The sequence below is a fragment of the Panthera leo genome, chromosome B1, assembly GCF_018350215.1.
Source record: "Panthera leo isolate Ple1 chromosome B1, P.leo_Ple1_pat1.1, whole genome shotgun sequence".
NCBI classification, from domain to species: Eukaryota; Metazoa; Chordata; class Mammalia; order Carnivora; family Felidae; genus Panthera; species Panthera leo.
The window spans coordinates 98,801,800-99,090,157 of NC_056682.1; the positions used below are offsets into that span (position 1 = coordinate 98,801,800).

At 35.8% G+C, this 288,358-nt stretch overlaps 1 protein-coding gene across 1 annotated transcript; it reads right to left on the reverse strand.

The window, feature by feature from the left end:
• Positions 1–29,364: 29,364 nt before the first annotated feature.
• FAT4 (FAT atypical cadherin 4) lies at positions 29,365–209,131 on the reverse strand. Its single transcript, XM_042935547.1, has 17 exons — positions 203,455–209,131; positions 133,269–133,400; positions 118,737–118,998; positions 116,857–117,207; positions 109,154–110,076; positions 107,905–108,079; positions 88,624–88,804; positions 72,057–72,307; positions 65,727–70,076; positions 54,568–54,672; positions 50,340–50,647; positions 45,974–46,059; positions 44,918–45,097; positions 41,861–41,985; positions 39,764–39,981; positions 35,212–35,473; positions 29,365–32,419 (listed from the first exon to the last, which is right to left on the reverse strand). Exons 1-17 carry the CDS (start codon positions 208,627–208,629, stop codon positions 30,555–30,557), a joined length of 14,949 nt encoding a protein of 4,982 aa, XP_042791481.1. The 5' UTR covers positions 208,630–209,131; the 3' UTR covers positions 29,365–30,554.
• Between the last annotated feature and the right edge of the window lie 79,227 nt (positions 209,132–288,358).

The following is a 288,358-nucleotide window of genomic DNA, read 5'->3' on the forward strand; positions in this document are numbered from 1 at the left end:
AAAAAAAACAATTGATGAAATCATCACATTTACATAACAGAAGAGAAAGAAAATCGTGCAATCAACAGAAGATATGGCAAAAGAATTTGATAAAATCAACAACTGTTCATGATAAATTACAAAACAACTTATGGACCAGAACTTTCTTATTATGATAAAGGATGTCACAGCATTTTACAAACATCATACTTGATAAGTTAATTTAAAATGTTATGTAGGAAAACACTAAGAATAATGAAGAAGACAATTTTTAGAAAATTGGAAGAACTCACTCTAATTGATTTTTAGACATATAATAAAGTTATGGTAATTATGACATTGCACCATAAAATAAGAATAGACAAATAATTCAACAATATATAAACAGAGAGCCCAGTCACTAATGCACACTTACAGGAACAGGATGTAAAATAAATTTGACACTGTACGACAGCTGGGAAAGAGTGGTCTTTTCAATAAATGGCGCTGGGACACTTGGAAATCTGTGTAGAAGAGACGTGACCATTACTTCAGACCATACACAAAAGCAACTTGAGATAAATTATAGATCTAATTGTAATCTTAAAATAAAATATAGTTTTGGGATGCCTGGGTGGCTCAGTCAGTTAAGCATCCAACTTCAGCTCAGGTCATGATCTCGCAGTTGGTGGGTTCGAGCCCACAGCTCTGTGCTGACAGTGTCAGATTCTGTACTTCCCTCTCTCTCTGTCCCCTCCTGTTCACACTCTGTCTCTCTCTCTCAATAAATAAATAAATATTCAAAAGAATAAAAAATCTATAGTTGCCAAATGTACTGTACAAAACTGTCTTCATGTTATTAGAGTAGGTTATTTATTATTTTATTTTATATTTTCATTTAAAGTGTTTTAAATGCAAGAATATTTAGGTCCCACTGAGAAAAGATGTGTTGAGGAGTATCTTCAAAAATGAGGAGGGAGCCAGCAATTGAGAACAAATTTCAATGATGCCCCCAGAGGAAGAATGAGAGTGAAAGTTGACAAAGGAAATAAACCATTGTGGAGAATTTAGGAGGTAGTTTGAAACAAGTTTGATAACTGATTGAAGATGAGAAGGTGAGGCAGAGGTAGGAAGTCGTTAAGAATGATTCCTAGGTCCTGAGTGTATGTCTGGACAGTATTAATTGTTAGAAATATTAATAAATAGATTACTGTTATGTGCTGGCCTGAATGCAGAGAACGAGACACACAAATTCAGTAATCCTATGTTATTTGCAAACTGTTGAAAGTGAGCTTCAGGCTGAAATCATGAGAATAGAATTCCTAAACCAGAAATACCATATAGACTGGACTCCAGTAAACTAAAGGAATGGTATGGTACCATTATTGTAGAAAGACATTCCAATTCAGCTTGCAACGTGGATCTTATCAATAATCAAGTTTCTTTACAGTATAAATAAAAAGAGAACACAAAAAGAGTAAAAATGATTCTTCTGGGAAGCAGTCGTGTTTAATTAGCTCTTTATAAGTGGTGTAATAATTGGCAGCATTCAAATTGCTGACAGCTTCTCTTTCTCACTTCTTTCTTTTACTCCCTTCTTCTTTTCTCTTGCTCCTTTTAAAGGAAGATCAAAGCCTTTATAGCCTTTATAGCTGAGTGAATGCTAATGGTGCATACATTTATTTGAAAAGCTTTAAGCCCTTGAAAATCTGCACATAACATTTTTTATTCCCAAATGTCTGTCTGTAAGTGTATTCGATACTATTAGAGGAATTATCTCTACTTTTTTTTTTCTCCCCTGTCCTTTTAAAGAGAAAACAAACCTACTTTAACATCTTGGAAATGTTGATTAAAATGAGAGTTACATAACCTTTTTTGACCCTCCACAAAATAGATACTTTGAACTACAGACTTGCCATAGAGTTAATGAGTCTCTTCCTCATGCATATGTACTTCCTTCCACATTGTATGTGGGATGGGGAGGGGCCTGAGCCCACCACACAAGCTTGGGAAAATGATTCAACCCTCTTGTTGGTGTATATATAACTCTGACAGGTGGGAGGTGTTGCTGCTGCAGTTTGTGAAGCAAGAATGGAATATTTTCAGTTGAACAAAAACATTTCCCGGATTCTTACAAGAACAAAATGCTTTTCCGCTTTTCTTGACATAGTAAGAATTATTCATGGCAACTTTGCAAGACTGGCTCAGAGTTCCTTCAGAAAATGGAAGCTGATAAATACTAGTGCTGATAGTATGGTTTTAGAGGAATCAGTTTTCTGAAATATTTATAATGTTTAATTTGGGGTTTATGGATATGGATGTTCCTTATAATGGGATACTCAGTTTTGTTGACTCTTATGCTTAGTCAAATTTCAACGGACACTATGTGTACTTGTATACTTTGTCTGAGACACGCATAGTCTTAAGTTACTAGCTGCTATTGCTGTTATTGTAGTTAATGAAGGAGAAAGGGTGGAGGTGGAAAAAATTGAGAATTTAAAATACCTATAGCACTCTGTGACTTAAGGAAGCTGTACTACCGTTCCTGGTAACATTTCACATTTTTGGTAACCTCACAGAGTGAAGAGTGGCCACATCGCATTAAATGGCACTTCATTAATTACAAACACACAAGCAAATGTTTAGTATGGCTAACCTAAATCTTCCACTTGTGCAAAACCTGGAGAAGCCTTAAAATACCTCGTCCTTGGGGTTCCTGGGTGGCTCAGTTGGTTAAGCATCTGCCTCTTGATTTCAGCTCAGGTCTTGATCTCAGGGTTCTTGAGTTTGAGTCCCGCATGGGGCTCTGCGCTGACAGTGAGGAGATTGCTTGGGATGCTCTTTTTCCCTCTCTCTCTCTGCCTCTCCCCCGCTCAATGTACATGTGTGTGTTAGTTCTCTCTCCCTCCCTCTACCCCCCCCCAAAAAAAAATAAGTAAAACTTAAAACAAAACAAGCCTGGTCTTTCTCCTATCTAAGAATATACTGCACAACATACCAGTTTACACAACAGAGTATTAAAAAGGAAAAAGTCTTTCACCTGAGGCCCCACAGTATTGAAAACCAACTTCTCCCAAAATCTAATATGAGACAGATTCAAGAACACCTGTGCAGGGCAAGCAAAGGAAGGGGGCAAACTCCTTTATGGCTCTTGGCTCTTAATGCCTTCACTTTTTAAAACTATAACAGGGGATAAAATAGAAAGGGTGGGACCAATGAAAATTTGGAGGATTTCTTTAGAATAAGATTACCATACATCTTAGATTCCCCTCCTCCCTCCCCCCCCCCCCCCCCCCCCCCCCCCGCCAAACGCACACACCACAAACACACACGCAAAGCTAGCAGAGACCAGGAGATTTTCCTTTGAAAGGAGTGCAGAATTTTGACAGTTTTACAGTACTGAATATGTTACCATAAAAAAAAAAGTATACTATGATTTGAGACCGGTAGGGGGATTAAAGTCACAAAAGGCGTTTTATTATCTGAGAATATCCAGAAAAATCTCTCAATTGTATTCAAAAATAATTAATTCAGAAATTTAAGCAGGAGAGTCTCATCTTCCGTTCTATTCTTGTTGAGCAATGTTTGTTATTTAATATATGAATATTTCTAGGGGTCTCTATGGTAACAAAGAAATGTTTTGGCAGTGATTGGAGTGGTTCAGATGATTGAAAGGGTGATAAGAATTATTATTTTTAAAAATTCCAGGCCCCCTGCCAATATTTTAAAAACCTGTCCCTCTCCAAGCTTAGGATTTTATTTAACCACAAATTTTTAAAAAGGAAGAACTCCCTCGGTGGAGAAGCCTACTTTATAATGAGGACACTTCTGAAGCATTTTGCAATATGTTGGCAAAGAATTAAAGTGTTTATTCTTTGTTAAGTTTAAACTGATAACTGATTAATAAACAGTATAATAATTAATTCTCACTAAGTACTTAAAATGTGTCAAAGCTCAGAACTCAGCTCTTTATATGGGTTGTCTCATAAACTCACATAACAATGCCCAGTGACTTCCCTTACCGTTATCACCCTCTTCACTTAACTGAGGAAACTCGGGAATAAGAAGTTAGTTAGGTGAATTCCTTAAGGTCATACAGAATTAAGATTTTATTTAATCTAACAGAAGACCCTATGCTTTTTATTATTTTGCTGTCACTCTGTCTCATGTTTCAATGTTCCAAACATAGCCTGGTTGGAGTATCCAGGAATTCTAATAAAATAAATGTGTGCTTGTTCTGTAAATCTGTGCACATGTGGTGTGTATTTGGGTGGAGTGTGTGTATGTGTGTGTGTGTTTCCATAAATCCTACAGTTTTCTACCCATCTGAATTAATCCTTCCTGTCAAGACCCTGTAGGATCACTTTTCTTCTATATGAGTTTATCCAGAGCAAAAGCAGACATCTCAAACACCTATCTCTTAAAGATGAAATTTGTTACTCATATATAAAAGGATAATTATTACAGACCACCCCATAGAGCAAGATCAAGTCCCAGTCCGTGCTGTCTCAGAAACCTGTTGGTTTTGTTTGTTTGTTTGTTTAGCTCCTTTCTTTTCTTGCCATTGTTGCACGGCTCTTGTCCATTCTCCTGGCCTTTGGAGTCTGCTCGAGTATGCTGCTGAATGGGTCTAATGTCTGTGTGTGGCTGGCCAAGGCCAGGCTGGGTGTGCTATTTGTTTTGAGGCTCCACCTCTCACAGCACATAGGAGGGAGCAGGGGCACCTTCTAATGGCAAATCCAATAATCTAATCTAAAACATGAGTCTTCTGCTCCTTCCAGGTCTACCAGCATCCTGTGAAACACCTATTTACCAGTTAGGGAAAGGTCATCCTTCCTCTGGTAAGCAAAGCCCTGCATCCTGGTATAGCCAGAAGTAGGGAACACAGGTCAGATGCCATCATCGGGGGTGTGTACTTGTGTAGTGAAGACCTCGCTTGAATATATGCAGCAGCTACATATGCAGACTAAAGCAGCTAAAAAAGATGAGAACCTCATGTCTCAGAAGCTTTATATTTCTGGTTACCAACACAATCAACGGTAATACCTCATAGTTAGAGAGCACTAGGTGGAAAATATGAAACCAGGCTGGTTGATGGAAATATTTGGGAAAAAAATACAATATGCTTCCTTCGATTCCTCCTGCCCATTTCTAGAAAGGGCGTTCCATTTTTAGATCTTTTATTCTTCTTCCAGCTTACGAATTCTCAACTCTGGCTGGGTATCAGAATCACCTGGAGAACTTGGAAAACAACTGATCTTCAGGTTCAACTCCAGAGCAGTTAGATCAGAAACTCGAAGAGTGGGACCTAGGCATGTATAGTTTTGTAAGTGCTTCAGGTGATTCCAAAGAGGAAAGTTGAGAATCACTGTTGATATGAATAAATAATTGAGCCGTGAAGTAGTGTAAGGATAAAACCATGCAATCTGCTCCTTTCCTTCAACCCATACCTCACTGTAATGAGTTTGCATGACTTACATTATTGAAAACATAAAAGGTTCACTTTATTATTTCAAAAATTTTAACTATGGAATTTAACTCAAGTCAATTATTATCTTCCTTCAACAAGATTATCAAAATCGTTAAGTCTAGGATATTGCTAATCAATTGAATAATGTATTTTAGCTAGTACGATTTCTTTTTCTAGAAAGTTCTAGCAAAGTAGCAGCAAATGGGCATTATCTGGGTAACAAGAGCAGCTTTTCACTACATTAAGGTTCCTGACGAAATTATTAGGCCTAGAACAGCCTCTTTTTTTAAGTTTTAATTATAATAATTACTATAAAGAAAAACAAAGGAAGTTTAGCATCAAATCAATAAATAGTTCCCTTTGAGAAATAACTTTTTAATAATTCATAAGTGATCCATCTGCAGAAGATATAATGGTACAAATAACAATGCCATCACTAGGCCTCAGTAGTATCATAGTATATCAGCAAACCACAGTTAACAGAGCAAATATTTTTGGCTATAGAGAGGTAGGCTCTCCAAACACAAATTAATCTCCTTAATGGATTTTCCTTACCTTCATGAAAAATGCATTATGGGCTCTTAAGTCACACTCAACACATTGTTAGGGTTTTATATGATGTGGGGTTGGCACAAAGATGATTTTTCTTTCACACTGTGGGTAAAAAAAACAATGAGCTGGGTGGTTTGGAGCCAGACTATTTAATCACTAGCAAAGGCTGGTTACTAAGAGAAGCTGTATTATTCTTAAGCTCCCTCTTTCTGCAAAAGCCCCTCAAAGTTTGTTGAGAGGTTAAAAGAAAGTGTATTAATGGGCTTAACATTTGTGAAATTTTAAAAGTATCCCAAAACTTGTCCCAGTTGACCTCTTTATTAATTGTTCTAATTTTTTAAAAAGCTGAATAAAGAAAAGTTATCCCAACACAACTGCTTCTGTTCATGCCCAGCCTCTCTTTGAAAATTTTTGTTATTTCTGGGTGTCATTTCCTATGCATGCCTTTACTGGCAGAGATGTGATACGTAGATTCACATTTATTCAGGACTGAATGGCCACATTAACCAGGTCACATGCATTAAGTAACTAAGTTTATCCTGTCTCAGATACATAAAGATGGGCAAGGAAACTTCACTGCCATGCTCCTTAGAGTGTTAATTGGACGCACAGCCACGAGAGTTTGGTAAGAACATTGAAAGGGTAGACGTGCGGCACTCAAAAGCCTAGGGCCACATTTGAGTTTTATGGCGCAATCTGCCTTGTCTTTAGTTTTCTGTTTCAGTGTGTAAAACTGTTTCCAAACTACTGACTTTTATTTTCTTTTAAGAAGAGGTCAACAATCAGCCTTCACATGGTTCAGATTAGTCAACATAGATCAGAGCTGAACTCACGCCCTGGAAGTGAACATAACTTTTCCTGGGAGAAATCACCTGGTGGGCAGAACCTTGAGGTGAGAGCATTGTTACAGCTGTGCAGAACATTCTTCTTTGAAATGGTGTTCAGGAGCACACCGAGAGTGCAGCTCGAGATCTTTCAATAATCATTGCTACTGCCTGATAGTACTGTTTCTAAGGATCTGGATTTAAAAATCATTGACGGCCATGTCAAGGATTCATAGGATCCATGAATTTTAAGCAGTGTGCTTTCCAAATGTATCATACAAAGAAATGACATTACTCAGTTATTTGGGGTTGTCAACCTGTAATATGACCATTTCATCACAAAACTAAGTGAAGAAGAGTTAAGAGGGTCTTTCAATTTTTTTTAATGTTTATTCATTTTTGAGAGACAGAAAGAGAACGTGAGTGAGGGAGGGGGAGAGAGAAGGAGACACAGACTTGGAAGAAGGGTTCAGGCTCTGAGCTGTCAGCACAGAGACTGATGTGGGGCTCGAATCCATGAACCGTGAGATCATGACCTGAGCTGAAGTCAAACACTCTACCAACTGAGCCACCCAGGTGCCCCTAGAAGGCCTTTTAAGATTTTATGAGCATCAACTAACAGAATGAGAACAATCATGTTTGGATTAAAAAGGGAATTTTAATGATGGTGAACTGCTAGGACCAGGGTTCTGAGAGTCACTGTTTTAGTGTCATCATGCTGGAACTCATTTTTTCAGTTCACCGTGTGCAGCCACCCACACATTTTCTGAGAGTTTATTGCTGAACTCTTGACTCAAGCAAAGTCTAATGTGCGGTAGGGCCTTAATTTCCCAAATTTCACAGTTAATAACTTTTCCAGTTCAGAGGCTAAACATCTCTGCTCCTTTTTACAGTGAACTAAGTTGGTAAAGTAAAGCATTTTATCTCACAAACACCTGCCTAGTTGTTACTTATTTCATTTTCCAGATGAATATCTGAAAATATAGAAACGAAGTAAGTCTTTATTTTTACTCCTGCTCTGTTCCAATCCGTTGTTCCCCAGAAGAGGTGACATAAATTAGACCATGCAAATTTCTTGCTTGCAAAGAAACAAAAATTCAAGAACTCCTCACGGTGTTAATAATAAACCCAAACTTTATACAGAAGCCTGAACAACTTAGAAGAACTGATCTCTGTCTCACTGTCACCCTCTGCTTGTGCCAATGTTCACTCCTCAATCTCAGATCATTGGCTGAATAATGGTCCCCCCAAATGTCATCCACACCCTAATCCCAGGAATTTGTGAGTATATCAGCTGACATGTAAAAGGAAGTTTGAAAATGTGATAAAAATAAGGATCTTGAGATGGATGGTTATCCTGGATTATCCAGTGGGGCCCAACATAATCACATATATTTCTAGAAGAGGGAGGCAAGACAACAGAATTGCGGAGAGACGTAAGGACGGAAGCAGATTTCAGCAAGGAGAGAAGATGATGTGATGCTGGCTTTGAAGGCAGAGGACGAGGCCAAAAGCCAAGGATTACAAGATGCCTCCAAAAGCTGTGAAAGGCAAGGAAATGAGTTTTCCCTTAAACACTCTAGAGGGAATTCAGGCCAGCTGACACTTTTTTTTTTAATTTTTATTTTTTTAACGTTTATTTATTTTTGAGAGAGATACAGAGACAAAGAGTGAGCAGGGGAGGGGCAGGGAGAGAGGGAGACACAGGATCTGAAGCAGGCTCCAGGCTCTGAGCTGTCAGCACAGAGCTTGAGGCAGGGCTCAAACTCACAGACCACAACATCATGACCTAAGCCAAAGTCAGGCGCTTAACTGATTGAGCCACCCAGGTGCCTCAGGCCAGCTGACACCTTGATGCTAGCCCAGAGAAACTGATTTTGGATTTCTGACTTCCAAAAATGGATGCCAATATGCTGAGGGTGTGTTAAGACCCTGCTCGTGTAGTAACTTGTTACAGCAGTAATAGGAAATGAATGCAGCCGTGTTGCCTTCTTTCCTTTGAAACAAACATAAAACCTCCCTGACTCAGAGGTTTGCAGTTTCTCTAGACTCTAAAATGTATCGAGGAGAGTTTCTATCTCTTTTTTTACCTTTGTCTCCCGAATAAACAAGGCACTGAAGAAATATTTGTTAAATAAATGAGTGATTGGACGAGAATGTCAGAAGGTAAGCGTACGGACTTGGAACTGGTTCTAGTGTGGTTTTTCTTGCTCCACACAGGATTGATTAGAAAAGTGTAAGCAAGCAACTACCAAGTACCCAGAGTATAGGATTCACTAGATGCCTTCTAAGCTCTTATCCTCACTTTGTTTCTGTACAGAATATTCCTTACTCAAGACATATTGAAAGGAAAATGGAAACAATGGGATACGAACCATGCATCTCTCTCCAAAAGTGCTTATTCGGTTCCTGATTACTACAAACACAAGCAACCCACCCACACTACTAACCATGATATCACCAACTGCTGAGTTTCCAGAGGATGCGAGTGGTCAGGTATATCTTTGACAAGGGAAAATGTTACAAGGAGGGATTACTTCATGTTTCTCAGAAACACTGCGAATAGATCCTGATTGGTTTTATGACCCACTGACCAACTTGTGCCAAGGGTCTTCTCTTTTACCTACTCCTACAATTGTATTATATTCGTTAAATAACTTCCTATTGCTCAATTAGTCCCATCAGAAACATATTGGCCTTTCTATTAATTTTTCACACAAAATTCTTTGTACAAAATTTGCTAGCATATACTATCACTATCAGAAGGTGATGAATTTGACCTTGTGTCAGTCTACAAATGATATTTTAACATATCAAGTATGAAAGCCTATATGAAAATGCATATGCTATTCCTTTCTATATATTAGGAAGAGCCAAGCTTTTGGATCTTGAAGATTTCTTTTTTTTTTTTTTTAAGTTTATTTATTTTGAGAGCAAGAGAGAGGGTGAGAGACCATGGGAGGGGCAGAGACAGAGGGGTTCATGCTGTCAGTGCAGGGCCTAACATGGGGCTGGATCCCATGAACTATGAGATCATAACCTGAGTCAAAATCAAGAGTTGAATGCTCAACTGACTAAGCTACCCAGGCATCCCGTATCTTGAATATTTCTTATTAAATGTCTTGAAATACAACTTTCATTTGCTATTGCTTTTTGAACTACAATGTTAAGATTCATTTATTTTTAAAAAGTGAATTATACTTTATTTGTGCAAAGAAACAGTTTTAATATTTAAATATATTTTTGAAAAATATATGACTGGTAAAGCCACATAATTTTATTTGATGAGTAGTACTTACGCCGTACTTAAAAGTGTAGAATTTTGGGGGTGCCTGTGTGGCTCAGTCTGTCGGGCATCCAACTCTTGGTTTTGGCTCAGATCATGATCTCACAGTTTGTGGGATGGAGCCCTGCATCGGACTCTGCACTGACAGTGCAGAGCCTGCTTTGGATTCTCTCACTCTCTCCCCTCTCTGTACTCCTCTTGTGCTCTCTCTCTCTCTCTCTCTGTGTCTCAAAATAAGTAAACTTAAAAAAAAAAATTTAGTGTAGAATTTTTTTCTTTGACAATTACATCATATTTTTTTGAAAATGATGTTTATATCAACTTAAATTTTTATGGAAAAATACTGTTTGTTTTTATCTAGCTTGAAATCCTTTTATATTCATATTTATTAAATATATTTATTTTATATGTTTATATTAACTAAAAGTTATACTTTATATTTATTAAAGTTACACTATACTATTTCTTACTAATGAACTAAAAGTTAGGACTCATTTTCTTCAGGATTATTTATGAACACTGTCATAAAATTATTGTAAGACTCCAGAACCTCTTTTTGATCTAGTCTTATGAAAATAATATCTTTATAGAGATTCCCCATTTAAAAATAAGATGCTATAGGAGTGCCTGGGTGGCTCAGTCGGTTAAACGTCTGACTTTAGCTTAGGTCATGATCTCCAGGTCTGTGAGTTCAAGCCGCACATTGGGCTCTGTGCTGACAGCTCAGAGCCTGGAGCCTGCTTTGGATTCTGTGTCTCCCTCTCTCTCTGCCCCTCCCCCACTCATTCTCTCTCTCTCTCTCTCTCTCTCTCTCTCTCTCTCTCTGTCTCACACACACACACACTCTCTCTCTCTCTGTGTCTCTCAAAAATAAAATAAAATGTTAAAAAATAAAAAAAATAAAAATAAGATATTGTAATCTTTTTAGATATATTCTATTAAGAGATCATGGTTATTTCATATTGATTTTTTGGTAAGAGAAAATAAGTATAAAACCACAACACAAAAATAAACAAACAACAAAAAACTGAAATCTAGACTTTTCTACCTAAGGAGGGTAATGATAAAGGACAGTGAACTAGTGTTTTCTTCGAGTAGCTTAATGAGAGTCATAGGAGCACAGAGAACTATTTTACTATTAAAGAAAAAGGTACTCATTCCCCCTAAAATTGTAATGGAAAAACTTGCTGAGCCTTCAAGATTAGCAATGGTTATCCCTGGAATACAAAACATTTAATAGATTTTCATTTCTGTTCTAAATTTTATTTTAAAATTTTTAAATTTTTTAACAAAAAAAATTTTTAATGTTTATTTTTGAAAGACAGAGAGAGAGAGGGACACAGAGCGCAAGCAGGGGAGGGGAGGTGGGGAGGAAGGGACACAGAATCCAAAGCAGGCTCCAGGCTCTGAGCTGTCAGCACAGAGCCCCACACTGGGCTTGGAACTCAGGGACTGTGAGATCATTAACTGAGCGGAAGTCAGATGCTTGACTGACTGAACCTCCCAGGCTCCCCTAGCGACCAACTCTTGATTTGGGCTCAGGTCATGATCCCAGGGTCATGGGCTTGAGCCCTTTGTCAGGCTTCATGCCCAGCATGCTTAAGATTGATTCTTTCTCTCCCCTTCTCCTCTCCTTCTCTCATTCTCTCTAAAATAAAATAAAATAAAATAAAATAAAATAAAATAAAATAAAAATTAAAGAAAAAATAGATCAGCAAGTTGTGGATATAACAGATTATATTTGCATTCTGTTCTGCAACACGCTTTTTTTCTTTTTTTTATTGTAGTAAAATACAACATAAAACTTATCATCTTAACCAAAGAGCCTGACGCGGGGCTCAAACTCATGAACTGCGAGATCAACACCTGAGCCAAAGTTAGACGAAGTCAGACACTCAACTGACTGAGGGCCCGGTGCCCGCTAAGTTTTTCTCTATGCTACACCAGTGTTGAGAAAAATGTTATGTTTACTTCACCTTTATTTTCTTTTTCCTTAGAAATTATTGGTACTTTGTAAATTGTTCAGAAGAAGATATTACATCTCTCTACAAGAAGTCCAGTTTTGTTGAAGATACTTGAATCCAAACCTGCAAAGAATGTACTAAATGCACAACCATCCATTAAAAAATTATCCAGTTAAACTATACAACTTCAACTGACTCAAATTCTATCCGTGCCTTGGAAATAAAATAGGAGATTCATTTGCTTCTAAATGAAGGGGGAAGAAAGATTAACTGGCACCAGTATTAAATTGTATCTTTTCTTCCAAGTTTTTAAAAAGTAGGCAGAGAGCAGTTAATCAAAATATTTTGAGGTCACTATTTTTTTTTAATATTTATTTATTTTTGACAGAGAAAGAGACAGCATGAGCTGGGTGGGATGGCAGAGCAGAGAGAGAGCAAGACAGAGGATCCGATCCGAAGCAGGCTCTCAGTGCAGAGCTCTGCGCTGAGAGCAGAGACGCAGACATAAGCCTGGAACTCAGGGTGAGATGGTGACCTGAGCTGAAGTCAGACACTTAACTGACTGAGCCACTCAGGCGCCAGGAAGTCACTCTTTTGGAGAAATTTTGTTTTGAGGCTTTTTTTGGTACCTGAATGTCCCTGATCTTTTACATAACAAAATTAATTAGCAAATTTAAATTCTATTTGATTGAAACCACTATTATCTACTATCAGATTTTCTGGAACATTGCTGATTGTTCCACCCTTCAGTGAGAGCCACTTGGGAAATTTATAGCTCAGGACAAGAAAATTATGTAATTTTGATTCTGTTATTGATTAGAAAACTGAGCAATATGAGAATTAGGAGAACACAGAACTGTCTACAGGGAATCGTAAGTCACTTGGTTTGTCTGAATTAACTGTTAACTTCAGACAAGCACGTTGTTTTGCTTCAGCCTGAGTTTACTTACTAAATTTAGTAGTTTCAAGCATTATTACTGCATATACAACGTAGACAGCTAATTAGCCTCTGTTGAATATTTTAATATGTTCCTCTGTAATACAATTTTTAATGATAGAGAATAAATTAAACTTGTATTGCAGGAAGAAGGAGAATCCACAAACTGGTGCTTCTTAATTGTTACCAAAGGAAAAGTAACAACAACACATGAATTCAGAGGGAGTATTAATAATTCAATCAACAGATGGTTAAGTGTACCTCTGAAAAACACAGACAAATTAATTCTCACTTGCTCTCATCTATTGGGAGATAGAAGCAGAATTATGACTTTCTATCTTAAAATATTTACATTACTCTATGCCAAAATATTTTAGTGAAATAATCTGATATAAGCAATAAGAGAGTATAAAGGATTTTCTGCAATTTCTGCAACAATTAATATCTTTATTGCCATTTGCTTCCAAGAACATTTGACACTATTAAACTTGAAGTTCAAGGTTACTCAAGTCTTTGTTTCATGAGCTTCTCTGTATTAGTCAGGTTTCAACAGACTCTGCTATGGTAACAAATCACCCCATATTTCAACGGCTTACAACAATAAAGGTTTATTTTTCACTCACATTAGTTAATGTCTGTTGCATCACTGCTGCACATGCTCACCGTTCCAATACCCACATGGAAGCGGCAGCCTCTATCTCCTATCAGCCGCTTTTTTAAAAAATATGAAATGTATTGTCAAATTGGTTTCCATACAACAGCCAGTGATCATCCCAACAGGTGCCCTCTCCTATGAGCCACTTTTAAAACATTTGCTCAGAGGGGTTCCTGGTGGCTCAGTCAGTTGAGTGTCTGACTTCAGGTCAGGTCATGATCTCATGGTCTGTGGGTTCCAGTCCCGCTTTGAGCTGTCAGCACAGAGCATGGAGCCTGTTTCGAAATCTGTCTCCCTCTCTCTCTGCGCCTCCCCTGCTCACACTCTGTCTCTCTGTCTCTCAAAAATAAATAAACATAAAAAAAAATTTAAAAAAGCAAAAAACGCTTGCTCAGAGGGATCACGTATTACACATTCACCTTTAATCGGCAAAAGGAATTTACATGGCAAAGCCTGATGCCAGTGAGATTAAAAAATAAAATCTTCCTACCGGGGTAGTCCCTGCAAGAAGACGCAGCAAGAATTTTGTTGCTAATCCTATCAATCCCATAATTATTTTTCTAAAATCAACTTATAAAACTGATTTATAAATTTATAAAACAGTCCCGAAACCAAGTTCTTAAGACTTGCTGAAAGACTCTGAGTCCACATGACAGGAAAATGAGAAACTCTTACAACTAATTATAAAATATGCTGCAACATATTTACATATCCTTTAATCTGGTTAAAAGTCAGAACATCCTGACATTATCACTCAAATATCTTCATGAAAGGATACATATTTTTATTAGACTATTCTTCTGCTTATAGGTCTGATCTAAGACTCACATGGCTGGATCAAAAGATTATAAAGAGAATCAGTTCACATTCTATTCTGAAATTTTAATCAGTAACATGGATAAATGCACTGATAAATACATAAATAAATTTATGTATCATGTATCAATGGGATGGAAAGTCTTGGAAGTAAGGTCAATAATATGGCTGGCCATTATTGCGCAAAAAGAGATAGTGATAAGAAATCTTTACATTAAACCCATATTTTAACCCTGAGAGTGGGCTCCTTTAGAATTACAGGCAATAGTTTCAGAACAGCTCACAGTTTACTAAATACCAAAGCAATGTTAGAGCCTAAAGATAGCACTCCAACTATGAAGTCATCCGTAGTGCTTACCTATTCATCACCCAAAGCAATCAAGGCAAAGAGCTGGGGTTGGACTGATTGTTTCTTAAGTCAGAACATGACCCCAGAAGCTAACTCCCAATGCCTGAGAGAAATGTTTTCTGACCCTGTAAACTCACAAGAAGAAGAATAAAATTTATTAGTGTTTTAACTGATATCACATCATATACAGCAAAATCATTTTAACATCCCAGTAAGTCTTGTTTGCCATATTCTATCCTATCTCCACCTACTTTGTTTCTTGTCTCAGGATACTAGACCTCAATCATCTCTATTCTCTAGTCAAAAGCAGAAAGGAAGGAAAATACAGTAACTACACCTCAGAATATCTTCTCCTTTCAGGACCACATGTTATGCAAATTGAAAGGTAGAATTTACTAAGAATTGTATGGTACATTTTTGTATTAGTCTCTATTCTTTAAAAAAAATCAAAACAAAAAGTGTCATTCATTACTTTAAAACATATTCTAATTAGATTTCTTATATTATTCTCTCTTCCATTAAGAAATTATTTATCTAGTCTTCAGAGAGATTTAGAAGAAAGAATGCACACATGAAAGGGTGGAGTGCTAGAAAAAAAGTACCTCTGAGGCAGTCCTGAACATATTTGCACTTTACTTTATACTCTACTTATGTAGTTTCCTATATTGCATTTAATGAAACTTTTCAATCACTGGTGGGGGGGATTGAAGACACTGTCATTCAGAAAACTTGAACAATAGTGGAAATGTAATTTTTTTAAGTTTATTTATTTGGGAGAGAGGGTGGGGGAGGAGAGAGAGAGGGAAGGAGAGAGAATCCCAAGCAGGCTCTGCACATGAGAATGGAGTCTGATGCAGGGCTCGAACTCATGGAACCGTGAGGTCATGACTTGAGCCAAAACCACGAGTCAGATGCTTAACCGACTGAGCCACCCAGGCACCCTGGAAATGTAATTTTTAAAAGAAGATGTGACATGAGAGCCAAGTTCAAGTTGAAGGTTTGCCCCCAAACCCCATCACTTAAGAAGCTGTGTTGGGTACAGTAGGGATTCAGTAGGTGGGGTCCAAAGAGCACACCTCCAGCCTCCCTACACCTCCTGTACTGTTAGGCTCACCCAAGACAGAGCTTCACCAGGAGGAGCTCTGGCATTTTTTGTTAACGTGTTTTGAATGTTGTGCTTCAAATATCACTTGAATCAAGTGTTTTCCTTCTTCTCCATTGGTGGGCTTCTTAGGTGTCATTGGAACTGACAGTGAAACACCAATGGACTAAACTGTATGCAGGAGGAAATGAGAACAAAATAAATCAACACAAGTTTACACATAATCAAATAAGGGAGAGAGGAATGAGAACTCTGGCACATTTTAATAGCATTATAGACATTATAGAAGATAAATGCTACTTTGTATTTAGAACCCAACTTCTACTGATGTTAGTCTACGGCAACTTTTTAAATTAGCAGACATTGAGCATAAGGGCACCCAGGATTTCAGAGCAACCCAGTTCCCTAAATAAGTATGCTCTATAATAAATAAAGTTTTGTTTGTTTGTTTGTTTGTTTGTTTGTTTGTTTCTAGGCCTCAGTATTTTCACTGGAATATCCTTTGTTCTTTGAGAGGAAGGAGACTATATAATGTAATTCATGTAACCCCTAGAAACAGGAAGAAAATTTTATAAACAATAGCAGGGAGCTAATGCTATTTTAGTATTTGATCTCAGCAACCTTGTATAATGCGTCTAATGAAGAAGAGTTACTAATGTGGGCTTCATTCTGTAATTTAACATTACTTAAGTGGGAACTAAGTCAAAACAAGTACTTTTAAACAAAGTATGAAAAATATTTAACTCTTACTAATTTTCTTTTTGTGACTTGCCTGAAAATGCTCCTTATCTTTCTTCAGCACATTTCTATTCCTTAGAACTTATTTGTAAAATCTGGAATGTTGTAAGAAGAAAATCATGTTAGAAAATGAAAATTAACTTTTCTAAGGCATTGTTATTTACCAAATTATTGTAAAGAACTTCAGAAAGACATTTCTGTCTTTCAGCATGCCACTACCTTTTTACATTGTATTCTTACAGCAACATTTATGCAAAATCAGCATTCTTAAGTTTTAAAGGTAAAATTAAAAGCTAAATTTTAAAGTGATGAGCATGTTCACATAAAATACCTCAAGAGAAAGATGAAGCACTATAAATTTATGAGTGATTCATTATTTTATATTTTTTACTGTTTAGAAAAAGCCTTATAAATCATTTGGGACTTCGCATTTCAGGGAAGATTCATTTGTAGGTTTTTATTTGTTGTACATAGGTATTGTATTATTTCTTTTCCACCCCAATTTTTATCAGATATAATGGACATATAAAATTGTATGAGTTTCAGTTGTACAACATAATGGTTTGATACATGTATATATTGTGAAATGATTACCACAATAAGTTTAATTAACATCCATCACTTCACATATTTACAAATTTGTTTCCTTGAGTTGAGAACTTTTAAGATCTACTTTCTTAGCAACTTTCAAATATACACAGTATCTATAAACATAGTCTCCATACTGTAAATTATATCCCCAGGACCTATTTACCTTATAACTGGAAGTTTGTGAATTTTGACCCCCTTCGCTCATTTCTCCCACCCCCTGGCCCCTGCCTCTGACAAATACCACTCTTCTCTGTGTCTCTGAGTTTATTTTTTTTTCAATCCCACATGTAAATGAGGTCATGCAATATTTGTCTTTCTTTTTCTGAGTTATTTCACTTGATGCTTTAAAAGTATGCTGTTATTTTACAGTAATAATTGATGAGCAATAATCTTATATATCCACAGTTCCCTTTCATGAGAGCAATGATTCACCCAGAGACCATATGATGATTTGTAACTCCGATATTTGAGAAAGATACTAAATTGGCTGCTCTAGAAATCATTACGTTAACTGAACTGGCGTCTCATTTATGCCTCGACTGCAACTTTCCTGGCTGCAAACTGCAAGGAAAAACCAACTCATTTCATTGTAAAAGAAATTTTTGATTTAGAAAGGTAAAACAATGTACCCACAAGGGCTTTCTGATGAGAATATACTTTTGACAAGAAATATTTAAAACTTTGAACTAGGGGCACCTAGATGGCTCAGTCTGTTGAGGTCAGGCTCTTGATTTTGGCTCAGGTCATGATCTCAGGGTCATGGAATCCACCCCCACTTCGGGCTCCATGCTGAGCGTGGAGCTTGCTTAAGATTCTCTCTCTCCCTCCCTCTACCCCTGTCCCCCGCTGGCACGCTCTCTCTCTCTCACTCTAAAAATAAATAAATAAATAAATAAATAAATAAATAAATAAATTTGAATTCATTACCTCAAGTCTAATGAAGAGTACTGACAGTGATATACCATAGTCGCCAATTTTGTATTCTAGATTACAAACCCCTAAGGTTGTCTACAGAGAATCCTGTCCTTGGAGGCTCATAATGATATTAGAAAGGTGTTTCAAATTTGTTTGCCTCTTCTGTGGAGTAAAGACCTTATACTTTCATACCAAGAATATTAAATGATTAGTTTGGTATTTTTTCTATTCACTTGACTAGAGGCCAGATCAGATTCTACTAGTATGACAACGAAAACACCAGCCTCAGGATTAAAATCATTATGGCTGCTTACTCAAAGTTTGAAGAAAAATGATCTGCTTCATCCCCTTTATTGATGGACTTCTGATTATGTGTAGACACTTAATGTTCTAAGCACTTTGTGTAAATGAATCCATTTACTCTTCACATCGTTTCAGGATCAGCATCACAAGCAAAAAGACACAAGGGAAAAGAGACAGATGTATAAGCCATGTTGTAGGAAAACATGGCAAGGACACACCATGTTAAGAACCGTAGGCAAAAGTTAAGGTTTACTGACTAGGGGTGAGCTTTGACTAATGTGCAATTTTTTGGCATATTTAGTAGTCAAGCTGACTTGTAACTCAGAGGAGCCTGGGCTTAAATTCCAGTTTTACTCTCCATCAGTTATATGACTTTGTACAACACCTAGCCCTCAATTTCTGCATGTACAAGTCAGGTAATAAAATTATGGTAGTTGTGAGACAAATGAAATCAACTAATTAAATGAAATAATGTACATTAAGTTGCTTAGCACATTTCAATGAACTTCTATATACATTACTCTTTATTTTTAGCTTGTTGATGTCATATTTTCTTTATTGCTTTTTTAATTGGTTCCTAATTTCCACTAACATTAACTACTGCCAGATGCAAATTTCATCATTATTTTTAACATGACAATTCTTGGCTCAATGTTTCTCAGATGACTATAGTTTAATGCCAAAGATGATACTCTGGCATTTCACCCTTTCTGCATCATAATAAACTGGAAGAAAACATTCCAAATGGGGCTAATCAGTCTATTTAGAAAGAAACACTAACTCCACCAGTTATTAACTGTGACTTTGTCTCTTTGTCTCTTTGTCTCCATTTTCCTCTCAGTAAAATGCAACAATCATTCTTAGTCAACCCCACAGGTGAGATATAACATTCAAATTAGCTAACTCATCTGAAGACTCTTTGAAAGCTGGAAAGGCTTATACACATATTAGGGAGTAGGAGGAAAAGAGTGAGCTTTGAAATCCAGTTCAAGTTCAGTTCAAGTCCTAGGACCTTATCTACCTGTGGCGATTAGGGCTCATTTACCCTATTTGATCCTCAGTATTTTTAACTAAATTTGGGAAGAATAATAGCTAATTTCAAAGGACTAAATCTTACTGCCAAATATTTTTTTTTGACAGAAGTGTATCTTATCTATAAATCAAATTGTCCCTAGGACTAGGACACTGTTTTGTGACCCTCATATGCTCCAGGCTCTGCTACGACCAGCACAAGCCAACACATAGTAAACAAAAAACAGAAACAAACAAAACAAAATAAACATAGGTAGAATTGTGATCACTATTCTCCAACCTTTTTGTCAATATCAACCTTGAGTCTAATAAGTTCCTAATGTTGAAGGAAGGAAGTTCATTGGAGTCTGAAAATCAAAATGAAAGGAAGATTCTTTTGTAGTCCATGACGATTTAATTATGTAGAACAATTATGAAAAATGAAAATGTGTTTACCATGGCACAATTTCACCGCATTAAAGTTGTGTAGAGAATGGATGACAGCAAGGCCTAGATAGTTGTCATGAGCCCTGATGAAACGGGTGGACTGCCAGCACGGAGGGCAAGCATCAAACGCCGGCTTGGTCATGGGCTTCCGAGAAATAAAAAGAGCTGACAAGCCAGCCTGGTTTGAAGCAGGAAGACATTAGTTCACCACTTTAAACCAAAGGATTCAAAATGATGCTGAATATAAAAGGCAGGGTCACAAATGACGGTAGTAATGACTGTAATATGACAGATTGAAGAGTAATGGCTTGCAATTGCATAGTAGAGAAACATCGTGTAAATTGTGTGAGAGTGTTACTTATATAACTATCACGTTGGTGCATCTATTGCAATTATCTGGGAAGAGATTAATCTCAACTGTTAAACAAACTAAGTTACAAAGCAAATTGATATTAAATACAATTTCTTAGGTATGTTTTAATTTCATGTCTATTAGAAATTTTGCAATGGGAATCGAGTGTTGGATTGTAAGTTCTCATTAAGGCTGTGAGGTTTGATAGTGCTGTCACTTATGTGAATAAAGCACTCAGTAAATATTCAGTGAGTCTGTGGAAGAAACATGCTTTCAGTGAGGGTTCCCAGTGCTCATTCCTCAAAAAAGATATATGTCAATAGCTGATTCATTAATTGCCTGCTTGTCACGTTTCTTGTAAGCCTAATACCATAAATCTGTATTATCAAAACCTTCCCTGTATCTTCCAATGTTAAAAAAAAAAAAAATGTTACTTTGAGCAACTAAAGTTAAAGCTGGGATTAAATGGTCTGTTTTGCCAACATTTAACATAGCTTAGAGAGGGGGTACCTGGGTGGCTCAGTCGGTTAAGTGTCAGACTTCGGCTCAGGTCTCACAGTTTCTGAGTTTGAAGGCTGCATTGGGCTCTGTGCTGACAGCTGGGAGCCTGGAGCCTGCTTTGGATTCTGTGTCTCCCTCTATTTCTGCCCCTCCCCCGCTCATTCTCTGTCTCTGTCTCTGTCTCTGCCTCTGTCTGTCTGTCTCTCTCTCTCTTCCTCTCTCTCTTCCTCTCTCTCTTCCTCTCTGAAAAATAAGTAATAAAAACATTAAAAATTATAAAATAGCTTAGAGAGGAGATCCATGAGCATCACCACAAGCCTTTGTGGTATTGAATGTGGCTTCTCTTCTTTCCTTCTTTGGAGCCCCTCTTGGTTCCTTGCCACAATGCACACACCCTGGCCCTTTTCAGCTCCCAGACATGGGACTTGGCTGATGGCGAGGGCTTTGTTCCTATGCCTGCCTCTGTGAGAGGTAAGTCACTGCTTCAAAGGTCACTCTAGAAAGGCCTTCTTCAACCAACCCATCAGTAACTTCCTAGTCACATCATAGCCTCTTGGAACTAAAAGGACATTCAGCATGCTAACTACAAAGTCATTCTCTTTAAATCTGTATTTATTAGAATATTTCCTCAAGTCTCAGTGATATCAAATTGTCAAAAATACTCAAAAAGACTCAATTTTGAAAAAGGTCACAATTTGCTTCATTTAAGTATGTATAAATTTGTGTCTGTATGTGCTATCAAAGAGTTGTAGTCATCAAAGAGTTGTATCATATTTAGATTGTTAGGTTTACTACTTTTACTTCCTTTTTAAACTAATCTTGTTCATAAACTGATTTTTGTAACAATTTTTATATTAGGGGAATTATTAAAGTGGTAATCTTAGGTTAATGAACACTGAAGTTAGTATTTTTGTAATTGTCTTTGAATTTGCCTCAAAATTCTCAATTCTCCCAAAAGTTTTACTAGGAAACATTGTAAGAGACAACATTTTAAACACTTCGACTTTTCTTTTTTAGTGTTTGATAAGAGGCAAAATGTTTCTTACTTCAGGTTGCTCTGGGACACCCCATTCATTATTCTGTGTGTTGTCTTTGTTACAGAGTATTATTAATAAGACTATTATTAATTTTATTAATTGATTATTAATCTTGTTAATTATTAATAAGACTATTATTAAGAATAATAAGACTTTGTTATTGGCCTTTGTTCCTCATTAACAAAATATAGCTAAGATTTCTAGGGCCATAAAACGAAACCAAATTCTCTAATGAATACTTTCAAACTGTAGCAATCAGTTATTACTCTAAAATGTATTTGTGGTAGAATTCAATATTTAAGATTTATTTCATTTGTTTTGTAACATTAATGATAATGGCAACATTTATGCTCTGACAAAATTAAATGCTATTTTTTTGATTATCTCATATGATAATTGAGTCTACGAAAATTTTTGTTAGTTATTAAATGTCGCACCTTTTAGGGGATATGAAATTTGCTTCAATGAAAACCTTGAACTATATCATATGAAATAATGAATGCTCTAGAGAAAATTTACAGAAAAAGCAGGGCACATAGAGTTATTTTATGCAGTTTTTTCAGGTTACTTAAAAAAAATAATATGGTTTAAAAAACAAAAATGTCAAGAAAAACATGAATCATTTGATTACTCTTTTTTCCTCACAGTTTTGACTGCCTTCTTTGTACAAACATAGCCATAAATGAATCCTATGACAATTTGAAAGGGGCCAGAAAAATTAAAATGGAAAATTGAAAGGATCGGAATTGGAAAGCAAAGGAACTTTGAGATAGCTTGACAACTTGTCAGAGGTAATTTATTCAGTAATTTTACCCAAATTATACTTCAGTCCTATTTACCACAAACAGAAAAACATGCTACATGTGGATAGCCTCACATATTTTTTACTGGGGATGACACCAAATTTTGTGAAAAAGTACAGTTCTAAAAACAAATGAACTAGCTTAAAAATACATAGATGAAAGAACAAAGTTGATATTAGTTCAGGGCAATAGCTTTCAAATACCAAGTATATCAACTAAGTCTAACCTAAATAGGCAATGTAGGAATTGCTGAAAAATATCGGTAACTTGCCTAAAATTTTCTTTAAAAGTCACTAACCATATTATTTTGTTACTTTTGAAGATGCAATAGATTGTCAAAATTCAAGAAGTTATTGATTATATTGGATATTCAGGAGACTGCATGTGGAACATACATGAGTACAAATAGAAATTTCTTTGAAAATACTGACATTATTCTCTGAAAGCAGAGCTATGCAGATTTTTAGGTATTTTGGAAAAGGGACAGTCTAGTCACCAGATACAAGTTTCTTGAAGACAAAAATCACCTTGTTTGCTTAGTTCTTCCCAGTGCTGGATGCACAGAGCTGAGCAAATTAAAAACTGCATGCATCACCAAGACTCACAGGCTAATTTCTAGGGAGTAGTTATGCTTTCAATTTGATGTTCCACAAATATCTATTTATAAGTGCATTAAATGCAGAATGGCCAGGGATTGGGCCTTAATTTGTACAGAAAGCTGCCTATAAATTATAGATAATTGATTTTGCCACTTTAAAATCTGTTGAGCATTTCTTGGACTCATTCTGTTCTTGATCTGAAGCTGTATAAATTAAGAAGATTTCAAATGCAAATGTACTTTTTTTCTATGCTATAATACTGACAGCCCAAACCACCCTCTATCAGAGGGCATTATTACGTACTCACTGTCTAAAAACTTAAAAGAATAACAACTTCTGGTTTTGATTCACACTCCAGATCCAGGTATCCCTGTATGCAGCATCTGCTATCGTAAGCTTTTTGCATGGGTTAGAAGAAATATTTTAAAGACATTAATGGTTTCCTGTTATATAGCACATGACTGACAGCCAAAGTTTCTTGATGGCAGTTTTCCAAAGCAAAAGAGGGCAGGTGAGTTTTTGTTTTGTTTTGTTGTTTTTTGTTGTTGTTGTTTTGTTTCCTTTTGTTTTTGTTTTTGTTTTCCATTTTCTATTTATCCAAATTTATTTCCCAAATGTATCAGGTTCCCATGAAGAGTCCATTCCATCATGTGACTTTCAGACTAGAATTACCCCAGTTTCAGTACATGATAGCTTTGTTTCCTTTAGACTTACAGCTGTAGAAGAATCAACCCATTTCTGGAGTAGGTTATGCTGCACTCATTGCCTTATTCATATTGCATTTCTAAAGAGATATTTCCCTAGATGTATCACTTTAGACTTCAAAGTCAGGTATATCGATAAAACTCTGTTTTTGGCGGCGCTCTGACCCAAGACCGTGTGAATAATGGAAGAGAAGGGTGACCCGAGTGAACAGATCGCTTGAGCAAATGGAATCTTATTTTGAGCAACGTCTGCACCATACACAATATGGTTTCAATTTGGAATCTGGAACTCAGCGACATTGCCAGAGAACTTAGTGCATTGTTGGTTATTTTATTTGGGCTAAAATGGCACACAGATTAAGATCCTAACTTTCTGCCAGAATACCAGGATGACTGTACTTTATACTTTGCAAACTGATTTGAGGGTTTGGTACATTGATTCATAAACTAATAAAACCACAAGTATCCAAAATGGGCCACCTGGAAATTATCTGCCTTTATGCGTGAATTTTTTTTAACTGCTTTTAAATATCCCGGCGGTCTTGTTTTTTTAATTATAGTTCTTCAGATATGGAGATTCTCTCACAAATGATTTCGGTGTATCTATCTTGAACACATCACACACTGCATGAGGATATGAAGAGTCTGTCATTACTCAACATATTCCATTATTATGGGCAAAGAGTCCTTAGCTTACCTATATGATGTTAGTTACACATTGGTCAGAATCGCCTACATGAATCCTAATGTAATTATGAGTCTGCATATGCACACTGCACAGTACATGAAAAGACTTCATCCAAGAGTTTTTATGGTAAATGGCAAAAGTATGACTTTAAGTGTTAATCCTAGTGCATCACACTTCACTTGAATTTGAAAAAAGTTGTATTAGTGTTGCAAAGATGAAGGCTAACTTCACTTACAACAAAGACTCAGTACGAGACATTTGGACAAGCCTTAGTTAACTTGAATTCAGACACAGATTTATCATTGTGTCTTAGAGATATTTTATTTGCCATCACACTCCCCACCAATATAAGTCTTGTTTTATTTGAAAAATTTTTCTTGCAAATGAGCCACTTCACAAAAATAGAAGTCAGTTTTTAAAATTAAATTTTCTGTAATTCTAATCAGTAGATATCTCATACTTTGGATATGTTTAAAGTCTCAGCAATAAGGAAGCAGACTGCCTTATTTTCAGACATCTTAACACACTTCCTGTGGATATGCCTACACATTTGGCTTCATCCCTGAGAAGAGCATGAATCAATCAATGTTAGCATAGACATTTATCTCAGTTATACATGTCTCTCCTTTTGTCTTCTGGATCTTAGGCACCAGTGCAGAATGAGGTCATACACACTTTCTCAGGATCTACTTTGCATTTAGAGAGGCTCTTATTTTGCAAGATAATGCACATATACGAAGATTTGGTTCAATGGTAACCTCTCTGGGTAAACTTTCTGGGACTGTTCTCAATTATTATTCTTATTTTTGACCGTTCATCCCTAAGATTTTTGTGGTGTAGCCTTTGCTGATGTGTAGACAAACATCTGGCCCTTGACTCTCTGGCTGCTCCTCTAACATGGAATGTTCTCCTATTCTGGGCTTCCCCATGCCATTGCCCCTACCTGCAGCAGCAATATCCATGAGAGTCCATGACTTGCTCTTCTGCCTCATTCAGCTTTCTGCTCAAACGTCATCTTTCCAGAAATGTTTTCCTTGATCAACCCGACTAAAACAGCCTACACATTCCCAAGTCAGTATCTAGCCCTTTTCCTGCTTCAGTTGACCTTCTAGCACTTGTTTTCACTAGATACCACACTCTATAATTATTGCTGTATTTATGTATTGTCTCTCTCCTTTACTAGAATGTAAGTTCTGTAGAGGAAGATGCTTTGTCTGTTGTCTTCACTATTTTATCCCATGATTTAGAGGAATGCTTGGCATGCAAAGGGCACTAATTACTACTTGTGATTAGATTTTCCCAGGGCCCTGACCTTTTATATCTCAATTAATTTCTCTGTTGAGGGAGAATATTGTACTTCATGGTCTTTAGGCCAGAATATATTTATTTGCAATGATTATCATAGATGCATAGATTATGTTAGGAGAGAATTACTGGTATTTATTCGTACACACCAAAATTTATTGGAACCTAATGCCTTTTCCCTCATTAACAACGAATGAAAATTTTAGGGGTGCCTGGGTGGCTCACTCTGTTAAGCGTCTGCCTCTTTTTTTTTTATTTCTTTTTTAATGTGTAGTTATTTTTTAGAGAGACAGAATGCCAGAGGGGGAGGGTCAGAGAGAGAGGAAGATATAGAATCTGAAGCAGGCTCCAGTTTCTGAGCTCAGCACAGAGCCTGATACAGGGCTCGAACCCACAGACAATGAGATCATGACCTGAGCTGAAGTCGGACACTGAACCGATTGAGCTGCCCAGGAGCCCCAAAGGTGTCTGACTCTTGATTTGGGCTCAGGTCATAAGCTCATGGTTTGTGAGTTTGAGCCCTGCATCAGTCTCTTCACTGACAGCTGCAGAGCCTGCTTAGGAGTCTCTGTCTCTCTCTCTGCCCCTCCGTACTCTCTCTCTCTTTCTCAAAATAAATAAATAAACTTAAAAATTTTTAATTAAAAAATAAATGAAAATATTGAACTCATGTATAACACTGGTGTATAACTTTTGGACTGATAAACTGTTAAAACTACTGGCTTGGCTCAGTAGTAGTTACCACATATATTATTAATGATGTGACATTTCACACAAAGTATCTTTAAGGAGTATTTATTAAATTAATTTAGACTTTTTATTTCACACTGAAAGCTCTAATAAATATATGCTAAAATATATTTAGTCTTGTTTTTCCTAGGGGAACGTAAATTCAGTCATCTTGAAATGTTAGTCCTTTTAAAATTAAATCTATAACAGGGGCACCTGGGTGGCTCAGTCGGTTAAGCATCTGACTTTGGCTCAGGTCATGATCTCACGGTTCGTGGGTTCCAGCCCCGCGTTAGGCTCTGTGCTGACAGCTCAGAGCCTGGAGCCTGCTTCAGATTCTGTGTCTCCCTCTCTCTCTGCCCCTTCCCCACACAGGTTCTATCTCTCTCCGTCTCTCAAAACTAAATAAACATTAAAAAAATTTTTTTAATTAAATCTATAACATAAAATAGGGAAAAAGTGGATTGCTGTGTTGCTGATTCAAAATTTTGAAGTCATTTTCACTTATTGCAGATTAATTTTACTATAATGTTGAATTCAAAAAAAATAATAAAAGCATTTTAGTGAAAATAGTGCTTTATTCTTAGATGGAATGTTAAAATCACATGATGATATATTTTATTTTCCATTGTAAACAAAATATTTAAAAGGGGCATAACTTTCAGTGGTTTAGGCCAGTTATATTTCTCATCAGCCTTGATGTTGGTAAACATTGTGACAATGACATGTAAGATAGAAGTTGTGCTCCAGGCCCTTTTGATCTTTCATTTCCTTAAAATGATTTTAATTGATCTGATAAACTATTGATGATATTAGCCAATTTAGAAATTTCCAGAAACAGCCTTGAAAACAACAGCAACAGCAAGAGCTAAGTGATCAGAGACCTGGGCCGTGTTGCCACTCTAAACCTATGGGTCTTGCGTGGTCATGTGCTTTTCCTGACATGGTGCTCATGGAGGCATTTTCAGTGTGCATTTCAGCACTGAAAGAAAGTGCTCTTCTCCACAACACAGTTGCAGGAAGAGACCCAAAAACAAAGACTGTATTCCAGGCCATTTAATAAACTATTGCAGGAGCTGAATAAAATTCTGAGGTCATGATTTTTACACGTGAACGTGCAGCTCACTACTCACCGTTAATTTTGGAGGGTGTTTACCTTGTCAGTTTGCCTATAATCCCTCCCCACATTCATCACAGTGCATGTTCTGTCACTTCTGTAGTTCAGTAAAGTAAGTATTAAATTCTATTTCAAGTGAGACTTTCATTCCATTCATTTCTGATTTGTTTTGCTCCAAGTATTGTTCTTGCTTCAATGGAAAAGATTTTTAAGCGGAACCAAAGACTAGAAGTTTTCCTATAAAAATCCTATCTTATTCCAAAATTGGGATTGATTAATCAAAGGGATAATAATTCTCTATCTCACAAAGAACTCTTAGAGAATTAGAATACAGGATCTTGGCATCGTGTTCGGAGGCCTTAACCCTTAGCTATAATGATGGTTATCATTTTTGCTTTTAGCTCTGTTCTCAATTATAGCATTTATATCCTTGAGGACATCTTAAGCTGCTTCAGAGTTTCTTGAGAAAAGAAAAGTATTCTGTTTTGAGTTACTCAAAGCAATCAGCATATTCCCATATTTGGCACATAGTTGGTTCATAATTCTAAAATTCATAAAAAAATACTAAAACATGTTGGCTCATCACAGGTGACAAAAAAAAAGAAAGAAAATTAGATTAGTGCCTTACACTCAGTCTCTAAACTACACTGTAGGAATGTTATAATTTAGATTAAACCCACATTTTATTTCCTATGCTGAAACAAAAAAATAATCTCATCATTATTAAATGACAAAATAATTCTGGCATGTATCTCAATCTGTTGGTATTAATTTAAAAATACTGTACTTACTAAATCGTTTACGTATTTCATGCACTAAAAACTTTTACATATTGTTAAAATTTTCAATACAGCACAGCCAACGTTAGAGGATAATATTCTGAACAAATATTCGCTATGGTGCAGATATTTAATAGCAAAAGTTCTGAGATTGTGAGGCAATTTGCAGAAATCCAATTATTTCAGATGCAACTCTTTGTACACAAATGAATCTTGTACTGGACTAGATCCTTCTGAATTGTTTCACTCTTGGTGACTATTTAAAAGTAGAGGTTTGTCTTGGCCAGGATAACATGTAAAAATGTGTTTAGAATTTATGCAGCAGAGTGATCAATAAATTAAACACAGGTATGTGTAGCAGAGATATCAGTGTCATTTTTCCGACCCACCATCCGACCTAGAAAATTTGGGGCTGGGTCCTTGGAGAAAATGAGAGCCAGACATTTTTCCATAATTAGCTTTAATTCATTGCTGTTCCTAAAACTCTAAGCCTGGTCTAAAGCTAGCCTTCAGTGAGCATACTCTGCTGGGGATGTCCAAACATTTATTGCCTGAAGGCTTAAACCAGGTTCATAACAAACTTAATCCCCAAAGACCCAACCTCGTCTAGACTCATTAGGCTCTAGGGAATTTCAAGAACTCTGACAGGTAGGAATGTACTAACATGACCTTAAAATATCTGCTCTGGCAATTATCCATACTCAGGTTTTTTAAAAGAAAATGATGCTTCTCGTTTGTAGTTCAACTTGCAATACCCCTGTTGACAAGTAGAGATTATTCAGGTTGGGCGTAAAAGAGTAAAGAAAGATGAAAATACACTGTGAATGCAAAGTATTTTAAATAAATATTTTAATTCTATTGTTGGCATTTACAAGTAGAAAGCATACAGTATGTTACAAATATCAAAATGTGAAAAATATGAACGTTACATAAGTAACAAATGTAAAAAAAGTATTTTCTTACCTTCCCTGAAAGTAAGAAAACTTTTCAGCATAGGAAAATATCAGTATCAAAAACACAGCTTAGGTGTAAAAAAAAGTTTTTACACTGTATTAAAAAATGATCTACAAAATGACAGAAAGAAAGAAGAGTTGAAATTTGACTTTATATAAATTATAAAAACTGGGTACTTGGGGTAAACTTCAAATGGCTGAAAAGTCCAATCATAGGCTTTTTTTAGGTCGATTCTTTAAAATTTTAAAAGCATAGAACATTTTCAATAAATAACTTCTAAAAGTGTCTCTGAGAAGCGCTGCTGAGAACATCATTCCACGGTAGGAAGGGAGCAGTGTTCTAAGGATAATAAGCAGTCATTTTGTTCCTATTGGAAGCCTGATGAAAGTCAGATGACCATAATTGTTCACAAAAAGAGAGAGAGAGCGAGCGAGAGAGAGAGAGAGATTCGGAAGTTTTAACACAATTTTGTAAGAAACTTCTAAAGTGCTGAACAAAATGACTTAATTTTAGTACCCACTGTCATGTAAAACCTACTCAAATATCAGACATTTCTGAGCAACATCAAATATGGAATCTATAGCTCTGGAAAGTGTTAATACCTAGTCTTTCATTCAAGAAGAGGAAGACTCTTTCTACACTTTACAAGGATTGGTTAAACCCCAAGGATCTTGCAATGCAAAACATAAGGATGATAACACAATGGAAACAATACACATACCCCACTGTGAAAGCACAAATTCATTTCTGCAATGGCAACGGTATTCATTTCAAAAATCACAAATCAAACATTGGTAAATAAGAAAAAAAACTTTCCGAACGCTGCATGCCACATGACTAGTTACAAAATACGATGCATGCAGGAAAAGAAATTCAACCAAGCATATTTAAATTAAAGACTTGTTTGGAGTCTGTTTCAGCAGCATTGTGGTTATTATTTTTTAAAGTTTCCCTCCAACACCAGTCCATACTGGCCTCTTTCGCAAATGGAATACCCCTTCGTCGGCAACCTTACAACGGTTTGAGTGTTCCTTGTTTTTCTGTTTTTCCAATGCCAGTACATAAAGTTCACACATACTGCTCTGCTTCCCCATCTTTGGGGACGGGCTTAGCTGTCCCATTCTTGCCTTCTTCGTTTGCTGCTGCTTTTTCTGGGAGAGATGCCAAATCTTTAAAAACATCTACATAATGGCCAAAGCCGGGGCCCCAGTTCAAAAGGTTGTCCCAGTTGAAATTCCCTGCTTGCTGCCCAAGTTTCAAGGGCAGTGTGTTGTCAGCAACCCCTGGTGCTGCTGCCTGTGTACCCCCAGGTCCTCCCTCAGCCCTTCGGCCATGGTATCTTCTAGGCTTCAATCTGGCTCCATAATTATCTTCGTCATCTGCATCAGATTCATTGACTTGAGATAATTTGGGCATCCTGGAAGTATATACCATTGGCTTTTCCCTGTCATACTCCATCTCTGAGCAAGTGAAAGACTCATGTGAGTCACTATCAGAAGAAGATTCTGGAGCTGGAATGCCATCTGCTGGGTTCCTTGTTCTAGACAATGGCCTTCTGCAATCCTCTTCTGAAGAAGACCTTCCGTGATCTGCACTGCAGATACTTGGGTTTCTAGGGCGAGGGGTGTTTAGCCTCTCCACCTCTTCAATCGAGAGTCCTACCGGAGGGGAAGATTCCAAAGGAATCTGCCCAATTGGCTGCTTTAAGCGACTCCCTGGTCTAGAACCGTGAGAGGTCATGGCCTGAGGACTCTTACTTCTCCTTCCCAGCCTTGTGGCATAGTTGAAAATGCCAGGTTGGCAGGTATCAGCATGCATTTCCAAAGTATTTCCATCTCTTATAGGAAGATGCAATTCCCTGGCGGGGCTGTTCCTATAGAAAGTAGAGGACTTTGAGAAAGGGGCTGGGCTGTGACGAGACAGGGGGTTGGGGGTTGGGCAAGCTGAATGGCTCAGGGAGCTGGTTCTCAAACCCTGACCGTATGAAGGTTGGTAAGTCAAACTGCTTGCTCCTAAGGGCATGGGGGATTGCCTCGCAAAGCCTAGGGGACTATGCCTCTGGATAGAAAATTTAGGTGTGTGGCTGCGGAACTGCTTGTAGTGTTGGATGATGTCCGCGTCTGAAGGGGCGATGCTGCTGGCGTTGTCGATGTCGTAATGCTCTATCTCTTGCTCCGGCGAAGCCAAAGGGGCGCTGGGGATGGTTTCTGAGCTGTGGGGAATATCAGTCTCATCGTAGATGAGGTAGGGGTTTTCCCGCTCAATGATATCTGGCTTAGGGTTCCCCTCGGGCTGCTTCCTCACAGTCATATCGTCCCCGTAGGGGGGGATATTGTCTGGGTCATCAAAAGCAACGTTCTCGCTTCCCTTCTTCTTCTTCTCCTTCGGTTTCTTCTCCTCTTTGGGGTCTTTTGTCTTCTTCCCCCTGCACTGGTTACACAGAATCAGGCTCAGGACCAGGAGGGCCAGGACTGTCGCACAGCTGCCCACGATGGCAGGCACAGCCCACAGAGGCAGGGAGATCTCTTCGGGACCCTGACTCAGAACACAGACATGCCCTCCAGGGCTTCCAGCTTTGCACACTCTCCCCTGAGGACAGAGAACCCCAAGACAAGCCACCACCGTCTCACAGGTCCTTCCTGTGTGGGACTCTGGGCAGCTACATGTGAAGCCAGAGTGCAGGCCCGGCTCGCAGCTGCCCCCATTCTGGCATGGGTGGGAGGCACAGTCTCCAGGGGGAACGCACTTGTAGGCATACCACTGATTAATGCACAGTAAGTCGCCCCAGCAGGGGTTGCTGGCACAGATGTTCGGGCCGCGACAGCCAATCTTCACTGAGGGGTCCGTCTTAGAGATGGAGGCCAAGCTATGCTTCCCACTGAAAGGAAGACTTTCTCCACCATACAGCATAGAGGCAATGCAGCCATCAAAACCTGTAGGGGGGAGAAGGAGCAGTAAGGCATTTTAGAGAAAATGCTGCATTTAAAACACTGCACCATTGAACTATGGTAAAAAGAAGCCTCCCAATCACATCACAAGAGCTAAGAAACCACAGTCTCAGGGCCAAAGTCAATAACTCTGTGTGTCTTACGACATAACTTAGTAAGATATATAAGATTTCCATGACAAAATATGAAGAGAATTGCTCAGATACTGCTCTTTCTGAAAATTTATAAATGACTCAGACAGGCTAGATTTTCTTTTACTCCCTCTTTTATTAATTTGATGATCTATTTGTCTTATTTTTATAGTATATATATATCAAGAATTGCATACATAGAAATAAAATGTATTTAAAAAAACTTATAAAGAACAAAAAAATAAGTTAATAGCTTTTTTCTCAATTTTTTAAAATTAAAAAATATTTTTAAAGGGAAAGAAAGACAGTGCAAGCAGAGGAGGGGCAGAGGCAGAGAGAGAGAGAGAGAGAGAGAGAGAGAATCCCAAATAGGCTCCATGCCCAATGCAGAGCCTGACATGGAGCTCGATCCCATGACCCTGAGATCATGACCTGAGCCAAAATTAAGAGTCAGTTGTTTAACCCACTGAGCCGCCCAGGTGCCCCTAGGCTAATAGTTGTAATCATTAGATCATGCATTCTCAATGGAGGTGATACTGCTCCCAAGGAGTTGAACATAAGTTCTTGAAGAGCAAAGGGATAATCTTAGGTATTACAATGGTTTGCAGTCATCTAGAGGGCAGCTATAGAGTATAACTGTGGCATGAACGCTTCATGAGGTGGGACAGGCAGAGTTAGAAAAGCATATCTTAAATGGCTCTTTAGAGGGTAGTAATTATTATTATTTCTTAAGGTTGAGAAACTCTTTGTTGAACTTGAGTGTGTTAATATTGCTAATGCCCCTGTCCCAGAGCCCAAGAATTGATTTTGACACTAACAAAAGAGTATGATCTACTTCGGCTTGTTTCTTAAAACATCCAAATGAATTATCATCCATATTCTAAAATAAGCTAAGTATATAAGAACAACTTGTGACCTGAACTTATACTTTTGTGCCTTAAGTCCATTACCCTCCCCTGCATTTTCCAATTTTCTTCGTATTTGATATATCCTTCCACCTTAGTGACATTTCCATCCCTGATACACTTTTTCCATAAGGTTCTGTAACATCTGCTTTTGTTCCTACTCTACAGATTGTTTTTTCTATGACTTAGTCTCTTTCATGTTTCATTTTCCTCTCATCAACCACTGACTCCTAGAGTTGCTCAAGCTAAGGCTCCAGGCTTTCTTTTTAATCTCCCCCTTCATGTTAGGTTATCACATCCATGACCAGTACATCAGTTACTTGCTTGACTCTGCTAACTCTTAATATGTATTTCCAGCTGGTGTCCATTCCTGATTATAGCCCATCTATCCAAAAGTCTTTCTCAAAGGTGGTACAAACCCCAGGTGTCCCAAACCACCATTTTGATATTTCCCATAGACAGGCTTCTCTCTCCACTGCTCTGCAGTTTCCTCTTTCAATGGTGCTGCCCTTTTTCTACTTGACAGGTCAGAAACCGTCTTGAATTTCACCACGATCATCAACAGTTTGATTTACTTTAATTCCTAAAAAAAATTTCTTCCCCATTTACTTCTCTCTAAACTCCTCTGCCACCACACTAGTCAACACTCACATAATACCTTGCCTAGATCACTGCAGTATCATCCCAGCTAATTTATGCAAGCCCACTCTTGTCTCCACCAATGCATTCTCCATGTTGTAACCTGGAAGATCTTTAATATCGCTACCTGTCTAGTCTTGACACTCCTAACATAAATTTTTTATTGACTTCCCACTGTCCTGAGAGTAAACCCAAAAATGCAACATGGTCTAGGAGGCCCTGCTTCATTCTTCAACTTCCTTCATTACCTGATGACATCAGTCTCCAATGTGCTAATAGGTCAGGTTCTATGATTTTTATCTACTTTTTGTTAAGTTCTTATCAATGTAAATTAATCTTTCATACTCTCCCATCTTCATCTTCACAGTTCATTTTAAGTACCAATAGTCAATTTCCCATGGAAATTTCCCTTTCTCATTTTTTGGAAATCTCTTAGAATTCTATATTCCTTCTTCACATCCTTTTTCATATTTTAAAATAATACATCTAGTTGTATAATGGTTTGATCAATGTTGCCTTCCTTACTTGGCCATGTTTTGTATGAGGAGAGTAGCTATTTATTTAGCCCACCATTGTACTCCCAATGCCAAGTACAGGGCTCAGTAATAGCTGCCATGTGAATGGACACATGAATGAATGGATAAATAAATGTTTGGTGGACAAGGGAAGCATCATGGGATGAATTATGAACTTGGTAGAACAAATGTAAATGACTAAAATAAAGTAAGTGATGACCAATAGTTTATTATAGACTTTTTTTTTTGTTTGTTTTATTTATTTTTGAGAGAAAGAGAGAGAGAAGGAGAGAGTGAGCATGGGAGGGACAGAAAGAGAGAGGGAGACACAGAATCTGAATACAGGCTCCAGGCTGTGAGCTGTCAGCATAGAGCCTGACATGGGGCTTGAACCCACAAACTGCGAGATCATGACCTGAGCCAAAGTCGGACACTTAACCGACTGAGCCACCCAGGTGCCCCTATTATAGACTTCTTAAAGATAATTAGGAGAGACTTAGAATAGTCATAATGGATAATATCAGAAGTCCAACTACTTTTATAGGAATAATTTTACCTTTCCTTTGCTCAACGCAAGCATTTTTTACCTGTGTGGGAATCTCGATGAGCTTGATTGGGTGGAATTCCTCCAAGAGATATAGTGAGTACATCGAGGCCACCAAAATCCTGTGTAGGGTGGATGATATCTCTGTTATATATTCTGTCGATGGACAGTACTGTGGCTGTTCCATTTTTTCCAATTAGAAAAGTATGCCAGTGGCCATCTGCAACATAAACTTCAGGAATATTTCTCTCCACTTTCCCAGCAATTCCTGCATCTGATGTAAAATGTACTTTGCCATTTTTAATCTGTAAAATGTATTAAAATAATGTACAATTAAGCTATGATGTGCTTGAGTAAAAATAGAATAGAAATGAAATGAAACTTACAATATTGATCAACCTAAAGCTAACAGGCTAGCTGAAGAGTCTGGCTATATCAGAGTATACTTACCCATACTGCCTCTACAAATTTAGGTGACATATACCTTCATATTTAATAGTTTTAATAGTTTTCAAGTTGTTATTATATTTATACCTAATTTTTTAAGATGCCTAAAATTATTTTCTGGAACACAGCTGAGATAATAATGGAGTGAAAACCCATTTCAAGATAAGTAAAATATACCCTTTTGTAATTACTTATAATTTAATCACAACGGCAAGTATAGAGAATCAATCAGTTTAGTCCACAGTGATCGAAAAATGTTAAAACTACTTGCAAAAAAAGAAGCATCAATGCTTAGGCAAAAATGAAACATAGTTGGAAAAATAGACAAAAAGAAATTCTCTTATATGTTATCTATTATGCTCTGGAATTTTAGAAGAAAAAATGCCTATTGTTTATATCATTTATTCAGATGAAAATTATGAGTGAATTCTTAATAATGAGGTGTCTGGGAAAGTCTTCACTTTGACTGCCTTTTACAATTTATCTAAGGGATATTTGGTTTCTTTGACTTTGCCCAGTAGAACATTGGGTAACCGGATGCTCCTACTCCAGTTTCCAGCTACCAAGTTTCCAGTATTCTGAGGAGACACTTTAGAAAATGAAATAATTTATGAGGCAACATGAACATTTGGTTCAGAGAGCATAATCCCATCATGCTGCCAGACAGAGCTGGTGCCTGGGCTGGGGGATGAAGTGGCACTGTGTATCAAATGACAGCAATGAATGGATGGATCAGTGATTTTGTCACTCAGATCAGATGCTATTTCTACATGCAACAAACACATCTGGTAGAACTAAAAGTCAGTTCATTTTTACTCTGTGGAAAATATGCCTAACACATTTACATACGTTACTCATACTGTAAGATTTTATTTAAAGAGTCTCTCTAGATGGTAATATAATTCAGTACCAAAATCAGATGGGAAAAGAAAAGAGAGTTGTGGTTAAATGACAATAACATTTCATCAAGTGAGCAATGTCTCATGAAACACACGTTGAAAATAGCAGCCCGTCATTGGTGATACCTAGAGTCCTTTTGGAAAGAAGCCGTGAGAAGAGCCTTCTCCCAGCACTGTGTTTCCCTCCTATCTGATCAAACCCTGGCATCCTTCTATGTGACCAAATCTGATGAGAGTCTTTAGAATACACCATAGAGTAGGGTGAACAAGAACCTAAGTGCCCATTGTACCATTCCTGATGTTCTGCTTCTCCCCACTAATACTCTACTCAGCTCTTGCATCCTTCCTAACTTCAAAACATCATGCTCACTTTTTATGTTCATTTTTGCTTGGTTTTATTTATCCATAGATTTATTTATTTATTTATTTATTTATTTTTGATCTAGACCTCCGAATCCCTCATCCCAACTCTGTACAATACATCTAGCCCCACTTAAAAATAAACACAAACAACAACAACAAAAAAAAAACCTACACATCAAGAAAATAGGATTGATTTGGAACAGAAATAGAGTCCATAATCTTACATTATTACAGAACTCTAAATATGGAGATACACAAAATGCCATAAAAGAAGGGAGGTTGGCAGAACACTAAATATACCATCAGCACAGTTAGACATAAGTATGCTTCCTTCTGTTTTTCTATCTAATATTCTCTCCACCTAATGTCTTTTTTATCTGAACAGACTCTATCTATTCTACATATTCTCCTCTCTCTTCACATTGCTATTGCTACTCACTCTTGACACTCCCCCCAAACCATTGGAAATCTCATTTCCCCAACTCTCTTTTCTATGTTCAAAATGATCATCTTGATTCCTTTGTTTGTGTGTGTGAGAGAGAGAAGAAAGATGGATTGATGCAGAGAATGAAGAACAAAAGAAAGAAAGGAAGAAATAAAGAAAGGAAGGAAGGAAGGAAGGAACTGTCAGAAAGAAACTGTCAGAAAGTGAGCCAAAAGAAAGAAGGAAAAAAACCAGGGGCCTTACTCACCGATAAACTAAATGAAAAGTAACAGTTCCTTCTGACTAGCTTCCTAGCCTGTGCAAGTAGATCGTATTCCTGTCATCTGAATAATTTGCCTGCTTACTTACAATAGCCATTCTCTTTCCGTCTATTTTGTTCTCTTTATTCACTGTTTTTTTAATCTACTTACTTTACCTGCCAGGCCCCTTAATCTCTGAAAAGCTGCTTTTCAAAATATTCATAGAAAAGAAATGTGCATTTTGGTCTGCATTAGTCATTATTTTTATTCATTAGCATTTACTTTTCCTTCAGGAAAAAAATCTCTTTCTAAGTGCTTGCTACCAACGTAAGAATATCTGGAGAAGTTGAATGCTGCCGTCCTGTTGGAAATCCAAGATTTTATGGTGACAAAAATGGATCCTGACATTCAGCTTCTTCCTTAAGGAAAAAAAAAAATATTCTCTCTCTGATTTCTTCAACCACATTGTATTTTGTATCTCTTGGCTTAAAGAGATAATGTACAGAAATATTTCATATGTCATTTAAATGGCACGAGGACTTGGAAGCAGCTTAACAGATAATGCACAGACCTCAATGTCAAAGCCTCTCAACGCATACAAAAAGTGTTTCTTGTAGACTGTGAAGCTTTACTTCTTTCTGTACTTCCACTTTCTTTGGCTCTGATACACTTTCCAATACAAATTATAAACACCAAATAAAATCATAATATAATGACATAGATGCTTTGTTTTGCAGTACCTTTATTAATTTTGAACTGGGCTCCTTGGTTGAATATGGAGGTAAACTTATAACGGGAAGATGTTCTTTTGTACTAGATTAGAGCGGAGTTGTTCAACTTCGGCACTATTGACATTTTGGACTAGATTCCTTCTTTGTTTTGGGGTGCTGCGTTGTGCAATGTAGGATATTTAGTGACATATCTGATCTCTACTTACTAGATGCTGGTAGCACCCCCTCCCCATTGTGACAATAAAAAATGCCTCCAGACATTGTCAAATGTCTCCTGGGGGGAAGAGAGGGTAAAATCATCCACAGTTGGGAATGACTGGACTGTGAGGACTAAGATTTTTAAAAATATTTTTTGTACTACTTCCTAAAGATATGTGCGTGCAGCATAACAACCAGAGTTGACTTGGATGGAGAGAAATTTTAAGAATAAAAAGGCTGAAGTTCAGAGGTGAATGTCTGTTTTATTTTTAAATATTATATGTGAATTAAACGGAGTAATTCTCTATGCATATTGCTTTTTTTCTTCATGAACTAAGCTTTTAGTAATTTTCAAAATATTAATTTATAGGTGAAGATAATACAGGATGTCTGAGTTTATTTTCTTCAGAATTTACCAAAATTCATGTAAAAATTATGAGTGGAATTATAGTATCAAAATGATACTAATCAAAATCAGTCAAAAGAAACTGATGATTTAAAAGGTGAAGTCTCATTTGTGGGAAAGAAAGCAGACTAATATAATAGTCTTAGAATTAAGAAGCTAAAAGCTGAAGGAAAATGCATATCCTGGGAAATTATTCACTGGGTTAGCATCTCATTTATAGTTTAAAATATTATGTAAAAGCCTAATGATAAATCAATACATTGTTCTCATAAAACAGAATGTTTAAAAACAATGTTTTTAGAAATTATTTGGGGAAGTCAGGGGGAATTTAACTTACAATAATTCTAAAGATACTTAATTTCACAGGGTTTACCTAGATAGTTAATTGACTGTATGCTCCAGAATAAAGCCAGATAACTTAAAAATGTTTTTTTCTTACTCTTGTCCCACCAATTAATGTAAACATATCAGTGTTTGGAATAATTTTTGGAGCTTTTTTTTTTTTTTTCACTTCAAAAGCACATTATCTTTTTGTTTTACTTTGTTTAAAAGTAGAGAAAGAAAAGCAATATAAATTTTTATTTGACAAAATAGATTGCAACAAATTCTTTCTATGCTGGCCTACCTAGCAGTGGTCTTTACTCTAAACCAAGACAAAAGTGTTTAGAAAGCAAACCATTCAGATCTTTGTTACTCTGGCCAATGCCTGGGGAATAGTTAAGATAGATGATATTGGAATAGTGCCCAGTATTAGTCGGAACTCTAATGGGTTGTAAAGAAAAGGACAGAAATTATGGGCGAAGTGATTTAAATCATGACACAGCAGGCGGTCTAATCAAATGAAGTCACCATTAGCTTTTATCTTACCTTCACAGTAGTGTAATTGCTGCTTTCTTGGATATGGATTAAAATGCCATTCTCGCTTCTTGTTCTGAATTTTATTTCCAGACTGTTCACACCAAAAGGCTCCAACATGGCACCTCGTATGCTCTGTCTTAACAAATATTCCCGCTTCTCATTCTGACTCATGTGGTAATCCAAGCGCCCTTTGCCTTCTAATGATAACGCGGTGTCAGGAGTAATAGCTGAAAGGCAACGAAAAAAGGGAAAAATGAATGCATCCATTTGGCTTCTGAAGAAGTTTTTATAAGTGACAAAAATTATAAAAAAGGACAATAAAATATCAGGTTTTTGGAATCCATATTCCCCAATCCTCCTCTTGGGAAAAGAAAAATTCCATTTGTGAATTACTGTATAAGGTAATTTCAAATGCTTAAATCAAAATCAGAATCAATCATTTGGGTAATATTCAATAAAATATTTGGTACAGCAGGGGTGCCTGAGTGGCTCAGTTGGTTAAGGGTCCGACTTTGGCTCAGGTCATGATCTCATAGTTCGTGAGTATGAGCCCCGCGACTGGCTCTGGGCAGACAGCTCAGAGCCTAGAGCCCACTTCAGATTCTGTGTCTCCCTTTGTCTGCCCCTCTGCTGCTTTCACTCTGTCTCTCTCATTGTCTCAAAAATAAATAAACATTAAAAAAATTTAAAAAAATATTTGGTATAGCATATAAGTCATGAATACTTATAGAGATACCACCTGTTAAAAACATGGATTTGCAAATGTGTTTATAATAAGTGTTACTTTATTTCCAAAATTTATAAATGTGTTCAGAGTTGAGTGATTTGTAATCCTAAATCTCTAGCATGTTAGAAATTTGGACGAAGAAGTGAACAAATATTTAATTCGTATTAATTTTATTATTAGCAATCATCATATAATCATGTTGAATTTAATTTATCATTATGTGTAACTGTAATGTATATTATAATTTACCATAATTTGGTAAAATGTTCACACTACTGAACTTTAGAAGTTTGTTATCATAACAGTTAATATAGCTAAAGAAAAGACATAAAGCAAATGAGCTCAAAAGGGTTTCAGCATTGAATAGTATACTTTATATAGCTAAAGGTTATAGTATGTGAATTATATCTCAATTAAAAAAAAAAGAACCTCAGACATCTCTCAAGCCGATGACTCATTTCATGTTCCAGGCATAACTGGATTCCCACTTATAAATACTCATTACTTAATGAAAAAACTATCTGACAACATACTTTTTTGTTGTTTTGATGTTATCCTAACTAATTCAATATGATTATATCTTCTGCTAGTAAGATCTTTTTGACTACAGTATATCCTTAATGTGATCATGAATTTATATTCATTCTTATAATATAATTAGGACTCCTTGGGAAGTGGTCAAATAATTGCAATGATTTGAGTATTAACCATATACTTGAAAACAAGGCAAATTTTCTAGAAGAAACTCCATTAGGGTTAGTTAGTGGGATGTACAGCTTGAAATTAGAGAATGCCATGTTCTAATGATGGCTTGAGTGCCTCTAACGTCTTATTAAAAAACAGTAGTAGGGTTTAAAAAACAAATAATTATACAAAGATTTAAAAAGTAAGACTCAAAACCGATTCTAATAATTGTAAATTAAAATGCAAGTATCACCCTTAATTGTAATAGATTATACTGCCATTGTATGATGGTTTGAACTCAGTGTTTAGTCATTTATTATTTACATTTTTCTACCACATACAAAATATTTACTGGAGAAATATTCCTTAAAGGCAGATAATATTAGACCCAAACCTGAATATAGTCCTTGGCCTTGTATTTGTATAGCAATCTTATAAATTAGCTTTCCTAAATTCATAAATTCATAAAATGGAAATTAACAACTTAGTAAATAATTCTGAAAGAATATCACTCTTCCTCAGGTTAAAAAAAATAAATGTAAAATGTCACTATAGTTTCTAATTGTTACCCATTTATTATTTTCAACATTTAGAATGAAAAAATTTCTTTGAATATAATTACATATTTAAGTGCATATATTTATACTTTTCATGATTACTATAATTTCCAGTGGAAGAGAAAACAGCTTGCATACATTTTTCACAGTATTTCCCAGTTAGTCCTTCTTTGCAATGACACTGCTGCCATGACCAGTAATCCGTACATGTGCCACCATGTTGGCAGGGGCTGTGAGTACAAGCACCTTCTAGTCTGGGACATCTAAAATGAAATAATAATAAAGACTCATAAGGCACAAAATAAAGTGTGGGAGATTTGTTAAAACTAGATATAAGCTTTTATTAACTTGCTTAGTTTCATGCACTCACTTCTTGGAAACTCAAGTTACAACTATATTTGGGGCATCTAGTCAAACTAGGAGCTGTAACACAGGGCCTGCCTCATTCAAAAAGGAGAAAATTAAACCAAATAACATCTTACATAATACAGAAAAAGAGGTGATAATTTCTTTTTTAAATTAATTCTTATTTGAGTAGGACATCTTTGGTTAATGTAATCTAAGGCCCCCATATTTATTTGCTTATACATTTCCTCCAGACAACTCATCAACTGATGTCTATTAAATGTCTACCATATGCCAATTACAAGCATACTATTCTAAGCATGGGGGTAAAGTGTTGAAAAATCCACATGTCGTGGAGTATTTATTTTTCCTTGTGTAGGAGGCAGTCAAAAAAAACAAAACAAAACAAAAATTAGGTAAATATGTAATATGTTAGAACAAAGAAAGTTCTTTGGAAAATTAAGATAGACAAAGGGTATCGAGAGTTTTTTTTTTAGGATGGAGGGTAGATTCATCAGCGAAGGAAGGACATATTTTTGTAAAGACCTAAACAAATTGAGAGAATGAAGAATATTTGGCAGAAGATCACTCCAGACAGAGGAAACAGCAAGTAAGAAAGTTAAATTGTACCTAATATGTTTGAGGAACACCGAGGGGCCCAGTATGGTTGGAGCAGAGTGAACAAGAAAAAGAAGCATATGTAAATACAGTGAGAAAATGGAGAAAGAGGCTAGATCATGAAGGCCTTGTAAGTCAGGGTTAGGACGAACATCTGTTTTTAAATGTCATTCTGGTTGTTGGTAGACTGGATGTGAAGTATGTCAGAAAGAGAAGAACCAAAGGTAAGTCTAAAAGTTTTGGCTGAACAATTTTGGCTAATCGACTTATCATTATTTAAGACAGAGAGAACTGTGGAGGAAATAGATTTAGAAGGAATTGGGAAAGAAGGCCACGAATTCAGTTTTAAACTTAAGTGTGAGATATTTGTTAGAAAGACACATAGGATATTGGGTAGTCCGTTGGATAGAAGGGTCTAAAGTGCAGAAGAAAGGCCAAGTTGAAGATAACCATTTAAGAGTCACCAGTTTTAAAGTTAGTACTTAAAACCAAGGGCTATAAAACATGATTTAAAGAATGAATATATATACAAAAGAGAAGGGGTCAACCAGATGAGAAAAAGAATCAGAGTAGAAAACCAGGATTGTACCATATGCTGATAGAGGTATTTTTAGGGAGAGGAAGTAATGAACATTGGAATTCAAAGAGGATGAGAACTGACCATTGATTTTAGCAACACAAAGGTTATTGATCACTTTGACAAAGAACAATTTTTCAAAAAGAGAGAGGATGGTAATTAGAGAGTAAAATGGGATTAATAAAGTTTTTACAAAAATAAAATGGGAGAAATAGCAGCATGGATTTAAATGAGGAAAGACATGCCAAGGAGACAGCTGGACTATTGTTTTTAGAACATTGCAGGGGACTGAGCCTTTTACATAAAAAGGGGTTGGTCTTTATGGGAATAAGAGCAGTTCGTTCATAGTAATAGGATGCAATGTAGACCATGGGATGCACACGTGCATGGGCAAATGTGGAGGAATAAGCTTTTGGAAGTTTTCTTTTGATTGCTTCCATTTTCGAGCAAGGTAGGAAGCAAATTCATTAGCTGGGAAAGATGGTACAGGAGTGATATTTGGGGTCTGTGAAAAGGGGAGGCTGGAAAGTAATTGAGAAAAGTGAGCAAATGATTAAACTGGGGAATAGAATATGTTGCCACGCAAAATCATGGCCACATTAGAGATTAGTAATCACGAATTTGAAGACAATGAACTCCTCCAGAGCAAGAATCTGCCTTGTTCATTTATTTGTAACTAACCTCAGTCCAAGTGCCTAGTTCAAGACTTAGCTTTGCTACTCACCAGCTTGTTGACTTTGAGAAAGTTTTTAAAACACTGAGTAGCTCAGAAATTAATATTATCTATCTCATAAAATGGTTGTAAAAGTTAAAATAGACTAAAAATATTAAGAATAGTATTAACCACAGGGCTTTTAATATATTAATAAAATTAGAAACAAGTAAAGTGTATAATAATAGTTAAAATAGGGCACATTCATATGATGGAACAGCAGGCAGTCATGAACCTCACAATGAGGTTAAGAGTGTTTGTCTCTGGGTGGTGCATAGGATACTTTATATTTTTCTGAATTTTCCAATTTTCATTATGAATAAGATTAATTTTTAAAATAAAGTGTGTTATTTTCACAATTCCAAAATCATTGCAGGGAACCTTAACCAATAAGCACATAGGAAAATAAAATGTTTTACAATTAATCAAATTATTGCTTGTTAAAGGTGTACTAAGGTATATTTTGAAATATATGTTTGTATGTAAAGCTATTTAATATCAAATGTTTTTTTGTATACATTATTACTAACATTTATACATCATTATGTGGCAGATACTTTTCTATGTGATTCATCTACTTGTCATTATAATCTTCACAACTGTTTTGAAGCGTATATAGGCGTAAAAGCATACGTATATTTTTCTTACACTCCAGAAAATAAGAGTTAATTTTCTAAGTAAATATCACATTTTATGCCAAACAGTAAATATTTAAATTTAATAAGTTAATTAATTCAAATAATTTCTGTGTTAACTGTAAAAGTTAGCTGGTGGTAATTAAATTAAATAAGTAAATAAATGAAATGAACATTTAAAATTCAAAACAATGTAAAACATTTGATACTTTTAGAACTGTGGTCACAATAATTTCAGCTTTGGATGCTCAATTATCATGCATTTTGTTCATTTTTATTTAAAATAATAAGAAATAAAATTGTCATACTGATCTAGGATGCCTTGTGCTGCCAGAGCTTGGCTGGGTTCCAGAGGCCTTCCATTGACTGCAAACTCCATTATGCACCCAACAAAATCATGGCTTTCCACGTGTCCTCTCCTCTGAAGGATCGGATCTAGGGATCTGATACCTCCAACTGTGACTCGATTTGGCTGAACGTCAAGAGTCCTACATGAGAAAGCAAAGATAAGTATATTAGCTCCAACATGATAGATTTCAGTAGAATGTTTAGCTTTAAAAAGAGTGAATATAACTTTCTGGCATGTGTTATAGCGTGGTAAATTTGAATGGAAAATATTACCTATTGATGCATATTCCCTTACAGATTTCTACAGGATTATTAGGTTTTCAAGGCATGAAAAATAATAAAACTTATGGAAGTGACATTTTCAGTTAGCCAAATGGATGTATAAAACAATGCTGAATTAGCAAGAAGCAGCATAACATCAGAGACAAGATAAAGTGCAGCAGAAATAGTGATTATATTAATGTTAGATTAATTAGTGTTAGATAATATTAATGTTAGATTATACATTTTTCTTCCCCACAAGATGATAATAATGCCAATATGTTAATTAATGTCCTAGATGATATGTCAATATTTATTTTTCTCTGTTGTTATTTCTGTTAACATCACTTAGGTTTTAGATGGCATAATTCTGTGTCTCTTCCTGAGGTGCCATTGAAAAGTATCTGTGGATAATTGTGGTATACAACTTCCAAAGGAGGTAAAGACTGGGATCTTTAGTCTAGCCTTGCAGGACCCAGGTCATAGGCAACAATTTCATGATCTACTCAAAGAACACAGGCCATGTTAGTCTTTCCTTCCTCTATTTGTCCTCATCTCTCCCATCTCGTGTCACACCATTTTTACATATTTTTTATACTCATTATTAACTTTTTATTTACAGAGTAAAAATTCCTTTGGAGAGCATAAAATATTGTAAACTCTCATAACACTTAGCATAATAAAATTATTTTTAAATGTAGAATTTCCTTTTTAAGGTCAAGTAATAATAAGATCAAACGAATAATTTTACTTACCAGTCATCTGAAACTGCCACATTACTGACAGTGCAATACCCTGGTTCTTGGTTCTCAGAACAAGAGTCCACAGTTAAGGAAGCTGCCTATAAAGTAGGAGAAGGAAACATTCATCCTGGGTTCTGCTGTCCCTATTGTCCTTTTCGGCCAACACTGCCCAGTACTTGTTTCTACGTGGACATGATTTTGAAGTTGTGATAACATTTTGGCTTAGTATGTTATGACATAATACACCTATAATATCAAATTTTGGGCACATATTTCTTTTACATGTCTAAAACTGTGACATTATTACATATAAGAAGTGGGAAGTACTTTGAAAAATCTTCACCAGGCCTCTTGTGTATAAGTGAAAAACCGATAGGGCACCTGGGTGGCTCAGTGAATTGACAGTCCAGCGCTTGATTCTGGTCAGGTCACGATCTCACAGTTTGTGAGTTTGAGCCCCGTATCGGACTCCATGCTGACGGTGCAGACCTGCTTGGGATTCTCTCTCATCTAGTTGATATTTTCAACTAGAGAATATCACATAGATATTTATGAATGACTCAACTAGGAAAAAAAACACTTTAGATAGTGGCATTATATTTTGATAAATCTTAACATAATTTTCTGATTTTCTAAAAGCTTCATGATACAGAACGTCTGAGGGGAAGTTTTATTTGAATAACACCCTATGCAATTTAATCGTCAGAGTTAAATGTGCTTTCTTGTACTGTTGAATTTTTCTACCAGTACTGCTGTAAATTGACATGTTTGTATCCTGTCTATTCAGTGATTCAAAGCTGAGAAGTTAATGATTTTGCCAGTTTCTAACAAAATCCCTTTGAACTGTAGAAAATGACAGATTCAAAATCCAGTAGGGATTCTTCTTTTGGGGCCTTCTTTTGGGTCTTTTCTAAAATAGGAAGATACTTTTTTCCTCTGACTGAAGTACTAATGACAAAGGTATTTTTTTCCACATTTGGTATTATTTAAAACTTGATAGCCACATACTACAAATGAAGTGAAAGAATTTTTTTTCTATCACTTTTGGCATACACATAGTACCTCTTTTTTTTTTTTTTTTTTTTTTTTTTTTTTTGCTTTCCCTCTTGCTCCCAAGTCCTAAATTTAGATAGAATTAAATGGTCATAAAATTTAAAGGGGCCTTGGAAGTCATCAGATAAAATCACCTATTCTACATAAATGGCTGTTGACAATATCTTAGCAATATAGTTATCTCCCACCTGCTATGCCCCATTAGGATGCTGTCATTATTAGGAAATCATTGTGGCTAATGTAAGCCCCAATATACAATATCGATACCAGACTCCATATGCTTGTTCTAATTCTGTCTGTTTCAATAATGCCAGAGTAAATGGATAATCAGGAATATTGGACTTTTCTAAATTTGTATTCTCCTAAAGGTCTTCCTCTGAGAATACTAGTTTGGTATTAGGCTGGTTTAAAAAAGCTCAGGCAGGAAGGTGCATACTAACTTATTACTAACCTAAAAAATTATTATTGCCAAGATTTGCTTGTTATACCCCTATTAGAATTCACTGAAGTCAGTATGATTTTTTAGGCACTACTCATAATTAAAATTTATTGAGATTAAAACATTTTTTCTAACCTCAAAAGGATGTATGGAGCCATGTTTTTGAAAACTCAGGATGACTAACATTCAACAAGCACCTATTTAATATCAAATATTTAAAAATATATAAAATATATAAATTTTTATAAAGAAAACTATATGTAAAATATACAACAATATATAAAATTTTAGATATAATTTATATTAATCCTTGCAATAATACCAAAATGTGGAGATATTATTACCATTTATAGACCACTTTGATTTTCTGCCCAACCCCTTTTCAAAACACAACCCATCTTGAATTATTATCAAATACAGTCTCCAAATGAGTATTTTTCAAGTAGATTTTTTTTAAATTATTTTTAGAATATCAATGTTTTAAATTACTGTTACTAGGGGCACCTGGGTGGCTCAGTCGGTTAAGCTTCGGACTTCGGCTCAGGACATGATCTGGTGGTTTGTGGGTTCAAGGCCCAGGCTGGACTCCTCACTGACAACTCAGAGCCTGGAGCCTGCTTCAGATTCTCTGCTTCAGATTCTGTGTCTCCCTCTCTCTCTGCCCCTCCCCCCTTATGCTCTCTCTCAAAAATAAATAAATAAACATTAAAAAAAATAAGTTACTGTTACTAAATTTTATTCTCGTTTTGGTCTCATTTTCGGAATATCGGGGATAATTTTTTAAGTAAACATTTTATAAATTAATATATGTTAGAATAAAGTTATAGTTACAGAATGCTAATACAAAGTTCATAAGAAAATGGAAGACAATATATAAAGTAATATAATATATAATTTAAATGATTCATAAATTTTCACTAATACTTTTGTTGTTTCCTCACTTATATTTTAATAAATTACAACTACTAGCCTTGTAAGACCCTGAATGTAACACAATGGATATGGAGATATCAGTGGATGAGTATCTGAACATCTAACCTTGATGATGTTGATAAAATCATCTGGTCATCTTTATATCCATCATCATTCCTTTTTTTTTTTTTTGTCCTTTGTGTTTCTGTATTTAAAAAATTGTTTAAAATCTTCTTTTCTAAGTTATATTAGAGTGGAGGAGAGAAAAGCCATTGTATCTGATGCCATTAAACACACACACACACACACACACACACACACAAAACAAACAAAACAAAACCCTCAAAAATCCCACATGGATTTAAAGTACTGCTAAAAACAAATGGGGAATTTGATACTTTGATAAAATTGTTTGTTATTTATGTTTGTCAGAAAAAAAATCAATATAATAAGATTCCTCCTGTCTTATGCCTTTATGAAATTTGTAATTAGGAAGGGCACAAAAGTTTTTCCTTTAAAACTGTGGATCACAGAAAAAATAGCAGAAATAGTTTCTATGTTCTTTCTATAAATTGCTTATATGTAGTCCAACAATATAAAGTGGTCCCAAAATTTAGTGCCCAAAAATTTCTATTGTCAGACAAATATATGATTCATTTGATCAGTTTCAAAACTATATAACTCACTGTATTTTTTATATTTTTCTGGATTGTCACAGAGCTGAGACATAAAACTATAATCATTTAGATCACATTTCTTCATTTAAAAAATGATTTCAGAGCATTTATTTTGTTCTTCTGGCTAATTTTTATTTCAAATATTTATTTATTTTTGAGAGAGAGTGCCTAAGCAGGGAAGGGGCAGAGAGAGAGAGGGAATACAGGATCCAAAGTGGGCTCCCCACTGACAGCAGAGGGGCTCCAACTTATGAACTACGAGATCATGACCTGAGATGAAGTTGGATGCTTAATCTACTGAGTCACCCAGGTGCCCCAAATGTTTATTTTAATACATGACTTCAACCTTTAACTCTATTTCTATGTAGGGTAGAATGTAAATTTTAAAGAGTAGTTATCATTTTAGAAGTTTGATGATAAAATCCAAAAATATTTTAAAATAGTTTTTGTTAGCATTTACTTTTTCAAAAACCCTTGATAGTTGTTGAAAATGGGGGTGGGGGAACCATGAAGAGATAGTTGGTAAGTAAGTAAATATGTGTGTGTGTGTGTGTGTGTGTGTCTTTCCATTCTAGATGTATTGCTCTGTATCAAATGGTTTCAAACACTTACAGGTAAAATACATCATGCATTTTCCTTTTTAAAGAAAAAAATACTTGTTTAATGAACACAAGTACTAAATAAATACATACCGTCTTACTGTAACATGAGACCCATATAATTAAGTGGAATATAATATGGAAATCTTGAATATTACTGAGTTTAAAATTCTAAAAATACTTTAGCTAGTCAGCAAACAGAACTTCATTTTATTGCAGTCTCATGTGATAGACCTCCCAGATGACAGCGTATTGAGGAGCTAAGTGCAGTAAGGACTACTCACGACTGTTTTGGAATATGTGTTAGCATCATCTTTTATCAGTAATTTATTTACAGAAAAGTTTTTTTCATTTGTTTTTAAATTGTTTCTTCAGTTAGGACAAGGATACTTACAAAAGTGGCCATTTTAAGTACAGTTCTGACATGGCCTTAAACATATATAGGAAATGTATAAAATGGAATATTTATGCACTAGGATGTTTTATTTACTTTGCTTCCTTTCATTATTTTTGAGACAAGTTGTTTTTTGTGACAGGCATAGCTGTCATGAGCAAAAGAAAGATTATTACCTACTTGTGGCTATAGTTCATACCAAAACTGGTTAAATTTGAACCTTAATTCATGCTTTAACTTGAAGGCCTGATTGACTGGATGTACAACAATAAAACAAGTTTTAACGTAAAATGAAATGTCTTACCATTCCTGCTCTCCGGGCAATCACAGTGTGAAAATGTCCATCTGACACTTTCTTCATAGTGGTGAGTTTATATGTACCACTGCCTAAATTATAAGAGAATCTTAATCTTTCTTCAGCAATTTCAAGGGCCAAAAACTCAGCCCGGTCCCCTGTCTGGTTGTCATAGTTGTAAAGCAGTAAAGCATGACTTTTAATAGTTGCAAATTTGACATAAATATAGTTGTTATTGGGGTCCAAGCTGGGAAATTCCATGTATGACAGCTCCTCAAATCCATAACTGTTCAACTCACAGTGCTTTCCAAAGACACCTGGAGATGAAAAAATTGACAAATTGACACATCAAATTCCAGTGAAGTTTTAGTAAATGATTTTGGTTAAAATATTTTTATGTTGCAATAATTATTCAGGTTTTACCAGCCTTATTTTGTATTATTCTCCAAAGAATATTGTCTAAATTAAATTGAAATAGAACAAATCAATGATCTTTAAGGCATATGAGAGATGATGAACTACTGTACTTGCTTCTCTTTGGCCAACTAAAAACCATACCTAAGTAGGTCCCATTTCTAAAAATTAGAATTAGTGGAATGGAGTATGTCTGACGTTATTTCTTCCCTGGAAAACTTTCAAAATTAGTTTGTCACCATTTTAAAAGTTCTAATATGCTGTAATTTTCAACTGAGATACTTCCCTTACAATACTTAATTCTTAAAAACAATTTTAATTCAATTGATGGTAAATTTTGTTTTGACCTTCAAAAAGAATTCATCACTACACTCATGATATTTTCGAGAGCCACTAGATTAGGGAACCACTGCTTTTAGGAAAGGAAATAACTGTCTTAAGTTTTTTATCTCTGTCTTGCTTTATACCTTCTTTGGGTATGATTTACAACAGACTACTTTAAAATAGCTTTCTGCTTTTTTTTTTTTTTTTTTTTGAAATCCAGTATCCCCACTTGTTTGTGCTGGTTCTTTTTCAAACTTGAAAAATGAGTTTTATTGATGTTACAGTGCTACGCCAAAATTCTTTTCCCACAAATATTAGTAGACTGTAGCAAATGATTGGAAAATTAACCCATGCCAATACATCATGATTCTTATTAACTGGCAAAGGTTCCATTCCTTAATTTTGGCTGTATATCTCTTGTAAATGCGTTAAATTTAGTCAGGGAATTGTTAAGCTAGAAGAAACTAATGCCATCATTTTACAGAATATTTAAAACTTGCCTGAGGTCACAAAACCATGGGAGACAGAGCCAGAATTTGAGGCCAGATCTACTGATTGTCTAGTTGTTTTGACTACATCACATTTTATATCCAAATGTTCTTTAAATTAAAATGGCCTAGAAGTTGCTGTAAAAGCTTGTGTTGTTTATCTTTTCCTTCTCTGTCAAGGCTGAGATAATAATCATAAATATGTAGGAAATATGCATATGAGTTATTTCTAAACATTAGCTGCAGTAAGGAAAAAGCAAACATATAATAGAAGTTATATCTATTGTCAATATTTCATACATTTATTTATATATCATAAATATATGATATATATCATATATTATTATATAATTAATAATGTGTATATATATATAACATATATACACAAATTTTTAAATTTTATTTATATTAAATGTTCATTTACTATATTACATATATCTTGCTTATATATACAGGAAGAGTAATGAAAGTTAAAAGAACAAGCAAAGATGGAGCATAGAAATGAAATAGACTATTGAGTAAAAAATTGTACTGTGTGTTCTCTTAGGCCCCTTCTAATTAAAAATATGAACACGTGCTTAAAAATTGATTTATGCAAAATGAATATACATACTGGACAGATGTCCTACATTTTTATTCAAATAGGCACTAGATACAAATTGATTCATGAAAATATTTGTTTATGGAATATTTTTCTTAGAGAAAGGTACATTCTTGTTTTTAAAATAAAATAAAATTTAATGAAGATTTTAACACAGCCCTCCAAATGAAATGCTGTGAAATAAATCTACATAAAGATCAGGTGAAATTATTAAAATTACTCTAATAAGGAATATTTTGTGTGTGGATAGTTATACATATATATACATACATAGGAAGTTATAGTTATACAGGCTTCCTTTATAAAATCGTAAGCACTTTATGCTTTTCTAAAACAAAATCCAAAAAAATAAAAATCTGAAAAAATTTTAAAAATCCAAACAACAAATCTTTCACTGATGAGAAAGTAAACAGTGCAAAATTTTTTCCCAATTTCAAAATTACAGTTAGGATGTTGTTTTATAGGATGCATGTGTAACTACCTCCAGCTATTTGTTTGAGGCATTCCATCTGTCATTTGTATTTGTATGGTTCACCCACATTCAATTTGAAAAGGAAAATACTTTATCCTTTAATTCTCTCTGGTCTCCAGTCATGTATTCTCGTTTTAAGGTTTTCTGTTTTCTTTTCTTTTATAAATCTTCTTTTGCCAACTGACAATGTCAAAGTTTACATAATGTTTGTTTGTTTGTTTGTTTGCCACTGGAAGAAACAGTGGGAGAAATCTGCTGCCAGCTGTATGTGATCTGCCTCTAATTTACATTGTTGTGCTAGTCCACTTTCCCTGGGGAACTCAGGTAGGGTGAAGGCAAGGTCCATTTGGACCCCAAACACTTTTGCCCAATAGGCAATGATTGTTGTATCAGCTACCCTGCAGCAACGACTTGTTTCTATTTGGTATCAATTATCTTAAGTCTTCATATTTGCAACTGAAATGCAATGCAATCTCTAAAAATGTAAAAACCTTTCTTCAGTCACTTGAAAATTCATTTTTTCCACTTTGCATTCCAATCCCCTTATCTTTCATTCCAAATACAAGTTAAACCATGAAACCTGCTTGTGGTTATCTATAGAAAGCAGCACCCTTTAGGATTATAAGAGATTACTGAAAGAAGTTTTTAGAAGATCTAAAGTTGTGGTTATTTTGACCTTAATCTACTTTTCACTGCTTCAGAAGCATTGTTGGTGAGAATCTCAAAAAAAATTTTTAAAAAGCAGGGATCCTGTAAGTGTCACTGAACTGAAAATAATATTGTGTTCTAGTTACTATATCATCTTGGGGTAGTTTTGTTTCATTTTTATTTTTTTGACTTTAGAGAAAGTCCTCAATTTCTGGACCTCAGAACCACTGCTAAATGCATGGCTCACAATTAGATACTTATATTCTGTTTTCCTTTATCATTCTACTGATGTTGTGCTTTGCGAAGATAAAACTAGATAGAGTCATGGAGTCATTTGAAAATGAATTAACACTACATTTTACTTTTACTAGAAATCTCAGATTCTGTTTTAAATTCTATTCTCCAATATATGTTGAGATTCACTTTTCAGAGTCCATACAGCACAATGATATGCTCAAAAGACTACAAAATATCTTTCTCTTCTCTTGTTTATGGAGAGAGATTAGGGTCTTTAATTACTGTAGGACATCTGGGGATGAATACTATATTGTGGGGTAAGGTATCCCTTAAATTAATGGAATAATCACAAAGCGCTGAAACAACCCAGGTTAAAATAAAAGCTTGCTCCAAAGCTGTTTTCATAGTCCTTGGTGGTCTCAGTGCTGGATAACCTTTGAGTGAGATCTGAAAGAAATCTTTTAGTTCATTCCAGTATGTCAATAGATACTAATGTGTTAAAAAAAAATTGTAACAACTTTCTTTTTCAAAAAAGACATTATTAGTCTGAATTTTGATTAGTTATTTGGTAGTATCTACAAAAAGCCTGTCATGAAAATTGCATGTCTAGTTATTAAATCCTTCTATTAGAAGTGAATGAATTAATGTAAAAAAAAGCAAAACAAACAAAAACCAATTCGATTAATTATCCTTAAAGATTTTAAGTAGGGAGTGACGTCATAGAGTGCTTTAAAAGATTTTTTCTTTGATATGTTCCAGGCTAAAAAGAAGTCATCCATAAATATTGAAGGGAAATGTCCTGAGGAGACAACATCAAATTCAATTATCTTGCATCAATTACTTTTCTAGTAATAATCAAAGCAATATATTCAAGGGCATTCCATAATTAACTTTTTAAAAATGTATTAAGCCTTTGTACCTTCATTTTGCTAAAACCTCCTGTGTAAAGCAACTAATATTTTCTTAATCACTCATGGCCACAATAAAATAAAATTGCTAAACTGTATGCCAAAATAGATTGATATTTTATATCAATAAGTAAGCTGAACTCACCAAATGGACAATGGCAATAGTATGACTCCACACCACTTTGGCAGGAACCTCCATTAAAACAGGGGTTACATTCACAGTAATTGACTGAAGATTCACACAGTTTCCCTGAAAAGTATCAAATTCATTTTTAAAAATCTTATCCAAACATATTGATACCATTACTGCATCACCATATGTAAAACTCTGTTCTGAGAGATCATATCTTGGAGAAAAGAAATATAAGAACATTTTACTTGCCATGAGAAAATTGGAATACCTCAGAGTTCAAAATCCTATTTACTTGTCTCAGTGTAAAGATGTGCATTAAAATAGTTGGGAAATAATTTATATAATCATCTTGGAAGGAACTACTGTTTTCAGGAAAATCACAAATGTGAACATATTTAAATGTTTTCACTGAACTTATTTTCTCTTGTCAGTGTTGCTTCTTTTTTCAATTTTATAATGAGATTTGAAAGTTCTATAGTATAATTCTCACTGTAGAGATTTCCTTGACTCAGATTTTTGTAAAGGTAAGAATCAATTTTGTTTAGCTTATTTGTCAAACTAAAATATTTCCCCTCTCCGAAATATCCCTTCACTTAAAAATTTCTGTTGTAAAAAAGAATAAGAAATCCAGAAACACTCATATATTTCAAATACTTAAGATTTACTCTTGACTACAAGTTATGGATACCTTGTCTTTTTTCTAAAACATTCACACACAACCAGCACATCATTCAGTATCCAAGAACTCCTCATAGATCTTAAATCCATTAATATTAACTATTACTGGCCATCTTCTAAGATGGGGATATGGCAGTCAAAAAAAAAAAAAAAGCAGATAAGTGTCAGAACATGGCATTTCCATTTTAATGGGGGAGATTAATCCAAACAATAGGAAACTTTTACATTTCACAGATGAAAAAGAAGAGGCTCTTGAAGTCTAATATTTTGCCTAAGAAATTGCAAAACTATGGCACAAGACCAATGTAGGTCTGCTCCCATATCTAGGTTTTGCAAAGCTGTGGGTGAATACTTAGCCACTTGGTAGGCCAAATTTAGAGTTTATGGTCAGTCCTATCTGTTTTTGGTTGTTCCAATGTCACTTTTCTATAATCTTAAAATACTGTAATGACTTATTTGTTAGAATAGCTTCTAGTTTTCCAATTCCCAGAAACAATAAGATGGTATAGAGTTCTTTGTTAATTTCCACTTATTGATATGAGGGTTTAGTTACTTAATTAAATAGAGTTTTTTTCCAGAAAGTTATTTTCTACTTCTTAGTATAAGAACTAGAAATGTTTCTATGAGCATAGATAATCCATTTTATCATGATTACTATGCTTAAAACATAGTCAAAATTTTGTTTAATTTAGTTCTGTTTTTGTGGCTTGATTATGTAGCCACAATTGTTCCAGTTAAAATTATAAGCATGAGTCAGAATGCATGACATTGCTAACTAAACATGTTTCTCTACATCATAGGGTCATAAACAACATTTTTTCTTTATAAATGAAATTGGGAACCTCCTTAAAAGGTAAAACAATAACAATTTTAGAATACCTTTCCATTCTAAAGGGAAATAATGAAAATAAACAAGTTACCAATCTAGAGGCACAGAAATTGGGTTTTAAGCATTATAACAATTAGTTACATTTGAGAAACAGGCAGAAGAACTTTATTATAAGCCTGTACAATATCATAAGAGAGATGCTATGTCATAGAACTCTTTCCTGTGGCGTTTTCCAATTGGATTTCTGACAGATCATTCTAGAGAAGTGAATTTTTTTCTTTAATAAAATATTAGTATTGCCCAATAAATAAGGCCTATGGGCTGTACTTTTAATTATTTATTTGCTATCAGGAATGTCATATCCACTACTTGTATTTTTCTCCACTATAAGAACATACATAATTTTCACATGTGCTATGGGACTAAATAAGGTTTCATTTTCTTTTTTTTTTCTTTTGAAAATTTCTTTTAGAATTATGTTAAAAGTAGCATGTATTGAGTACAGTTGTTCTTGAACAATACAGGGTTTTTAAGGAAGCCAACCCCCCTCAGTTGAAAATCCACATATAACTTTTGACTCCCCCAAGAGTTAATTACTAACAGCCTGCTGTCGATCAGAAGCTTTGCCAATAACATAGTCAATTAACACGTTTTATATATGTATTAATATACTGTATTTTTATAGTAAAGTAACCTTGAGAAAATAAAATGTTATTAAGAAAATGAAAAGGAAGGAGAAAATACGTTTATAATACTGTACTATATTTATCAAAATATATATATACATATATATATATATATATATATGTAAATATATACATATACATGGACCCTGCACAGTTCAAAAGTGTATTGTTTAAGGGTCATGTGTACATAGATTAACATACTGGACAAATGCAGTCAGTAGAACACTTATATTGTGAAAACAAGTTAGTGGGTTCCAAAATTACAGCTTTACTTTTTGATGACTGGAAACGGGGAGCAAAGAGTAACCAATTTAGGGAGCATGGGCATGAACAATACTCACATATTTGGACTTAAATTTCCTCCAAGAAAAATATCTGTGTATAAAAGCCCAAGTCATTGATACTATAAATCTCAAATACAACCTCTTTAGAATCCTGTTGGGAATGACTACCTTTTAAACTTGTGGTGTAAACAACAACAACAAAAGAAAATTAGGTGTTTTTTTTTTTTTTTTGTAATTTATATAAATTAGCTATCTTATTTACCTCTCACAAAATTAGAATTTAATATAGACATCTGAATTTAATTTAAATAGACACTATAGGCTATTTCAGTCCAAAATTAAGAATGGAAAAAAAAAACCCAAATTAGGTAGACTTACTCATGTATTAAAACATATAGCAACTATGGAAATTGCAGAAGAAACTACAAACTAAGAAAATATTAGTTTGAGAATGAATTTCTTTTAAAAGTTAAAATAAATTCTCAATGGAATCTGATTCTTTGAATATACAACAATTTAAATAGACAGTTGTAAGAGAAAAATTCAGTCTTTCATTTTACGTTTTAATTGAAACCAGAGCTTTATTTTCTTACTTTTCCCTAGTAGATAAATATTTTTAAAAATGTGAAAAGTGACTTTGGTAGGGGTTAAATAAATGGATTTATTGTTGAGTTTGAGAAAAATAGTCTTAAATGTTGGTATTACAGTATGTAAATTATTTACCATTCAAAAATTTAGTTTGAGTACTCCATTTAATGAGGTTTTTTTAATAATTAGTGAATTTCAAAGAAGTTACCATACTAGATTCAAAGACATAATTTAAAAAACTCAATGTTGAAATTTAAATTATTATTAAAAAGACTTGTGTAATGAAGGAAAGATGTCATAATTTTACGTAGAATCAAAAGAAAGCCTTCAGTTGCAAATTTCTTAGGTTTGGAAAGTTCATGCTCTATTATCCAGTTAGAAGTCAGCAGCAAGTTCTGCAAACATCTATCTACTTAAATACTCGTGTTAATGGCATAATGTTTATTAGAGAACGCAGCAGTTTGAATTACTCTAACATAGAAAATAATCTGATGTGTTGGAGAATCCATATAAAGCTAAATCTTGGGTCATTAACTTAATTAAAGCTGCAAGTCTATTAACAATATTTGCCATAGCCTTGAGGCTTTGAAGTATACTGATAGGGCTTGCACAAAGAAAAGGATCTCAAACTCAAGGATCTGGAACTCAAAAGGCCTTGTTCTATTAAGATATGTTAGTTGTGACAGCAGTTGTTTACAAGCTTAAACTGGTCTAAGTCCTTTGACATCCATCGATTAATTGTGCTGATATAAATTATTTATCATAGATAGAAGGATGTATGCTTCAAGAAGTATAAGCTCTTAGCACCTGGAGAATAGGAATGCTGAAGATAATGCATAATTGGAGGCCAGTGTATCTACAGACTTTCCAAGATTATAGTTTAAACTTACAAAATAGATTTAGCATGTATCTTCACGTTTGGAGCAGAAGTTATGATGAATTCATAAACTGACCGTTCTGTGATCACCTATGGTCTTTTCAACAAGGACGCGTATTCAAGTTTCATTCATTCCAATGGAACATTTCAGTGTTGATTATGTGGAGTGGAACACTTATTCTCATCTGCTAATTTGTCCAGCTATGAGAATATGATTTCTGATATCTGACAGTCCATGTAGGCTTCACTTTAATATCTTAGACTGTACGTAATATATTATATCACAACGAATATTATTTTTGCACCTCTTGTATTTGTACATAGGTAGAAAGGAGACTATGTGAAACTATTAAAGTCCATTTTATATCTAAATTGATTATACTATTAATAAATATAATTCTACAGGAATGCAAGCTGGTGCAGCCACTCTGGAAAACAGTATGGAGGTTCGTCAAAAAACTAAAAATAGAACTACCCTACGACCCAGCAATTGCACTACTAGGCATTTATCCAAGGGATACAGGGGTGCTGTTTCAAAGGGACACATGCACCCCTGTGTTTATAACAGCACTATCAACAATAGCCAAAGTATAGAAAGAGCCCAAATGTCCATCAATGGATGAATGGATGAAGAAGAGGTGGTATATATATACAATGGAGCATTACTCGGCAATCAAAAAGAATGAAAGCTTGCCATTTGCAACTACGTGGATGGAACTGGAGGGTATTATGCTAAGTGAAATTAGTCAGTCAGAGAAAGACAAAAGTCATATGACTTCACTGATATGAAGAGACAAAACAAAAACACTGATATTTAAGAGACAAAACAGATGAACATAAGGGAAGGGAAACAAAAATAATATGAAAACAGGGAGGGGGACAAAACAGAAGAGACTCATAAATATGGAGAACAAACTGAGGGTTGCTGGAGGGGATGTGGGAGGGGGAATGGGCTAAATGGGTAAGGGGCACTAAGGAATCTACTCCTGAAATCATTGTTGCACTATATGCTAACTAATTTAGATGTAAATTTAAAAAATAAATAAAGTAAATTAAAAATTAAAAAAATAAATAAATCTAATTCTATGATATATGTTATTTATTCTGAATATTTATGCTTATAAGCTTTTTTACTATTTTTGCAGAAAGTAGCTTTTATTCACACTATTAAATGTTTCCCATTATTGTGAAAAAAACTATGAAGATAGCTCATTTAAATATCCTAATCAAATAGTATTTTGTTTTATTACATCAAAAGAAAGTAAAAATATCATGTTTAAGAGCTGCTAGAAAGAAAGGCAAAGGGGAAAATATTTTATTTTTGTATTTTAAAACATGTGCAAATACAATTTCAATGAGGCTACAGATGATGATGTGTAATCACATTCATAATATCCATGACAAGTTTACAAATACATGTTTGTTTTCTGCAGAAATAAGAAGCATTTAAGCTTCTGGAAACCTCTTATTAATGCTTTTGTAAGTTGCAAATCATATTTTAAAGTAAAGTAATCAAAACAAGAAATGAGCCACTCTTCCATATCTCCCAGAAATTTTCATTTCCTATCTATTGGCTACATTTTGTTTATGTTCTATGGTTTTCTTGTCACATGATCATTGACAACATCCATGTATTACTGTTGTGATTTTGAAAGAATGACTCAGTTACAACTCCCATCTTCATGAAAGCAAATGTTTGCCAAGTTTTTCAGTAAAATTACTATGCACAACCTGTTTATAACTTTATATATGTCTGGAAAAAAATTCCTATTTATACTGTCAAATGTCATAAAAGTGATGAATGGACATATCTCATCCTCTGAAATATCAGGACTTACTTGAGAGCATAGGAAAACTTCTCCATATGGTAATACACCCTGGCACGACTCCAAATACCACACCTAAAATGCATCCAGATGTGTGAAAGTGGATGGGAAAGGTTAAAGGGGCTATGAACTAATTCTGTTAAGACACCCAGATTTGGGAATAAGCTCCATCTACCTGCTGCATTTTATAACACCATCCATTCCTATGTGAATGACTTAATGCAACATTGTGCTACAAACAATGGAAGCCTAGAGCAGGAAGACAAATGATAAGTGGTTACTGACTCTAATTGTGCTTTCTAATCAGTCTTCTATTAAATGTGAGCAATTTTCTTTTGTATAGGAAAAGAAATACTGGATTTGTAGTTGTTAATTTCCTCTGGAGGAGGAACTGAGGCATGTTATGAACTTCTGAGGTATGAATATATGAAAGATATTCTCTTTTGATTTACTGAGGTATATATCAACAATGATGTAATTTCTGGTATTGTTAAACCTTGCGAAAATCTAGAAATTAATTTTTCACATGTCCTATACTATACTAAATTGATTCATTCTTTCGAATAACCTGTATTATAGTGAATCAAAGTTCCACTTAGTGCTATAAAAATTAAATTACAGAACAGTTTTTTAATAATGAAACATGAAGTGATTGTTACTGAATGTGAAGTCTCACTATTTTTTTTTCAATTTCCTTTTGGTCATTTTTCTAGTAATTAGGAAAAAAAGATCAGAAAGACAAGTTATACAAACAAATTCATTCCCTCTAAATCACTCATTCATTTAAAAAAATCCTTATTTCGTATGTATTATGTGATGCTATGATAACCAACTGGAAATTAAAATTTAAAATATATATATGGTATATACATATATATCAGTACTATACTGGTGGCAATGTGGTAATCACTATATCCCTTCATATCTTTTTATTGTGTTTGTTCCATAATTTTCATTTTTATACTTATACCTCTAGAGGACGTTCACACAAAATCCTTGTTCAGCTAACACTTAATCACCCCCTGTAGGATTCTTAGGATAAAGTCTCTTGGTTTGTGTCAGTGCATAAGCCACTCACTCTTTCAATCTTCAGCACAGTTTCTAACTTCATATGAAATATGCAGTGGTTGTGTGTGTATGTGTGTGTGTGTGTGAGAGAGAGAGAGAGAGAGAGAGAGAGATGGGGAAATATCTGAGGATTATTTTAAACATAAAGTTTAAGAAAATCTCACAGTTTCAATTTGTAATGCCACAGACTTTAAAAACCGTTAAAGGGGGGGGGTGCCTGGGTGGCTCAGTTGGTTAAGCATCCTACTTTGGCTCAGGTCATGATCTCACCGTTCGCGAGTTCAAGCCCCACGTCAGGCTCTGTGCAGACAGCTGGGGGCCTGGAGCCTGCTTCAGATTTTGTGTCTCCCTATCTCTCTGCTCCTCCCCTGCTCACACTCTGTCTCTCTCTCAAAAATAAATAAATATTAAAAAAAGTTAAAACCATTAAAGAAATACAGATTAAATTACAAAAACAGTAAACAGAGTAAAAAATATGGGTGATTGGAAATAGTTCTCATGATCTGATATTGAATGTACACAGGCTTTGAAGAAAGCTTTACTAAAGCATTAGTACTTAATTAATATTAACAAAACTAAAGCTGACTGCAATAAATATTTTTAAAAATTCATTCTATGAGGTACACATATGCTTAAGTATCAATCTTGTCTTATGGCTGACTAGCTCTTTAAGATGTTTTGATGCATTTACTCCATCTTCCTTAAGTCAGGTTAGCTGGTAAAGACTACCTGGAAGGAATAACTGAAAATGATCTTTCAGGCATTACCTTTACAAAGAATTAAACAGATACAGACATTTGAACAATACATTCTTCATTTAGTGTATGGAATAACAATTTGTGACTATGTTTCCTATAAAACAAAACAAAACTAAAACTATCAGACTTGAATGATCTGCTAGTTTTACTGGATGGACTGTGCATGTAGAATTTAAAACAATGAATTACATGAATTCAAAAAATAAAAGATCCATATTAATCATTCGACTTTGTTTTTTTACATCATTCTTGATCAGTTGGATTATCTCCAAGTATGCAAATGAAGACTAAAATGAGCTACGAAGAAGGACAGTATGTAAAATTACATAGTAATTGCAAACTATTTTTGTAACTTCAAATAACTTTCCTTACAGACAGAGGTTATGATCTAATCTTTGGAAGCTTTGGCTCTAGAGTCACCTGAGTGTAGGCTAAGTTTTCTACAACATAAAATAGAAGTAATAATCTTTCTATGCCAGATATTATCTCTTGACACTCAGCATCATTCCTATCCTTCTGAAGTACAGGGCCTGGGAGTCACAAAACTCTCTTTTCTAGACTCCTGTCCAGCAGGGCTCAGGTTTAGATTCTGCCAGGGGGTGAGTTGAATGATATCTGAAGAGTGAAAGCAAAGCAGGGGATGTTTTGGGACTCTCTGCAGACTGCAGGTAGACACGATGATCAGTTGTGGTTTCCTGCAGTACCTGCAACGTTCTTATTGCTGAAGTTAGTGGTGAATTTTCCTGACCTTCATTCTTAGGCAGTTTAACGATATTGTAAGCCATTTCCAAGTACTAAGTACCTTCCTACCTAGAAGTCTGGAAGTAATTTCAGTTCTTGACCAATCTCATTCCAATACACTATCTCATATGCTTTTTGTGAGGATCCAGTAGAAAAACGTACAAAAAGTTCTCAAAAGATATCATGGACTTGCCATAATACTCTATAGCAAATACAAACAAATGTGTGATGAAGAATCACATATAGAAATCACATATAAGAAAAAAATATAAAAATTGTATACATATAAAAAAGTATGTGATGAAGAATCACATACATAAAAAAAATAGAAAGGAGTCAAGTTTATAGTCAAGACTCATTTAGACCATCTTCTGTGCCATGCAAGAGGCAAGTTATTTAATCTCTTTTAACCTATCTGAGACCCAATATCCCAATATTTTTTGCCCTTAAAATAAGAATAATAATAGTGATAATACAGTTTCATTGAATTTTGAGAACTAAATGAATAAGTGAATAATAATGTCTATGATGCAAAGACTTTAAGAAGTGCTTTTTTTTTTTTAAGTTTATTTATCTATATTGAGAGAGTAAGAGAGAGCACAAGCTGGGAAGGGACAGAGAGGGAGAGACAGAATCCTAACCAGGCTCTGTGCTATCAGCGGAGAGCCCAATGCAGGGCTTGAACTCATGAACTGAGAGATCATGACCTGAGCCAAGATCAAGAGTGGGATGGTTAATCAACTGAACCACCCAAGCTCCCCTAAAGCAGTGCTTTAAATAGCCACCTAATAAATGATATGCATATTTAATAATGAAAAGAAAGGCATTCCTAAAAGTTTCAACTACTACATTTAGAAAAGTAGGCAATGTACGTTTAAATCTAATGTAATGAAGAAAGAAAGAATTAATGTTAAAGAATTAATTCTATGCCCAATCATGAAGCAACATTTATGCTGCAATCAGCATATGGTGCTTTTGCTCATACCCACGGTACTTTCCCTGTTTCCTATCTACTACCAAATGCCTTCACACATTTTTCATTTTAGGACTAAGTATAAACTCATTTTAAATCTAAATGTGAATGAGCATATTATACTAAAATGGACAAAAATAATCCTTATTGTTGAATTTTCAACAGAGGAAGTAATTTTTGGGGTTGGAGTAGGAAAGATTGAGGAAGATTTTCTAGAAATTCTGAACTGATAACTTAGATGGAGCCAAATTACTCACAATGCTAAGAATACAACTGTAGTAGGATTCACAACTTGTGCATTGAGGCTTCTGTCTTTTTAGAAATTCTGTGCTGCCCCTCTATAACACCACTACTAATACAACTAATTTACATTACTAGTTATTGAATGCTGGACACTCTGGTGGACGTTTTACAAGCATTATCTTTATTCATTACCACAAGCCTGAAAGATAAGTAAATATGATTAATCTCATTTTGCAGATGGAGAAATTGAAGGTCAGCAAGGTTAAATGACTTTCCAAAAGCTATAGTTAAATCAAATACTATCAAATTCCTGATTCTTTTCATTATACATTATTGTTGCACCTTTTCTTCATCTATAGTTCAAGGATATTATTTTGTTAATAGGCAAAGCTTGTATGTTAAACCTTGACTCATTCACACTTGCTTTATGTCACTATCAAGCAATTCAATTCTTCAAATATAAAACCATTAGTATATACATGATGGGCACCTATTTGAAAATACAATATGTAAATGTATTTTCTTATAAAAACTTCTTTTGAAATATTATTCTGCAAGATATTTACCAAATTAAAAAAAAAAAAAAAAACTATGTCCTGGTTTTATCTATTTTGCTGGTACTTTAAATTGTGTTTATAAACCCTGCAAAGCAACTCAATGTAATATATATGGACTAACAATGTATAGTGTGCAAATGACAGCAGAGAATTTTTCTCTCCTCAGACTTATTAAAAGCATAATATTTACACACATTGAAGGTGCACCAACCACTGATCAGTTAGTAGATAGATGATAGATGATAGCTAGCTAGCTAGCTAGATAATTAGAGACAGAAACTTATAGAGATATATGTATATTTGTACATCATACCCTGTTAAAATGCCAAAGACTAGTGAAACATATTTGCTGCTGTATGTTTTATTATGCTTCTAAAATGTCAAGGTAAATTGTGGTTCAGTTCTGTTGTGATTTTCCAGAGAAGTCAGGTATTATGCCTTCTACCTGACTAGTTGAAATACATGGCATTTTAATTTCAATCTTAACACATTGCTCTTGCTGCCCTCAAATATGGATCAAATTTCAGTAATAATGACAATGATTTTAAAAGATCATAAAAATGATGAAGATACACCAAAAAAAAAAAAAGATGACAATAAAATAAAAGAATCAACAACCATTGTTGACATATTTAGGACATCAAATGGTCCAGGCCTTATGCCTTAGACTTGAGAACACTCTTATTTGAAGACATTATATGGTTTTTGCTCTTGTACAAGACATTTAGCAGATTGAGAGCTTAAACTCTGGAAATAACTGTGTAGGCTTACCACCTGACTCTATGACAAATCTGGGTCATCTCAGAAAACTGACTTACCTTCTCTCTCCTTCAGCTTCGCTATCTGTATAAACTGGAAAATATTTATCCCAACCTCATGGGTCTCTTGTGAAAAGTAAGTAAAATAAATACAGGTAAAGTCCTTAGAACAGTGTAGGCCAATAGTAAGTACTTAAAGCATTTGCTATGATTATGGAAAACCATTTAAAAGTGACAAAACACACTGCTTTCTACTATACTTGACATGACTAAAGCCTTAGTGAAAAAGCCAAACATTGTCATACCTGTGTATCCAGTTTTGCAAACACAGTTGAAGCTTCCTGGAACATTTTGGCAGACAGCACCGTTCTTGCAGGGACCAGGCAGGCACTCATTGACATCTCTCTCACAGGCCCTGCCAGTGAAGCCATCTGGGCAGCTGCAGGAAAATCCTCCCACTAAATTGTGACAGGTCCCACCATTGTGGCAAGGGGATGGAAGGCATTCATCTATATCTATTTCACACCAGCTACCAGCATAACCTGGCAGACACTTGCATAAGAAAGGCTGCAGAGGTTCATTTGCCACAATGATGACTGGGAGACTCTCGTGGCTCTTTAATACAGAGCTCACAGCCAGTCTTCTTATACAGCTCCCTCCATTCTGACATGGGCCGTGAACACATGAGTCATGATCCACAGATTCTACCTTTACTCCACTCTGCCGGAGAAGGATCTCTTTGATGCTTTCAAAGAAGGTGGCTACACCACTGGGATTCACATACTGATTACTGTTTCGTTTCACAGCTGCTAAAAGAAACGTTCTATTGTTCTCCTCGTATGCACCATAAAGTTGCACAGCAGTCCCTAAGCCTGTCAGTTGGGAACTGGCAATGCGTAGAAAATGAAGGTAGTGGTTAGTCAAGAAGTCCTTTACTGTTGGAATGCTGAGACGCAGTAGGATGCTGTTATCCACAGTAGCATTAGAAAATCCAGCAAAGAAAACTCGGATATTGCTCGTGACTGTGCTGTGAACTCCATCATTGCTAAGGACAGTGAGATCAAACGTGCCGTCTGTTGACCTTGGCTGTGAATTCAGATCACAAGTACCCCTCGGAATACTGAACAGGCTTGTAACTCCTGAAGTAAGGGAGCAGTGGAAGGTATCTAACACATCCGGATCCTGCGGCTTCACAGAGCCTAATATCCCACCAGGAAATAAATTGCCATAATAATTAACAAATATCTCCACAGTCCGAGACTGTGAAGGATTGTCATTTTGGTCTATAACTGTGATATGCACGGTTCCTGTGGAAGACATTTGAGGAACACCAGAATCCCTAGTAATCACAGACAGGTAGAAGTCTGCAATCTGTTCTCTGTCAATCTCTCTGGTTGTGCTCAGAACTCCAGCAGTGTTCAGACTAAAATAATTGGTGGCAGGACCTGTGCTCAGCAAGTAATAGGTAAAAGGGCCTTGATTTGGAGGGAGATCAGGATCAGTGGACTGAAGGGTCATCACCAGAGTTCCTGGGCGTTTGTTTTCCATAACTTCACCTTCACTGATGGTCAACATAGGTCCATTATCATTTATATCTTCTAGGGTCACTAACAGGGAGGCACTTCCTGTAGCGGAGGGGGTCCCTGAATCAATAGCCAACACCGTGAGATTATAGACAGGTAGGGTTTCTCTGTCTAATTCTGCTGTGACAGTGATCTGTCCCGTCTGTGGATTAATGGAAAAGGCACCATTTTCATTCCCTGATCCAATGAAGTAAGAAAACCTGCTCCAGCTGGGGACAGAGTCTGAGTCAAAGGCACTGACAAATGTCACATGGGTTCCAGTTGGGACCCCTTCACTGATCTGAACACTGTAGATGTTTAAACTAAAAATGGGTGGGTCATTGGCATCAAGTACAGTGACGTTTACAGTGACCTCGTCTATATCGGCACCTCTAATGCTGCCAGAATTCTTGGCCAGTACCTTCAAAGATACCCTCTCTTCTTTTTCCCTATCGAGAAGGCCAGAAACATAAATCTGCCCAGTCTTCTTATTGATCTGGAAACCCTTCTTCCTACTGTTACCAAAAATCAAATAGTGTACCTCCCCATCGGTGCCCAAATCACGGTCGCTGGCAAACACTTCTCCAACAATTGTGCCTTTGGGAGCTGCTTCTGAGATTTCAAAATAGTAAAGTTTGGAAACAAAGCGAGGCACGTACTCATTTGTGCCTTTTAATTGTATATTAACAGTGGCAAAACTGCACCTTTCTTCATCAGGGACATTGAAGGCTTTCACAGTAAGATGGTAGCTCTGCTTGGTTTCAAAATCCAGGAAGCCCTGAGTGGTGATGACTCCTGTGTTAGGATCAATGACAAAGAGGTCGCTGTCAGATGACTGGACGGTGTATGCAATCACAGCATTGGTTCCCGAATCAGCGTCTGTAGCATTTAGGTGGATGACTGTTGTTCCACTTGGGGCATTTTCCAAAACAGTAGGGAAATATTCATCAGGGAAGAATACTGGAGAATTGTCATTCACATCGATCACATTTACAGTCACGCTGCAGTAACCAGTTCTTGCAACCCATCCTCCATCTGTTGCAGTAATAGTCATCTCATGTTTCTGGCATAGCTCATAATCAAGAGCTTTGGCTAGTGTTAATATACCTGTGGAGGAATTGATTGCAAAAATGCCTTCTTCGTTCCCTGAAGAAATACTGTACCTAATTAAGCCATTCATCGCTGCATCTCTGTCTCTTGCAGAAACGGTTCTGACAATGGCCCCGATACTATGGCTTTCAGGGATGGTTGCACTCATGTGACTTTGAGAGAATTCGGGCGTATGGTAGTTTTCCTCAGTGACAATTATTTGAACAGTTGCTTGGGATGAAAGCGGAGGGTTTCCTTTATCTCTTGCGGTGACAGTAATCACAAAGTTTTGATTTAAGTCAGAGATCAGGGAAGATGCTACTGAAATCCACCCTGTACTGTTGTCCAACTTGAATTTTCCGAAATGATTTTCATTAGAAATCAGATACTCCACTTCAGAATTCAGTCCAAAATCTCTATCATCTACTGCTGTAACTTTGATTAACTTCGTACCGACTTTAACATTTTTGGTGACCGGAGTAAAATATTTACCTTTAAGAAACTGTGGTGCATTGTCGTTACTGTCCACTGTGTTGATGGTAACTGTTGTCTCACTGAGTAATGAAGGATTACCTCGATCTGAAGATGTCACTATAAAACTGTGTCTGTTGATGTTCACATTACTGATGCCACTGACATTTTGGTATTTTAAGACCTGTTTATTGAAAATCTCTCCTGTGGTGGCGTTAATCCTGAAATACTCTGACTGAGATTTTATAAAATAAAAAACTTGCCCATTTGATCCCTCATCAGGATCTGTTGCAGATACCTGAGTCACTTTGGAGCCAATTTCAGTAAGTTCAGGACAATCTAAATAGTAAGAGGGTCTGCTAAATCTTGGAGCATTGTCATTGACATCTGTCACAAATATCGTGACATCTGTACTCACAGTCCACCCAGAATCATGTGCGGAAACTCGGATTCTGTAACGGTCCGTATCTTCTCTATTTAAAGGTCTGCTAATTACAATATCCCCTGTGCTGGGATTAATTGTAAATGGAAGACTTGTGTCCGTTATAGAATATCTACTGATTGCATTTACACCAATGTCTTCATCAGAAGTTGTGACACGTGTAACTGTGTATCCTAAAGGGGAATTTTCAGGAACATAGGCACTAAATATTTGCGAGAACCTTGGGGCATTGTCATTTTCATCTAAAATGTTAATGATGACTTTTACTGAGGTACTCTGAGAAGGGGAGCCTTTGTCCGAGGACTTTATGGTGAGCACATACTGCGATATTTTTTCCCTGTCTAACGACCGAATGCTTCTAATTTCGCCAGTGGCGTGATTAATAGTGAAACTATGTTCTTTGTTGCCATTAACAATTTCATAATCTAACTGTCCATTGGGTCCACTATCCTTATCCATTGCTGAAACAGTAAGAATTTTTCGAGGGGAGAGGTTTTCCAATATTTCAGATACAAATGGATCTTCCTTAAAAACTGGGGAGTTATCATTGACATCTAATACTGTTAAGTCAAGTTTCTCATAAGAGGATAGAGGAGGGAAGCCTCCATCTCTGGCCTCTATCCATATAACATATTTTTGTATCTTTTCAAAATCTAGAGGTTGACTAATGGACACTTGCCCTGTTAACTGATCGATTTGGAATGTACTGCCGAGATTCCCACTTGCAATATAATAGGACAAAGGTTCTCCTCTCAAGGAGGACCCAGTAATGGTGGTGACAAGAGTGCCGACTGGCTGGTTTTCAGGGAACATGAAAGTCTGTTCCTTGGCTCTGACTTTAGGGAAATCTGCCTTGTTCACAAACCTAACAGTCACTGTGGTAGAATCTGTCTTTGGAAATGAGCCACCGTCTTTTACATGTACAGAAAATGTCACTTCTGAAGCCCCATTTAGTGGTCCAGCTGCCATAATAGCTCCCCTCAGTGGGTCAATGTGAAATTTTTCAGAGTTTCTGCCCGAAAGAGAATAATGCAGCTCAGAATTGGGTCCAATATCAGCATCTGTGACTGTAACCGCAAAGACGAAGGAACCTATAAAAGATGGAGCGTACAGTTATAATCACATGGAACCCAAACAAAACATTTGATAGTGGATTAATGTATACAAAGTATTATATTGCTCCCTAGTATAACTTAATTTTCTCATGATTACTGGGAAGAACAGTAACTCCTATATTATCTCTGAAGTTCCCAAGTCAAATCTACTTAATGGTAGTCTTTAGGGGCTGACCTGCCATTTTCTAACTAAAACCCATATGGTCTACTAGATTTAATACTTTTCAGTATGCCTTTGAGAAAAGCACAGTGAAGAGCAATGGCTAATCATTCAGAATTATAGTTCCTAGGAGAAAAATTGTACATAAGACAACTTTCAACAAACATGATACTATGTGAGTTCTGCTAAGAGCTACGTTTCTGCCCAATGAAAAAAGATAATTGCTCTCTTAGGTCTTAAAGTATCTTTGAATTACCATACATGTAATCAAGTCAACAATATTTTTAATACATTTTTTAAAATTACTGTGATTCTTTAATTCACCATTTTTTGGCAAAATTCTTTTATCTGTGATCTATTATCACATGGAGACAAAATATATATACATATATGAATACATATATTCACAAATCAATTAGAACAATTATAAAGTAGTATGAAATAAGAACTGAGGAAGAATGGAGTCAATTTGGATTCCAAAAGTTAGTGCTTGGGATGAATGCCAATGAAACAGATTGTAGCAGAAATACGCAGGAAAACTGCCATAAGGACATGTTTTTGATGTACTCATTCAAAAAACCTTTTCCAAACCTGTATTCATACCCTACAGTAAAGTTTGTGACAAAAGCGAAAAGTCTTTTATTAAGGCCAGTGATTCTTATTAATTATAATAAGTCTAATGAGGAAAAGATGCTTAAGCATTACATACTCCCTTTTTATAGGGGATGCTATATTGCATCACCACACACTGGATGTAATTAGAATCATGCCTGCCGGCATCATTTCAGCTACAGGCCTTCATCAGGGATATATGACTTTGATATTGACATTTCCTTTTGATAAAAGATTGGCACAGAAATTTATGCATTTTATACTTTGAATTGGTATCAATCTGACATTCTCAAGTGAATATGAGATCAAACATCACTGAGAGAAGAGATCCTGGATCCATTTGCTTTTCCTTCTAATTAAAAGTATTTTAAAGCAAAGCAGATCAAATTAATTTGGGCCTATATTTGTATATTTTCCTGTTTGGAAACACATCTCAAAGATTACAAATGGCAGATTATTTGTGCGGTTCTTTAGAGAGCTTGCCATTTTTTACAAACAAGCAAATGAAACCAAAGTAAATTTAAATGAAGGAAGATAAATGCATATAGTGTCATATGAAAGTGGTCACTAATGTCTTCATAAACTTACTAACAGAAAATCTTCATCCGTCAAAACTGGAATAAAATATTAATAATAATAATTCATTAGAATTATTCACTCATTAAATATTTTTGAAAACCTACCTATGAAGGATTAAAATAAAATCTTTATTTTCTACCCACAAATATAGTTGAATGCTTTCTGCCTCTCAGATGTTTCAGGAAATAGCATATGGCAAAAAGAAAGGAAGAAAGAAAGAAAGAGAGAAAGAAAGAAAAAGAAACAACGTCTCTCCTCTCAGGGAATTTACAAACAAATTACATCTCTGGGCAGAACCCTTCTTGACTATGAAGTGACTATTTTAATCATTTGAAAATATTCAAATTATATTAAGAAACAGTACCAGGAAAGATGTAGCAACTATAAAATCTTAAACACAATTAGGCTAAAATAAAAAAAAAAAATCATTTATGAAGATTCAACATTCCTTCAGTTTCGTTAGTCAAAACAAGTTGAATTTAGAGGATCTATGAAGCTAAGCTGTATCAGAAATATTCATATAAAAGTAACAAAAATATATTTATAGAAAACGTCCAATGTATAGATTGCATTTATCCATGACACCTTAGAGTTGGCTTGATTACCTGGAGGAGTAGGAGACGGGATGTGTGTGACATATGGGTGATGTTGAAATCTTGGTGGGTTGTCATTGACATCAGTCACAGTGACAAGCACACTGGCAGAACTGGAAAGAGGCTCCGGGGATCCAGCATCACTGGAGACCACAACTAAAGTGTAATTCTCTTTTGTTTCCCTGTCTAGCAATGCACTTGTGATGATTTGTCCTGTGGATGGGTTGATGGTGAACTGAGAGTTTCCACCAATGATTCTATAACTAAAGAGAACAGAGATGGGCATATTTTTTCTGGTGTTCATATTGTAGCATCTATTCACTACGATTTAGAAACTGAGGCAGAAATGTAAAAACAAATCATTAGAAGTACAATCACACAACAATTAAAGAATATGGCTAGAAGATAAATATTTCAAATTTTATGTATCACATTGACAATCTTTACTGTGAGATGTCCAGTGAGCTCAAGCAGGTCCTCACAAGATCTCTGGATTTTTTGGATCATGCAAGTCCCCAAAATATACCCAGAAGACTATTGTGTTATAAATAAGTGAACCTGAAGGCATAAATCAGGGCCTCGCTCTAATATTGCGGTTAGTGGCCAGGATCACAAATGGACATCTGTTAAATGAATCTAAAAATTACTTTTCTGCTGGGTACCATAATAAACCAGAGAAGATAAGTTGAAGATCTTATTTTTTAAAGACAAAACACTGTATTTGACATCCACCGCCTACCCAGAACAACTAAAGAACTGATTATTTATACAGAGACATTCCTGCTTACTAATTCTCTCATTTGTCATTCCTCATATGGCTATGTTTTTCTTTCTTGTTGTCAGGAGAGGTATGACATTTTCATGGATATTCTGATGCTAACCAGATTGGTTAATAGGCAGGAGTTTCCTCTGAGAACACCTTCTCTCTTCTTTATGAAGAGAAAGCTATCTGTATATTCCTCAGAGATCAACTAGAAAAGAAGTAGCTAAGCTTGAAGGTTCAGAAACTGGCTATGGTCCATTGTTTTTAGAGTTGGAGGGTGGCAAGGAAATGGATGTCTTTAAAAGTCTTCTCCTTTAGACTAACAAAGAAATGGCCTTGTTAGAATTAACTGCATGTTTCTATAGTTTGGTTTGTGCCCATGAAAACAAAGCAACAGCAAGTATATCTAACAGTAGAAAAAGGTCTACATTGCAGTAAGTGGAATGGGCATTCCTCCTATTAAGCTCACAGTTTAAAACTAACATTCAGCAATTTTATCCTTTTTAGAGAAATAATGAACTACTCAGGAGCTGATATTTTTAAAAAGTAGAAGTCCTATCAAATGATAACAAAATAGAAAAAAAAAAAAGGTACAGGGGGTGTTTGGCTGAGAAATGACTTCAGTATTTACAGAGTACTTGATATCACTCAGACTTTCAATACATTTTGGCATACTCACATGCCAGGATCAGCAGTAAATGAGAATAGCATTTCCTGGACCAGAAGTGACTCTTTATAAAGTATAATTACTGCCTTTATACAGTAGATATCTATTCCCTTTATCAAAATAAAAATATCACAGGTTTGTAAATGAATTCTTAAAGTTATAAAATCAGGACTTATGAAATAATCAAATTATTTTACCCTTTCAATAAATTCTGTAAGAACCTGAATTATGAGAATTGTGTCATCTTATTCTGAGAAACCTTGTGTCTATCAGTAGATGTAGAAACTATCAAACAGGGAAAAAGAGCAATTCGTAACTCATAGCACCACAAACTTTTTTACAGCTTTATGACAGCAAAGTTCAGGGATTGATTAAATATTACCTCAATTATTCACAAATACAAATAAAGTTAAAATGATGAAAAATGCATGCATTTTAGATTTGGATATTTGTCTATGACAAGACTGTGATGTATTAGGAAGAGCAACATGTTGAAAAGCAAATGATGTGAGTTCTGAAGTAGGCTCTAGGCTCTGAGCTATTTGTTAGCACAGAGCACGACGCGGGACTCGAACTCACAAACCACGATTCCATGACCTGAGCTGAAGTCGAATGCTCAACCGACTGAGCCACCCAGGAGCCTCTCTATTTAAAAGTAATTAATATCTTTACTATTTTTAAACATTAAAAAATAAACTGTCACACTAGTATGTGATTTTTTTTCTAGACTTTACCTAATTCTGAAGTGTATCAAAAGTCTATTTAAATTTTTTAATGTTTATTTATTTTTGAGAGAGAGAGAAAGAGACAGAGATTAGGAGGGGCAGAGAAGAGAGGGGACACAGAATCCAAAGCAGGCTCCAGGCTCTGATCTGTCAGCACAGGGCTCGATGCGTGACCTGTGAGATCATGACCCGAGTTGAAGTTGGATGTTTAACTTACTGAGCCACCCAGGAGCCCTCCAAAAAGTCTATTTTACATATGAAGTATTCTGAAAATGCCTCATAATATCTACAGTATCAGTTTTATCTGATATATACTTGTAAGTTAAAAAACACACACATATAGAAGGGACACAAGTGGTTCTATAAGTGGATAGACGTTCAAGATAACATGCCCAGGTTTGCCTTTCCTCTATCACTTGAATCCTGGTTTAGTTCTCATCCCTTCATGAAGATCTTTCCTCCTTCTCTGGTCCAAAATTTCTTTTATGGATATTAACTTTATCACATTGGGTTTTGTGCTGTCCTTTCACACCTGAACATCTATGCTGGGGTTTAAAGTTCTGCAGCATCTTACCGTGTCCTTATACTGAGCACAGGCTACAAGGCACTTTATATATGCTCTCGTTTAGGTTCAAAACAATCCTGACATTTTGGTTTTGTTTTGGATTTTTTATAGATAATGAATCTGAATCTAAGAGAGACTAATACACTTGCACAACAAAGCATACTATCTACAACAGGTCAATCTAGACTTTGAATTTGAAAATCTAGTCTTTAGGACTCAACACCCACTTGTTCTATCATACTACAGTATAAAGAAGGTAAAACTCAGCTGGAGTGAAGGCAAGAAATGCTGTACCTGCTTGCTAAGACTAAAAGGAACTAGTGCTCAAGGTGTGTGTCAATGTAGAATTGGTTTCCATTGATTTGGTTTGGTGCAAATCAACAAATATTTATTTGCAGATTCAAGAATAAGAAATTACTGTTTCAAATTATGGGCATAGACTGACATCATTGTTACCTAAAATCTAAATCACTTTTGCACTTTTAAAGCTAAAATATCACAATTTGATTTTTTAATCTTTTTTTTTTTTTTTTTTTTTTTGCCTCTTCCTGACATCTACTAGGAGCATAAAGCACTGTGCTGTATGTTGCAAGAATACAATAATTCAGTTTCTGTATTAAATTGTGTGCACTTTGAAACACAATTCACTTGGACATGAATTTTTACCTCACTTCTAACACTTAAATTCATAAAATTCCTTCTTTCTAAGTCTTTTCTCTCCATTTATAAAGTGTCGATCACATATACGTTCCTTTCACTTAGTACTTTGGAGCATTAAATGTAATTTCATATGAAATGCACTTGGTATTGTAATTGGTACATGATGAGAATTAAAAGTCTAGTTTTACACACATAACGGAGTATATACACATATTCAATTATAATATAATACTCTATCATATATAATCTATTATAATCCATCTACATATTTAGTCAAATGTCTAGGTGGACTAATTGATAGACACTTGGAGAAGTAGGTGAAAATCCTGTCCTCAAGCTTACATTCTGAATGGAAGAAAGAGAGAAATACAAAACAAGGCAGTATATTCAAGTAGAAGCATTGCTCTAGTTATCCGAAAGACAAAGAGACCACTTTTGACTGGAATGATTAAAGGAAAGCTTTCTGTGAAGAAGGCTAAAGTTAAGCTGAGCTTTAAAGGAGGTACCCATCTTGCAATAGTGGTGAAAAAGGAGAAAGGTGGTCTAGGTCAGGAGTCAGCAAATTTTTTTCCTTAAAAGGCTAGTGCTAGTCAATATGCCTCTGCAGGCCATAAGAGCTCTGTTGCAATACTCAGCTTGCTGTTGCAGGACAAAAGCAGCCGCAGACAATACATACATGAACGGGCATGGCTATATCCCAATACAACTTTACTTACAAATGCAGGTTTAGCCTATAGATTGCCATTTGCAGAACCTGGATCTAGGATACAGAAGAACTCGAACAAAGCCATAAAGCTTGGGAAAGCACAGATCCTTTTCCCAGGGGCAGAAAGTGATCCAGTGAGGCTGAAAGTTTGGCTATATGTTGAGGGTTTGTGCAGAATAAGCTCGGGAAGACGCTGGGGCCATTTATGGAGTGACTGGAATATGGAGCCTGGGCATTATGCCACAGGCAAACTGGAAGTTGAAGGATTTTGAGGAAGGGAGTATCACTGTTAAAGCTGAGCCACTGAACGCCCAAGCTGGTTCATATTACTGCCGTTGCTCTTTCATTCACTGACTCAGGCTTTGCTTCATCCAGACTACTTCCTACAGTACCGAGAGATCAATCATCATAAAACGTAAACTAGTCGTGTGATTGCCCAGCTCGAACAATTCAGTTGTTTCTCCCATTAGACACAGAAAGGTGTGTGACTTTTTTCATATGATATACAAGGCCCATTCCTAATCCACACTGACCATACGGAACCGCTTTGCTTCTCTGATACCATGTTTCTGCAGAGCCCTTTGCCTTTGTGCCTGTTGTTGTCTTTGCCTAGAAGGTCTGTCATCCCTTATTTTGTGATAAGCTACTTCTCAGTCTTTCCAGAAATCATCAAGTACTTGAAGCTTCTACTGATTTCTTCGAACAGCATCGAGTATGCTATTCTTTCCACCCATTCTGTGCGTAAACTATACTTGTTGCAAAGTACTATAATTTCAAGATTACAAAATTATCTCCTATACTGAACTGTTCTCCTTGTGGTGGCTGGAGGTCCTAACTCGTTGGAACTTAAAGTGCCCAGGACATAGTGAGGGCTTCAAAATTATACAGTACAGGGTAGTATAGAGATTAGAAACCAGAGTCAGGGAAGAAAGTTAATTTTTATTATAATAGTCCAGGCATGATGTAATTGTGGATTGAACTAGAATCTTGGCAGGAAAAATGCACAGAAGAGAATGGGTGCCAGAGGCCTTAGTAAAGAAGAAACATGAGAACTTGTCCACTGACTGAGTATAGGGGGAGAGGGTGACCCCTGGCTATCCAACATCGATGAAAAAAGCAAGACAACACCATTAAGAGAAAGCAGAATGCCAAGATGAGAAACAGGAAAGTTAGGAGCTTCTGATATGCTGTGCTCCTGCTGCCAGCAGATCCTCCAGGTAGAGATGTCTCCTACAGAGTTAGAAATACAGGAAGGGGATCTCTGGGATGGAGTCGGAATCGATACCACAGATTTAGAGGCTTCTGCATAGTTTTCTGGGTGGTTGCAGCTGTGAAAATTGAAATATTCTCCCTCTCCTTCTCTCTCTAGCTCATGCTCTCTCACTTTTCTTGCTCTCTCACTCTTTTGCTCTCACACACACACCAAAAAAAGAAAAAAAAAGGACTGAGAAAAATATTATGGGGAATATCTAAATTACTTTGCAAAGAGAGAAAGAGGAGATTAGAAGGTAAATTAGAAAGTGTAGTCAGAAATGCAGAGTGAGAAATAAGAGTTAACATTTCCATAGACACTGACGAGAAAAAAAAGGTCAAAAAGAAAGGATGATCTGTGGTGCAAATATTGCAAAAGGTAAAGGAAAATAAAGACTCAGAAAAAGTCACTGAACTTGGTAAATTTCAGCAGAATCTTTGGATAGATTATTTTTTCACAGATCAATGAAGGAGAAAAACCAGTTGGAAGATTTTTGGGAAAAAATGGCTGGAGAAAACTGTGAGATAATGACCCAGTCTCTCAAAAGTGTGATATAAAAAAAAAAAAAGTGAGTGCAAACAGCAGTTCTAAGAATATTGGAATCATTCATTCAATGCATTTATTTAGGTGTCAGTCACGACTAGGGTGCAGATGTTGTGAAAGGAAGACTATATTAGGAATAAAATAGATATAAGAAGATTAACAAGAAAAAAAAAACATTAATTTAATGAGTTTTGGGTCCTGATAATTGTATTAGAGACATTTATGCATATTAACTGATTACATATATACTACTTGGCACATAGTAGGTGATCAATATATATTTAACTCTCACAAATTATAAAATAACAATTCTTATCTCCACTTTTACTGATGAATACACTGAGCCTTAGAGACACGAACATGACTTTTCTAAGTCATGGCAGGTAAATAAAAAAAACAGCATTCAATACCAGATATTCTGAGCATTTCCATAGGGATAAATACATGATTCAGGGAAGAGGGATGATTTGAAGATTCAAGAGAGAAATGCAAAAACTGTTAAATTAAAGATGTGGAGGAAGTTAAATGGGATGGCATTAAGAGCACAGAGTAAGGGACTCACCTTTGAATGTTGACCCTGTCAATACAATTTTGTAAGTTTCCCCACTGCTATGACATAAAATTAGAAATAAGGTTTAAATGGAGATTTGGTCCAGTTGGGATAAAAAGGGATACATTTCCTTAAAAGCTAACTTTGGAATGAGTGTCTGTCTGGGAAGCAAATATGTAAACCAGACAAAGACTAGGAATTAATGCAGTCTAGTTTACTAGAGGGGAAATATTAAAAGTGAAATAAAGGGTATAACTCACCATCCATACAAATCTATAGTTTTATCAAATGGGTAGAAAGAAAAATATAAATAAGTATTAGTTGGGTGATTGCTGTGTGTAAGATTATGGTAGACTATAAGGGAAAAGTAACAATATATGACACATAACAGGTTGTGCTATTAGAGAGCCCACAAGTAGTTGGGTAAATGACTTACACTGTAATATTTAAATAAGCAACATAAAATTAATATAAAATAGCTCTGTTAGCCAGGAGAATGGTTTTGCCCCAGATTCTATGCATAGCAAGGAGCAATTAACACCTAATATAAAAGTGTATTATATTCCATTAAAAAGATATGAAGCCAGAGTAAATAAGGTTTAGGTTGGCATCACTACTTATTTTACCTATGAAAGTATTTTAAATTTAAGCTGTAATAATTGTCTGTCCTAAGTTAATTTAAAAGTGAATTTAGGGGGAGGGAAGGAAGATCGCGGCTTAGGAGGACGCTGGGCTCACCGTGCATCCTGCTGATCACTTAGATTCCACCTACACCTGCCTAACTAACCCAGAAAACCACCAGAAGACTAGCAGAACGGAGTCTCCGGAGCCAAGCGCAGATGAGAGCCCACGGAAGAAGGTAGGAAGGGCAGAGAGGCAGTGCTCGCTGCATGGACTGGTGGGAGGAAGCCGAGGCGGAGGGGCGGCCTGCCGGCCAAGCAGAGCCCCGAGTCTGGCTGGCAAAAGCGGAGGGGCCGGACGGAGTGTGTTACAACAGCAAGCCCGACTTAGCAACTGGGAGGTCATAAGTTAACAGCTCTGCTCCGAAAGCGGGAAGGCTAGAGGACAAAGGGAGGGAGAGTTGCTGAGCCCCCGGACGACAGAGCTCAGTTTGTTGGGGAACAAAGGTGCTCGCCAGCGCCATCTCCCTCACCCATCCCGCAGCCAAAATCCCAAAGGGAACCAGTTCCTGCCAGGGAACTTGCTAGCTCCGCGCAAACACCCAACACTGTGCTTCTGCGGAGCCAACCCTCCGGCAGCGGGCCTGACTCCCTCCCCCTGCCGCAGGGCCCCTCCTGAAGTGGATCACCTAAGGAGAAGCGAGCTAAGCCTGCCCCTCCTGCCCCCGTGCACCTTGCCTACCCACCCCGGCTAATACGCCAGATCCCCAGCACCACAAGCCTGGCAGTGTGCAAGTAACCCAGACGGGCCAGGCCACCCCGCAGTGAATCCTGTCCCTAGGAGAGGGGAAGAGAAGGCACACACCAGTCTGACTGTGGCCCCAGCGGTGGGCTGGGGGCAGACATCAGGTCGGACTGCGGCCCCGCCCACCAACTCCAGTTATACACCACAGCACAGGGGAAGTGCCCCGCAGGTCCGTACCACTCTAGGGACTATCCAAAATGACCAAACGGAAGAATTCCCCTCAGAAGAATCTCCAGGAAATAACAACAGCCAATGAACTGATCAAAAAGGATTTAAATAATATAACAGAAAGTGAATTTAGAATAATAGTCATAAAATTAATCACTGGGCTTGAAAACAGTATAGAGGACAGCAGAGAATCTCTTGCTACAGAGATCAAGGGACTAAGGAACAGTCAGGAGGAGCTGAAAAACACTTTAAATGAAATGCAAAACAAAATGGAAACGACGGCAGCTCGGATTGAAGAGGCAGAGGAGAGAATAGGTGAACTAGAAGATAAAGTTATGGAAAAAGAGGAAGCTGAGAAAAAGAGAGATAAAAAAATCCAGGAGTATGAGGGGAAAATTAGAAACTAAGTGATACACTAAAAAGAAATAATATACGCATAATTGGTATCCCAGAGGAGGAAGAGAGAGGGAAAGGTGCTGAAGGGGTACTTGAAGAAATTATAGCTGAGAACTTCCCTGAACTGGGGAAGGAAAAAGGCATTGAAATCCAAGAGGCACAGAGAACTGCCTTCAGACATAACTTGAATCGATCTTCTGTATGACATATCATAGTCAAACTGGCAAAATACAAGGATAAAGAGAAAATTCTGAAAGCAGCAAGGGATAAACGTGCCCTAACTTATAAAGGGACACCTATAAGACTCCTGACTGATCTCTCTTTTGAAACTTGGCAGGCCAGAAAGGATTGGCACGAGATCTTCAATGTGATGAACAGAAAAAATATGCAGCCGAGAATCCTTTATCCAGCAAGTCTGTCATTTAGAATAGAAGGAGAGATAAAGGTCTTCCCAAACAAACAAAAACTGAAGGAATTTGTCACCACGAAACCAGCCCTACAAGAGATCCTAAGGGAGACCCTGTGAGACAAAGTACCAGAGACATCACTACAAGCATACAACATACAGACATCACAATGACTCTAAACCCGTATCTTTCTATAATAACACTGAATGTAAATGGATTAAATGTGCCAACCAAAAGACATAGGGTATCAGAATGGATAAAAAAAACAAGACCCATCTATTTGCTGTCTACAAGAGACTCATTTTAGACCTGAGGACACCTTTAGATTGAGAGTGAGGGGATGGAGAACTATTTATCATGATACTGGAAGCCAAAAGAAAGCTGGAGTAGCCATACTTATATCAGACAAACTAGACTTTAAATTAAAGGCTGTAACAAGAGATGAAGAAGGGCATTATATAATAATTACAGGGTCTATCCATCAGGAAGAGCTAACAACTATAAATGTCTATGCGCCGAATACCGGAGCCCCCAAATATATAAAACAATTACTCATAAACATAAGCAACCTTATTGATAAGAATGTGGTAATTGCAGGGGACTTTAACACTCCACTTCCAGAAATGGATAGATCATCTAGACACACGGTCAATAAAGAAACAAGGGCCCTGAATGACACATTGGATCAGATGGACTTGACAGATATATTTAGAACTCTGCATCCCAAAGCAACAGAATATACTTTCTTCTCGAGTGCACATGGAACATTCTCCCAGATAGATCATATACTGGGTCACAAAACAGCCCTTCATAAGTTTACAAGAATTGAAATTATACCATGCATACTTTCAGACCACAATGCTATGAAGCTTGAAATCAACCACAGGAAAAAGTCTGGAAAACCTCCAAAAGCATGGAGGTTGAAGAACACTGTAGTAAAAAATGAATGGGTCAACCAGGCAATTAGAGAAGAAATTAAAAAATATATGGAAACAAACAAAAATGAAAATACAACAATCCAAACGCTTTGGGACGCAGCGAAGGCAGTCCTGAGAGGAAAATACATTGCAATCCAAGCCTATCTCAAGAAACAAGAAAAATCCCAAATACAAAATCTAACAGCACACCTAAAGGAAATAGAAGCAGAACAGCAAAGGCAGCCTAAACCCAGCAGAAGAAGAGAAATAATAAAGACCAGAGCAGAAATAAACAATATAGAATCTAAAAAAACTGTAGAGCAGATCAACAAAACCAAGAGTTGGTTTTTTGAAAAAATAAACAAAATTGACAAACCTCTAGCCAGGCTTCTCAAAAAGAAAAGGGAGATGACCCAAATAGATAAAATCATGAATGAAAATGGAATTATTGCAACCAATCCCTCAGAGATACAAACAATTATCAGGGAATACTATGAAAAATTATATGCCAACAAATTGGACAACCTGGAAGAAATGGACAAATTCCTAAACACCCACACTCTTCCAAAACTCAATCAGGAAGAAATAGAAAGCTTGAACAGACCCATAACCAGAGAAGAAATTGAATCAGTTATCAAAAATCTCCCAACAAATAAGAGTCCAGGACCAGACGGCTTCCCAGGGGAGTTCTACCAGACGTTTAAAGCAGAGATAATACCTATCCTTCTCAAGCTATTCCAAGAAATAGAAAGGGAAGGAAAACTTCCAGACTCATTCTATGAAGCCAGTATTACTTTGATTCCTAAACCAGACAGAGACCCAGTAAAAAAAGAGAACTACAGGCCAATATCCCTGATGAATATGGATGCAAAAATTCTCAATAAGATACTAGCAAATCGAATTCAACAGCATATAAAAAGAATTATTCACCATGATCAAGTGGGATTCATTCCTGGGATGCAGGGCTGGTTCAACATTCGCAAATCAAGCAACGTGATACATCACATTAATAAAAAAAAAAGAGAAGAACCATATGATCCTGTCAATTGATGCAGAAAAGGCCTTTGACAAAATCCAGCAACCTTTCTTAATAAAAACCCTTGAGAAAGTCGGGATAGAAGGAACATACTTAAAGATCATAAAAGCCATTTATGAAAAGCCCACAGCTAACATCATCCTCACTGGGGAAAAACTGAGAGCTTTATCCCTGAGATCAGGAACACGACAGGGATGTCCACTCTCAACGCTGTTGTTTAACATAGGTTGGAAGTTCTACCATCAGCAATCAGACAACAAAAGGAAATCAAAGGCATCCAAATTGGCAAAGATGAAGTCAAGCTTTCGCTTTTTGCAGATGACATGATATTATACATGGAAAATCCGACAGACTCCACCAAAAGTCTGCTAGAACTGATACATGAATTCAGCAAAGTTGCAGGATACAAAATCAATGTACAGAAATCCATTGCATTCTTATACACTAACAATGAAGCAACAGAAAGACAAATAAAGAAACTGATCCCATTCACAATTGCACCAAGAAGCATAAAATACCTAGGAATAAATCTAACCAAAGATGTAAAAGATTGTATGCTGAAAATTATAGAAAGCTTATGAAGGTAATTGAAGAAGATATAAAGACATGGAAAGACATTCCATGCTCATGGATTGGAAGAATAAATATTGTCAAAATGTCAATACTACTCAAAGCTATCTACACATTCAATGCAATCCCAATCAAAATTGCACCAGCATTCTTCTCGAAACTAGAACAAGCAATCCAAAAATTCATATGGAACCACAAAAGGCCCCGAATAGCCAAAGTAATTTTGAAGAAGACCAAAGCAGGAAACATCACAATCCCAGACTTTAGCCTCTACTACAAAGCTGTCATCATCAAGACAGCATGGTATTGGCACAAAAACAGACACATAGACCAATGGAATAGAATAGAAACCCCAGAACTAGACCCATAAACGTATGGCCAACTGATCTTTGACAAAGCAGGAAAGAACATCCAATGGAAAAAAGACAGTCTCTTTAACAAATGGTGCTGAGAGAACTGGACAGCAGCATGCAGAAGGTTGAAACTAGAGCACTTTCTCACACCATTCACAAAAATAAACTCAAAATGGATAAAGGACCTGAATGTGAGACAGGAAACCATCAAAAGCCTAGAGGAGAAAGCAGGAAAAGACCTCTCTGATCTCAGCTGTAGCAATCTCTTACTCGACACATCCCCAAAGGCAAGGGAATTAAAAGCAAAAATGAATTACTGGGACCTTATGAAGATAAAAAGCTTCTGCACAGCAAAGGAAACCACCAACAAAACTAAAAGGCAACCAATGGAATGGGAAAAGATATTTGCAAATGACATATTGGACAAAGAGCTAGTATCCAAAATCTATAAAGAGCTCACCAAACTCCACACCCGAAAAACAAATAACCCAATGAAGAAATGGGCAGAAAACATGAATAGACACTTCTCTAAGGAAGACATCCGGATGGCCAACAGGCACAGGAAAAGATGCTCAATGTCGCTGCTTATCAGGGAAATACAAATCAAAACCACACTCAGATATCACCTCACGCCAGTCAGAGTGGCCAAAATGAACAAATCAGGAGACTATAGATGCTGGAGAGGATGTGGAGAAACGGGAACCCTCTTGCACTGTTGGTGGGAATGCAAACTGGTGCAGCCACTCTGGAAAACAGTGTGGAGGTTCCCCAAAAAATTAAAAATAGACCTACCCTATGACCCAGGAATAGCACTGCTAGGAATTTACCCAAGGGATACAGGAGTACTGATGCATAGGGGCACTTGTACCCCAATGTTTATAGCAGCACTCTCAACAATAGCCAAATTATGGAAAGAGCCTAAATGTCCATCAACTGATGAATGGATAAAGAAATTGTGGTTTATATACACAATGGAGTACTACATGGCAATGAGAAAGAACGAAATATGGCCCTTTGTAGCAACATGGATGGAACTGGAGAGTGTGATGCTAAGTGAAATAAGCCATACAGAGAAAGACAGATACCATATGTTTTCACTCTTATGTGGATCCTGAGAAACTTAACAGAAACCCATGGGGGAGGGGAAGGAAAAAAAAAAAAGAGGTTAGAGTGGGAGAGAGCCAAAGCATAAGAGACTGTTAAAAACTGAGAACAAACTGAGGGTTGATGGGGGCTGGGAGGGAGGGGAGGGTGGGTGATGGGTATTGAGGAGGGCACCTTTTGGGATGAGCACTGGGTGTTGTATGGAAACCAATTTGACAATAAATTTCATATATTGAAAAAAAAGTGAATTTAATAATTTTACAAAATAAAAATAGCTTCAATTTTTATATTATCTGACTTATGGCAGTCAATGTAGTCATTTAAAGATTTTTGCATATGCATTTTATAGATTTCAGGGCATGTAAAAGTATAAAGTTAATTCTCTCATATTAAAGGAGGAAAAAAATTCAACCAGTCAACCAAACAACCAAAATCAAAACAATCATTTCAAAGCTACCAATACAACTGTGTAAAACACTCTGGAAATATTGACAGGATTTCCTAGACCAACTTTCCATTGATCACCATTGCCCACAAACGTAAGATCACATGTAGCAGTAAAACTTTGACATACGCTAGAAGAAAATAGCATACCATCATAGCATTTTATTCTAGCACTCATTGATTTTGTAAACACACAGCTTCACAATTGTTGTAGCAATTGAAGCATCTCAGATGGGAATAGTTATGCTACTGATTTGTCATACTCAATATTTTATCTTTAGAGAAGGACTCCTTGGCATGGCAGATAAATATTTATTAGACTATAACACTACAATGGATAGGACATCTCTTCCAAAATTGTCACAAACTTACTGAGCACTAACAGATGGCAAGAAAAGGGAAAAGTGCTTTGCATATATTGGGACAGTATGGGTTGATGGATATTGAGTAATTTTTGTTCTAACATTATTCTAAGCAGTTCACTTAGAACTGTTAAAGTATTTTATTTGTCCTCACAACAATTCCATAAAGTCACTTTTATTATGTAGTATACCTATTACATTGATAAAAAAAAAAAAAAAAAACTGATGTCCAGAAATGTTCAATAAACTGCCCCACAATTAATAGGAGAGTCAGGATTCCATTCTACACAGCTTCATTCTCAAGGCTGTGCTCTTACCACAAAGCTAAAGACTTAGTTCTTAGGGTACAGATTCCATTATTCCTATGCTTTGGTGTAGGACAAATGAAGGAGGTTGTATTTACTGCCTTTTTGAGGTTCATGCCAGGAAGTAGTTAGGTTGTATCTGCCTTTCTCCAAGTGGTACTAAGCACAGTGAGCCAAACATGCATATAACTATGACCTTGGGCAGAAGTTTTCTCCATCCTTAATGATTTGACTTTATAAGCCTCTTAGAATTCAGCTCTTTGCCTGGAATTAGGTCCCAGCTTCTGAAAGAAGTTCATGCGTAGCCTTTCCTCTTATAGTGCATGTCAGTGTCCATTCTCTTCTGGATTTCCTTCTGTATATCTCTGGTCAGAACTGCTTAGCTCCCTAGGTGACTCTTCCTTCTAAACGTGCTTTTCAACTGTTAGGAGAATTCCAGAAGACTCATTCCTGCCCCCCTTTTATTTCTCTATTCTCTCTCCTAAAGTGTTCTTATTCAGTGCCTTGGTTTTACATGTGCTGTGAGCATTGATGACTCTCAAATCTGTATCTACAGCCCTGACGCAAACCTAAGCTTCACACTCATAGTTTTAATGTCCCAACTGATATCTCCACGTGAATGACTAGTAGTCACTTCAAATTGGATTCAAGTAAGAACTCCTGGTTTCCCCCATGCCTGTTTCTCCTCCAATGCTACCTATAATGGTACCACCATCTGCCCAGGTGTTCAAGCCAAAAACTTAGTAGATGGCCATTCTGGTTTCTCTCTTTCTTTTAGTTCCACTTACAATCTCAAATGTTTTTCCAAATACATTCAATTTTCATTTTTCCACCTTAGTACAAGGACACTCCATCTTTTGTTTGAATCAGTATATTAATTAACACCTGAAGGGTCTCCCTGGTTTCTCTTCTAATAGCTTCTTTCTACAGTCCTGCCTCTAACCCAATCCAAACAGATCCGTTTATTTTGGCCCCTGTTTGAAATACTCCAATAGTTTATCACATAAATGATTTTAAGAATTTCAATAAATAAATAAATAAATTAATTAATTAATTAATATCTCAACTTCTTACCATGACCTAGGAGCCCTTGTATGGGTTACATGATTTGGCCCCTGCCTACCTCTCTGAGCCTGTTCTCACTCTGGTCCACACTCATAAAACTTCCTAGTTAAATTCACCATGCTTACTTACATTCCACAGCCCAGTTCTTCAGCCTAAAGATCACTTCCATAAAGAAGTCACCCATATTAACCATACCTAATAGTCCCTTGTCACTCTCTTGTTATATAAGCCTATTTTATTTTCAAGGCTGCATTCACCATATTAAGTAATCTTCTTTATTTCATATTAAATTGCCTATCTACCTCACAAAGCATGCCAGCTCGAAGAAAGTGGAAACTTTGTCTTGTTACCCATACTAAAAACTCAATGCATGTTTATTAAATGAAAAATAGCTTGAGGTCTTCTATATACCTCAGTCACCTCTGCCAGCAGGAAGAGACTACTTAATAGCAGTTTCCCAAAGTGATTTTATAAATAGGAAATTAGTAACAAACAAAATAAATCACTAACCAAATCATCACAGGATCAACATTCACAGGCCACCTTTTACTGATAACTCCTCAGAACACTCAGATTCTCTTTTCTGACCCATTACACAGCCATCCGACCTACTCTAATTTACCTAATATAAGCCTATAGAGGGTAGGGATGTTGTGTGGGCAAGAAATATTTATGTCTTTGAGACTCTTCTCTGGAAAACTTAGAAATCTTCATTTCTTACTGTTGATAATAGGAAGAAGTGAAGAAGGTGACACACAACTCAATCCACCAAGTGTTACAACACAACCATTTTCACATCTTCTCTGAAAAAGGTACCATATCGTTTTCTCCATTTTAAATGGGTTTCAGTAGATTAACAGAAAGTTTTTAAACTTTGAAAACACAAATATTCTTATTGAGGCTAGTGGCTGGGTTAAAAATGGCCAAAATTCTTTGATATTCCTCTTCAAGTGGTGAAGTGCATTTCTCCTCCTAGTGAATCTAGGCAGGTCATGGTTGCTTTGACAAAGTATTATGGAAGCGATGCTACACCACTTCTAGGACTTTTCCTTAAGAGCACTGGCAGATTTTGCCTGAGGTTCTTGGACCCCAGAGCTACCATGTAGCCCATTTCAGCTACCTGCCAAAGAACCATATTGTGAAGCCCTGAGACCACAAGATCAGAGACAGGGGGCCAGCAGAGCCCAACCTTCCAATCATCCTTGCCGAAGTACCAGACGTTGAGTGAAGACATCTTGAACCTTCAAGACTGCCCAGTTACCAGGTAAATACCATTAAGTGATACCAGTCAATCACATGAAGCAGAAGAATCTCCCTGTGAACCCAGCCCTGTAAATGAACTACATGAACTACAAATTCATGAGATAGATAAAAATATAAATAAAATTAAGTAATTAAAATTTTAGAATGACAAGTAAAATCATTGTTTAAATCCTCATTTTAGCCATAGTTAGTTATTCAACAATACATGGACACAATAAGGCTATGGGTTAATATCACAGAATTTCTAGCAAAATTAAGCATTATATTCAGTTAGTCCAAAGACTAATGTTTAATGAAAAAATAATCAAAGTTTACAAAGGAAAATGTACTGACCTGATAACTGCATTTGTTGAGGCATCAGCATCTGAGGCATTTACCAATAAAACATCTGTTCCAGTGGGTGCATCTTCAGGAATTGTTGTGAAATACATTTTACTGGCAAAAGTAGGGACATTGTCATTGACGTCATCTACGATGACATTGATTGTTCCAGTTCCAGTCAGGGCAGGGGATCCTAGAAGGAGAAGAAAATCAAGTTTTTAATGTTTATAAGTAACAAAGATAACAGCAAATTTAACATTAATTAGTTACAGATAACACTACCGGAGACAATTTAGAAAACATCTCAAAGTGAAATTTCTAAATGCTACAAGTGATTGAGTGTTTTTTGATTTTGTTACAAGTATTTTCATTTATAAACTGGTATTTCAAATCTTTTCTGATGATATTGAACAAAAAGAGTATGTCAACGTCTTATTCTATTTGAAAGGTGCTGATTCGGCAATGAAAAAAAACACAACAATATCATTTAAACACCACAAAAGAGGCACTGCTGGTTTCTCTGAAATTGCATTAAAATAGCTCACTCCAAATTTGGAGAATACCCATGGGCATTGAATATCTGGCCAACTGACAAAGCACGAAAACTAAATTCCTAGCTGTGACTATCAATGTTAATATCAAAAATTTGGGTTTCTGGGTCTTTAAATTCCCTATTCTCAACTAATACTTGTTTGTAAAGGAAAAAAAAAAAAATAAAGCTTCAAGTTACATCTCAAAACCACGATCTTCCACTTGGTGGAAATAACATTATGTGGATGAGCTGACTTGGAATTATTTTTGTTACATTTATTTAATATTTAATATAAATGTGAAACGATTAATTTTTTATTTCCTATTCCAGCTCTGTTATCAGCATATAATGAAAAGCCAACATTGAACAAAACCTTGGCATACACTGTCCGTACTACACAAAGTTAACAGACTCTTTGTGGTGAAGGTCAGAAGCCATATTTGGTTAGATTCTGTGGGGTGTCCCAAAACTAAAAGTCAAATCAACTGTCTTTAGATGCATGTTCAAAATCAGTTTTCAAACTTTAATCTCTCTAAATAGAAACAATAGAGATCTGTTTAACTGTGTTTATCTAAAATAAAATAAAGCCCTGAATACTCTCTTTTTCTGTTTAAGGTATTAAAACTTTCCATAAAATTATTCCCCCTTATATGAAATTTAAATTCTACTTATTTCTAGCACTCAACACTTTTTAATAAAAACCATCCATTCATTCACTCATTCATTTCTCTGTAAAATGTCTATGGTGTTCCCTTTTACTCCTCACAGAATGGTGTTGAGATTCACAACCTTCCAGTATTTTTTTTCTAGTAATCCTGTGATTTGCTGATATTCCCTTTACTACTATTTAAACCTGTTCTATGTTCTTAGATTGTAACTACTGATGGTCTATAACCAATGAGCTTTTATGCTCAAATATATAGGAACCAAAATCAGACTAGAACAAACAGACTAGAAAATTATGGAATGCAATGGATTTAGTGATGTTATATCTGTGCTCTATACAAGGAAGCTTGAATTCTCCATGAGATGAAAATGCGTATGACCAGTTGAGCTAGGCACTGTGATGAAGCATGACTGCTCCCATAAATCTATGCAATTAAATTTAGGCTACATGGTGATAATTATTGCCAAATATATCTTTCTCAGTAAAGTATTTTATATTAAACATTCCATTTCCATTAACATATTTTTAAATTCATGACTCCCAAAGTCTTACCTTTTATTTTTTTTAATTTTTATTTATTTTTGACAGAGAGACAGAGCATGAGTCAGGGAGGGGCAGAGAGAGAGGGAGACACAGAATCCAAAGCAGGCTCCAGGCTCTGAGCTGTCAGCAGAGTCTGACGCAGGGCTCAAACCCACAAATCGCAAGTTCATGACCTGAGCTGAAGTTGGACACTTAACTGACTGAGCCACCCAGGCACCCCAGAGTCTTACCTTTTAGATGTTTGATTTTGTATTAAAGGAAACAAGAATTAGTCTTTACTATTGCTTATATGTATAATTAACTATAAATTACTAAAAGAGTATAATTGCCTTTTCACTAGTCACTTGATGTTAATAATGGTAAAATGATGTCACAAATATTTCATACACAAAATAGATTTGGAAGTATGATAAACACTGGAGAAGCACATCAAAATAAGACTTTAAAGATCTCACTCAACATATTAATAATGATCATATCCTTAGGTAGGCAAGTACTGGTTTAAGAAGTTTACATAGACTACATTGTGTAATCCTCATCAGTTAGTACCCCTGCTATCCCCAATATATGTTTAAATAAGCTGATAATTGGATTAAATGATTTTTCAAGGGCATAGACATAGTGAGAGAGCTGGAATTTAATCCATGGGACTTGGATGTGAAGCTGTTTGCCACTGGCAAAAAGCTGAAAGGTGTTGCTAGCAGCTGAACGGGTGCCACTCAGCGAGATGTGCTGGGACTCTGGACAAGCTGGGCCCAGAGAACAACATAAGGCACAAGTTGGAGAAAATCCCCAAGTCCATAGGTGATAGACCCTAGTTATTTGCCAGTTGAAGTTTGTGGGGCATTTGGAGACAGCACTCCTGTCAGAGACTTTCAATTTCTCATAAGGGTCCTGTTAAAGCTAACTAAATACCTTCACGGGTATCATTGATGATCAATGTTTGGACTAAATCTCTTATATATGTTTAATTATGTACAATTTGGTGAAATGGAAGTTAATTATCTGCATCATGTTGGTATCTCTTCCACTAGTTACATTTTTAAGAAAAAGAGGTAACTAGAGGATAACTGTGTTTTCATGTGGGCAAAAGAGGATGCCATGGGAAGGACAGTGTGCACACTAGGATGTATTGAGAGAGGGAATAACTAAATCAAGTCCCTAGAAGCAAAGGATAGGAGGATATGGAGGGCTCTTTTATATAGTTTACTGACATTGAACTCTACTCACTAAATCTCAGTTTCCTTTTCTGTAAAATGGGAATAATAAGCATAGAACGTACCTCAAAGAGGTACTGAGGGAAATGTAACATGCTAAGGATAGTGACTGGTATATAGTTAAAATGTATTCCTTGTTCTTGTACTTGCTTTAGACACAAGAAAAATGAAAACTTTACATTAGGAAGGTCCATTTTCTTAATATTAAAGATTTCAATTTTATAGTTCTCAGGACTTTTATTCTCCAATGAAACTTTTGACTCAGCTCTATGATAATATTATTCAGGAAGATATTTTGAGTCATCCTTTCTTCTTAATGATTCCCTTGTAGTGTAACAAAATGAGACACTTAGCTCTCAAACCTTTCATAGCTTTTTGGAGGCCATGTTGATTGGAAATTTAAAGATAAAAAATTTGGTACTTTACAGTGAGAGTTTAAAGAAGACCTAAATATTTCTGGTATGCCCATTGCTCTCTAATCAACAATACTTAAACTTGTTAAGAAATATCCCAGTAACTGCCAAGCAAAGGTTTTATCCTTGGTATTCTAAAGTGTCTGATGACACATATATGGAAAACCACATAAAATGATGACTAACTCATTTGGTCAGGAACATGTGATTTCTTTCTTTGTCTCTAAACTACATAAATATGGTTGCTGATGTGTTTTCTGAATTAGTAAGCAAAAACAGAAAAACATTGTTTACCCAGGAAAATATTCAGCAAGTTCAATCTCAGTGTCTTCATACCAGAGAATACCTAATTTTCCAAAAGATTTTAAAAGCACACCAGTGACAACAAGATGGTCCCAGCTTGAGAAGTAGCCTCATAGGTGATCCCATATCCACATGGGAGCAACGGGTCCCCTTTGCTTCTCTTAGTAGCTGCCAGAGCCCAGTTTATAAGCATTTAGGGTTCTTTTCCTATTTTCTTCAAGAATTGTCAGAATGAACAACAATTCTCCAGTGGCCTCCCCTTCTTGTTGCCCCAAAGGATGTGCATGCAGGTCTTATCTACTTTTTTCAATTTTATAAGGAAACCTTACAAACACATTGTTCTAAATTTCTAAGTCTTTTACTGAGATTTAATTAACCCTAAATTTGAATTCTGCTTCCAATATGTTTTAACTTTTATTCTTGGGAATGGGACCTAACCGCCAAACAACCAGATCCCATCTCATCCTTGTCCACTAATAGCATGAGCTCTGGAAGTCACTGCCTCTGAACTTTAGTCAGGAAAGTGAAATCAAAGGAGAAAAATGGAACGCCCCTGATTTCACATAAATCTTATTTCTACATCACTGGTCTCAGATGAAAGACACAAGTTCCCTAGTTGATGGCCCACATAAATTTTAGCACTTCCTCTCATCTGCTAATTGAATGATGAAGCCATGTTTTCATCGTTGCTTTTCTGTGTTTGGTTGTCTTTAAACTCTCTCCCTCTTACCTATGTGAGGAAGTGGTCTAGGATCCTTATGTTCCTGTTTCCTAACAGTTTTTGTTATGTCCCTTGTGAAGTGCAGCACAATGCCTACTGTTACTTTATCTTTAGTCCACACCTCTCTGTTGGCTCTAGGCTGACACATGAGACTATCTGTTGTCTCTGCTTGCAAGTTACCAAAAAGCCTCAATATTAGTATGTGAAAAACTGAAATATTAATTATTCTGTGTAAAGGTAGCCCATATTTTTATCTATAAATTGAAATATAAATGTATATATATACATATATATTTGTATATACATATTGTTGAACACTTACTTGAGATCATGTATATATATATTTTTATATATGTATTACTCATTTAACATACAGATTCCATAAAATAGGTATTAATTTTTTTTGATAAAGAATTTGAGACTCAAAGAATTTAAGCAATTTATTTATATTCAGCCATAGTGGAAAGAGAGAGCCAATTTTGAACTCAATGCCATTCTTACTATAGATGTTTTACTCTGTATTATTATTACTATCAATGTACTCTGTCATATCCTCTATTAAGTTATAAGCTAATAGAAAGCAGGAGTAATTTTATTTAATTCATCTTTATGTCAACCCATAATGCATACCATTAGACTTTGTTCTCATTCTGCAGTCTTTTCCTTTGATTCTTTATATGGAAATCTGGTCTAGTGACTGGCTGAAAGTTCAAAGAACAGAATACTTCTAGAAATATACATCTGGGAATACAGGCCTTAGCCTAAGGCTGGGGTCAGAGAAGAAAACTGCAGACAAAGGTCAAAGTTTTGGAGGTAGTCTACTACTTATAAACAGAGGGTCCCAATTAATACTGAATCCCGGGAGAAGAATCAGAATACTAGGGACCAATGTTTAGTTTGAATAGGTCTGCTAATGATGAATTATATAGGCAGTGGCGTAATAGAGCAAGATTGTTCAATTTCATCTTGGATTGATTTATGAAAAACAGACACAATCAGAAAGAAGAGGCAGGATGTAGTGACACAGACTCCTGACAGATGACAGTGAGCCAATGAAAAAGGTTGAAGGTACAAATAAAATAAAAGGTCAAGGCCTCAGAAATTTATAATTATAGAGGCCAGGAGGTGCAGTGGACATTTGAAATATACTTATAAGTTGGAAGATAAGAAGAACTTCAAATTTCATTTTGTATAATTTTATGTATTGTATACATTCATCTGTATACATGTATATATATACATATATATATATATAAGTGCAAAAATAAACATGAGTAAATTGGTAGAAACCTTCTGAAATTTTTAGAGCAAATATCAAACAATGCATATGATTCTGAAAAGCATTTTTAAAAGGGTGTGAAAATAAATCACACACACAGAGACTGTTTACAACTTAATCTTCTGATAATCCATTATACTATGGTAGTTTCATGCTCTGTGTGGGTCATATTTTATATTTTTGAATTTGGAAAATGATTAAGTGGATATTGGCTTTTAACACTGGTGGCTTAATATGCTCAAATATATCAACATAAAGTTCAAGTTAATTTAAAATGAGATTTAAAAAGAAAAAAGTTTTAAGCAACTGCTCTATCAGAAAATACATTTTTAGTAAGTGTAATAAATGAGTCTAAATGAGTAATTAAAGTTCAAACTGTAGGCAGATTACATTTTTTATGTTAACCCTTATAAATTAAACATACTTTCATGAAACATAAAAAACTATTCTGCAGAAATAAAATTTTTGCTTAACTAAAATCTGTTGCTTTGCAACAAAGCCGATTTCATTCTTGACATCAAACATTTGGTGAATAGGTCCTCTGGATGTGTGTTTGTTGTAGTAAAGTATTAGCTTCTTTTTTTTCTTTCCCAAGAAGTAAACACATTTTTCTCACAGTAAACCGTCTGCTGAAAATCTGAAATTTCAGCCGTTCTATATTAACATTAGACCTTGTGTGGTTAGATTTAAATTTGAATTCAGCAAATGTATAAAGCAAATAAGTACGGAAACTTTCGAACACGAACAGAAACTGTGTATTTTAAAAATAACATTTATAATGTAATTTATTACTGCTAATTAGTTTTACAAATATATTTATATAAGTTAGGTATATATACTCTTAGATAACACTTGATTTTTAAATTATTGCTGTAGGAATCTTCACCAAAAACACCATATTTCCTTGATAAATTCTTTTACTAAATAGAAGTGATAAGTAAAAAAGGGAAACTATTTAATAATGTTATGAAAATGACACTGAAAAGTCACACAACTATATGAATGTACTTAATGCTACTGAATTGTGCACTTAAAATAATTAAATGGTAATTATGTTATATATATATATATATATATAGCCACAATTTAAATTTTTTATAAAGCAATATATAATGTTAACAAAATATTTTATCCCGCACAAAAAGCAGGTCTTGAGGAATTACTTTTTAGAGGACTTTAAAAGAAAATCCTCAATACATGTTGAAACTCTGAAACATTAAAGGCTACCTCAAATGCTAAACACAACTTGCCTCCTGCCTACTTAGTGAAAATATCTAATTATATATTTATGAAATAATGATCAAAACACACTACAAAATGATTATGCTTTATCAGGATAAAATGAAAAGACTTTTTGAAAAGGTAAAAAAAAATTCTCATAGTGAGGTCAGTTTTTACGACATTTAATGTTTATCTTTTAAATCATATAAATATTTTCCTTAATATTGCAAATAGTTTGTATCCATTTCAAAGTTGGGTCCTTTGTCCACTCGTATTTATAGCTTACATGAATAAATAGAATCTACACTGAAATTATTTTATTAAATTTTAATTCTATGCAACATAATGACAATCCTAGCTTTCACTTAACAATTTTAGAAGCTAAATCATTTGTTTTTGTATTTGTATCTAGTGAATATACAAATGAAATTTTATGTAGGAAGAATTTTTCCTACTAAAGAGTACCTGGTTTTAAAAAAAAAGTATTTAAATAAATAATTTATAATAATATAATGTCACTAACATATGTGGTACAAAGTCTTACTAGAAATAAAAGGAAGCAAAACAATTGTTATCAACTTTGGAAATAAAATTCTCATCCTAGGACAAGTATTTTGTTAAAGTAAGCATATTTGGCCCAAGATGGACTCATTCATGTTAAGTGTCACATCAGCAAACCAGAACTTAACTAAGTGTCTGTGCTCAGTTCTCCAGAAACAGAGGTCAACCAACCAGTACTTGCCTCTTCAGCACAAATTACCTTAGCTCACTCCAAGTCTTCCTTATGCCTATAAGGAAAGTAACCTCGCTTTAACCAATCAGCAAATGCCCTGTATAATGTCCTCGCTCTTCCCGTTGAAGTACTAACCAGGCCAGACCCTGCTTAGCTTCTGAGATAAGACAAGATCAAGTGTGTTCAGGGCTGTAGAGGGCTTATCTGGTCTACACAAATCTCTTGCCTTGCACAGCTCTGTGAAGGTTCTTTCTGTCTACTAGCTTGGATACTGTTTGATTCATGAATTGCTGAACAAAAGCCTATGAGATCAGTAACTTGTGGAAAAAAATGTCTTTCAGCAACTCTGATGGAAATAACCAAGACTGCCTTAGATGCAAATATACAACAAGTTAAATACAATTAATTTTTTTGTAATTGAAGATAATCCTGACTCTATCTGACTTACGGAACCACTGGTGCCTTGTGGAAAGCTCTCAAGCAATTTTCATTATTAAAAATGTTCATCATAACACACAAGGCAAGCTCTTCTTCAACATTTTCCCACAAATAATGCTGACAAAATGCCATCTTTCTGGAACATTTAAAAAACAACTATCTTCCGATGTAAAATGTCATATTCCACATTCCTGACCTCTCTTTTGATTATAGAGCCATTTGTAATGCAATGACTGTCTCAGCTTAAACAATATGACAGATAGCATTCATTCAAATGTCATCATATCTTCACCAAGAAAATAAAGCATAGTTATTAGCCCTTTTAGCTTTTAGAATCAAATTTTGCAAAAGCATCATGTTTCCCCTCCATTAAAAAGTAATTTTCTATCCCTGCATAAGAATGAAGTTTAGGCCTTCTTTCAGTCATATGATAAATGTCCTTAATTAGAAATGCTAATAACTGAACTTTTCCCGTCAGACCTATTAGTTATGCTAACACATAGATGCTTCATAACTAAACTTTTTGGTCTAATCTATTCACAGAATATCTCTATATCCCTTTGTATATTAGACCAAGAACAGATAAAGAATAATGTATTTAATTTGTGAACTGATTAATTTCCCACCTCCAAATTCAATGCCAACATACACACATAGCACAACTGATTCATTGTATGTGTACATATGTGTGTATCACACATATTGTATATTAGAAAAATATCTAACACTCGTTTTACACTTTCTAAAACCCTTGGACATGCATTTCCTGATTTAAGGAGAATATCAATCCTTTGATTTCAAATTTATGAATATTCTTATTTTGCAAGCTGTTTTAATGGCTAAAAACCACTTGGTTTTTAAGGGTTTTTTTTTTAAATATAAAAATAACATTTAATCCAAAGAAAGGAAATTCTTATAAATGTGGTCTATGCAAAACATATCACAGTAGACAAGCTAATATGTGGAAGCAGTGAGTAATGGTTTAGAAATGTTCTCCCTGACAGGGTTACCAGTTTTAAATCCCATTTTCACTGAAAAACAGCTGCATGCTAAGCCAAGTTGCTTATCTTCTCGAATGCTTAGCTTTATTTTTTTTTCTTTTAATTCATAAAATTGGAATAATAGTGTCTAATTTACAGTGCCATTATGAGATTAAATGAGATGATATAGTACAAATTCTGGCACATACAAGCCCTCAGAATTCACGGAATGGAAAGTTTATGACTTTCCACGTTGTATCTACCCCAATGTCTTCTCTAAGAACTAAACTTTCATGTCTATCTCCCTGACATCTCCATTGGATATCTCATATCTAAAATGTACCATATCCAAAAATTAGTTCTTGATAATTTATCTTAAAATTCTTCTATCTCCCTGTCTCCAAATTTCTAAGGCAAATATTCTAGGACTCCTGTTTGATTCATCTGTTTTCCTAACTTCCCACGCCTCCTATTCGATCATCGAGTCCCACTAGCTCTATCTTCAAAATGGATAAGATATTTAGCTCGTTACCTCCACACCGTCACCTTATGCCAAATACTATTATCTCCTTCAGGGATTGCTGTCATGGTCTTTTAACCAGCATCTCTATTTCTGCTCTTGCTCTTTACCACCACTACAAAGCCAGATCTCTTCTCCATGAAACCAGATCTTTCCAAAATCTCTCGGCACTCTCTGCCCAAAACCCTAACAGGGCTTCACCTCTTTGTTTGAACAAAATTAAAATTCTTTACCCTGCCCTAAAACATTTGTGTGATCTAGCTTCTGCTTCCTCCATCCTCCAAGAGTGTCTTTTTTTCACCCTTGTCCAGCCATCCAGCACCTCTTGCAGTTCTCTAGGCGTGGTCAACTCCATCCTTGCCTCAGGGCTGTTTCATCTGCCAGCAACACTGTTTCCCTAGATTTCCACATTTCACTTTCTTGACTATACTATCCTCCAGTTCCTCACTCTGTGCCACTTAACCTGCTTTATTTAACTTCATAACAACACAATATCAAGATGCTTGTTACACATTAATATAGCCTATAGAAGCAGAAGAATCTCATTGACTGTAATCAGAATTCACTTATAAGGTCTATTAAATTAGCTTCATGGGGGCGCTTGGGTGGCTCAGTCAGTTAAGCATCCAACCTTGGCTCAGGTCATGATCTCGTGGTTTGTGAGTTTGAGCCTTGTGCCGGGCTCTGTGCTGACAGTTTACAGCCTGGAGCCTGCTTCACATTCTGTGTCTCCCTCTCTCTCTGCCCCTTCCCCATTCATGCTCTCTCTCTCTCTCTCTCTCTCTCTCTCTCACACACACACACACACACACACACACACAAATAAATACCTTAAAAAATTAGCTTCATGGTTTGATTTTAATAAATGCAAAATGACAGCTGGCAGGGATCATTGATAATATTCTCATCTTCTACCTGGAAATTCTAATGAATTTTTTTGTATCTTCTCCTACCTAGCAATTTAACTTGAACAATGGCTAAATTTAAGCCTATTTTCAAAAGATCAATATTGAAATTACTGATTCTAATTAATTTGGCTTCACGTAAAAATATTTTGAACATTGATTCAATGTATTTGGAAAAATAAAAATAACAGTTAAATGTCTTATTCATTAGAGTACAATGAACAACATATAAGAAGAAGAGCTTTATTAAAATTGCATTTTTGGAAGTCTGTGTTATTCAGAGAGTCAGCAGATCCTAATTCATAAATACAGTATACATGAACAAGAACTCAGTTAACAGGCAGAAATCCTTGATATTGTTCTTGACTCTGTCAGTCTCATTCTTCAAGTTCTGGCAAACTGCCTAATTATTCCAGGCCTCACTTTTCTTATCTCAAATATAAAGAAAATGGTCTGGTTCATCTCCAAGAAGTCCTCTGGCTATAAAATTATTATTTTAAGTCCAATTTTTCTAATTTGAAAGTGTTTCATATGTAGTTCTCTTTCAAAATCCTTCCATATTACACACTGAAATACAACAAACATCCCTCTATTGTCATATCACCTTGTTTTAATGTTTTTTCACACACTAATTCAGTTCCCTGAAAGAGTAGTGGCAGACAGTAATGACTCACAGATTCTAAAATTTCTGGTGAGGGCAGAAAATAATCTTGCATTAAAAGAATGTATGTATATACATATATATATATCAAACCTGAAAAAATTACTTGTATAAATGTATATCTATTGGAACAGTTTATCTAAACACCAAAATTCCCATGACAAAAGTCAAAACAAGTGAAAGTTTTCATATTACGTTTATATGAAGAGTCATAGGCCCTTATTATTAAGCCATGTGAAGCTAAATACCATACGTGTGACATATTTCTATAGCTAAAAAGGTGCTGGGTATTTGAGTGATATGGAAGGCTCACACTTTTTTTTTGTTTTGTTTTGGGAAGCCCATGTATTAAAGAATTGCTAAATGGTAACACTTCAAATGCACATAATTTCTTCTTATGCAGATTTTGAATTAGTGAATTAAATTAAGAAAAGGTAGGGGGCACAGCAGAGAGTAGAACAAGACCTACCTAGAAACATCTAATAGATAACAGAATTGAATGAGATCCAGAAGGTTCAAGGGAAAGTCATGAGAACATAGCTCAACCAATATTTTAAGTATCTGAAACTGAATTAAAGCCATAAAATGCTTCACTGGGTCCTTACATATGACTGCAATTTATCACATCACACTAAACACTCCAGAGCCTTAAACACTTGTGCTGTTTTTTCAAAGCAGAGGTCAATTTGAATGACCACAACCAATGTAGAAAAACTTCTGGAATTTCAGCCATGAGTTTACAAAGATTGGTGCTTTTCCTTTTGGTAGGACCTTTGAAAAATCTGCAAGTGATAAATATACAACAATAAACTAAAATCCTGGTAAATAAAATATGAATTAACAGTTGCATATTAAAATAACAAAATGGTGATGATTGATTATCATGACTTTTTACCCATTAAATCATTTTATCATTTAACAAATGTTTAGTAAGCACCTGTTATGTCACAGGTTCTGTTCTGGGTGTTTCTGGCAATTAATTTTTTTTTAAGTTTATTCATTTATTTTGAGAAAGGCAGAGACAGCACGAGTGGGAGAGGAGCAGAGAGAGAATCCCAAGCAGGCTTCGCGCTGTCGGTCCAGAGCCTGACATGGGGCTCAAACTCACAAAACTATGAGATCATGACCTGAGCCAAAACCAAGAGTGAGATGCTTAACCTACTGAGCCACACAGGTGCCCCTCTGGCAATTCATTTTTGCACAAGACTTAGGAAGTTACATTCTATTGGAAGGATATCTATTGATAGAGTTTGATTACTCCACACACTCATGTATGATATTAGATTTTCAGATAATAATTGGTTTTAAGACAAAATCACAACAAGGCAAAGTGATAGTAAAACTGGAGAGAGGGGATTACATTAGATTGGTGGTCAGATAAGTCCTTTCTGAGGGGTGCCTGGGTGGCTCAGTCAGTTAGGTGTCCGACTTTGGCTCATATTAAAATCTCACGGTTTGTGAGTTCGAGCCCCACGTTGGGCTTTGTGCTGACAGTTCAGAGCCTGGAACCTGCTTTGGATTCCGTGTCTCCCTCTCTCTCTCTCCCCTTCTCCTGCATGCACTTTGTCTCTCTCTCTCTTTCTTTCTCTCAAAAATAAGTAAACATTAAAAAAAAAAGAAAAAAAAGATAAGTCTTTTATGAGAAGTTGACATCTCACCTAGATATAATGGCAGAATGACTAAAACATGAATGTGTCTGGCCTTAAAAAAGAAAAGAAAAAAGAAAAAGCCAGCTACAGGGTAGAACACTTTAGACAGAGTGAAGTACCTGAACATGGGGGCAAAGGCAGGAGAAGGTTGTCAATTTTTAAAGGCCAGATTATCTGACATTGGCAATTTGCAATAAAAGTGATGGCAACTACTCTCCAGAAGCAAGTCACCTGATTGGTGACATTTACTGGTTTCTGTGTGTCAAATGTTTCCACACTGGCTGATGTCAACCCATCAACACGATGACACTGAATGCAGAGCTGGAGGTGACAGTGGCTGAGCCTGCCCAGTTCGGGAAGGCAGGTGCCTGATAAAGGTGGCAGTGGGTGGGGAAAGACCAAGTCAGAGAGGTGGACAGAGGCCAGGTCACTGAATGCTATGTGTCATGGTGAGAAGTTCAGGCTTTATTCTCAGAAACACTGGAGTGTTTTTAAGCAAGCGATAGGGCATGATGATCTAATTTATAGTTTCAAAGTTCATTAGATGCTTGAAGAACGTACTTTGGGGAGAAAAGTTAGGCAGTTAGGGAGTTATTATATTAGTCCTGGCTTAGACCAAGGTGTTGGTAGTGGAAATGAAGAAAGTGGAAAAATTCAGGATATTTTTCAATATCTTTTTAAGGAAGAAATCTACTTGCCAATGCAGTTGTTGAATGTGGGGATATGGAGAAAAGGGAACGAAGAAGGATAACAGCAATTGGGAAATTGTGGACAAAGAGAAATTTATGGAGGGTAGGGAGTCAAAAAATTTTATCTGGGCTTACTGAGCTTGAGATGTTCAGCAAACAAGCTGACTAATATTAAACCTAAAAGTAAATCATTCTCATATTTATTTCTGCCAGTAAGCTTTTCATGTAGAAATTGGTATATTCATTTTATCAATATGAACATGAAGGTAACTTAACCAAGGTTATGTGGCTAAGAAATGGCAGAGGTGAGATGTGAACTTCAGTTTAGCTACAAAACTATGTATTTACCTCAGGCTATACTTCCATTTTGTAACTTAATTCTCTGAATTAATTTTTTAAGTTATTGCTTTGGGCTCCCTGATAATTCACTGCAACTTACTACATTAAAGTCATATTATTTTATTTATTGCATATATAAGACAATGGTAAGGAAGACTCTTATAAGGAAGGCTACTTGGGAAGAGAATGCTAAATCATGTGAAGGGCATTAACTGCTTTATAGCCAACGCCCCTCTTAAAAGCAACCACATAGTGATAGGTTCTCTGTAGTACCTGCATTACTGTGCCAAGCTGAAGCTTTAGCCTCCTAGGAATTGGTACTTGGTACAAACTATTTCTATTTCTAGAAAAAATAACAGGAATACAGAATTAAGGGGAATATTTATATTTTTAATTATACACAAAATATTATTCTGAGTTATACTTTCAACCCATTACATTACCATTTAATAATTTAAGCCTATAGGAAAAAAATGAGGTCGAATTATCTTACTCTGTTCTGGTTTTGTTATTTAGCAATGTAACATTCAGCCCCCCCACACGTGATAGTGTGGTTGTAGCTCATTTTAAGCAGTAGACAGGAGTAGTTAGAGAGTTTCCAGATGTGCTGATTTATACTCATGCAGTCAGTAAATAAAAATAAAATGAGAGTGCAATGCTAATATTTTCTCTCCCAAAAATATTAAAAGATTTAAAGGTTTGCTGATAAAAACAAAAACAAAAACAAAAACAAAAACAAAAACAAAAACAAAACAAAACAAAAACAGCTGATTCAAGTATTGCCATATTGCCAGAGTTGACCTATCTCTGGGCTGCCACAGGTAAGAATTTTTAAAAAGCAATGGGAAAGTAATTTGTGGGCTAGAATAAAACTGTCAAACTTTTTTCTTGTTTAGAATGCTTTGATATTTCCTGGTCCTTAGAACATGGCAAATTTGAGAATAACATGGCATCTGGGATCTAAAGCTGCCATATTTTTCTGAGTTTTCTCATGTCACCTACCAATTTGACTTTTAAATCAAAGAAGTGAATCTGTATTTTAAATCTTGTGTCAGAAACTTCATGGTTGGAATGCAAGATTAAACGGCAGATTCTTAAGCCTGATACCTCAAACTCATGTTCTCTCACAAAAATGGTTTATTTGTGATACCCAAAGTATGCAAATTAATGGCATATAAAATCATTGTCACATAGGAGTTTTAATGACTTTAAAATAATTCAGTACAACTTCCCACACAACTTCTGATTGTTTTCTACATGATCCATATTAAGTGATCTTCAGATACTTAACTAAGTACTTTTTGTCTAGGAGCCTCAGACACATGAGCTCATATCAGGGCAACTCAAAAAAAAAAAAAAAAAAAAAAAACACTCTCATCAAAATCTGTACTTTCGGACAAAGTTTAAGAAATTCTCAGGGTGCCTGGGTAGCTCAGTTGGTTAGGTGTTCAACTTCAGCTCAGGTCATGATCTCAGTTCTGTGAGCTCAAGTACCGCATCGGGCTCTGTGTTGCTAGCTCAGAGCTTGGAGCCTGCCTTGGATTCTGTGTCTCCCTCTCTCTCTGCCCCTTCCCTGCTCACGCTCCATCTCTCTCATTCTTAAAAATAAATAAACATTGGGGCGCCTGGGTGGCTCAGTCGGTTGAGCGTCCGACTTCAGCTCAGGTCACGATCTCAAGGTTCGTGAGTTCGAGCCCCGCGTCGGGCTCTGGGCTGATGGCTCAGAGCCTGGAGCCTGCTTCCGATTCTGTGTCTCCCTCTCTCTCTGCCCCTCCCCCATTCATGCTCTGTCTCTCTCTGTCTCAAAAATAAATAAACATTAAAAAATAAATAAATAAATAAATAAACATAAAAAAAAATTTTTTTAAGAAATTCTCTAATTTCCAGGCTGCCAAAATGCTGAATCTCATTTACATCTCCCATCATGCTCTCTAACACCATATTTAAGGCACTAAATGACAAACTTCCGAATACCTTAATTTTACTGATAATCTGAATTTCCATAACTTATTAATACTCCTATCTCAGTATTTGGCAGGATCAATATATACATGGTCTTTCCATTTCTCATGTAGTGCCAATAATCCTTTCTAGAAATTAGAGTTATACTTCTATTATTTGTCCTGATATTAAGAATTTTAGATCCCCAATTTTCCTCAGACTCAAGGCTGATGGCATCAGTTTGACTCGCTGGAACCAGGGCTTGGTTCTTGCATAGTCTGCACATGTAGATCAATGTTTTATTGAATCTCCTCCTCGTGAAAGTTACTCCTAACAGGCTCATTCACCCACGTCTATTAGAAGAAAACACTTTTAGCTCTATCATTTCAAGGTTTTTGTTTTTTTGTTTTTTATTTTTTGTCTTTGTTTTTGTTTTTGTTTTTTTTCCCCAAATGAAATGTCCCTTCCATATTGTCATTTTGATGGAGAAATAGCACTACAAGTGATGGTTAACTTTGCTGGTCAGTCCACAAAATCCTCTTTAACTGTATTTTGGTTGAACTATAGTTTTAAAAATCTGTGGTCTTCTTGAATAGTGAAACATTTACTATAAAATACATTCTTTGGAAGTTGAAAAGAAATATCTGCTACAAATTAAAAATTTCTAAAGTAGTAAAGTATGAAATGAAACTTAATGTGAACTACGATTTTTAAAAAATGTTTATGAAACCAATACATCTATACATCTTTTAATAATAATACTTATGTAGTAAGGGACAGGGCAAATATTTCTAAGAATTTTACAGTATTTAAAGTGTATGAAGTACAATTCTTATTAAAATCATTATATACACTATGTTATAGGCATATTTAGCAATTTAACATAGGTTGTATCAATTAAACCTTATAATAAACTACTTTCTAGTTATTATTATCCCAATTGTAATGAAGAAGATACTGAAATTGAGAGAGATAGTACATCTTACCTGAATCACAAAGAAAATTATGACAGAACCAGAATTCAAACTGAGATAGATTCAAAGTAAAAGTTTTTATCATTTTATTATACAGATTAATACTAAGTTTTGGTTTGCAAATAAAATGATTTTGGCAATCAATATTATTTTTTTCAAATTTGACTTTGCCTACACACTAAAAATTCAGTATACTCTGAACTTGCAAGTAAGCAAGTAAGCTATGCTAAGGTCTGAATCATACTTTGCCACATAGCTGTGTGATCCTGAGCAAATTATTTAACCACACTGAGTTTGGGTTTACTGTAAGTAAAATCAAAGTAACATGCAAGGTTTTGAGATGATAAAGAAAAGTGATGTATAAAAATGGGTTAATGTCTGTAAAACCTGTTATACTGCATGACACAGATGGATATAGATATAGATATAGATATATAGATATAGATATAGATATGGATATATATATATGTAAATTTCCTTCTTCTTCACAATATCCACCACCCCTTGACTACATAGACATATAAAAATAATTTAAATTCTCAGAATCCCCTGGTTGAAAACAAGCACTCTTGTCTACATGGTTACATTCTTTCTCTACCATGATTTTTGACTTAGAATATTCCAAAGTACAAATCCTCTGATGGAGAACTTGTGGGCTGTGCCCGCTCATCCCAGATCACCCTGCGCTGCAACCTAACTCTTGCAATCACATCCTGCTTCCCACCCAGGGATGACTTCTCTGTGACACACATTCTGTGCACAGGTTTTATAGTGACTGATGCCTTAGCCAGATTTCTGGTCCTGGTTTCTCCTTCCCCACTTCACTTTTACAAAGGCTATGTTTTCACGCATGCATAGAACTGACCACACATTTCCAGTACTAACTGGAGAAGGAAGCTAAGACTGGGGTGTTTTAGTAATAAAACCTTGGTTGTAAATATCTGACTACCAGTGTCTACTCATTTTTTTTCTCTCTTCTATCCAAGTGACTATTGAAATACTGGATTGATATGAGCAATGTAGTAGTGACTGTATTTCTTACATAAGAATGCTTACCCTTTGTGCCAACTGACCATGAAGCACATTACTGACTATGCACATAATAAAACATGTTTCAGATAAACTTGGTTTAAACTTTACATGGTTACCACACCATATTCTGTTCATTATTCCTCAGGATTTTATAGTTTGCAAAAATATAACATGGTCATTCACACATATTTTCAAAAAGGCAGAGACTGTGGTTTTCTCTGTAGGCAATAGTCTCAGATAATGACAATCCCAAGAGTAAATGGCAAATAATATATAAGAGCCACCTGAATTAATAATCATTGGCACTATCATCTGAATACCGAATATAAATCGATCATGACTTGTAATCTCAAAATCCCCTGCTCTTTTATGAGAAGTGGTGACCTGAAACAATATATTGTATACTCCAAAATTGGTCATATATAACAAAAACTTAATGCCATGTTCATCAAAAACCTTTCAACAACAGTAAAACGAGGACAGTTGTAAACTCAAAATTGTTCTTCTGTATCAGTATCCACAAATCTACATGAATATATACTGTATTCATGAATACAAAATTATATACGTAGATATAGATATAATTTTAGTCCTTTGAGGTTCCAACAAATCTCTTTGCCTTAAAGCAATTTCAACAAAATTTTAGAAACTATGTCAACATTATCAAATTCTTTAATCCTTAAATAATAAGTTGTGTGGCTATTTTTATAAATGAATGTCACATAAGGCAATGTTTCATGATTCATTAATGCCTCTGGAATTCAATGATCAATTCATTCATTCAATCATTTATTCAACAAATATTTAAGCAATACATACTTTCTTCAAGGCATAACATTCCTTTGACAAATTTTTAATTATTTCAATTTTGAATTAGAAGTTTCAGTATTTAGAGACTCAATATATGCAAAACAAAATGGTGGTAAATAGTAATATTATTTTTTAATAGATTGTATTTTGTACCACCTGCTATACAACTTTACATAACTACTGCTTACAGACATTAAATGCTAGCATATACTGTTTTTCATTATTTCTATGGTAGTCACTATGCTGCTAACTCAGTGAGGATGCCAGGTTCTCACTGATACTCCTTTTGGAGCTCTGTGGGGCTTCATCAAATGCCTATTATGGCTACTTACAAAACCTAGACGACTAATGAAGAACTCTGGACCCACTTTATTACCCACTATGGCCAGTTAGAACCATTGAATGTTTTAAAGCTGAAAGTGCTTGAAATGCCTCATGGCTCAATTGGTAGAGTATCAAATTACCCTCAAAAGTGATGGCCAAGTGGGCAGGGAAACATTTGGTCTTACAGGAATAGAGCCCTGTTTGTATTGTACTCAAGCCTTTATCACTTAGATATTTATACACAAATTTCACAAAGTGATATATCTGCTATAAATTATATAGATACAATTGGAGTGCCAAGAATTCATAAATTCTTCAATAAATGTTTAATTTCATGGTAGACAAATATACTTTTATTTATTTATACTGTGAAGAAATTCTTCATAACCAGACAAGGCGTACCTGAATCTGTAGCTGTGATCATCAAGACAAAGTGTTCCTTTGTCTCACGGTCCAAACTCTGTGTTACTCGAAGTTCTCCGCTAGCTGAGAGAGTAAAAGCATTGTCTTCATTACCACCAAATAGAACATATGAGAGTTTGCTATTAGGACCTTGATCATCATCTCTTGCCACCACCTGTAGGAGAGAATAATACATGCCAGGAATGTGAATAAATCTAACACAATGTCCACCACAAAATAAAATGTATCATTAAAAATAATGGGGTAGAGGCATCTGGGTAGTCAGTTAATCATCTGACTCTTGATTTTGGCTCAGGTCATGATCTCACAGTAGTGGGATCGGGCCCTTCATCAGGCTCCCCGCTGACAGCTTGGAGCCTGCTTGGGATTCTCCCATTTCCTCTGTCTCTGCCCCTCCCCTGCTCACACACTCCCTCTCTCAAAATAAATAAATAAACTTAAATAAAATGAGATAAAGTCATATGTACCAATATTAAAAGGTTCCTGAGACACATTTTTAAGTTTCGAGTAAAAAGTAAAAATGGTACAGAGTAGTATGTATTATTTGTGTAAAACTATATATAAAATCAACTTATAGTATTTTTGGAAAGCTTCACAAAAATTTTTAACAAAAGTTCCATCTAGGTAAGGAGGCGAGCAAGTAGAATTTTTGTAAACAAGTTTTCAAACATTTACATCATTTTATCTTCTCACTATGTTTAGATATTACTGTTATAGTGAAACAATTCAAAATACACAAATACATAAAAGTGTGCAACATGAGTATCCACAAAAGAACATAATTGTAATGTGATATTTTAATCTATGAGGAGGAAATCAGGAAGTTCTTGGGTATAGTTTTTATAAACCTTTCCTTTTCGAGATTTCCTGTATCTGCAGGTAAGCATTTATGGAGACAATGAGGAAGAGAGTGGGTGAAGCATGAACACTGTAGGAGAGGGTTGATATTTATTTATTTTTGAAAAAGTTTTCATGTTTATTTATTTTTGAGAGAGAGACAGGGCACAAGCAGGGGAGGAGCAGAGAGAGAAGGAGACACAGAACCCAAAACAGCTGTGCTGTACAGTACAGAGCCCTACGTGGGGCTCAAACCCATGAACCAAGAGATCACAACCTGAGCTCAAGCCAGACACTCACCTGACTGAGCCACCCAGGCGCCCCGAGTGTTGACTTTTAAATTAGATGTCTTATAGTGAACATAGTATTTATTTTATTTAAATACACTGACCTGAAGAATTGTTCTGGGCAGTGTCCCTAAATTCTCAGGGACATTTACAGAATATGGAGATAGCTCAAACATGGGAACAAAATCATTAATATCCAGTAGAACAATGCTGACAGTGCAGGTGTCAGTTCTGGGGTTACTTCCCCGATCTGTTGCCTGAACAGTTAGTGAGTAAGTAGGAGTTTTTTCTCTATCCAAAGGCTTAGCCACAGTGATGGCACCTGTGACAGAGTCGATGCGAAATTCCTGATTGGCATTACCATCAACAATGCCATAGCGAACCTGTCCATTTGTACCTTCATCTCCATCTGCTGCGTATACTTGTATTATATCTGTTCCAGTAAGTGTGTTCTCATTAATCTCCACTTTATACAAGGCCTGCACAAAAACAGGGTTGTTGTCATTGATATCAAGCACCATAACTACAACTTCTGTAGATGAAGAGAGAGCTGGTTGACCTTTGTCTGTAGCCACCACTGTTAGAGTGTAATTAGAAACCTCTTCTCTATCCAGTTCTCCAGTGAGCCTCACTTCACCATCAATGGTCCCAATACTGAACTTGTTTCCCAAAGGGTTCAGCAGGGTGTATTCAATATAGCTGTTTGGGCCACTGTCTGGGTCAGTTGCTTGAGCTTTGAAAACAATAGTATCAATAGGTGTGTTTTCTGGAATGTATGTCAATTTAGGGGAAAGAAATGTTGGTGGATTATCGTTTACATCCAACAAAATAATGGAGACATGGGCAGTGCTTGTGAATCTGGAGGCTGGAAGTTGTGGCAGGTCATGTGCTTGAACAACCAGGTTGTAGAAGGACTGACTTTCCCGATCCAAACTTTTAAGGACTTTCAGTACACCATTCTTGTCCACTGTAAACTGACCGAGGCTATCACCTGAAGCAATGCTATAAGCCAACTGGGAGTTGATGCCTGAAATGGAAGGGAAAACATTAAATTTTCTTGAATGTGTGCTGATTACAGACCAAGTTGTACCAAACATTCTGGCATAAAACTTTGCATATTTGATATATGATGCCCCAAACACAACTTTGGATGATTTAGCCACAGTTAATTGTTTTGTAAGTAATGCATACACATAATTCCTTGTCTGTTAACTTTTGTTCTGAAAAGATGTTTACAATCTGGTGAACAAATGGTCTATATAATGCCTACAATTTACTACGATGTTGAAATGTTAAATTACAAAATTAGAAAGGAGAAAAATATTCCAGAGAGCGAATATTTTTCTATATACTTTCTTATTTCTATCAAATGGTTCCTGAGGGTTCAACATTAACAGTGCCACAGTCTATACTATTAGCCAAACATTTAGAACTTCAGTAATTTATTGAGGTTGACACCAATTTTCAGAGAAGGGTAATAAAATTTTCTGATGTATGGCATTAGTCATGTTTTAAGCCTACTTTTACATTTCTTGTCAGAACCAATAAATACTTTTTAATTCTTATTAAGCATCTGGCTCATGCCCTTTGTGAAAATAATTCTCTCTCAGATTTTATTATGTACACTTAATGTGTTTTAAAAGTATTCTTTGAAGGAAATGTTAGCAGTAAAGTTACACATAAAAGGCTGCAAATATAAATGCTCACCCTATATTATTGGGCTATATTTAGATACTATTTTATATATTTTTCTTACAACATGTGTCACTTCTTAATTATAAAAAATAATATATAATTTCCTATTTCAGAAAATGACTGCAGAGAATATTCTCACAAAAATGATGTGGGGAATGGATTGGTCAATTGTTTTTAGTAAATAATTTGAAAGTAAATAACAGAGAAGCAGTGAAAACAAAAAGAAATCAGATTTCTTGCCCCAGATTTATGTTTTCTTCACTTGTGCATAATGCTACGCACATTTTTATATCTCTTCCTAAAGATGTTGGGACACTGTTGGATATTCTAAGTGTTGTTAAGAAACATTGCATGTATCTAGATAATTCATTCTCAACAAGGATTTTATACTCTCGGATTTTATGCTAGGGAAAATCTGTTGAGTTATGTTAATTGCTGACAAATAGTTCCTATTTTTCTGAAGTTAATTTAAACTGTTTAGGCATCAGGGGTGCTTGGCTGGCTCAGTCACTAGAGCATGTGACTCTTAATCTCAGGGTTGGTTCAAGCCCCATGTTGGGTTTAGAGATTACTTAAAAACAAAAAACAAAAAACAAAAAACAAACTATTCAGGTGTCAGAAATGATATCTAGTCTGTCCCAAGAGTCTTCTAAAGCAATTTGATCACTCTTTTTCTCTTTTTTTTTTTTTCTTGAAAAATACTCTTTCTTAGAAGCCTATTACTACTTGAGTTAGCGCTTTTTTTTTTAAACTTTTTTTCAATGTTTATTTATTTTTGAGAGACAGAGACAGAGTCTGAGCAGGGGAGGGGCAGAAAGAGAAAGAGACACAGAATCTGAAGCAGGATCCAGGCTCTGAGCTGTCAGCACAGAGCCCGATGTGGGACTTGAACTCGCAAACCATGAGATCATGACCTGAGCCAAGGTCAGACCCTTAACCGACTGAGCCACCCAGACGCCCCTACTTAAGTTAGCGTTTACCGTTTTTTGAAACTTGTCATGTTCCTTGTGAAGGCAAGTTTTAGTTGAGTAATGGTATTTTCTTTTCTACCAGCTAAGGATTGCCTGCTCTTAAAAAAAAGAAACATGTTAGAATTACTCTTTCCCTGTGATTTTATGGTCTCTATCTAATGTCCTTTGTCTATATGTTGATATAGAGAAGAAATTTTTATGAAAATAACTTTCAGACACTGACTTATTCATAAAAATCTCCAGGATTGAATAGATCTTTGAAAAGGTAGATTTTCCTCCTCATTGTGAGTTGTGGCTTTTAATATTTATAGTTTATTTAAAACTATTCAGAAGTGAACAACCAGTGTAAAGTTCAGAATAATTAGGACTCTGAAGATCCGGAAAAATATGAATAAATAAAGCTAATGGGAGTCAAAGGTCAATTTACCAGGAGGAGATAAAGAGAATTTTAAGATCTGGATTGAACAAGGTCAACAGTCTACTTCAACCTTTGACTTTATTTTTTTTTTTTTAATTTTTTTCAACGTTTTTTATTTATTTTTGGGACAGAGAGAGACAGAGCATGAACGGGGGAGGGGCAGAGAGAGAGGGAGACACAGAATCGGAAACAGGTTCCAGGCTCCGAGCCATCAGCCCAGAGCCGACGCGGGGCTCGAACTCACGGACCGCGAGATCGTGACCTGGCTGAAGTCGGACGCTTAACCGACTGCGCCACCCAGGCGCCCCCATCCTTTGACTTTAAATTCAAAGGATGGGGGAAGAAAAAGTTCCATCAACTGGTGCAAAAAAATTTCCATCAATTGGTTCAATATATAGAGATTTTATATATATAATATTTTATATATTTCTTATTTCAGAAAATATATACACCTATATATCCCTAAAAAGACATTTAATTTAAAAGATGTATATTATATATTTTTAATATACTTGTAAGTCGTTTTTTACTAAGGAAATTTTCTGCATTTTTTATGGCTAAACCCATCAGTAAATATTGAATTCCTATTCTTTGAGGCACAAATTCAGACACAATTATTACTGAGAAAAAGCTATGAAAACATCTGGATAAAATAATACCAACAAGCAGAGATATAAAATTTAGCTCTGTGAAAGCATATAAAATCTTTCATGCCCAAGATCAAAAGAAATTAGAAAAACTGACAAAATCACACATGGCTACAAAGTGATGGCCTAGCATTTCTACATAAATCAATTGGAATTCAAGCAATTAAATCAAGGATCTGAACACTCTGGTCCACCATATTTGCCACTTCCTTGAGTAAACAACTACATTTCAGAGGCAAAAAGAGAATGTGATACCAAGACGTTATAGCCTCCTTGTAAACAGCAGAACAGCCTCTTTTTTTTAAGGAAAAAAAGTATGGTGAGGCAGTTGGGTGGGGTAAGTAGTAAGTATTAAACTTTAACAAGAATTACAAAAAAAGAAAAATTTGATTTTATATTCAGGTTCATAATGACAAATATTGATATTAGATAATAACAGTAAGAGGAACTCATGATAACAATCATCTCTGAGAAAATAAACATAAAAATACAACAACCTTTGCACAAAATACTGCACCACCATCTGAAAAACAGCTCTCATCTCAGGAACTTCATGAATCCTTCCCGTTGCAATTACAGGCCACAAGAGCCACCCATATATTACCTTACTATAAAGAAAAGGACTTTTCCTTTCTGACAATTCTAAATGACTTTGGGCATGTGCTCTACAGCTAGAAAATAGATGTGGATAGAGAGAAGCTCAAAATTCTCCCTAACGATTTGTAGTTTCCTAAAAAAAATACAGAGCTCATATCATTTGTCTCTCTCTGTCCTTTGCGTCAAATACTCGAATCACGAAACAGTACATACATTATTTTAAAATTCTGTAATTTACCCATAAGCAATGGGACTTGAGTTTAGTGGGATTTTATAGCCCACCAGGTCTTTAAACTTAAAACTGTTCATATTTCTAGCCATTTGTGTTCAATGTTCTGAAAGTGGTTTAGGCGCATGATTCTTTCTGGCAGTTTTATTGTGCATGTGTGGTTGTATTGAGTCTTTGTTTCTGTTTTTGTTTTTTTCAGTCTCGAGAATTATTTAGTTCCAGAAAATATAGCACGTAACATAGGTATATAGTTCTGTTATGAAATGTGTGTATTTATTCACAATCCCTAAACATGATTTAATTAGGCTACAATGAGCTAGCATTTGTCAACTTATCATACAGCTGTAAGGCACAGAACTGTTTCAGATAGCATTCGGCTTTATGAAGCGATTTCAAAAAAAGGTCATCAAGTCAATGGAATATGAAACTTCTTTAATTTGAATGCCTGCAATTGTACCAAGCATATACAGGTGAACTTATTCAGCAATAATTACCATTGCTCTATTCTCAAAATAGTCTATGACTCCCAATATTTTGAAAAGCATATGCATTTATTTCTAGAATAACATAATAACTACCAAAGCCAGTTTATTTGCATTAAGTTCGGTTTATAACATTTTGCCTCAATACAATACTTTTTAAACTATACACAGGGAAGCCTTGAGATTAATACATATACTATTTGTATTGTAAAAATAGTAAAATATTTGACCTATTTTTACTAAATAATTCTGTAACCTAAAATTTTAGGTGAAACTCTGGAGAATCAGAAAATATTAACTTTATTTTTATATAAAATTTCCTCAAATGACAATACTCTCCCATCAGGAACCTTTTGATCACAGATTTAGATGAATTTGTTTTGTATTTTATTTTATTTTATTTTATTTGTTTTATTTTATTTTATTTTATTTTATTTTATTTTATTTTATTTTAAAGTTTATTTATTTTGGGAAGAGAGAGAGAACAAGTGGAGGAGAGGCAAGGAGAGAGACAGAGGGAGAGAGAGAATCCCAAGAAGGCTCCACGCTCAGCATGGAGCCTCAGGTGGGCTTGAACTCACAAACAGCAAGACCATAACCTGAGCTAAATTCAGATGCTTAACTGAGTCACCCAGGTACCCCGAATTTGTTATTTTTTAAAAAAATGTCTAAATAATAATGCCTGTGAAATACTTTGAGAACTATTTAGTGTGATTGAGTTGGTAATTTTAAACAAAGAAGGTTACCCTGGTTCAGTCTTATCATTATCCTTGAAATTCAGAAAGAATAGGAACCATGTCCTATATTTTAGGCCAAAGTACAGGAAATTACAGTGATAAAAACATTCAAAACTAAAACAATGGAAAAATGTAGCTTGAAACTTTTACTCAACACAATTAAAGGAAAAGAAATGCATGAAGAGTAAGTTGAAGTCAATGGTTAATATATGGCTGTGAATAATATACTGCTTTAGGAATATTCCAACAGGCTTTCACAAAGAAAGTTTCTTATTTGCTATTGTTCTCTGTATTTGAAGGTATGAGGAAAAATAAAATTTAATCCAGAGGAACACACAGTCCTGTGAAGCAACGGTCACTCTCTAGTGCATAATAAATACATCACAAAGAAACATAGCAAAAAAAACTCTTCACTACAGAAAAGTCAGGACCAGTCATAACGACAAATAAGATATTGATATGCAGAGAGCAGGTAAACTAATGAAAGTTATAACACCGACATCAACTTCCAAAATTGGGATTAAGCTCAATTGTATATAAATGCCAGTTGGAGCCAATCACAGAGCTGGGCTGGTGTAAATGAAATAGAGTGAGCAATGTTCTTAGGCCAAGACTAGTTACATGCTAAATATGCCACGAATATTGGTTATTATTAGCTATAGTAGTAGTACTAGAATTACAGATACTTCTTTTTTAGATATACACCTGCGACCAATATTAACTGTGCTTGTATATAAAAGGGGAAAACTTCAAAATGCACTTAATGAACTCTAAAGAAAGTATTTCCAATTTTGTGAATTGAAACATATATAAAATAATGTGCTTTTTGCCTGTCATATCTTTCTCAGTGACACTTCTAGACAATTCTGAAAGGAAACTAAGTATAGAGGAGAATGTTGAGATACAATGGTATTCCGAAATTACATTAATCATCCAAGTCAGTAAGAACCAGGAAATTCTAAATTAAGGTTGATATGCCTATGTTGTTAGGCATATCCTCAGGCTCGAGACCTATTTCCTCTTGAAAGTTCTGTCCCTTGTTTTCTCAAGAGATAGGACATCTAACTCATCCAATAAAAGGGGAAACAAGGTATTAACTTTCCAAACATATCAGTTAAAGACTGATAATATGCACAATGTTATCTCTAGTGCTATATTATATAATATGTGTATTTACAAAACAGGTTTTAGAATAAAGGCCAGGAGAGTTATATTTTAAAAGAAAGTTTGCCAAGTGATTTTGCAATAAATAAAATCAAACACATGTAAAGTCTAGAGTTAAGGTGAAATCTCAACTTGATTATATAGCATAAGTTAAAGAGATCTGGAATCATCTTTTCAGTCAAAGCATGAAAGCTTGCTAAAATATTATTAGAAGCTTTCTGTTGGAAATATACAACTAATTATGCATTCTTAAGTATTTTTTTAATGTTGGTTTTCCTTTTGCTTCCAAATTTTATCCTTTATATGTTAAAGTTATAAATGTAGACAAATATTTTTACTAATTTGACAGAAGCCTAGTAAAAAACTGTTTTAGGACTTCTACATTATTAAACTGCAATACTGTAAAAAAGGAAGATAAAGAGTTTTTTTTTTCATGTTTATTTATTTTTGAGAGTGAGAGAGAGAGAGACAGAGCGTGAGCAAGGGAGGGGCAGAGAGGGAAGGAAACACAGAATCCGAAGCAGGCTCCAAGCTCCGAGCTGTCAGTACAGAGCCCAATGTGGAGTTCGAACTCACAAACTGCCAGATCATGACCTGAGCCTAAGTCGGATGCTTAACCAACCAAGCCACCCAGGTGCCCCAGAAGACAAAGTTTTTGAAATGATAACAATGCATGCTGTGTAACTGTTACAAGAATTTAACTTATAAAGTACTCAGATTTTTAATCCTCTATAATTAAATCATAAATCTATTCCTTTTTGGACCTATATTAAAAAAAATTGTGACAGCTGAACACAGTAAATAAATATAATATAAATCTGAGGTCATATTTAGTAAAATTTTATGTGTATAAAATAAAGTACATACCATCATCTGCGTCGGTAACATTAAACACAAGAACAGTAGATCCTAGAGGTAGATTCTCCATTAAAGATGTGCTATATGAATTTAAGCTGAAAATAGGTGGGTTATCATTTACGTCTAGTACATTAAAATACACCCTAATGGTAGTAAATTGTCCCCCGCCATCTTCAGCTCGAACAGTGAGGATATAATATTGTTGTGCTTCATAATCTAATGCTCGAGTCAAATTAAAGACTCCAGTAACTGGATTCAGGAAAAATATGCCATCTTCATCATCTTCATTCACAATATACGTAATTTCTCCATTCACACCAGAGTCATCATCTGTAGCTAAAATAGCTGCTACCAATGAACCTATCAAAAAATAAATTAATGGTCTAAAATTAATGAGATAAGGTATTACTCAGAGACTATATGCAGACACCAACAAATTTTATTATTACAGTAACACATTTTAACCAGAGAATCACTATGAAAATAGAGTGACCTCAACATTCTGCAGATTTCTACATTAATACTGATACCAACCTTCCCGAATATTAATGAAATATATAGCATATTAAATACTCAGGAAATTCTATGTTGCAGTGTAAATGTTCTGGAGAAATAATACTACTTCTGACATTATTTTTCTGCTTGGCACTAACAATTCATGAACATATTGGTGACTGCAATGACTTCTATTGGGGCCCATTGCTAGTATCAGGAAGGTGTGGGTCCCAAGCAATAATTCAGACTTATGCTCAGGGGATATCACTTGATAGCTCATGTGGTCATTGCTGTAATTAAGGCAGAAATAAACGTGATGGTAATTTCATGAAGGACGTGCACAACTCATGTTGGGGAGGGAAGGGAAAACTCCAGTGAGAAGTAGTCTATAAATATTTAATTTCTTTGTCAAATGAGTTTCTGTAACATATGCCTTATTACGCAAAATCATTCCAAATGTAATTCAGAATAAAATTTCAATTTTAGATAAGAATTTCCAATAATTGAAATGAAGCGTACACACACTGAAAATATGGATATTTAGTACTCAAACTCAACAATCACAACATAATATGTTCAAAGAGGCAAGGCGACAATTCAGGATTGAGATTCCACTAACACTGATTGAGTACCTGCGATTTCCCAAGCCCCGTGTTGCACACTATGATATATTCTCCAAATTAACCTTTACTCTAATTCCAACAGGAATTATTATTTCCATTTTATGGAACTTGAAATTAAGGCTAAGAGATATGAATTAACTTTCCCTGGGTCACACAGGTTTTAAGTGTTAGAGGCAGTAGTCACAGGTTTTCATGTGTTTTTCTTTGTGCTTTGTACACATAGCACTATAAGTATATTAGGCACTTTTACAGTATCCATTTATTTTAATTTTTGTAATCAATTTAAAATATGTTAAAAATAATGATGCAGTCCTGTCCTGCAAATGCATTTCTAAAGTACATTAATTCAGAATGGATGCAGGGGTAGCAAAATACAACATATTAAATGACCAGTTTCTTAGAGGTCAGCGTTTAGAAACAATATTAACACATAAAATGTTTAAGTGGGATGTAAAATATCACAGAGTATAAAGTGGAAAAATAGTACCAAAACGGTCATTGACAGAAAATTAACAACTCATCACAAATACTTTCAGAAACAGAAATATTTGTAATTAGTAATTAGATGAATTGCTAACTTCATTTGTTCTCCAAAGTCTAGGAATTCACTTGGGAACTATATCAAAGAAGGTTAATTAAAAGACTAAAATATCTAGCACATATATTTTTATACCTAGTAGTATACAATAAAAACTAGTTACTTAAGAGCAGTCATTACATATCCCATAATTTTAGTCAAAAGTGACGCTGGCAAAAACGTGTGCCGCTTACCTGGGGTTGTGTCTTCTGGGATGTCAAAAGAGTACACAGGTCTGGAGAACTTAGGTGTGTGGTCATTCACATCACTGACAGTGATGTTAATTCTCATATCTGAGGACTGAAGGCCATCATCTGCCCGAACCAGCAAGGAATATTTGGAACGGCGTTCCCTGTCCAACCGCTTGGTTGCTATCAGATCTCCAGATTCGGGGTCAATGCGGAAACTGTCATCAGCTCCACTAATGATAGTGTACGTGACCAGAGCATTCGCACCCTAAGAAAAAGACCCATATCTGAACGTGTTAGAAGTAGAAAAGTAAGAGCACCATTCTTTATGTTGAATATGTCTTTGACAAAGTGAGGCTTTGGGCTTTCCTTTATAAGACATTAAAAGATTTCAAAAGATAACCACCCAAAGTAGTATATTACATAGTCTTTCAACACCTATCCATTAAATAACAGAAAATATCAGCCATCAGTATAAGATATATATCTTTTAACTCATAAAATATACACATAGAAAAAAGTCAAGTTGTCGCTACAGAAAATACAAATGACACTACTACTAATCGCATGACCAGAGGATTTGCTAAAGGCTTGCTCTGTGCCAGGCACTGTGACAGCATTATGTACGCATTATCTCACTTCAGTTCACGACTCCATGAGGTGCCATTTCACAAATGAAGACAGTGGGTTCTGAGATGCTAGGTAACTTACAGAGTCACACTGCATCAGTTAGCATGGATTTCAAATCCAACTCTGCCTGACTCTGAGCTCATGATCATTCTGATTCAGTATGAGAAGGTAATTAAATGAGGCAAGTACTAAATGGGGGAGGCTTTAAATAACCACTGTAAGAACCAAGTTGATTTCTTTAAGGAAGATAATAATGGAGAATGTATATGGACTGAACTGGGGTTTGTAGAACGGCTTCCTTTTTTTTTTTTTTTTTTTTGTAAAGCAAAGACTAAGGGAATATTTGAGTTTAAGCAAAAGTGCAGAAGAAAGGAAAATGATGTGTTTGGCTTACTCATTGTTAAACAGTTTGTTAGAGGAAAGAGTTTAAATGAAGAATAGAAGAAGGTCAGACCAAACTCTTGGTTTGGTTATGGGTATATTTTGGAGAATCTCAACTGCAACACAAATTGGTTTGAATTTTATGGCCAAGAAAACACTAATCTTGGCTTAATTGGAAGCAATCTTTCAAGGCTGTTGATAATGTAAGAGGGACTAGAGTGCGAAGAGGCCAGAGAAGGGAAAGAGTGAGGAGAGTTTGGGCCCAAAGGACTGGGGCTTCATTTCCTCAAGATGAAACCTTCTACAATCTATATGGTTTGAAGTTCCAAGTCCATGTTCTGTAAAATGAGAGCGGGTGATTTCTTGTGTTCTCTTAGACCTTTGAGCTGTGACCCTCAAAACATGAAATCTAAACTAGAAAGTTAGTAGGGGACATGAAAAGGTTGAGAAAAACGGTACATTCATTCAGTGTTCACTAAGTGCTAAACACTGCCCTAAGCACATCACTTGATGGGCACTCACTGAGTTTAAAGGGCAGGTTTCAAGAAAGATTAGATATTAGCAAAGTCGAAAATAAAGAAGTTTAGAAGAATTAAAATTAAAGAACCCATGTGGACTTGATGATGGGGAATGCCGACCTCCTAGTATTTTAAAATATATTCTACATATATTATTTCAAAACATATTTGGTAATATAGTATTTTCAAACATATATTAAATATAAACTTGACAGTACAATGTTGAAATTATAAGCAGTTTGATTTAGATATTTCTTAATTATATTATAATTAAAATACTACATTGAATATTATATACTGCACTGGATGAGATTTGATGTTTTTGGTGTTGAATCTCTGCTCCACCTTGGTCCTTATACTTAGCCCCAATGAGCCGATGTTTCTTTACTTGAACAATCAGAATAATAACATTACCTGCCCCATAGGGCTACTGTGAAGATTAAATGAGTTAATACATGTAAAACACCTAGAATGATCCTTCAGAAAGCATATAACAGTGATAGCTGTTATCTTTATTCCTGTTTTTATATAATGGATTAAGTTCATTTGATGACTGAGATTCCTGTAAATGAATACTTTAAATGAAAATACAACTGAGTTGCTATATATTGCAGGGAAAAAATATGTTTTCTCATTTCCTATAATACATATATGTTAAGTGTTGACACTGACTTATAGTGTCGGAATTGTTGACTTCAAACAATTACTTTTTTACTTAAATATACTTACATAAAATAAATATGTTTTTTACAATTATTAAGCTCTAGAAATTTATTTATCAAAATATCCGGGATAAGAACTCCCAAGAAGGATATCGGGAAAACCTGAAATTTAGGATTTGTAGACTAGAAGTCTGGCATGCTGGGAGACCACAGCACCCACGGTTTCCATACATCTTTTCCTCCACAGATTAGATGTGTTTTATCCTTCATTACCAAACACCTAAGGGTATGATTTCTATAAGTCAAAGACAAAAATACTCTTTCAAAATACATGTTCAGTGGGATTGGCTATATTTTTCTACTGCATTCTTCAAGCCAATCTTAAAATTTAGTAAAGTGAATGCCTCAAAGCACGTTTTAATTTGGTAACGGAATAGCTGATTTTAACACAAAACCACATGTATCTTGTATATTCAGGTGTACATGGAGTATCTAACGTATTTATTATAATTATATGGTTTAACAAAAACATTCAAATAAGAATTTTAGACTTCTAATCTGACCACATTCTGTACTATTTATTCTGTTTCACTAAGAGTTCCATTATTCTAGTAAAGCAATCCAGGTATGAAAACAGCCACATTCAATTCTTACCTATTAAAATGGTAAGTGTTTGGAAATTAGGGGAAAGCAAAGAAAAAAAAAAACAACTTAAAGCTATTACACAAATGGTTTGAAATTTAGATATGTCCTGTCTATATAGTGACAGTCATAATTAATACTCCTAAAGTTAAGATAATTCTTATGAACAGAAACAAAGGCATCAAAATATGTTGATACAACAATCTTTTTATATTCAAAATCAGCTGATGCAGTGAATTAATAGCTCTAGTGAATGTCTGAAAATGTCTGGCCAAGAGTAATGACTTAATTAGGTCTTTTGAAAAGTCTATTTATTTAATATCTAAAATATGCAGTATCAGCAATACCACAAGAAACAAATATCGTATTTCAGTTGCTGTGCAGTGGAAATAATGCTGGTTGAAAACATGCTACTCTCCTGAGGAACCACAGAGACAAAAGCACGTGGAAGGAATTCTAAAAGTAAATAGCTATAAATTGCAAATGCATTTTACAACCTTAAGTAGTATTTTCAAAAACAAGTATGGTACTCTGAAACAAAGCTTGAGTATCCTGGCCCATTACAAGCATAATAATTCTGTTTATAAAAGGAAACAAGAGACTGACAAAGTCATGTGCTTCTGAAAGATGTGTATCTTGGTCCAACATATGTTTCAAATGATATTTAAATTAAGTTCAACATGTACATGTTGCTTCCTAAAACTGAGTCCTTTACCCAGGCATTATTCTCCAGTGCCCGACTAGAGTTTCTCTAACATACTAATACTTAGATGTTTGATTTAGTCATTAAGGAATTGTGTATAAATAATAATTTATTGACACATAGTTTGCTAATAACTTACATAATATTAGTGTTTTAAATAATTCTATTGATCTTTTAAAACCAATTCACTGGATAATTGTGCAATAATTTAATGCTGACTGCAAAGCTAACTAAAAGAAATCCCTTGCATTAAATATTGAATTCTATTCATACTAGAGGAAGAAAAAAACAGCCATGATTTGGTGAGAGAAAACACTTCAAATATATATATATATATTTTTTTTCAAATTCAACTAAGAGGTAAAAAGCTGAGGATAGAGTAGAAAATAGAATGAAGGTTTATCTAAAAGCATTAATATTAATTTTTTGCAAGCCACTCAAAAAAGGAAACAACCAGATCCTGAATGCCATAGAAAGCTGAGGTATCCATTCCAGCTGGCATAGGGCCAAAGAAATTTTGATTCCTCATGTCATGAGTTGACAGAGTCAGCAATCATTTAAAGGCTCCTAAAAATTTTTAAGAAAAAACATATTCAAGAAGGAAAGCAACCTCATGAGCTTAATCCTTAAAAACATAATAGTCCAAGAGCAGTTTTACAGAAATATCTTCCTTTCTTTTAAAGTTGTAGGTAAACCTCTTTCCTCCCTCCCATCTTCTCCTGCCTTTCCCTCCCCCCGCCCCCATCAAGAGATTTGATTACAAAGTACTTGGTGATTTTTATGCCTTCAGGCATAAAACTCAACCTCCATTTCCCTTTTCTGTACAACCTTACACTTTCCTGTCCCTTTAACTCCACACCTTGCCTCACCTCAAATGCACTTCTTACTTATCCTAGATATCATCATTTTACATTTCAGTAGCTTTTAATACTAGGATGTCTAAGTGATAACACCTACATAGTTACTTACATTTTTTTTTACTTAAAAAATAAGCTCAATAGAATAAAACAAAGTGCATTAAAATAATTTTGACATAAATACCTAAAGACATAAGGACCTTCCCAGCTTTCCTCAGATCTCACTGTAAATATAAACATCTCAAAAGATAAACTTGAAGGCAAGTATGCATGCACGTGCACACACAGCAAAGCTAGATGGAGAAAAATAAACAGGCAGGCAGCACTTTATTTGTAGTAAACCTTATTTGTCATAACTTGAAAAAACAGAGGGGCATATAAAATTATAATACTATGAACATCATAGTATTGTTGTCTCTTTCAAATAATCAGTTCTTAAGAGAATAGCATATCCCATTAGAATATTTTTTATCATAATTAACATGATTATTGCTTCACTCTTTGAATAAACCACTTAAAATATAGGAAGTTTATCTCATTCCTATTGAAAGAATAACCAATAAGAGTCATTACAGTTACAATTATTTAATGTGAATTGTCTTAAAAAATTTATTAATGTTTATTCACTTTTGAGAGACAGAGACAGAGGGCGAGTCAGGGAGAGAGAGGGAGACATAGAATCTGAAGCAGGCTCCAGGCTCTGAACTGTCAGCACAGAGCAAGACGCAGAGCTCAAACCCACGAACCATGAGATCATGACCTGAGCCGAGGTCTGACATTTAACCTACTGAGACAACAGGCACCCCACGGGTGCTTTTTTTTTTAATGTTTTTCTTTTTCTTTTTTATTTTGTTTGATTCTTCACATATTTTTTTTTCTTTTTTGGTTTTTATTTAAATTCCAGTTAGTTAACATACAGTGTAATATTAGTTTCAGGTGTACAATTCAGTGATTCAACACTTCCACAGAATACCCAGTGCTAATCACAATACGTGCCTCCTAAATTCCCATCACCTGTTTAACCCATCCTCCCACCTACCTCCCCTCTGGTAGCCATCAGTTTGTTCTCTATAGTTAAGAGTCTGTTTCTTGGTTTTCCTTCCTCTTGTTTTTCCCTATGATTATTTTTTGTTTGTTTCTTAATTCCACATATAACTGAAATCATATGGTGTTTGTCTTTCTCTGACTGACTTATTTTGCTTAGTATAATACTCTCTTGCTCTACCTATGTCATTGCAAATGGCAAGGTTTCATTCTTTTTATGGCTGGGTAATATTCCATTGTGTATGTATGTACACACACACACACACACATCTTCTTTGTCCATTCATCAGTTGATGGACATTTGGGGTCTTTCCATAATTTGACTATTGTTGATAATGCTGCTATAAACATTGGGGGGCATGTATCCCTTTGAATTAGTCTTTTTGTATTCTTTGGGTAAATAGCTACTAGTGCAATTGCTGGATCATAGGTTTACTACTTTTCTAAATAAAAGTTAATCAAATTTTATGAATTGAGCTAGCCAAATATATATTATCAATGAAGAGTTTTAAGAAAATGAAGTATTTACTAAATAATAGCTGATATATCATAGCTATAAATAATAATATAGTCACATAACTTTTAAGGTAGCTGGAATTAGGAAAGAAAAATTCTTAATTGTTAAAAAGGATATAGCAGGCCCAAAATAGAGTCCCTTGTGCTAAGCCCTATGTTAACAAACCAAGACTTAATACTTAATCTATTTGCAGTTTCAACTCCTTGAGGAATTTAACTTTTAACCAGTCAACATGGAATTACCTGGTCAGGGCTAGTGAGATAATCCACCCAATAGACCCTTTCTGCTCCCCTCAGGAAGGTGACCTTGCCTAAAACAATACATTTGCTAATAATTTCCTGGCCTTCTCTTGGCCAGTCTGCAGTAACATCTGATTGCTGCTGGCATGTTAGGAGGCACATGTTTGTCTTGTTTTGTGTAGATAAAAGTTATTGTTAACAGGGATCTCAGAGGCCAAAAAGCTGCAAAAATTGGTGGGCATGGGTCAAGCACTTAAAAGCTATTTATTGTATATGCTTACCACCTAAATCAAAGACTCGTCTGTTAGAATAAGTTGGTCATGGAATGAGTTAGAAGGACACTAAGCCATCTGCTAATCCCAAGCAAATTTCCATGCAATGAGGTACACTGTAAAACACTGCACAGTCACCAACCCAGAGCCACATCCCTTTTAGGTATTAGTTTGGCTCCGAGAGACCCAAAAGCTTAGCTGAAAAAAGTAATTATAATAAAGTGGGATGTCTAAAATCTAAAGAGTTTCTGCTACTTTCCGGCACACCTGTTTATTTTATGTCTAAGAACTATGATCCTGGAAGAAATAACCATCTACAAAAATAGCAAAATCCTCTTAAGCTTGTTTTGTGTTCTGAGAACTTGGCTTGGTATCTGTCACTCTGGGAGCCCCAAGATATGGTGGGGCAGATAAGTGGGTCACACCCAATTAGCCAGCTAGATATGGCTGGACAAAAAAATGTGGGTTAAACCCCCTTTGCAGCTAGGGTCCCGGCAAACTGCTGCCAGCCCTCAAAGTAATTATAACCTAGAATTACAGTGGCCATTATGAGGAATGTTCCAATTAGGTAAGATCATTTAAGAAGTGTGTTTAAAAGCTAAGACTCCCAAATCAAAGAAACAGAATGGAATACCTATTTAATTGGCATACAAAGAACCTCCAAAAGTCTCCAAATTCCAAAATAGCTTCATTAAAAGATTTGTTGCAAAAGGTTAATGAAAAATTCAAGATACAAAAGGTACCTAAAAACAAAACAAAGCGACAACAACAAAAATAAGGTTGATGTAAGTCTCACTGCTTCCCTCTATTCTCCTTTATTTGAGTACTCATTCTAGTAATCCTGTGTCTGAATTCCCTCAAGCAAAAGCAAAAGTATGCCAAGTTAATGACCCTAAAGACACCACATGTCTACTCTTGAAGGAGGGCTCTTTGCTAATGGGGATCTCCCAAAGTTGATGGAACTCTGAGGGATTTTCTGGTAAACTGCTGTTTTTCTCTTAAACAGCCAAGGGAAAACCTAAATTAAAATAATGAAAAACCTTGCCAAATTCTGGTAAAATGCTACAGATGGATCCTGGAAAAACTGGCGGAAGCCAGCTAAGGGTAAGAATTCTTGCCAGAGTCAGCTCTCCCAGATCTCTGTCTGTAGTGCCCAGTATAAGGAGGAAAACAAAATATCTTATGCATCCTCTTCGGGGATGCCTCTTCATTCCCAGGGGTTATTCAATACTGCCAGAAATATTTACTGTTTGTTCCAGCTAAAAACTACAAAGTAGTTCTGTGGTCAGAAATTGGCCAAATTGTAGGGCCTGAAAGAACTTTTTTTAGGCCTTCTCCCCTACACTAAAATAAAACTATGAATCCAGAAGGAAAGAAAACCCTTCTAAAGCCCTTGTAAAAGAATTTATGGGTAAATCAACCTATGATGTCATTTAAGTTGCAATCCAATTCTTTGAAGAATTGAGAGCAACTGTCCTTATCTCACAAATCTTTGCAGAACTAAAAATGTAGCTCTAGAGACAGTTGAACGTTCACTTACTCTTTTTTACCCATCCCAAAGAATCCCCTATTTATCTTAAACTCTCATTTTCACTGTGCCTTTGACATGTAAGTGTTAATGTATAAACTTTGGGGAGGTAATTCTTATTAGAATAAAAAAGGGGGAGAAGGTCATTTAGATTTTGAACTAATAGGAAATTTTAAGTATATAGAAGCTATAATGTGTCTTTTTCTCTATATTTATGTGAGTATATATGTATAATATATATTAAACTTAATTTTAATAATACCATCTGGGAGTAGAGAATTCCACCACCTTTACCTCCAGATAGTATTATTAAAATTAGTTTGTGAACAAAGCTATATTTCTTTGACTTAAGCAAATATGTGCTTATACAAATTTAATATTCATAAAGAATTCAAAAATACAATGAAAACTGACTCAAATGCTTTTCAAATCCATGTGATCTAGGAAAATATTCAGTAATAAAGCTAATTCAAGTTTGTTGGTTAATTAAAATATACAGGTCCTTAGACTTTTCAACATTGAATATAATACAGTCATGCAAATTTTATTTTACTTGGATTTATTAATCAAATAAGGTCATGTTATCTGCCTTATAAAATTTGTCAGCAATAAAAATAACTTGTCATGATGAAATTTTCATCAGTAATCTAAATGTAATTGTTAAGAAACGGTAAATAAAATAGATATAAGTAGTATAAAAAGTTTTAGGTAATTTTTTTAGTTTCCTCAAATCGTTTTGGTAACCTGAAACCTTAAAGTTTTACTTGGTTAAGTTAAATGATGAGTCAAGTTATATTCGTTGAATATCCAGATCATTTCCAAATAAGGCAAAATACTAAAACATTAGTTATTGAACATGAGCTTATCCACTTTCAGCTTCCTTTTACAGAGAAACTAAAGATAATTAGGTCTATTAGTGAACATGTTTATGCTGTGTTGAGAAATTTTCTATGAGGAAGTACATGTTTCTAGAAATTATAAAAAGTGTAAATCTGCCAAACCATAGAATGCTAATGTAAAAGACAGTTTATAATTGCTTACTTCTTAGTTTTCATTAGAAATCAAAGACTTCTAAGCATTATAAATTCTAATATATGTAACTAAAACTACTAAAAACAAGAGAAAGGAATTTCATGTGTGATCAACACTGGTTAAGATTGGAATGAATTTAATTAAGCAACTGAGTTCTAATATCAAAAGTAAGCTGGTGCAAAATTAGAATTTTGTTTTCTGGGGGCACCTGGGTGACTCAGTTCGTTAAGCATCTAATTCTTGGTTTCAGCTCAGGTCATGATCTCACAGTTTCATGAGTTCAAGCTCCCTGTTGGGCTCACTGACAGTGAGGAGACTGCTTAGGATTCTCTATCTCCCTCTCTCTCTGCCCCATCCCCCACTTGTGCTGTATCTCTCAAAATAAATAAATAAATTTAAAAAAAAAGAATTTTGTTTCCTGTCTGTTAAAAAGACAAAATTTTCTTGGTCCAGTGGTCTATTCTTGATAAGTGATTATAAAAAGAATTTTCCTTACTGTTCAAAGTAACATGCCTAAAAAAAACAAGAATTCTATGTTCTGTCAAAATAATTTCCCATGTTGTTTTTATCAAGTTTTTGGTTACTGAAACCTAGGACTCTCAATATTAAAAGAATTAAATTTTTTTCAGAACCATGAGGTCTTCTATATTTGCTTATGAAGTCTTCAATTGTCACTGGTTAAATAAATAACTGAATATTATTTCATAGTGACACATAGTCTTAATTGCCCAAGTATCTTAAAAACCTTTTTGATATTTTTTGACAAACTTCCCTGAAATAAAATTCTAAACAAAGTCTTTTTGACCTTGAATTACCTTGGGATTTTCAAAAGGGTCCCTGAAATATCTCAAAAGATATGATCTCTCTCCTTATAAAAATATATTAAAGTAATTAAGTTTAATTGATATGTTAAATTATTGTCAAATAAGAAATAATACTAAAGAATTTTTAATGCTATATTAGTATAGATATATGTTATAAGTGTTCCAGAAATAATATAAAATTCCTGGAAATATAATATGTCTTGGAATGTTTTCAGTCATAATGCTAGTTATTATATTAAAATTACATTTAATATTTTACACATAGAAATAGGCATATTTCTTTGTGAATTACATTGTAGTGACCTCTCACCAGATTTTAATCACAGCCATTTTTAAGTCTTTTGTGATTTATAGACAGTTATTTCATTCTGATGCTTTGGCAAAAGTGTTTAATTTTTAAGAAGACTTGTGGAAAGTATTCTAAAATACTGATTTCTGATAAATTTAAAATAAAAAAAAAATGGGTAAGAATTTCCAGAGCTAATGAAAAAAAAAACTGGATTCAATTAGAACAAGTATTAATTACATGGAACTGAATGAACTAAGGAGGATGATCATAATTCTTCATGACTTTTGTTTAAAACATTGCCAGTTCTTTAGTGTTTTGTTTTAATAGATATAAGAAAACTTTTTTCTTTTCTTTTGTTTTCTTATTTTGCTTTTCTTTTTTACTATGGCCTAGAGCAGATTGGTAAAGTATACCTTTGTAAATAAAGATGAAACGTCTGCTTTTTCTCCCTACCTGATCTCTCCAGAATTCAGAAACTATTTTTCTGGCAATATAATTGTTTCATGCAATATTGTTATTTGTTTGCATAAATTCAATGAGGATCCATTCTCTTTTAACAGGACATAATTGGAAATAGTCATAATAGGAAATAGTCTAGTCAAGGCTTTTACTAGAATGTCATATTTGAGAGAGATGTGTGTAGATTCAGATATGATCAGTTTTAAGGAACTAGGTTGACATTATGGAGTCAAGATATCCCCTTGGAAAATTATCTTTGTACCTTGCTTCCAAGGTTTCAGCAAATTAATCTTAAAAAAGATCTTATATGGTCAGAGCACCTGTGTGGCTCAGTTGGTTAAGCATCTGACTCTTGATTTTGGCTTAGGTCATGATCTCATGGTTTGTGAGTTTGAGCCCTGCATTGGGCTCTGCGTTGACCTGCTTGGGATTATTTCTCTCTCTCTCTCTCTCTCTCTCTCTCTCTCTCTGCCCCTCCCCAACTGGTGTGAACTCTCTCTCTCTCAAAATAAATAAATAAATTTTAAAAAGAATAGCTTATATGGGCAACCGCTATTTTGGTTGCACTTATGTAAATAATCATAAATAATGCACTTATGTAAATATGCAAACAAATTAGTTTTACTGCAATTATCTTTTAAAAATGGGAGTAACTGTAGAAATAAAAATATGTTTGCATTTTTGTAGATATTGGATTCTAGATTCTATTGGATTAGATTCTAGACTGTTAATTGTGTTTGAGGTTTTGTTATACACATGTAAATACTAGATCCTGCATTGTAGCTTCCTCAAATATCTGGCTACAATTTACCAAAGTAACATTTCCAATTCTCTCTCATCCTTCTGATTTAGACTTGTTAAGAAATGAGACTTCCCTTCAAACTCCTTGGGAAAGACTGTATCAGGTCCTTCTCACTACCCAGATGGCAGCCACACTCCAGGGACTTGCAGATAAATAACTCACATTAAAGAAAACTCCACTTGACAACTGGTCTTGCGCAAATGCAGGAGACCTCCAAAGTCAAATTGACTAGGAAGAGAAATAGCCAACATCAAGGTAGATGGCTTCTTCCCAAGATGCCAGATCAAGACTTCACATTCCAACTAAACATAAAACTCTCTCTTTTTTTCTTTCTTTCATTTAATCTGACATTAGCCTAGAAAAATAATGCCATCATCAGTATTTCACAGGCCATTGCTAAGGAAGGGAGACTTTGCCTCTTAGGCTGCTGGATTTGTCATTAAAAGCTCCTCTGTGTCCATTATTGTCCATTAACAGTGTCACCTTATCAAGAATGGTTTATGCCCCTATAATATCTGTCTTTTCTCTATGGTGGTTATCATTCTCCTTGGACCTATGAATGCCTAAGTAGCTGGTGCATAGCCAGGCAATGACTCTTAGGTTATCTAACTGTGTTCCTAACTATCCACAAAGACACTTCACTGGTCAGCTCCCCTAGATTTATACTGTTGAGCTGGAAAGGAACTACCAGAAAGAATTAATGATTCAGGATTCACTTCTTTTTGCAGGGCCATACTTCCCTGGTTGGGAGCAAATATAAATGAGGCTGTGATTAGAAACCTTTCCCTGACTCTTGAAAGTACTATACAGTCTGCAAAGACAATAGCTGCCCAACAAAAGTCCTTAGACTCTCTGAACAAAGTTGGTCCCTTGAATATTTTTTAGCTGAGCAAAGTCTGTGCTGTGGCTAATATCATCTGCTGCACACTTTTGGAGAAATGGAAACTCAGTTACATAAAATCACTGAGCAAGACACTTCCCTCTTAGAAAGGTGACTCCTTCAGCAGGGTCTTTCTTTTACTTATTTAATTTTGATTGGCTTGGTTTTGGGGACCAAGCTATGAAGTAATTTCTAAACATTAGAAATTATCTTGCATGTAATAATCATAGTAATCTCCCTGGCACATTGTATTCTCTGAAGAGTTTTAAATGCATGTTTGGCACTGCTAGTAACCAAGCAAATGATCTCTCTAAGTAAGACTGGAACATCAGAAAAGGAATGAAGAGAATGAACAACTTAAAATTATAACCTGAAGTCATGGGCTTCACAGAGATTAAGCAAAAAAAAAAAAAAAAAAAAAAAAAAAAGTGTCATGACCTATGAATGCCACACAGAGGACTGACAAAAGCTGTAGGAACAACTGAGTGGGATCTGTGAGTGGTGCTGATGCCTTAAATTTTGATCATATTTTGCAGTTAACTGAGAGTTGAATCAAAAGAAAGGAATTGGTAGGAAGGAGACAGCTGTCCCAAAATGGAGTTGCTTATGCTAAATCTCATGGCAATGAACTGAGACTGTAATACTTAATCTAACTGCAGTTTCAACTTCCCTAGAAATGTAACTTTTACCAAGTCCAAATGGAATTACCTGGTCAGCACTGGTGAGGTAATAGGAGCAATAGATCCCTCTGTTCCCTTTAGGAAGGTGACCTTGCTCAAAACAACGCACCCATTGCTAAGAATTTCCTTTTTCCACCCCATTCAGCCTTTAAAAACTTTTTCTTTTCTACAGCTTGTTGGCGTTCCTTTCTCTTGCTAGATGAGACACTGCCTGATTCATGAATCATTGAATGAAGCCAATTTAATTCTAATTTTACTTGTTGAGTTTTTGTTGTTTAACATCTTATAAAATTGAGTAGAATATACTGAACTTAAAACACCAAATCTTTTTAAATAGAAAACTACAATTATCTAAATATTTATGCTTTTTTTTTTTGCTTACTTTTCCTTAGATTTTGCCAAAACTTATAAAGAAACTACATCATTACATTTCTCTATTAGCTGTTAAATTAGTCTGTTTTTTATTTATTAACCTTTTAAAGTTAAAGAAATAAATTTATGGAGATCTTACTCTTAGATCAAAAATCAAGTTTGAAGATACTTCTGAAGTTTAATTGAGGGCAAAAAAAATTGAATACTCTGGTTTGTGTTGGGGTTAGCTCAAGGTGAAAGGTGATACTGGTGTCTGGGAAGGTTATCTCTCTTTCCACAACACCATCACATTAATCAATTTCTTTACCTAGCAAGAAGGAGAAAGCAAGCAATGGGCTTTTTTCACAGGAAAAAGATAAATTACAAATTTTATAAGTTGTTATGCCATTTGGAGCATGGTAATTAACTAGCTAAACTTGAAATATAAATATAGAAGACAGTAATCTAAATTGTGTTCCCAAATTTTACATTTACTACTAGATAAGAAATTTCTGTTTATTAACAGATTTGAAAAATCGTTAGCTTGCCTAGATAATTTCTTTAAAATGTATAAGGCTATTATTAAATCGTATATTTTGTTTTATAGATATATGCAAATTAAGTGAAACACTACATAATAGTGTTTTTTAAATGTTTTAATTTTAAATAATCAGCTTTTTGCCAAATACAAATAAAAGTTCAATCCTTAGCTGCTAGGATAGCAAATTGGAATGATAAAGGCATAAAAAATATGGCTGTTTGATATTTTTACTATTTGTGAAATTAAAATAATTTGGCTAAGAAATCTAAAGTGCAACCAGCAACTAACTGAAAAATGAATTACTGATGAAAGGAAAATTACCTCCTGGTAGTCTCTATCTTAGCCTTCTTATATCACATTTCAACAATTAATATTCTTTGAAAAAGAGTACACGATGCTTAACCTTAATTATTAGGTATTAAAAATGGTCAATAGGGGCGCCTGGGTGGCTCAGTCGGTTAAGTATCTGTTTTCGGCTCAGGTCATGATCTCACAGGTCGTGAGTTCGAGCCCCGTGTTGGGCTCTGTGCTGACAGCTCTCTGCCCCTCCTCTGCTCACGCTCTGTCTCTCTCTCTCAAAAATAAATAAACATTAAAAAAAACTTTAAAAAAGTGATCAATATATAGTAGAAACTTGGTAGGTCACTGGGATATTAGATTTCAAAATGAATTCAGGCTCTGAGTTACCTCATCAGCATCCATGGCTGTCAGTTGCATAATCTTAGAGCCATCTCCGATGTTCTCCTCCACAGTAAGGTCCAGCATGTCTGTTGGAAATACTGGTGGATTATCATTAATATCTTGAAGCGTTATTTCAACCTACAAGGAGAGAAATAAATAGCGCATGAAAGCCCCACATGTCTGCAAGGTGCTAATTAAAATGTATACTAAGAGCCCACTAGCTAGGTAGGCCTTCCAAAAAGAACAGAATTTTTATATAGAACATCCAAACAACGAAAATACCCTAGAGAAAGCTATGAAATCCTTATAAAAAATATAAAATCCAAGTAAAACTCATTTCAAAGGGTTGCCTTGGAGTTTATACTAGAAAAGGCCCACTGATCAACTGCTGATTTAATCCCGATTTGTGCACCACTGAAGAACTGCCCAGACTTTGGACCGTCTGCCATTCAACCATGAAATGTCGCCTGACACAAATGAGGTGTAGAATTTCTTCCTGAAATGTTTATATATTGGCAATGTCTGGGGGAAACAAAGAAGTTCACATTTTGTTTTAAGAAACCCTCAGCACTTTCCCCTTTAAAATCAACTCCCAACCTGTGGGGAAGAAAAATACACTCATCTTCTTTTCTTTCCCTTTCCACTACTGCCAGCACTTTTTAATGTGACTAAAGCTAAATAATCATTCCTTTCTGATGTCGTGTTTATGTAGATGGCAAATATTAACAGCTTTGTTTGAAAGATCCTAGTCAGAGTTATTTGTTTCCCTCTCTAGGAAAAAATTGTTTAGAAGCAAAGACTTGTGAAGTCTAAATAATAGCTTCAAACCATGTGTTTTCTCTTTTGAGCTAGGTGCTAAAAGCTGAATATCTGATAAGTAAGGGAAGACAGCTGCTAATAAAACTGCAAGTTTCCCCAGTTGGGTCACAAAATTAAGTCATGGAGAAAAATCCATCCATCCATTTAGCTCAGATATAACCAAGGCATTTTTCTCATGGGATGAAATGTCATCTTTTATAGTTCCACGGTAAAAACTCCATCAGATCTAAGAGTGATGGAGACGAATATGAAGAGAGAGAAGAGAGCAAAAGAATTTTGATTTTTTTTTTTTCTGGGAAGAGGTAGAGATGGGGTAGACGGAGACTGTCCTTATTCTCCGAAAAGGAATGAATGGGTAATAGAGCAGAGCTAGATGAATAAATGGATGAGCAAATGATAAAAATAACTCCCTCCCCAAGAAACAATATACAAATTAAGTAGTAGAGAATTATTATGCCTCTAGTCGCACCTTTTAATAGGAGAGTTTTGATCATAACAAATGGCTCAAATTAGTCCAGGGTATTCTTGAAACAGGCAGTCTCAGTGGTTAGAAATGTGGCACTTCTAGTTTGGGCTCACATCATTCTCTATACCACTTCCTTTAAAGAAAAGGTCCACAGTATGTACAACTGCAGCCAAGGTCCAACTGCCTTGCACATTTGTAAATAACCTGGATTTTCAAATTAGAAAAACTGAAATTCAGATTCGGGCTCCCCAACTTATTAGTTAGTTGGATAAACCTGAGTGCTTAATTTATCTGGGTCTCAGTCTCCTCATCTTAAAACTGAGATAATACTATATGTCTTAGAGCATTTTATGATGACTAGACTTCAATGAAGTCAGCAAAATGCTTAGGCCAGAGGGAAGTAGTTAATAAGAAATTAATCTTGGGGCACCTGGGTGGCTCAGTTGGTTAAGCAAACAACTCACGGTTTCAGTTCAGGTCATGATCTCACAGTTCATGAGTCTGAGTCCTGCATCCAGCTCCACACCAGCACCGTGGAGCCTGCTTAGGATTCTCTCCTCCGCCTCTCTGCCCCTCCCCTGATGCAATGTGCTCTCTCTCTCTCTCTCTCTCAAAATAAATAAATCAAGCTTAAAAATATTTTTGAAAAAGTTATTCTTGGTTTTCAAGTTGTGACCACAGACCTCAGAGTTCTGTAGAGCTAGGGAGAGACTTTGAGAAATTGACTTAATAAATCAGAATTTCAGGTCCTAAAAGCCAAATTCAAAAAAATACAAGTTACTGTTCATCTCTGAAGCATATTGAATATGTACAAAGTTTTCATGTAGGAAGAGCTTTGACATACATATGCATATATGTATTTCAAAAGCCTGAAAATGTGAATTTAAGAATAAATGACCCAATGGTCATCCAAAAACATAATCATCAATGTTCTTTAGAAATTAATAATTATCTTCACATTATATGTGTGCACAGTACTCAAAATACTGTAGGAAAATAAACGAAGAATAAGAGGTAACTAACCAAAATACCTCATAACTTAACTCTGACTTTTTAGCTTAATAGAATTTTTTTCAATTCTAAATTGTCTTTCATCTATAATTTTATGACTGAATCTAATTGTAAACCAAGATGCCAACCTTGTGTATGATTGTGTGTGTGTGTGTGTGTGTGTGTGTGTGTGTGTGAGAGAGAGAGAGAGAGGGAGAGAGAGAGAGAGAGTTTTCTAAGTGTATTTGTGCGAGAATGTGCATATATGAGTGTATGTTTATGTAAGTGTATATGAGTGTGTGTGTGTGTGTGTGTGTGTGTGTGTGTGTGTTTAGGGAAGAACACTAAACTGAGAGTAAGGATAATCCATATTGGCACCAATTAAATATGACATCAAAGATGCATCAGGAAACAGTACCATGCACTAGAAGCATGTTGGGTATTCCAGAAAGGTACCTTACTCATTACACTCATTATAAATGGTGAGTGCATAAATTGAACACCTTTCTATATTTTAATAGTTATTACAAAATAACTAACATATGTGCAAGACATAGTTTTAAATTATACATGTACACACACACACACACACATTTTTAAAAATCTTCGAAAGAGCCTTTGAGGAAAATACTACTATCTTCTCATTAGAGAAATTAGAGTTAAAGAGGTTAACTAATTACCCAATGACACAGAGCTAGCACATAAGTTTTCTCTACTGTTAGACAAACCTGTCTCTCTCATGTGTAGGTGTGTATGTTCAGTAAACACAATGAATCATATTTGAAAAGTATGTCACAGCTATACAAATACATTTTCATAAATGTGCATATTATTTATATCTGGAATCTGAATCACTTACATATGAACTAACTAGCCATATAATCTTGGGTCAGCCAACAAATCTCTCTCTGTCAAATTTTAAGAAGAAATAAGACTGTATTAGTGATTCCTATATACAGCTCTAGAAGTCTTTGATCATGCATACTCTATGAAATTTTGTCCAACTCAATCATTTCAGGTAAAGAAAGACCTATCGCTTCTTGGCCTTTTGGCTAAGATCAAGTGCAGGTAAAGAAAGACCTTTCCCATTTTACTAGAAAGAATAAATTTAGTTCAATATTAATGAGTTCAAAATTAAACATTTCTGAATATATCTATAATCAGCCAATTATAAAAACAGATTTAGAACATTTCATCATTGTATTCTGATATATGCAATGGTTATTTTTTGGATATCACATAGCACCCATTTAATAAGTCAGGCTATCGTTTTTCCTAAAATCAGTGTCAGCTTGCTAACCAAAAAGGTAAGACCTCCATATTTCTTTCTCAGGCTGGGGGGTGGAAATATGGATATTTCTCTTAATTGTCCAGTATCTCTTTGCTATTCCACAATACCTTAGTATTCCTAAAAAGCTTTTGGCATGGTTTTTCTAAGCTCTCTCAATAGCCTGGGGTAATGATTTATGTAGAAAGAGAGGTATGAACTCCTTAGCTCAGGTAGGTCTTTTCCTGCAATCCATTCACTTTTCCTGATCCCTTGTAGCATGTTTCTACCAACCAAGAATTTCAGGACTATGAACCCTGCTTGCCTATGAGATTGTCACTGATTCCAGTATTTATCCATTCTATATTTTAAAACCTATCACATAACAGACATATGTTAGTCACTAGAAATACAGAAGAAAACAAGACAGATCACATCTCTTGCAGGGAAGAAGTAGAGTTTGATAATAGAAATATGTACAAATAGAAACATTTATAGTTATCCCTGGGAAAACACACTGTTGGTATCTTGATTCCAAAAGGTTTATCTCCCACACCTAGGATAATTCTTTGAGCTGTCTGCCATCTTGCCCTTGGCAGTTACCATCCTTCTGATGACTCCAAACTCTAACACGTGCTTGGCTCACTCTTGGGTCTGCCACCAACCTAAGAGTCTTGCCTTCTTTGGACTAAGATTCAATAAAATTTGTTTTGAAATGTTATTATACAAAACACAGGAACCAAAATTAAAAGTTTACAGAAGATATTGGGAAACAAGATTGAAGACTTCATAATTTTTAAAAACTTCTTTCTGTGCAAACCAGATCACTTTAATAGTAGACAGTGACTATTAGTGGTTTATTTTATTTTAAAATTCTGAGATTTTAAAATATTGTTCCTAAGCTAAAAAACATGCTTATATCTTTTTTCCCCAAAGTTTATTGTTTTGTTTTGAGAGAGAGAACACAGACAGAGAGGGACAGAGAGAGAGAGTGAGAGAGAGAATCCCAAGCAGGCTCTGAGCTGTCACTGCAGAGCTCCAGCCAGGGCTTAATCTCATGAACTGTGAGATCAGGACCTGAGCTGAAATCAAGATCTGGTCACTTGATGCGCCTGGGTGGCTCAGTCAGTTAAGTGTCCAACTTTGGCTCAGGTCATGATCTTGCTGTTCATGGGTTTGAGCCCCACATCAGGCTTCGTGCTGACAGCTCGGAGCCTGGAGCCTGCTTCAGATTCTGTCTCTCCCTCTCTCTCTGTCCCTCCCCCACTCACTCTCTGTCTCTCTATTTCAAAAATAAATCAACACTAAAAAAAATTAAATAAAAAAAAAGAGTTGGTCGCTTAACCATCTGAGCCACCCAGGCACCCCAAAAACATGTGTATGTTAAAAAATACATTCCATTCTCTTAAAAGACAAACCAAGAACTACTTCACAGAAGCTAGTATTTGCCCCTTTAGTGTTTACATTTATCCTTACATTTGTTTAAACCTGAAACAATCAAAATAATTGCATTAAATATTCATTTTGAAAAATAAAATGAAGGAAAATAAAATAAAATAATAAAGTAAAATAAAATAAAATAAAATAAAATAAAATAAAATAAAATAAGACCACATTTTGAACTCAGAAAATTCCCTTCACAAGTAACCATATTTAAAATAAAAACAAAACAAAAACTTATAACAGCTTCGATAATTCAAGTCCAGGCGGTATGTTCAAGGTATGTATTCTGAAAGTTTGTGAAAATTTATCCTTAATGATTAAAGAAACATTACACCAGGAAGATAAGGCACTTGCATATTTTATGCCTGCCTATCAAATGCTGACCTTTGTGCTTAGATAGCTGGTGTTTCAGAAACATATGTGGTTTCACCTGCTACAATTACAAGGGCAGTTGTAACTTTATGGTTGACTTCTTCATAACAAAACATCAGCTGCAGCTAATGGTTGAACCATAGGTATTGTCTTCTGACACCACCTCTGTTCAACCATTTAAAGTCCTTCAGAATAGTGACTTTCTTGGTTGAGACACCTGATCCTTAGGAGCGAAACCCTGGTAAATGGATGATTATATTCAGAAACAAAAACATGACTGAGATTAAGGGGGCTAATGACCAATTAATTTAAAAATAGCCTGCCTTTTGGTAGCTTAATAAAGTTAAAACTTATATAAAAATATGGCTTTAAGTATTGTCACCAAACTTCTTTATGCTAAAGGAAGAGACCTTGATAATTCAGCTTGCTGAATAAATAGGTACTTAAAAACAAACAAACAAAAAAACTTACTGTGTAAAGAGCTGCTATGAAATGAGTACAATGGTTTCCTCTGATTTTTTTTTCTGTAGTATGCAGGCTATAATTTTATTGTACAGTGCATCAAGAATAATATTATATCTTGGGGATTCATTTTTAAGTTTTTAAGTTAATAAATCAGCATACAACTACATAATCAACGGGTAATCATTAATTAGCAATATCAATTATCAAATCATTACATATGTGGGGATATAACTACAAAACATGCCATTTCACTGATTCAAAATGGTATTATGAAGATAATATGTTACGGTCAAGGCTAAGGAATTGATTAAAATAGCAAGGTCCTTTATGAACTGATTCTCCAGTTAAATCAATAATTTCACTGAGGTCACTATATCAACAACAATTAAATTTTTTTTTCTTCAATTCATAACTTCTTGCAAGCTAAATAAAGTGGTTATTAATGAATCAGGATGAAAACATAAAACATTTTTTTAAATTCAAAACCTTCCTTCAACCTACATAAAATAGTTCTTCGTAAATAAGAATGAAAAACAATCTTTTTTTTTTTTCCTTTTGGGAAGTTGTAGAGTTCATAGTTCACTAAAAGTTCAGAAATCCACTTATTTGCAAGTAGATGTGTTAAAATTTTAGGAGGAATATTAAATATCATCATGGCTCTCTCCTTTATTTTATAGAGAATCAAAAGTAAGGCATTGAAATAGTAACTCATTTATCTAAGCAAAACAAGGTCAGCCTCCTAATTGTAGCCCAGTGATTCTTCCAGAGACCTGTGGAGAGAGCCAGAATCAGAATGCAGACTGAATATGCCTTAGACCAAAGCTTCTAATCTGTGCACGAAGACAGTGATCTTTCAAACAAAATATGCATTTGACAAATATAAGAAAATGACTTTGAAGAAATTAATACATGATTGTCTACAAGTACTATTTAATCCACATTTTTTAAATTTTTAAGTTTCTTCATATTTACAGTAAGGGAAAATATTCTGGGAAGGTTTGTTTTATCAATGCCACTGAAACTATTGATCATTGATCAGAAAGATGGTGGGTATATATTACAAGTAAAGAAACTAGCTAAATTCTCTATAGATATCAGCAAAAGTTACTGTTGTTAAAATGTCTACAAAGAATTTGTTTCTTTTTCTTAAAAGATGCAATCATAAATATTCATTTCCAGAAATGACTAAAATCTAAATTGTTAGTGAGATGGACACTATAAAGTACACAAAACTATAAAACAGTAAAAGAAGATGTATCAAGGAAAATAGTACTTGATTACTTGTTTTTTAGTGGCAAAATATTGACATTATTGTCTTTTAATCTGTGTGGGACTGACACCCCAAAATTAAACTCCTCAAGTAATACTGTTACCTAGATAGCATAAACCCTGACAAAGCATTGCACCAAAAATAATACTTAGAGTTCACATATAAGACTTCCAAAGATATTATGATAATACCATAAAGACTGCATTTCAATACACCTTTTAATTAACAGTTCTGCCAAAAAATATTATTTTAATAATCATACTTTGTTGCTCTGATTTCTTTAATAAATGTGTGTATTAAAGAAATTGGTCATTGAAAAATCTCTTCATGTTACCAAAGATCATTTATATTGCTCAGATTAGTGTCTTTTAAACTGAGCTTTTGGGAGCAAGAATTATCTTGCTCATTTTCCATTCTTACACCTTACCCATGCCTAACAATTATCTAAGTTTTTTTTACATTTTTATTAGAGTACTAAGTTCAGCATATTTAATGAAATAGGTATACTACTGGTATATGAAAGTGTATTGATCAAAGTTGTCTTCTATCTCAGTGATTTTTGGAACCAATCCAATCCTATTGATTTCCTTGTTCATTAACATTTTTTTTAATGTTTATTCATCTTTGAGAGAAAGAAACAGAGTATGAGCAGGGGAGGGACAGAGAGAGAGGGAGACAAAGGATCCGAAGCAGGCTCCAGACTCTGAGCTGTCAGCACAGAACCTGACACGGGGCTTGAACACACACACCATGAGATCATGACCTGAGCCGAAGTCGGAGGCTTCACCAACTGAGCCACCTGAGCATCCCCCAATTGATTTCCTAGTTCTTTTATGACTGTCATGCCATTATGTGTAAATTTTATGATATGAAATCCTATGGCATGATAATTCAATAACTTCACATTCAGTATGATAAAATTAAAAGAGCCTCAGACAGACATCTTAGGTATGTTTTGTTCAGAAAATCTCCCAGCTGGGAGGCTGGAATGTAAAATTTAATCCATGTTCATCACTACTTTAGAAATGCTACACTGAACGCCACACAAGTCATAAGTAAACATGAAAGAGTAACTAAAAGCTCATTCAAATGTGCATTACCCTTAATAGGTTATTATAATGTCACTCAAATAACACTTCACTAAATGATGTCCTAGTTTATATTATGTAGGTGCTACCTAAATTCACTGGGGAAAGAAGTCTAATCTTACACTCCAAACAATTTTTATTTCATCAGAGTGAAACAAGATGCTGAGACCTACCACTTAATTTTCTGTAGGCTCAAGTGAGGAGTTGAAATTGAAAGCAAATTAACCAAGCTGAAATCCACACCACGACCAGTACAGCCATCACGCCTGGCCTGTCACTTCCTTTGACCCTGAAAAGGAAAACTCCACCTTTCCTGCCTGAGATGAGGCTGTGTGTGGAGTAGGAGTTTGCTCTCAGTGCAGTGACAGGCTCGGTGCTGAGGGACAACTTGCTGTCACCGCATCAGGGTGGTGTGTGGAAAGGAATATTCTGGGACTTGATATTAAACATGGGACTTGAGCACAGCATTCATTAGAGGAAAAACATCAGGATAAAAATATCAAAACCATGGCTTAAGTCAATAATCAAATATGTATTTTAAATGTTTGGCAATAGTTTCACATGTTCTGTCTTCAGTTGAAACCAAATACTACATGATTCATTTAATTCAATGGGATTGACACATTTTGCATGCTGCACAGGCTTCGAATAACAAAGTTTTATTTAGTAAATTTATGACAAAGTCTATACTGAGATTATATAGCAGAAGTTCTAATTAAATTGCAGCAGAAAGTTTGACATTCTACATTCATTTTCTTGCTGAACTAACCACATAATTTCATTTGGTAGAACATATACCTACGCCTTTTTATTTTTTTCAATCTATTTATTTTGTGTGCCCGCGCACATGCACGAGCCGGGGAGGGACAGAGAGAGAATCCCAAGACGACTTTGCACTATCAGCGCAGGGCCCAACCTGGGACCTGCCCTCATGAACCATGAGATCATGACCTGAGCTGAAATTAAGAGTCAGACAGATTAACCAACTGAGCTACCCAGATGCCCCTATCTACGCCTACTTAAAATTTCAAGTTCAGAGCAAAATTCAGTAATCAGGAAAGAGAAAACTCAACATGCACTTGTAACTATCACTCATGGGGTTAAACTCTAAGTACTTTCATTTCTTAACAACAATAAAAAGCTGTATTGCCATGAAAGGATGGTGCCAGGTTTGTTGAGTTCCTTCAGTTTGATTCTTCATTTCTTTCCCTATTTTGGGGTGACCACTGGGAATTCTGCTGCCATGAGCCTGGGTGAAAATGTCTCACTACATGCAGAACACTTCATCATGTTGCAGAGCCAAACTCTATTATGGTTTGCAACTGACTCATATTTTAGTTATGAGAAGGCCCTAGCAAAGAACAGTTTACATTTAAAAGTCCTAAATGTCCGGAATGTAATGTTTGGACTATGTAGGTATGCAAGGTCTAATCATATTCTGTGAACAATGTTTTTAGGTAGTTATTTATTTATAACGCATAATCGACCAAATTCAAAACAGTCTGTGGGAGCTGTAACAATAGCATACTCTCTCATCTTGATGGTATTTCTGAACTTTGGAAACTGAAATCTGCAAGGAAAAGGGAGAAATCAAAGTTTGGAGAAAAGACCTATGATTCCCTGCCATGAAAGATTGGCAAGGGCTAGGTGTGACCTTTTAGGGAAACCTGGCAAAGCCACCTCCCTCAGCATGTACAAGTGAACCACAAACTCTTGAGGACACAGGTCTGTTGCAGCCCCAAACTCTACTGAAGTTTCAGAAACCATCAGAAAGTAAATCTATGTATTTATGTATAGTTTCTCTTTAGAATGACAAAAAACTGAAAAAACTATTGCATTTACTAGAAGATAAAAACCCTCATGTTACCTAATACATACTAAATACTTTTTTACTATGTTGTTTTACAGAAAACACTTTAGTAAAACAAACGTGATGTAACGACAATATTTGAGGAAATGACACTTAATGTGGGAATTAAAAGACTCTTCTTTTTGGAATTGTAGGCCAGCAAATATTTTGTCATTTTAAACTTTATCCCTTAAATTTAAATTATGTGTATATTTAGATACTTGTGTGTTTATTTCACACAAATTAGTACTGTTTCTATTCCATGTTTTCTGGAATATGAGGAAAGAAGGAAGCATGCACATTTTAGATTCTTTTTAGTTTACTTTTAAAAGCAAAGTAAAAATAAACATAATGAGTTTTAAAACAAAGCATATTTCTCATATAAGCTACATGTATGTAACTGTGACCAATTATATTTCTCAAACAAAAGCAATTACATTAATCTCTCATCGCTAAAACTCTTCTAGCAGTCAGCAGCATATGTTCCTGGGATTTCAATGCATTTCTAACTAGGAAAGAAATCTGTATGAGTAACAGGCAGGCTTGGAGAGTAGCCAGAAATGACAAGAATGGCTAGAAGTGCGGACAAGACATAGTTAACTCCATTCTTGAAACAAAATGCTTTCCATAACTCTATAAATGTGTGGTGACATAATAGAAAGCTAGTTTTGTTGTGCTTTCAATATTGTTCAAATTAGAACCAAATAAGGATTTCTTTTAAGGCAGAGGCAATCATGTGTAACCACTTCAACTTTTCCTGAAATCAATACCGCATAATTTCAGAATTTTAACAGATTCTTAAGAACGCCCAAAAGTAAATGCAGAATAAAAGATCAAGTTAAAATATGTGCGGTTGCATATGAAACTTATGGAAATTTTTATACTATCCTTCAAAACAAACACCCTGCAAAAGCATCCTGTAGTACACTTTTCAATAGATGTGACTCTGAATGTGGTAGACATACATCAAAAGGGAAATGTCATATAAAACAAATAAAAATATTCCACTGTTTTTTTCTTAACTTTTGTTTTTGTCCCCAGTAGATAGATATCAGATCTTATAAAATATAAATCACGTCTGTTCAGACTGCTGAAAAACAGAAAAGTAGTTTGATTTATATTAATGATACAAGCCATGGTAGATTGAATCACTGATCCTGATTCTTCACCCCTCCCTATAAGCGACTTCACAGCCCCTTCCATTAAAGGTGGGCTTTCTCTCCCTGCTTCTTGGTTTTGAGATCATCCACGATGATCAGTTGTTTTGGTCAATGGGATATTTAAAATTTGAAACATGTTTGCTCTCTTGCACCTCTGTCATGGTCACTAGAAAACAATATGTCCCTGCTAGTCCATGAGTACCAGAAGGAAAACAACATACATTGGGTTGAGAAGTCTCAGCTGAGAGACTTGGAGAGTCTGAAGCAGAGCTTCCCAGCCGAGCCCAGCCTAGATCAGCCCAACTGTAGCCAACCTTCAGGTGCACAAGAATAAATGTGTATTGCTGTAAGCCTTTGAGATTTTGTGGCTTCTTATTATGCAGCATTATTGTGTCAAAAGTTAACAAATACCTAAGTCAAAAGGTGTTCTAAAGAGAGATGCAGAGGGGCGCCTGGGTGGCTCAGTCGGTTAAGCGTCCGACTTTGGCTCAGGTCATGATCTCGCAGTCCGCGAGTTCAAGCCCCGCGTCAGGCTCTGTGCTGACAGCTCAGAGCCTGGAGCCTGCTTCAGATTCTGTGTCTCCCTCTCTCTCTGACCCTCCCCCGTTCATGCTCTGTCTCTCTCTGTCTCAGAAATAAATAAAACGTTAAAAAAAAATTTAAAAAAAAAGAGTAGAAAATTATCAAAAAATGTAAATACTATAGAGAACAATAATAGTAGAATTACAATACGAGAATGCAACCCCCATGAATATATACACTCCATCTTTAGTGTCTTTCTAATACCCACAGGAGACTTGACTACACTTTTTTTTTGAATGGAATTACTGTAATGTCAAAATAATCCCTCTGTGCCATTTCGCCTTTGCACATTACTCTTCACCCTGGAAGAAATTTCTATTACTTGACATAAATGACATAAAGTTTGGACTTATAGCCAATCTATTTTATTTTAGTTGCTCTTGAGTATATTTGTTATACTTCCTTACATATTTTAAACAGCTATTTCAAAGTATAAGATTAAAATCTCATTTTAGAGTTTTGTGTTCTTTTTGCTTCAACACAATAACAAGTTTAATTTATTTGAAGCAGCATTAGCTCATCAAAAATAGGGATGAATATAGTTTTTGTTTGATAGGAAATGTGACACATGTTTTCTGAAGATATTGAACTCACTGTCAAAATAAAAAAAAAGTTTACAGTGCACTGTGCTTTAATTATATTTAAAAATCCTATTTCAATAAACTCAGAATAAAGACCACTTCTCTTCTAAGTTTCGATGGAGTGTTTAGTTTCCACCACAGTACGTGTCATACAGGAGGCACTTAATATATGTTTATTCAATGACTTAAAAGCCAATATGCTCATTACCCTGACATCAAAACCAGATAAAGACACTGCTAAAAAAGAGAATCACAGGCCAATATCCCTAATGAACATAGATGCAAAACTCATCAACAAAATCCAACAATACATTAAAAAAATCACCACAATCAAATGAGATTTATTCCTGGCCTGCAAGTATGGTTCAATATTTTCAAATCCATCAACATGATACATCACATCAATAAGAGAAAGGATAAGAACCATATGATCATTTCAACACATTCAGAAAAAGCATTTGACAAAGTACAATATCGATCCATGATAAAAACCCTCAACAAAGTTGATTTGGAGCGAACATGCTTCAACATAATAAAGGCTATATATGAAAACCCCACAGCCAACATCATCTTTAATGGGAAAAAGCAGGGGGGCTTTTCTCCAAAGGTCAGGAATAAGACAAGGATGTGTACTCTCTTCACTTTTATTCAACATAATACTAGAAGTCCTAGCCACAGCACTCAGACAACAAAAATAAATAAATGGGATCCAAATCAGTAAGGAAAAAGTAAAACGTTCAGTATTTGCAGATGATATGATACTGTATATAGAAAACCTGAAAGACTCCACCCAAAAATTGCTAGAAGTGATAAATGAATTCAGCCAAGTTACAGGATACAAAATCAATGTACAAAAATCCATTGCATTTCTATACGCCAATAATGAAGCAGTAGAAAAAGAAATTAAAAAAAAATCCCATTTACAAGTGCACCCAAAATAAGATACCTCAGAATATACCTAACCAAAGAGGTAAAAGACCTGTACTTTAAAAACTATAATACACTGATGAAAGAAATTGAGGATAACACAAAGAAGTGGAAAAACAGCCCACGTTCATGGATTGGAAGAACAAATATTGTTAAAATGTCTATACTACCCAAAGCAATCTACACATTTAATGCATTCCCTATGAAAATACCAACAGCAACTTTTACAGAACTAGAACAATCTTAAAATTGTATGAAACCACAAAAGACCCAAATATCCAAGCAATCTTGAAAAAGAAAAGCCAAGCTGGAGGCATCACAATTCTGAATGGAATTCAGAACGGAATATATACTCTAGTATATATAAATGATGGAATATTATTTGGTTATAAAAAAATAATGAAATCTTGCCATTTGCGATGCATGGGTGGAGCTGGAGATTATAATGCTAAATGAAATAAGTCAGTCAGAGAAAGACAAATACCATATGATTTCACTCATATATGGAATTTAAGAAACAAAGCAGATGATCATAGGGGGAAAAGAGAGAGAGAGAGAAATCAAGAAACAGACTCTTAATTATAGAGAACAAATGGATGGTTACCAAAGGGGAGGGGTAGAGAGATGGATTAAACAGGTGATGAGGATTAAGGAATGCACTTGTCATGATGATCACTAGGTAGTGTATATGTGCTGAATCACTATATTATACACCTGACATTAATATAACACTGTGTGTTAACCAATTGCAATTTAAATAAAAACTTGAAAAAAAATTTTGAAATGTAAAAAAAAAATAGCCAATATACTCATTGCGGAAGCATATTTTATTGTTACATACACACAAATGAAGAGAATGGTGCTTTATAAGCAAAATTAAGAGCAGAGGACATGAGCAGGGATGAACCATCAACTATTACAATAATATCAGGTAATGAAAGTCTAAGAATTATCTCCTTACAATATTATCAAAATAATAACTAATTAGAAGGAAAACTTATTAAATGTCAAGAAAAAAATAAATGACAAATGAAAAAGATGTTTCAGTACAGAAGGCTATTTGTCTTCTATTTTTCATTGTCAAAGCCAAGTTCCCAAAGATTTTTAGCAAAATAGCAATATCAGAAGGAGCTTAGTAAGCTTTAAAAAATATTTCACTTTCAAGAAATCTTTAAGTTGCTGCAGAAACGTATTCTTCCAATAGAAAGAAAAATCATGCAAAATACAAGAAAATGTCTGTTTACTTATGCAAGATATAAGACTCAAGGGTAATGAAAAAGACATGCCAATTACGAATACAAACTGACTACAACTATCTCCATGAAATACGTTTGATTATTTTGTTAGTACACTCTCACTCCTGCTCAATTCATGACAATACAACACTGAATAGGATGGCATCAATAAATGTTTTGAGTTTATTTTTCAAACCAAAGTATATTCTCTTCACTGGAAAGAAAGGAAGGAAGGAAGCAAGGAAGGAAGGAAGGGAGGAAGGAAGAAACATATTTTGTGTGATCTCCTACCACTAATTAGTTTTCTCTGAACTATTATTTAAAAAACTAATCACTTTGTCAAAGATTAGTTGACCATATAGTTGTGAGTCCATTTCTGGGTTTTCTATTCTGTTCCATTGATCTATGTGTCTGTTTTTGTGCCAGTACCATACTGTCTTGATGATTACAGCTTCAAATTTAAATAAAAACTTGAAACCTTAAAACAAAAGACTAATTGCATTTTTTAAACACCTGGTAAGTACTCAATTGCATTTTTTAAATACCTGGTAAGTACTCAAAAATTAAACTATATCTGAGTAGGGGATTCACGGAAACCTGGTGGTACAGAATTGCAAGCATTTCAGAACTGTGAAAATAAGGAAGACAAAAGAAACATTGCATTTCTCTTGTTTAGACTAATAGAATTCTCACAATCTACTTATGTTAATAAAAGTTACATGAAATCTAGCCCTTTCCTCTAGTGATTGCATTTATATATTAGAATCTGTTATTATTTGCTCAGTTGATCAGAGACTAGTTTGTTTTTAAGTTTATTTATTTATTTGGAGAGTGTGTGTGTGCGCAATCATTTTTAATACTCTATGTATTATATGTGAAAAAGCATTGTGCAAATTTCACATAAAATCCCCCTTAAACTACCAAAAACATTTGTACATTACATCGTATAGGTCTTTCTTTTCAAAAGTATTTTCTTACAAAACCTCAATATAGACTATTGTGACAAAAATGACCTGGGTTTTGCAGGTTAATAGTGTTACTTTAAATTGTTTACTCAAATTGTTTAAATTGTTTACTTAAATTATTTAATTTTTAACTGTTACTTTAAACTGTCTCAGTAGTGTTTCAGCCAAAGTAGATCTCCTCCATTTATAGATTTTAATAACCATCTTCATCACCTAACTTCCCTAAGAATAAATTCCATAAAAACATGGGAATTACAAGTTAGAAATTTGGTTCTCTAATATATGAAATAAGTTCAAAATTTAAAGAGAAAGATTAAATACATCTAACTTATTTACTAGAAAATATCAACATTTCTTTTAGAGCTCTACAATCTATCACTTTGTTTTTCAAAAGTTAGTTTAGCATATAAATATATTCTATTCTCTCTAACAACATGTTTTTAATCATGCAAATAAAAGAAATATTGTTCCCTATTTTCAAAAAGTGTATTCTTTGTCAAAACTAAGGCACAAGCATTATGCTTCCAAATAACTGCAAATGCAAAGAAATTATAATGAGCTTCTAAACATTTTTTATACTTCATTTAATCCAAGATTTTTGGTGACGATTTTGGTAGATACATTCCTTATTCATAAGATTTTTTTTTTTTTGGTACAGAATGAGAATAAACTCTCAATACAACCAATGGAGTTCAAATCAAGCCATTTTGATGAGCATCTTATAATAGAGGATATAATTCCATAGCCAATGAAACTATCCCTTAGAAAAACTTAATCTTTTCTGCTCAGTTTGCTTCCTACATTTAAAGGTTTCATAATAGCAATTAAGAAAGTAATTTAAGTTACATTACAATGGTAAATATGGAGCATGGAAATTTTCTTAGTTTTTTGGATAGTGCTTTGAATGTTGTTAAATTTAGAGGACATGCTCATATTTTTTTGAGAAATTCCACTACATATTTTGGCGAGCAAGAATGACAATACATATGTATTTAGTCATACAAGAAAATAAATTTGCAAAACTGAAAATTAGAAGATACGTATAAGATTCCTAGAGGCAAGAATTGATAATATCACAAAATATTATTTTGTTAAAAATAATGGTTCAATTAATGATGGCCCAGTTTGGGACCTAATCTGAAATTGTTTATGAAATTTGAATTAGTATTATGATTCATCTGTGATACAGAAAAATGTTTCTGACCCACTACCCATTTCAGCAGATAATATTAAATGACAGCTTGTTTTTATATTAAAAATGGCTGAGGTCAGGTATTGTTACCTTTCTGAGCAACAACTGTAATTATATTTCATTAATTTATCCAATAAAGACTTATTTAGGGCCCACTATGTACCGTTCTAAGTGGTAGATGTACAACAGCAAACAACACCAACCATAATTTCTGACCTCCTATCCCTTTCTTTTATTTATTTTTAAAAATTGTTTTAAATGTTTATTTATTTTGGAGAGAAAGAGAAAGAGAGAAAGAATGAGCGGGGGAGGGGCAGAGAGAGAGGGAGACACAGAATCCGAAGCAGGCTCCAGGCTTCGAGCTAAAGGCACAGGGCCCGACGTGGGGGTCCAAACTCAGGAACTGTGAGATCATAACCTGAGCCGAAGTAGGGTGCTCAACTGACTGAGCCACCCAGGTGCTCCTCCTATCCTTTACTTTCTAATGACATTCTGAAACCTATCCTTTATATTGGGCTCTCAAAATTACGTTTTTCTGCGAAGAGTTTAGATTTTGTGAGACTATTCCTAAATCTATTCCTCTATATGTCCAATTCAATACAATACATGCAACCAGTAATGGTCTATTAGTGTGGGGTAGAGCTGGTATACTTCTTATCTGACAACAGCTTATTCTCATGTTTATGATTTTTTTTAATTGTGTTTGGTACAGGAGTGTCTTGCTGTGCAGGCATTGATAAGCTCTTCCAACCCAGTGTATGCCTGCAATATTCTTTTAGGTTTCATATAATTTACACTTACTTGCCTAATAGAGTAGCTGTATGAATAAATGAACAAGGTTTTCTCTACTTTAAAACATCTAACTTATTTTTTATTTGCTAAGGTAATATGAAAATCAACTAAAATGTCCTAAGTTTGCTCTGGTTTGTGAAGGCTTGCCAACATTTTTTAGTCTGTTTATTCGTGATTAGAGTAACTTTTTAGTTCTTTGAAATCCAGTGCTCTGGAAAAGCAAGTTATCTACAAAAATCTGAAATTTAAAAAATTTAATTGGGTTAATACCTCATCTTTTCGAATGTGCACAATTACTCAAAACTATGTAACAGAAGAATAAATTACCACTCAAGTATGTATTCATCACTACTCATAAATAACATATTTAAGAATTTCTAGAGGCTTCTATTTAAGCGAATCTTAGCAAAACCAAAATTAATTTGTTTGGGTCTACTTTCAGAAATAATATTGGTAGTAAGGTAAGAAAACATAAGGGTAGGAAAGAGCAACATAGCCTGGAGTGGAAACAATACATACTTAAATATGTAAAGGTACAAACTTGGTAAAAATAAAAAAACAAAAAAACAAACAAACAGAAACTTTGTAAATGTATAGTTCTTGGACAAATGAGAGGCCAATAAAATCGGCAAATTAAATGCATACCCAATAGAATTCAAATTAATAGCAATAACGGATTATGACAGGTGTTGTTTTGCTGAAAATAAGTTCTTCACGTCACTGTGATATTTGGCACAATCGCCTGTACATTACCTGGGTCCTATCTAGTCTTGGCACCATTATCCCAACACGTCACCTTTTCTAAGCCTCAGCTTCCTCATATATTTAATGGGGCTCCCAAATGCAAAAATAATAATAATAATAATAGTAAATTTTTACATGATGTCAGGCAAAATATAAGGTAGTCATAATAATAGTTTTGCTCAGATGACTATAAATCTAAATAATTACTTACTAAAGTGAAAAGCTTAGACAATTATCTCACATTAAAATTTTTTTTAGGGGCGTCTGAGTGACTCAGTCATTTAAGAGTCTGACTTCAGCTCAGGTCATGATCTCACAGTTTGTGGGTTCGAGCCCCACATCGGGCTCTGTGCTATCAGCACGGAGTCTGCTTTGGATTCTCCGTCTCCCTCTCTCTCTGCCCCTCCCTGCCTGCACTTCTCTCTGTCTCTCTAAAAAATAAATAAATAAATAAACTTAAAAAAAAAAACCAAAAAAACTTTTTTTATAACATTTTTTGAGCAGTTCAAAGTAGGAATTAAACACTTCCTTAAAATGCTTGTATGGACAGCATCAAAAGTCAAGAAAATTTTTTGAGCCAAGTTATAAAAGACAGCTACTGGATAATGAAAACTACTAAACCCAGAGCAGAAACCTAAAAGATCTTACTTACTTTGAGAGCAGTAGTTTTTAACTAGGTTTATAAATTAGACTCATCAGACAGAGCTTTCAAAATACACATTTCCAGGCCTACACCTCAGGGAACCCCACTCATTAGGGCACCTAAGTAGGTTGCCAAGGCCAGAGCAAGTATATAAAGAATGGTCATTCAGTGAAATGAACACATACACAATGCTCATTGGAACTACAGATGAAAAAGGATACTAAATAAAATCTTCAGTTTTTTTGTCATCTCTGTGGTAATAACTACCTCAACCAAGCTTATGCATGAGCAATAATTAGTTGCTTTCCTAAATGTGTTATACCACTAAATTTTAAGACAAAAGAGATTGCCAGGGAAAACATTTTTGCTATAGTTTCAATTTAGAATCACCAAGAAGGAACCTAAAATAATGATCAAATTTTCTTCTCATCAGTTTTATGAGTTGCTAAATCACTAAGGCCCATGGGAAAATTTCAGACATTGCCACTCAATGTTATGATGCTGTCTTCCTCAAGGAATAATCTTCTTTAAAAAAAATCCAAAATGTTAATTCATTTTGCTCTGAAGATGCCAAGATGTGTCCATGAATTTAAGTCCTTCATAAAAGTACTCAAGATGTATAATGGACAAATGTCATCCTTGACAACAACTACATTGTTTTTCCAGGTGCTAATATTACAAGTAAACAGGTCCTCTTAATCTTTTATTGGCATGCTTCTGGGGATCTATATCTTAATACACGATCATTCCTTGTGTTTTTACAAGTGATTTCATCCGGGTTTAACTAGGATTATCTGGCTCTTTCTGCTATACCCCTGTAGTCATTAAGTGGTTTATGCAGCAAATATTGATAGAATGCCAGCACCTCACACTTTCTTGGGATAGATGCTCTTGACAAGCAAGAGAAAATAAGGAACAATACGGACAGTTCTGTGAATATACTAAAACCCACTCAATTGTACCCTTTAAAAGGATGATCTTTATGGTATATGAATTATATCTTGCTAGAGCTCTTAAAAATAGGCAAGAGGACTTCTGAAATCAGTAAGTCTAAAGAATAAGGACGTGATGCTTATATCATATAAATTATCTTGAAGCCAAGAAAGATCCTTATAGATAGCACCTACTTTTGTGAGTTTTTCCATAGACTAATTTTGGTAATCTATTATGGAATATTGTCAAATTACAGATTTACACCAATGTTTCATTGTTTTAAAAACAGGAGATTGTCACCAAACTCCTGGAATGCTACAAGAACTTCAAAGATAACAAAATGTGACTAAAGATTTACATTTTTTTCATTATGCCCAGTTTTACTTTCACAAGTAGGATGCAAGAAAAACATGGGGAGAAAGCTGAAGCCATGACTACTCTTTACAACTCACAAACCATCAAGTGATAACATGAAAGGTGACAACAAAATTTTACAATTGGCAAAGAATTTAGAGATGACCTCTCTGATTCCTGTGAATAAAGAATCTGTAGCCAAAGAGTTAAAAAGATATCCCAAATTTCAGGGTTAGTAGAGGTCTGTGACTAGGATGGAGGTTTTTCCTTAACATGTCACCCTATAACAAATATGCCATTTATTCTAATTTATTATAAGTGGAAATAGTCTAAAACTGAATGTATACAGTCCCCATTATTTTCTAACACATTTGTTATATTTTCATCTAGATGCTGTTTGAAATTAGATGTTAAACAAGGGTTGTTTCCTGCTCTCAATTAATTTCTAGAAGAAGAGATATGTACAATACTCCTATTGGTGTTTAAATCCTGGCATTGTCTCGCTCACGCTCTGTATCTCAAAAATAAATAAACATTTAAAAAAAGTTTTTAAAGGGGACACCTGGGTGGCTCAGTAGGTTAAGTGACCAACTTCGCCCAAGGTCATGATTTCACAATTCATGAATTTGAGCTCCACATTAAGCTCTGAGCTGACAGCTCAGAGCCTGGATCCTGCTTCAGATTCTATGTCTCTGTCTCTCTTGGCCCCCCACCTGCTTGCACTCTCTCTCTCTCTCTCTCAATAATAAATAAACATTAAAAATGTTTTAATTAAAAAAATAAATCCTGGCTTTGTCATTTTCACCTGCATGACATTAGAAAATGATTTAACCTTCATGTGTCCCTGTTTCTTCATCAGTAACCTTGATAATAATAAAAATACCTTGTTCACAGAGTTGTTGTGGTGATTAAATGAGATAAAGGGTGTAAAGTACATGGAATACTGTATGGCACAAAGTGCTCACGAAAAGAGAACTGATATTAATACTAGTATTACTGAATTGTGTATTGCTGAAGTGTTTTTGTAAGCAACAGAACACAAATATTCAACATACACACCTAAAGATTCTAGTTACAGAAATAAAGCCTCATTTATCAGAAGGAACATTTTTTAGGCACAGAATAATAAATGCCAAATTTTTTTTTTAACTTATGACCCTTATTCTTACCTCTACACCTCTTTTTGGAAAAACATATTTTTGTTAGAACAATTAAGATAAAATCAAGATAGGGGCGCCTGGGTGGCTCAGTCAGTTAAGCTCCAACTCTTGATTTCGACTGAGGTTGTGATCTCACGGTTCGTGGGATCGAGCCCCACGTTGGGCTGCGCTGACAGTGTGGAGCCTGCTTGGGATTCTGACTCCCTTTCTCTCTGCCACTTCCCTGCTCATGCTTGCTCTTTCTCAAAACTAAATAAATAAACATAAAAAAAGATAAAATCAAGATAAAAAGGAAAGTAAAGGGAAATATTCTTATGCTGATTTGCTTCATATATGTGAAACTGCATCCATGGCAATTCTGATTCAAACAATTCATTAAGTTATCATCATTTCATGGGAATGCAAGCTGGTGCAGCCACTTTGGAAAACAGTATGGAGGCTCCTCAAAAACCTAAAACTACAACTACCCTGTGACCCAGCAATTGCACTACTAGGCATTTATCCAATTGATATAGGTGTGCTATTTCGAAGGGACACATGCACCCCCATGTTTATAGCAGCACTATCAACAATAGCCAAAGTATGGAAAGAGTCCAAATGTCCATCAACAGATGAATAGATAAAGAAAATGTGGTATATATATATATATATATATATATATATATATATATACATACATACATAATGGAGTATTACTCGGCAATCAAAAAGAATGAAATCTTGCCATTTGCAACTATGTGGATGGAACTGGAGAGTATCATGCTAGGTGAAATTAGTCAGTCAGAGAAAGACAAAAATCATATGACTTCACTCATATGAGGACTTTAAGATACAAAACAGATGAACATAAAGGAAGGGAAACAAAAATAATATAAAAACAGGGAGGGGGGACAAAACAGAAGAGACTCATAAATATGGAGAACAAACTGAGGGTTGCTGGAGGGGTTGTGGGAGGGGGGATGGGCTAAATGGGTAAGGGGCATTAAAGAATCTACTCCTGAAACCATTGTTGCACTATATGCTAACTAATCTGGATGTAAATTTTAAAAAATAAAAAATAAAATTTAAAAAAATATCATTTTATTATCATAAAACTAAATAATAGGTTTAAATCCAGTCATTTTCAAGCTTCTACCCAAATTTAGTAACACATTTCATACATAATTTTTTAAGAAAAAAGAAGTTCAATTATTCATACCAGATTATTAATGATGATCATTTTTGTTTTTTCTTTTGTGTATTTTCTAAATCTGTTCCAATAAAAAGCTAACATTTCATAAAAAGGAAAAACCAACCTATATTATTTTTAAAAATAAAGATATTAGGTTTAGAACTTTTTAAGAAATATTTTGACCACATAAAGAAATCCACAAGAACATAAATTCCTATATGAAACGCTTGAGTTTTCCACCTGCTATAGTACATGACATTGATCAAGACAACTTTTTTCAACTTCTCTTTCTGTGCCTATAAACACAAATATGATAATGTTGTCTTTCTCACTGGACCACTGTAAGCATACAAGCATATATCAAAACACTTTGAAGTCAATCTACTTACTATTATGTAAATGAATGTGATTTGCATCTTATAAAATCTCCAAACTCAACCTAACAACACGATTAATCATGAATCATTGTGTCATATATGTAGGATGAGGACTGTTTGAGAAGCCCTGTTTCCCTTTTTAAACGTCAGCTCCTCCCTTCACTAGCTGCATAATCTAAGTATCTCAAACTCATCAACTCGTCCTACTGCCTCAGGTAGTTCTAAAGACAAAATAAAATGATTTCTATTGAATTATTTTTAAAAGGACTTACACTTATAAAGCATCATCGCACTGTATTTTAATATCAGCGTCATCACTATATCACTTTTGTTAAGCCATCATTCTATTTTTTTCCCCTTAATACAGTATTTATTTGTCTTCCCTCTGTCACATCCTGACCAATCACTCTCCGTAGCCTACCTGGAGAGGTGTGGAAAAGGATATGTGGGGCAGATGAAATATGGGAGGTGGAGGGAGCTCCTTCACATGGTAAAGACCTGTTTCCACTTCACTCTTCTTACATTCAACAGATATTTAGTGAATGCCTATCAAGTGCCAGGCTCTGGGCTAGTCACTGCAGATATACTAGCCAACGTGGAAAACATGGTCCTTGCCCTCTTGGAGCAGACAGTTGAATGGTTGTCATTTCAGATGCCTCATTCTCAGAGAGGCATTCCCTAAATGGCCCTATCCAAATGGTATTCTCCATATACCTCCATCATGCCCCATTGCATCACTATGTTTAGTTTTATTCATAAAATATTTCACTATCAAAATTTTCCAACTTATATATTTGTCCAATTATCTTCCATCTCTCCCTAGAGATGATCTTCCCAAAAGAAATACATTATTCACCTTATTTAGTCTTACCTTCTCAGCCCCCCCCTTTTCAGGATCATATAATGTAATGCACACAACAGTAAAAGATGGAAGCAACTCAAGTGCCCATTGGACAAATGAATAGATAAATAAAATGTATATGTGCATACAGTGAAGTATTACCCTTAAAAAGAAAGGAAATTCTGACACAGCTTTCATACACATGAACCTTAAAGACATTATGTTAAGTGAAATAATCCAGTCACCAAAGACAAAAATTGTATGATTCTGTTTATTCTTTTTTTAATGTTTTTCAATGTTTACTTATTTTTGAGAGACACAGAGCATGAGCGGAGGAGAGGAAGAGAGAGAGAGGGAGACACAGAATCTGAAGCAGGTTCCAGGCTCTGAGCTATCAGCACAGAGCCCAAGGCAGGGATCAAACTCCTGAACCACAAGATCATGACCTGAGCCAAAGTCAGATGCTTAACCAACTGAGCCACCTAAGTGCTCCTGTACGATTCTGTTTATGTAAGACACCTAGAGTAATCAAATTCATAGAGACAGAAATCAGAATGGTGGATGTCAGGAGCTAGAGGTTGGGGGAGATGGAGACTTTGTGTTCCATGGGTACAGAGTTTCAGTGTGGGAAGATGAACAGTTCTGGAAGTGAATGGTGGCAAAAGACCTAAGCACTTAAAAATGGTTACATGGTAAATTTTATGTTATGTATAATTTATCAGAATTTTTAAAAACCCAATGGTATGGGCACATCTGTACCATCTATATTAAACAATAGAACGAATTAATTAATACAAAGGAGAGTGATAGTAATCTTCCACAAATTGTTGCTGGAAAGGCAGTTTTCTTCTTGGCCATTTCTGACTATCGACAGTTGTCCCCTCTCCCTTAAAAGCTATGTTGATAGGATTTAAAACTTTCAGTTCAGATGAGAGTTCTGCTGATTTTACATTATTTACCTGAAATCATATCTGACTTCTGCCCTCCAACCATTGCATCTGCATATCAGGTATCTGGTGACAATTTATTTTAATGGGAAAGCAAAAGGGTGATACAGATTTGTCTAACATAAGGAGACATACATATCATACATGAACAATATAACTCAAGCTAAAAAATATAACTCTCTTCTGGCATATTTATTCTCAAAGTCTCTAAGATTGTGTAGTGCCAAACACAATATATTTTTTTTGTCACCTCGCCAAAGTGAAACTTGGCCACTGAAGTCTAAAGGATGTACAACAACAAGGCACAAATTGATGAGACTTTAAATTCACTCAAGTAACATTTGGGGCCATGCAAGCATGGAGAACATGATTACCTTAAAAAGTACACTTTCCAGAAATTCTCATAAGAATTCCTCAGCAGGCATTTGGCTAGAATCCAACTTTCTCTTTTTCTCAAAAAAAAAAAAAAGGGGGGGGGTTGGATATTTTCCTATCTTGACATTTTAGAGAGGTCTAAGGCATTGCCAAGTGTCATGTATGCACTGGTATTTTTTTAATCATACTCAAAAAAACCTTAATTTGCATTCAGTTTTGAGTTTCAGAATCAGGAAAGTCTCCAATTCAATGGAAAGAGTTAACATTTTTTATCCAATACCATATATATATATATATATATATATATATATATATATATATATCCTAACTAGAGAAATATCACAGACTTCCTGGCTTCCCTCCAAAGACTCTACCAGTCAGGCTTATTGGCTCAATTCCCATTCTACTCTAAAACGTCTTTTTAGTTTGCTTTTCTTTGTCTTTTTCATATTTCAGCTGCATAAATTGTTTACTACAAAATGCTATGGAGCTTCCCTCCAAGCAATTCCTATAAAACACACAACTATTTAATAATCACAAAGTCACACTGGAAAAACCAGCTTTCTCAATCATACACGTTATTTCCACAAACCCACACCACTCTCTACAAATCTGGATTTGCACTTGAATCTGCACAAGCTCATCTGCCACAGTGAAAGGCCATTTCAAGATTCTCTGTATTCTTTGCCAAGGTTTCTGTCTATAAATACTTAACACTTCATACTGGCTTCAGAAAAATAATTTCCAAACTAGTAACAAATACTAAATTGACTATTTAGAAAGTCCCATAAAACCTAAAACGGAATAGAAAAAGAACTGGACTGGCATATTTAGAGAGTTCCACACCATCAGGTAGGAAATTGCCTTTTTCCCTTTTGTTCATAGTATCTACCTACCTGAGACAGGGTGGGATTTACAAACACACACACGCATGCCCACACGCACCCTTTACCCTTATTTTAAAACTATGGTAGATATGCTGGCAAAATCACCGAACTGATTTTTGCATACACTAGTTTACGTGCTACTTAAGGAAAGGCGAATGTTGTGTATGTCTGAGTATAAATGATAAGGGTCACTCTTAAATTTCAACCAACTCTCATTGAACTCAATTCACTTTGAACAACTGGATAACTTCTTTTTTTATTTAAAAAATGTTTATTTATTTATTTTGAGAGAAAGAGTGCACGTGCACATGGAGGAGGGGAGAGAGAGAGGGGGAGAGAGAATCCCAAGAAGGTTCCACACTGTTAGTGAAGAGCTTGGTGCAGAGCTTGAACTCACAAACCAAACCTTGAGATCATGACCTGAGCGCTTATCAAGAAGCAGACGCTTAACTGACCGAGCCACCCAAGTGCCGCATGAACAACTAAATAGCTTCTTAACTTTCTATCATATGTGGCTCAAAACTAATTAGAGTATGTTCTTTTATACCCCAACCTGTTATTTAAGCTGTGAGTATGTATTGATTTGTGTATGTATGGGTTTTTATTTCAGTTTTACTGAGGTATAATAAACATATAAAATTTTAAGATATGTTCAAAGTGTACATTGTGGAATTTGATATATGTGTACGTTGTGAAAGGAGTCTCCCCATCTAGTTAATTAACACGTCTATCACCTCACATATTTATTTTTCTCTTTCTTTCTTTTTTTGGTGAGAACATTTACGTTCTACTCTCTTAGCAAATTTCAGTTGTACAATACCATGTTACCAACTATAGTCACCATGTTTTACATTAGATCCTCAGACCTTATTCATCTTACAGTTGAGAGTTTGTAGTATTTCACCAATTTTTTCCTACTTCCCCCATTACCAGTGGTCCCCCGGCACCACTTTTCTGCTTTCTGTTCCTATGAGTTTTTAAATATTACATGTATTTTAATGGATATTTAATGGATATTTTAAATATCATGTGCATTTAAATGTTAAGTCATGCATTTCTCATATACCGCATTGTTCTCCACACATTAATAAGTGCTTAAAACGTATGCAATCCCCTATTTTCCTGGATACAAATATAGTCTCTGGAAACAGAACATCTAGATTCAAATCTGTTTTTGTTGAAAACTTATGATCTAGGGATACATACACCATAACATTTCTGTTCTTCAATTTCCTTATTTGTTAGATGTAATAAAATGTGTTCCATAGAATTTTTATAAATATTAAATGATTTAATATATACGAAATATTTGGAAAAAAGTGTCTGTGAAATACTTATTGCAAGTTATATTAAAATTTATTCCAAATCAATTTACCTGAATTATTATTGCTAGATAAGGCTTTGTAGAGGGGTGGGATAAAATACATTGATATCCTTTGATGCATATTCGTTATGTAAAAAATGAAGGGGAAAAATGTTCTAGTATGCACATATGTGGAGGTATTTATAATGTCCTCTCCCCAGCTACTAGTTTTAATTAAATATTCATTTTCCATTCCCTCTTTCCATATCCTATATATCTTAATCCATCCATTTTCCTCTTTCCCCATAGCTAATACCCTTGTTCAAATAACAGTCATAATTTTCCTAGTTTACTGTAATAGTCCGTTAATCTCCTGACAACCAGTCTTGCTACCTTTAAATATGTAATAGTTCTGGTGATAAATAACAAGAACCTAATTAGACCACTAGAAATAGAAATGGCAGTATGAACAAGAAATAAAATAGAGACCCAAACTGGTAAGACTCAACAATGGTTTATACATAGGGAACAAGAAAGAGGAACAAGGAGTCAAAGCATAAAGTTGAAGTTTTGAGTTTGCCGTGATGTTGTTTAGCATCAAAAGAGAGCCCACTCTCCTTCGGATGACACATCTGCTCTCATGGTTCCTTTTACGAATACTAAACTCCAGATTTAAATTTTAACCTAGACTGCTCATGTGGAACTCCAGATGCAAATATCCTCCACGTGCCTGATATTGCTACTGGATGTCTCAGAATAACCTCACATTTAACAGATTACATTCATCACCTTCCTGTTATTGTCTGTCCTCCAGTGCTCCCTAACTCACCATTCATTTAGCTGTTCAAGGCAGAAACCTATCATCTTGCCACTTTCATCATCTTCCACATGTACGTCCAATTCATCACTAAGAACCAACCACTCAGCACCACCTCATCAACACATCTCAAATCAATGCCTGTATCTCTAACCTCACTGCCACCTCCTAATCAAGGACCCATGTTCTCTATGTTCAACCACTAAAGTCTGTCATGGCCTCAACCTCTAACTAGTCTGGCTCCATTCAGCTAGAAGTCTTTTTATCAAACACAAGTATGGTCAAATCAAGAATTTGATGAAAACTCTTCAATGGCTTCTCCATTTGGCATGAGGAATACCAAGCGTTTAACCTGATTCTGGACATCTTCACACTCCTACCCAGACTCACTCTTCCTACTCACCTGCCACTTCTTTCTTTCCAGCACTCCATGTGCCAGCTTGGTAGACTCCTCGTTTTCCAGTTTCTCAGAGTTGTATACTTTCCTACCTCAGGGCATTTAGGCATGGTATTCTTTCTTCTTGGAACACTGCCTCCTGACCATTGAACTTTGCTTAATTAATTTCAAGTGATCCTTCAAGCCACAGTGTAAATATCATTTCTATAGTGACTCCTTTAGTGAACCACCAGCACATTCGTAAGGTGCCCAGTTTTTCTGTCATATACTCATCGTAATGTATTGAAATACTTTCTAACAATTGTTTTTCTCAACAGAGTAAACTTGATGAAGGTTGAGGGTTGAATTTCCAGGTAGAAATTTCCAGCAAATAGTCAGAGTGTGATGCTCTTGATGTAAAGTGAAAGAGATAAAAAGTGGTCACCATAAATGTGACTGTTGATACTATGGGGATTGCTAAGGAGAAAAGAGAGAGAGAAGACGAGAAGCCCAAGGAAAGATCTTTGAGAGAAAGTCCATTTAATCTCTAACAAGAGGAAGATTAAGAAAGAAGAGGATAGAGGGAGAAGGAGAAAGAGATTATAAATGAAAACCCGCAGAGAAGTAACCAAAGAAGAAGCGAGTTTCAATTTAATTATATAAAGTGATATGATGACCCTAAAACTGAAGTGTAATTTTAGGATCCCACTCCTAGCACATAACTCTAAAACAAGAACAAGCAAGATATTATAGTCGAATGTGAATATTACAAAAGTGTTTAGATATGTGCTTCTATTTTACTCTCTTGAACCAGAGAGAGAGGGGAATTTCCTAACAACCTGGTATCAGAAAACTGCAAATGTCCTTCAGTGAGAAAGTCTGATCCCAAAGTTCACCCATGGTTAGTCAGGAATAAGATAGAATGTAAAATTTCAAATAAACCGGGCAACATGCCACCCAGGCAGCTGAAGTTTGATTTGAACAATAATCCTTTTCTCCCACTGTGTTACATGGGCAACTAAAGCCTGTGACCATGAGTCTGAGACTTGCACGTGAGGAGAAATGAATGGAGCTTCTGACTAATGTAGGACATAGATGGATGGAGCATTGGCAGTAATTACAGGGGAGAAAATGATCACTTTTCTTGCTTCCTATGACATCTCTCCTACTTCATTTCCCTCTTCTATGTCTCAAAACTCAGGTTAGATGTGATGTCCTTGTCAGATCCTGTTCTACCAACTAAGTGAGTAGCCTCTTCTCTATGTGGTTCACAATATCTCAAAGTTTGCAAAGGGGAGGGGCGGGGGGGGGGGGAGACACAGAATCCGAAGCAGGCTCCAGGCTCTGACCCATCAGCACAGAGCCCGACGCGGGGCTGGAACCCACGGAGTGTGAGATCATGACCCGAGCTGAAGTCAGACTCTCAACCGACTGAGCCACCCAGGGGCCCCTGCAAATATCACAACTTTAAAATAAATTGTTTGGCTGCCTGCCCTCCCTATTCGGGCAAATTTATGTCTTCTTTTATCATCTAACATAGTCCGTGTTCAAGGTAGCAAGTTTCAAATGAACATTTGTGAGCTCACCTGTCAGCATTACTGCCTGCACACCATCCTAGATTTAAAACAAATAGAATGACGCTATTTCCCGAACCTCTCACGGGCATGTGGGTCCCTGCTTCCATCACTATCAGAAATGCATCATCTTTTGTTTACCATGTCAAATGCTATCTCCCTCATGATTCCTTCCAGACTGCCACCACCTGATGGGTCACATTTGCTTTATTCCCATTGCAACTTGTTAGGTTTCTTTCCTTGTACATGTTAGACTGAACCGCTTCATATGTATAACTGCTCTATATGCTTTGCTAATAATTGACCCAAATCCCAAAGAACAGAGACACTTTTTTTTTTTTACATTTGAATTCGTTCCAACATCTATCACAGTACCTCTCTGAGAGAATTAAGATCTAATACATATTCATGGAAGCTAATTAAATTGAACTTTGCCCCACAGGGAAAAAATGCAATATTTAGCCATAAAGTAACTAGCAATTTGACACTGAATTCAACGAAGAGTACTTGAAACAATATGCATTAGTGTACTCATGCCCATAAATATTTATCCCAGAATTAAGTAAAACCATATTTTATATGTTTATGATTTTTACTTTAGTCAATTAAAACTTTAATGAAGTAAAGATGTCTATGCTTCCCATATTATGTCTGTAATCCATCCTTCTCCCTAAAGGTATGTTAAATTTTATAAGAAAATTCAAGGGGACAGCTACAATTAAGTGCATACGTATTGAAGTTAAATGGAAATAGTATAGGTACATTACAATTATCCCTGATCTGTTCAGCTTCCCCTACCAGACTGTGAGCTCCTTGAGGACAGTACCTGTTTACTTGGGTCCTGGGACATAATAGGCTTGATTAAATAGTTCCTGAATTATTTAATTATGTAAGAAATATGACTTAACAGTGGGGTTGTACTGTGGGAGCAATAATAATAATAATAATAATAGCTAATATGAAATCCAGCACCTGGCTCTCTGCTAAGAACTTTGCATTATTACATAATTTTACTTCCCTACAAGCCTAAGTGGGGAACGTTGTTATCCATGAAGAAGAAATAGAAGCTTAATGAAATTAACTGACTTGCTAAGTTAACTCACAAAGCCAGTAAACTATAAACACAGGATGTGAATCCAGACATTATGACTCCAGACCTCTTTGCCGTTTTTGGAAAGAGGAAGGAGGGAATAATTCCCAGGGTGGCGGGAATGTTAGCGCTACAAATGTGTGAGGAAGCAACACTGTGGAGGAACATGGGTGCTTCAGAATGTCAATGGTTTAACAGAGAATAAAAGATGAGCTGAGTTAGAGTGAAGAAACTGAGGGAAAGGTAATGACTGGAGGGGGAAAAGAGAGGAGTTTAAGATACTTCAACTTGGGTTACTGTTTTCCAAGAACCATCTATCTAGGGAATGCAGGTGAGTGGACTCCAGTGGAGAGTCAGTAAGTAGTGTTTTTAGAGTAAGGTTAAGGAGGGTAAACTTTGGAATTATTTCTATCCAGAGATCCAGACTATAGCCTGTAAGTAAAATAAAGATAAACAGGCAAAAAACTAAACATACAAATAAAATAAAAACTAAAAACAAAACACACACAAAAACAGGCAAAGCATAAGGGCATTCATATTAAATGCCGGTATTGGAGTATTGCTTCAGTGTTAATTTATATGCATGTATGATTTTCCTCTGGTGGCTCCTTTCCACTATTTCAGTTTTCTCTTCGAAGCTTCTATTTTCTTTTGAGTTACTAACCTCATACCAAGAAGAAGGTATATGTTTTTGGTTTAAAGGAAAATTAGACAGTGATAGGATTATAAATAATGATCTTCTCAATAATTATGTTTTCAAGAATGATAAATCTTATCCTACTAATCATTAGTCAATTTATTGAATGGCAGTATGCAATCCACCATGAAATAAATTATTTGCATTTGAATATATAAGCAGTGTGTTGTCTAACAATATCCCATTTGGCAAAGATGTATGAGCATAGTGTATTTGAGGGATATATTGTCATGTTCAGCATGTACAGCCAGTTTAGCATGCACATATAGTTAACTCACTTACTAGGAAAACAATAAGAGCCCCCAAATCAAAGATATTTAACAAATAACCTAATTCCCTACAGTAGGAAGATTTTTTCATTTGGCCTTAATGACCTTGGGTGAATTACCTCCACCTATCAATGACACTTTTCTCATGGAGAGAGTAGCGGTCCCTACCTCAGAGGACAGTTAGGGACATTAAATATGCACCTATATTGCGTCAACATGCCAGGGCAAAACCTGGCAAATGCTACGTAGCTGTTCGTGCTGCTGCTTCTTTCATTTGTTGAACACTTAGCTACTAAGCCTGATCATAAATTTAATAAAGGCAAATCAACAATGGTAATTATGACTCATGCACAGTTAACTACTTTCTAAATCAGCCATGGTAAAATACTTAATCATGCTTCATCTAGCAAACAAGATTCTATAATTTACACCTAGAATGTGGGTTCTAAAGAAAGTACAATGTAAATGGCTGTGCTTTCCACTTCCAGTTTCATTCTTTCTTCTAACAGATATAATTTTTGGCTTCTAAATATATTGCCCCATACCAAATCCTCACAAAAGACTGAAAGTGTGGACATAAATGGTAATAAAAAATCATTTCATCTCGCAACATAACAGGAACTTTGTTCATAATAAGTCCCAATTATTTCAAAAATAGAGACTTAAAATTAAACATGATTATTTTAAAGAAAAAATGGCTAATATCCATCACTGAAATTCCATTTAGTTTTTTTTTCTAACTATACAGTCATAATAATAGTGCTCCCCCCACCCCCGCCCCTTGCTGGCTTCCTTAAAGGAACTCCAGTTGGATGTATGTATTTAAAGATTAAATAACTACAAAAGAAACTAATACCAAAGGGCAAAAGGAAATAATCTTCTAGCTCTATGAATTAGTTAGCTATTCCTTTCATAAGTGAAGGGGAAGGGATATATGGCCCAGTTCATTCATCTATAGGATTTGACAACGTTGAGGGGTTCTCAGAGGCTGTTCCCCACAGTGCAAAAGAGTGTCTATGGCAAATGACAGCCCCCTAGGAAGAAGGTCTGAGCCCTTGATAAAAGCCCTTGATTCAAACATCCTTAGAGCACATGCCAGCAGTGTTCAACAATTTATGCCCTAGTTGTTACACTTTAAATCTGAGCTGCAGTGAGGAGAGAAAATATTTTGTTTCCCCTTGGTGAAAGGAGTAAAATCCACAAGAATGACCAGTAAAATAAAATTTCCTGTGTCTTTATGTGAAAATCTAATACTACCAAATATAGATGGAATACTGAATATATTTTGTTCAGTTAATACTAGTGGGCATAGTAGTAAAATAATTTCTATTAAAATTACATTTGACTCATCTCTTTTGTTATTATTATTTAAATGTCTGGGTTAAAATATAAATATATCCTGGATCTTGTTTTATAGGTCTTTTTTGCTCTAAAGAATCTGCATCAATTTAACTAAGCAAGTAACAATGTTTATTACAGATGGAGAGACTGCATACTGGCCTAAATTCATCATAAAAACTGGAATCAAGAGTCTCTTATCCAGACATGTATCCACTAGAAATAAATTAAGCATTTTACTCTAAGATCACTTGTGACACCTGAGAAGTTTTAATGTTTCTTTTTATTTACAGATGCTTAGAAACACAGACTTTTACAATTGAACTTGCTGATGATCAATTATTCTATCTACTTGAATGTAGCTTCTTATTGCATTTTATATAACACATAGGATATATTCACTTTTTATTTTGTTCATTCATCATTACTGCCAGGCGCTTTGTATGATAGCAGGCAATGGGACATATTGGGGTAGGGGTGGTGGTGAGATTATAAAAGAGAAGAAATGCAAAGACATAGTGACACCCTCAGGGGATTTAACTTCCATAGTTTTAGATTCATGACTATTCAACATAGGACTACTGGAGGTTTAATGCAATGTCCCATCATCTATCTATTGATGAATGACTTTCATTTCTATGTGCATTGTACAAAACATTCTCTAACTCAACTATTCATCTGGTCTTTTCACTTGTATTATATAGTCATTTTTGAAAATAATTCTCTTATAGGACATTTCCAAATATGTAAATATGGCTCGTGAGTTATAAAATGGCAAAAAGTTAGACCTACAATTTTAGGGTAGAATATTATTAGTATAATAATCTCCTGCATGTATAGAAGACTTCTTTTCATATTTCCTTCATCAAATAAAAAAAAACCCTCCAGATTGCATATATAAACACCAATCTGTTACATATTAGTTCAAGTATTTGTATAAAATAAATATTGATTCAGACATGCAATAAATCCACAAACAGCACTTCTCCACATTTACTTTGAAGACAAATTACCCAGGGAGGTAAAGATGTCATTCCCTTTATCACAGATCCAATTTTAAGACATGTCAAGGAATAAAAATGTATGACTCTTCGGCGACTTTGCTCGAGCTGAGGAATGCAAGCCAGGGTGTACTATTATTGTTAGACTACAAAGATAAGACCACCCTGAGTGGCTCGTGTGAACACTGTCACAGCTGCTTCTTTTCTCTTTGAAATCATTCAAAGTGATGCCTGAAGACGAGGCTGCTTTTATCGCCCTCCCACTCGGGGTCTGTTTAGCCCACTGAGGAAAATACTTGTGATACACTGCTGACAGAAAACAAAACATGATCCAAACAGCAGGGCTGCAACTCACAGGATATTATTATGTCAATCAAGGGATGCAGCTGTGATAGAGAAAATCTTCTAACACAAGCATATTAGGGGGAGGGGGAGGAAGAGACTATTTGTGCTTCTATATGTCAGTGTTGGGCAAATTGGCAATGGCCCTGGAGCAGGATGATCTGTTGAAAAGAAAAAAAGAAAAGAAAAGAAAAAAGAAAAGAAAAGGAAAGAAAAGGAAAGGAAAAGAAAGGAAAGGAAAGAAAAGGAAAAGAAAAGAAAAGGAAAAGAAAAGAAAAGAAAAGAAAAGAAAAGGAAAGAAAAGAAAGGAAAGGATCCTAAAAATCACTTTCATCATCATTACCATTATTATCACAAAATTTTCTCTCCCCCACGAAACACCACCCCTCTCAATTCACTTGGGTCCATTGATGAATGGAGAACAAAACAAAAAGACTGAACCACCATCTCCACATCACTAGAAACAAATGAGATAAAGATGTAAGATACTTTACCTGTAATAACATACAAGGCATTGTTATGTGTGCAATACACAAACTACATTCTTTAATATTTATAAAACCCTAAATGTAGGTATTTTCCCCATTTCACAGATAAGAAAATCAAACTTCACACAAGTTAAGTAACTTGACAAGAACAGAAAACTGTAAAAAGAGTTGAGATTCAAACCACATCTCTGATCATTTTTCCATCATATCACTACAACACTAGGATCATTTTTTTTTCTTTCCATTTACCTAAGTGTATTTGGAATCAGATCAGGACTTTATCCTTTAATGGATAGATTAATAAAATAATTTATTTTTGTTATATTTTGTTATATTAATATATGTAGAGGCTATTGATTTACTAGGAGTACCCTTTCAATATTCTGTTATAGCTAGTCAACTCTAATAGATATCTTAGAACCTATTTAATTTCACTGTAGAGAATTAAGTATATTTTAGGTTTAAAGAAAATTAATACATGTATTAATAAATCATTTGCGTGGAAATAAATGTTTTTCTGAAAAGGTCTTTAACTCTCTTGTCAGTACTGATATAGCATATGAAAGTCCTCTAAAGGGGCGCCTGGGTGGCTCAGTTGGTTAGGCGACCGACTTCGGCTCAGGTCATGATCTCGCGGTCCGTGAGTTTGAGCCCCGCGTGGGGCTCTGTGCTGACAGCTCAGAGCCTGGAGCCCGTTTCAGATTCTGTGTCTCCTTCTCTCTGACCCTCCCCCATTCATGCTCTATCTCTCTCTGTCTCAAAAATAAATAAACATTAAAAAAAAAAAGTCCTCTAAAACTAAATGGGCTAAAAATATAAATCATTAATAATATGCAAGAATTTTTTTAGAAAAGCAAAGTATCAAAATTATTAGTAAGTAGAGACTATACTAAATTTCTTTATATGCATATCTGAATGCAAAAATATGTGGGTCATGGGAAAGGCCACCATGATATAAATTTACAGCGCTAAACTATTATGATTTTTCTCCAACATTCTTGAACCCCCAAAAGTTACAAAGTCTCAGAAACAACTCTAAGAATACTTCTTTGAACAGTTCTTTTAGGATACCAAGTTTGGTCCAAGATTCTGATCAAGTTAAAAACTAAACTCTGGATTTATTTTCTCTCATATTCAATAGTTCAACTTCTTTCATTGAAGTCTTCATGGATAGTTCACTACTCGACCATCTACTAATCATTCTTTAATTTCTATTTTTCTGTTAGATTTGAGGCTTGACATTTATCCCAGTTAGAGCTTATGACCCTCTCAACTGTAGTTTAAATTTCTCTTCCTGAACTGGCTTCTTGGGACTAAGAAGGGTAAACTTCATCACTGTTTAAATTGGCCTGAGACTCTCTGTTCTTACTTAACATACACTGTTTACATATGGTGGATAAGAAAAGGGAGGGATCATTTGTTCAACATTCTACCAGCAAAGACATAATAAAAAATTCACTGATAGATGGCCATAATAAAAAGAGTCTATGTGTAGAATTTTGAAAGTTGAGTCTATCTACATGCTACCCGAAAGTATCTTAGTTCTTTTTTTTCTCTGCATTTGGATCAGAAACTCTATGGAAAGCAAATAAAATATACATCGAAGTTTACAAATAGAAATGTTCACTCAATTTAAAAAATCCTTTATGAATAAAAAGTTTCCATTAATTTTAGCAACACCTGATTTGAGACTTTAATTTATTTTTTTGCTAGGTAATCTATGAAAAAACTGAGCAAAATCTTTCAAAACCACCTTAGTGGTTTGTAGAATTTTTCTAAAATATTGTAAAATGCAATGTCGTTTCTGACCTTTGTTTTGAAATAGACATAACCTTCTGTTTTTTTGATGTAGCATATTTTCAATATTTACTTTGTACTTTATAAATTATGCTCACTTTGGAAATATGTGTTTAATAACAGCATATATATCTATCTTTCCATGATGATTAAAATGTAGTTCAGTATGCAGAAAGGATGGTTGATTATATAACATTTCTGAGACCTTTAGATCAATTCTATAATGATGACTTTGCAAATTCTCACATACCACAGCATTCAACCAAAGCATATTTTACTTAGTGTTCACTTGGAATTTTTTAGCCATTGAATATTTTACTTTAAGAATAAAAATTTGTACCAAATGTTCATTTAAAAGTAAAGTTGTGTGTAAGTAAGTCATATCACAAACCAGCAGACCTGTTTTATAACACAATACCATTACTGAGACTTTTTGCTTAGAGATATATATAATTTGACCCATGGTCCTTCCAAATATATGTGACCACAAGCTTTGCTACAGCACTATTTTATTCTAAATATAAATATTAATATATGTTTTTAAAGATAATTTCAAGTCTTAGACAAACTAATAGATTGACATAGAATAGTAAACATATTATGAAAATTGTTTACTTTAAAAAAATATTTATCTCACTTTGGGCCAACTCCAGTGGGTCAAAAGACAATTTTAAAGTAAAAAGAAAACAATGAAAATTTTAATTTACATCATATTCTTAAACAATATAAAAATGGACAAGTCAATAGTGGACAGATGTTGAGATGATGCCCAACAGGCAATGAATAGTTCCTTTGTTTGTGATGAAGTAATGTTTTGGTGAAATTTGTGTGGACTATCATCACTAAATACTGGCTGGTTTTCATTTTCAAATTATTGTAAAACTGCTTGAATAAAGAAGTCTTTCTAACTGAATGCCAAACTTCCTATGGAGCCGAACATTTCTTGAAAAATAAGATCTGGTTTGGGTCATTTAAAATCTTTATTGTTAAGAATGCACCTTTTGTATCTTCTAAAATTTCAGAAAGATTTGAAAACATCTTCAAGTTAGAGTAGAGTTATATTTTAACATTACCATACAGAAGAAGAAGAATTATAATTAGAAACATATTCATCAAGGACCTATTACATGCAAAGTGCTCTGCTGGGGACAGAGGAATGTGGAAATGCATCATTTTCTAATATTACCACTGCATCCAATAGAATTTAGTATAGTCTTGTGGCCTATACAGTTGATGCTAGCTTTTTGTCCCTCTAAGGCCAAGATTGTAGTGTGCTGGAGAAGCATAGGAAAGCCACTGTTTCATTTCATCAAAGGACAACTTTTATGTGTTGAACTTGCAAAGGAGAAGACTGGCAGCATTCATTGAGGAAAGTGTCCCTATCATCAGTTACCCAGATGGGGAAGCGGTCTGAAGAACCACACTTTGAAATCAGGAACCTCAAAGTCCCACTATAAAAATACCCTTACTCTAGGGGCACCTGGGTGGCTCAGTCAGTTAAGCATCTGACTACATCTCAGGTCATGATCTCCCAGTTCATGGGTTCGAGCCCTGCATTGGGCTCTGAGCCGACATCTTGGGGCCTGGAGCCGGCTTCAGATTCTGTGTCTCCCTCTCTCTCTGCCCCTTCCTCCACTTGTGGTCTCTCTCTCTGTCTTAAAAATAAATAAATAGGCATTAAAGAAAATATCCATATTCTAGAGGTGCCTGGGTGGCACAGTATTTTAAGTGTCCAACTCTTGATCTCTGCTCAGGTCATAGTCTCACAGTTAGTGAGTTCAAGCCCTACATTGGGCTCTGTGATAATGGTGCCGAGCCTGCTTGGGATTCTGTCTCTCCTCTCTCTGACCCTCCCCCAGGTCTCTCAGAATAAATAAACAAACATAAAAATAATAATCCTTACTCTAACATGTACAGTGTACTTGAAAATATTGACAGGCTCAAAAAGTAGCAATTAAAAAATAACTAAGAGGAATAGTCAAGCATAGGAGATATTTCCCAAATCTGTTGGCAATCTACATGGCTGGTATGTTTTCAAAAAAAAAATGAAAAAGAAAAAAGAAAAGACTTAGTAATTACCTATTCTACTCAAACTTTTTTTTTTAGTCTTGAAAAATTAATTGTTATATTAAAAGTAAATGTTAGGTGGAAAAAACACATTTAAAATAGTTAAACTTGGAACTACTCTGCTTGAAATATGGAAAAGGGGGAGAAATACTGGTGACAGTTTCTCCTGGCCCTTGAGGCCTCTTCAACCCTCGTTTGAAAAATCACTATATTAGGTGATCAAAAACCTTCCAGAATATTTTAATTGCCCTTCGTATAATCACTTAGAATTACACTGTATTTAAGCACTTCACTTCAATGCTTAATATTCACAATATCTATTTTATATGTTGCAAAAATGATAAAAATTAAAATAACAATGATTTGCAACAACCTCAATTACTTTATAAAAATGTGTTTGTTGGGGCGCCTGGGTGGCTCAGTCGGTTGAGCGGCCGACTTGGGCTCAGGTCATGATCTCGCGGTCCGTGAATTCGAGCCCCCCGTGGGGCTCTGTGCTGACAGCTCAGAGCCTGGAGCCCGTTTCAGATTCTGTGTCTCCCTCTCTCTGACCCTCCCTTGTTCATGCTCTGTCTCCCTGTGTCAAAAATAAATTTAAAAAAACGTTAAAAAAATTAAAAAAAATAAATAAAAATGTGTTTGTTAAAGAAAATAAGAGTTATACTATAATAAAGCTAAAAGCTTAATGTATCTACTTGTCTGTTGAAATTTCAGTATCAAATGCTTCAGTAGGGGGTATCTCTCTTTCTGAAGTGACTTGAATCACTTCACCAAGTCCTGTGCCTCAAGTAGGGTATCCCTCATAAGCAAGTTCAACCTGAGTTAGGAAGAGTCTAGAATTCTGTAGGAAATGGGGGAATTCTGAAGAATTCATTTTTCTCAGAATGAAGCTTATCTCATGGTAGGAAGAATTGTGAATACAAAAACTTAGTCACAGGTCATGATCAGGAAGAGACTTGTAGAAATATTTGTAATGTTCATCGACAATTTTGAAAAGTTTTAACAAAATTCTGCTCCCTAGCTCATTATGCATTTATTTCCTAACTTTGTACGTAGTTTAGTTCCATACATCAGGCCAATAAATTTACCATCTGAAACAGCCAAAAAGCTGTGGTATGAACAGGAACTCTTGTGTAGACAATGAAATTGAATTTATTCTGATAAAAAAAGAGAAATGATATGATTCACAGTATTGTAGACAAGCTGATACAAATAATATGATCATAAAAAATAGTTTCTTATAAGACAGCAGAGGAAAACAAAAGAAAAGGTATCATGTTATTCATGGTTTCTCAAAAATGTGAAACTCTGTTTTGCTCATTCATTTATGACTAATACTGCTGGAATTAAAATTGTAAAACTAAATTAAAAAAAAAAAGTGCATTGACCAAAATCAACATGAATATGAAATTTGTCAAATGCTTCAAAGTCATCACTGTATCAGCAAAGGCTTTTGTGTTTTGTCTTTATTTTTTAATTCCAAATTGGCTGCACCAAACTTAAGTTCATAAATACTTTAGTCCTAAAATTAGAAATTCATATGATTCATTGCCTTTGAATGTAAGTTCATTAAATAAAGATGAAATAAAACAGAACTACAAGAACAAAAAAACAAACTTTAGTCCAATCTGACCAGTCAAGTGCATCATATGACCATATGCAAGTCCACTAAGTGCTGGCTCTGGTTGAGGGCTGAGTGGTGCAAGGCCAGGAATCAGTAAACCTTCTACTGAGAAACCTCAGTCACCATCCCCATGCCTCTAATCTGATAGTAAAAATAATAATTTAAGAGACTTTTCATGACCAATTGCCAGAATGGGAAATAGGATGAACCACCCTGCTTTAAAGTGTCAGGCATTCTTCTTCAAATTTAATGGACTGCCTGACTGGGAAAAATGAATAGATACCTCAGAAATCTTTCTGCCTAGTGTCTGTCCCTAGTAACATTAAATGGCTTACTGCAGTGCAGGAGGGGCAAGAACTTTCAAGGAAATCAGCAGGAGTTCTATAAACTAGTTCTGTTTTCCTATGGATGACAGCCAGTACCCATTTCTCCAAACTTGCAAGGATCCAAGCCTTCCTGGAGGCCAGCCCTGGGGACAAAGGTGCTTCTCCAAAGCTGTTACAGATAGGGACATTTGGGCTGAATGCGAAGCACAGTAAACAAAAGCAAAAACTACTAACTTGAAACACTGGCTATACAACTCATACTTCCTTCCTAGTCTTTCACTCCTTACAAAGACCCAACTGGATTCTTTCTGTGGCATTCAAAAAACTAAGTAATTGAAACTGATTTTTTAAAAAAATAATCAACGTTAAGGAACAGGGCTTTGGAAGATTATCTAAATAAAGTAGGATGAGGTTTGACTTTTGTACTTGGAAAATAGTGATAAAATTACAGCAAATATAGGGAAAGCCCCCAAATGCGTGATTTTTCTCAATTTCTTTGAATTTACATGGCCCAAGTAGAGAGAAAGTTTCAAATCTCTCTACTTGTTTGGAATAAAGAAAGAAAACACTGACTGTGACCAAAGATAAACACAATCAAGTTACTTCCACATTCAACTGTCTGTAAAGTGCGTGAATTGCTGGAATCAGAATTTACTGTACCTTTGTGTTCCTTCAAGAAGCTGTCCTACCCAAGAGAAATCAATGTAAATTATTCAGTCATTATGTGAAACGTGCATTTTTGTGAAGTACTAAATAACCAAGCTTTACTGGAGAGAAATTTACTGAATCCAAATTTAATTGAAAGTAATGGATCCACACATGAAAACCTGACCACAGTTACAAAATAAATTTAATAGAATCAAAATTGTAAATTCGATATGCATGTCTGAAATTTCTCACTGAGGTTAGGGGCCTATGAAATCACTCTGAATTGTATTAAACCAGATTTTAATCAGTTTGTATTGTCCTTCACCTTTGTAAAAGTTAATCACAGTTATTTTTTTTTTTATTTCAATAAGGCTTTGTGCATCTTTACATAATTTGAAACTAGTTTGTGACATCTGAGTGTCAAGCAAAATGACAATATTATAAATAAATTCATTACTATATTTAAAAATGTACTGCTGGTATATTTAAAAGTTTAAAAGTAGGCATTACATTAAATCATGCCATGGTATCTATTACATATATAAATCTACATGTGTTATTTGCCTGTGTCAAGTAACAAAGAATAATAATAAGTCAAATAACAAATAATAAGTCCCTGTAAATCTTTCTAGGTATGACCTTTAACCTGAAATGCAAAAATTTCAATGCATTAGATCCAATATTCCCTCTCAGACAATGGAAGCCGAGGGCCATCTGTGGAAGGGTGTGAAAAGCATTCACAAATTAATTTAAATGTCTTGTAAACTTTCAACCCACTTCATCTCTTGTGATATTGGTATAATTCAATCCGTAACACATGTGTTAATATAATATGTATAATAGAACACTGGATATTACATTATTTTCCCAAATACATCTCTTTCAAGCTACAAATGTTAGCCATTATCTTTAATATACTGGGAAATTCTGAAAATATGCCAGTTTCAGCAATATTTATATTACTTTATAAGTTTCAACAAAAAATGCCTTCTTCATTTTCTCCCCTATACTTGGGAGCCCTAATTTTTAAAATTTTTATTATGCTTTTCTAAACCTCTCTGGATAATTTATGTCCTCTTTTTACTTTCATTCTCAATTGCAACAACCAAAACTATATACAATATTCCTAGCACATAGATTATTTCTTATTTATTTATTTATTTGTTATTTTTAAGTAGGCTCCACACCCACCATGGAGCTCACTGCTGGGCTGGAACTCATGACCCAAAGATCAAGACCTGAGCTAAGATCAAGAGTCAGAAGCTCAACCGACTGAGCCACTCAGGTGTCTCTATTTTAGTTTTTAGTCTTCTCCCCAGATGTGATGTGGCTGGCATTTTGGAAAATAACTATAGTTTTCCAAGAATTATCTACACAGAATTTTCAGATTCTTCCATATTCCTCAGCATCATAAGATATGTCTACAATTTTCTCTCCGATATGATAATTTTAATATAAGCTATGCTTAATTTTATAATAAACTTAGCACCCTGTCTTAGGGAAAGAAATGCCTTGTTTCAATCATAAGTAAAATATAGCGTTGTCAACATCATTTTTTGCTGAGATTATCCAGGTAGCTAGCACTATATGGCTCCAGGTTTTAATATTTGCTTGGATTACTTATATGTGCTCTCCAGGATTATTACTTTATGTATTCATAGAGTTAAAAAGCCCCTCTAGTGTGCAATGTAGGTTAAGTATAGTTTTCACATTAATTAATTTTCACCCAATCTAATCCTGTGGTGTTTATTCACTTTATCGAGAAATAATTATTGGTTAAACTTCAGCTGTCAGACATTTGGTTCAACGCAGGAGATACAATGATGAATAGCACAAATGAGGACAGGAAGAATACCTCAGCTTTCCAAAGTGTACACCCAGACATAATGTTCTATTCTATTATAGATGTGAGCACTCTGATATTTTGTTGTGATGTTCTTTGGCCTTTGAAGTTCTTTTTATTGGACCATCTTATAATATCAAAGGATATGCTCAAGTTTATGTGATAAACAATTATCTCCTTAAGCATGTTCCTTACAATAAGGAAACTACTATATTAGATGTGCTGCTGTATTAACTAATTAGGATGCACAGTAACTGAATAAGGTAGGTACTGACATAATTATTTTAGTATCAAAAAAAAACAGGGCCAGAAATATTCAATAAGTTTCTCAGTATCACAGAGCTAGTTCAGGGGCTAAGTGATGCAAAATTTGAACCCTGAGCCCCTGACTCCAAAATTTATTATCTTTCTAGCTCTTTTTATATTATTGTGTTGTAATTCTTGTCAACTCTAAAACTCCCAAGTAGTAGATGCAAAGGTTTTTATGTATTAGTATGATTATTATGATAAAATTGTTAACTCTTAGCAACTGGTATATCCCATTTAAAAGAGCTAAGTGAATTGGTTATATATCCAAATCCAAAAGTCAATTAATTTTCTGTCATGCATCTCTCAGGTCTAATGAGTATAAAGTCTTAGGGCTTTTCAAAATGTTAAGAAATACATATTAACATTTTAAGTAAGCTATATTAATTTTTAAAATAAATTTGATTATCTGGACGCTGGGTCGCTCAGTTGGTTAAGTGTCTGACTCTTGATTTAGGCTCCAGTCATGATCTCAAGGTTTGTAAGATCGAGCCCTAAGTGGGGCTTCCTGCCGACAGTGCAGAGTCTTCGTGGGATTCTCTCTCTCCCTCTCTGCTCCTCATCCACTTAAAATTTCTCTCAAAATAAATAAATAAGTATATTTTTAAATAAATAAATAAATAAATAAATAAATAAATAAATAAATAAATTTGATTATTATTTTAATGTGGCAAATAGTGGATTCAAACCCCAATGGAAATATAACAAAGTGAGAATTCTTACAAATTCTAATTAGTAGTTATTTATTACCTATTAATGTTATAGATTTTACACATATGTTCAAATTATATATCAAATGTACATCCAAACCTACACATTAATTTTTCTTTTCCAAAATGAATGTTTTTGGTTACGTGTTAGCAGTCACCTTTTTAAATATCAACAAAATGAAGAGTTCCTGTTAAAAGAGAGTAGTTGTGGAGAACTATTTTTCCACTGGAAGTATAATTAAAATTTGCTTTTATTTCTAAAAATATCTTTAAATGTTACTCTACTGTATTTATTTACCTTTCTTCTTTTATTTTTATTGTATCATTTTTAGTTACTACTACTAATGGGCTGGCCTTTCTACCTATGTGTTTTTATCTCTACATATAAAATAAGTCATATAATTGAAATATATGTAGAGAGAGATAATATATATTATGTATATTATGAATGTACATGATATAAACTATGGTTATATGGTAATATAATATTGGTAATATTTATTTACGATTCATTTCTGTTTATTAAAGCTATAGGAAATTAAAGCATTTTTACCAGTTATTTTCATAAAATATCAATTCAAAGAAAGCCTTTGCCCTTTTATTCATTTTCAGAAGACTGCTTCATTACAAATCAATATTAATTTTCATCATTGCACAATACACGTTATTACTCATTAAAAATGCAAAAAAGCTTTACATTTACTGTTAGCCACTAGTTTCTCCTTTACCTTGTCATAATTTATTGATGTTCTCACTTGTTAAACACAAGCATTTATTAAGTTCCTTGTGAATGAATGAATGTCATTGGTATTAGATTCTGCCCATACCCTAACATTTCTGTTGAGTTTCCATAAAACTAATTCATATAAAATATCCATGGATCAAGTAATTAAATATAAAAACATACCTTGTAAAAGTCACTGTCACTAATTAAATGAAGAGCTATATTTCCTATATTATTGAATACATAACACAAATATTTAAATTTATTAATTTGAGATTTAGAAATACAAAAAAAAATTCAATGCTACTAATTCATTTGATTTAGAAAAATGGACCTCTTAGTATTAATATGTTTATATACGTTTTGACTAGCACTGAGCCTACATCTCAGGCTCATGCTTTTTTATGGTATTTGCAAATTAATTGCTCCCACCTTATTTCTTTAAAGAGTGTATGTAAGTGCTTACACTCCTGAGAGACACTGGATTATAACGTAAACATTTTTCTTAGCACAGTCTAGACCTTATTTAGAGAAGGGTAACACTTTCACGAAGCATTACAGAGAAAAGTCAGTCAGCTTCAAGACACAAGGACTACTGTTTCTATTCACAGCTTTGTTTTAAATCTTCCCTTGTTTTTTCTCAACAAACCATGGCACAATGCTACTGCATGTTCCCCTCCCAAACTGTGGCTGTCAATACCAGGTTGTTCGGCCCCTGAATATGCGAGCAGGCTAGAGTCGGTCTTCCCATGAAAATCAAGTCAATGACCTGCCTCCTTGGCTTCTTGTGAACTAAAAGACAACCATAATTTTTCATCCTCTCCATTCTCACGTGTTGTAAATGTTCACTCAAGTCCACAATCCAATACAAAATGCATTAATTCCTCCAAAGTGAGTTCACCATGCATGATTTAATTATAGCCAATGGATATACTTTTCCTTTACTTTTTTGAAAAAAATCATTCAGGGATCTATCTCTAAGAAAATTTATATTCGATAGCTTTGCATTGCCCTTATCTAATCATGTGGAAGAATATGAGGTCTTGTCCTATTGGTTTATCAAAATATATATAAATATATATATGGATAGCTTTAGAACTTTATCCACAATTTTTTTCTCCTCAAAGACTCAAGTTTGGCCAAGTGACACCTTTTTTATTTCCCACCACTTACCGTACCCCAACTTGAAAAACAAGAAAGAAGGAACACTGCTGCTGTTTTTATTCTAATCCCTCACATTTTGCAGTCAGCACTGGAGTCAGATACACAAAATTACACAGTTTTCCAAGATTTGCATTTAAAAGATTGTACACAAGCTTCAATACAGGTTGCTTTTCCGTGACCATAGAAACATCAGAAAAGTTGGAAAATTCAGTCCACTGAACTTCAAATGACTTTATTAAAGTGTCACTAATCAGAGTTAAAAGACACAAAGTTTTAGTGTTTGGGCTAACAAAGTGAATAACTCTCAAAGTCTAATGACCTACTAAGAGCATTACTTAAAATTAAAAAAAAAAAAAAAGTCTAGTTGAAAGTAAATTAAATAAGAAAACTTTCATTGCCTTCTCCAAAAGATTGATCCTATGCAGATAAGGGCAGCTCAGCCTAACTGTGATAATAAATATTGTGCTCTGGCTGGCCAGCTGGGAAAATCTGCCTGTTAACATTTAAAGCACTATTTATACTATTTATGTATAGATATACTTGAAATAAAAATGTTATATATATATATATATATATATAATTTATATACATAATATATATATATATATATATATATATATATATATATATACTACCAACTATAAAATATAAATACAAGATATATATGTAAACTACAACCCTCTGGAACTGAGTGTACTCTAATTTAATTACAAGCCAATGAGAAATTCCAATGTGCAAAGGCAAATCAAAGTTCATTAATAATGCATGCTGGACAATATTTAGGAGAAAGAAAAATCATTAAGTGCTACTAAAAAATCTATACAATTGCTATAGGTTTGAGAGATAAGATGTTTTCTTTTTTAATTATGCTTCTGTTACTAATAGGAAAGTGAAGGAAAAATAACACATAATTTAAGTATCATTTTTGTGATATTAAAGGCAGTCTCTAAGATTAGCTATATTTAAATCTGTATAATAACAATATGAAAAAAAAATGCCAGAGAAAAAATTAAAGGAAAATCATTTACTAAAAGGAAATTTTTGTTTGTTTGTTTATGAGAGAGCACATATTTATGTGGGAGGGGCAGAGAGAGGCAGGCAGAGGATCCCAAGCAAGCTCTTTGCTGACAAGTTGACATTAGCTAGCTTGACACGGGGCTTGAACTCACGAACCACGAGATCATAACCACAGCTGAAGTTGGATGCTCAACCAACTGGGCCACCCAGCTGCCCCTAAAATATTATATATTATTAGTACCCCTTTTCCCTTTCTTTTCCAGTGGTTCTTAAGAGATCCTTAGACATTTCTCTTTGTCTTAAGCAGAAGGTTAATAGTAGAAGAAACCTGAAGTTTACTGATACCACTTCAAACTCAGAATCTCCAAGTCAAAAACACAGAAAAGGCAGAGTTAGCACCTTCACTGTCCAATATTCCTCTTTTACATTTTTTTTTCACTGCTTACTCCAATGTAAAAAATACACAGTGTGATTAGGCAGGACAATGACCTGCTCCATTCAGTGTTTCCTCCAGGAGACATCTGGACATTCACCTTGTTCAACAAGCTCACAAACTTTTCAATCACCCATAATGTGTACAAGAGCGGCAACTCTAGGACATTGATTAGATCATGATGTTTGTTTCTTTTAGCAATTCAAATATGACCTGATCCTAAAGGTACCTCCTAAGGGAGGTAAAATCATCTGAAAGCAACAGCTACGATAGCACCAAAGAAGCTAAACCAGGTTATTCATACAATTCATTTCAATGAATTCATTTTTTTTCAACTTTTGTTGATCATTAATGTGCCAGGCACCACAATAGACACTGAAAATGTGCTGTTCAAAATCCACACTCAATGTCTCTTGGATATGCTCTGGTAAAAGTTACAGCACTGGCTCATCATCTACCAGGAATTTTCTTTTACTGAATTATAATTGACATACAGTCTTATATTAGTTTCAGGTGTACAACATATCGATTCAACAATTCCACATATTACCTAATGTTCACCATGAGAAGTGTTGTCACCATCTGTCACCATACATTATTACAATATTACTGCTTATATTCCCAATGCTGTACTTTTCACCTTTGTGACTATCTTATAACTAGAAGTTCATACCTCTTAATCCCTTCACCTATTTCACCCACATCCCCACCCAGGAGCCAGTTTATTCTTTGCATTTAAGAATCCATTTTTGTTTGTTCGTTTGTTTAGATTCCACATATATATGAATTCAAATGGAAAGATATACCATGCTAATTTGTTAAAATGTCCATATTACCCAAAACAATCTACAGATTCAACGCAATCCTTATCAAAATACCAACAATATTTTTCAAAGAACTAGAACAAACAATCCTAAAATTTGCATGGAACTACAAAAGACCTCGGATAGCCAAAGCAATTTTGAAAAAGAAGAACAAATCTGGAGGCATAACAATCCCAGATTTCAGTATATACTACAAAGCTGTAGTATAATTAAAATACTCTGGTACCGGCATAAAAAAAGACATAGGTCAAAGGAACAAGAACAAAAGCCCAGAAATAAACTCACTCATATATAGTCAACTAATCTGTGACAGAGGAACCAAGAATATACAATGAGGAAAAGATACTCTTTTCAATAAATGGTGTTAGGAAAACTGGATAGTTACATGCAAAAGAATAATCACTTTTTTACACCATGCACAAAAATAAACTCAAAAAGAATAAAGACCTAAATGTGAGACATGAGGAACTTTTTTCATTGTACTAATTGAGTTATGAGAGGTCCCTGCAATTTAAAAATATATGTAATTGCTTAATAGGTCAAGAAAATCTCTCTGTCCTAATGCACATCTCCAGCTCACATCCTGCAGCTCCCATCAAAACCCAAATCTGTATCAGTTCATCTATTAAAACACAACATGGTCTTGTGACCAGCTCACAAACTGTTCCTGATACTCATTTTACACAATCCTGGGTTGAAGTTGCCTTTGGAAGATGCCTGGTGTTGTCTCCCTCCCCCCTATATTTAGCAATTCACATAAGCCCAAGATCAAACTTCTCATCAGGAAGCACTTTCAAATTAACATACCTAATAATGTTAACTGATTGACTTTGTCTACTCTCACAAAGCTTTTGCTACATTCTTTTTTTTTTTTTTCTAGAGTGTGGCTTCTCAAATTTTCTATCAGAGAAGGGCCAATATTTCTTTTTTAATTTAATTCCTAAGCAGTGAAGGTCTTCCTATACTAGGTAGTCGCTATGCAAACTCAGATTTTTTTTTTAAATATGTTCAGAAGTCTGAGGTAAATAAAATCATTAAGAACTGCTATTCATACTATATTAAGAAATAAAATTAAAGTTTCATCATTTTTTAACCAAATGGAATTCTAAATTAGGTAAAAGTTCTTGTTTGATTTAGGGGGTCCGTTAGAAAAGCAAGTGCATGGTAACACGTACTGGTGTAAAAGTGGGAGGAGTCTGGTCCTGTGGCTGTGGATTCCAGCCCTGAAGCTGAAAAGCAATCAGCCCCATGAACTGAAGCTGCTTCGTTCATCATTGTTTTTAAACCAATGAAGATATAGTGCAACATTCCTGGAATTAAACACTGACTTGTTTCTGAAATATCTATACTGACTGAAGGACAGTAAACTATCAGTATGCAGAAGAGTAAGTGTAGAGAATTTAAATATATACCTTAGCTTTTACAGAAAAATATAGAGCCCTTAATACAAGAAACACAGGTGTTTTTCAAAGGACTCACTGGATTGGATTTAAAACTGCAAAATGAGGGGTACCTGGGTGGCTTAGTCAGTTAAGTGTCCGACTTCAGCTCAAGTCATGATCTCAAGGCTCTTGAGTTCCAGTCCCACCTCGTACTCTGTGATGACAGCTCAGAGCCTGGAGCTTGTTTTGGGTTCTGTGTCTCCCTCTCTCTCTGCCCCTCTCTCGCTCATGCTCTCTCTCAAAAATAAGTAAACATTAATATTTATTTTTAAACCTGCAAGATAATCAATTCCTTTAAAAGCTTAAATAGCTTCTACAGGAAATTATGTTAAAATGCACCAGAACATTTACTATCTAGGAACTAAAGTACTCCTACAATTAATATTAGCCAATGTAGTTCATTATAACCCAATGAATAACAGTTTTGAAATGATATAGCATTTATTTATTTGCTTTAGGTATTTATTCAAGAGAATTGTACATGGGTGAAACATTCTCTCTTTCAAAACTCTGATTTAATATAATAACTAAGAAATTAAAAAAGCAGTGAAGTGAATGAACAAAGTTTTACACAGCGGAATTTTTTATTTCATTTTAATTTTCTTAGCTAGGAGTAATATAACATTTTCTCTCTTCAACCAGTTGTTTTTATTATAAAGAATAAAATTATATGCTTATGATGACATTTACAAAATATTTAAGTACTAGCCATAATCACATTAAATTGTGACAAATACACTATTTTAGGATTTTTAATATTTAAAAGTATATTCATAGTAAATAAGAAAATAAGAGAGAAAAATCTTTAAAAATTATCCTTCTAACTCAGAAGGCTAAATTAAAATAAAATGCAATGGCAAACACATGATTATTTGGTTTATAATATGAACTATGAACATAGAACTCACCAATATTTTTCAGATTAATGGATATATATGTATATGTATACATATATGTTATGAAACATAACAATATAGCTATTAAACTATATATAAAACAGTTATGAAACAATTTGACTAACAAATCTTGGCCACTGACCTTGTTCTTTGTAGTGGCAGCCTAAATAAATTTCTTAAGAAAAGAAATATTTTACAAGTGTATTAAGATGATTTATAATACAGATTGAAATGTACTGCCTGGTACAGAAAGTAGAAATCCAAAGAATATGGCCATCATTCAGTAATGATAATCTAAACAGTGAGACTGAGCAGACTGAACAGACTGAGCAGACTGAGCAGTCAGGAATATAAAAGGAGCCCTAAAAAGTAAAAATATAAATATCTGAATTTTTAAATATAAAAACAAACTAGGAGAAACCTTTTGCACATTAAATAAAAAGCCATATGTTAAAAAAATACTCTTTCAAATACATATAACATATCTCAAGCTCTCAATTTTAAAAATTCTATTTTTAGTTTGTTTTTTAAATATGAAATTCAACGTACGCTATAAAATTAAGTAAAATATATCATATAATAATTTAATAAATTGCCAAATATTATTTTGATTAGAAGTCTACCCTTAGAATACATTTACATTAGGTAAGAAACAAAATGCTATAAAAGTATATTTTAATTATTTACTTTAAAAATAATTTAGTTATTAATTTTTCTAAGTCAATGTATTCCTCATGCAAACACATAGTGAAAGAGATAACTCAGCTGTTCTCACATAACCTTGTTTTAGAATGATAAATCAAGTAACTATAAAATTTCAAAACACTACAATTATACTTATTGGCAAACTTAATGAATCTCTTTCGTAGGATAAATTAGTTATTAATAATTTCAGATACTGTAAGACAGGCTTATGTACACAAAATTAGACACTTTTATGTGTTTTTTTTTTATTCATAAAAATAAATGTCTGTAAGTGAAACAGTTCTGACCAGTCAATAAAGAGCTAATCGATTAAATTTATTCATGTTCAAGTGAGTTTTCAGGTTTTCCCTCATGGTCCTAAAATTTGTTTTCCTATTTTTGTTGGTATAATGCTTTGCCCTACCCTGTATATATGTAAATATATAAAAAAACATTTAATTTACTTGATTATGAAGATTTGTGTGTGTCCTGAACAAGAAACAACAAAAATCCATCTCTTTGGTAACCACCCCACACGAACATCTTATATAAAATTGTCCACTGAAGAAGGAACTTGGATTCTTATTTTAACTGTAAATAATAAATATGTAACTTCAGTTACAGGATCTCAATAAAAATTAAAAATAATATTCAAATTAGAATACCAAAAGCTACCATAACAACAGCAATTTCAATTTCATATTTTATAAAATAAAAGCTATTTGTTTAATACTTGAACTATAAGATTTAGAATTGAGTTTAATAAAAATTTTAGTCTCAAAAACATCTTTTTATACAGTATTTCATATTGGTACCATCTACGTGGTGCTTTATCAACATCAATTACCATGTTGAAAATTTAGAAGTTTGTAGATGATAAGTTAGAATGATTTTATAGTACTATTTAATGTGCTTCATATAAAACACTCATATGTAATATTAAGATAATCATGTCTTTACTCCATTCATTCATTCAACCACAGTTTAATAATGCCAAGATCATTATTTACTTCAAAAAAATCATACTTTGTTACCATTTGATGAACTTTTTAAACAAAATACTTCGGAATATTTCCTGTCACCTTTGTTCACAGAACCTCAAAGATTTCATTTTGCTTAACTTTATGTATTCATTTTATAAAACGAAAGAATGAAAGGGCATTTAGGAAATCATTAATCTTTTATATATGAGGGAAAGCCACACATAGTCTCAATAAATCAATGTCTTTGGAAGACACAAAAGATTTCTGGTTTAATTCAAAATCCTTTATTTAAAATGCCAAATGTCTCTATATTATGCAGAAGTGTTCCAGATGGCTAGGCACGTGTTTCAATTAAGCTAAATTATAATTTTTTCAACTGTTCTCTTACTCTGTTATGTATAGAATGTGACATGTATAGCTACTGATTGTATCTTGGTTGCTGCAGGTAAAAATTCTTATTTGTGAATATAAATGCTTTTTAGATAAGGGTGAATATACATAAATTTAAAAACATTACACAACATATAAGTCGAAACTTTAAAAAGATCTTGAGGGAATGATGGATCTTACTTGAGTACCTGATGGATCCTATTTTTTTTAACAGTTCTATTAATGATTAATCAATTTTCTCATACCTGGACATTTCTATAGTTCCCATGATTTCACTTCTCAGAAAATTTCAGAAATAGGAAACACTTTAAGACTCCACACTGATAGCAAATGTATAACCATTGCACTATAATATGAAAACTAAGAGGTCTTCCTCAGATAAGTCAGTAAAGTCTGTAATACATCATTTACTATTAGATCTAAGTAATGTAACTGCGTGTATAAAACCTAACCTAGTAAAGAATAACGGTATCTTATAATGAGGTCTGTGGCCATTTGCATCAGAATCACTTGCGGGACTTGTTAAAATGACAGGTTCCAAGGATCTTTCTTGAATCTTATGAAAAACAATCTACATTTCAAATAATTATCTACATAAGGGATTCTGATGTGCATTAAGTTTTGAAAAGTCATCAAACTAAAAGTTATCACTGTGTGAAAATTAAGTATTTTAAAAAGTTTAAATTTTGCTTCAGTCGAATATTTCCAAGTAGAAAAAATAAAAGCTCTGAAAAACTATGTTGAAGAAAATGCTCTTTTTGTACATTCCCATATTTTGTATGAGTCAGTGACACCAGTGATATTTAAAAAAAATATTTTCCAGATTATTTGCTTAAAGTCCTGCATCAACATTTGGACAATTTTTTAGATTTATGACTCATTCCAAAAAAAAAAAGACTTAAAGTGTTAGCTTAAAAAGCATCTATGCAATTATATACATATGTATGTATGTAATTTACAAATAATATGCCATTACAATGAAAATATTAATGACTTTTTTTAAAAGTTCCCAAACTGATAAATTTGTTAACAACTTCAGCTGAATTGTACTATTGGCTCGGATGAGTTCTGCAGTTCATGCCTGGGTTCCAGTCCCTGCTCTTTTTCTTTCTAATTGTATGACTCAAAGTGATCAAATTTGTCCTTCCTAAGCCTAAGATTTCTCATCTGTAAAATGCTAATAGCAGCATCTATTTCATAGAATTATTTTGAGATTTGAATTAAAAAGCATAGGTAGCCATCAGTTCTCAAGAAATAGTTCATATTGTTTAAGGCGCAGTTGCTATTATTGTTTAATAATTATTATTTAATAACCATGGTGTTATTGTTTAATACCTATTAGCAGGGATGGAAATAATGTTGAAGACAGATGAATGAACATAGTTCCTGAGCAAGATGTACAAATATGTCATCAAATGTCGTCATGTGCCGAGGCATTTAGGGCAAAGATGGATCTTACGGGCAGAGATGGGAGCAGCACACAATGGACCTGTGTCCTGCTGTAAGGAAGGAGCACACATGAGGACTGAGAAGCAGCCTTACATCAGCTACACTACAGTATCACTGGGATGAGGCCAATAGTGGGCATACCTTAAATCAAACTCCGTTCACTTACATAGGGATTTATAGACGTTTTCTCAGAATATGGACCATGAAAATAATTTTACTTCAAGTAGTTCAAATTATGCAGACAGCCTTAGAAAGGCAGTCACTGAACGCTTACGTAGGATAAATAATCTCAATTGTGTAAAAGCAGATGCTACAATTAACTGGTAAAACTTTTTTCATCATAGCAGCCTTTATGTTTTCGGATAATGGTTTAGGTGATCTTTGTCTTCCTACGATGCTGTTGTCTCTTGAAAGTGTGCATCTGGAAAATGCAAATGTCAATCTCTAGTACTGAACAGTATGCCTGGCATATTGAATACTGGAATGGAAGTTGAGAATGGGAAGGCAATACAAAGGCAAATACATTGTTTAAAAAAAAAAAATTAGAACAAGGTCATAACCAAAAAAAAAACAAACTTATGATTGCCGGGGGGGGGATGGTGAAACAGGTGACAGGGACTAAGGGGTGCACTTGTTGTCATGAGCACCCAGTGTTGAATGAAAGTGTTGAATCACTATATTGTAAACCTGAAACTAATATTATACTGTATGTTTACTAATTGGAATTTCAATACAAATTTTAAAAAATCATAACAATGTCCTAATTTAGAAGTCCTTGGTTATCACCTAAGCGGCAATGTGCAGAAACAAGATTTAGCAAGGTGAACATAGACATTTGGGCAAATGGCCAGGAAAAAGACTAATATCTCTTCATCCTATGTCTATCTTTCATCTTAGAAGAAAACTGGAAATCCTAAGTAGGTTGAATTCTCTACTGGGAAAAACTGCAAGAAAGCTCTCAAATTTGTTCTCATTTGAAGGCAGGAAGAAAAAGATGAGGTATCATTTATGCAGTTCTCAATGTTACATCTTTGAGATATCTTTGATATCTCGCCTGATCAAAGACAAAATTACCATCTATGTAAATGAAAAGGTGACCTAATACTTTGGGGGAATATCCTGTGTACATTTATTCATTTTATCTCTCTAAGCAGCTCTGTGAAATAGGTATCAAAGCATCAGTGTCCTTTTTTGTGAATCTGTGTCAGAAAGTTGTTTTGAGATGCTCCAAATATTGAGAAAATGACTTTAATATTTTAAACTCTTATCAGAACACAGTGTATAAATTGGATAATGCTCATCTGGCTCTGTATTATATTAAAACTTTAAGAAGAATCCTGCAATTTACTTAAATCGTAGGCAAACTTGAGATTTTGAAAACTATATCACTTCCCTGTCATAGTTAATAATCTTTATTTCCTTATATATTTCAGCTCAGTAATCACTGTTACTAAAAATTATTTTTCAACCTGATATATTATAATGAAGAAAATTACCACAGAGGTAATTTTTTTTTAATTTTTTTTTTCAACGTTTTTTATTTATTTTTGGGACAGAGAGAGACAGAGCATGAACGGGGAGGGGCAGAGAGAGAGGGAGACGCAGAATCGGAAACAGGCTCCAGGCTCCGAGCCATCAGCCCAGAGCCTGACGCAGGGCTCGAACTCACAGACCACAAGATCGTGACCTGGCTGAAGTCGGACGCTTAACCGACTGCGCCACCCAGGCGCCCCACAGAGGTAATTTTTAATGCGCTTCCTTTAATATTTTTCCTAAAACTAGGAAATAGAACGTATAAGTTTGGTTTTGTTTCCTGTCTGCATGGTATCATTAGAAATGTCATCACAATTCTCCTATAAACAGTAGCTATTTACATACCAGTAGCTGTTTACATTTTTTTTTTTTTAATCATTGCCTTCTGGACCACACAAGGAGCAACTGAACGCACCATCAATAAAAGTAAACCAAACAGTGTTAGGAAAGTCTGCACTGCTATGTGTACTGGATATTTTTGTCCCAACCCTTAATAAGTAAAGTGGTTAGAATTCCCTTCCTTTAGCAGATGAAGGCGCTGTAGCTCAGAGGAGTTTAGCGTCTGCTTCAAGGTCACACAGCATGAAAGGGTAAAGCCAAGATTTGATCAAAATTATTCTGACTCCTAAATTTATGTTTATTTTTGTGTTTAACCATGCATGCACAACTGCACTCAATATTAAGAATAACACGGGACTCCCTCAGAAAGTAAAGTACATGTTAAATTCTTTAATCAAATTAGAAGAAAAATAAATTTAGAAAAACTTAAGTTACTAAAATAAAATTTAAATCATATTTTTACTTCTTCAAGTGTTTGCCTTGTGATTAAAACTTATAGTTTACTAATATAATACATTTACTTAGGCCATTTCTTTCAAATACTATGTGAGGTAGAAGGTAGAGACAAGCTAAGAAGTAAAATGTACAATGTGATTTATTTAAATTTAGATAATGTGTAACAAACACTTCTCTCCCAGAAGATCTCCTGGAAATACTGTTCAATAGCAATACTGCTCCACTATATAATATTTACCACATCATTTTTAAAAACAAAAATGGATTCTTTGAATGTATTTTCTCTTAGTTGCTGAGCAACAAAATATTCTTCATCTCAGTATAAACACACTGATACACAAAAAAAAGTGCTGAGAAGAAATTACAATCATAGACACCTCTATCAGCTCCAGCCATCTGTGTTCAGTTTGACCCAAATTTTTGGCAAGCTTATGTTGTCCCTCCCATACCAAACCACCTTGTCCTATAAAGAAAATTTTTACTCCTACTTCCTTCATTTTCCAGCAAGTCAGAGGTCAAGTGGTGTTCTAAATCTGCCAGGCTCAGACTTCAAATACTAAGGATTCATTGTAATTAACTTACTTGTAATTAATTACAACCTCAGTGGATAAACAAATAACTTTCCCTATTTTATTATGCAAAGTAATAAAATACTAAGTTGCCATTACAATACGAGCAGTTGTGCCCTACTTAGTCATACACATGAAATAGTATTTTAATCTTCTTAGTGAAGAATGTAAGGTAGCATCTTAAAAACTAGCCTATGAATTAACTCTTTGCAGCAATTAAAGGACATAGGCTCTTGCTAATGAAAAATGCTACAATATAGCAATACAGTCAATTCAAGTAACATTTAGTAACTGAATCTGTTTCTTAGAAATGATCTAAGACACAGATTGCTAGATATGTGGTAAGTGTTTTAAAGAATTGCCTTAAATTTACCAATTATGCCTTTAAAAATACAAGTCTCCTCATACATTAAGCTAAAACTATACTGAAAACCACTGTAAGTCAGGTTTTCCCTGTGATGTGCTGCAGATATGTTAATGTGAAAACCCCAACAGGAATGCTCTTTGTTTGACTATAAAATATTAACCTACCACATGAAATAAAGCCAAACATAAGCACTTTACCAATAGGGAATCTCTTCTGACCCAGACATAAATAATTTGTCAAGATCACACTTTTACAATTTGCCATAAACCCACAGTGAAAGACATTGCAATAAAGAGATGTTGAAAATCTGTCATTGTACTAGTGAGAGTACCACTGACAAAGAAAATAAAATCTCTTTTTAAGAATCTGTGAGACAAATTCCCCTTAGGTCCTGAGGTTTAGAAAAATCTATATACATTTTGTTTGTTAGTTTAAATCTATATATTTTTTTGTTAACACTTATGCATGTATGTGTTTGTTTAGTCTTACAACACTATGACTTACATACTTCATCTCATTTCTTTGATTTGGCCTTTAGAAAGCAAACATAAACTCAGTGGGCTACCTAAGCCATACATTTCTGTACACTAATCATATACTCCAGAATTCTTTAGCGATCGCTTATTTTTACTTCCTAAAGATTCATTAAATTATTTTTCTTTTATTGTAATCTGTTTCATGTCCTTCGTAGAATGAAGTGAATGTATATATAAATGTAAACTCTAATTATTTTGACTAAAGCTCAAAGAGTTATATGCTATAGAACACTACCCCAAGCAAGAGGGAAGGCCATTGTCTCTGGGTATATGCTTATTTTGAAATTTTCAGTTAAGTAACAGAACAGTTTTCTTTTCAGGGAAATGTTTTAACTATGAATTAGATAACTCTCACTTAAGAAATTGCCAGAATTTTTGTGTTTGTAAAAATCAAGGTAATTTTGAGAAAAGATAATTCTATCTTTGTTTGATGAAGACAATTGGACTTCCATTAAGAGAACTGCATTAAGTAGTTGACAAAAAATATTTTCAAAATAAGTTCATGAATAAACACACAATTTCATGTTAGTTGATATTTCACTACCATTACTGAAAACTGGAGAGATGAAAATGCCCCATCTAAATCAAAGACAAGACTTCAAAATGATATGGACAATGTCTCATAAGCATCTAAGCTTCTAAACAAAGTTTCTGGATCAATAAATTGCTCCACTTAAGGGACTATAACTATTATTGAATTATGTCAAAAACAATAAAATGGCACATGGATAAATAGCATTAATTTAACCACAGATTGGACAATGTGGTTGCATGTCAAGCACATTGACCAAAGGTCAGAAAGACCCAGATGTGGTCTAGATTTGTGACCACACGCAAAATCATAAAATTCTCTGTGCCTTGTCTTTAAAATGAAGAGAACACCTGACTTACCTCCTTACAGACCTGTTAGGGAAGTCAAGGGGAAAGGAGGATAGCACTCCACAACACTTTAGAAATAGAAAGTATTCTTTAATGTTAATAGTTCTGTGCATATCTGTATTTTGGAAAAAAGAGGAGGAATTTACAAATTTTACTGAGTACCTCTTTTTCTCCCTTTGCATTAAGCTATGAAATGGGTATTGTAATTCAAATTTTATACAGGAGGAACATGAGAGTAGCTGTGACAACCTTTGAATTGAGATTTTTCCAAATCAAAAGCATACATTCTGCCCACTATACCTCAGTCACGATGAAATACTAAGCAACATATTCTCTGCTGTATTTTATTAATCAGATTTACTAACATTATTGATGTGAAATGTTGATCAAGGGTAGTAAATTCGAAAAAAAAAGAATGACAATACCTAAATTTACTAATATTGAAAGTACTAATTTAAAAAAAAAACAGTCTATGTATTCATCTTTCTGCTCAAGAGCTACATGATTTACCGTAAGTTAAGATTTGCTCTCTAAAGCAAAACTAGGTAAGTTCCAAGAAAATGAGAAGACCTGCTCATAGTGTAGCTACGTTGCAATATATATTTTAAAATGTTCCACTTCATCAAAATATCTATAAAATAAGAGTTAGTGATCTCACTGTACTTCAGACACTAATGATTTCTGGACTTTGGGTTACAAGGCTTTTTTTTTTTTTTTTTTTTTTTTTTTTTTTGTAGCCAGTCTAGTTTTACAGCCTCTGTCATTATATCCAGGAAAATCAATCCATGCCAATTAGCTAGCTTCACTAATTTCAGAAGAAGCTCCATAGCTTGGCTTGAGATATGAAAAATGACTCCTTTACTCCAGCATGCATCTCTGACTTGAGCTCCTGGCATTTAAGCAGCATATTAGCCATGTGTTCAACAGTAATTCCTTAGTTTATCAAAGATTTACTGAATGTCTGAATAGGGCCAGCCCTATTGTAGGTGCTGGGAATTCAACAGTAATAAACAGATGAAAATTTTCCCCCGTATGGAACATATATTTTGGAGAGAAGACATGTCATAAACAAAATAAAGAAGTAACATATGTGTTATGGTGGGTGATGATAGAGTCTAAGGAGAAACAAAAAGAAGAAAATAGAAAAAGGAAGGTTGAGGGAAGGAGAACTTTGAGGTGACTTTGAGAAAAGATGTGAGATAAATTCAAGGCAAGCAGTCCAAGCAGAGGGCACAGCTAGCACTAAGGCTGGAGCACCGGAGGCTGGGGCCTGGAGCCCTCACTGTGGTTGCTGAACAAGCTCAGTAAGAACAGCCAGAAGAAAAAAAAGCCAGAAAAGTAAACAACAAGAGCTGGTCACATAGGGCCTTATGAATTACTGTAAGGATTTGACTTTCATTATGAGTGAAATGGAAAGTCATGGGCTTTTGAGCAAATGAGTGAAATAATCTGACCTGTAACTTATTTTTTTTTATTTTTTAAAGTTTGTTTATTTATTTATTTGTTTATTTATTTATTTAGAGAGAAAGCATGGAATGCATGAGTGGGAGAGGGGCAGAAAGAGGGAGATAGAGAGTCCCAAGTGGGAATCTGATCTCATGAACAGTGAGATCATGACCTAAACCAAAATCAGGAGTCAGATGCTCAACTGACTGAGCCACCAAAACACCCCTGATCTACATTTGAAGGATCATTCTAACTGGAACACTCAATTAAAGTGTCAAGGACAGAAGTAGGAAGCTCATTTAATTCATTCATTCATTCACCCATTCATGTATTCATTCATTCATTAATTCTACAAAAACTTATTATGTGCCTACTATGCTCCAAGTAATTTTCTAGTCTCTTGAGGTACATCAGTAAACATAGCAGATAAATATACCTGTCCTTGTGCAACTTCATTCTAGTGGGAAAAAGACATAATCAAAATTATAGATCAGTAACTTATGTCACACACACACTTAAGCATGTAGATAGATATATGGATGGATGGATGGATGGATAGATAGATAGATAGATAGATAGATAATTGAAAGTAATGAGATGGAGTGACTTCTCATTGGAATAGTATAGATTAGAAAGGGAAACATTTCAAGAACTGATTCCAGGGGCATTCCAACATTTAGCATTTGGGAGATAAGAAGAAGTGGTGAGGGTAAATCCTATAGGGGAAGAATGTGAAAAACTACAGTGGAGAAGGCAGGATGAGGAGGTGGCTACAGTGATGTTAGTAAAGGAAGATTAATTCTCAGTTATAATGTGAGATATAAGCAAATACTGGAAGAGAGGAAATTATCCAAATAGATATCTAGAGGAAAGAATGTTCTATGTGGAAGGAAGGGCCAGGAGCAAAGGCTCCAAGGCAGATGTGTACCTAGAAAGTCCTGTGTGGGACACCAGGGTCCCACCAGTGTGGGTAAAGCAGATAAGCTTTACCCAGATAAGACACCAGTTTTACCCAGATAAGACACCAGTGTGGGTAAGGCAGATAAGCAAGGGAAGGGAATAGTAGGAAAGGATTTTGGAAATTAATGAGAAAATGTCTTCAATAATCTAATAAAAGGATGATAGGGTCTTAGACCAAGGTAGTAAATGGTAGAAGTGCTGAGAAATGATCCAGTTTCTGGACATATTTTTAAAAGATCCAAGATTAGTTAAACAGATGGTATGTAAGGTGGTGAGGAGTCAAAGATGATTCCAAGATTTTTGACCTGAACAATTAGAAGATTGCAATTGCCATTAATTGAGAAGGAGATGGCTAAGAGTAAAGCAGATTTTTATTGGGGAAGATATCAGGAGGTCAGATTTGGAAATCTTAATTTAAAATATCTAATAAGAAACCAATCAAACATGATGAATAAGTGGTTGGTTATATAAAAATGGGATTCAGGAGAAATACATAAGGTAGAAACAAAATTTCGGAGTCATCAATGTATATATGTTATTTGAAACCATAAGACTGATTGAGATCCTCAAGGAAATAAGTGTACATTGAAATGAGAAGAGTTTCAAGAACTGATTCCAGGGATATTACAACATTTAGAATTTAAGAACATAGAGAGAAGCTGGTAAAGAAAATTGAGAAGAAATTGGTCAAAGAAATAGGATTAAAAATCCACAGTATGATTATTTAGAAGTATGTATACAATAAGCACTGGGAACTGACTATTGGTTGTAGAAATGTGGCTATCATGGTGGCCTTGGTAAGAACAATTTTCATTGGAGTGGCAGCAGGGAAGCCTGATGAGGTGAATTTAGAGATAGTAAGAAGAGAGAAGGCAGGTATAGGCAACTTTTTGAAATTTTGCTGAAAAGGGAAGAAAATAATAAATGAGGCAGTAACTGGAAGAATGGGAAATCAAAATGAAGAACGTACAGATTATAGGTCCATTTGTTCAAGCCTAACTGAATAAAGATTAATAGGGAGCTAAAGTAATCCTACCACTAGATCATTACTTAAATTTAAATTTACCCCGTATTTCTTCAGCCACTGGTATGAAGAAATATCAAAATATAAAAACAACTTTTTACACAGTGAATATTGTATGCAGATGAGACTACAGAAAGTATCAACCACTCTTACAATACATAGTGTTCGTCAGTGCTGTGGAGTCAGACTGCTGGGCTCAAATCCTGCTTCCAGTGTAAACCAGATCCATAAACTTAACCTCCACTAGCCTCAGAATTGTCATTTGTCAAGTGATGGGACGTTGTCATATGAGTCTCCAACAGTATTGTGAAGGCAAGACAATGCCCAGTGCTTACCACTGTCTGACATGTTAAAATCTATAAATGACAAAACATTTCAGAAAAATATCAAATAATCTGAAACAAATAATCAGTAATAACCCCATTGGTTCCCAACTGCCAGTTGTCAAACAGGGTTTGTAAATGTTCCTCAATTAGTGTTCTTTAATTGTTCCTTAAAGTCTAATTTTTACTCCCTGATTGTTTCTTAAATATGGATATCTGTCTGGAAATTGAAAAAGACTGTGTGCCTATAGTCAATTCTTGATTACCACATATTTATTATCTGCCAATTAGATTATATTTCTTCCTTATGACTTTATTGTCCCATTTTGTCTCAGGATCTTAACACAAGGGAAAATCCAACAGTCTTTGCATAATGGTTGCATACATACTCACGTATATTATATATGGTAATATATAATATATTACATGTGTGTACTTTATAAAGAGTATTTGTCTAATAGAATTTTTTCATTTGTCTCCATTCCTTATACTCTCTCCTTCTTATTTAATCTACTAAAACAGGCCACTGGTGTCACAGACTGCTTAAAGCCTGAAAGCATTAGAAGGTATTTACCATAATTTATATCGAGGACACTTTAAGGGACTTTTAAACTCATCTTGGCCCAAATCATTTGCCAGTTATTTTTTTTTCCTATATCTACTCACAAGCTCCTAATTCTAAATACTACCTACTTTCATGGTTATTATAAAAAGCTGAACTTTAGATTTATTAATTCTTGGAATAGAGGACCCACCTTGGGGCCTGTGGAATCCTTTATAGTCACTAATTCAACAGTCCCTCACAGCTAATGAGGCTCCTAGGTAGTTTTTCATTGTAATGATGACAAAGTGCAAGCTGTAGACAATACAATGAAAAATTGATTCCACAAAACGCTAAGTACATAAATACTTTTCCAAAATATTCTTAGACAAGTCGTCTCAAAATCTATTGGAACAAAAAGGAATTAAAATGATTAGGGTTTTAATAAAGGCACAAAAAAAGACATTATAAATTAATCAGAAGATAAATTATGTCTATGGAAATCTATTACCAAAACAGAGAGACCAAATCAAGCTTCCTGAAGCCATGTATAAATATGGAGCATGAGCTTAATTGGCCATCAGTACTCCTGTTTGTTATACACATTTGCCCATGTCTTGAAAATTTAATCACGATATCTTGTTTAAAAACATATCAATAAGAAAAAAATAAAATCGGAAAAAATCACAGGTTGTTTTTTTTTAAAAGAACACTCTGGAGATCAAAAGCAGAAAAAGCAATAAAATGTTTTCTTCCTTTTAATATAGGCTTCACAGTCCATCCATTCCAACGTCATCATATTCCGTGGAGTGTAAGATTTGTCCTCTGTTAATCCAAAAATGGATTCTCCACCTTAGTAAATCACAGCAACTACTTCCAAACTGTACAGTACTGTGGATTAGGAGAGGCACTACCAATACCTGTGCCCTTCATTTGTCTCCAGGTCCCCTCTCCTGTTCTGACCCTTCCTGCCTGCTCCAGAGGCACCTCCACATGTCCCGATTTGGGCTTGCTACCACCACTAACTGACCCATAAAGATGTAAGAGTCTGCTGATGGCCATGACTAAAGCAGGTGAAAACCAGGTTTCCCTTAGTTCAGACAATATATAATACTACTTTTCAAAGACTGTTTAACAATAAATAAGGGCATGAAAACAAGATTACTAAAAACATTATATATATATATACACACACACACACACACACACACACACACACACTCAAATCTACAGAGTAAAGCGCCGTTCTTTTAACTAAACCCACAGATTGCCCTGGCTTTACAGAATAGTAGGTGTGCATACAAATAATGGACTATGGACTTGGCAAGTCCGGGTGTGATTTTCCTTTCTATCCATCTGAATTAAAGCAAATTATTTAACTTTTCTGAGACTGTTTCCACAGCTGTGAAGTGGGAATGATATTACCAGTGTTACGAGGCTCAAATAATACATTCTCAAAGCACTTAGCACAATGACTGAACATAGCAATACTCAATACATGTTATTATAATTGTTACTATTGTTATTACTTTAATATTATTATTTACCCAGTTCTGTTGCTTACATTTTCCCTGTAAGGGATGATACAAAAGATACACAGATATTTAATCTAAGGGCCACTAACTCTGTTTCTAAAGCCTCTAGAAGACAACCAGTTATTTTTTTATTTTTTAAGCTTATTTATTTACTTTGAGAGACAGTGAGAGAGCGAGATCGTGAGCAGGGGCAGTGCTGTCTCTACAGAAGGAGAGAGAGAGAATCCCAAGCAGGGTTCTCACTATCAGCATGGAGCCTGACGTGGGGCTGGATCTCACAAACCAGAAGATCATGACCTGAGCCAAAATCGAGTCAGACACTTAACCGACGGAGCCACCCCTGTGACCCGAAGACAATCATTTCTAAACTTGGGTCTTCAGCACTAATCTTACATATGTCCCATCATTCCTTTTAGAAATCTCGATGGTGTTCATTATGAAAATAAATTAATTTATCCAATAATAAATAAATTAAATAAAAAATTAATTAAGTATCCAGTTGCTGCAACTCATTTCTAGTTGGTAATGTCATAATCCGTTCACCTAATATCCTAAACACGCTCTTAATGGACTATTTCTGGTGGCCTTTGTTAAACGGAAATGTAAAAATCTCATTACCTAGGCCAATGGTTCTCCCTTGGTGCAAATGGGGCTTAAGGCATACCAGAAACCCATTAGAGAGGCCTGGGAAGTCAAAACTGTCTTTGTAATAATGCCAAACAGTGCTCGCCTTTTTCTCTGTATTGACATGTATACTAGAGATGCAAAAGCAATGATGGGTAAAACCGCTGGTGCCTTGGCGCAAATTAAAGCAGTAGCTCTAGAGTATTCCAGCAGCGATTGTATTCTTCACTGCGAGGCACTGACAGAAAAAATGCAGTGCCAGTTTCACCTAGAAACCGAAGAAAAATTTTTGAAGAAGTATCAAAATTATTAAATGTATTAAATCTAGGCCCTCAAAACTCCATGTTTTCAACATTTTGTATGACAAATAGGAGAATGTGCACAAAGAACCATGAATCTGTACCTCAGTACTGGAGTTGTCTCAAAGAAAAGCAGGTGTCTGATGCACTGCAAGCTAAGTGAGCTGCTTTATTTATGGAATACAGTTTTTACTTAAGAGAACAAATGACAGGGAAACTATACATTTTTAGACCTGGATATGTGTGGCAGACATTTGTTCATTAGCGGATGAACGAAGGGAACCCAACACCTCATGGAAAACAAGAATATAAGTTGCTGATAAAGAAAATTTGAGCTTTCAAGTAAAAATTCAAATTCTGAAAAACTTCTAAGCATTGTCAGGATGTTGAGAGTCCATATATAAAGATCTTTTTGATAAGATTCTTACAGGTTATGCCAATATTTTCCAAATGATCAATTCCTGATATTTCTAAATCATACATAGGTAAAAAAGATCCATTCAAAATGCAAGGTCAGACAAGGTATTTTTATGTAACAAAGTATGAAAAGTTCACTAAGAGGGTTTCAGATTCCATGCTGTAAGTAAGTTTTAGGAAGCTGCCACTTGTGGACTTCTGGTGTAGTATCAAAAGAAAATTGACAATCATCTGAAAATAACATATGTCTCCCTTATCCAACTTCACAGACCTGAGTGAGATGGATTCTTTTCATATACTTTAATCAGAACAATGTAATACAATAGAATGAATGAGAAGATTTGAGAATCCAGCTGGGTTCTCTTAAGCCAGATATTAAAGGGATTTCTGAAAATGTAAAACAAAAAAATAATGTCTCTTTTTCCATTATCTTTTAAGTTGGGGAAGCATTTTCAATAAAATAAGACTATGTGTTTAACATGATTTTTAAACAAACTAATAAATATTAAAAAATTTTCTCAGTCTTAATGTTCAAAATGACAAAGATCAATAGATAAGACACACCTAAACAAAAGCCCTATGAAGTCCTTGACAATTACTAAGAGCATAAAGGGGTCTTGAGACTAACAAATTTGATAGCTTTGAGCTGGACACATACACAGTATCTCCTTCCATTTAAACCCTTATTCCATGTGACACCACCCACCTCAGTTTCCCTTTCCTCTTTGAGTGTTCTGACAATTCTCAATACGCTAGTAGAACAGAGATGATTGGCATATCCTTATGTTCTCAGTTCAATTCATTGTCAAGATGGAGTTTACTAACTTCCTCCATTTCCCCAGCTTCTCTCTGTCAAGTTATTCTTGAGGCAAAAGAAAACATATTCTGGTCTTAATTCTTCTATAATCTCATTTAACAACCATGTACTGAGCATCTATTACACCTCAGGTATATACTACACTCTGAGATAATAAAGATCAATGAAACAAAACCTCTGACATGGTTGAGGTCCAACCAAGTCCCTAAGTTCTATGTTTCCATACAATATGTATTTAAAAAGAAATGTTCATTGAAGTACTACATCCCTATTTTTTGTTGAACCTAGAAAAACAATACACCCTTTATATCAGTTGTTCTAACATAATCAAGATTTTCTAAGAATACTAAGACCCAAAAGTATAATTAACCTTGTATCTGCGACTCAGAAGCCAGTCTTTAAAGACTCCTATTTATATCAAAGTTTTAGATGTGCAAAGTAGAGTAAGTGAAGGTTTACAACTGGACAGAAATCTGGAATGAACAAGATCAGAGCCAGAGTCCCCTGCCTCTCTCCACAAGTGTCAGAGATTAAAAAAAAGAATGCAGATTAAATCATTTCTCTTTTACCCACTGACCCTCTGCTTGCCAAGGGAATGTGATCAGCCATGACTCTAGCCAGAAACCTGAGTAAGCAACCCAGGCTCCTATCAGTGCACATGAATCTTTTTTTTTTTTTTTTTAATGTATTAGAGCAAAGTTTGCACTTGAGAACAACTGAAAAATCATCTCTGACAACCAGAGGTAACTTATAACTTATTTCTGCACAATCATGGTAAATTAATTGAGCAGAAGGGAAAAAGAACTTTATTATATATACTTGAATGATACAACCAACAATAATATGAAACTCTAGCTTCCAACTACTGCTTTCAATATTCTTTGGAGAAACACATTTGCTTTTAATTATAGGAGTGGTTGGAGCTTTGGAAACTCAAACTTGGTTTACAATTTCAGCACTTTAGTTCACAGAAAATACCCTGAAAGGTTTTTTTTTTTTCTTCTAAAAAATCACCATAATGAGTTACCTCAGATTTTTAAATAAATAGGGTGCAGTTAATATCAACAACTTTTTATATTGGTGTTATTTGATATTAAAAAAGTAACAGACATACTATTCCCTATTACTAGCAAAATGACTTATAATTATTACTTTTTAATTCTCATACCTATTGCAGAGACAGTACTATTTAATAAACTTAAGCTAAGTCATTCTTTGCATATTTAATGAATAAATAACAAGACAAAATAAATCTAATGATACCAGTGAGCATTTAGTCTCATTCTCCATGTTGTTCTAATAAACTGTAATGCATTGAACCAAACAACAACAGCCAGTAACATAATTTGTTTTACAGTTTAATAAATTCATCTAAAGTCTAAAATGACTTAATTGCCCATCTTGAATAAATATTTCAGTTTTCAAACTACTTAAATCTCCTTACCTAGTAAATAATCCCTGAGAAGGAAGGTGGAAATAGAGGGTCAGTTAATGTGAGGGATGACCTGAAATTAATATAAAATTACATGTAAATCATGGGCTAAGTTACATCAAATAGTTCACCATATAAGACATGTGTTAAGATCTTTAAAAAGCTAATTAGGTAAAAGAGGACATTTGGGTTACAAGTCCCTTCAGGGCTATGTATGTAAGATAAAACTGAATTGCACTTAGAATTATATCTCTAAGAATTATATCTCTATTAAGAATTATATCTCTAATTATATCTCTAATATCCTCTAGGACATGAAGATGCTGCTCTATGTGCAGAATAGATACAGCTAGCTATTACAAAAAAAAAAAATCACAAGGGATTAAAAAGATAGTAATAACAAAAGAACATTTTAAATGAAGAAAACCCCTCACCTCTTCCCCGCCCCCCGAAGAAAGAAAGCAAGAAAACAAATACGTAAGCCTCAATTTTACTAGTATATTGTGTCTGGGTTACTGCCAAGTATCACAAACCACACTTGATATTTTGTGTTTTTGGCTGAGTGACACTAGAATGTCTTTGAGGGGAGTGGAGGAAAAGAAGAAACTTAGAAAACAGCGAACAAGGGCTTTCCAGAGGATAGCTGTGTGATTTCTAGTTGATTATCAAAACAACTTTGGAAGTAATTTAATTAAAACACAAATCAGTAATACATAGAGGTAGTAGCCTAAAATACACCCCAGGGAAGACCAGGCTTCGAATTCTCTTGGCATAGGCCAGAAACCCTAACTTCTTACCCATCAGCAGACAGAACAACATGTGCCTATAGCATAGTGCTGAACACATATTTGTATCAAGAAGCACCTTCTAATCTCTGATAATTCACAGCACATTACACGCTTTCATTCAAGAGGGAAGAGAAAGGATTACCCTAAGTCAGAAGATAGTGCCTCCAGTGTAAAAGCAGATGAAATCAGGAATCTCCCCCAAACTTGGCTCAGCACATTAAAATTAGTCACTGTCTATAAAGAAGCTGCCAAGACTGCTGAGGATGTGAAAGTTAATACTGTCCTGATGTAAACTGCCAGTCTGTACTGTGTTTGCGTTACACCCCTCCCAAAAAACTATGCTTATAATGCTGATTTCTACCAAACTTCTTCAGTTTGGAATAGAAATTTAAGCCTGAAATTGCCCATTCTCTACTAGACTTCCTTACTGAGAGGTGTCTAATTAGTGCACTGATTTAATTTAGATACATGTTTTTTGTTTTGTTTTTTTTTGCTTGTTTGTTTGTTTTGCACTTATGAAATGGCTAGATTTCTCCTTGGCCTTATACATATGATTGCAATGAGGTGAAGTATAAGATAAAAACTGTTCACTGTTTGGTTTTGACCAGGATTAAAGCTAAATTTTATGTGATTCTTGTTAGTTTTTGTAACAGAACACTTTATATGCTCCTGCCAGTATTATTAACAGTAAACATTGAAGGTAAATAATTGTAGAAAGCAAACAGAAAGAGAACAATCCTTCTAAAAAGCACATCAATAAATAGTTCATAAATGACTACAAAATCATTACCTCTGCTCTCTGTGTTCTGGGAAAAGCAGTTGACTTTTCTATGGCATAAACATCCACCAGGTAAAGACATGCTCCTTGCTCCCGGTCCAGAATGGCTGCAGTCTGAATTATGCCAGTTTGTCGTCCAATAGTAAAGAGACGTCCAACGGTTTTTTCTTCACAACGAACTGAAACAATATAATACTCCACTGGGGCTTCAGATCCTCTAGGGCTAGCTGCTTCTATTGATATTACATTGGTACCAATGGGCTCACCTTCCTTCAAAATAGTTATATATTTGGGTTGAGTAAAAACAGGTCCATCAAGGCCTTGAAGAATGATGGTCAATTCAGTGGTTGATTTCCTCCTTTCAGGGCCAAGGTCTGTTGCTGAAACTATGAGGTTATAGATCAGCTGTGAAGGCACCAGTGCTGAAGCCACTCTCAAGTCTCCACTGTAACGATCCACAATGAAGGTGTCTGTGTCCCCATTGATGATCTCATACTCCACTTCTCCATTAGCCCCTTCATCTGGGTCCGCAGCCATTATTGTTGTCAGGACAGAACCAATCACAGCTGAAGGGTCTGCAGCAAGGGCATTTTGTGATATAAACATTGGAACGTTGTCATTGAGGTCTGTGACCAAAATGGTCACGTTTTTCAAAGCATACCGTCTAGTTTCCATAGGCACAGCTTGATCATTGGCTTTTACAGTTAACTCAAAGAGATTAGCAAATTCCCGATCTATTTCAGCATTAGTATATATAGTGCCTTTGACTTCATCTATGCCAAAGTGGTTGCCCCTGGGCATCTGTTGAATGATCGTATAGGATAGTTGCCCATTAATGTCTGCATCAGGGTCATGTGCAGTCACTGAAATGACAGACATTCCAATGGGAATGTTCTCAACAATAGACTTGAAAATATCCCCAGGAGGAAAGCTAGGAGGATTGTCATTAAAGTCCCTCACATGTATAACCACTGACATTGTAGATGAACGAGGAGGCCTTCCTTGGTCTTTTGCTGTTATATTTAATTTGTACAAAGACTGTGTTTCAAAGTCCAATTTTTTGGCAAGAAAAATACTGCCAGTGTTTGGGCTTATGCTAAAAGTTCCGTGGTTGTTAGTTCCAGTAATACTATAATGTAAATCAGCATTGTCACCTGAATCTGAGTCAGTTGCAGTAACAGAAGACACGAGTTCACCAATTCTCATGTTTTCCAAAACATCAACAAACAGCGTTGATTTAGGGAAAGAAGGGGTATTGTCATTTTCATCTAAAATATCAATATTTAAGGTACAGGTTGAATTGAGGGAGATTGCACCTGAATCCACTGCTTGAATTACAAGGGAATAGGCAGGTGTTGCTTCATAGTCTAATTTGCCAATTAGCGTCACCTGACCAGAGGTACTGTCTATAGCAAATTGTCTTTCTTCATTTCCTTTCATTACAGAGTAATGAATAAGTCCATTATTACCTTCATCAACGTCTGAGGCAGATACTCTTAAAACTTGTGTCAGGTTGGCTGCTGACTCTGATATTGTAGCTTGGTAAAAGTCTTTTAAAAACTTGGGAGCATTATCATTTATATCCTTCATGTAAACATGTACTGTAGCCTGATCCTTGAGAGGCTGAGGGAGCCCCTGATCTGTTGCAATGACTGTAAAGCTGAACACTGCAGTCCCTCTCTGCCTCATGAGAGACTCCCTGTCAAACTGACGAGTATTAGTAATTTCCCCACTAATAGCATGCAACTCAAAATCTGGCTGCACCATTTCAAAAGAATACCTTACTTCTCCATTTGGCCCAAAGTCTTTATCTATAGCATTTACTTTGCCCACAAATGACCCGGCTCTCTGTTCCTCTTCAAAGTAAAATGTGTAATTCGTACTGTTAAAAAGAGGTCTGTTATCATTTACATCTTCTAAAATTACAGTAACATTCACAGTAGCACTAAGGGGTTCCACTGCTCTGTCAGAAGCAACAACCAGTAAAACATATCTGTCTTGAAGTTCACGGTCCAGTTCACTCTTTATATACAATTGACCATCTGGGAATATGCCAAAAGCATCCCCTGTATTTCCTTCAGCAATGCTGTAGGCAATTTCACCATTCGCTCCTGAATCCTTATCAAAAGCTTGCACTTTAAAGAATCGAGAATTCACAGGTTCTGACTCAGAAAGGGTGACCTCATAAGAGAGTTGGTCAAACACGGGTGGGTTGTCATTTACATCATGAACATAAACCGTTAAGATGAAACTAGAGGAGAGCTGTGGAACACCCATATCAGATGCCACGATCTCTATTTGGTAGGAACCAGCATGAACATCCAGGGGACCTAGCAGACTAATATTACCATTCTTTTCATTGATAGTAAACAGGTTCTTGGGGTTCTGCTTCAGGCTATAGAGTACCATGCCATTGACACCTTCATCAGGGTCCACGGCTTTGGCTTGGAAAATGCTGTGACCTGCCTGCCAATTCTCCACCACGTTTACACTCTCTACTGCCTGGAGGAAATGGGGAGAGTTGTCATTCAAATCCTTAACTGTTATATTAACCATAGTGTCTCCAGTCACTGTGCCCCCACTGGCCACTACTTTCAGCTGATAAAAGGATTGCTCTTCTCTGTCAATCACACTTGCCGTGGTAAGCTGCCCAGTGACCTGGTTGATAGCAAACATACCTTTCTGATCCCCAGTAGTAATGAGATAACTGATGTTGGAATTGAGATCCATGGTAGATGCAGACACACTACCCACATGATATCCCAGAGCCACATTCTCAAAGACCACGAAGCTGTAGGCAGCCTGGCTGAATACAGGTGGGTTGTCTTGAGTGTCCAGTACAGTGATGGTTACTATTGCCTGGTTGGGAGACTGTAAATTGCCACCATCAGTAGCCACTATTTGCAACTGGTAAGCTGTTTTTTCTTCTCTGTCTAGGGCCATTCTTGTAGAAATAACCCCACTCTGAGCATTGACTTGAAACCGAGACCTGTCCCCGGCTGATATACTATATTTGACAGTTCCATTGAGACCCAAGTCTGGGTCAGTGGCAGACACTGTAGTGATGTAACTTCCTCCAGGCTCATTCTCCTGGATATGAGCAAAGTACTGGACTGGGTAAAACACAGGGCTGTTGTCATTTATATCCAGGAGACTCACGTTTATTCGAGCCATTGAGGACTGGGGAGGGGAGCCCAGATCCGTGGCCAGGACCAATAGGGAGTAGAAAGCTTGCTCCTCTCTGTCCAAGGAGGCGACAGTGCTCAACCTCCCAGACACAGGATCCAGGCGGAAGGATCTCTGGTCAGTCTCGGCCTCTTGCAGGGAGAAGCGCACTGTCCCGTTGTCACCCAGGTCCCTATCAGTTGCCCTGAGCACCAGTAGCTCTGTCCCTGTTGGGGCATTCTCAACCACAGACACATCATACCCTTCTGGCTGGCTAAATACTGGCTTTTCATCATTCACATCCAGGAGAGTCACTACAAGTTGGGCATAGGAAAACTTGGGGTGAACCCCCTGGTCCCGAGCACTGATATTCAGTACAATCTGGGAAGCGAGTTCACGGTCCAAGCCCCCAGCAACCCCAGTGGTCACCAGGCCACTATGTTCACTGATATGGAACCAACCTAGTCCATTGCCAGAGACGATGCTGTAACGCAGATTAGCATTGAGACCAGAGTCGCCATCAGTGGCAGATACTCCACTCACATAGCTTCCCGGGGGCGCCTCCTCGCTCAGGTTCACTCTGTACACCTGCTGCGCAAAGACAGGAGGGTGGTCATTGATGTCATTTACGAAAATCACCAGGCTTGCCACAGAAGAACGCGCCTGGACCGCTGCGCCAGGGGGCGCCCCGTAGTTATCTGAGACCGAAACTGTCAGGTTGTAAGAAGGAATGCGCTCTCGGTCTAGGGCGCTGGCCACTTTGATGAGGCTCAGGTTCGGCACTTTGCTGCTCTGCACCTCAAAGTGGCGCTGCTCATTGCCCCCTAGAATCTGCACGGAAATGTTCCCGTTGGCCGCGGGCGAGTCTGCGTCCGTCACGGTGAGCAGAGCCACCACAGTGCCCACTTGAGCGTTCTCATCTACCGAGGCGTAGCGCGAGGTGGCGGGGAAGTAGCGGAATTTCACCACCGGGTCATTGTCGTTGACATCCAGCAGCTGAATGAGCGCCTCGGCACGCCCAGTGAGGGAAGGCACGCCTCGGTCCATAGCTTGCACGGTAAGCGAGTACTGGCGCCTGGCCTCGAAGTCCAGGGGCTCCCGCACCGTGATAAGCCCCGTTTCGGGGTCCATTTGGAAGGGAGTTCCCTCGTCCTGCAGCCGATAGCGGATGTCCGCATTGGTGCCCTCGTCCGCGTCCGCCGCCGCCACCTGGAGGACGCTGGAGCCCACGGCCGCGTCCTCAGGCACCCCCGCCTGGTAGTGGGAACTGCCAAAAACTGGGGGGTTGTCATTTATGTCTTGCACAGTCACGTTTACCTGGAGGTAGCCCCGCCGCTTCGGCTCGCCCTTGTCCTCCACTTCCACCAATAGCTGGTACTGCGGTGTGACCTCGCGGTCCAGCCCGCCCTTGGACACGAGATGCAGAAACGCACCCTCGCCGCTCGGGTTCAGGGTGATGTCCAGGCGGAAGCGCCCCGCCTCGTTGCCCTGGATGATGCGGTAAGAGCGATGGTCCACACCGTTGGAGCCGATGTCCGAGTCGGTGGCCGTATCCAAGATGACTTGGCGCCCGCTGCTACTGTCCTCCTTGAAAGTGACCACGATGGAGGGGTCGGGGAAGACGGGGGCGTTGTCGTTGAGGTCCCGCACCAGCACTCGCACTTCGGTGGGGTAGGTGGGAGAGCTGGAAAGGACCACCAGGTTGATCACGTCGCTGGGCAAGCTCTCGCGGTCGATGGTGGCGGTGGTGTAGAGGGCCCCGGTGCTACTGTTTATGGCAAACAGGGCGTGGCTTTCGCTGAGCCGGTAGGTGAAGCCGGGGCGCGTCTGGATGGTGCCCACCAGCGTGCCGGGAGGCTGCTCCTCCAGCACTTGGAACACCTGGCGCTGCTCGGCCCCGCTGACCCGGGCCGGCCCGGGGAGCTGTGAGAGCAGCCAAAAGACCCGAAGGAGCTGAAATACCGACAGAGTGGGCAGCTGGAGCCACGGGCGTCCAGGAGCCCCGTCTGCTGCCAAGTCCATGGTCCTGGCTCCCTGGAACGGTGTGATGAAGAGAAGGAAGAAACGAAGCGAAAAGAATAAGAGCAGGGATTAGGTAGCCCCAGCAAATACTGAGGCCGATAGCTCTGCGAGCTCTATTTCAAAGACCCTCCAGCCCAGCAAAAGCAAATCGCGTCAGAGAAGGGCTCCAGGTAGCCATCTGGACTTGTAGGACGAGAGAGATGCCCTGACGAAAAAGCGTCCAGGCATTCCGCGGGACACTCCAGTGCGCTGATGAATTCCCAGAAAAGTTTCTCAACCCCCCTACATTCTTCCCCGCCTTTCACTTTGTTTTAGAATCCAGACAGTCTGAGCGTTTTGGCCCGGGTATGGACGTGGATCGGGAGAGGTTGCTTGTATTCAAGGTATATGAGGAATCATTACAAACAATTGTCTTCAGAAACTTTAGAACTTACCCGGGCGACGAAACCGAAGAGGCAAGGAAGAACAAATGTCGGTAGCGGTAGCGACGTGTGGAAAGAACAATTGCGCACGGGGGAGGGGGCGGTGGGGCACCAGGAGATTATCGAATTCCTTTCCCCAAAGCTGGAGACGAGGGGTTTCCTCGAGTCCCCACTCCTCAACAGCAGGGCTGCAAGGCCCCTCCAACAGGGCTGCACAAGTGGCCGCTGCGAGCCCCGGCGCCGGCGTCGGCGCTCCTGCAGCCGGAGATTGCGTTCGGAGCGCTGGCGTTGGAGCTAGGGCTCCGGTACCCGGGAGCGCTCAGCTCCGTCCCTTCGCCTCCAGCCGCCGCCGCCGCCGCCCCTGCTGCGGCTTCGAGCCGGTGGTCGCGCGCAGGCAACATCCACTGCTCCCCACCATTTTTTTTTTTTTTTTTTACCTCTGCCGAGGTGCCTGCCGACTCATTATTTGTACATCCAAATCGAGTGCAGGTTCGTCCCCCTTTCTTCTGGGCCTCGCAGGGGTCGGGCAGGAGCAGCGCGCGGCCCCCGGGTCCCCTCCCCTCACCATGCCAGGGGGATCGGTTCTCCGGCGGCCCGGGTCAGACGCCCACTCTAGCGCGCCTCGACCCTGCCCGCGTTATCTTTGCTTTTATTGTCCCGTGTCAGTTTCACTTTGTAATCCACGAGTCTTTTTGTTTGGGGCGGGGGGGAGGGGGGTGGCTGGTCCCTCTTTCTCCTTCACCGCTGGCGGTGGAGGCGGGGAAGTCGGCGCTGGGCTGTGGCGGCGCCCGTGGCAGCTCCGGACGGCGCCTGTCAGCGCTCTCCTTCTCGCCCGCCCGGGATGAAGGTGGAACCGCTGTGGAGCTGGAGCTCAGCGAGCCGCTCGCCACCTCCGGCTGGTCCCTCACGCTCTCCCCGCCTCTTCCCCGCTGCGCGCACACAACCGCGCGCGCACACACACACACACACACAGGCACGCAGCGACCGTCGCTGAAACACAAACAGAGGGGGAGGGCAGACCGCGAGCTGGAGCAGCACTCCGAAACTTTGCTCGCCGCTCATTGATCCCCGCACTTTAGTTCGCCCTGACTCCCCCTAGCTCCGGGTCCTGTCACCTACTGCCCCTCCCTCACCCCAGCCCCATTGGGCCGGAGCTCAGGCAGCCCCGCCTGGCACTCCTACCGCGAGCGCTCGCCGGCTCTTTGGGCCTCCGACTGGCTTCTCAGGATGCTAATCACTCAAGCCTCCCGGAGGACTGTAGGCGGTCGGGGGTGGGAGCCCGGCGAGTCGGAGGCGCTGAGAAGGGGGATGATTTTTTTTCCCTTTTTTTTTTTTTCTTCCTTTCTTTTTGGTCAAATCTTGGCCGGCGTCAGAGCAATAACAGCAAAAAGCTGCCGCAGGATAGATGGGGGTGGGGTCAGGTTTGCAGATAAATAACTTTAGTGGCGGGGTCTGAGGGAAGACCGTTAGGTTGTTATGCTAGTAATAACTCAGGGGTAAGGGGGTCGAGAGAAATAAAAGAAAGGCGGGGGGTGAGGGTCTGTTAGAGCGGGGAGGAAGGATTAAGCAAAGCCTGTCTGGGAATGCACAGTGCAGATTTGCTTTAACCATTTCCTGCCTCCTCTCTTTCGATGGGAGGGGAGAGAGCTGCTGTGCAACGTGACCCTACAGAAGCCAAACCAAGTCGTCCCCGTTTTTCCTCTGTCTACAGAACGAACTCCCTGAAGTCCAGGGCTAGCCAGACCCTAACCCTGCACCCACTGGCCCCCTCCCCTCCCTTCCAGGTGACGAGGGGCATCGAGGCCTTAGTACCAATGGCACTTTGGACTTCCTATAGGAAAAGCCAAGGGAACTCAGTGTTTGTTTTGTTTCCCTTCCCAAATGGATCCCAGGTGCCAGTAGCTAAACCTTACAGTTTCAACAATAACAATGATAGCCCTTTGGAAAGATGGAGATCTTTTCCTGTTGCAAAGTTTGGAATTTTGATCTCTGTTGGAGTATTTCCCCCTTGACATTTTGTAACCAAAGGAATCCTGATGAAGTTTTGTTTCCTTTCGTGTTTTTTTTTCTTTTTGTCTGGGGAAAGGATAGATATGAGGAAAATAGAAATAAATAGAATGAAATCAAACTTTAAGAATGCCCATGTGCCACGTATTGCACTCCAATTAATTCCTGTGCTATCTACTGTGGCTAATTTTTGTAGTGGCATGAATTGCTTCATTAAGAAAGAAAAGTGACTGTTCATCAGGTGAGTATTCTTTCCCCTTTAAGGGAAACCATATAAAAAATACGAATTTAAGCCAAGGAATGCAAATATAGGGCATATGTCATACATTTCTGCCACAGTGACCCCACCAAATGTAAAACTTTTCTGAGCCCTGGCATGATTCAGCTATGAGTAAATACTGCCCTCTGCTGTTCTCTGTCAGCCTAACATCCTTAGTCTCCTGGTTTCTTGCTGAAAATTAAATGCAGAGGCTAGAGAGATCTGGTTACAAGGCTAATTCCTCCTTCTTGCCTAGGGATAGTGGCAAAGAAAAAAAGACCTTTAGGAATCTCCTAATGCCTTTCCTTATTTAAGGGGAAAAATAAGGTTAAGAGCAATAGAGCAGACAGAAAATTCAGGTCTTCTGATGTAGACAGAAGAAAACTGTAAGACTAATGGAAATCTGAATACTAACAATGCTTTGAGCAATTCCTTTGTTTAGGTTAGAACATTCACTTTTGCATATTCGTATATGTATAATGACATATACAGAGTATATAACGAGTGAATTGGAAACAAAGTTAAATTTCAACATTTCTGTATTTTTAGGACTTGAAAACTTTTAAAAACTTTTTAAAACATTGGAAGGTTTTATTTTATTTTATTTTATTTTATTTTATTTTATTTTATTTTATTTTACTTTCTAAGTTTATTTATTTTGAGAGAGAGAGAGAGAGAGAGCACGCATGTGTGTAGGCGCTTAAGGGGCAGAGAAAGAGAGGAAGTGAGAGAATTTCAAGAAGGCTTTGTGCTGTCAGCATAAAGCCAGACACTGGGCTCCTTCTCACAAACCATGAAATCATGACCTGAGCTGAAACTAAGAGTCAAGAGTCAGATACTTAACTGACTGAGCAACCCAAGTACCCCGGAAAGCTTTTATTTTGAAAAAGAGACATTTTTAAGTCTTTTCTCAAACTCATACCTCTGCCAATAAGTTACAATCTTAATAACATTATTTTGGTGTAATTTGGCCAACAAACATTTATAAATTAACTGCAGTGGAACTAAAACTTTTTTATCCTTTTTTTTAAGTTTAAGTATAATTAACATACAGTGTTATATTAGTTTCAGGTATACAATAAAATGCTTCAACAGTTCTGTACATTACTCAGTGCTCATCATGATAAGTGTACTCTTAATCCCCTTCACCTATTTCATCCATCCCTCACTCACCTGCCTTCTGGTAACCATCAGTTTGTTCTCTACAGTTAAGAGCCTATTTCATTGTTTGTCTCTTTTTTTCTTTGTGAAACCAAAACATTTGACAAACCATGGCTATGATGTATGATTTTAAATAATATGAGGGGTTTTTATTTGTTGTTTTTGCTCGTGCACAGTTCAGTAACTCAGACAGGCATGAATGGAAACATTTAGATATTTGTTGTAAGAGATCAGGTACTTTTGTTTGTTTGTTTGTTTGTTTGTTTGTTTGTTTAGAGAACCCGGGGAGTAATCTTCATATTCCATCTCTGTAGTATTAAATTTGTATCATTTATAAATGGATTTTATTTGGGAGAACAGGTGAAAATCATTCATTTTGTGGGATGAGGTGTTCATTTTGTATAATATATATTGTTTTTAATTTTTAAAAAATGAGATATGGTAAAATTAAGTAATACACAAAATGTGTATATATTCAGTACATAAAATAACTTTTTGAGCAATTTTGAAAGAGGATTATCAAAAATGATTTATACTATGGTAGGGTTATTTGAATAGCTTTCCATGATAATTACTTTCAAGTAACACATTCATTTATAGACAAACACTATGCATAAAATTACAATCTATGTATACATAATTTAAGATATGATATAAAGAAAGGTTTTACAAAAAGACAAGGGATAAAACCTTTATTATATTTTATTTTTTCTCTTGGGCTTCAAAATTGTGATAATACAATAAAATGTGATTTTCAAAATTGTGATAAAATGTAAGGATTCCCCCCTAAAAGTTAAGTAAAAGAAAATAAAGACATATAGAGATTATATGCCTAAAAAAACAAAGTTTACTTTATCTCTGCTGTTGCACCAAAAGCTTAATTATTTTAAGAAAAGGATTACTTAATGAAAGCTTTCAAGAAATATGAAAATAGATGCTCCTAAGAGAGAAAATATTTATCATTTTTTTTTAAATGTTTATTTATTTTTGAGAGAGAGAGAGAGAGAGCAGGGAAGGGGCAGAGAGAGGGGAACAGAGGATCTGAAACAGGATCTCTCCACGCTGAGAGCAGAAAATCCTATGCGGGGCTTGAACTCACAAACTGTGAGAACATGACCTGAGCTGAAGTCAGACACTTAACCAACTGAGTCACTCAGGTATATGTTCATTACTTTTAATAGACTGTAGGGGAAATTGCATGTTTATGTCCAGGCATGAAAAAAACTAGAGAATACAGCTCATTTGAGCTTTGGACTGTACATTAAAACAAATAGCTTAAGGGGTACCTGGGTGGTTCAGTCGATTAAGCATCTCACTTCAGCTCAGGTCATGATCTCACGGTTCATGGTTCGAGCCCCGCATTGGGCTCTGTGCTGACAGCTCAGAGCCTGGAGCCTGCTTTGGATTCTGTGTCTTCCTCTCTTTCTGCCCCTCTCTTGCTCTCATTCTGTCTCTCTTTCTCTCTCTCTAAAAAAAATGAATAAACATTAAAAAAATAGCTTTGTAAAAATTTGTTGCTCTGATCTGTACACATTTGCCATCATTACTTCATTAAGTGTCTGAAGTTATTTGTTTTTTCATGTTTTAGACCCCAGTTTAAGAAGCTAAGGTTAATCATACCCTGTCCAGAAAAGGATTCTCCTTCCTACTTCATTTTCTTCCCTCTTCTCCCCTCTCTCCCTCACTCTTCTCTCCCTATTTTTCTCTTTCCCTTTCTTTCCCTCTCTTCCTTCTGCTCCTCTCCTTTCTTGTCTTTTCTCTTCCCTTCCAATTCCCTCTCCTCTCTTCCTGTCTCTCCTCTAGGTTTTCTGTTCTCCCCTCCTCTCCCTTCCTATCCCTTTTGCTTCCCTCCCTTTACTCTCCAACTATACTTGGCTCACTTTATTTTACTCTATTCTACCTTACTCTCGTCTCCTTATCATTTTTCACTACCATTACAGGACTCAGAGGCAAGCATTCTCATGAGTGGAATGTGTATCTTTTTGTTTCCATGTTTTTGTGAGATATGTATTATATAGTTTTCCTGTAGTTTTAACTGAAATAAATGCTTTGGGTTATATTGTGTATGTGTCTCATCCTATTTATTATCTTTTTGTTGTTTTTTTTTTCTTTACCAAGCACTATGTTTTAAAGACTTATACGTGTTGCTATGTGTACATCTAGAGTATTGTTTCTGACTTTTGCCTTTTACTGTAAGGAATGTATCCATTATTCTTAACCCATATCTACTTACACAGTTGTAGACATCCAGTTTGCTTCCAACTCCCTGACATCACAAATTAGTATGCAATGAATACCCTTGTAATTGTCCCCATATGGAAATGAATGTCTTTGGGATATATAATGCCAAAGGAAGAGGTCTCGACTCCATACCTGAAATGAACAGCTGATTGCTTGCTAAACAAGAAAGAGCTGTGTTTATAGGACACAGTATTTCTGAGCAAAGAAGAGAACTGATCTTAGGTTTGGGGAAGCATGGCCGTCAGAGATGGCAAACTTTCAGAAATGTGAGGAGTTAGAGACTGGTTAACTTTTAGCTGTGGAATTGAATCTACTAGACTGTAGTTTTTGCAGATAGGCTGAATTTCAGATATGTGGGTACTGTTGCGAATTTAACATTAATCTGGGGTAGGTTTAACACTGGGTCTTATAAACAGGTTCTTGATACATTGAAACAAGTGGATAGAATTTTTGTCCTTACCTATGTTATTTCTCACTCATTTCTTTGTTTGGCTCGGTTGTCTTCCAACTTTTTGCGCTAAATATTTAATTCAGTATTTTAGATTTTTTTATTTCCTAGAAAAAATAAAGCTATAAACTTCCTCAAAGTACTAGATTAGCCTTACTCCACACAAAAAAGTTTAATTATAAAATATTATGTGTAGTGATTTCATTATCTTTCACCTTTCAATATTCAGTAATTTATTTTATGGCTTCCTCTGTAGCACAAGATTATTTATTATTTATAATTTATAAATTATATAAGTATATATAAATTATATTTATAAATTATTTATAATTTAAAAATATGTGAAAACTAATCAAGAGGTCTCTCCTTCAGCAAACACTGCTGCTTTTCACCATCTTCTGTGGTACACAGAATCTATATTCGTTTGTTATTATTTAGTCACTGTGTTATATTCAAAGACAATAAACTGTGATAGAAAGAAATCTTTAGTTTCTCTCCTCTCATCTTTTCTTAACCTACTCCAAAGCAATCTACTGAAATGTTTCATATCAGGGTAGCAGTTGAATGGCACCTCTTTCTCCCTTATTAACTTTTCTCATCTGCCTTCCAGAACTCCATTTCTGCCTCATGGACCACTACTTTTCAGACTCAGATATTTTACTAGTTAGCACCCCAGAACTGAAGAAACAAATTGAAGAAACCTTCTCTTTCTTACATTCTCAATTCCTTGGTAATTTCATCCTGTCTCAAAACTTCAAATAAGCTGATAACACTCAGAAAAGATTGTGAATTCTATGGTTCTTGGGTGCAGGGTTCTATCCACAACCATTTAGTTTATTAATTATGCTATTCAAATCTTATTTACCATTACTGATTTTCTTTTGGTTTCATATATTGATACTAAAAAAGGCATATTAAATCTGCTTTATGATTGCTGATTTAAATCTCTTTATGGTTACACAGGCATTCTTATTTTGTATTTCAAGACATTATATAAATATGCATAACTTATAGATATATATCATATTATATAGCATTTTAGAAATTTTATATAATTTTTATACGTTTTTCATCAATTCAATGTTGTCTAATTAAGATGTGACTCTCTTTATTCCAAATAATGTACTTTCCTTTAAAGTCAAGTTTTGTCTAATATATGCACAGGTAACCAGTATTCCTTGGTATTATCATGGTAAATTATTTTCTATTCTTTCACCTCCTATTCTGTACTCTAATGTTTTAAAAGTGTCTTTTGACACAGCATTATTTTTGAAAATGTGTTCATTGTTTGTTTAAAACAACATTCTACTTATTGTCTCTTAACTGGAGCTTTTTGACTAGTTATACTTAATGCAATTGCTCTCATATTTCTATCTTCTTATTTTGTGTTTTGCTTTTTTTTTTTTCTCTAGTTTTACGGTTTTGTTTATTTCTATGTTTCTTACCTGCTTTAATTTGTTAGATATTTCTTTCACTTTCTCCTACTCCTTTAGATGAAATATGCTCTGTTTGGGCCATTTTAGTTTTATCTCTAGAAATTACAAAATGTGTTCTTCTCAAAGTTTATAATAATTTAATACCTTAAGGAAAAAAGAGGCTTCTTCTTGAACAATACATTTTATATACATTCATTTACTTTCCAACTTACATCTTAATTTGGTGTTGTTTTTTAATTCTTTATTTTATTTTAAGCTTGCACATATTTTTGTTTTTAATTTTTGCTTTTAAAAAGTCAATAATGTATTTCACAGCTTTTTTTTTTTTTGCTTTTCAATCTGTCTTCTAACACAAGCATTCTATCCTGAATTACTTGCATTTCTGCTTGAAATATATTTTTTTTAATTTCCTTTACAATAACAGCTGCTGGTAGAAATACTTTGTAGTGTCCCTGTTCCTGAAAGATTTTTTCTTTAAAAACTAAAATTCAAAATTCAAAATTCAAAATTATTTTAGAGTCACTTTGACATAGACTTTTTGTCATATGCCATTTTAGTGCAAATATGAATAAAACAATAAAGAGTATTTCTAATACTTCATATTGATAGTTCATTTCACATGAATCTTTTTTTCTCAAAATCATCATTATTCATATATATCAGCACAGTTTAGTTACACAAAAGTTTGACTTTCATTTTGCTGTCAATCTAGTTCTAATTTCCTTTTATCTCTTGCATCAGAGATACTTTACACAGACTATTGTTAAAATACCTCTTTATTTTTGATATTCTGCAGTTTTATTTTGGTATATGTATAGATGTAAAGGTGATTTGTAATTCTGCTTAGAAATTGAAGTCTTCATGATATAAATTATTCCTTCATCATTTCTGGGAACTTGCATTATTTCTGCCATTATATTTGCAGATACTACTCTTTCACCTTGCTTTTCCTCCTTAACTCTAATTAGATATATATATTAGTAATTCTCATATCTTCTATGTCTTGTAATATCACTTCAATATTTTTCTTTCATTTTCTCTATGCTTAATTGAAAAATTTTTCTGACTTGTCTTCTAGTTCACTAATTCTCTTTTCAGCTGTGTCTAACCTACTTCTAAACTCATCCATTTATTTTTCAGTGTAATTACTGAATTCTCATACCTTCATATCCTACTGTGTTTTGTAGTCAACTATATCCCACAGATATTTTCCAGCTTATTTTCTATTTATTTAAACAGGTTAAACATAGTTTTGATATCGTTTTGAATGTGTGCCTGACAATTCTAATATCAGAAATATGTAATCATCTGTTTCTGCCTTCCATTGTTATTGGTAGTTTTTGTTCATAGTAAATTGTTTCTTTGTTTAACTAGTTAAGTTTAAAACTTAACTGTTAATTTTAATTAGCAAATTATTTGTGATGTTCTATGAGGCTTAGGATGGGTGTTCTTCTGTGAAGATCTTATTATGCATCAGTTAGGTACATGTAGGTTACATAGTCTGCAACCACTAGTGTTTTCACTGAAGCTAAAGTACAAAGAATAAAACATTAAAAACAATAAAAAGCAATAGTATTTTATAAATCACTAAGTAATGTTGCCGAGTAAACCACAAAAAATGCTTTCTCATAACTAGATTTTTATTTAAAGACTTCTTTTAAACTAATTTAGATTATTGTTATGTGTCATTCTTTTGTATGTATAAAAAGGAAGCTATAAGCCAGATAAATTGGACAAAGTACACTTAAGATTTTTTTTCACATTGAAAATCCAGCTCAAAGTGGTATAGTATTTATTGGAGAAGTGCTCCATCACCCTGTATTTTATTTTATTTTTTCCTAACATACTGCATATTTGATGTTCATGTACAGTCAATGATAATTAAGTCACAATTGCTGCTGGGCCTTTAGCAAATATAATACATATCCTGACTGCTGCATGTTAAATGAGAACCCCCTCCTCAAAGAAAAAGTGAATCTTGGAACAAAGAAACATGGTTAATTCACAACTTGAGCTTTGTTTTGTTGGTTTGTTGGTTTGGTTGGTTGGTTGGTTGGTTGGTTGGTTTTTGTCCTACACTACCTCACTAACATGATTTTGAGAGCTGCCTTGTGGCTTCAACTTCTTAGGGATGGGTTCACCTTTCTCCATTGATAGTCTAATCAGTGCCAAGGTAACTTTATTTTCAGTGTTTTGGAGAAAGCAGGATGACTAGGTATATATACGGTTATCTTAACCGAGAACTTGTGATTTGGGGCCTATATCTTTAACAGGAGAGGTTATCAATTAGTCTCCACCCTCTCAGAGAAGTCTGAGCTTTTTCTTAGTTTTCACACCCTACCATACCTTAAAAGTCAAAATTTGTATTTATAAATTTTTGCAAATGTCCTCACGACAAGAGCTACTTTAATTTTGAAATTAGCTCTGTGGGTTTTCATCTTTTTCTAAACTGTATATGGTAATTCCTGACTATCCTATAATGTCAGTGTTTTAAAATTTGATAATTTTAGTAGTTTTTAGTGGTAAATAATAGCCTGGAATATTACTAGAATTAAAAAAAAAAACTCCTTTATTTTTTGAAATATTTTTCTCTTTCCAGTTTTTTTTTTTTTTTCCTCCTTTGGGAAATCTTATTTTTTGGTACTTATCTGTAAGCCTGTTATCTTTAGGTTTTCTTGCTGTCTTCTGGGAAATTCCTTAGTCTGACGTTCCAACTCACTAATTCACTGTTCAAATATATCCATCTAATCTACCATTGATTAACCTTTTGTCCTCTTTATATCAACTCATACTTTTTCATACCTAATATGTCGACTTCATTTTAAATACATTTTTATTCTTGTCTTATATTGACAATATCTACTATCTATCAACGAACTTTCTATCTTTAACATACTTATTTTAGATTCTTGCTCCATCTGTCAAAATTCTCTCCTTATTATGACCCATTGTCCAGTTTGACTTTCTCTGAGGTACTGCTTTTCTTATGTGTTTAGTTATTTTGGCTTAGGAGCTCTTGCTCTGGTGGGTGTTGACTGTGCTGGAAATATGTAATGTGTGCCAAGAAGGCATCAAAAGCCAGACCTCAGTCTGTAAGTTAAGAGCAGGGGTTGGCAAAAGTTTTCTAAAGGCAAGATAGTTAATATTTCAGGTGTTGAGGGCCAGACAGTTTCTGTCACACCACTTATTAACCTTGCCCTTGTAATGTAAAAGCAGCTGTAGATAATATAGAAAGTATTGGGTATGGCTGTGTTCCAATAAAACTTTATTTACAAAAACAAGAGGCAGGTCCAATTTGCCCTGCAGGCTCTCATTTGCTGACCACTGTTTTAGAGCATGGAACATTAGAATTGCACTGAAAACTCTACTAGATGACAGCTGTTGATTGTTCCCATTTGTAATCTTTTTTTACACATCTATGTGTGTGTATGTATGTGTATATATATATATATATATAGTCAATATTTTAAATATGATTCAAAATTTCTGTCTGTTTTATATCAACTGCACTTTTTTCTCTTTACCTTCTGACCTTTTGTAGTCTTGAATTTTAAGCTGTGAGGTGTAGTATGATCGGGAAGAGACAATCTGCCTAAACTATAATCCACAGCGCTGTGGATTTTTAGAGAGAGGAGAGGATATTCAGTGCCTACAGGCAAGTGGTCAATCTGTACTTATTTCATGAGGACCCTGATGCCTAGGCTGTTGCTGCCAATTTCTGTAGAGAAATAGGCAGTAATTGTCTCTAGGCGACACAGGGTAAAGACAAAAGTTATTTTTTTCCTAAACATTTATCCTCTTTAGTCTTTTATAAAACTTTTTTGGCCCGTATTATTTGGTACTTAGGTTTCTTTTTCCATTACCTGTATGTTGTTAATTTACACGCACGTGTGCGCACACACACACACATTTATATAATATATATGTTTGTTCATCATTTTTTTTTATTCTGGCCAGTGTTCAATTTCCAAAGATTATGTGGAACCACCGTGTATGTAAATAAATCTGAAACTACATGATGGAAACTAAAATCATATTTTTTAACATCACACTTATGGGAGAAACAAAATGAAGGGTTAGCTTTAAAATCCTTCATAATATAGTACATGTGAGTTTGTGAGCAAACCCGCTGGAATGGAAATTGCTTATACTAAATGTGAGACCAGGTTTCTCAATATTGTGGCATTTGCCACAAACTAGTAATTACATACCATAATTTGGAGAAACTGCTCAGTCCAACAACTGCTTGTGACAATTTACCCTTCTGTTGAAATATATAATATGTCAAGTGTTGGTCATATTTTACCTTCACAGGTATAAATATCAATTTATCTCAAACTAAAAATACATGAATATGGATAATAATCAAAACATTGTATCAATACTTAAATGAATCTGGCATTGAATTTCATGCTAGAATATAATGAGAATAAAGAGAATGGATGTCTTTAACTTGTATATAATTTATATATTTGTCATGCCAAAGAAATGTTAAGTGGAATGATATGATAATCACTCTAGGTCTCCTAGATTTTTAACGTATGAAATATTTTGAAAATACTAAACAACACTGAATTAACAGGTGAATGGAGAATTAGGAAAGTCCCTTCAGAGGAGCGGATTCTTTTTTTTTAATGTTTTAATTGTTTTTATATATTAATTTTGAGAGAGAGGAAGAGACAGAGCATGAGCTGGGGAGGGGCAGAGAGAGAGGGAGACATAGAGTCCACAGCAGGCTCCGGGCTCTGAGCTGTCAGCACGTTGCCGGACGCAGGGCCCAAACCCACAAACCACAAGATCATGACTTGAGTCGAAGTCCCACGCTCAACCGATTCAGCCACCCAAGCACCCCCGGAAGACCTGATTCTAAGAACACAAGTAACCTTGAACCACAGCTAACATATTAGCATATTTTCTATTTTAAATTGATTTGTGGGGTGCCTGGGTGGCTCAGCCATTAAGCACAGGACTCTTGATACCAACTCAGGTTATGATCTCGTGGTTTGTGTGATTGAGCTCTGAGTAGGGCTCGGTGCTAACAGTGCGGAACCTGCTGGGGATTCTTTCTCTCCCTCTCTCTGCCCCTCTCCCACTTGTGCTCAAGCTCTCTCTCTCTCTCTCAAAATAAATAAATAAATTTAAAAAATTATTTGAGAAAATGAAATGTCGACTACTATAAGACTACTTTATTTTATATGATTGCTTGATGAGCATTCCCTTGCCATTATAATAATTTTATATACATATTATTTTATTGGATGAATAACATTTTGCCATATGAATAGGCCAGAAATTATTAGTTGTTCCTTTAATATTGATATTCAGGATTTTTTAAGTTATTTTGCTATTAAAATTTATGCTTTGATAATTGTCATTCATTCATCCAGAAAAATTTATTGAAAAATAACTGTATGTCAAATACTTCATGAGCTATAGAGAATGCAGAGGTGAGTAAAATAGATACAACCTCTACCAAATTAAAGAAATTTTAAAAGAATCTAAACTTATTACTTATTGCCAAGTTGCTTTCCAAAAATGATGTACCAGTTTATAATCAAAACCAAAGTATATCAGAATTCTCCTTCCACCAAACAAGAAACAAATACATTTGAATATAACACACCTTAAATCCTGACCCATTTAAGGGGTAAAAAGGGGTGTTTTCCTTTAACATGTATTTTATTACATTTTATTTTATTATTATTTTTTAAATGTTTTAATTTTTATTTATTTTTGAGAGAGAGACAGACAGAGCGCAAGCAGGAGAGGGGCAGAGACAGAGACACAGAATCTGAAGCAGGTTCCAGGCTCTGAACCGTCAGCATAGAGCCCAACGTGGGGCTCAATCCCACGGACCTGAACTAAAGTTGGACGCTTAACCAACTGAGCCACCCAGGCACTGCTATTAAATTTTAAATTTTAGCTATTTGTTTCCCTTTTGTTGAAATTATTCATGTTTGTTGCATTAATCAACAAGGGTCTCATATTTTTTTGGTTGTTATTGCTATAGTTGTTTAATCTATTTGTTTTTCTTTATAAACACCTACCTTTCTTTTAAATTTGTAATTCTTTCTTTTAAGCAGAGACTAAATAAGTGCTCATAAAACTTTAATTCTAGTTTCTTTTTTCTGCTCTTCCTTCTACATCTGTGTCTTAATTATGTTGTATCAATTGGAATAATACCGAAGGGCCAGGAAAAATAAATAATTTTGTTTTCTCTGAATCTAGCATGATGCCTAGAATTCATATAGTATCCAACGAATGTCTGTTCTGTTAAATTCCATCCCATGTAGGATGCCTAAAAGTTAAAATAAATAAAATTTCAGAAAGCAATAATAAATTGTCTTAATGTTACAGTCTAAAATGTTGTTTTCTAAAATGTGGTAAAGGGTGGTATTCACAGATAAACCCAGGGGTCTCAGAAGAGGATATTGAACAGTATGACAAATAAGAAAAAACAAAAACTCAAAACTCTATGATGGGTGTTATAACTTGACATGCACCTTCCATTCAAACTGTCCAGCCTACCTTTAGTATGCATTTCCAGAAGCCTTTTTTCAGATACTGTCTTACCCATGGTTCTTCACACAGTGTTCCTCTATTTAAATACATACACATGGAATTTGTTAGGTAAACATATACAACAGCCATCTTCATTTTGCTTTAGCTCTTTCTTTGCCAGCCAGCACAGCCATGGATGCATATCCACACTGGTATGCCAGTGTCTAATTTGTGTGTATTGAGAAGCAACACTCATATCATTTGTAGCTGCCACTAATTCCTAACCCCTGAATCACATGTACTTTGGTGTTCTGGTGAAGTTAATTGTTCCACATGGCCAGCTACTTTTCCACCTTGCTAATTCATGTGGCAGAAGTCATAATGCCTTTGGTGGGACATTTCTGTTTCTATCACCATCACAATAATTCTGAAAGGAACTCATTCTTTAAATGTCTTTCTTGAAACAGCTAGACTGCCTAACAGTTCCTACAACTGGGACTTGACTGATACAATCACAGGTGATGATAACTATTTCACTCTCATTTCTTTTCAAAATAAAAGAAAAATGCTATGGTATCAGAATATTTACCTCCTATTTAACATCACATATCTTCCTTTTGAATGAAGAGTGGTCTACGTGAATAGTTGTACCTAAGGACAAGCATAACTAATTCATCAAGATTTGATTAACATGATATTGTTTAAACACAACAAAGATTCTCTTTAATAAAGAAGATTCAAATCTCATGAGTCAGAAGTAGTGAACACAATACACATTGGAATAGAGAAAAAACTCAGAACTTGGCATAAACTAGAAGACAAAAGAAGCATAATGCAGTAATACTTAAGCATTTTGATATTTTATGGTACTCAAAGCTCTTATTAAAAGAAACAGTGCATTATCTGTACTATTGAGTTGGAATATTCCAGATGTCTCTAGTCTTTATAAACATATCACAACATCTTAATTCTTTGTTTATTTGAACTGCTCCTTAGTCATGTCTCCTTTTCATTCCATTCTTAATCACTGAGTCTGTGATTAAAAATGGCAAACATGTGTTTTGAGAAGAAACTAAGCTATGATTTTGATTGTGGGTAGTAATTTTGGAGTGGAAGAACATATTAACCTCTTCCTTTCCACCCCACCCGTGAACTCACAAGACACAAGGAAACAGTAAATACAAAGTAAGCAAAGCATGGAAAGTAAACTACTTCTCAGTTCTAATACTTACATATGGTTATACTAAGGAAAGGTTTCTGAAAAAGCAAACAAAGAAAAAGTGAGAGTTTAATATTTATAAAACAATGTTAAGCCAAAATGATATAAATAATCACAAATAAGATATTGTTGTAGCTAAGACTCTGAACTTTTGCTCTTAAGTAAAGGTGAATTTTAAGAATCTCACAATCTTTGGACCTAATCTTGACTCTGCTTCCTACTGTCTATAGGGTCAAGTGTCAGTCATTTAAATGTTCCACAACTGCCTTCTTTACTTTTAAAATAACAGAAATCAGCTCATGTGGTAACTGTAAGTTGATCACCATCTGCCCAGAGTATGAGATATACTTCAATTTAATTAGAAAAGCTTCTAGATAAAAATTAAATACTGTTAAACCTTCCTATAAAAGGGAAAAGTTGAAAATATAATTCCAATTTTTATAGAATGGGGAACAGTTTCATTCATTTAAAAACAGCACCACATATTTTCGTAAGTAGAATTTCAAAATTTAAATTTCCATAAAAATTGGAGTAAAACAAGAAAAAATAATATAAAATAAATACATTGAAATATTTACAGGTAAATAAATTCAAACACCATAATATGGTTGTGTGAAATGAAATATTAATGACATATCTTTTTAAATAAATTTGAATAAATCCCAATGAGGTAGATTCAGACAGGATAACATATTAATAAAATTTAGTTCAAAGGAAACAATAAACCATGTAAAGTTGAACAGAAGCTTATGTATGTAGTCATAGCAAAGCATAAGCAAATATTCGGAAAAATTAAAAGTTTTATTGTCTCAAAAAAAAAATACATTTGAAGAAATTCTAACGTTAACACTTTCAGTAAAAGCAAATAAGTCACTGAATATTAATATATTGCAAGCAACCAAATAATACTCTACAGTTTTATCACCAGGTTCTTTTGGTAATCTATATATTAAATATGAATAATTACTTTGAAATAAGTATCTTTGCTTCAATAACTTGTGCTTCACCTTTTCCTCTTGCTGGATGCATTATTACCTTATTGTAGACTAAGTCATGCAAATGGTAAAATCTGTCTCTTTGTTTTTCATCCCTTTTTGTTGATTACACTTATCATATAATTTCATAACTGAAGATATCAAATTGATGCTATTAAGAAGGCTAAATGAGGGGCACCTGGGTGGCTCAGTTAGTTAAGCTTCTGACTTTGGCTCAGGTCTTGATCTCGCGGTTGGTGGGTTTGAACTCTGTGTTGCGCTCTGTGCTGACAGACCAGAGCCTGGAGCCTTCTTCGGATTCTATGTCTCCCTCTCTCGCTGCCTCTCGCCCATTTGCGCTGTCTCTCTCCCTCTCAAAAATGAATAAATGTTAAAAAAAATTAATAAAAATAAAAATAACATAAAACTCAGTGTGTTATTTATCTACTGCTGTTTAATAATAGTGCTGAAAACTTAGTGGCTTAAAATAGCACACATGTATTACCTCACAGTTTCTCTGGATCCGGAGTCTGGGCACAGCTTAGCTTAGGGTCTCACAAAGCTACAGTCGAAGTGTCAGCCAGTGGTGATCACATCTGAGGCTTGACTGTGAGAGGACCAACTTCTAACTTACAGTATCGTTGGTAGAATTCAGTCCCTTCTAGTTTGCCAGATGGGGGCCAGAGGCCACATTCAGCTTCTTGCCACGTGTCCTCCGCATGGCAGCTCACAGTATGGTTGCTTGCTCCAAATGCAGCAAGAGAGAATCTCCTAGTAAAATGGGTTAGACTATTTGTAATATATACACCCAGTCTAGTAAGTACGTCATGTCACCTTTGCCATATTCTATTAATTAAAAACAATTCAAAAGTCCCACCCACACTAGAGGGAAACGTATCAGACAAAACACCAGGGATCATGGATAATGGGGGCCACCCTAGAATCTGCCAACAACATTCTGTAAGAACAAAACTTACAAAGCAGTAGCTGTATTTCATTGTTTAAACTCATGAATATCTTTTTTCTCTACTTTTTGCAATGAGGAGTATTTTTTTTCTAATTAAAACATTTGAGAAAAAAAAAAGCTCTGTTGTAAGTTTTTTAAGTACTAAAGCATTGGAAGGGGATAATATCCTGGGTTTGCATGGCACTTTAGAGTTAACGGTACAGTAATATTTATGAGTATTATTATTTCAGGCTAGAAAGCAGAGAGTAGAAGTAATATCAATTTCAATATTGTAACACAGTCTTTAGGCTCCAAGTAAAGACTTAATTACAACATCCTGCTGCATATTTGTTGATGAATTCAATACGTCCTTCCCTCAACTTTGTTCATTTTTTAAAATAATTTTGTTAATTAAAAGTAATTCATATCAAATGGGATGGCAGTAGAAAGTGGGTGGAAACCAAGCCTGCCCCGCAGCCAAACAAGCTGTTAGGCCAGGATAGTCCAGTGCCAACATCTCTGTATTAAAGGCATCAAGATGAGGTGTACCATAGGTCAACTGGAAAAACGGATGCTAAGGATGAATGAAATTGGTGACACAGATCATTTAATTTCTTTGTTGGAAATACATGTTTTGAACTATTTTCTGGAGCTTGTCTACAAGTTCTGTGTGCAAATGATCTGGCAGTCAAGAGAATATTGTAACAGAGGACATGAAAACCAGAACTCCACACACAGCTCCAAAAATAGAGCTGCCCTCTATTCTCAAAATGGTTTGCCTTGTAACGAAGACTGCATCTTTGCTCTAGCAGTAAACAAATGTCACACATACTTCTTACAGACACTTCTATCTGGAATACTCTCTTTTTGCAGAGACGTTACCTGGCATCTATGTGTAGCCATTTTGTAGCTCTTCTTTAATGTGGTTTGGAATAACATTCATATGGACTTTATCAAAATGGCACATTTCAGTTTACATGTAGAGTGATAATTACCCATCTGGGATAATGTTCATGATGGGGTTTGATATTTCTGTCTTTCACCAACAATTGGTTGATCTCAACTCAGGTCAACTAGGTATGTATAGAGCATTTGCAAAATGCAGATGGAACCATAAACATACTTGTTAAGTATTTATTTATCCATGGAGAGTTGAAACAGCACAGCTCCTAAACCTAGAGGCTACTGTACTATATGAAAAGATATTCAGCTTTTTGAAATTAAAATGCTTCACAGTAGTGGGATGTGCACGCTCGTTTGTTTGACAAACTTAAATTAGAAGACCCTATGCAGTTAGCTTTTCTCCATGGAAACCTTCTATATGTGATAAACTTATAGAGAAGATGCTGTCTAGTAAAAAGAAGAGTGGTGAGCACCATAGTAAATGCATTGCTGCTACAGAATTCCAGTGTAAACTCCAATGTATAAAGAGCTTGTAAGTTGTCAGTCCTGTGACTACAAGAAAAGGGAGAACAGACTGAAAATCAATGACTTTTATCGGATGCATCGGAGACTAAGATTACAAGGAGACTTGTCCTGAAATGGAGACTGGCAAATCTAAAGCCGCATCCAAATTCTGCTTACCTGGAGCAGAAGCTGCAGAAGCCTTAAACTAATAAGGATGCTTAACTGGTAATAATGAAGAATCGCTTGAGGCTGAGTGAGGACCAGTGCGAGAGTAAGAAGCTCTGGGAGGCTGCAGTCTTAGATGACCTCCGTATTTTCACAGGTTTTATTTCCAGGTTCTTGCAGGGAACATATAAGATCTCTGACCTTGTGACTTTGGCTAGAAGGGGGGAAGAGAAATTACTGTGCAATCTTCCTAGATTATTCTCCATAACAAAGGCCTGCTTTTCAAGAGGAAAAGGTTTTACCCAAAACCTTATTCCAGATAGAGGAAGGGAATTTTTCCAACTCCAGCAAACTCTTGCCTTCCTGTCTAAACTAAGGTGATGGGGGGATGCTAAACAACTATATAAAAACCATTAAGGTCTTATCCCAGAGTTAGAGGCTCACTAAAAGATCAAAATTTAATCATAAGATGATAAGATCGTTCCCCTGTCCCACATCTTATCACCACACACCAGATTCCAGTATAATGACAGCAGAATATAGTTGAAAGAGCTATAAGATGCAGAGGTAACCTAAAGAAGGAGTAGTTAGGAAAGCCCAAAGTGAAGAAGGGGGGCAAAAATAATAACATCAGAGGAATTTAAAGCCACTGGCACCTATAGCCGCAGCAGACATTAATCACTTCCCAACTTCTACCCAGATTAGCATACATGCTCACACTAAAGACCTATTTAACTCAGTTTCTATTCCCCAATACAAGATGACTCACATTCAACACAAAACTACAAGGCATGCCAAAAGTCAAGAAAAAAATACAAAGAGATGAAGCAAGCATCAATACCAGACTCAGATATGACACAAATTTTGGAATTATCAGAAAGAGAATATAAGGTAACTATGAACTACACACTAAGTGATCAAATTGAAAAATATGTCCATATTAAAGAAGAGATAATTAAAGTAAACAAACAGGTGGAAATTCTAAGAAAGTTCAAAAGTAAATGCCAGAAATAAAAAACATTGTAACACAAATGAAGAATATCTTTAAAGCTCTCATCAGTATGGACACAATTTGAGGAGAATTCAGTGAGCTTAAAGATAGGTCAATAGAAACCTCCCAAACTTAAATGCAAAGCATAAAAAGAAAAAAAAAAAAAGAACAGAAACTCCAAGAACTTGGCACATTCTAAAAATTAATATGTATGTATTAGGAATACCAGAATAAGAGAGACAATATGGAATAGAAGAAATAATTTGAAGTAATAATGGACAAAACATCTTCAAAATTAATACCAGACACCAGACTACAGATCCAGGAATCTCAGAGAATAACACAGGATAAACACAAAACAAACAAATCAACAAACTAAAACCATACCTACACATATATTCACACTATAGAAAACCAGAGAAAAGGAAGCAAATCTTTAAAGAAGCCAAAGGGAGGAAGGAGAAATAACTCACCTATTAAGGGGGGAAAAAAAATAATTACTATGGACTTCACATCAGAAATCACAAAAACAAGAGGAGGAGAGTGAAGTACTAAAATTATTTAAAGAAAGAAAGAAAGAAAGAAAGAAAGAAAGAAAGAAAGAAAGAAGCATATAGAATTCTATACCCAGTGAAATTATTCTTCAGAAGGATATCTTTAAAAAGAGCATAAAGACTTTCCATTTCTCTGTCTCTCTTATGTATATACACCACACACACACACACACACACACACACACACACACCCCACAACTGAAGAAATTCACCCCCAGCAGGCCTGCCCTGCAGGAAATATTAAAAGAAGTTCTTTAAGGAGAGAGAAAATAATGTAAATCAGGAACACAGATCTACATAGAGAAAAATGCTGGAGAAGGAAAGAGTGAATGAAAATAAAACATTTTATTTTTCTTATTTAATAGATCTAAATATAACTGTTTATAGTAATAATACCAACAATTTATTCGGTGATTATAGGGTATAGATAATGAAATGAGTGACAGAAATGTCACAAGGGAAGGAGGGAGAAATTGTGAACACCCATGTTACACATAGAGTGGTATAGTATTACTTGGAAGTACTTAGATTAATTTAAAATATATATTTCAAACTCTAAGGAAATTTAAACATGTTTCAAAGTGGTACAGTCAATATGCTAAGAAAGGAGAGAAAACTCAAATAATTAACATATTCAATAAAATCCAGGGAAAGCAGAAAAAAGAGGGGGGGAATAAACAAAGAACAAATGTAAGGAATATTAAAAAGTTACATACCTGGTAGATATTACTCCAACTATGTCAGTAATCACTTTAAGTGATAATGGTCTAAATGTGCCAATTAAGAGACATAGGTTGTCACAGTGAATAAAATGATATGCTGTGTACAGGAAACCCATTCTAAATATAAAAACTCAGAAGGATTAAAGTTAAAGGATGGAGGAAAAGTATATACTATGTTAACCCTGATTATAAGAAAACCAGAATACCTATATTATTCCAAAAAGAGCAGACCTCAGAACAAGGAAGATTAGTAGGGATGATGACAAGCACAACCCAAGGAGATATCACAGTCTTAAACATGTGTGTACTTACCAGCAAAGCATCAAACTCTGTGAAGCAACAACTAACATAACTGAAGGGCACAACAGACGAACAAATATTGTGGTTGGCGTCTTCACCACTCCTCTCTGAGTGATTGGTAGATCCCAGAAGCATAAAAACATGACTGACGTAGTTTACCTGGACAGCATTAGCAGTCAATGTCATCAAATTGACATTTACAGAATCCTCCATCCAATGACAGTTGAAAAACCTCAAGCTCACATGGCATTTGCTAAAGTATACCATACTCTTGGTCATAAAGCACCTCTTAACAAATTTAAAAGGATAGAAGTCATACAAAATATGCTATCAGACCACAGTGCAATTAAATGAGAAATCAAAAACCAAAAGGTTGCTAGAAAACCGTCAAATATTTGGAATTAAACAACACACTTTGAAATAAAACATTGGTCAAAGAAATGTCTCGAGAAAATTTTAAAATATTTTGATATGAGGTGCCTGGGTGGCTCAGTCGGTTAAGCATCTGATGTTGGCTCAGGTCATGATCATATGGTTCATGAACTCCAGCCCCACTTTGGGTGAGCCCACTTCTCTCTCTCTCTCTCTCTCGCTCTCCCTCCCAATCTATCTACCCCTCATGGGATTCTCTCTCTCTTTTTCCCTCTCTCTCTCGCTGCCCCTTGTTCATTTGTGCCCTAAATAAATAAATAAATAAATAAATAAATAAATAAAATATTTTGATATGAATGTAAGCGAAAATATAATATCAAAATATGTGGAACTCAATACAATCAGTGCTTAGAGGAAAATTTACATTGTGTTATATAACAAATAATTTAACATTAAATTCATGTACTAGAAAAGAATACACAAAGTCAATAACCTAAATTTCCACTTTAAGAAGAAACTAGGGAAAGAATAACAGTTGAAGACTAAAAGAGACAGAAGAAAAATAATAAAATTTGATACAGACATCAGTCAACCTGAAAAGAAAAAGACAGTAGAGAATATCAACATAACCAAAAGCTGTTTCTCTGAAAAAAATTAATGAAATTGATAAATATTCAGCCAGGCTGAAGCAATTACCAATATAAGAAATGAAATAGGAGTTATCTATCACTACTGGTTTTGTGAAATGCCAAAAAAATAATGAAAGAATACAATAAGTTTATGTCCGTTAATTTATTAGCTAGATACAATGGACCAACTCATTGTATCTTTCGTAGACAGAAAGATACAAATTACCAGAATTCATACAGAGAAATAATCTAAATTGGTCTATATCTATTAAAGAAATGGAATCAATAATTAATAACCTTCCATAAAAGAAAACCCCAGAGCCCTATGTTTTCACTAGTAAATTCTGTCAAATATTTAAGGAAGAAATGATACTAATTCTACAAAGTGTCTTCCAAAAATAAAAGCAGATGGAACACTTTCTAGCACATCCTAGGAGGACAGCATTACCCTAACAGCTATCCAGTAAAGAGTTAACTCAGCAGGCCAAGGTTGCTCAAACCCTGCATATTCCAAAAAAGTTTGTCTCCAGGAGGACTGGTTGTTGCCCAGCTACTGGGAGATAACCTCTGAGAGCTTATGATACCCTATCTGATAATAGTGATTCTGTATGCTTGAAGTCTTGGACCACACTGTATCAGTTTGATCAGATAGTTTATGCTAACAATGCAATTTATTGTGAGAGCCTGTTTTTGCATGCCTGAAGTCATGGGTCATGCTCTATCAGGTTGCCCTCCAGGGGACGGCAGACTAACTAAGGTTAGTTATGCAGGTGTTTCATGCCGGCTTGACTTACCTCCCAATAAAATCCTTGGACATCAAGGATCAGGTGAGCTTCCCCAATTGAATATTTCACACATGTTGTCACACATCATTCCTGGGAGAATTCAATATTGACTTCATGGGGAGGGGATACATGGAAGCTTGTACCTGGTTTCTCCCGGACTTCATTTATGCACATTGTTCCTTTGCTGATTTTAATCTTTATTTTTTTATTTTTTTTATGGAAGTTTGGAAGTCTGAGCTAAAGATTCTTGCCTAGTCAGCTCCTAAGGACAGCTACCTTCTATGTCTACACATGGCCTATTTTTGGTGTGTGTATACACACACACACACAGAGTGCACTTTTACTCTTAAGGCACCAATTCTGTTAGATGAGACTCTATCCTTATGACCCCATTTAACCTTAATTACTTTCTAAAATCCCATTGGGGATTATAGCTTCAACATAGGAATTTGGGGGGAGGGACAAAATTCAGTTCATAACATTGTCCCTGGCCTTCTAAAATTCATGTCTTTATCACATATAAAGTATATTCGTTCCATTTCAGCAGCCCGGAAAGTCTTAGCTCATTCCAGCATCAACAACAGAGACTAAACTCCAATGTCTCATGCCATCTAGTCTAAATATCATCTAAATCAGGCATGGCTGAGACTTGAGGTATAATTTATCCTGAATCTATGTTTTCAAAATACAATAGTAGGACAGGCACAGGGTAGACATTCCCACCCAAAAGAGAGAAAAATGGGGCTCCTGGATGACTCAGTCCATTAAGCACCCGACTCTTGGTTTCAGCTCAGGTCATAATCTCATGATACATGGGTTTGAACCTTACATTGGACTCTCCATTGACAGCACAGAACATGTTTGGGATTTTTTCTCTCTCTCCCCCTTTCTTCACCTCCCGTGCACATGCTCTCTCTCTCTCAAAATAAATGAATAAACATTTTTTAAAAGGGGAGAAATATGAATTAAAGGGGTGATTGGTACCAAGCAACTTTAATACCTAGCAAGACAAATTTCATTAGATATTAAGGATTGAAAATGATCCTCTTTGGTTTGATGCTCTGCACTCCAGGCCCACTGGGATGGCAGTATTATCCTCAAGGCTTTAAGAGACAGTTCTGCCCCTGCAGCTCTGCCAGGCCATCCTGACCCCAAGACTCCAGGCAATTCCATCCCCATGTTTCTTCCAGGCAGTCGCACCCCCAAGTATCTGTAGAGTGGTCCCATTACCAAGGTTTCAGGTGGAGGCCATCTGGCTTTTTGAAATCAAGGTGGTTTTCCTGATGATCTTTCCTGGTGATCCTGATTCTTTCAGGGTCCTCTTCCTTCTTCTTGAAGAATAGAGAGCACTTTCTCAACCAAATAATCCTATCATACGATCCTTTCAAATCTAAGAAGTTTAACAGGTTTGCTTCATTTTGTCCTGTCTCCATCTCCTTCAGTTCAAACTGGCAGTACTTCTGTGGTATAACACCATTCTTTACAGAGTGATAGTCCAGCCATACTCTTGGTGTTCTCTTCAAAACATGCTTTTTCATTTTTTTGCAATATAAGTAGACTGTGAAGTTTCCAAATCTTCAAGTTCTCATTCCTTTTTGCCTTCCATTTTCTTTTTTAAGTTCCCTCTTTCTTCTTCCATTTTACTATAAATAGTCATGAGGAACCAAGTCACCCCTTCAACACTTAGACTTGCCCTCAGCTAAATATCCAATTTCATTGCTCGCAAATTCTACCTGTTACAAAATGCTAGGACCAGAACATAAATCAGCCAAGTTCTTTGTCACTCAACAAGAATCACCTTTCCTTTCCTCAGTTTCCAATAACATGTTCTTCATTTTTGTCTGACACCTCATAATGACCTTTTATATCCATATTGTCACCAACATTCTATTATAGCTATCATAGAATAAGAATATGTAAGCTTTCTCTCCAGCTCTCCTCTTTTCTTTCTGAGCCCTTACTGGAATCTCTCAGTGTCTATATTTGTAGCATATGCTTCAAAACTCTTCCAGCCTTCATTCATTACCCTGTTCCAGAGCCACCTCCACATATTAGGTATTTGTTACAGCAGCACCCCACTTCTTGGTACTAAAAGCTATCTTAATCTGCTCAGGCTACCAAAACAAAATACCATATACTGGGTGGCTTAAGTAACAGAAATTTATTTCTCTTAGTTCTAGAGGCTGAGAAACCCAAGATCAGGGTGCAGGCTGATTTGGTTCCTGGTGAGAATTCTTTTTCTTTTTCTTTTTCTGTTTTAATTTTTTAATTTTATTTTTGAGAGAGACAGAGCCCGAGTAGGGGAGTAGCAGAGAGAGAGAGAGGAAGACACAGAATCTGAAGCAGTCTCCTGGCTCCAAGCTGTGAGCTGTCAGCACAGAGCCTGAGGTGGAGCTCGAACCCACGAGCTGTGAGATCATGACCTGAGCCAAAGTCTGCTGCTTAACCAACTAAGCCACCAGCCACCCAGAGAGTTCTTTTTCTATCTTGCAAATGGCTGTCTTTTGTTGTCTTCCCATGTCCGTTCCTTGGTGCATGCACATGGAGAGAGAGCTCTCTCTTTCCTCCTCTACTCATAAAACCAACAATCCTATGGAATTAGAACCCATCTTAGTCTGTTAAGAGTGCTACAACAAAAATACCATAGATTGGAAGGCTTCTAAACAGAAATTTATTTCTCACAGTCTGGAGGTTGGGAAGTTCAAGATGTGTGTGTTCACATGGCAGAAGGTGGAAAGGAGCTCCCTGGGGCCTCTTTTATAAGGGCATTAATCTCATTGATGAGGACTCCATCCTCATGCTCTAATCACCTCCCAAAAGCCTTACCTCTAAGTCCCCCAAATGGGGATTAGGTTTCCATGTATGAATTTTGGGAGGATACAAGTATTCAGCATATAGTAGGACCTAACCCATAGGACCTCATTTAACCTCATTACCTTCTAAAAGTCTTATCTCCAAATATAATGACATTGGAGATTAGGGCTTCAACATATGAATTTTAGGAGAACCCCATTAAATCCGTTGCAGATAGTTAGGGCTGGAGTTGAGTATGTCCATATTCCTGTTAAGTTAGGCTATGAAAAAAACACAGTGGTTAGGCTCTGGTAAAATAGTTTATCTTGAGGGCAGGCCTTGTTAAGAGGAACCAAATGCTCTGGTGTATTTTAAAAAATGGTTACTTTTCCACTCTCCCGGCCAAAATAGAAAAGAGATTTTTCTCCAGTATTCACTGTGAGAACCAGGTCAAGCCCTGAAGGTAAAATTCATAAGTGGGTGGGGACCTCCCTATGATGGGGAATCCCTGGAGTTTTTAACTCTCAAACTTGTCCACACTAAGCCTCTGGCAATTCCTCAATTAGTTTAGGTATTTTTATCCTGGCACTGGCTCCCATGGAAATTTCTGCTCCTTAGTGTCTGCCCAGGTAAGGTCTGATTCTCTGTATCTGCAAGCCTTTCTGTCTCTCCAATTTTGAGGACACTTATTTGCTCCATGGCCTCAAATCTCTGATGGATCTAAGCGGAGTTGTTGCCTTTTCAGTTTGTTCAGCTTCTTTTTGTTGTTACGATGAAGTGGCAACTTCCAAGCTCCTTACATGCTTAGACTAAACCAGGAGTCTCAAGTTACTGCCTATATAGAGACTAGACCACTTGTCTTTTGTGATTTTTCTGATGTGTTTATTGTCATATTGATGTTGTTAGCCATTTCTCTATGTCTTTATTTTACCTACACTGGAAATAGGTTAAATGTTTCATTAATTTCAGATTGTTTCATCATATCGCATCACGGTAGGAGGCACATAATATCTGGTATTTCTCAGTATTAGTCATGCTAAATTTGGTTACTTAGTTAAGGTGTTGACCACCAGATTCCTCCTTCTAAAGTTTAGTTACAAAAACAAGTTAATTGTCCTTTTGAATTAGCATGTAATCTTTGAAGTAATATTTTGGAAATATTTCAGCATCCATAGATGATCCTTGCCTAAATTGATTATTTCACTGAGTGCTGGTAGAAGTGATTTTTTTTCTAAATCTATTGCTCCTTTCACATTTATTATTGAGAATACTTCTAGAAGAAACACTTTCCTTCACCAACTTGATATGTGCTACATTTTCTCCAAAAGGCAGAATAAGTGTTAGTCTTTAATCATTAATTAAGAATTTTTATATTAAGGTATTATAATAGTCCCTTTAGGTGGTGGAAAAATAGATTTCTCTTTCCTCCCCTCCCCTCCTCTTCTCTCCTCTTCTTTCCTATCCTCTCCCACTTTCTCCTATGTCTACAAGTATCATTATGAACATATGCATTTAATTAGTAGAATATTTTACTATCAAATACACTTACTATTCTTTTCTATGCTTAAAATGTCCCAAATTTGGTCAGGGAGAGCCCATTAAACTGGTTTCTTTGTCCTTTTGACATTCTTCCTTTAGTGCTTTCTTAGTTTCTGGCACAGAATGTCAAGGCTCACCTTAAACTCTCCCTGCTGATGCCCCAAATCAGCTATTTCCCCATTGACCTCTGGATCCCTTTAATGTGATAGTGTATTTAGAAATTAAGGTCTCCATGTACATATGCTCATTGTTTCTGAGTGTTACTGTCTCCAGGCTCTTTCCAAGGTCAGATTCAGAGTCTGTATTTTAAAAAATAAAATGAATCAAATTTTTTTTCTCAAACACAAAGAACTTTGTTTGTAAGCAAAAGTAGGAAACCGTATATATATTATCAAATTTTAAATAAAATTTTTAGTAAATTTAAGTTAATGTTAAAGAGTTCAATTTTGGACATTATCTTCAATCTTACAGAGATTTCAATTCTGCTCTTACTCTACATAAAATGAGTAAATGTTAGAATTATTGTGTTCAATTTTAGCTTGCAGAATACATTTTGCATAATTGTTAACTGAAGTTTTAAAGCATACACAAAAATATAGATAATATTACCTGATGCTCAGCTTAAAAAATCATCAAAATTTTGCTAATCTTATTTAAACTATCTCTCTTCAAAAAAATTTTGTTAGATTTTGTCAGGTAGAAGTGTCAAGTATATCATTTCACCCATAAGATTCAATACTCAAACATCTCTGCTCTTTTTTTTTCAAAGTTTATTTATTTATTTTTGAGGGAGACAGAGGGTACTCGCGTGTGAGTGGTGGAAGGGCAGAGAGAAAGGGAGAGAAAATCCCAAGCAGGCTCCACCCTGATAGCGTGGCTCAATCTCATGACCCTGGGATCTTGCCCTGAGCTGAAATCAAGAGTAGGATGCTTAACCAACTGAGCCACCCCGGGAACCCCAACATCTCTAACTCTTAAAGGCTAATTGAATTTCACATATCCAGGATGTCATCACCACACCCAACAAAACTATAAATCATTCTTTAATATCTTCAAATACCCAATACCCAATAATGACCTAATACTATTTCTGCACTTACTTTATGCGGGACAGTATATTGATCACTTTACATAGATCATGCCACTTAATCCTTACTTAAGATTTATGGAATACTGTTATTTTCTTCATTTATTGGTGAGAATACCAAGAGAGTAGTCAGAGAGATTAAGTAGCCTTTATATACTTAATATGGCTCACAGGTTTGTTTGCTTCTAAAATCCATGTTCTTATTAATTCTCCTGTGTTCTTCGGCTACTTATCTCTAGACTGTGAAGTCCTTAAGGGCAAGAGTCACCTAGCTATATTGAGTAGATATTCTATAAATATTATTTTGATGAATATTCAATGGTATAGACAGAGACAAAGTGTTTCTTCATATTATTGCTAAATACCTCTGAAAATAAATGTTAGAGATAAAAAAATAGTAGAGTTTATGTTGTTCAATTCTGTGCTCTCCACAACACTATACATGGACTACCTTTATCAGAATCACTTGGAATTCTTTGTTAAAATACAAATTTCTATACCTGATGGAAACAAGAACTCAGAAGTTAGAAGTCCAAATCTTCACCTTTAACAAGTGCACATAAAATATTTAACTTTCTAATTCTTTCTGGCTTAATGTTCTTCTCTCAAATTCTTGTATGACTCACTCTTTCTTAACATTTAAGCCCCTAACTAGGTACTCCTTACTCAGAAATCCCTATATAATTTCTATAATTAATGTTACCTTCCAACAGGCACTCACTATTAGTGCTGGCTTAGTATTCTTTAATGCACTTGTCACTACCTGAAGTTATGTTATTTTTTTTTTATTTGTTGGCCATCTGTCTGCTCCACTAGAATGTAAATTTCATGTGGATCAGAACCTTGACAAAATGAAGTTCTCTCCCTAGTACTTAGAATTCTCAATACCATCAGAAAGTCAATATTTAGCAAACATATGTCAAATGAATAAATACAAAGTATATTATTATTAGTTCTATGTTCTCCACCTGAATTGTGGAAAGATTCCATTACCTGCAATGTAAGCACCTCTCAAGATCGCTTTCCATGATGGTTGTAGACAGGTATAGAAGATTGTAGTATAAATTGAATACTACAACGATGGATCTTTTAATACAACAAAGTGCAACAACAATGGATCTTTTAATATAAAAAAGTGAGGGTAGTTGATGGCTCTAGTGTCGAATCAACTTAAATCCTGAGTATAACAAATATAACAGCATCGTACATTAAGTTTTAGAGCACAGGCTTAAAAATGTGAAAGATCAAATCAGAACATAAAGTCTCAAATTTGGTGATTATTTGTTGTGACTTATAAAAACAAAGTACTCAAATTCCCCAGAAGGAAGAGAAGAAAACAAAGGAAAAGCATTTGAAATAGTACATTATCTTTTCTTTGACTGTTCCTTTACCTAAATTATGCAATAATTGAAATGATTTTAAAATAAAAACAAAGCACATATAATTAGATCTTGTAGAAATAGAATTTTCAATTACGTGATTCTATGAAATGTAAGGAACCATTGTGGTTCATGGGTTAGATAATTCTCAGGATAAGAAATAGGCTACGTCATCTTACAAAATTTATTCTCAGGTCCAAAATATAAATCTTAACAATTAGCAACAATCCTTAATTAAGGTAGATCACTGTAGATTTCTATTATATCAAATTATTGAAATTGCATACTGAAAAGAATTTCTTACTTTAGTAGGAAGTTCACAAAACAAGCATAGTATATGTATTTATCAATACCACGCTCATATGGTATATGGGTGTTATGTTACTGGCTTTGTTGTGGTTTTAGCATAATGTGAAAAAAACTTTGATACTAATTCTTTTTTAAAATATTTATTTATTATTTTTTGGAAAAGTGCAAATGGGGAGGGGCAGAGAGGAGGACAGACGATCTGAAGCGGGCTCTGTGCTGACAGGCTGACAGCTGCAAGCCTGATGTGGGGCTCCAACTCATACACCGCGAGGTCACGACATGAGCCTAAGTCAGAAGCTCAACCTACCGAGCCGTCCAGGTGCCCCAATACTAATCCTTAATAAGATGATAATATTTGTCCTCCCACTATTAATACTATACCATTCTAAAAATAGTACTTCTACTAATTTTATGTCAACCTAGTAAGAAAGTAAAGCTTAGATATTTTGGTTATTTGACAAGTATATTTAATATACTAAAAAAATGCCTAGAAACTTAAAGACATGGAGAGGAAAAAAGGTTAGGCCCTGATATATCTAGTTCCAGTGTGACACAGAAGTGAGTTAAAGTCCAGTTCTGCCATGCAGTAGTCATGTGATGCTACAGATAACAGTTTGTTGACATTAGAAAGCAAGTTGGAATCTAAAGATCCCTGTCTATGAACTGTCAGTACTTGATGAGGGATGCAGGAAATACGACTGGCAAACCACAGACGAGTCATAGGTATTACCTCAAAAGCTGAATAGCAAGCAATAAATCATGCTTTGCACAGTAATAATGTTATCACAAACAGGTTCTCTACATGTATTAAATTAGGTTAACAATGATGGAAGCTCACAATGTATGTTGCACATTGGAACATGTGCTGTCTTCCCTTCCAAACCTAAATATGTGAAGAAAAAGAACTTCTAAAAATGTTTTCCAAAGTAGCCACATGGTGGCAGACTTTAACCAGAAAGGGACTGTTTCTAAAAAGCCATTTGCAATACCATCTTTTCCTTTAGATGATTTGTAAAAGCCAGAAGTTTATAAAATTAAATCCAGAACAGGCACTATATCTTTAATCATATTTATAGTTTAGAACCGTGAAAAGTGAATTTCAGGTATTAAGGAAAATTCTGTTTTGGTATCATATGGGGTGCGAAAGGGGGTTCTTTCTCATGTCTCAGAGATGTTGCCCTGTAGGGTAGAAGATGTGCATTTCTTTTCACTGTATAGTTTTTCTCCTCCAAACCTTTTTTTTTTTTTCACCAGGTAGAGATAAGTTCTGTCTAATAGAAAAAAAAATTGTATTAGAAGAGTTTAAGAGCATGAATATTGGAATCAAAATCACAAAAGTTAGTAAGTCTTTATTCTGGCTTCACTCGGTACATTTTCCAGTGACCTCCCGCAAGTTTTTTAACGTTCCTTGCCTCAATTTTCTTATCTGTAAAATGGGAGTAATAAAGACAATTGCCTCAAAGGTTTGTTGTGAGAGCTGACTGCATGTGGAGCACTGGGAAGAGGACTTGCACAAAGCAAACGCACCATGCATGCTGTTAATAACATTAATATTAGTTATCATTTACAAAAGGAAGGAAAGGAATGAGGGGCTATTAAGCTCATCATCCAACTGAAAATTAGAAAAATGTCACAGAGTGAATTTGATTTGCAGAATTGTGGAATAGCTCAATGTCTGGAAACCTTACACCAGCACATATTCCCTTTTCCTTCCCTAGTATCCTTCTGCTTTTCTATTCCAGGTTCATGCCACCCTCCACCCCCAACCCCGGCAGTGACTCTCCCCAGGGACGCGCAGACAGGCATGCGCACACACACCAGCTTAAAGAAGAGTGGTGCAAGGTATTACATCTGGAAACATCAAAGAATGAGAATGCTGTGGTAAGAATTTAAAAACAAAGGCAGTTGTCGCAAAAGTGATACTGAATAAAAGAGGGTTGAAAAAATGCCACTAGAGCAAATCCCCTTTTCTCAACTTTTACTCAGTGCTCAGCGCGAGGGAGAGACATAGAGGAATATGTAAATATGGAACTAAGAATTTTCTGTTTTTCTTAGAATTCACTCTATCTGGTAAAATAAGATCGTTGTTGGGCCCAGAAGTTATGGTAAGAAAAACCACAAAAAGAATGGCCATTAAGGAACAGAGAGAATGCCGATTGAAATTATAAATTGTTTTCGATATTTCTTATCCTTCTTGAGAAGGACATGAACAAAGTTCCAAGAATTTAAATGAGAATGGCCTTTAGCTTATGGAGAGAGTTAAATACAAAAAATATTGTTCATTTCTTCCTTTCTTCATTCATTTACTCATCCATCTGGTTATACAAAAACATTTGCGAGACCCTGTCATGACTTAGAAGGTAGTGGGTGCTCTGAGTGTACGTCTGTGTGCATCGTTTGAGTAAACGTGAACGTGATGGTTTAGTGACGGGAAAGCTACGGGAAAAGATGGGAAAACTGAAAGCCGGGATAGGATGAGAGTTAACTAAGCACAATGCATATGTCAATTACAAACCAATAAAACAAAATTTAGAAATTCCTATAATGGAAACAATTTTATAAAATAAGAAAACATTTTCTACCATGGAAAACTTACAAACTGATTATGTGGCACAAGTATTAAGTTGCATTTATGAGGACCATAGCATTCTCTATGGTTCCAGCATTTAATAAATGATCACAAAAAAACTAGAAAAAATTCTCCAGAGTATAAAATATTTACCTTCTTTCCCTTAATGCATTTTATTAAAAACTCACTGTTATCTATTTAAAAATGTCTTCTTTTTATTAAATTTTTCTTCAAATGCTCAACTCACATGACTCTGTTATCACAATATATTAGTAGTCTACCACTAGTCTAGATTTTACCTTTTTCTGCATCAGAGTAATTTTCCCTACTGTTGATTTTTCCTTTCATATGTATCCTCCTTTTAGAGCACATAAATCAAGTTCTCCCTCTGGCTTAGCCTAAGGTTAGTGGAGAGGGTTGTGTACTGGGAAAGGCATGACAAATGACCTTTTCAAAATACAACTTCTGGGGGTGCCCGGGTGGCTCATTTGGTTGAGTGTCTGACTCTTGGTTTTGACTCAGGTGGTAATCCCAGGTTCATGGGATCGAGCCCCATATCAGGCTCCACACTCAGTTTAAGATTCTCTCTCTTTCTCCCTTTGCCCCTCTCCCTTGCTCCTGCTCTCTCTTAAAAAGAAGAAGAAGAAGAAGAAGAAGAAGAAGAAGAAGAAGAAGAAGAAGAAAATCAACTTCAGATCTTCAAATCTAGTTTTACTCTTCTCTTCTGTAGGCTGGATATGGGTGATAGGCTGATGCTGACAGAAATAAATGCACAATGTTCTGAGTAGGTGGTCTATTACCTCACTTTAGAATATGAAGGTTTTTGAGAGTTTATTATATTGACCTCATCATTTGGAACTTTTGCACAACTATAATACAATGGAAATTTCATATTTAAATCTTATGCTATACATATTTGGATTTTATTAAACTGAAAAGGTGTGCAATAAAAATTTTTTAGACAGCATTTAGTAGTTAACATAGGAGCTTGATAGTCAGTTTAGGTTTGAATGCAAGGTGAGATTATTAGCTGTGTAGACTTGGGCAAGTTTCTTACTTCAGAGTCTCATTCTCTTTATGTTTAAGAGGGAATAATAAAAAAAATTGTTATTGTATTGAATTAAATGATATAATGCATAAAAATGCTTAACAGTTTCTATCATATGAAACTCATTTAATAAATGGTAGGTTTTAAGGGGCGCCTGGGTGGCTCAGTTGGTTAAGCGTCCAACTTCAGCTCAGGTCATGATTTCACGGTTTGTGAGTTCGAGTGCCACATCAGGCTCTGTGCTGACAGCTCAGAGCCTGGAGCCTGCTTCGGATCCTGTGTCTCCTTCTCTCTCTAACCCTTCCCTGTTTCCGCTCTCTCTCTCTCTGTCTCTCTCTGTCTCTCTCTCTCTAAAAAATAAAATAAACATTTCAAAAAAATTTTAATAAATAAATGGTAGCTTTTAAGACATCTCCATTTCATTGTTCTTCTGCAACCATGCTTTCACTCCTCAAATTGCTCCTGTACACTACTATCAAATTGATGTTCTAAATATCCCACATCCATCACATGCCTAATTAACTCACGGATGAACAACGCTTCCTTGGCTGAAATCAAATGTAAATGTTTTAACCTGACACTCAATCCTGTCTGACCTCTTCACCAAACCCTCTGTGGAGTCATATCTTTACTCCCAATTTTCTCTCTACCTTACTCTGTTTATAATGTTCCATGTGAATTCTTTACTTTCCTACTTTGTTTATAGTGTTTTCCCTGTCAGAACATTCCCCCTTTTTAAAAATTACCAAATTTTGCCCATTCCAAAGCCTACAAGTTTTCCTTGACCTTTCAAGCCTGTTCTATTCTCAAACTTATTTCATAAATTTCCTTTTTCTTTCTCTTAATTGGCATACGATCCAATCTGAGTTGCTCTTTCTTGCAGAGGGGGTTGACATCTAGGGGCTTGGGATACTGGGAACTGAGCAGACTTTCAGGGACCCCATTATGGAAGCCAGAAATGTGAGGCGTTGGCTCCCCGTGGAGTAAACCTTCACTGGACCCCTCTGAGAGTAATCCCCCCTCAGTCATTGTGTAAACATGGCTGCCAGTGACCTGCTATATCTCAGAGTTTATCTTAAAGGAGTAGCCAGTACTGTCATATCTCTTATCACACATATAGCATTTCATCTTTCTGAGCCTTGTTCTGTTTTCTTCCCTTATTTTCCCATCATCCTAGTCTGACTTTATATTTCTCAGATAAAGGGTTAATACTTAATCTAAAAATCAGGGTCTGTTCTCTAAAGGACCTAGGCCAAGACAACTGTGAGAAGTCCTTTTCTCAATGCCTAAAATTATGTATCTATGATATACATTGAGCACTTAATAATTTTCTCTTCTGTAATTTCATATGCATTATTTCCTTTTTTTTATGCTACCATCAACCAGCCAGATTATGCCTTCTTTATGAGAAGAGTTCATACTGTTTTATTTTCCTTTAGCACACTGTTCAGTAACTTTATGTCCCCCAAAGAAGCTTGCTATCTATTTTTATAAGAAATATGTTACTAGTAGAAGCTATTTATAGCTACTCAGTTATACCAATTACACCAGTATTTTCTATTAGAAATAGAAATTTTTATAGAAAATTCACTGCACTGAAAAGGATTTATTTCTATGTGTTTATAGACCCAAAATATTTACAGATTTTTAAGGTTAAAATATTTTTAAAGACAAAGGCAAACCATCTTCATTTAAACCACACTTTGTAGTTCTCTAATTCTTACTTAACTTCAGACCCCCAAATGAACCAATATTTTAAAAGCAATATTTAGCAGGTAGTGATAGTAAACCAGGAATAGAGTGCAGAGGATTTGTCTATAATAAAATGGAAAAGTGAGACTCTTCACAAGACAAATAAAGACAAACAGACAAGCCAAGGAAGAAAATTGCTCCATTAAAAAGCATTTTAAAAGTTTCTCTGGCATTGTTTCTACATTGCCTTAGGCCAAATTTGTTAATTCTGGAATGTTACAGAAGACAAAAACAAATGACTTTTGTAAGAACTTCGGGATAATTAAACCTAGTGAATATGCATCATTATGTTGGGTTGATGGTATTTTGACATAGTTCGAAGATTAGTATCTAGAAATGTCAATTCTCTTGAACTGGAATAGCTGAGCATTAGCATTGAGAAGAACTTTGGAAATAACCTATTCCAATCCAACACATGAAGGACCTCAGACAGAAGAAGGTAAAATGATGCACCTGAACTATACAGCTAGGAAATGGAAGAACCAGTTTTAGAATTCATGCATCCTGAGGGTTGGTACAGTGTCCGTAAAGTAAATTGTTATTTCTCAGTTGTTTAATTAAAATAAAATAAGTCAAAGTGTTCTATTATGACTATTATATCATTCAGAACTAGAGCTATCTTTAAAAAGCATATAACCGAACCTTGGAGTTGGTGATGTAAAATCTTAGAAATGAGACCTGGAAAACTTAAACAAAAACCTCTTTGGAGGTTGTTTTAAAGAAATAAGAAGATCTAAGTGGTGCCTCGGTGGCTCAGTTGGTTAAACATCAGACTTTGGCTCAGGTCATGATCTCGTAGTTTGTGGGTTCAAGCCCTGCGTCAGGCTCTGTACTGACAACTCAGAGCCTGGAGCCTACTTCAGAGTCTGTCTCCATCTCTTTCTGTGCTTCCCCTTCCAACTCTGTCTGTCTGTCTGTCTGTCTCTCTCTCTCTCTCAAAAATAAATAAGCATTAAAAAAAATAAGAGCTTTGGATAACTGCATTGTACTAGTGAAAATTTATTTTTAAATCTAATATTTTAAAATGTAGTTTGTAAGGTAAGGCTATCACAATATAGAATACATGTGGGTATTAACTTATAATTCAGTATCAAGCAATGGAACTAGTGATCACATTGTATATATCAGTGTCTTATAAACTCAATCAATAGTTAATAAATATCGACTGTTTAAATTACTAGGCTATATACAACATCGATTAAAAAAAATGGAAAAAGTATGGAGAAAATTGATTGATTCTATATATAAGACTCCTATCAATATTCTAAAAGGCTATATCAGAGGCTTAGAATGAATTCTAGTTTCCTGGAATGGGAAATGAAGAAATGAAAATAAAAGAACCAATAGGGAATAATTTTTAGAGCAGAGTCACTATTTGAATCTAAAATAAAGATACTTCTGTTGATGGCTTCCTAGTAGTCTCTCTCTCTCTCTCTCTCTCTCTCTCAATGAATAAAAAGAGCAGTTTTAGGTTGCCAACAAAATTGAGAGAAAAGTGCAGAGATATACCTTCCACCTCCATACGAGTGCAACCTCCCTCATAATTAACATTCCACACCGCAGTGGTATATTTGTTACAATTGATGAACCTACATTGATAAATCATAATCACTCAAAGTCTGTAGTTTGCCTTAAGGCTTACTATTGGTTTTATACACTTTATGGGCTTGGGCAAATATATAATGACATGCATCTATCATTGTAGTGTCATACACAATAGTTTGGTCACCTGTGCTCTGCCTATTCATCCCCCCCTCCCTCATAACTAACCCCTGGCAATCATAGGTCTTTTTACTGTCTCCATAATTTTGTCTTTTCCAGAATGCCATATAGTTAGAATCATACACTATGTAGCCTTTCTGGATTGGCTTCTTTCACTTAGTAATATGTTTTTAAGATACTTCATGTCTTTCCATGGCTTGATAGTTCATTTCTTTTAATGCTGAATAATATTCCATTGTCTGGATGTACTACAGTTTCTTTATCCACTTGCCTACTGAAGGACCTCTTGGTTGCTTCTAAGTTTTGGCAATTATGAATAAAACTGCTATCAACAGCTGTGAAAAGAATTTTGGGTGGACATAAGTTTTCCAATTGTTTAGGTAAATTATACCAAGAAGTGCAAATCCTGAATCACATAGTAAAAATATGTTAAGCTTTGTAAGAAACTGCCAAACTGTCTACCAAAATGCATGTATCATTTCATATTTCCAACAGCAATGATTAAGAGTTTCTGTTACTCTCTCTTTGCCAGCATTTAGTATTATCAGTATTTTGTATTTTGTCCATTCTAATAGGTATATAGTGGTATCTTACTGTTGTTTTAATTTGTAATTTCCTAGTGAGATAAGATGATGAACATCTTTTTATATGCTTACTCACTATCTTTATATCTTCTTTGGGAAAATGTCTGTGCAGGTCTTTGGCCCATTTTTTAATTAAGTATTCATTTTCTTATTATCAGATTTAAAGTATTTCTATATTTAATTACAGTCATTTAGCAAACATGTCTTTTGCAAATATTTTTCCCAGTCTGTGGTTTGTCTTCTCACTCTTTTGACATTGTCTTTCACAGAACAGAAGCTTTTCATTTTAACAAGGTATAGCTTATCAACTATTTCTTTCATTGACCATAACTTTAGTGTTGTATCTAAAAAGTAACTACCCTACTCAAGATCATTTGGGTGTTCTCCTACATTATCTGCAAGAGTTTTATAATTTAGCATTTACTTTTAGGTATATGATCCATTTTGAGTTAGTTTTTGTGAAAAGTATAAGATCTGTGTCTAGATTCATTTTTCCCCCCATGTGGATATCTAGTTTTTTCAGCACTATTTTTTGAAAAGACTATCTTTGTTCCATTGTATTGCCTTATTTTGTTGTTAAAAATCAGTTGATTATATTTGGATGGGTGTATTTCTAGATTCTTTATTCTGTTCTATTGACCAATTTGTCTATTTATTTATTGTTATACCACCCTCTCTTGATTACTTTTAGTAAATCATATTTTAGTGAATCATCTAGTTGGGGAGTGTTAGTCCTTCAACTTGGTTTTTATCTTTCAACAATGAGTTGGATGTTCTGGGTCTTTTTCCTCTCCATATAAACTTTAGAGTAAGTATTACATCTTCCTACTCATACACATGGAATTATCTCTCCATTCATTTGGTTCTTCGTTGATATCTGTCATCAGGGTTTTGTAGTTTTCCTCATTTTGTTAGTTTTATATAAAAATATTTCATTTTTGTGGGGCTATTGTAAATTGTAATGTGTTTCAAATTCCAGTGTTCATTAATGTTATATAGGAAGCCATTGGCGTTTGTATATTAACCTTGTATCCTACAACCTTGCTGTAATCACTTATTAGTTCTAAGATTTTTGTTGCTGTTGATTTTTTTGGATTTCCTACTTAGATTATTATGTCATCTGTGAGCAAAGGTAATTTTATTTCTTCCTTCCCAATCAGGATGCCATTTGTTTCTTTTTCTTGTTTTATTGCATTGGCTGGAACTTCCATTATGAAATTGAAAAGCAGAGGTGAGAGGGAAAAATTCTTACCTTGTTCCTTGTTTGAAGCAGGAAAGCTTCAAGTTTGTCACCATTAAGTATGATATTAGTTATAAGTATATTTTTTTTGTAGATTCTTCTTATCATGTTGAGGAAGTCTTCTTAGTTCTGAGAGTTGTTATCATGAAAAGGTGTTGGCTTTTATTAAATATTTTTCTTCATCTATTAATATAATCATTTGATATTTCTTCTTTAGACTATGTGTAGGATTACATTAATTCGTTTCATACAATAACATCTTCATTATTGTTCTTAAGTTTCTATATTGTTGAAATGTCTGTCATTTGTTGTATACAATTTTGTACATAGCTTCTTATGTAGCACATATCTGCCACATGGAGGAGTCATTCTTTTATTCAATATTTGTTGAACATCTACTTGGTGTCAATCATCATTCTCATGACTAGGCCTATAGCAATAAAGAAAACAGAATAGGTTTAGGTAGCTATAAATATTGTGTATTGCCACTCCTCCACTAAAATTTATGTATCTATCTAATATTTATTTTATATGTAAGCACATAGTATATAGAGTATATTATATGCTGATAAAGATTGAGGAGAAAAAAAAGCAGCAAATGTAGGGGTTACAATTAGATCAGTTTTTGGTTAGTCTCTTGGAATATTAAATAGAAGAATCAGGGAGGGCCTTACTATAAAAGTGGTATTTGAATAAAAACCTGAAGATATTGAGAGAGTTTCTCCTGTAAGCATCTAGTAGACAATCAGATACCGGATCCATGAATATCTGGTGGAGGTGGTCCTGAAGCAATATTATGTCTGGCATATTCAAGGAACGAGAAAGCCAGTGCAGCTGTAGTGAAACAAATGAGAAAAAAAGAGAGACAGAGAGCTAACAGGGTGGTAGGGGATGAATCATGTAGGGACTTTGAATTTAATCTTCATTTTAATCTTTTGCATTGATTTTCTTCAAATGAAATTAATTAAATAATATATTACATTTCTTGAGATAAACAGAACCAGAATGTGTGTGTGTGTGTGTATATGTATATATGTGCACATATGTATATAATGTATAATTTTATGTATATATTATATGTATATATATTAAAAGGAATTGGCTTAGGCAGTTAGGCAGGCTGGCAAGTCCAAAGATTTTCTATCGGCAAACTGGAGACCCAGAAGACCAGATTTATCAGTTTAAATGCAAAAGCAGGAAAACCCAAGTCAGGCTCTAAGATAGGCAAAAGTAATTCACTTTTACTCAGTCTTTTGTTCTCCATTGGATGAGGTCTACCTAAATTAGGGTGGACATTCTGCTTTATTCGGTCCACTGATTCATATGTTATCCTCATTCAGAAATACCCTCAAAGACACACCCAGAATAATATTTGACCTAATGACCTAATGTGTGGCCCAGTCAAGTCAACACACAAAATTCATCATCACGAGTGTTATTCCTTATGAATATTTCTATAACTAAATTACTATTTAGAAGAAATTAGGTACTGATTTTGCCACTTCATAAGTAACTTCTGGATAAAGGCATTCTATTGTCCATGTATATTATTAACAATAATATGTCAATTATCTTGAAAATTTTACCAGGATTCCAAAATTCATGACTCTTCCTATACCATTTTTAAGATTCAAGCAATTATCCCTTTAAGTAGTCCACACGACAGTCAACATTTCTTTTCTTCCCTAACCTTCTCATTCACTGTCTAAATGGAGCCTTTAAATGTTCATTATAGAGAAACTAGGTGACATTCTTCAGAGCTTTATAAGCAATAGCCTAAGAAGGCAGAGGTTTGAAACCTGCTCTTCAAATGATATGGTGTCCATGTGCTCACTCCTTAATACTGTGACTCAATGTGCATTGTATTACCTCAAAAAAACCCACTTCTTATGGGTGCCTGGGTGACTCGGTTGAGTGTCCAACTTTGACTCATGCCCTGATTTCATGGATCGTGGGTTCCAGCATTGCATTGGGCTCTCTGCTGTCAGCACAGAGCCCACTTCAGATCCTCTGTCTCCCTTTCTCTGTCCCTTCCCTGCTTATGTGTATTCTCTCTCTCTCTCTCTCTCTCAACAATAAATAAACATTAAAAAATTAAAAAATAACCTACTTCTTAAAACTACTTAACATAGGTAATTATGTTGACTTTTCAAATAGATGCAATTATATTCAATAATTATAGCTACTTATTTGTCTTCAAAAAACTCTGGTCTAAAAATTATATTTGTATATTAAAAATGCAATGAACTTAATTAGAATAATCTTGCTTGTATTTGTTTGCTTTGTTTTACTCATATTTTTATTTCTTCTTTAATGAAAACATTTAAAACATTTTAGATCAGACATTTATATTTCTGTTTTAAAATTAACTTTATCATCTTGGGGTTATTGAATTATACTCCCAAGGATCACCAGAGCCAGCTTGCACTGAGTTTTAAGAGCAATTACAGGCTCTTTCGGAAGATGGCGGTATAGGAGGACACTGGGCTCACCGCATCCTGCTGATCACTTAGATTCCATCCACACCTGCCTAAATAACCCAGAAAACCGCCAGAAGACTAGCAGAATGGATTCTCCAGAGCCAAGCATAGACAAGAGGACCACAGAGGAGGGTAGGAAGGGCGAAGAGGCAGTGTGCACTACACGGACTGGCAGGAGGGAGCCCAGGGCAGAAGGGCAGCCCACGGGCAAAGCAGAGCCCCCAAGTCTGGCTTGAAAAAGCGGAGGGGCTGGACGGAGTGTGTTCTGACAGCAAGCGGGACTTTACATCTGGAAGGTTATAAGTTAACAGCTCTGCTCGGAGAGCAGGAGGGCTGGAAGACAACGGGAGGGAGAGTATTTGAGCCCCCGTCACCAGCGCCATCTCCCTCGCCCATCCCCCAGCCAAATGCCTAAAGGGAACCGGTTCCTGTCAGGGAAATTGCTTGCACCGTGCAATCACCCAACACTGTGCTTCTGCGGGTCCATCCCTCCAGGGCAGGTCTGACTCCCTCCGAGTGCCGCAGGGCCCGGCCGGAAGCAGATATCCAAAGGAAAAGCGAGCTGAGCCTGCCCCTTCCGCCCCCATGCACCTTGCCCATCCACACCAGCTAATTCGCCAGATCCCCAGCACCACAAGCCTGGCAGTGTGCAAGTAGCCCAGACGGGCCACGCCACCCCACAGTGAATACTGCCCCTAGGAGAGGGGAAGAGAAGGTACACACCAGTCTGACTGTGGCCCCAGTGGTGGGCTGGGGGCAGACATCAGGTCTGACTGCGGCTCCGCCCACCAACTCCAGTTATACACCACAGCACAGGGGAAGTGCCCTGCAGGTCCTCACCACTCTAGGGACTATCCAAAATGACCAAACGGAAGAATTCCCCTCAAAAAAACCTCCAGGATATAATGATAGCTAACAAACTGATCAAAAACGATTTAAACAATATAACAGAAAGCGAATTTAAAATAATAGTCATAAAATTAATCGCTGGGCTTGAAAACAGTATAAAGGACAGCAGAGAATCTATTGCTACAGAGATCAAGGGACTAAGGAACAGCCAGGAGGAGCTAAAAAATGCTATTAATGAGCTGCAAAATAAAATGGAGACGACCACAGCTCGGATTGAGGAGGCAGAGGACAGAATAGTTGAACTAGAAGATAAAATTATGGAAAAAGAAGAAGCTGAGAAAAAGAGAGATAAAAAAATCCAGGAGTATGAGGGGAAAATTAGAGAACTAAGTGATGCACTAAAGGGAAATAATCTACACATAATTGGTATTCCGGAGGAGGAAGAGAGAGGGAAAGGTGCTGAAGGGGTACTTGAAGAAATCATACCTGAGAACTTCCCTGATCTGGAGAAGGAAAAAGGCATGAAATCCAAAAGGCACAAAGAACTCCCTTCAGACATAACTTGAATCAATCTTCTGCACAACGTATCATAGTGAAACTGGCAAAATACAAGGATAAAGAGAAAATTCTGAAAGCAGCTAGGCATAAACGTGCTGTAACATATAAAGGGAGACCAATAAGAATTGTGACAGATCTCTCTACTGAAACTTGGCAGGCCAGAAAGGAATGGCAGGAAATCTTCAATGTGATTAACAGAAAAAATATGCAGCTGAGAACCCTTTATCCAGCAAATCTGTCATTTAGAATAGAAGGAGAGATAAAGGTCTTCCCAAACAAACAAAAACTGAAGGAATTTGTCACCACTAAACCAGCCCTACAAGAGATCCTAAGGGGGATGCTGTGAGACAAAGTACGAGACATGTCTACAAGCATGAAACCTACAGACATCACAATGACTCTAAACCAATATCTTTCTATGATAACACTGAATGTAAATGGACTAAATGCACCAACCAAAAGACATAGGGTATCAGAATAGATAAAAAAAACAAGACCCATTTATTTGCTGTCTGCAAGAGAATCATTTTAGACCTGAGGACACCTTCGGATTGAAAGTGAGGGGATGGAGAACTATTTATCATGCTACTGGAAGTCAAAAGAAAGCTGGAGTAGCCATACTTATATCAGACAAACTAGACTTTAAATTAAAGGTTGTAACAAGACATGAATAAGGGCATTATATAATCATTACAGGGTCTATCCATCAAGAAGAAATAACAATTATAAATGTCTAAACGCCGAATACAGGAGCCCCCAAATTTATAAAACAATTACTCACAAACATAAGCAACCTTACTGACAAGAATGTGGTAATTGCAGGGGACTTTAATAGCCCACTTACAGAAATGGATAGATCATCTAGACACACGGTCAATAGAGAAAAAAGGGCCCTGAATGATACATTGGATCAGATGGACTTGACAGATATATTTAGAACTCTGCATCCCAAAGCAACAGAATATACTTTCTTCTCAAGTGCACATGGAACATTCTCCAAGATAGATCACATACTGGGTCACAAAACAGCCCTTCATAAGTATACAAGAATTGAGATCATACCATGCGCACTTTCAGACCACAATGCTATGAAGCTTGAAATCAACCACAGGAAAAAGTCTGGAAAACCTCCAAAAGCATGGAGGTTAAACAACACCCTACTAAAGAATGAATGGGTCAACCAGGCAATTAGAGAAGAAATTAAAAAAATATAAGGAAACAAACGAAAATGAAAATACAACAATCCAAATGCTTTGGGATGCAGCGAAGGAAGTCCTGAGAGGAAAATACATTGCAATCCAGGCCTATCTCAAGAAACAAGAAAAATCCCAAATACAAAATCTAACAGCACACCTAAAGGAAATAGAAGCAGAACAGCAAAGGCAGCCTCAACCCAGCAGAAGAAGAGAAATAATAAAGATCAGAGCAGAAATAAACAATATACAATCTAAAAAAACTGGGTCAACGAAACCAAGAGTTGTTTTTTTTTGAAAAAATAAACAAAATTGATAAACCTCTAGCCAGGCTTCTCAAAAAGAAAAGGGAGATGACCCAAATAGATAAAATCATGAATGAAAATGGAATTATTACAACCAATCCCTCAGAAATACAAGCAGTTATCAGGGAATACTATGAAAAATTATAGGCCAACAAACTGGACAACCTGGAAGAAATGGACAAATTCCTAAACACCCACACTCTTCCAAAACTCAATCAGGAGGCAATAGAAAGCTTGAAGAGACCCATAACCAGCGAAGAAATTGAATAAGTTATCAAAAATCTCCCAACAAATAAGAGTCTAGGACCAGATGGCTTCCCAGGGGAATTCTACCAGTCATTTAAAGCAGAGATAATACCTATCCTTCTCAAGCTATTCCAAAAAATAGAAAGGAAAGGAAAACTTCCAGACTCATTCTATGAAGTCAGTATTACTTTGATTCCTAAACCAGACAGAAACCCAGTAAAAAAAGAGAACTACAGGCCAATATCCCTGATGAATATGGATGCAAAAATTCTCAATAAGATACTAACAAATCGAATTCAACAGCATATAAAAAGAATTATTCACCATGATCAAGTGGGATTCATTCCTGGGATGCAGGGCTGGTTCAACATTCTCAAATCAATCAATGTGATACATCACATTAATAAAAGAAAATATAAGAACCATATGATCCTGTCAATCGATGCAGAAAAAGCAATTGACAAAACTCAGCATCCTTCCTTAATAAAAACCCTCGAGAAAGTCAGGATAGAAGGAACATACTTAAACATCATAAAAGCCATTTATGAAAAGCCCACAGCTAACATCATCCTCAATGAGGAAAAACTGAGAGCTTTTTCCTTGAGATCAGGAACACGACAGGGATGTCCACTCTCACCGCTGTTAACATAGTGTTGGAAGTTCTAGCATTAGCAATAAGACAACAAAAGGAAATCAAAGGCATCAAAATTGGCAAAGATGAAGTCAATCTTTCACTTTTTGCAGATGACATGATATTATACATGGAAAATCTGACAGACTCCACCAAAAGTCTGCTAGAACTGATACATGAATTCAGCAAAGTTGCAGGATACAAAATCAATGTACAGAAATCAGTTGCATTCTTATACACTAACAATGAAGCAACAGAAAGACAAATAAAGAAACTGATCCCATTCACAACTGCACCAAGAAGCATAAAATACCTAGGGATAAATCTAACCAAAGATGTAAAAGATTGTATGCTGAAAACTATAGAAAGCTTATGAAGGAAATTGAAGAAGATATAAAGAAATGGAAAAACATTCCGTGCTCATGGGTTGGAAGAATAAATATTGTTAAAATGTCAACACTACCCAAAGCTATCTACACCTTCAATGCAATCCCAATCAAAATTGCACCAGCATTCTTCTCGAAGCTAGAACAAGCGATCCTAAAATTCATATAGAACCACAAAAGGCCACGAATAGCCAAAGTAATTTTGAAGAAGACTAAAGCAGGAGGCATCACAATCCCAGACTTTAGCCTCTACTACAAAGCTGTCATCATCAAGACAGCATGGTATTGGCACAAAAACAGACACACAGACCAGTGGAATAGAATAGAAACCCCAGAACTAGACCCACAAATGTATGGCCAACTAATCTTTGACAAAGCAGGAAAGAATATCCAATGGAAAAAAGACAGTCTCTTTAACAAATGGTGCTGGGAGAACTGGACGGCAACATGCAGAAGGTTGAAACTAGACCACTTTCTTACACCATTCACAGAAATAAACTCAAAATAGATAAAGGACCTGAATGTGAGACAGGAAACCATCAAAAGCCTAGAGGAGAAAGCAGGAAAAGACCTCTCTGACCTCAGCCGCAGCAATTTCTTACTTGACACATCCCCAAAGGCAAGGGAATTAAAAGCAAAAATGAACTTGGGACCTCATGAAGATAAAAAGCTTCTGCACAGCAAAGGAAACAATCAATAAAAATAAAAGGCAACCAACAGAATGGGGAAAGATATTTGCAAATGACATATCAGACAAACGGCTAGTATCCAAAATCTATAAAGAACTCACCAAACTCCACACCTGAAAAACAATCCAGTGAAGAAATGGGCAGAAAATATGAATAGACACTTCTCTACAGAAGACATCTGGATGGCCAACAGGCACATGAAAAGATGCTCAACGTTGCTCCTCATCAGGGAAATACAAATCAAAACCACACTCAGATATCACCTCACGCCAGTCAAAGTGGCCAAAATGAACAAATCAGGAGACTATAGATGCTGGAGAGGATGTGGAGAAACAGGAACCCCTTGCACTGTTGGTGGGAATGCAAACTGGTGCAGCCACTCTGGAAAACAGTGTGGAGGTTCCTCAGAAAATTAAAAATAGACCTACCCTATGACCAGCAATAGCACTGCTAGGAATTTACCCAAGGGATACAGGAGTACTGATGCATAGGGGCACTTGTACCCCAATGTTTATAGCAGCACTCTCAACAATAGCCAAATTATGGAAAGAGCCTAAATGTCCATCAACTGATGAATGGATAAAGAAATTGTGGTTTATATACACAATGGAGTACTACGTGGCAATGAGAAAGAATGAAATATGGCCCTTTGTAGCAACGTGGATGGAACTGGAGAGTGTGATGCTAAGTGAAATAAGCCATACAGAGAAAGACAGATACCATATGTTTTCACTCTTATGTGGATCCTGAGAAACTTATCAGAAACTCATGGGGGAGGGGAAGGAAAAAAAAAAGAGGTTACAGTGGGAGAGAGCCAAAGCATAAGAGACTCATAATAAATGTAAATAATATTACCTATTCCAAATAATTTTTTTAAATATTGAATAATTATGCAAATGCTTATTTCAATATCTGCCATATATTAAGTGCTTAATATATGTTTTTGCTAATACTAGCAGGATTATAAATAATTACATTTATAGTAAAAGAATATTATGCAACTGTCTCCTCCCCCCATGCACCCCATCCCCATATATTCCAACTGATCAAAGAAAATTCATGGAGTTGCATGTGAAGACATTGATTTGTATGTATAAAACAATATCAGAATTTACACTAGAATAGCATGAACTTCTAGTCATCTCTTACATAAACTTACATGCAAACACACATCCTATGCACACAAATATAAATGTACTTATTTTTAATGGGATTATGCCATGCTTTTACATTTTTTATTATGTTTTATTATCGTTTAAATGTTTGCTTTATTTTTGAGAGACAGAGAGAAAGAGAGAAAGATAACAGGAGCAGGGAGGGGAAGAAAGAGAGAGGGACAGAGGATCCAAAGCAGGCTCTGTGCTGACAGCAGTGAGCCCGATGTGGGGTTTGAACTTACTAACTGTGAGATCACGACTTGAGCCGAAGTCAGCCACTCTACCGACTGAGCCACCCAGGTACCCCTTAAAATGTTTTGAAAACCTAATATAACATGGAATATTTCCAGCCTAGTGCATTGATGTAACTTAGCATATATTTATAAGTCCATACTCCCTTACTGCAAACCCTTGGGTCTAGATGTGTTTTGAAATACAGTTTGATTGTTTTTTAATTTTGGAAAGGTAAAAGGACATGCATACTGTATGCTATTATAGCACTTCCAGTTATGTCTTGAATGGCACCCCATAATCATACACATTAATACTTCTGTAGGGACCTGAATACATAGTCACACTAAATAGGATAAATAAAGATTAGGAATAACTTCATGTCTAGTCAGGTTAGGTTTTATCTCCAAAAAGGTCATGCTAGGTTTACAGAAGAGATTATGGATCTTTATAATTCTCTGCCTTTTCAAAAGATTGTTAGTAAGCAATATATCTTTAAAAATGCACTGAGAAATGATGGTCTGGATGAAGCACAGGGGAAGTCAATTCAAAAGGCCAGAGAGTTCTCTGGAACCCCTGTGTTCTCAGAAGCGGCAGGATGCTCCAGACAAGTAAAAGATCTGCAGAATGATGGTTTCGCCCAATGTCTTTTCTGACCATAAAATACAAACCAGGCACAGAGCCATATTCAGCTTCTTGATCAAATCCTGACACGTGTGCTCCACAGCCACGTGCTCTGTACAGTCTGGGAAGGGGCTGGTGTGCAGAGAGCTTTACTCATGAGCTGAAAGCTTACTGAACTATCTGAAGAAAACCAGCGTGGGGAAATTTTATCTGGCCAAGAAGCAGGAAGGAAGAACTGGTTAATGAATATGCTGCAGTGTGTTCCCACAGGCAGAAACAGGCAGTCATATCTGCTGCTCACACACTTTCAAGAATATTATGAAATAAGGAAATGTTTCATCCTTGGATTGATTTTGACCTCTTTGAATGAATTCAAAGAAGTGATTATGATTAATGTGTATTAGTCATGAAATAAAGCAATATTTTTTTGTAATTTCATGCTGCATACAATAAAATATATTCTCATTGAAAAATCAAATCCATCTACTTCTGTCCACATTATCACTGAATACTACGTGGGCAGACCACTACCCAAGGCATCATGTTCTGCTCTGGAGGGCTCTGCCATTGTTTTTGATTTCCAGTGAAAACGGTTGTAAGTAAAAAAAAATGAGAAAGCATAATCACAGTCATACGTTTGTCTATTATCTATTTATACATTATAATGTAATTTTAACTGTTTCACATTCGTTGTTCACTCTCAGTTGACTAGTCTATTTAGTGTTCAACATGGTTTTATGTTTTTTACAATACTTTTTAGCCACAGCACAAAAAAATCAAAGTGAATTAGATAAGGGGTCATCAGTTAAAATTGACATGATGAAATAGAGATATTGATTTAAAACCAGAAAACTTGATTTTATTCCTGATTCTGGCACATTTGAGCCTTATTCCCTTTTAAAAGCTGCTTGACTTCTTTGAAATGATACCGCCCTTATCAAAGAATTATATTTATTGTTGGATGCTATGTCTTGTACAACGACTATGAAAATATTTTTATAGAAATTTAAAGCACTGTTGTTTTGTATTCATGCATTCACCACATATTTCTTGAGTCTGTTAAAGGCCGGCATTGCTAACTCCTGGAATATATAAGATGTAAAACAGGCATTGTGAGAAGGCAGAGAGTGAAGGAAAGGTGGGGTACAAAGTAGAGTATGTAGCACACATATTGTACTTCACAGTCTGTAGCAAGATGTGCGTGAAACAGGGAGAAGATTTTAGTGTAGAGAAATAAATGTGGGATTACTAGCTCCAAACTAGAGGAGGTTAAAATGCTCACAGAGGTAAAACATTGAGGAAGCAAAAAGGGAACATCAAAAGTTTAAGTGTACTTGGAAGAAGACTAATCTCCAATGAAACTGAAATAAAAAGGAGAGAAGTATGAGGGAAAAGAGAAAAACAGATTAATATGTGTTATTATTAATTTTACAGTTGACTGACAATAGCATCAAAAGAATGGTAATCCAGGAAATAAAAATAAATGAAGTGAGATAACAATTAGATGTTGGAAATGATTAGAAGAAAGTTCTTTGTAACATAATTACAACAAGTGACCTTTTATGCTTTACACCTCCTGAGTCACCTCTTTGAAATTGTCTGCTGGGTATCAGGATTATTTATGAAATTTTGTGAATATAAATCCTAGTATAGCAGATTCACCATGGGAAATATCAGTATAGAAATTAAGGTAGAGATCACTTGGAACACTCAGGAAATTGATCTACAGACTGGCAGAAGGATCTCCATGGTTGGAAGGAGACAGTGTGACAGGAGTGAGACTTATTTTAACAAACAAATCAAAGCACACCTATTTAAAGTTCTAAACACTCCCCACTGCACACAAGGAGGAGCTCTGCAGAGCACTGACCAGTGGGAAAGAGCAGCCAAAATGTAACAGGAGAGTGAACACAGCATATGCTAGAAACACTTCCTTAAGTGCCAGGTTATGGACAGTGTAGGACCCTTTTTTAATACAGCATTACTCTCAGGTGCAGCAAACATAGCAAGTTTTCAAAATATGCAAAAACAGAAACTTAGACAAAATGGAAAAACAGAAGAATTCTCCCCAAAAGAAGGGTCAAGAAGAAATTACAGCCAGGGACATGCTCAAAATAGATATAAGCAATATATCTGAACAAGAATTTAGAACAACAGTCAAAAGACTACTATCTGGGCTTTGAAAAAAGCATAGAAGACACCAGAGAAACCCTTGCTGCGAAGATAGAAGATTTAAAAAGTATAAAAATATTTTTTAATGCTATAACTAAGATGTAAAACCAACTGAATACAGTCATAATGAAGATTGAGGAAACAAAGTAGAGAATAGTTGATACAGAAGATAAAATTATGGAAAACAATGAAGCTGAAAGGAAGAGGGAAAGAAAACTATTCGATCACGAGGGGAGATTTTGGGAACTCAATGATTTCATAAAGCAAAACCATCTGTATCATAGCACACCCAGAAAACGAAGAGCAGGAAAAAGAGGAAGAAGGTTTATTTGAATAAATTTTAGCTGAGAGCTTTCCTAATCTTCCCTAATCTGGCATTCAAGTCCAAGAAGCACAGAGAACTCCCTGAAAACCAACAAAAGCAGGTCAACACCATGACATTAACATAGTGAAACTTGCACAATATAAAGATAAAGAAAGAATTTTTACAGTGGCTAGGTACAAAAGGTCCTTAACCTACAAGGGTAGACACATAAGGTTAGCAGCAGACCTGTCTGCAGAAACTTGTCAGGGCAGAAGGGAGTGGCATAAAATATTCAACATGCTGAATAGGAATAATATGCAGCCAAGAATTCTTTACCCAGCAAGGCTGTCATTTGGAGAGATTAAGAGTTTCCCAGACAAACAAAACCTAAAGGAATTCATGATCACTAAACCAGTCCTGCAAGAAATTTTAAGGGTACTGTTTGAGTGGAGAAAAACAAAAACAAAAACAAAAACAAAAACAAAACCAAAAAACAAAAAACAAAGCAACAAAGATTAGAAAGAACAAGAGAACATCACCGAAAACAACTACTCTAAAGGTAACACAATGGTACTAATTTCATATCTTTCAATAATCACTCTGAATGTAAGTGGACAAAATGCTTTACTCAAAAGATATAGGGTATCTGAATGAATGAACAAACAAATCCATCTATATGCTGCCTACAAGAGACTCATTTTAGACCTAGAGACAGATGCAGATTGACAGTGAGGAAATGGAGAACTATCTATCATGCTAATGAACATCAATAGAAAGCCATAGTGGCCATATTTATATCAAACACACTAGGTTGTTTTTTTTTAATTTTTTTATGTTTATTTATTTTTAAGAGTGAGAGAGACAGAGCATGAGCAGGGGAGGGGCAGAGAGAGAGAGGGAGACACAGAATCCAAACCGGGCTCCAAGCTCTGAGCTGTCAGCACAGACCCTGAAGTGGGGCTCAAACTCACAGAATGTGAGATCATGACCTGAGTCGAAGTCAGAAACCTAACTGACTGAGCCACCCAGGAACCCCCAGACAAACTAGATTTTAAAACAAACACTGTAACAAGATATGAAGTAGGGCATTGTATCCTAATTAAAGGGTCTATCCACTAAGAATATCTAACAATTATAAATACTTATGCCCCCAACTTGAAATAACCAAACATATAAATCAATTAATAACAAACATAAAGAAACTCATTGATAATAATAGAATAATAGTGAGGGTTTTAACACCCCACCATTAGCAATGAACAGATCATCTAAGCAGAAAATCAACAAGGAAACGATGGCTTTGAACGACACACTGGACCAGATGGACTTAACAGATATATTCAGAACATTTCATCCTAAAGCAGGAGAATATTCTTCTCAAGTGCACATGGAATGTTTTCCAGAATAGATCACATACTGGGTCACAAATCAAATATCAGTCCTCAACATATACAAAAACATTGAAATCATGCCATACATATTTTTGGATCACATGCTACAAAACTTAAAGTTGACCACAAGAAAAAATTTGGAAATCCCTCAAATACATGGAGGTTAATGAACATTCTACTAAAGAATGAATGATTTAACCAGGAACTTAAAGAAGAAATAAAAAAAATATATATATGAAAGCAAATGAAAATGAAAACACAATAGTCCAGGTACACCTGGGAGGCTCAGTCAGTTAAGTATCTGACTTTGGCTCAGGTCATGATCTCATGGTCATTCGTTTGAGCCTCACATCTGTGCTGTCAGCAGAGAGCCTGCTTCAGATCCTCTGTACCCCCCCCCCTTCCCTCCCTCCCCTGTTCAGGCTCTCTCTCTCTCTCTCTCTCTTTCTCTGCAAAAAATAAATAAACACCAAAAATTTTTTAAAAAGGAAAAGAAAGGAAAGGAAAGGAAAGGAAAGGAAAGGAAGGAAAGAGAAAAGAAAAGAAAAGAAAAGAAAAGAAAAGAAAAGAAAAGAAGCAAAAAGAAAAGAAGCAAAAAGAAAAGAAAAGAAAAGAAAAGAAAAGAAAAGAAAAGAAAAAAAAGATGGTAGTCCAAATCCTTTGGGATGCAGCAAAGACAGTCCCAGGGGGAAAGTATATTGGAATCCGGGCCTATCTCAAGAACCAGGAAAGATCCGAAATATACAATCTAACCTTACACCTAAAAAAGCTAGAAAAGGAACAGCAAATAAAGCCTAAAGCCAGAATAAGAAGAGAAATAATAAAGATTAGAACAGAAACAAACAAACAAAATCCAACAGAACAGATCAACAAAAATAATAGCTGGTTCTTTGAAAGACTAAACAAAATTGATAAACCCCTAGCCAGACTGATAAAAAAGAAAAGAGAGAGGAAAACCAAATAGATAAAATCATGAATGAAAGAGCAGAGATAATAACCAACACCACAGAAATACAAACAATTATAAAGAGAATACTATGAAAAAGTGTATGCCAACAAACTGGGAAATCTGGAAGAAATGGACAAATTCCTAGAGACTCATAAACTACCAAAACTGAAATAGGAAGAAATAGAAAATATGAACAGGCCCATAACCAGCAAAGAAATTGAATCAGTGATCAAAAATCTCTCAGATGGCGTCCCAGAGGAATTTTATCAGATGTTTAAAGAAGAGTTAATACCTGTGCTTCTCAAACTTTTCCAAAAAATAAAAATGGAAGGAAAACTTCCGAACTCATTCTACAAGGCTAGCATTACCTTAATTCCAAAGCCAGACAAAGACCCCGCTAAAAAGGAGAATCACAGGCCACCATCCCTGATGAACATGGATGCAAAAACTCTCAACAAAATACTGGCAAGTCGAATTCAACAGTACATTAAAGGATTATCCACTATAACCAAGTGAAATTTATTCCTGGGCTGCAGGGCTGGCTCAATATTACCAAATCAATCAACATGATACATCATTTTAATTAAAAAAAGGGTAAGAATCATATGATCTTGTCAATAGATGCAGAAAAAGTATTTGACAAAACACAGCATCCATTCCTGATCAAAATCCTCCCCAAAGTAGGGATAGATGGAATATACCTCAACATAAGAAATTAAGGTGGTCTATGTAGTTACCAAAGTTGGTCTAAATATTTTTCTGGTGAAACCATGAGAAATAGAAACATATTAACCCATATGTTTTTAAAATTTTGAGTTACATTATTTCTGAAAGCAATTTAGAATTTAAGAAGTGAATCTTCTGTCATCCAGTAATTTCACTTCTAGAAATCTGGTTTATAAAAACAAAAGTTCCAGTCTTTTTTTGCATAGGTTAGAAGATATTTATTGCAACATTTTTTATACAGAACTACAAACCATTAACTAAAACCCTTGGGGCCAGATGTGTTTAAGAATTCTGATGTTTTGGTATTCTTAAAACAATAATATTAAGCATACCCCATATATTATTAATACCACTAAGGGGCCTGGGCAGCACCACATAATCAAACACATTCACATATCTGCAGCAAAATGTATGAGTATTCAAATTAAGTACGTTAAATAAAGATTATACATAACCTCACACAGCTTCAGGTCAGTATTTCCATTTGAATTAGAAAAAAAATTTAATTTTGAAATTGCAAATAAGATATTACAGACCTGTAATTAAATTATTTTTTAAAAAAGAATAATCAGAATGTCCACAGAAAATGTTATACTTCCATTTAAAATATTAGGTTAGCTTTATAAATGTTGACCTGGAAGAATGACTGTGATAAGTTGGGAAATGGGAAAAAATAATACTTCAGATTAGGGTGGATGATGTAATACATTTCTATAAAAAATACACATCTCTGTTTTTACTTGTATTTTCTTATAGGCATGAGGAAAAGTATTGAATTATATTTGCACAGAAAATGACTATGCAGTGTACTTTTTAAACAAAACAATATACTAGAAAAACTAAAACACAAAGCAGGACCTACTGAGTGTATCATAAAATGACCTCACATTCTTGGCTTATAGCAATTTGTCTATTTATAGTTTGCAGCGATATGTATAAATAGTGTTGCTTTAAATTGTCTGGTAAGGTAAATAAATAAATAGATTAATTAATTAATTAATTAATTAAATCTGGTGAGGCAAGCAAATCACCAATGTCTGGTTAACATCAAGATGCAAAAATTAACTCAATTAACATTGCAAAGAAAGCAATTAAAATGTACAAGAAATATACATCTATTTTTCCTGACAAGATCAGTTCTCTTCACTAATTAGGGAAATGATATTTAGATCAAGGAAATTGTAGCCTATAAAGAATCAATCCTCCTCTAAAATCATTAAAATCACAGTGTATAGTAGTGTATTAAAATTATCAAATACTAATTATATATAATATATAATAGCATAGAGTGGAATAAATTAAATACATTATTTAGTATAGGACCCCAATTTTGTTAAGTGACTGATGAATTTTAAAAATTAGTAATTTTGAGGGGTGCCTGGGTGGCTCAGTTAAGCGACCGACTCTTGGTTTCAGCTCAGATCATGATCTCACAGTTCATGAGTTCGAGTCCTGCCTTGGGGCTCTGTGCTGACATCGTGGAGCCTGCTTGGGATTTTCCTTCTCTCGCTCTCTCTCTGTTCCTCCCCACTCACACGGTTTCTGTCTTTCTCAACATAAATAAATAAGCTTAAAAATACCAGTAATTTTGAGAAGCGCCTGGGCGGCTCAGTCAGTTAAACATTTCACTAGTGATTTCAGTTCATGTCATGATTTCACATTTCCTGAGATTGAGCCCCGCATCGGGCTCTGTGCTGAGGGTGGAGTCTACTTGGGATTCTCTTTCTCCCTCTCCCTCTGCCCCTCCCCTGCTTGCTCTTCTTTTCTTTCTAAACTTAAAAAACATTAGTAATTTTGCTAAATGCCTTGCTTTTGAGTTATGAATTTATTTTTTTAGCATTTACTAGCATGTAAACTTCTAGAGATTATAAAATTGTTTTGGAAGCTCAATTTTATGCAATTGACTGAAGTTGACTATACTTTAATAAATATTATAGAATAGGAGCTCTAACCTCTTTTGTTTAGGAGTTCATACATTGTACATATCCCTATTCAGCCTAGTAGGGCTGGTGTTCACTTTATTTGTATGGGCAGGCTCTATTAGGTAATTGACTGGTGACTCTTAACAGTTGGTAAGACTCTGACTTACTCATCCTTAAATATTTTGAGTATTCTTTCACCAAGGATTTTGAAAAATAATATCCTTTCCAAGGAGTTGTTATTAGAATTAAATAAAGTGAATTATATAAAGTTTAAATTATTGTAGTAGTTTTCATATTCATCTTTCTGGTTATATCACTGTCCTAAAGTAAGTTTTTCTCAAAGTTATTCTGTTAAAAGAGAAGTCAAATAATGACTTTCTTTGGCTCAAAACCCTCCAATGGTTTACTATAAAAATGAAAGGATTCTCAATAACCCTATGTGACCTGGCTCTCATCTAATTCACTAGTCTCATTTCCTCATGTTCCCACTTCTCTAGTCATACTGACTTCCTTGCTGTTTCAGGATCATATATGGCCCACTCTTGACTCAGAATGTTTGCACTAAGTATTTCTTCCAACTGGAACTTCTTTTTCCTATAAAGTTACATGCTCCAATCTTTCACATCATTCAAGTCTTTACTAAGTTGTTACCTTCTTGGTGAAGATTTCCATGGTATCTGATTTCAAATTTCAAATTGTACCCATAGCACACTTTCTCTCCCACCCTTGTTAACTTTTCAACATACTACTGGTAACATTATAAAATACTATATAGTTTGCAATTTTATTTTGTTTATTGTCTGACTTTTTCAACTAGTATGTATGCTCTATGAGACCAGGATTTTTGGTCTACTTTGTTCACTGTTGTAGGTCCAGCACATAGAAGAATATTTAGCACTATAGAATCCATACAATACACATTTTTTAAATAAGAAAAATGCAGAGAGGAGTCAAAGATGACTTTAAAATTTTGTTGACTGAGCAACACGAAGGAGTGAGTTGATTTTAAATGAAATGGGATAGGCTAAAAAAGGAGTAGATCTTGAAGGTGAGAGGCATCAGCAGATAAATTTTTGATGTTACAAATGAGACACCTAACCAAGTGAAGATACTGACTAAGCAATTGGATACATGAGCCTGGAGTTCAGGGCACCATTACACTTAGAAGATACAGGATTGGAGTTGGGAGCCATTATATTAGAAAACAGGATGAGATTGCGAAGGAGTTGAGTGTAGATAGAAGAGAGAAGAGGCCTAAGATGGAGGCATGAACAATTTCAACACTAACAGGTAAGAGAGAGAAGTTATTCATTGAAGAGAATAAACACAGCCAGAGATGAAAGGAAATTCATGAGGGGGTCATGTCCTGGAAACGAAGAGAGGAAAGTGTTTCAAAGGAGATAGTGACCAACTCTGTTTAATCCTGCTGACAGATCAAGGAAGATAAGGGTGAGAACTGACAGGTAGATTGGCAGTGTGAAGGGTTACTCAAGGCTTTCACGTAAGACAAGTAATAGTAAAAGTCTGGCTCAAGTGTTTCAAGAAGAAGGGAGGTGAAGAATTGGAAATGATGAACATAGACAATGGTTTCAAATAATTTTATGAAAAGCAATGAGAGAATTGAAGCGGTATTTGAAGAGGGAAAGGAAGTTAAGGGGATATGTTTTTGTGTTGTTTAGTTTTCTCCTTTTAAAGATAGAAGGAATTGGGGCGCCTGGGTGGCTCGGTCGGTTAAGCGTCTGACTTCGTTTCAGGTCATGATTTCACGGTCTGTGAGTTCGAGCCCCGCATCGGGCTCTGTGCTGACAGCTCAGAGCCTGGAGCCTGTTTCCGATTCTGTGTCTCTCTCTCTCTCTGCCCCTCCCCTGTTCATGCTCTGTCTCTCTCTGTCTCAAAAATAAATAAACGTTAAAAAAAATTAAAAAAATAAATAAATAAAAAGATAGAAGGAATTATGACATATTATGGAGAGATTCAAGAGAGAAGGAAAATCTCATAATGTAGGAGAAAGTGTGATTTTCAGAATCAATGTCCTTGAATGGTGAGAGTTAATGGAACAGAATTTACATGAGAAGGTTTTGCTATAAACTGGAACATCAGTAGACAATATACAGCAACAAGAGAAATGGCAAGTGTATGTGGCTGGGTGTAGGTAGGTGAAAAGAGTGGATGGTTGTAGTTCTCTTCTGAGGATTCAGATAGTTTCAACAAAACCAAAGTCATTTGGTGAAAATGAGATATGGGGAGTAAATATGAAATTCTTGTTTAGGGGAGCAGAAAAGTAAGTTTATTTGGAAAACTTAATTTGATTACCATATTATTAGGAAACAATCTGAGTTAGTGATCATAAATTTGAAGTGGGACTGGTCAGCATATTTGTGTGTTTCCTTTATCCCATACACCATAGGCATAGGTATGGAGTAAACTGAGCATGAATTTGGGGTATATCTAAGATAGTGGTTGTAATGCCTGATCATGAGCCTTAAATTGGGGAAAGGAGTACATAAGAACATGAAAAGGAAGAGAAACAGGGAAAGATGGCCCTGTCAAAGCCCCAGGGGGGCTAAAAATTATTGGAATCAGGAGACCATGGAAAATGAGCTGAAGTTTGGGTTGAAGTTTAGGATACTTGAAATTGTGGCTATGGAGAGGTTCCAGCTACTAAAAATGACACAATCTAGGTCATAACTAAGGGTGTATGTGACTGAGATGGGAGAACAAGATCGTTAGTGGACAAAAGACGGTAACTCAGAGATCAAGCATTGAGGGATTACCCACCTGGATTACGAGTGTGGAATGTAGAAGGAAACAAAACATTAAATCTCTAAGGAAAGAGGGAGAATGGACCAGGAGTTGGTAGATGACTACAAAGAGAAAGGACATTGTATTCATTGTTACACTAATCCTATATCATAAAATTCTCAGGTGATTGTTCTCAGGGGAGAATAAAAGAGAACGGTCTGGAAGCATCAATGAGAACCAAGAAGGATGCCTTCAACACCATACCAGTGGAAAGGTATGGATGGGATTAAAATAACCCTTACAGGGGCGCCTGGGTGGCGCAGTCGGTTAAGCGTCCGATTTCAGCCAGGTCACGATCTCGCGGTCGGTGAGTTCGAGCCCCGCGTCAGGCTCTGGGCTGATGGCTCGGAGCCTGGAGCCTGTTTCCGATTCTGTGTCTCCCTCTCTCTCTGCCCCTCCCCCGTTCATGCTTTGTCTCTCTCTGTCCCAAAAATAAAAAAAAAAAAGAAAAAAAAAAAAAAGAAAAAAAAATAACCCTTACATGCAAAGACTTTAGTGGAAATACATACTCAAGGGAGAGCCTGGTTGCAATTAGATCAAGAAGAGGAAAGGCATATTCAGAGAAAGTAACATACATTGGCTAAACCAGAAGGTATTGAGGGAGGGTTGAGAGTTTGGGAGGCTTGGGAAATTAGGCCAGAAATGTGATTTATAGGGCCTTATAGGTAGTAAGACCTATAATTTATTATCAAAACCTAAAAGAGGCCCCAATAATAATTACACCAAGATAAAAAAGCATACACTGGGACTGTCCCAGGCAAATTCTGTTAAATGGTCATCCTACCCATCAGACTTGCAAATTATGAGGTTAATTGTAACAATAACAGGAGAAAAGTGAATAAAGATGTTGGTCTTGATGGTTCCGAGATAGACTGCCCGAAAGCAGAGAGTTGTAATCGTAGTGGCAATAGGGATAGGTAAAGGGCCAAATTTTCTCTGCAGGAATATATAGTGTTTTCAGCTATTACTTGAATCCATTTTTATAGCGCCGTGGCTATTAACACTGGAACTGTATTATTTCCAGCTAATGGTGAATCTAAAACTTTTGTCACACTGTACTCAATGGATGTAGTTCTCTTTTTTTTTCCCATTGTTTAACAGTTTCATCCCTGGTATTTGTTATCTTCGCCTGGAGTTTTCTCTCTTTCAACTACATGGTGGTATGCAAATACTACTGTTTTCCTAGGCAGGCTGAAATATCATGGCCTTCATGAACCTGTTCTTGACTCTTTCATCTGGGCATTAGCTGTCCTTCTTCTCAATTCTCCCAGCATTTTATCAATACTTCTATTGATTTATTTATTAGTTTTTGCCTTTTACAGTATTAAATTACTTAGATATCTTACCTTTCCTTTTAATTTTTTTAAATGTTTATTCATTTTTGAGAGAGAGAGAGAGAGAGAGAGCGCGAGCAGGGGAGGGGCAGAAAGAGAGGGAGACACAGAATCTGAAGCAGGCTCCAGGCTCTGAGCTGCCAGCACAGAGCCGGATGCGGGGCTGAAACCCACAAACCTCGAGATCAGGACTGAGCCGAAGTCCCACGCTTAACCAACTGAGCCACCCAGGCACCCAACCTTTCCTTTTCAATGAGTAAGTTCCTTGGGGACAGAGTTTATATATGCAAACCTCCATTATCCTACCACTATGTGTTATAAGATAGGCTTTCAATAAGTGTATAGATAAATAATGGAATACATGAATTTTGAAGAGAATCCACAACATTATTTATATCTGTTAAATACTGGAAAATAAGAAGAGCTTCTCAGAAATCAAGCTGGCATACAGCAAAGAATAAAATATTAGAAATCAAGAGAGCCGCACAAACAGTAAGATACTATATAAATAACAATAGTTACAACTCCACAAACTTGATGTTTGCTGTGAAATGTACAAATACTATTCTGCATTATATTTCCCTGGAGTTTTAAGCAAGTTTGATTTTAATAACCTTAAAAAATTACTAAAGTTTATTTTTTTTAAATCAAGCTATGTATACATATTGATTTGCTATATTCTGTAAAGAAACTAAATGCAACTTGTATGTTAGCATATCGTGTCTAAATTGCAGACTTGGAGAAACTGAAGACAAAATATTCTCTCTTGCTTTCTCGTAGTATTGATGTGTAAAATAACAGATTGTTCACTTTTTAATAGGTAAGGATTCATATGCAGATATGATTTTTAAAAATCATTGTTATTTTTCTTAGGTATTAAAAAATGTGCTTCCTGGAGATTAGAGCAAAAGATTATAACAATTCTTGAGACGATAATTTATGGATAATGACTAAACATTTGCTTGTTCAGGTTTACAGACAAAACATGACTTAATAAAACACTGAGCCAAATCAGACCATGTTTCGATATTATGAACGTGTGTATGCATATGTATATTTTTGCTTACTCTAAATTCTTTTAGATTAGTTATTAGGTATTTTAAAAGGTTAATACCTGAAAAAACTGTAAAGTGGCTGTAGAATTCTCAAGAGTATCTTTTAGGAAGAAGGTTACTTTGCTATCACACTAGATTTGCTCAGTTAAAAGAAGGAATGTATAGGGAGCGCCTGGGTGGCTCAGTCGGTTAGGTGGCCAACTTCGGCTCAGGTCATGAACTCGCGGTCCGTGAGTTCAAGCCCGATGTCGGGCTCTGTGCTGACAGCTCAGAGCCCGGAGCCTGTTTCAGATTCTGTGTCTCCCTTTCTCTCTCTGACCCTCCCCCGTTCATGCTCTGTCTCTCTCTGTCTCAAAAATAAATAACCGTTAAAAAAAAAAATTAAAAAAAAAAAGAAGGAATATATAGGTCTTAACTTTTTTAAGAATATTCTTTTCATAACATTTTTATTCCAGACATACTTCAAATGAATCAGTGGACATTTCCTCCAAAATTTTAAACTAATTTTTATATAAAAATTTTTAAAAATGCAGCAGATCAGGCTTCTCAAAATACCCAATAAAGTGAGGATTATTAGATATTAATTAGTAGATGTTAACGATAGGTATTTATGTCACACATTACCCTATTCAATTATTCATTTGTTCAGGTTTATAAACAAGTCATGCCAAAACATTTCATTTTGTTTGTCTTTGGTGTAGTTTGTCCAGAAGCATTCCAATAATTGAGAAATTTTAGTTTAGCCTAAGAAATCTGAGATGTTGACTATAAAATATACTCCCTTTATATTTTTATATATAAAAGAAAATCACTTTAATATCCTCCATATAATTATATCTTATATTAATAAAAAGAATGCTTATATAAAAAATTATGTAGGGAATTTTATGGGTAATTTAAGAATAAAAATGTATGATTGAGAGAAATTAGAAAAGTTGTGATTGATCAAATCAGACACTAAATGTTGGATACAAATGTAAAGGGTGAATGCAAGTTCCCTCTGATATAGAAAATCCCCTGGGCTGTTGTTCAAATTTAGTGCCTGGGCTTGTTTGTCTTTGGGAAGTTGTAGTTTTGAAACTCAGAATTAGATACTATAAGTCAGTGAGAATAATAAGGTAAGGATTCTGCACACAATTCTGATGTGTAGAGAGGGGGTTCCCACACCACCAAGCAATCCTCAAGTCCCCAGCTGGCTATCCTACAATTTAATTCAATTCTGACCCTATCTACCTGGATATAGTTTCAGATCCCACAGGTTAAGGATTCAGTCCCACAAGTCTGCTCCCCACGCCCACCCCCTGACCCCCGCCACACACACTTCAGATACCAATGTCAAGCCCAGTTTTTTATTGTGTATTTCTGGCCATCTGGCTGTAAATCAGAGGTTCCCACAAAACTCTCCTTGGGTTTAATTAATCTGCTAGAGTGGCTCACACAACTCAGGAAATATTTTACTTACTAGATCACTGGTTTATTATAAAAGATATATCTAAGAAATAGCCAGATTGAAGAAATGCATAGGGCAAGGTATGGGGAAAGGTTTCCATGCCCTCTCTAAGTGCACTCTTCTCACCAAATTTTCACATGTTCACCAACCTGGAAGCTCTTAAAACCTCATTCTTCTGTGTTCAAATGGATGCTTCATTACAAAGGTATGATTGACTAGATCATTGGCCATTGACCATGGATACAACTCCAGCCCTGCTACCCATTCCCGGGGGTGGAACTAAAAGTTCTAACCCTCTAATCACAGGTTGGTTCTCGGGGCAATCAGCTTCCTCTCCTTAAGGGCAGCCCAAAGTCAGTCATTAACATAACAAAAGACAGCTTTCTGTTCTCATCATAGGAATTTAATGGTTTAGGAGCTCTGTTCCAGGAACAGATTTCTAAGAAATGTACTAAATAACTTTGTCAATCTTGATTCTTTTCTTTGTTATTCCTGGCCATTAGGTATCTTTACATTTGCTTTTATATTGCTCCTATCTATTTTGCCTTGGTGACTTGTACACATACTACTCATTGTATTGCTCAAACATATGGAAAAATGGTTGACTTAATAAAACTGTGTTGACCATTGTCTTTGTTTAAGGAAACAGAATAAATCATTGTTAAGAGACATACAAGCATCCTCTTTTAAGGTCAAATTTCTATTTAAGTATCTTGTTTAGTCCTTTCTTTTAGCCCCTTTGGGACTATAAGTCTCAGAAAAAGTTAAGTATTAAGTTTTCTTTGAGAACAAAATTACCCCAGCTTAGTTAAATCTTACGAGGTCAGATTTCTATTTATGTCTATCAGGCATTCTTTTACCTTATTAAAACTACTGCTGTCAGAAAAGTGTAAATGCTACTCTTCTTAAGTAAATAAAATTCCCAGCTCAGTGGAAGGCTTGGTTTGGTCTGGATTAGTAGGCTACTAAAGTTTAGCTAAAAACTGGGCTCCTGCAATAGTAAAATTAGCCTAGTTTTCACCTGGCTTTGTTCACCATTCTTGAAGATTCAGTATTCAGGTACCAGTCCTTTGGGGATTCTTCCCTAACTTCTCCTCCAAATCTGAGTTAGGGTCCAGTTTACAGCATCCTTCCTAAGCCCCAACAGTATAATGCACTTAATCAGTTGTTCTCAAAGTGTCTTCCTAAGAACAGCAAAATCAACATTACACAAGAACCTGCTAGTAATACAAAAAAAGGTCATGGGTCCTCTTCCCTCACTTCTTGAATCAGAAATTCTGGGGTTGGTGCTCAGCAGTCTGTATGTTCAAGCATTCTAGGTGATTGAAATCCACTGGATTTCATATTCCATTTAATCTTTTATTTACCTATTTAGCTCCTAGCCTAGTAAGGGCCCTTAGAATGTGTCCAATAAATGTCTATTATATTAATTATCAAAATGAAATTCAGGCTATGTATTCAGGCCCTCTGGCTAGAGGGCAAATTCAGTCAATTTCACTTTGCTGTTTTAAAAGATGAAGAATGACAAAAAAATGGAAGAGTTACTTTTTGAAAAAACAGTGAGTGGAAAAATTTGGAACACATAAAAGGAAAGTGCAAAATATTAATGAGCCTAATTTATTGTTTAGTCTAATTATTTTCTAAGAAATTGTAGATACATGTTCCCTTTGATCTTTTTCTCATAATCTTATTGATAATCATAGCTAATATTTTTGTAGGCTGATTCTTTTATGAACTCTTCTAATCCCCATTATTTCTACCCTCGTTTTACAGATGGAAAATGTGAGGCAAAAGAGGTAAGATAACAAAACTATCACCTGCTAGAGCAATGACTCGAAATCAGACAGTCTGGGTTCAGAGTCCATCTCCCAGTTAGTACTAATCACTTTGCTTACATTGCCTTTTTTTTTTTAAGCTATATGATGATTGTTATATCTCCAGAAATCCTTTCTATTCCATAAAAATTTCTCTGACAATTCAAAGATTACAGTATCCTTCAACTTTATCCTTGAATTTCATAGAGTTCCTGTCTAGTAATTCATATTACTTTTTAGGGTAACATTCTGTGATGGTTATTTGTACTTATTCATAGAAAGTTATTTAGCTTTTCATTACTGCATTGGCAGTTTTGATTTCTTTAAGTTAAAAAGTCCAATTTCCTCCTTAGGTAAGAATTGATTTCCCTCTCCAAAAAATAAATTAGACTTTTTTGTTTTTAATTCTGAAGATTAAACAGATTCCCATCTTGCTTCAAATTTTTTGATAAATTAAGGCCACAAAACAATTGGATTAAATGTTTGAAAGTCAGAATTCACATATCTGATAGCTAAGAATAAGAACTTTGATTTGCTAACTCAGTATAGGGATGAGGGAAGAAAATAGAAGGTTTATAGACAAAAACATTCATAAAAGTTAAAAACATGAAATGACTTATTCATGAGAATTTTAATTACTATTGGGTACAACCACAAATATAAATATATGACGACAGAAAGTGAAGAATTAACCAACAAAATGGAAGAATTGGTTTTTGAAACAACAATGAATGGCAATTCAATTTAGGAATAGATAATAAAAAATTAATTTATAATACTGATTTATTTTTTAATCGAATTATTGTTTTGGTAGTTATTGAGTAGGTATACATCAAATATTTATTCTCTTCTATAAGGTTTTATTTATTTTTTCATTTAGAAACTCTCCAGCTGAAGGACTGGATGTTGACTTCAGCTATTTTATAGGATAATTCTTCAAAAACTTGGAAGTTTTTTTCTAACTGTCACAAGACAATTTATAGCGATCATGAAATCGTTGTACCCATGTGGGGTTATGTATGCATATGATATATGTCAATACTTATACAGTATACAGTATGTAAACATTTGATTCTTATTTGTATACATTCATGATGCATGTATGTATAAACACCTATGATAAAATCATAATAATTTTTTTTGATTCTAAAATCTATTTAAACATTTAATTTAGTTAATGATTGGATCTCCAGGACATCGGTTTTTTTTTTGAACAAGTATAACAGATTGGAGTTTAGGTGAGTTTCCAAATCCTAGTGTGATACTAAGAATTACAAGCAAGTTTTAAATCACTGCTTTTCAAATGTGTTTGATAAATAAATTAGTATTCCTGTGATTATGTATGATTTGCCTATGAATCTACAATACCTTATAAACAGTAGAAGTGAAGATGCCAATTTCTATTTCAGGTAGAAAGTCTGTATGCTGCTTTATCAGCGTGTACAGAGGCATTTTTGGAGGGAGAGGACTTTCTGTGAACTGTATTAATCCTTCATCAATTAGATGAAACATTTCAGTAAATCATTTAAATTTATTTTCCTTTGAATGGCTTAGATTTCCATCCCGTTATTTTAGTGTCTGCATCACTAGAGGCCACTGTTGCCTTTTTGATATATTTCATAACTCAAAGCCTTGAAGTAATATGTCTGAATAATCTCAAAAGCTATCAGTTTTAGAAATAGAAGAAAACTTGTATTATCTTTTGTGCAGTCAGCCTACTTGAAATATTAAAAAGAAAAGATTTTCTGTACTTTTAAAGCAAAATGTGAAATTTCATTTAAAAATTGAGTCACTTCGTTTATATTTAAGTATACATGTGATATGTAAATATAGATGTTACTTCTCATATGGCATGTATTTGCCCCACATTCTATGTTCCTCGGTGGTTATAGAAGCATCAGAAACCTACTGTCAGTGAAATATCTTTGTAAAATAATTGACTCTAAAAGACACTAATAGAAATCAAAGGTAAAGTAGAATGGTTAAAGTTATTGAGTGCCAAACATTATCCTAAGAATGTTATGTTCATTACACCAGTTAATTCTTGTAACAGTCTTGTGATTTATCTACCAATGGTATGCTCAAAGTATAGTTGAGGAAACTAGGGGACAGAGAATTTTTAAAAATGGCCCAAGATTGTATGCTATGAACAGTATGTTATAAGGACTACCAAACAGAAAAGTAGATATGGAATATACATTATGTGTGTGTGAATGTATGTGAAGTTATATCTATAAAATTATGCATTATATCTGTATATATACATGCACACGCACGTGCACACATTTACAATTTTGATAGTGATGCCATTGTTTAGAGCCATGCCCTGTCTGAGATTTTTCTCTACTTACTAGAAAATTAGCCTATTACTGTTTTATATATGCTGACAGAAAACACAAAACTCCTAGGTCGGAGACAAAGGACTTGATTACTCACAACTAAAACAGTAGCCAGAGCTTCATATTTATGCCTGTTCACCTATGCCTTCCAGATCTCAAAGATGCCTGCACATGTAGTGAATTGCATTACAGCAGAGGGTCACTTGACTTGGGGATTTGCTGATTGTATAGCAAGAAAAAGCTTGCTCCCTGTCCAGAGAGAGATGCTAACTCACCTCTCAGGGTTGCTCACTTCAGTCACAACCTTGAGAAACTGCTCAGGTAAAGAGCTATCAGAGTTTTGAATTCTTAGAATATCCAATGAGAACATGCAAAGACCCATGGCTGATTTCCTCTCCAAATGGCCACCATCATATCTCATCTTATCTAATCTTATCTTGTCTTACTTATCTTATGCTTTCTCTGTGTGTGGCTCACTCCATGGTTTTCAAAGGACAGAGGAATGGGTGATATATGTAATGGCCACCATCATATCTCATCTTATCTAATCTTATCTTGTCTTACTTATCTTATGCTTTCTCTGTGTGTGGCTCACTCCATGGTTTTCAAAGGACAGAGGAATGGGTGATATATGTAATGTAGCATTGTACTAGCAAGACAAAGACAAATCTATTGCCCTCAATTGCATTTTTGTCCCTTTCTTGTAGTTTGTATTAATTTCTCTGGGCAGTTCCATCTTATTCTCTCCCCCCCATTCCGTCCTGTTACATTCTCATTCATTCATTAAACACTTACTCAATCCTTATTTTGTATAGATAATATTTCTGTATGAAAACATGTTCATACCCTGAAAACACAAATTGTATTTGATATAATTACTTAAGGCTGTGGTAGTCTTTTAAAAAGTCTAATATATGAGAAAGGAATGATATTTTTTAACATTATATCAAATACCATGTATCAAAGACAAACTGCATTTACCAACTCTTGATTATGTGGATATCGACACCTAAAATTTTTATTTTGTAAAATATCTACAATTTTTGTAACTATCCATTTGTTGAAATTGAGTAACATTTTATTAAAACAACTTTATTCTCAATACTTTAAAAAGTGTTTTTCAATATAAAATAACTTGAAATCATTATAATAATTTTTAAAAGGAAGGATGTTTTATACATTACCCTTTCTTATACTCTGCTTTAGTATTTATAACATCATTCTTTACTGAAAATCACAGAATAAAAAAACTGACATCACAAATGGATTTCTAAGTGTCCTCTAAATGCGAAAGTCAGACTATAATTAAAAAATAAATTTTGGATTGTGGCAACTTAACATTGGAATTGATAACATACATATAATATCTAAATCCATACTAATTTATCATTCTTTCTAGTGAGAATGTATGCTAGGATCTAATTTCAAATTTCAAATATAACACATACTGGTAAAGAGAATATTTTCTTTATTATGAAAATTTTATCAATACACACTTGTCCAAAGAAAGAGTTTGTAGTTTTAATCAAAATTCCAATATTACACTTTTTGAATTATTGAATGTCAACTTTCAAACTTGATTTTTTGAGAAACTATAGAATTTCATAATTGGCGGGAGCCTTGAAAATGTGCTATTTCACTTGTCCCATCATTCAGAGAGGAAGATGTACCTGCAAATACACTTATGAGGTAGCTGTCCACCCTTTGCATGAACATGGTCTATATACTGACTCAAACATATGCACCCAAATTTATTTTTCATATAATACAAGTAGACTGATACTTGCTCATTTGAAATGTTTTTAAACGTTTTTTGAAGTTTAATTTGGTAGGGAAAAATCTGTTATAAAATGGCCAACAGGACTGATAGGGTAATTCCAGTCCCTGTCTGAAGATTCGCCTTCTGGGCTCTTATTCCCACCCGGCTTGCTGCTCCATCAAGTTACTACTAATGAGAAATGCATAAGTAACAGATTATAAATTGTCCCCTCTGCTTATGCTCAGAACTCAAACCTCTGGAGAATGATATTCTCTGAGCCCACCAGTGCTTTCCAAGATCCCCAAGTGCCACTTGGTTCTTCTGCCAGGTGATACAGACCAGTTTCTGTAACAATTTATTTATTTTAAAAGAGAGAGAAAGAGACAGTGCAGGGAGAGGCAGAGAGAGAGAGAGAGAGAGATCAAGAGGGAGAGAGAGAGAGTATATCCCAAGCAGGCTCTGCACTGTTAGCACAGAGACCCACATGGGGCTCGATCCCATAAGCCGTGAGATCATGACCTGAGTCAAAATCAAGAGACGGATACTTAACTGACTGAGCCACCGAGATGCCCCACTCATTTGAAATTAAAAAAAAAAAAAAAATAATAATAATAATAACAATAATAATATTTCTTTATTCTTGAGAGAGAGAGACAGACAGACAGAGTATGAGGGGTGGGGGGCAGAGAGAGAGAGAGAGAGAGAAAGACAGAATCTGAAACAGGCTCCAGGCTCTGAGCTGTCAGCACAGAGACCTACACGGGGCTTGAACTCATGAATTATGAGATCATAACCTGATGATCATTAAGTCGTTAAGTTGGACGCTTAACCGACTGAGCCACCCAGGCACCCCATTTGAAATTTTTTAATCAGAGTAACACCATGCTATGGAAAAAAAGAATATGGCTTTTAGAATTAGACAAGTTGTAACATTAGCTGTGCTATTCGCTAACCAAAAATATTGTTATTTATTCTTTCTGAATCTCAATTCTCTAAATTTCTCTCATTCTTAAAATGTCAGAGCAAAGGTGTATGACAGATAAAATTGTCTTCATCACGTGAAACAACACTGGTTAAGAACCTAGAAGTCAGCCTAGAAATCAGTCCATGAGACCTACATTTTTGTTTTTTTGCTATCCCCCTATATCAATTGCTATGCCTTTATAGCCCAGTATAATTAAATTCATTCTTATACACTATCTCCTGCACAGAGAGCACATAGACCCTTAAGTAATAACAATTAATAGCAGTACTCTAAGTGATGAAAGAAATAAATATAATCATATTAAGTTATTCTAAAATATTTGTGAAAGCTAATTTCTTTTTGTTAGTAAACATAATTCAAAAATATATCACCAGCTATTTTTCTTTGAAAGAACAGAGGGTCAACTGTAGATCTATTGTTTTTCAGGCATGGATTTTCACCTGTTACTTAATGATTATGAAAGTATAATTATTTTTGTCCCATGAAGTTTTTTATCAATTGCATACCAATAGGAAATAAGATTAAATAATGCTAGACATGTACATTCATTTGAAAACAAAGGGGGGATTCATTTTTCCTTGTATACTTTTTATCAAAAAAGGTTACTTTAAAATTGAATAGGAAGTTGACGGAACACCCGGGAGGTTTTATCAGTGCTATGCAAATAGCTAATTACTAGGAGAAGGAAGAAGAATTTACTTTACTTGATAGACTTCCTGGGAATGTGAAGAGATTTTGAGTGTAGTTCATAAAAGGGCTATTTCCTGACAATCATATTTTACGACTAGAATCTATAGGGTCCAATTAACATGAGCAAATGTATTCAACCAAAAGTATTTGAATAGATCCTCAAGTATTTTTTTTATCTTTATAGGTAAGACACCTCAAAGCCTTTGGGAGTTTATTTATTTATTTATTTTTGTTAAGTATTTATTCATTACACAAGGTCAGCATGGAGCCCCATTCGGGGCTCAAACTCACAAACCCTGAGATCATGACCTGAGTCGAAACCAAGTGTTGGGCACTTAACTGAACCACCCAGGCACCCCACCATTGTGAGTTTTAAGAGAAATGAATTCTTCTAAGGTGTTCTACGGATACACTAACCTTATTGAATATTTCTCTAGCACACTTAATAGAGATATTCCCCATTTTTCAAAAGTTTGAGTTACACCACTTATTTAGTACCTGTTTTTGCTAACTAAGAGAAATCTAGAAGATTTTTACTTTTATGAAAAATGGTAAGAAGCGAAAATAAGAACTCAGCATTTGTTTTGCAGTGAGCTGTTATCGAGAGACAGCACAAACCTGGACCAGCAAGAGTGGCGCCACCAAGCTCCTTCCCTAAGAACTACACTCAGTATCCCAGCTTCAAGCCGCCATTGCTTTGCCCTGTGTCTGTGCTTTATCTCAAGTGATTTGTGCCACCATTAGCAGGATGTATCTTAAGGTATCAGAAAAGCCTGATAGGTTATTTTTGGGATCTGGGAACACTCGAAAAATTTTCCATGTAAATTAATGGTAATTCCTTCTTTGCTTTAAGCCATTTGGCTAATAAAAGTTTTCATAGGAATGCTCTACTTATGGATATCATGGAGAAAATTGTACAATGATTATAATAAGTAGGAGTTATCATGTCAGTAATGGTTTGTGTCTGTACCTGAATGGAAGAATTATAAAATTTGTGACGATACATCACAGATTTATGTAGGATTGATGACATGGTGGTGTATTTGGGAGAGAATTACAAGCAATTTAATGCAGCAATAATTGCATTGAATAAAGGCTCTTGAACAAACTGGTTCACTTAACAAAATTTCAGTTAACAAAACCTGTCAATTCCTTTTGCTTTCACACATGCAGATGTATATTTTTTTTATTTATTTTTTAAATATTTTAATGTTTATTCATTTTTGAAAGACAGAGAGAGAGCATAAGAAGGGGTGGGGTGGAAAGAGAGGGGGACACAGAATCCGAAGCAGGCTCCAGGCTCTGAGCTGTCAGCACAGAGCCCAACGCAGGGCTCAAACTCATGAACCTCGAGATCATGACCTGAGCCGAAGTCGGACCCTCAACCGACTGAGCCACCCCAGCTCCCCCGTGCAGATGGTATTTTAAACAGCTGACTAAAACAAGCAGTTACTGTTATTCAATTACTGATATGAACACATAGACTGGATGTCAGCAAGCTTTTTCTGTAAGGACTAGAAAGCAACCATTTTCAGCTTCGTGGGTCAAAAGATTTCTATCCCAAGTGGTCAGCTCTGCCACTGTAGCACATAAACTGTCAGAGACAATATGGGCATGGCTGTGTTTCAATAATTTAGTTATTTACCAAAAACCAGTTAACAGGTTGTACTTGGAATGTGAGCTGTAGTTCACAAATTAATCACAACATTTTAGCTTATGAATTAGACCAATCACAATATTTTAGCTTAAGCTCGCCAACTGAAGTGTCATGAGGACAGAGACCTCATCTGTCCTGCTTACCCGTTGAACTTCAGAGCTTTGTGTAGCATCTGGAAGACAGGAGGAGTTAATAAAATGTGCTTAATTAAAAGTAAATGTGTATATACTATACAATAATTTCTAATAATTCAATAAGTGGTTACTTTATCCCAAACTTGACTTGTATCAATTAGCTATGCTTTAGAAACATACTAATACATTTTAGTGAATTTTATTATCATTCTCAGAAGGATACAGGTCCTAACATTCGACATGATTTCTAGGTTATTACAGCAGTATATACCTTAGATCATCCTGTCTTTCTTATAAACAATTTTAAGGAATTTCTAAGATAGGAGACTACAACAATGCTTCTAAATTATGTGCTACCCACCAAAGAAAGGTCTTTGATGGACAAGAGCATTCTCCTCAGTGTAATTACACTCCAACCAGTCTTAAGAGTTAACTTCTTCAAGCTTATTCACTCCTTCCTTGCTGGCCTAAGCCCCTTGATCTTTAGCTGAATTTACCTCCTTTCCTTGAGATTTGCAGACCACTAGCTTTGAGGAATGAAGGACCAGACTTTCACATAAGATAAGTCCTGACTACATTGGAAAACAGCTGCTGCTGATGCCAGCAAGTCTGTTCAGGGTTATGTTGACATTCCACGAACCGTCTGGGCACCAGCTTCTCCTTCACATAAGCCTTCTCCCCCTCGCCCCTATTTTCCCCTTTTAAACCCTCTGGCTTCGCCTGGAAGGGGAAGATGGTCTTTGGAAGATTAGTCCACCACCTTCCCGGGTCGCTGGTTTCCTGAATAAAGCAACCTTCCTTTCCCACCATTGCTTGTGTCTCAAGTACTCATTTTCGAGCTTCTAAAAGCCGAACCTGAGTTCAGAACTGATTCTCTGTCCAATAACATCAGTACATAAACCGTGGGGAATGTTCATGTACATTCTGCTTGTCTATTTTCTTAAAACACAACATATGTAACAAGGATAGTCCAAAATGTTAACTTGAAAAATGTGACCATATATACAGATGATCAGAGTCAAATAGTCGCCTCATTTCAAAGGAAGATGAGAACATAGATGACAGTTACACAGGGAGGAAATAGCAATATAGGATGATAAGAGCCAAAGATTATAACTGTTGGAAATAAATCACAAGGAAATAGAAGTAAAAACTATATGAGTAATTTCATGATTAGGATCAAGAGTAAGTTGAGTTGCTGAACAAATCAAATGCATTTGTGAGGTATAATACTTAATAGAATAAGAAAGTGTTATGGAAACTGGTCTGGATCACCCAGCAGAAGAACCAAGCAGCACTGGGAAATCTTGGAAAGAAGGAGGTGTATTTTACACTGGTGGGACCCAGAGATCTGAGTCCAGAGTATCAACAGAGGGGACAATTTATAGTCTGTTACTTCTGCATTCCTCATTAGTGGTAATTGGGCGCCTGAGGCAACCAGGGTGGGAACAAGAACCCAGAAGGGAAGTCTTCAGGCAGGGACTGAAATTCCCTTATCAGTCCTGTGGCAATCATATAACAGATTTTTCCCTAACATTCCCCCCTTTGATGCTCCTTTAAACAGACCTACTCTGCATTAGAGGGCATCATCTTCATTTGTTATGGGCTGGTTCTTTTTCTTAGTTCCCTGACTTTGGTTGTGACTATTCCTGACTGGTTTACAAAGTAACAACAGCATTTTTCAAGGAAGATGCACGTGCCCCCTTTCTGGGCCGTGAAGAGTTCAAGTGCCCATCTATTCTAGAGGGCAACTCCTGCCAGGGAACTTATTTGGCTCTGTAAGCACACTAGGGAGTCAGCCAGTTGTTAGTCCCACAGAAGAGCCTATGTCTCCTAGGCCAGTCTTTTCCCCATGGCTATTCCTGCCCCAGGCGAACGGGTAGTAACACTGCTCTTTTAGCCTAGGCCTTAAGGCTGAAGGTTATTCTAAGCATTAACTTTTATCGTGAGAATTATTTAATCTCCTTTTCCTGAGGCACACATATAAGTGTAAACCCTTCCCCAAAATGGCACTGGCAGCCTCCTTACTGGCAAGCAAACTAGCAGACCAAAAGAGGTTACAACACATTTATGCTTTGAAACCCCCCAGAGTCTTCCACTTAAAGTGCCCCACACTTACAAAGGGGGCCCACATTAGAGGAAATCAATACCAACAAAATATCCTATCCATAAGAGGAAGGTGAGTGTTAACAGGAACCTCTCGCTGTTTCCCCAGCTTTCTGGGGCAGCCTCTGCCAACCTGATGACAAGGAGTAAAGACAGTCTATTTATTTTATCAGACTGGCAATTCCTTAAGCTTCTGCCATGTGTAGACCAGCCTGCTTCCAGGGTGTGGCTGGAACAGGGCTAAAGATCGGACTTGGGTCAGCCTTCCAAGTCTGGGGTTCCTCAGGCTTGGCCCTCTTGACTCTGGAGTGGTGGACCCATGGAATGAGACCTGTATGAGGCCCTGTCCACTGTGGTTTGAGAGGGTCTTTTTCCGGTCTTTGATCTCGAACAAGTCCCCTGGTGAGAGGGGATATAGACGTGCAGGCAGCCCCACAGCACAAAGTGCAGGCTTACAACCTGGTCTCCTTGGCGGGTGATGATGGTGCCAGTTTTGGCATGATGGGGCAAGACCTGGTGGTTCAGGAGGGAGTGGTCACTGGTTCCCCTGCAGGTCCAGGTAGTGGGGCCCCAGTGAGGTCAGGTTGCTGGCCAAGAGTCTCCCTTGGCTCCTTGATAGCTGAGGCGCTGACCACCCACTTGGAGCCACACACGGGGCTGATATGGCCCAGGAGGCCAGGGCCAGGGAAGAAGCACAGGGGCTGGATCTCGTGGCTGATGGTCCCACTGCAGCCTCACCATGATGATCTGTACCACCCGTACCAAGCTCTCGGGGTACTTGGTGAACATGGTCGAGAAGGCCTCCACTGGCAGCTGCAGCACTGTGGAGTCTTGGGCCACCCAGGCAGACACAGTGCTCCTGGGGGTGCTGGTGGCCGGTGATGACGTCCAAGATGCTTAGGAGGCTATTGACACTGTTCCCAAGGACCACTTCCTTCACCACACATTTCTTCCCCTCAGATCCTGGCAGACAGAGCTCCAGCAGCCCATCCTGCACCACACAGATACTGGCATCCGGCTGGCCTGGCCGGAAGACAATCAACCTGGCTGAGCTGCTGGAAGACCATGTGTCGGCAGAGCTCCAGGAAGAGCAGCTTCTTGAAATGGCCCAGTACATGGACATTCTTGAGCATGTAGAACATCTTGGAGGGCAGGTGGGAGTTATCAAGGTCATCCTCATCAAGTCAGTTTCAAACACCGTGGGCAGGGGCTCCTTCCGTTGTAGTGTTGGTGCCTCTTTCTGGATGCACGGGATCTTCAATGCCTGGGGCCATCTGGGCCTGGAGTTTTCTGCACTCAGTCTCAGTCTGCATACTCGCAGGAGGATGAATACGGCTGTGACCAGCACAGCAACTCCAGCCCTAATCATCATGCCCAGCACCTCCCTTTTAGCTGCTATCTTGGCTGCTTTGTCAGCTAGATGATTTCCTCATGCTGTAGGGTTGTAAGCCAGACAGCCTCGAGGAGCTTTCTTCCCTGCTGCGGTGAGGCCCCTCTCTTTGTAGATTGCCCCCAAATACTTGTACAGTAGCAAAGGTGTACTGGGAGTCGGTTGGCTTGCTTGTCCTTGCGAATGGTGAGGGCTCGGATTAAGGCATGTCACTACATACCCTGCCTTTCAAATGCCCTCTGTGATGAAACTGCTACCATCACTGAGCAAGGTGAGGTCTAAGTTCTGTCCAGCCTGGTCACACAGATCTGGGCAACTTGCAAATGCTTTATCAGTCACCTTATAACAGTGATGATCTGGTTTCCCTTCCTCAGAAGGTAGGAAAGTTGCAGGGTTCAGCATTTGCACTGCTTTAAGAGTGACCAGTGTATTCTCACAGAGGAGCCCCTGGTATTGTGCTAGCTGAGAGTTGGAGAGGCAGGAAAGTTTCTTCTCATGCACAAAGAGATTCCACAGTGAAACAGTCTGTGGCCAGCCAAAACCTGCTGGAAGGGACCCTCAAGGATGCACAGTGATACATCAACCTTATCACTTGGAATCCAAGAGAAGTAAGCCCCCCATCAACCTAGCTGAGGTTCTAGCTGAGGAGGGTGTACGGGTTTAGGACCACTGAGTGCCAGGCTTGAATTGGTTGGTACCGTCCTCCTGGCTTCTTGACTGGCAAGAGCAGGGTGTTACAGGGTGACTGGCATTCAACAAGAATGCCTGATTTCTTGGATGCCTGCCCTTGCCTCTTGTGGGAGGGGGCATTTCCGCCTGTGGTTGAACCCCTGGGATTAACTCTACAATGACAGGTTGTGGGCAAGTCTGGGGAGGGGCGGGTTGTCCTCAGCCCATACAGTGGGGAAGGCAGTCCTGAATTGGGGCAGGCTGCTTGGTTGGGTCTGGGGACAGAATAGCCTCAATTTGGATCTGATCAGAGATTGGTGCACCCCCTTGGCTCAAAGGTTATTTGAGCCCCCAGCTTTGAGAGTATATTTGGGCCAAGTAGAGGGATAGGACACTCAGGTAGGTAGAGGAATTCATGCCATACCAGTGGCCTCCAAATTCACATAAAAGTCATAGTTTGGCCACCTACTTTTATTTTGACTGTGGGCTCATGGGGGCCAAGAAGAAGTGAGCCTGGTCCCCCTCAATCTGAATCTATTCCTGCTTTAATGTCTTTTCTCTTTGCATCAGGCACATTGTTCTTTTGCTAGGAGGTTTTGGGCCTCCCCCTTTTTGGGGGCTGGACCTTCCCCATCCTTTTGTTGTGGCTCTCTTTTGCCTCGGGGTCAAGCAGGGTGTAAGCCCCACATAGTCTCTCATAATAATCCCTGGGGGATTCCCCTTGGACTGGGCATATTCATGGCCTTCTTTGCCCCTGCTCAAATACCCCAAGAGGAGAGCCTCTTGGTACCGGTGGCTGTGGACCAGCATCTGGAGAGCACCTGCACCTGGTGTGGAGGGCGCAATCTGGCCACTGGTCCAGGGGAGAGAGAATCTGCCAAGCCTGGGGGTGGTGGGGAGACCGGAGGTGGCAGAGTATCAGGAACTGGGAGGTTCATACAGTAGGCGAAAGATTGGTTCTTCCTCCAGTTCACCGGTGAGAATTTGTGGAGGTCGGGACTTACACAGGAACTGATCAGGGTAACCTGGGTCTCTGGCGACAACATACCAGATGCAGTGGACCATTGGGACATCTAAGGTTGCCTCTGAGAGCCCTCCTACACCAAAAGTGGGTAATTCTAACTCACATAAGGTCCTTAACTTGCCAGGGGTTATCTTAATTCCATAGTCTCCCAAAAACCCCTTCTTTGCTTTGTCCCGACTCCGTAATGTTCCCGTGAGGCGGAGTCGCAAAGACAGAGGGATGGGGTGCCCCCTCTAAAAAGGAGACCAGTCAGATGCCCATCTGGCCATGTCCTGAAGGAATTTAGGTGACGCTTAGCTGTAGTGACTCAGCTTTGTGCCTTACAATTGGAAACTATTCTGATGCCGCCATAGACTGTATGTCATTTATCATGGAATCACAGTTGGGCCCACTGAGACTCTGTGAGCTTTTGGGGACCTTAAGGGTGCCCCCCCATGGAGCCACAGAATTGAACTCGGCAGGCAAGCCAGACCGAGTTGCACATTCACACTCACATACACATCAGAGGTTATTACATTCCCTCCCACAGAATGTCTACAGATGAGACCACTAAGGTCTCCGGGGAGTGATCAGGTCCCCCCTTCCACCACTTACAGGTAGGCTGATGGGGCACCGTAACAGATTTCCTGTCAGTGGGACCATTGATGTCTCCAGGGAGTGATCAGGTCACCCTTCCACCACTACAGGTGGGCAGGACAGGACAGAATTATTTCCCAGGCCTTACAGATATCTGATGTCATGTCCAAATCCTCCATTGCCAAGTCTCCTTGAGTCTGGCGGGAACGGCGGAGCAGGGCTGGCCCAAGGTGACCAAGCAGGAGACTGCCAAAATCCAGGCAGGGCGCACCTTCTCCGTTGCGATTCCTTGTTCCCTCACCATCTCGCCATTTTCCCAAACCAGCAGCAACAATGGGCCAGTGCGGTTGGGTTTCCAGATCAGGGAACCAAATGTTACGGACACTGGTCTGGATCACCCAGCAGAAGAACCAAGCAGCACTGGGAAATCTTGGAAAGAAGGAGGTGTATTTTATACTGGTGGGACCCAGAGATCTGAGTCCAGAGTATCAACAGAGGGGACAATTTATAGGCTGATACTTCCGCATTCCTCATTAGTAGTAATTTGGCGCCTGAGGCAAGCAGGGTGGGAATAAGAACCCAGAAGGGAAGTCTTCAGGCAGGGACTGAAATTCCCTTATCAGTCCTGTTGGCCATCATATACCAGATTTTTTCCCTAACAAAAGTACTAGATAACTGAAAGTGTAATAAATTATGGGACAATTTGTTCCTCAAGGAAACAGGTATAGTGTTGGGCACACATGTAAATAAAATAGCAATTCTCTTACTGAAATTCTTGGGTAAGATAATTAGAAATTTTAACATGAATATTGAATGAAAGAAAAATACAAGAAATAATAGAAGAGCAACTAACAGAAAAAGACAGGAAAAATTCTAGAGAGATAAAAAGCTACTAACTCGGGGCAGCTGGGTGGCTCAGTCAGTTAAGTGGCTAATTTCGGCTCAGCCGAAGCAACTTAGGCTCCTGATTCTTTGTTCCTCTAAATCCAACCATGTAAAAAAAAAATTTTTTTTTTACTCTTGAAAAAAAAAAAAAAATTACTTTGCCTTTAAAGCAAGGGGCTCCCAGAATAGGAAAGTTTGGGAGTCTAGATTCAGAGAGGTTTGTGATAATTCTTATTCTGCATATTCTTACTGTACTTGTATCTGGTAGGTAGATAGTTGAAGAAAGTCTGCATAATTAGAAAATACTCATTTAGCTAAAGTGGAAAACTTGCTTGGAGAGGTGAAGGTGCACAGGTACCAGCTAATATTGGTATATAATTAGCACCAGGCATGTCTAGAATGGGGGTGTGGAGTGAAAGCACAAGGAAAGCATGTAAGTAATGTCCATACGTGTGTGGAAATGGTAATGATAATGGCATGGAAATCTCTGTGTAACAAAAGAAGGACAGAGAAGGGAGCTGCAGATCTCTTCCCCTAAGAGCACAGGGCACATATTGAACAAAAGCAAAGCCATATGTATGCAGAAATCTTTTCAGCAATGTTTTCATTTAAATTCATGGTTATTTAAAAATTTCAAAAGATGTGATGTTTTAAGTTCTATTGATTATTTTAAGCATGTTTAATGT

What these genes read in the sequence shown, in the direction of transcription:
- FAT4 (XM_042935547.1), bottom strand. Translation starts at nt 208,629, where the DNA reads ATGGACTTGGCAGCAGACGGGGCTCCTGGACGCCCGTGGCTCCAGCTG. An exon ending in TTGCAAAACTGGATACACAG is followed by an intron (nt 54,673 to 65,726) that starts GTATGACAATGT and finishes GATACTTTTCAG; the next exon opens with GGAAACTGTGTGAATCTTCA. An exon ending in TGGGAAATACTGTGAAAAAT is followed by an intron (nt 39,982 to 41,860) that starts GTATGCAAGCTG and finishes GTTGCCTTTCAG; the next exon opens with CTATTACTCCTGACACCGCG.